The 288,358-nt window shown below is 39.3% G+C and overlaps 1 protein-coding gene across 1 annotated transcript; it reads left to right on the forward strand.

Annotated features, from left to right (window-relative positions):
- The first annotated feature begins 1,520 nt into the window (after positions 1 to 1,520).
- On the forward strand, positions 1,521 to 174,302 carry ST6GALNAC3 (ST6 N-acetylgalactosaminide alpha-2,6-sialyltransferase 3). Its single transcript, XM_083359921.1, has 5 exons — positions 1,521 to 1,740; positions 3,257 to 3,340; positions 39,656 to 40,065; positions 168,210 to 168,317; positions 173,183 to 174,302. The coding sequence occupies exons 1-5, from the start codon at positions 1,735 to 1,737 to the stop codon at positions 173,367 to 173,369; spliced, it is 795 nt and encodes a 264-aa protein (XP_083216047.1). The 5' UTR covers positions 1,521 to 1,734; the 3' UTR covers positions 173,370 to 174,302.
- The last annotated feature ends 114,056 nt before the right edge of the window (positions 174,303 to 288,358 follow it).

Here is a 288,358-nt window from a genome sequence, read left to right on the forward strand (position 1 = left end):
GTCATGTGGCTGGCATGACTAGACGCCAAAGGCGCACGGAACGCTGTTACCTTCCCACCATAGTGGTCCCTATTTTTCTACTTGCATTTTTACGTGCTTTCGAACTGCTAGGTTGGCAGAAGCTGGGACAAGTAACAGGTGCTCACTCTGTTATGTGGCACTCGGAATTCGACCCGCCAAATTGCCGACCTTCTGATCGACAAGCTCAGCGTCCTAACCCACTGAGCCACCACGTCCCTTGTATATATTATGTATGTATATATTACTATATATTATTTGTGCAAATTATTCAAATTGCTAATAAAGAATTTTGGGAGGCTGAGATGGCCATTTCGAACTCTTTATGTTCTCATCAGTCAGTCATACCCTTTATCTGAGATATTGTACTGAGATACTATATTGTATATATAGTATGTATATATTACGTATACCTAAATAAAAATTATTATAGTGTTAAGCTGAATCCTGGCAATAATAGTAATTATAACAATTATAGTATCAAGTAGTGACATCATATTTTGTAGTCTTATAGTATGGCTACAGTAACATAGAATTAAATACAAGTAATACAGGTTTTTTTATTCTCTAAGGAAAAAAATTGCACAAGGTGCTATGTATTCATTCCTATTGAATATTGAAGGTTTCGTCTTAATTACTAGAATTCTGATTTACAAATAGTGTTTTTAAGATTTGTCAGCAAAGTTGTTTTTTGTGTATTCTTAGAAATATGCAATATATACATCTGGAAACACACTTATTAGCTGAACATGCCCTACTTTGAAGAGTCTTTCATTGTAAAATGGAATACGTCAGGCTGATAAAGGTGACTTGATCAGTTATGCTATCTGTAATAATCAAGTAAGGCAGGCAGGAAAGTAAATAAAGCAATAACACTTGTTTTAGAATCTATGTTCAACAATACCATTTCTTGACTGACGATATTTATAAATAGTGATAAAAACGAGTGATATTCAGTATACAGGCAAAATTTCCCATCTTTTTAAAAAATGAATTTGCACCGTGTTAAAACATATATTTATTATTATTATTATATAAATATTTCCTTCTTGAAATATTTTGGCAGGATATCTTACCTAAAAGTAAAAATGCATAGGAACCTGGATGTTGTCTTTGTCTAGATCAGATAATCAGTCTACCTTTTTAAATTCTGTCTGTATTAACTAACTGTCTCTCTTCAGCATTTCAAACAGTAGTCTTTTCCCCTTACATAGAGAGATATTGGAGACCTAGAGTTTGTTTATTTATTAGGATTGTGTGCTGCCTATTTCATCTAGAACTGGGATGTGTGATCTTCTGCATAAGAATCTGAGTTATATCCCACTGTGACAATAAAGTATAAGAATTAATATAGCAGATAAATTAGCACAGGTACTGCTTTTTCCAGGATATCTTGAATATTTATAGAGACAAATCATTCTTTTAGTCTTATCCCAGCCTTATCTCTTTGCTTTTCCCATCTTACCTCAGCCCACTACAGAAAACTGAATTAATGCCCTTGGTTGAAGGAAAGCTTTATCTTTTTGCATGGTGCTTTGCCCTTGCTAAGAAAGTGACATTTTCATTTTGTCTTTTGCTTTTAGATTGGACAACGGTAGGGATTCTCTTAGGTCACAGGGCATCTTGTATAAAAGAAACACTTTTCAATAGTGCTGACGGTGTAGGAAAGCTTACTGAAGCAATTGAAGGCAGAACCGTTTTCACAAGAATCCATGTATGAAGGTCAGTTTTCACCTTGACTTCTCTGAAACAGGGAAGAGGAAAATGTATTCTCTTGCAGAACCAACTACCTGTGTGATATAAATACCAGAGGATAATCAATGGACTGTGTACAGAAAGACTTTCTTTTCTACATAATGCATAGCTTGATTCCGCTTAGCTCTGAAGTCTGCTCAAACCTGCACAATTCTGAGGGTATGCAAACTAAATAACATTGGGCTTGATCTGATTGCAAGTTAGCCCATTACAGTAGATATGACCATGGTGCAAAGTTAAATAGGGACACTCCAGTGAAGTTCCTTCTACACTTACTCTCTTTAATCTCTTCCTCTGCCCCTCTTTCACGCACGCATCAGCTGGAAAAAAAAAGAGGTTATACCTGATTAGAATGAGGTAGCAGTTTTGGCTGACCTCTCTCAAACAGTTCTTCCATATACAGTGCATTCCAATTTCTATGGCAGTGAGGATGCTTTAGTATGACAGTAGTAGCTATTTTAAAAGCTCTTAGGACCTAAGAAGCAGAGAACATGAGAACGACATTAAAAATGGAGTGAGACCTTGAGATAGGAGATTTTAGGACACGCATAAGGTTTCTTTCAGAAGTAGGAGATTAGGTGAGCCATCACAGAAGAATTATTAGATGGCTAGACAGGAGATTACCACCCTTGGTGTAATATTTCAAGAAAGTAACATAGCTCCACCTGTTCTTTAAGCTCTGTTTATGTTTAAGTAGCACTTCAAACCTGAAAACTGTTTCATTGTGGAGAAAAACCCTGCAAAGCACATATCAGCCACAGTTCTCACTTACCTGTAATGAAATACAGGTGTATGCAAAAGAAAACTTGTAAAATCCCTATCTGGGACTATCCACAAGAAAATTTGGATATTTTTTACCAATGGAAGTGCTTTTTACATATTCTTGCAGTCAGAAAAACATTCAGTGCCTTGCTGTCCAATTGCAAATGACCAAGGGAGCCACTGTTTTTAGAAATGCCCACATTTATTTTACAGTCTGCTTTGAAAAACATTCTTAGATTCTTCAGTGATGCTGATGCTAAGCAATCAGCAAAACTGAAATATTTTGCTCCCTCATTATAGAGTCATATTCCCTGCATTTTTGTTGTTACTTTTAAATGAGATAGTAGCATTACTGTAGTTAATTGCTTTAGACAGCAAATGGAAGAGCAGGCAGGGACTTTATTTATTTATCTATAGTGTCTAGTGGAATTTAATCAATAATAAATGATAACAATGATTAGTCCCCTGATGTCAAAATGAATTAATCTTAGTATTGGTAGAAGTGATTTAATTTTTCCAATTTATGTTTTAAGCTTTTTTGAAAAATATATTAAAAGCTTCTTCCAACATATGTAAGCTTTTTTCTAGTTTGTGAAGGGTTCTAAGTATAAGTGGACAATAAACCATTAAATATTAAATGTTTAAACTGATAGCTCTGCACTTCTTAAAATATTCATATATGCAAACATATGCAGAAACCCAATGATTCTCATTTTTGCAGTTCAAGAAAAAGAAATGTCATAACAGCTATGATTGCAGGTGGCTTTTTGGCTCATATGCTTGCTTATTTGAAGAACACAGTAAAGTAAGTACAGAGGAACTGCCTGCCAATCATAGTTGGTTTATATGCTAGTTTACCAAACAAGGAAGTTATAGTATGAACCGGGCTTATTGTATCATAGACCATTTGTCTATTTAGATCCTGAATTAATAAGTAATTTACTTCTTCCATTCCTAGTGGTTGATTACATTTATTCTATATTCTATTTTTTATTCTATTTATTAATTTTTTTCTATATAGACATACAATATATGTCTGTAGAAGTGTTTATAGTCAAGAAGAATTGTTTATTTTCACCCTTGAAATAGAAAAAGAGCTGCTATGTTATAATAGAGATAGAACAGAGTAAGTGAGGTTTAGTGACCAAATGCTAGATTTGTTGAATGTGACTGGAGAAAGAAAATAGGCAGATACTATATTACATATATTTCATTTACTATACTGCATTGACTTATTGAAACACTCCAATCGTTGATGCTTATACAGGTGGTCTTCATTTAACAACCACTTGTTCAGCTACTGTCCAAACTTGCAACAACTTTGTACAAGTGGTGCTCATAAACAGTCCTCAAAGTTCCAGATGTTGTAGCCCCCCCCCACATGGTAATTGCAGTGTCCCACAGTCATGTAATCACTGTTTGCAACCTTCTCTGTTGGCTTCCAAGAAGCAGGCAGTGGTGAAGGCAGCAAGAGGTTGCAAATCACAGCCATGTGGCATCCTCGTTTAACAACCTGTAATGATTCACTTAACAAGGGCAATGGGGAAGTGCTGGAATGGTTGTTGCTAAGCAACATGGCCATGTGATGTCACACTTTAAAACCGTGTCATTTAGCAATAGAAATTCTGGTTCAATTGTCATTGTTAACTAAAGACTACCTGTATTGTGTTACAACACAACAGTCTAATGTACTTTCAGGAATTGCACAGTAAATGCACGTGGTGGTAACATATGTGGACATCCATGGCATTTCCTAAAGAAATTTTAGAAAATAAGTACTAAATTCTAAAGAACTTTCTAAAATAAGTAATAAATGCAAGGATGGATTTCATATTACGGTTATGAATGGTTTGAAAGTAGATTCCTTAGAGGAGAGGCATGTTTGAAAGCCTGAAAAAAAACAAGAGGCTTATGTGAAGTCTAAAACACCTCTTTCAAATAATTTCTTATGGGTATATTGTCCTAGTGTATAGTCCCAACTGTTACTGTATCCCAGAATTCCCTTGTTATTTTATTTACTTGGTGCACTCAAACGTTTTAAAATACACTTTGTTTATATATGCAATAGTTTGATTTTGCATATCAAATATTAGCAGCCTAAAAACAAAGAATGTATGAAATGCAAATGTAATATTTGATCTACATTTTGTAGGTCAAGCAGCATAGTTACTCAATGATATTAAAAGATACAAAACAGCAGAGTTGTTCATTAACATACTGATATATTAGCTGTCAAATAACATTTCCTAATCAACAGATACCTATACTATGCATATTAATAAGCCTACACAATATTCACATAAGAGATTACCACTAACTAGTTATAATGAACAGGGTGACATACCATGTTGAAAAATGTTGAGCTGTGACCTTTATGACTCTATTTTTCATTAGCAATTAATAGCACTGGATCAATTTTTGCCAATGTTATTTTCACAGCACAAGTAAACCTATGAAAGAAAAGATTTATTAAATTGTAAAGCAAAGATCTTTCTGATCACAAGGCATGTGTTTTATGTTCAGGACAAAATATTTTGCTGAAGACTATCAAGCCAATCCTTTCAAGGGCAGAATAATTTTTACTTATGGAATTATGTGAATGAATACTCTATTAGCCTGAAGGGACCATTTGTTTATGAGAAAACTTGGCAACAGCGGGCAAGGCTGGGACCAAACATACATGGAACTGATGCTATTCTTCCTTTTTTTTGCCCATTATATTCCCCATTTTCTTTTTTCTCCCCTGCCTTATCCCATCCTCTGTCTCATCTACCATCCAGTATTAAGTCTATACAGCATATTTTTCAGGAAGCCTGCATTGGCACCACAGCAGCTCTTCCTTAAGTATTTTACTGGTAGCACTGACTACTTCTGGTAGAAAGCTCTACGGCTAATCACATAGAAATGTTTTTCTTCAGTACATGCAACTCATAACCCTTTGTGTTCTCACTGGGTCATTCTACATGCAGGTTTATCACTGTTGAGTACATCATCTAGGGATGGTATGAGATTTTGAGCACTGCCTCCCTTCAGATATATTGGTTTTCAGGGAAGAAGTTATGTAGAAAGAGGCACAACCTGAGAGAGGCAGCTGTTGCTGGCAGCCTCGCTGGCAGCTTTCATGACATGAAGAAGTGAGTAGGACAGGAACAGTTCTTGCCACAATTTTGAATTGCTATACAGTGGAGAAAAGAGAAATATAGGGAAGGGAATGAGTAATGGGACTACAGTTGTAACAGATGTTGATGATGCCTTCCTATTCTGTATACCTCCCTATTCTTTTTTATTGTTACATCCCTTATTCCACATGTCTTTTGTTGGCATTTAAGGGCACATCAGTAGAACCACTCAAATTGTGTTGCTTAGCCAAAAGTACCACTCAAATTCAGTTGTTCAAAAACAGAAAATATTTGGGATGGGCCGTTTGGATGCCTGGTGCTTATATGGGTAAAGGCACTTTGTTTGGGTTAATGTCTGAAAAGAAACTAACTTTTCTATTGATGTTATGATTGGTTCTGTTGAATTTAGCAAATTCCACCTAGGTCAACATGCCTTTTATTACAATAATTAGCAGGATTTTTCTTGTTTCTGCCAGTTGTCCTAGAAATACTGCTATCTACACATGGCTGGTAAACCATTGATAGGTTTATCTATTAATTATTATATATGGCAGGGGTCCCCAACCCCCAGTCCATGGACCGGTACTGGGCCACAGCATGCCAGCAACCAGTCTGCACAAATAAGCAAAGCCCCATCCATGGGATGCAGGCAAAACCACTCATTCTCTGGTCCGCCAAAAAACCTTTCTCCGTGGAAATGTTCCCTGGTGCCCTAAAGGTTGGGGACCTCTGATCTAGGGTACTTACGGTGCCGCCGGTAAAAGATTGCTGGCGGGTAACGCCCAGGGGGAGGGCCTTCTCAGTGGGTGCGCCTGCCCTCTGGAACCAGCTGCCCGTGGAGCTGAGGACTGGCCCCGACCTCTGTTCATTCCGCTGGGACCTGAAGATCTGGCTCTTCGAGCTCTCTGGCCCAGGCTGAGAATTTTAATTTTAATTTTAATTTTAATTGGGGTTTTTACTCTTTCAGGGACTGTTATAATCTTTTTAATTGTTTTTTAATTTTTGTATTTCTTGTTTTAATTCCCTGTAAACCGCCCTGAGTCCTTCGGGAAAGGGCGGTATACAAATCCAATTAAATAAATAAATAAATACCTTTTCTTCAACCTCTTTGTCCTTCCATAATTGAGGGAATGAGGATGTTGTTGAGGTCCAATGTAGTTGAAAGATATATATCGTTCAATGAATTTTAAAGACTTTCCCCAAAATACTATAAAATTAGTTCCTACAGTGATTCAATTAAGACACTAAATTTCTTCTAAAATTCCAAAAAACTTTTTTCCTAAAAGCTTTTTTTTATGAAAGAACAAAGCATGCTGATCATAGCCTATGTACACATTGTTTTTTGCATGTGACGATGTGAGACACATGGCCACTATTTTCTGCGTATTAAAACAGAAGTTGAGAGAGAACTTTTAAAAAGGTTTCTCATGTTTTATATTCTGTTTCTATTAGTTGTAGAGAGAACATCAGAGTGGGAGGATGAAGCCTTTTATTTTTAATGCAGAGTGAAATCTCTAAGCAGTTGTTGAAGTTTTTTTTAAAAAAAATCAAATAGAAATCACACAAGAAAATGACTACACTTTTCCTAAAGGGTTTCTGGCATTAGATAGTCAAGAACTGTGTATGAATGCATGTATGTTGTTGGATTACATAGACTTTTATACTGAACCAGGAAGGCTGTACTTTTTGAAAACAGATTTTTTTTAATCGTCATACTAGTAGTAATGCTATATGTACATGATACAGCCTTTTTATTTATTTCTCTTTTTGTTTATTTTTATTTTTTCAATTTGATTATGTTTATAAAACTTTCCCCTTCATGGATTACTGCCTTGTCGTGGCAAAGGGGCTTGCGTAATTCAATAAAGCTATGAGCTATGCCGTGCAGGGCCACCCAAGACGGACAGGTCATAGCAGACAGTTCTGACAAAACGTGATACACTGGAGAAGGAAATGGCAACCCACTCCAGTATCTTTGCCATGAAAACCCCATGGACAGTACCAAAAGGCAAAAAGATATGATGCTTGAAGATAAGCCCCTCAGTTCAGAAGGCGTCCAATATGTTACTGGAGAAGAGCAGAGGGCTAGTACTAGTAGCGCCAGAAATAATGAAGTGACTGGGGGCAAGAATCCCTCAGAAGAAATGGAGTAGCCTTCATAGTCAATAAAAAAGTTGGAAAAGCAATACTGGGATACAGTCCCCAAAATGACAGAATGATCTCAGTTCGAATCAAAGGCAAACCATTCAATATCACTGTAGTACAAGTCTATGCCCCAACCAGCAGTGCTGAAGAGGATGAAATTGACCAGTTCTAGGAAGCCCTACAGCACTTTATAGAACTAACACCAAAAAATGATGTCCTTGTCATCATGGGGGATTGGAATGCTAAAGTGGAAGCTAAAAGATAACTGGAATAACAGGCAGGTTTGGCCTTGGAGTACAAAATGAAGCAGGGCACAGGCTGATAGAATTTTGTCAAGAGAATATGATGGTCATAGCAAACACTCTTTTCCAACAACCCAAGAGACGGCTCTACACATGGACATCACCAGACGGTCAACACAGAAATAAGATTGACTATGTGCTCTGCAACCAAAGATGGAAAAGCTCTATACAGTCAGTAAAAACAAGACCAGGAGTGACTGTGGCTCAGACCATGAGCTTCTCGTTGCAAAATTTAGGCTTAAACTGAAGAAAGTAGGGAGAAGCACTAGGCCACTCAAGGTATGAACTAAATCATATCCCTGATGAATATACAGTAGAGGTGACAAATAGATTTAAGGAATTAGATCTGATAGACAGAGTGCCTGAAGAACTATGGACGGAGGTTTGCAACATTGTACAAGAGGTAGCAACTAAAACCATCCCAAAGAAAAAGAAATGCAAGAAAGCAAAATGGCTGTCTGAGGAAGCTTTGCAAATAGCTGAGGAAAGGAGGGAAGCGAAAGGCAAGGGAGAAAAAGAAAGATACACCCAATTGAATGCAGAATTCCAGAGAATTGCTAGAAGAGATAAGAATGCCTTCTTAAATGAACAGTGCAAAGAAATAGAAGAAAACAATAGAATAGGGAGGACCAGAGATCTCTTCAATAAAATTGGAGAGATGAGGGGAACGTTTCATGCAAAAATGGGCATGATAAAGGACCAAAATGGCAGGGACCTAACAGAGGCAGAAGAGATTAAGAAGAGGTGGCAAAATTACACAGAAGAACTATACAAGAACGAGCTTAACGTCCCTGATAACCACGATGAGGTGGTCACTGACCTTGAGCCAGACATCCTAGAATGTGAAGTGAAGTGGGCCTTAGGAAAGCTGAGCAAGAACAAAGCTAGTGGAGGTGACAGTATTCCAGCTGAGCTATTCAAAATCTTAAAAGATGATGCAGTAAAAGTGCTACACTCAATTTGCCAGCAAATTTGAAAAACTCAACAGTGGCCACAGGATTGGAAAAGATCAGTTTACATTCCAATTCCAAAGAAAGACAGTGCCAAAGAATGTTCAAACTATCGCACCATTGCACTCATTTCACATGCTAGTAAAGTTATGCTTAAAACCCTAAAAGCTAGACTCCAGCAGTATGTGGATCGAGAACTACCAGAAGTACAGGCAGGATTTCAAAGAGGCAGAGGAACTAGAGATCAAATTGCCAAAATAAGCTGGATCATGGAGAAAGCTAGGGAGTTCCAGAAAAACATCTACTTCTGCTTCATTTAATTTAATTTAATTTAATTTAATAATATTTGTATACCGCCCTTCTCCCTGAGGACTCAGGGCGGTTCACAGGGCAGAATAAAATACTAAATACAAACATTAAAAAAAAAGATTAAATGATTGCCCAAGTTAAAACAATTGGAATAAAATTCTAAAACACCAAGTTAAAATTAAGACACCAAAAATAAAAAACCCCACCAATCCCCATCAGGCTAGGCCGGCTTGAACAAACAGAAACGTCTTAAGATCGCGACGAAAGGAGCGAAGATCGGGCGCCATCCGGAGCTCTACCGGTAGCTGATTCCACAGCTCCGGGGCACCCACAGAGAAGGATCTCCCCCTGGGGGCCACCAATCGACATTCTCTGATCGGTGGCACCCTGAGGAGGCCCTCTCTGTGGGAACGCACAGGGCGCAGGGAGCTTGATGCCGGCAGCAGATGTTCCCTAAGGTACTCCGGCCCCATGCCATGGAGGGCTTTAAACACCGTTACCAGTACCTTGAATCTCACCCGGAAGACAACTGGCAACCAATGCAGCTCACGGAGCAGAGGTGTAACGTGGGAGTATCGGGAGACTCCCAACACAACTCTCGCGGCTGCATTCTGTACCAGTTGGAGCTTCCGGGTGGTCCTCAAGGGCAGCCCCATGTAGAGAGCGTTGCAGTAGTCCAGACGAGAGGACACGAGCGCATGAGTGACCGTGCACAAATCATCCCGGCTAAGATAGGGCCGCAACTGGCGCACCAGGCGAACCTGGGCGAAGGCCCCCCTAGTCACAGCTCCTATATGGTCTTCCAAGGTGAGCCGTGAATCTAGGAGGACTCCCAAGTTGCGAGCCCTATCTACGGGGGGTAATAGTTCACCCCCCATAGCCAGAGGTGGAATGTCCGAATAAACCCGGGATGAAGGTATGCAAAGCCACTCAGTCTTGTCGGGGTTGAGTTGAAGTCTGTTTCTCCCCATCCAGACCCGAACTGCCTCCAGGCAGCGGGACATCACGTTGAGGGCATCACTGGGGTGGTTTGGGGTCGAAAAGAAAAGTTGGGTATCATCAGCGTACTGATGATACCCAACTCCAAAGCCACGAATGATCTCACCCAGCGGTTTCATGTAGATGTTGAACAGGAGAGGCGAGAGGACCGACTCCTGAGGAACTCCACAAATGAGAGACCTCGCGGTCGACCTCTGCCCCCCTGCCAACACCGACTGCGAACGTCCCTGGAGATAGGAGGAGAACCACTGTAAGACTGTGCCTCCCACTCCCAATCCCCTGAGACGCCGCAGCAAGATACCATGGTCGATGGTATCGAAAGCCGCCGAGAGGTCTAATAGGACTAGAACAGAGGAATATCCCCTGTCCCGAGCCCTCCAGAGATCATTCACCAGCGCGACCAATGCCGTCTCCGTGCTGTGCCCGGGCCTGAAACCCGATTGGTACGGGTCCAGATAATCCGCTTCATCCAGGACCAGAGGGAGCTGATGCGCCACCACACTCTCAACAACCTTCGCAAGAAAGCGAAGGTTGGAGACAGGACGAAAGTTGTTCAATACAGCTGGGTCCAAGGCAGGCTTCTTGAGGAGAGGCCTCACCACCGCCTCTTTCAAGACGGCGGGGAAGCTACCCTCACTCAGAGAAGCCGATATAACTGCCTGGAACCAGCTGCGTGTCCTCTCCCGGGCTGCATAGACCAGCCAGGAAGGGCACGGGTCCAATAAACATGTGGTGGTGCTCAGCCTCCCCATGATCCTGTCCACTTCCTCCGGAGTCACAGAATCAAACTCCTCCCAGGTGATATCGACAAGACCGCCCGTGTCCTGATCATCAGACTCTGCCCAGTCAGAGTCCAGACCGGTCCGAATCCGAGCGATTTTGTCCGACAGATGTTGGTTAAACTCCTCGGCACGACCCTGCAAGGGATCCTCCCTCACCTCCTGATTTAGGAGGGAGCGAGTCACCCTAAACAGGGTGGCCGGGCGATTATCTGCGGACGCGATAAGGGTGGCAAAGTGGTTAGACCTCGCCTCCCTTATCGCAGCGAGATAAGACCTAATGTAGGCTCTTAGTCGCAATCGGTCGGCTTCGGATCGGCTGGACCTCCAACCGCTCTCTAGGCCCCGTCTCCAACGCTTCATCTCCCGGAGCTCCGCAGAGAACCATGGAGCTCGACGGGATCTGCACCGGGTCAGGGGCCGCAGGGGTACAACCCGGTCAAGAGCCTCAGTGGCCGTCCTTTCCCAGGCTTCCACTAAGGCATCTGCCGAGCTGTGAGCAAGGGAGGCAGGTGGGGACCCCAGCGCTGCCTGGAACCTCTGGGGATCCATCAAGCGTCTGGGGCGGTACCATTTAATGATCATTGACTATACTGTACTAAAACCTTTGATTGTGTGGATCACAACAAACTGTGGCAAGTTCTTAAAGAGATGGGAGTACCAGACCATCTTATTTGTCTCTTGAGAAACCTGTATGTGGGTCAAGAAGCAATAGTGAGAAATGGACACGGAACCACTGATTGGTTCAAAATTGAGAAAGGAGTCTGGCAAGGCTGTATACTGTCACCCTGCCTATTTGCAGAGCATATCATGAGAAAGGCAGAGCTAGAATCAAAAGTTGGAATTAAGATTGCCGGGAGAAATATCAACAACCTAAGATATGCAGATGATACCACTGTAATGGCAGAAAGTGAAGAGGAACTAAAGAGCCTCTTGTTGCGGGTGAAGAAGGACAGTGCAAAAGTTGACTTGAAACTTAACATTAAAAAAACCAAGATCATGGCATCTGGCCCTCTCAATTCCTGGCAAATAGATGGGGAAGAAATGGAGATAGTGACAGATTTTATTTTCCTGGGCTCCAAGGTCACCGCAGATGGGGACTGCAGCCAAGAAATTAAAAGACGCTTGCTTCTGGGGAGGAAAACCATGGCAAATCTAGACAGTACACTAAAAAGCAGAGACATCACCCTGCCAACAAAAGTGGGTATAGTCAAGGCTATGTTCTTCCCAGTTGCAATGTATGGCAGTGAAAGCTGGACCATAAAAAAGGCTGAGCGCCAAAGAATTGAGGCTTTTGAACTATGGTGCTGGAGAAGACTCCTGCAAGTCCCTTGGATTGCAAGGCGATCAAACCGGTCAGTCCTAGAGGAGATCAACCCTGACTGCTCTTTAGAAGGCCAGTGTCACGTCGTCCTCTGCCAGGAAACACAAGCACTCCAAAAGGAACGGGTGACCAGGTTTATTTCTTCCACAAATCAAACCGCGGTAAAGTCAGCGTTGAGGCACCTAGCCTCAATGCTCTTTTATCATGTTACCACACCCTAACCCCACCCCTTCAAAGCAAACCGGCATCCGCCCGCCTCCCCATAAACGCCCCACCCATCACCGTGCATAGCCACCACCCATCGTGTGCACTGCTGCAGCCCGTCAAGCCCCCTCCCAGGTAAGTTCTGTCCTTCCGCTCCCTCACGCGCCCCAGTCCGTGCTGGCGTTGTGGCTGTTAACTTTCCCCCGAGTCCATCCAAGCGCCCAGTGAGAGAGGGTGGCAAAACGGGCACAGCCACACACCCCTCTACAGTTCGTTGGGGCGAGTCCAACTGTCCGTTTGGTCCAATCCGTTTCTGCCCGGGCGCCATCCGCAGCTCAGAGTCCAGCTGCCGAAGAGTTAAAGAGTACTGGGCAGACGCCAGCGCTAGACCGGTGGGCGCCCGGCGCCGTCCCCGCTGACGAGGCGAGCGTGCGCCCGCCTGCCGTCTGGGAGCGGGCGCGCCGATCAGCTGACTGCCGGCCAGCTGCTCGGCAGGACTGCGGTGGCGTGCTCCGCGGATTCCGGGCGAAGCCACGCCCTCCAATTGAGCATCCGGGGGTCGGGGGAGGCGCTGTCCTGGAGCGGGCGCGCTGATCAGCTGGGCACCAGCCAGCTGCTCGGCGGGGCTGCGGCGGCGCGCTCCGCGAAGTCCCGGTGAAGCCACGCCCTCCAATCGAGCGTCCGGGGGTTGGGGGAGGCGCTGTCCGGGAGCGGGTGCGCCGATCAGCTGGGCACCAGCCAGCTGCTCAACGGGGCTGCAGCGGCGTGCTCCGCGAAGTCCTGGCGAAGCCACGCCCACCTTCCGAACGTCCGGGGCTCAAAGGAGGCGATGTCGAGGCCCGATCGGACGGCAGGCCGGCGGGGCTTGACAGTCAGATCCTGAAGCTAAAACTCAAATACTTTGGCCACCTAATGAGAAGGAAGGACTCACCTAGGTGGTAGCCAATTCATAGGAATAATTAGATTACTATTAAGCACGATAACTTTTTAATGAATTGATAAAGCAAAGAAGAAGGTCATTACCTTTGACTGATCAAATAGCTAAGAACAGCTACTGGATGCTTTGCTCTTTCTAAATGCACTATGAATTAGAATGAAAGCACATTGCTTGTTTTGGTCATTAGATAGCATTATCTCTGTGGAATGGCAATTCGTATCTCTTTGTGCTATGCATGGTTCTCACATACGGCATTTTAATAATCTTCATGCTGTGCTATGAATGTGTAAGTAGCCTGACAGTAGAAAAGCACCACAGGACTGTATTTTTTAAAGTTTATTTTCATTATTGTACTTCAGGAGGTGTGGTTAGAAAGAACAGGAAATAAAGGTAGCATTAGCAATTGGGGGAGTTAAATATTGAAGGTAAAGAATTTGTAACATTAAAGGGAGTGAAAAAACAGTTCTCATTCATTATGAAAAGGATATTTTCATCCAGGATTACTTTTCACAATCCTCTATAGTAACCTAAGATATAGTTGTACTTTGTGTGAATTATTCCTGCTCAGATGCAGAGGTTGAGTCAGTAACCTATATATTGTTATATTGCCTACTGTACCACCCATAGTTTCTGGAACTTGTTTTTGTTCAGTTGCTAAGTGATGTCCAATTCTTCACAACCCCACAGACCACAGCATAACAGGCCCTCCTGCCCTCCACTATCTCCTGGAGTTTGCCCAAATTCATGTTTGTTGCATTAATTGCACTAACCATCGCATCCTCTGCCATCCCTTCTCCTTTTGTCTTCTGTCTTTCCCAACATCAGAGTCTTTTCCAATGAGCCTGCTCTTCTCATTAGGTTTCCAAAGTACAGTATTTGCGCTTCATCTTTTAGCCTTTTAGTCCATGGGGTTTTCTTGGCAAGGGTACTAGAGTGGGTCGCCATTTCCTTCTCCTGTGGATCACGTTTTGTCACTCATACATCAATTATCAGGAGCTTTATTTTCCTTACTGATCAGGAAATTACAATCTTCTTTCTGTAAGAAAGGTTGCCAAGTTTCCAGCAATAGTTATGGCTGGCAGAAGCTGGTGAATATCTTTTTCTCATTATTAATTGTTTCAGTTTTGGGTTTTCTATTTCTGTATTTTAAATTGTGCACTTGTTTATTGGTCTGTGTGAACTACATATTTCTCTTCATTCCAGTGTTTGCTGATATGATAGATGGCTTTGAAGATGGACTTTGGTTTTCTAGTATAAACTGCTCACCTCCCATTTGATGCCCTCTAGATGTGTTGGATTATAATTGCTATCATGTTCCACCTGTGTATGATGAAAATTCTATGTCATATCTAGAAATCACTAAGTTGTGAATGATTAATAGAAACAGAGCTCTCCATTCTTTGACTATACAGCCTTGCTTGTGATCAAGAACACAAGACAGCAATCATTTGACCTTTTGTATTTATCTTCCCAAATTAATTTTATTGTCTCTGTAAATCACTGAGATTATGACAGCCAAGTATGAGATTTTATAATGGGAATTCATTTTGTAGGCTTGATTAGTATTATGATTATTGGTCGCGCAGTCAGTCAGATGTTCAGACTGGATTTGGCATTTATCCACCTATCAAGTTCTTCCAAGGACCTGGGTGTTTGATTATCGTAAAGGTATCCTCGCAAGAGCTAAACTGTTCCAAATAAAGCTGCCTTTTGCAATTGATTGATGATGATTTTGTCAATGCTGACGGTTTTTCAAGAGGTGCTCCAGATGTTTTGAGATTGCATCAACTATTGATGCAATCTATCTACTTATCACTATTGATGTTATATTTACTTTCTTTTCCCCACAGTCATTCTACTTCTATTTGCAGGTTTTTATATTTTGTGATTTTCCTCAGTTCTTTCTCTTCTGTTCTGCTGTCTCCAGATATTATAGTGTCCACTATTCAGTTTTTTTTCTCTTTCTTATTGACAATTGTTAACTCTTGAGTGTTAGGTGGCAGGTGTCTGTCTGTTTGCATTCTAAAGTCCCAGAGCACTTTAGCTTCTTCATTTTCTATTACTTTGTATATTTCATGGTCCTACCAGTTCTTGCTTGTTCAAGGCACCACTTACTATTGGTGTTATCTTTGCTTTATTTTGCCACAGTCATTCTACTTATAATTGTTAAACAACAATTAAGTGCACAATTCAAATACCCATCACACTGAGGTGTTAACCTCTTTTCCCAACAATCCGAACAAAAAACCCTGCAAATTTTTATCTTTGCACTGCATCAGATTATCCCAATTTAAGAATGATATTGTAACTATTACAGCATATTATTGCAGAAGAACTGATGACAATGGCATCAAGAGCAGCTTTCTTCCAGAGGCAAATTAACTGTTTTGGAGAAGTATGTTAGAATTGCAGTTTGTATGTAAGAATTAAATCCTTACATATCCATTGGGATCTTGGATTTGATTTAACATGCTGCAATTTAATAAGGAAATTGTTGTTGCCCTTAATACTAAACCATATCGTGTAGCTTATCCTTTAGCAATGTAGATCACACTATTTATATTTTAACATGATGAGATTGAGACTACCAGATCTGCACTAATACATACATACATACATAACCAAATAGTATATAATCGAACACTCAAATCAATTAAGAGACATATAATCCCATGCCTTAATAAAATAGCCAATGAACAATTCAGATAATCATTTTAAAGAATTATAAACAATTAAAACATTAAACTCTAACATTTACTGTTTTGCAGCACCCATCCAAACATTTGCAGCCCAGATCTGGTACTCTAGCTAGCCCAAAGAATCTTGACTGTCATTCACATAACTGCATTACCGTATGATTTTATATGGCATCTTTGCCCATTCAAAGAATGCAGCTGATAAATATGCAACCTTTAAATAAGGTTCTATTTAGGAGACTTATTTTAAGAAATAGTTAAATGACTAAATACTGAAGGAGGACATGTAATATTTCTCAAGGCAATCAGGTTTCAAATGGTACAAGGGGAAACACTTCATCCTCTTATAAAAAGTTCTCCAGAACTAGGGATTATCTTATTTTCTTTTCCAATTTTTTTTAGGTTCAGGAATGCATGTGGGAAAATGGCATTTAAGAACAGGATACGTGTGTGTGTGTGTGTGTGTGTGTGTGTGTGTGTGTGTATGTAGCTGGTCACTTTCTTGCACTTTTAACATATATACATATGAGTCATCCTTCCCTCAGATTTTGCCTTTTATCTATATGATTTATATGATTTGAATTCTATCTGCTACCATTTTCCCTAAATCCATTGCTTCTTGTCCTGTCTTCAGGTGCTTTGGTGACCCTCTCTTCTTTGTGGCAGTCCCTTAGATATTGGAACGCTGCTATCATGTCATCCCTAATCCTTTTCTTCACTAGATTAGACATCCCCAATACCGGCAACTGTTCTTTGTATGTTTTAGTCTCCAGTCCCCTTATCATGTTTGCGGTTCTCTGCACTCTTTCTTCAGTCTCAACATCTTTTTTATACTGTAGTGACTAAACTGGATGCAATATTCCAACTGTGATTTTGGTAATTCTTAAAATAATATAGTAAGAATTATAAGGTACTGCTTTGATTTCATAGAGATTTCATTCTCTGTGTGCCCCGTGCATAACCCAAAATAGAACAGTAAGGCTGTCCTTCAGGTAGTTCTTTCTGTTTAAATCTTACACTTATTTAATCCCTTATATATTGATGAATATAGATGAATGTAATGTTAATTTGTTTGCAAATGAGGAATAGTTATGATCCAAGCAACCTATTGCAGTCTTCACTATACGGTAGGAAACTTTGTCCAACATAACAAAATGAACGAATGAACCTTTATTGTCAAAGTACAACCATGTATACATTGAGATTGGCTGAGCCTCCCTTCGTGCCCCCACCCCCAACTCACAGTGACAACAAACCCTCCATCTTATTACACCATGTGAGCTAATTGCATAACACACCGGCCTCGTAAGTCAATCATACATAAAGTTTATAAGATTTATAAACCATTCAAGAGCCTAACAGCCCATGGATAAAAGCTGTTCTTCAGCCTGTTGGTACGGCTGGCTATATTCCTATATCTCTTACCCAATGGAAGGAGAGTAAAGAGATACCGACCAGGGTGTGAGTCGTCCCTGAGAATTTTCCTCACTCTTCCAAGGCAGCGAGCCCTGGCGATGTCATCCAGTGGTGTCAGGGGACAGCCCACAATGTCTTGTGCTGTACTCACCACCCTCTGTAATACTTTCCTATCCGCGGCTGTCAGACCAGCATACCAAACCACGATACAGTACGAGAGGACCCTCTCGGTAAAAGAGGGTCATTAGCCATTGTTCGATCCTGTTCTTCCGCAAGACCCTGAGGAAGTGGAGTCTCTGTTGGGCCTTTCTGAAAAACAAACATGTGTTTTCCTTCTATTACATCTATATCTTCACATATAATAAACAACATTATACATAGGTTTTTATTTTTGTAGGAGCCTTATCAAGAGACATCAGATGGTGTGGGTTTTATCCTTTGTTTCTTTTTAGACAGCAACAAAAGTAAGAGCAGCCTTAACTTAAAAAACAACAACAACAATAATGACAAACCAAAAATAGAATAAATTTCAAGGGCCAAACAGCTTGGGTTATGTATTTTCTTTGTAAGTGACCTCATAGAATCTGTTTGGCATTTTGCCTAACTTCAGGATTAAATGATTTTTGATTCATTATTTATAATAAATCTATAGTCACGGTTGTCGCCTTTTTTGCACATTTCCAGTTACTAAAAACATTGTGTGTAACCACAATCTTCCCATCCAAATGTAGAGGCCCAAACTGTATAGTTTGAATTAGTGATGATGTTCAAGCAGAGACAGTAAATAGACAAGCATGTTTACTTCCCTGGCTACCTTTTGTCCTAAATGACTTTGTACTTACTTTCAAGGTTTATGATAGGGCAAATTTTGAGACAGGCACTCTTCCCATGCCCAGGAGCTCAGCTTACCTGTGTCCTTTTCTCTGGAGAGGATGACTTACTTTCAAACAAAGCGTTCAATTGCAGTCATCCTTCCTATTAATCTTCCAATACTACTTAAAGGATCAAGTGGCATCAAAACACCTTCATAAAAATAGAGAATATACTGAATGCTACAAAGGCATGCCAATGTTTTTTAAATTTTTAAAAAGTAGTTTAAAAGAAAATCTCAGACTAGGCAAGGTTTCTATCAGGAAAGAAGAAGTGTATGGATATAATCTTGTTCACTGGCATTCCTTTGTCTATCTTTGATGTAAAGTTACTGAATGTGATTTTTATAAACAGTAGGAATGTAAGTTTTCAGCTTTTCCTCTCAATTTCTTTTACTTTAGTGTCAGGTATTTCCAAAGGCTAAATTTGAGAACAGAGAACTTGTTTCTTAATATGAAATTTGCTGTATAAGTTTTGTCAGCAAGGAAGAGAGGTTTTAAATAAATACTTGTGACTTAAGAAGAATGTTATTGTTTTAAATATGAACTACCTTAAATGACATAAATCAATATTTCAGTAAATAACTAAACTATGAGACAGTTCTGCAGTTACAGACAGTTTTGTAACTAGGGTGGCACAGTACAAGATAAGAATCATCCTTCCTGTCGAGTTATAATTTTCCAGAAGTAAAAAAAGAAGGGAATAGATGAAATTCAGCAATCAATTTTATACAGGAGGATAAAAAGAGACTTGGTACCACAGTAAAAAAAAAAAACCCACTGCAAATTCCTGGCTCTGCACATGTTTACTTATTTCTACAAAAGCAGAAAAATTCCTGAAGCAAATGGTTCTATGCCTCAGTTTCCTGGACTTGTCCTGCTTTTAGAAGATTTACAACATATAATCATGTTGGAGATGATGGAAGAAGTCCTCTTTAACTCTCTAAGGATCTCTCTCCCTCTTCTCCCTGCCTCTCCCTCGCCTTCTCTACCAAAGAGAAGGTTTAGGGCAGGGGTAGGCAACCTTAGCTCTTTTATGACTCGTGGACTTCAACTCCCAGAATTCCTGAGACAATTCAGGTAGTTCAAGTCCAGGAGTCATAAAAGAGCCAAGGTTGCCTACCCCTGATTTAGGGTAATCTGATTCTGATACAACTTATGGGATCTCACTCTCACTGATGGGAATTTAGACCGTCAGTCCAACTCTACAAACTGGAATGCAGGCTGTGTTCACAAGACACATTTAAAAATGTTTTCTACCTCAGAAGTCCCCAACCTTTTGGGCATCAGGGACCAGTTCCGTGGAGAGAGGTTTTTCCATGAACCAGAGGGTGCATGGTTTTGTGTGCTGCCTGTATCCCGCAGATGGGGCTTTGCTTGTTTGTGCAGACCGGTTGCTGGCATGCCAAGGCCCAGTACTGGTCCATGGACCAGGGATTGGAGATCCCTGCTCTACCTCACAGGATTGCTGTTTTGAGGATAAAATGAAGGGAGGCACCCATGTACTGTAAGCATTCTTGAGCTCCTGGTGGAAAGGCAAGATGCAACTCTAACAACTAAAATAAATAAATAAATAAAATAAGATAGCTTCTTCGGGGATCCGTCATTCTGTATTCATATTGTCTGCCTGTTAATACCTTCAAACCTAAGAGAGAAATGGATCAGTTTCTTGTTTGTTTTGTAGTAACAGTAAAGCTTTACAGATGGATATTATAAAACAGCTTCAGTCATCCACTCCAAGAATTAATCCTGCAGCTAAATCCTACAGCAGGTTGCTATGAGTTTTAAAATTTTCACAAGCATTGTGTAGTTCTACAAATAATCCCAGTTTGACTCTGAATAAAGTAGAAGAATATCTGGTAGGAGGGATGCATGCATTTAATACAGGGGTCTTCAAACTTGGCAAAATTAACTCTTGTGGACTGCAACTCCCAGAATTCCTTAGCCAGCCCTGGCTGGTTGAGGAATTCTGGGAGTTGAAGTCCACAATCTTAAAGTTGCCAAGTTTGAAGACCCCTGGCTTAATAGACAAAGTGGTTAGTCATTATAAATACAGGAACTTGGCATTTTATTTAGATTTGCTGCTGCTGCTTGTTCTTTTTTTGCAAATTTATTTTGCAATGATACTTATTGTTACTTTTGAAAATAATTTCATTTCAAAAAATTAGGTCATTGGGAGTTTGCCTGCAAATTAAAAATGATACATTGTTTGGCTTTCTAGTGATGACATATTGAATAAGAAATTATGGCTTCAATGAAGTTGAAATTAATTAGAAAGTTTGAACTTGCTTGCCCGAACTCCTCTGAGTGTATACAGGTAATCCTTGACTTACAACCATTCGTTTAGCGACTTCAAAGTTACAGTGGCACTTATGACCTTACAGGCCTGCCTGTATTTCCATTTTTTAAGATACAATGACTACCTGTGCAATTTAATTATGCAAGGATTTATTTCTTAATCTAATATTGCTCGCTCGGATCACAGATCACAAATAATTGCCAGAAATAGGTATTGGTATGGAGATATTGAAGTGATTTGTTTCCGCTGGGGGAAAAAAACTGTTCTCTAAATTGATGCCTTCCAAGTTGTTACTATTAAAGTATGATTCCCTCCAGGTATATTGGACTTCAGCTAAGGGATGGGAGAATGGAGTAGAAATCATGATCTGATGCCTGGAGGCTATCAGGGCCTGAATGAGGAGAAACATGTTCAGATTCAATCCAACTAAAAGCCAGTGGCCATTAATTCACAAGCTGACTGATTCAAGAATAATATTGACTTTGACAGGAGCATTTCCCCAGACCGAGTAGACTGTAACACAGGACCCTTCTGGTTTCATAGCTCCTGCTATGTAAGACAAGTAGATATTGTGACCAGGAAGAGTTTTGCACAACTCTGGCTTGTGCATGTGGTTCCAGCATTCTCTGGCATAGGATGGACTGAGAACAGTCATGAATGCCCTTGGTATCCCACCATTGGATTGCTGTTGTTCATTTTACATGGTGCTGCCCGTGAAGACCACTCTGAAGCTTTAGCTGCTTCAAAAAGCAATGGCCCATGTGCACACTAGGCTGCTTTGATCCTGCCATATTGTATTACTGCTGTGAAAACTGCACTGATTAGCAGTGTGTTTCTGAGTACAATTCAAGATACAGGTTGCTGCCTATAAAGCTTCATGTAGACTGAAGCTAGAATTTGCAAGAATTAACTTTCCCAGATAGATTCTACCTAAAAAAAATAAATCTGGGCAACTAAACAACACCCGCTAAAGGTTTCTTCCTATTATGAGTACAGTGCGAGGGGATATGACAGCAAGCGTTCTTTGTGTGTCACACCCCTGAAGCAAGGGCAGTTCCCACTCCCATGGTCTTCTAAAGAGTAGCATAAACAGCTTTTAAAAAAAGACTTTGCAAATTATTAACACCAGCACAGAAACAAGCCAATATGATTACCACCCAGCATGGCTAACTTGAAATTTGTAATCCAGGTCTTGCCTCACAAAAGCTAATGGATATAGTAGATAGTTTTTGTTATCAGTTATTCTGCTACCTGTGCCAATTTCCTGCAGGGATCATGGTGGTAGCATTTGCACTTATGTATTCCATTCTCCATATAAATGTTTGATAGATCTTAATATTCAAGATCTAATTAACCAATTTAATTTGGATTGGAGGCTTTCCTGCCCAGGTGTTTATTTAATGAGATGTTCGGAAATTACTTTTTTGCTGGCGCTATCCGCAAATGCTTAAATTATAATAATGCTTCTAAATCTCTTTGCCAAGTGCCAGTTATTTCATTGAGTAGGTATGTGTCGCAAACTGCCCACAGCTCTGGGTTTTACTTGATATGAATGGTGGACAGTCTCTTTGAAGAATGCTTTCCAGCATCGAAGCATTGTATGTATGTGATGGTATTCATACTGACTGTTTATTTATTTGTGGCATACTGACTGTCAGAATAGGGCCGGGAGGTCATTGCAACAAGGATGTATAGAACAGAATAACAGAGTTGGAAGGGACCTTGCAGGTCATCTAATCGAACACCCCACCCATGCAGGAGACTCTACACCATTTTTGACAGATGCCAATCCAGTCTCTTGAAAGCTTCCAGTGATGAAGCTCCCACAACTTCTGAAGGCAGTTTGTTCCATTAGATGATTGTTCTCACTGTCCGAAAATTTTTCCTTATTGCTTGTTCAGCTTCAATATGGCAACAGAGTCAATCCTATGTAGCACTCTCTAGAGCTCAACAGAAGTTGGTGTCAGTTTTGCATCTTAGTGGAGATACACTTAAGAAGCAAGATGCCACGTTTTTCTGAAGGGAACAACTTTCTGCGTGTGAGTATGAAGGGTGTGTTTGTAACACTGGGCTCAATCATTGAAATAGCTGGTTGTTTTGGTAGCCCAGAGAATAATAACATCTGAAAAGCATGAATGATGTGATAAATACTGGATCAAGGCTTCACCTTCATTTCGATGACAGCCTTTATTGTGAGCTATATATTTTGTTACACGTTTTGGCACTTCAGGAAATAAAAACATGCCTTTCCATCATGTGCATCTCCAACCTGTCCAGATGGCAGGCGCCACAGCTCACCCAGTACATTTAGTAAGTTACATTTCTTATCCTTTAATCATAAAAGAAGCTAAATGGCCACATACTTTTTGCACAAGCAAAGGTGCTCTTTTTTCTGTGCTGTGTTTGCTTCAGGCCATAACATATGGTTTATCCCATGAGGAAGACTGTCTCTTCTATTCAGTTTTATGTTATCTGAAGTTACTGCTTTTGATTCTCTTCAGAAGTCAAACAATTAGAATTTTACTTTATGAAGCACGAGAAGAGTACAGAGGGGAAAAAATAACTCCTTTCTTTTAATGGCCTAATTTTGCTCATGACATTCTTTGAAATGTTAAGACTGTGTAAGTGTATTAACTGAATGCATATAAAGAGGGAGAATCAAGTCTGCTCTCTGCTAAAACGTTAACTTCCAAAAGAACGTATTAACATGTAAACCATAAGAAACACACCCACATGAATCTACAGCTGTCCACTTTTTTCCCAAAATATACATATTTTATATCTGCTTCCTAACATATGGGTTTTTATAAGCAACTTTTTAAATATAAACTACTTTGAGGCAAATTTTTATTTTTTTAAAATGATTTAATGCATGTTTTGAATACATTTGGTATTCCCAGCTTTGTGTGAGACTGCAAAGCCAAACAATAGTTCAAGATAGATAGATTACATTTTGGATGATCTTGTTATTTTTAGGGGAAAATGTGTGATGGAATTGTTTTACATCCTCATGTAAAACAATTCTGGTAATATTTATTTTATTTTATTTTATTCCAACCATCCCAAATTTTTCTCTTTGCTTCAAGATCCTCATACAATTCTTCCCTTCCTGGTTCTATGTCATAATCCAACCTCATTCAACATTTCACCTTCCCATCCATTATTTTCTGCCAGTCCCAATCACTCTGTCTCAAGTTTTTCTTCTTCACAGTCACAAATCCTGGATTTCTTACTTGGTATCCCTCCCCCCCACCCCTCCGAGGCAAGCATAAGTATGAGAAACAATATACCGGTAGGTAGTCCTCAACTTACAATTACACTTGAGATCAGAACTTCTTTCACTAAGTGAAGTTGTTTTTAGGTGAGTTTTATGACCAATTTTGCTGCAGTCATTAAGCAAATCATCACATCATTGTTGTAAAGTGAATCACATAGTTGTTAAGCAAATCACCCATTGACTTTGTTTTTTCAGAAGCCAGCTGGGAAAGTTGTAAATGGTGATTACATAACCCCAGGATACTGCAATCGTCATAAATACATGCCAGTTGCTAAGTGCCTAAATTTTTATTATGTGGCTATAGGGACACTGTGTGAATTTAAGTGTGAGGACCAGTCATAAGTCGCTTTTTTCCAGCACCATTGTAAGTTTATTTTATTTATTTTTATTTTAATTCCATTTATATCCCGCCCTTCTCCGAAGACTCAGGGCGGCTTACAAGCTTAGCAGTAGCCTTCATTCTATGTATATGCCTGCTTATTAGGGCTTTCATACACCCCCCCAAGCGGCATTATTACAAAGTCAGCTTAATTGCCCCCAACAAGTTGAGGACTATCTGCATCCTGGACTAATAGAGGGTTTTGTCCAATCCAGAAATTTATTTTCTGCCTTATTGTCCCAAAGGTGCTTTTTCATGAGGCAACCGGGGGGGGGGGGGGGGAAGAAAAGAAAAGAAAATTCAGTTGCCTTGTGAAAAAACACCTTTGGGACAATCGTGACCAGGATGACTGAGAATCTCCAAAAACTTTGTGCCTTATTATTCATATCTCATAGTGTTACTAGTCCACATGATGTTGTTGACTCTAATCAGATAGGCATTCTATGTTCCAACTTCCCTTTAGGCTGTTACCTTTTTTTATATAAAATTCTATTCTCTTGGGAGAGAGATTTAATTTCAGTTGTATCAGTCAACACTGATATCTCCCTTTTAAACAGCAGTTACTAAGACATCAGCACCAATTAGCAGTGCAATCTTAGTTTCAAACTGGAGAGAGAGCAGTAGGTTGGACATCCCAAATGTTGACGTTGCTCTCGCTAGTTTGTACTGCATGAAATTCAAGTGGGAAATGCAAAAAAGGATTATAGTGATTGGGAAATTTAAATTTTTGATGTTTTCCTACATGTAAGAAGATCATATTTATTCTCTGTGTTGTTTATAACCATCTGTCTCTTGTTCCTTGAAGGCGAGAAGAATTCAGCCTAGCGTAGGGTTTTCATTGTGTAACATAGTGTCTAAGAAAGGTTTACATGGTGCATGTTGGAAACATATTGTGCTACCCTGTGAGATGCTAGAAGTGAGAAACTATTTTGGTCTCTCCTGTTGAGAATCATTCACAATTCAGCCCATGTACTAACATTATGTTCTTTCTCACCATGTACCCTTCAGCTGCAACTGACATTCTACCTCCTGGTGTTTTGTGCTGTTCATCAACATAACGTGCCTGGCACGGAAAGAAATCTTTCTCTCTGCCCGATTTCTCAAGCATATTAAAAGGTCTCACTAATAATCATATGGAAAACTGTAAGGCAATGTTCTTGTAATATGGCAATCTTCAAAGGCCCTCCACACTGAACTGCTAATAGTTCACTGGACCCAGCATGCAGCAGCTAAGAGGCACTAAGTATTTTAGAGCAATATTCTTGCAAGCAAATTAAAGAAAATGACTAAAAAAGCTGAAGGTCGAGAGGGAGATTGGATGATTTCTGTCCCATGTGGAAGGCTGATTATTTTTTTTGTGTTGCCCACTTAGTGCAATTTGGTGGAACGGCTTCTCGTTCAAATGCCATGTTATTGTTGGCTACAAGCAAACAGTTGTGCAATACTAATGAGGGGCAGGTGAACAGCATGGTGGTTTTTAAGACAAATGGCCTCTTGGCTTCGACAGGCAGCATTCATTTGGAATGGCTCCCAGTTCTTGAACTAATACTGTGCAGTATTATCCCAGTGTGCTCTCTTTCCCCTTCTCTGTACGTGTGTGTGTACTTTCCAAATGAATTGGAGAGTCTCTTTGCTGTTTTCCACTGTTTAGCCAAGGGCTCTAATGAAATGAGTAGCATTCTTTAAAGTGATTTTTCTAACAGTCAAGAAAGGAACAGATTGGCTCTCAATGGCATGCTCATCCTGACAGCTACAGAAGGAGAGTCTACAAAAATAAAATTCACTGTCCAAAGTGATGTTATATTGGTGCACCTTGGGAAGAAGTCACCCTTGGGTGTTGTCATGGTGTCATGGGATAGGGGCATGTAGGACTATCTAGATCAGGGGTCTTCAACCTTGACAACTTTAAGTCTTGTGGACTTTGCTGGCTGAGGAATTCTGGGAGTTGAAGTCCACAAGTCTTAAAGTTGCCAAGGTTGAGGACCCCTGATCTAGAGGATTGAAACAATGCAATTGTCATAGTGTTTCCTAATTTACTGAGGTAACGAAGATAGAAAAGTAAGGTAATTGAGATTTGTGGATTCATCTAGTATGACCAGCCTTCCATGATCTGTCTTAATTGCACACAAAACATCAAAAGTCCTAGTAGATATATCAATAAATGGATCCTTCCTCTGAACAAATGCGAATGTTGCAAAAACGGCAAACATTTATTTATTTATAAATACGACTTAATGGCTGTCCATATTATATATACAATAAACTGGGAGGTTCAGAAAAAATAAAATAAAAACATAGAAATACATAACAATCCCACCCAGTACAAAACAAACATCACTCTTCCCACCTTGGCACCCTGCCGTCTTCAGATCAACTCCACAATAAAATTGCTGGGATTGCAGCATATGGAGAAAGGAAGTTTTAACCTTTGTCCTTCCGTGGCCCAGATGAAAAGAATTCACCCCAAATTTCTGTTTGTATTGGGAGGAAATAAGAGCGGTGAATTTCCTCGTGGTGCAAATAGCTCCATAGAATTGATTTTTTTAAAATAGGATTGCAGAGTGTAAAAAAAAGGTTTAAATGTGTTTCCTGTATCTGCTGTGATCTTTATTTCTCTTCTGGGCAGCTATTTGCTGATTAACATTAAACACAAAGATATATATGATATAACATATTTAACTTAGCACTACAGGTAGTGCTCATCTTAGGACCACAACTGAGCCCAACATTTCTGTTGTTAAATGAGACATTCGTTAAGTGAGTTTTGCCCCGTTTCATGACCTTTCATGCCAGAGGTCTTAAGTGATTCATTGCAGTTTTTAAGTTAGTAACAAGGTTGTTAAGTGAACCTGGCTTCCCCATTGACTTTGCTTGTCAGAAGGTCACAAAAAGGAATCATATGAGCCTGGGACACTGCAACCGTCATAAATATGAGTCAGTTGCCGAGCATCTGAATTTTGACCACATCACCATGGAGATGCTTCAACAGCCGTGTGAAAAACAGTCATAAGTCACTTTTTCCAGTGCCGTTGTAACTTTGAACAGTCACTAAATAAAGTGTTGCAAGTCGAGGATTACCTGTATTCTGACCCATTTTATATGATCCACTGATGTGCTGTTAGAATAGAAAAAGAGAGCCAAGGAGTAATTTCAGTGGAATGCACATTTCCTGTGTGATGTTGTTTTAATTGGGAAAACGCATTTTCTTATTTTACATGAATGATTTGATTTGCTATTTTGAGTAGTCTTATTGACCAGATATCAACTGCACATTGTTTTATTGATACGCATCTTATTAGGAGTCTACGCTATTGCACTTTATAATAATTTGCTTTGTGACCACTGCCTTGCAAAAGACTATAATCCTGAACTTGTTTTGAAAACTAAAACCATGCGGATGGTTTTCTTATTTTTAAATAACTTCCAAATGAACATCAAATTTTATGAAGATGGGGATTCTTCCCACAGCATGAAGCCTGCTTGCTGTATGTTGAAAATGTATGTGAATCAGGGGATTAAAACTCTCATAAAAATAACCAGATTGAGCTTTTTGTGTATAAGTATATGTGTCGTGGTGCTTATACAATGGGATTTTTATATAGTGCTTCTGAGAGCTGCATTAAATTGGCCCATCTGGTTTTCTCCGCTGTAAAGGTTTAGCTGTAGAAAGCCATAATTTCTGGATCAAAGCAGCTTGGTTAATTATTCCTGAAACACATGAAAATTAATATACATATTTTGTTTCCTTAGAAAGCACAGGAAGACAATGAAAGTAATGTCAGCCACTTAATGACTCTTTTGTACCTTTCAGCCAAGACACCTCAAAAGAGCATCAAGAAAAATCAAGGCAAATGCTATTCCCAGCTGGTATCATTAAACATCTTGTATTCTCCAGAAAGAAAAAAACCTCTGTTGGTATTCTAGAAGGGGTGAAGAATCAATAGCACTAAAATAAAATATGTATCTCTAGAGCCTTGATACCTACTTTATTAGAATTCAGACAAATTGGCTAATTACAAGAGAAGCTCAACTTAGAGGACTCAATTAATATGTGGTATGACTTGTTAAAAGTTGCTTCTTCAAACAAAGGATTACTTCACTGTTTTTGAATTACAAATGAAAAGCACGCTCCATCAATAAGATAGTAGGTGAATTGATGAATTTTGGCTTTCCTGGGTATCCATTATAATTTCTTCATGAGATTACCGTATGTTTGTTATGCAGAACGAATTGTTGGAAGGAGAATCTGCTATCCAGGAACTTTGAGATCAAAATATTTTTTTTCCTGTAATATACTGGGAATCATGCTAAAAACAATTCTTTAGCCACAAGTGAAGTAAATACATAGTAACTATTAGGAAGGACCAGTTAGTTTGACCTTTTCCGGCTTGGTTCTATTCATTATTTAATGGGGATAACCTTTGTTTCTGAACTACTTCAGTGCAAATGCAAAGATTTAATCATTGGGACTGCTTAATAAGTGACCTTTTATTACATAACTATTTCTTTCCTACAGTAACCACATTGTTTTTGAGCCCTAATTCACCATTTAATTATGCTTTCTATTGACCAAAGGCTTTCTTGGAAAAAGGAAAGGTCAAATACTGCATTGTTCCTTGCTGATTAAAATACAGTCCTCTGCATTTGTCACAAGTTTGGTTTTATATGGGATAGGTTTCTTTGATATGTATACTATACTGAATTGATTAGATTTAAGGTATGCTAAGCTACGTAGTTCTGTAGGCAAATGCAGGTAATCCTTAAGTTACAACCACAACTGAGCTTGAAATTTCTGTTGCTAAGCAAGACAGTTGTTAAGTGAGTTTTTCCCCATTTCATGGCCCTTTTGGCTACAGTTGTTAAGTGAATCACTGCAGTCATTAAGTTAGTGAATTGGTTGTTAAGTGAATCTGGCTTTCCCATTGACTTTGCTTGTCAGAAGGTCACAAAAGGTGATCACATGATCCTGGGACACTGTAACCATCATAAATAGGAACCAGTTGTCAAATGTCCAAATTTTGATCATATGTCCATGGGGATGCTGTAACAGTCAGAAGTGTGAAAAATGATCATAAGTCGCTTGTTTTCAGTGCAACTTCAAATGGTCACTAAATGAATGATTGTAAGTCAAGGATTATCTGTAACGTGATTAGAAAGAAGACACTCCAAATCATTTTAAACAAGTGATAAATCTTGATCAGTCAGCATTTTCCCTGGAGAATTAGAAGAATATTTAGCTCTGACAAGCTTAGCTAATATGGTGGAAAAGAAGGAACAGCAAGTAACTTTGGCTTGAACAGAGGGCCATAAAGATGAGTGTCCTGATGAGAATCTGCATGTATTTCAGTCAGCTACCTAAGCTTGTTTCTTAAGAACAAATCAAGCAAACTAGTGCATAATGGCCTACCCTATGGGGACATTCACTGCAGTGATCTCAATACGCTGATCGTATTTTACACATGAATGAGATTCCATCCTGTGCTTTATGAGTTTTGCACAGGAAGAAAAACAATTGTTTACTCTTCTATGATGGAGATTGGCTTTTTTTCATTGGTCCAGGTAACACTTGGAAATAATTTTCTTGTTTCCCATTTTCTGTTAGAATTTGTGGAACAATTTGAAATAAACTGATTTGGAAAAATGATCAGTGATGCAATTAAAAGTACTATCTTAAGAACAATCTCAATACTACTTATTTATTTTTTTAAAAAAATGATCGTAATTATTCCATTTTGGGATAAGCAGTGTCACACACAGCACTGAAGGGAGTGAGAAGACAGTGTGCAACCTTTCCCCCTCAAGACAAGATAAAAAGAAAAGTAATATATGTAAATAAATCTAGTTTATACTGGCATATCTAAGAAAACTCCCAGAAAGTGGGGTGGGGATGGGCAGGGAGTATTTTAAACATGGCAATTGAAGAGCAAATGTATGTTTCAGTCTTATCTGGTAAAACCCAATAGCCCTTCAGTTAAGCAATCTACAAGTTCAAGCAGTTGAATTCACTGCTAAATTCTCTAGTAATGAATGCGCTAGGAAATTGGAATGTCGCTTATTTTAAAACTCTGAATCTTATCCAAACCATTCTATTAGCATTTGCAAATCTTAAAATTTCTCCATTCATTTTCCATAATTTACTAAACATTTTACTAGGAATGTAAATGTATTTACTTTATCTGCATAATCCGCATTATATCATTGTATGATCTGCAAATGTTCCAATGTTTTCCTGTCAAACACAACTATCTTGTTCTTTGATACATTATTTTTCAGATCTATATTGCCCATTGTGTAATGCATTCTCATTCTCTGCCAAGAACACAACATTGTTTTCACAGAAATGTAAATGCACATTCACATCTTCCCAGCCAACATGCCACCAGAAACATTTCTCATATATTTATCCATAGATCCATTACGTTTCCTTATTCTATTTCCTACTAACACTGAACGTCTATGGAAGCAAATTACGTCATATTTTAACAGTTGTCCAGTTATACCATCAATACCTGTCACTCTACCATATGCTCCCAGCATTTATTACTTCCTTTTCATCAGTGGTTTCCTGGACCTTAATATTTATTGCCTTCATTTCAGTTTCACTCATTGACATATTAATATCACTCCTGTACAAAGTCTAAAATACTCCTTCCAGCATTCTCTCTCTTCAGCTTCATTGCAAATCAATTCATCACTTTTATTTTTAAGTCCATTCACCATGCTGGAAGCATCTGGTTTAGCAATTTTTGCCCACCTCCAACAGAGGTTTTTTTTTATTTCCATGAAAATTGCTTGGTATTTTCTCTGCCTATTTTAATATTAGCCAATCACTGCTCTCTTTGGCTGCATTCTTTGCAACAATCTTTTTTTTCCTTATACAACCATGCAATCTCTGTTTCTCATCTGTTGTAGTGATTATTCTCTTATATGCAGTTTTCTTCATCTGTAGCTTCTTTCAAATTCCACCAATCATTCTTTTTCATATTTCTCACATATTTCTATAGTACTCTGATAGGAACAGAGATAGTGCTTTTTTGTAAAAGAAAAAGGTGCCGGAACTCACACATATCATACAACCTGCCTTGCCTACTCTACAAGGTTCCATCCAAAAAAGGTGCCGGAACTCCGTTCTGAGCGTTCTATGAGAAAAAAAGCCCTGGAGATATATAAATACAATTTCTTCTGTCCTAGGCATCTTGCATGTATTGTTTCATTACATCCATTTTCCATTCATGCAATTGGGTGATTAATGTTTTTCTACTACTTTTTCCTATACTATTTATATACATTTTTCCTGAAATCATCTCATTTTCACTCTCATTTCTTTTACTTCTTTCATTGTCTTTCAACTTTATTTTTTCCCAAAATTCCTTTTGGACGTTAAGAAACAATCTGAGCCACATTTAAAAATCTCTGATCATCTTATATCCTATATCTTTCATCCGTCGCCTCAAGTTTTAAATTTATATTTGTTTCATTACCATGAATATGTGCAATGAAACTTATGCTTAAATTGGAAAATATATTCCAGACAAGAATAAGCAAATCAACACTCTTATTCATTGTGATCTCTACAAATGATCCAATCTTTTTTTCCTGCCCTCTGGGGTCTCATGCCCAACCATTTATCCATATTGCCTAGCAAAATGTTTTCGCCTGAACTAGTTTCATTCAGAAAATTGTGGAATATTGGATCAAAACTCTAATCTGGTTCTTCCATTACCATAATTCACTGGAGCAAAACATGTGACTTTCTTCAGTTTATGGATTTATGCTTCCATACATATCTACAACAACCCATTTATACTTAAATACTAACCCTTGCACATAGTTTTACACTTTCACTCATCATTAAACCTATGCTTTCCCTATTTTACATCTACTCTCAGCTCCATTCCTCAAGGCTACTTTTATTCATATATCAATTATTACATCTTTCTACTTTCTCTAGTTTCACAGGTACACATTGTTATGTACTGATATTAACAGATAATGTGTTCGATTTAAATGTGTCTCCAACTGTTTTGGAAGGAAACTGAAGCTTATTATTATTATTATTTATTAAATTTATATGCCGCCCTTCTCCCTAAGGACTCAGGGCGGCTCACAGCAATAAAAAATTAAAAAACATAGAATACAAAGATTAAAAACGAATTAAACAATAGATAAAGAAATAAAGGACAATTTAAGCCGATAAAAACCAAATTTAAAAAACCATGATCAGTCCAGGCCCGCTTGTTGGAACAACCGTGTCTTCAGGTCGCGGCAGAAGGATCGAAGGTCAGGGGCCGTCCGCAGCTCCGGAGGCAGTTCATTCCAGAGGGTCAGCGCGCCCACAGAGAAGGCTCTCCCCCTGGGGGTCGCCAGCTGGCATTGCCTGGCCGACAGCACCCTGAGGAGGCCAACTCTGGGAGCAAACCGGGCGATGGGAGGTAATTACCAGCACCTTGAATCGCACCCGGAGGGCAACTGGAAGCCAATGCAGCTTGCGCAGGAGTGGTGTAACATGGGAGTATCAAGATACTCCCATAAGCACCTGCGTGGCCACATTTTGCACCAGTTGAAGCCTCTGGGTGCACTTCAAGGGCAGCCCCATGTAGAGAGCATTGCAGTAATCCAGGCGAGAAGTGACAAGGGCATGGATGACCATGCATAGGGCATCTTGGTCCAAAAAGGGGCACAACTGGTGCACCAGGCGAACCTGTGCAAAGGCCCTTCTGGTCACAGCAGTTAGATGATCCTCCAAATTAAGCCGTGAATCCAGGAGGACACCCAAGTTGCAAGCCCTTTCTGAGGAGGGCAATAGCTCCCCCCCATCAAAAGAGGTGGAACATGTTGGACAATATGAGATGCCGGTATCCACAGCCACTCGGCCTTGGAGGGGTTCAGCCTGAGCCTGTTCCTTCCCATCCAGACCCACACCACCTCCAGGCACCAGGACATCACGTCAAGGGCATCACTGGGTTGGGTTGGAGTGGAGATAAACAACTGGGTATCATCAGCATATTGGTGATACCTCACCCCAAAGCCACGGATGATCTCACCCAGCGGCTTCATATAGATGTTAAAAAGCTTGTATTTGAGCGGGAAACCAGCTTTCAGTTTGATTGTTCGCCGCCTAGTGGCGGCACATATAAATAGCTGTCAGTCCGTCTGTTCAGTTCAGTTCTGTTATTCTGCAAATAAATGTGTTGCATTAAATCAGTCTGGTTAATGTCTCCAAGAACCCACTACACAATACACAGCACATCTATTTTTCTTACATTCATTACATTTGTTAATTTATTATCTCTACCATTTATTCTTACATGACTCTAGGAAGTAGTCAAGGAAGATGGCCTTCACTAAGATATGCAGGAAGTGTTAACTAAGCAAGAAGGGCTGAAACATTAAATTTAGTAAATTGAGGTGACATTCAGTAGTGGCTCAGAGAGACTACTCCCATTTCACTGGGGTATTAGATGGAAGGGAGGAATAACATAATCAAATTTGTAGACCTATTGTAGTCAGTCTTAGTAATAGAGTTTTAGCTTTCATGTGGCTGATTCCCTGATCAGATCTTCTTAGTATTAGAGTACTAATTCCATATGCCACGTTGCCACCTTTAATGGACTGTGTGAATGACCTTGGGGAATGAAGGGAAAAGATGCTGCCTAGGAAACAATCAGACAAGAGCCCCCAGTGGCTTAATGGTCAGAGAAAAAAACTTAGGAAGCACCGACCCTAATGGGTCAAGCAGTTAAAAGTGGGTATGGTAGGTTTATACTTCCCGACTTGCAAGATTGTATTAAGATAGCCTTACAATAAAGCAGAATAAGTTCATTTAATGATGTTTTATAGGAGATCTGACATCCCTAGATGAGTCCATAGATTTCTGCTATCTATCCATTCTATGGTCAGTTAAAACTTTTGTGTAATAGTCTTTAGTAAGACAGACAGTAGGTTACCAGATTTAATAGCATTTCTGCCATATGCAGCATTGTAAAGAGAATTTTTGCATATTTTGGGCATCCATAATTGAAATTCAGTTACACTCCAAGCATGCTCACACTATTTGATGCAAGGAGGATCTATAATCTAAAGACTTGCAAAGAGTTTGCCTGCATCCCATGAACTTGTATTAACAAACACTGATACAAAGTGTGTATTAGCACTACATATATTAATATGCACTGAAGCTGCATACTAATGATATATATAAGGTCATTCACACAGTCCATTAAAGGTGGCAACGTGGCATATGGAATTAGTACTCTAATACTAAGAAGATCTGATCAGGGAATCAGCCACATGAAAGCTAAAACTCTATTACTAAGACTGACTACAATAGGTCTACAAATTTGATTATGTTATTCCTCCCTTCCATCTAATACCCCAGTGAAATGGGAGTAGTCTCTCTGAGCCACTACTGAATGTCACCTCAATTTACTAAATTTAATGTTTCAGCCCTTCTTGCTTAGTTAACACTTCCTGCATATCTTAGTGAAGGCCATCTTCCTTGACTACTTCCTAGAGTCATGTAAGAATAAATGGTAGAGATAATAAATTAACAAATGTAATGAATGTAAGAAAAATAGATGTGCTGTGTATTGTGTAGTGGGTTCTTGGAGACATTAACCAGACTGATTTAATGCAACACATTTATTTGCAGAATAACAGAACTGAACTGAACAGATGGACTGACAGCTATTTATATGTGCCGCCACTAGGCGGCGAACAATCAAACTGAAAGCTGGTTTCCCGCTCAAATACAAGCTTTTTAACATCTATATGAAGCCGCTGGGTGAGATCATCCGTGGCTTTGGGGTGAGGTATCACCAATATGCTGATGATACCCAGTTGTTTATCTCCACTCCAACCCAACCCAGCGATGCCCTTGACGTGATGTCCTGGTGCCTGGAGGCGGTGTGGGTCTGGATGGGAAGGATGGGAAGGAACAGGCTCAGGCTGAACCCCTCCAAGGCCGAGTGGCTGTGGATACCGGCATCTCATACCTGCTATGTATCTCTGGTATGGGTCAGTCAGGTTCGTGTGTGCGTTCTTCTGCTTGGGTGATGGCACTTTTGCTTGACTTGTTCTGTCTTCTGTGTGGGAGAGTTTTTGTTCTGGGTGTGGATGAGTCTTGCTGGGGCTGGTGGCATTTGGGGTTGTTTGTTGGTTTTTTAAATCCTTGTTTGCTGAAATTTGTTTCTCTATCAATGCTGGTTTCCAAATGGCATGTAGGCGGGAGGTGTCGTCTCGCTTGTTCATACTGTCTGGGTGTTTTTCTATTTCAATGGCTTCTCTGATTATTCTGCTATTGAGATGTTCTATTTTGGTGATTGTTTTTGTACCTTCAAAATTGATGTTGTGTCCCGTAGTGTTTATGTGTTGTACTAGTGAAGATGTGTGATCTTTCTTCTGTACTGAGTTCTTATGTTCTTCTACATGTACCTCTATTCTTCTGTTAGTCTGTCCGATGTATGTTGCTGGACAGGAGGCGCATGGGATTTGGTATATGCCCTGGTTTTCCAGTTCTATTTTGTCTTTGGGATTTCTCAGGATGGTTGATATCTTTCTGTCAGTGTTAAATGCGGTTTTGATGTTATGTTTGCGTAGTACTTTACTGATTTTGTCGGTTGTTCCTTTTATGTAGGGCAAGATGGCTCGTCCGTTGTTCTGTTCTTCTTCTTGGATGTTTTTCTGTTTCGGAGTCCCCTGCTGAATCATATTGGTGATTTTGTTTTTTTGGAACTTGTTTGCTGTCAATATGTCTGTCAGGGTGTGTAGTTCTGTTTGTATATGTGTTTCATCTGCAAGGCATCTGGTTCTTGTTATTAGTGTTTTGGCTACTGAATTTATTTGTGCTGGGTGATGATGTGATTGCGCATTGAGGTAACGGTTGGTGTGTGTTTTCTTTCGGTAGACTGTGTGTCCTAGGGTGCCGTTTTGTTTTTTGTATATAAGTACATCCAGGAAAGGTAACTGGTTGTTTGTTTCAATCTCCATGGTGAATTTTATTTTGGGATGTAGGCTGTTCAGGTGTGTTAGGAAGTTTTCTAGCTCCTTTCTTCCGTGGGGCCAGATCACGAAGGTGTCATCCACATATCTGAGCCACAATTTTGGTTTGTTTGTAGTCTTTTCCAGAGCGTTAGTTTCAAATTCTTCCATGAAAAGGTTGGCGATAACTGGTGATAGAGGGGATCCCATTGGTGCGCCTTCTATTTGTTTGTATCTCTGGCCTCTGTGTATGAAGTATGTGTTTGATAAGCAGTGTTCTGCTAGTTCTATAATATGGTTTGGTGGTTGGTATTTGCTTCTTATTGTTGATAGAGCTTCTTGGACTGGCACCTGGGTGAATAGTGATACCACATCGAAGCTGACTAGCAAGTCTTTTTGGTCTATCTGTAGATTTTTCACTAATTCTATAAAGTGGTATGAGTTTTGGACATATGAAGCTGCCATTTATATATATATATATATATATATATATATATATATATATATATATATATATATATATATATATATATATATATATATATATATATAGAGAGAGAGAGAGAGAGAGAGAGAGAGAGAGAGAGATAACACAGACCATAGAAGATTGATAGAATCTATCTTGATCATTTGAACTTTCAGTACTTCCCATTTCTTATCAAGGATATACATATTTGGTTCATTTGTGCCTCTAATAAATATTTTGTCAAAAATACATTAGAAAAAATGTGAATTAATATATATCATATTTTTAGTGTCAAAGCAGTATTGACTGCAGATAAATGAATGTATTTGCTCTTCTTTACAGTCCATTTTGGAATAGAAAAAGAGATTTTGAAACAAGCAATAATTATCTGACTGACTTAAAATCCCAGAGAATGCAATAAACATTTTAGGCAGTGTTCAGTGATGACATAAAAAGAGAGTGAAATTTTGCTGGTGGCATTTCCACCCTATTATTAAATAGCTATGTCAACAAATGAGTTTTATTTTATTTACACTCACTTTTATCTCCCTTCAACATTTTGAACTTATTTTATTTTCTTAACTGCCCTCTTTCAATTAGACGTATGTAGTGCAGAAAAGAAAAAGGATGATAGGTGCTCCGGAAGTTAAACCATATGAGGAATGGTTGTGGGAACTAGGTATGTCTAGTTAGTCTAACAAGGGATAAATGATATCAGTCTTCCAACATTTAAGTGGTTGCCAGAGAGAAGCAGTGGTTAACCTATTCTCCAAAGATTATTAAAGAGATCCAATCTAGAATTAAGGAGAAATTGCCTGGCAGTGAAAGCAATTAATTAATGGGATAGTTTGCCTCCAGAAGCTATGGGTGCTCCGACATTGGAGGTTTTCAAGAAGAGATTGGACAACCATTTGTCCAGAATGGTATAGGTTCTCCTGCTGTACTAGAAGACCTCCAAGGTCCCTTCCAACTCTGTTATTCTATGTTCTATACATTTATTTGAATACCATATGGAATAAGATTAGTTTTCTAATAATTGTATTATACCATATCTGGACTATTTCTTTTGAGAAAGCTTGCACAGGATTGAAGTAATGTGCAAATAATTGAGATTTGGATGGTTTAGGTTAAAAAATTATTTGATTGCCTCTGAATCAAATTTACTTTTTGGATAAAAATCATCAAATCACTTGTTTCCAAACTAAGCCAATGACTCTGCGGCTGGTTATCTATTGGCAGAAAGGTCCTTTTCTAAATTTAATTTGCTTTCCAAATCAGTTTGACTTCCTTAAATTATCTGATTCGGAAATCCAGTATAGTTCAGAAATTCCAGTTGAATCAGTGATCCAAATTGATCCAAAGTGAAATGACATTTGGATTGGTGATATATTGATGTGCACAGGCCACGTTGCTTATCGTCTCAGAATACCTTACTTATATGCATTGAACTTCCAACCTGCTGACCTTCGCTTTTCTCTTTTAAATGCACCACCAATATGCTTCAGAAAGAAGCAACAAAGATGATTGGGGGACTGGAGGCTAAAACATATAGGGAACGGTTGCTGGAATTGGGTATGTGTAGTTTAACGAAGAGAAGGGTGAGGGGTGACATGATAGCAGTGTTCCACTATCTCAGGGGCTGCCACAAAGAAGAGGGAGTCAAGCTATTCTCCAAAGCACCTGACGGCAGAACAAGAAGCAACAGATGGAAACTAGTCAAGGAGAGAAGCAACCTAGAACTAAGGAGAAACTTCCTGACAGTTAGAACAACTAACCAGTGGAACAACCTGCCTCCAGAAGCTGTGAATGCTCCAACACTGGAAGTTTTTAAGAAGAGACTAGACAGCCATTTGCCTGAAATGGTATAGGGTTTCCTGCCTGAGCAGGGGGTTGGACTAGGACTAGGTGATCTCCAAGGTCCCTTCCAACTACTACTATTACTACTAATTATTTATTATTATTATTATTATTATTATTATTATTATTATTATTATTATTATTATTATTAATAATAATAATAATAATAATAATAATAGAAAGCTTCTTTTATGCCCTGTCTTAATAGTTCCACAATTCTTTCTGTTGGCCTTTCCTTTTCATTTGCTCATCTCCTATAATTTTGCCTCTTTCATGTCACAATTTCTTTCATCAAAATTCCCTTCGGCAGACTTTTATCTCTAATATGCTGTTGTTGCTTCTTCCTGTTTTGCTCTTTCTAAATCTACTTTTGTGCACGCTGCAGTTTTCTTCAGCTATCCTTTTTGCATTACAAGCAGGGCTGCAATTAGACAAGTGAGCTGCTTACCTTAAGCAGCAGATTCTGACTGAGGATAAAAAGATGCTGAAAAAAAGAATTTTATGTCAGAGTTTACTTGGTACCCTCTAAATTAAACCCATTGCTGACTTTTGCATTATACTTATTCATAAGCTAAATAAGAGATTATATGTAAGCCCTTCTTCTAGAAAGTCGTGGGTATCTTGTAAAAAGTTTGGTCCCTGATACTCATTGATATAACTGTTGTTAGTGGTCAATAGAGATCTTTGGTGGGTACTTATTCATGCATATGATCCATATAACCTGATTCCAGATCTTTAGATCCCCCACTCCCCAATTGCTTCCAAGTCTCAGGCAAAATTGACTGACTATTTTTTCCCCTTCCTTTCTAAACAGCCTTTGCAGCTGGAGTGTGATCTCTGTGCCATTATTTCAAACTCAGGTCAGATGACAGAACAGAAAGTAGGATCTGAAATTGACCAGGCTTCCTGTATATGGAGAATGAATAATGCTCCCACCAAGGGCTATGAAGAAGATGTTGGGAAAAGGACAACAGTAAGAGTTGTCTCCCATACCAGCGTCCCTCTTTTGCTTAAGAATGCAGACTATTTTTTCAAGGAAACCAATAGTACAATTTATGTCATCTGGGGACCTTTCCGAAATATGAGAAAAGATGGAAGTGGCATTGTATATAATATGCTGAAGAAGACTGTGGACAGTTATCCTGGGGCCAAAATCTATGTGACCACTGAAAAACGCATGAGCTACTGTGATGAGATCTTTAAAAAGGAAACTGGGAAGGATCGGTAAGTCCTGCATTGCAGACCAAAATAATTATTTCACCAATTTAACAAGAAAGTACTGGGTTGTTGTTGTTTTTTTAAATCTGTACATGTCACCAATAAATCAATCTCTCAAATTAGTGTTTTAAAAAGATACACTTTTTTGGCTGGTGTTTTTGCACTTGACTAGAAAAAAGACTTATCCATTATCTTCTAATCGTCATTTTCTTTCTTTTTGGCTAAGATCCTCAAACATACATGTTTATGCAAAGGATTTTAATACTGTATGTTTACTTCACTCCATTTGTTTAAGGTGCCAATTTCCATGCTTTAAAATTTGTAGACAGGATAGCTTCATACTCAAGTGTTTAGGTTGGTACTATCAAATGATATACAGGTACTGTAGTTGGCCATATACAGAAAGAAACACAAGAAAAATACATTATTAGTGTACTGGTTGTTAGAGATTTTTATGAATTTTCAAGCCTTTGGGTGTTTTTATAAGCATGGGGTGATAATGTATCCCAAGGAAGATACTGTAGACTGTTCTTATGTTATATTGAGCTCCAGATGTTTGTATTAAAGCAGCCTTGTAAAATTTGAAGAGCAGAAAATAGATTGAACAATTAGTTGGGGCATTTAAGGAAGCACTGTTGTGGTCAGTTACAAAGAGAGAACAGAAAGTGCTTTATGACTTAGGCCAATATTGCGGAACAAACTATATAAGATTCAAAAATTGAAGTAATACAACCCACGTGTGATTTAAACAAAAAATAATGAAATTAAAATGGCTTAGGTAGAGATTGGGTTTTTTTTCTGGTCATGAAGAGAAAGGTGAGGGGGGGAAAAGGGATTTTGAAGCTTTTTCTACAACTTTTTGAATAAATGTTATATGTCTTTAGATGCTCCCAAAGGAGCTAAATTTGAAAGGACAATATGTGCTTAATAAAGCTTTTTTTGTAAAGTATCACTAGCTTACACAGCACTATACAGAGCGTAAAAGTTCGCTACACCCTAAGTTGATTGTGTGAAAGTTAATAGAGGGCAATAGCAGGAGAAGAGAAAGGAAATGTAGCTCAGGAAAGACAGGATTTTGAAATAGAACTGACAATAAATTCATACATTCATTGATTGAAAAAAATGTTAGGGTTTTTTTTACAGTATGGATTTGTATGTTGCATGAATGTTAAGGCAAGAAAAATGTTAAAATGTAGCCCTAATAAGCAAAAGGAGGGAGTTGTAATTGGTATTTTCTTATATCATAAACTCTAATCCAGTGTTTCTCAACCTGTGATCTGTGGACCCCGGGGGGGGGGCAATGTCATCATCAGGGGTCTACAAAGACTTGAAGAAATGTTATGATTTAAATTGTGAGTTTTGTAGTCCATGGCCATGGATGGAAGTCAACCTTGAGTCGGTGAGAATCGAACTATTGGCAGTCAACAGAATTAGCCTGCAATACTGCATTCCAACCACTGTGCCACCATTCCTCATTTCTATATAAAAGAGCTGGATATAACAATTTGCCAAAAATGCCTAGTGGAGTTTAGAGTAGAGTAGGACTCCAATGTATGAGTTTTAGATCAAAGTACAAGGCAGTCATGTTTTGTGGGCCATGTTGACTCTTCTGCCATGTTCCATATATTGCTGTTTCAGTCTTGGCCTCACAGAGACAGCAGAGTCAGACAGAAATTTATTCTGTTTGTGAGCCATTTGCTGAACTGCCAAATAGTAACCGAGCTCCGTGTGTGAAGAAAATGACCACACATGTCTTGCCAAACCATTAAACATTTGTTCACTCTTGATTTTTCTCCCTTAGTTCTTGTTTTGTTAGTAACGCCGGATATTTTTTGCTTTCTCAGATAAATAACTTTTCTTCCTTTAGGGTGGTATTAAACAATGCTCTGACTTTGCAGCAAAATTAGAAGGAAGCCAAATGCTGCTCATAGGACACACAAATGCACAGCTTGTGTTGGAAATGGAAATTTTGGGAGGCTTATTCTTAAAATATTAACTGTGGAGATGCTGTATATGGCTAATGTGTGACCACAGTCTAGCAAAGTAACAAAATTCTAGCTTGTTGAGCCATTATCAGATATTTGATGGTTCTGCAGAGTGATATGATCCTGCAAAATGAAATGCTTCTGTCATTACACTATCTATATTGTATGTTTCTCAGAGATAGTTAAGAGACATGTACTATAGTCACTTTTGTAATGTAAACTGTAACAAAATTAAGAATTTACTAATTATATTCATATATGCTTACAGAAAAGCCCAAACTAGCATTTTTAAGAATCCAATAATAAGAATTTTTTAGGATTGACGGCAAAATATCATCAAAGTTGTTACACTGCCACATACTTCTCACTACATTCTATGCCACTATGTATTTCTCTATTATTTTTCATTCATTGATGTTGAGATACGATAAATGGGAAGCCTAACAATAATTATTAATTTATTCAGATTATATTTTAACTGGTTGTTTTGGTGGGATAAGGTGATCTTTCAGCAATGGATCATAGTTTGGAAAGATTCCCTCCATGTATGCAACTCAAGATTATTTTCTCCATTGCTTCTCTCTCTCTCTCTCTCTCTCTCTCTCTCTCTCTCTCTCACACACACACACACACACACACACACAAAGATCCTTTACCATTAATTACCGTAACTCACCATGTTCCCAAATAGCTCTCATTTTTATCTTAACAAAGTAAAAAATAGATTTCATAAACAGGCTGCTAAAATTGTGATCGTCTCGTTTCCAGCTCAATATGAATGTGAAGGCAAGTTTGTTGTTTTTGGATACTTTTAATTAGTAAGGGTACTTTAAGTCACTGTATATTCTCCTTTCCTGAATTATTGTTGTGCATAAAAATATACTGTGGCAGGTAGACTTTCATACTAAAGTGTTTTTAGTTTGTACAGTCTTGAGGTGCTCAAAAGCTGACAGCTTCTTCCAGTATTTCGTTAGCGTTATTCAGGGCAGTATTAAATACACAGGTTGAGATGAAAGGACAATTTAAGCTATATGTGAAGGGATGCCAGCTACTAACAAAATGTGAAAAAAAGATTTTCCCCCTTTTTGGAGTGTTTACCTGAATTTTGATGTGCAGTTTTGTTTCCCTGATGTTTAAAAATGTAATAGAAATTCTTATAGCATCATTTAATTAGTAATAGCTAGGGGAAAAAATCTTTGTAGATTGCATTGAAAGAAAAAGAGTTCATTTCAGCCTAGTAAAATGCATGGAGAGAAACTCTAGAGAGCATTTAATTAGCTGGCACCAAAGTTGTTCCATCTTCAGGGATCTCTAAAATTAATGAAGGTTAGAACCAAAGAGATCAATGCACCACGTACTGTAGCCTTATCAGATAATAGTGTAGAAAGGGGGAGTGGTTTAAATGGAAGTTCAGCTTGCAACTATTTACAAACAAGCCATTTTCATAGAAATGATGCTAAAAATATCACTAAACAATGCCGCTATCAGTTAGCTTCACCACAGCCAACCTGAAATTCGTCTTGCTATAATTCTTTATCCTACACTTTACTGCTTGACTATATGGTCCCCCAAACAAATAGTGTATCATCTCATGCTTAACACCTTGACTAGCGGGTCTCTATTCTATTCAGCTATTTACACGTTACATATTACAAAATGTGATTTGTCACCTGATCTCAGATAGTATTCACACCAATAACTTGACACAACTTCCTAATTTCCCTTCCTAGTCTCTTGAGAGAAGGGTGGTATATAAATTAAATTAATAAATAAATAAATAAATAAATAATTTGATGCACTGTGGACGTGTTAACACTTCCAACCGTATGCTGTAATCTAGTTGCATATATGCTCTATAATCCAGGTTCTGAGTGCAGATCTCTGTATCACAGCAAATACATGTTGCTACATAGCCTTAGGAATAGTCCTTTCATCTGAAATTTGTAACATAACTTTGAAATGCAGGATTCTTGGAACACTTGAAACAGCTATTCTGAGCTTGGCCTATTCTGAACTCAGAAAATTTTGCATTACTCTGCTTTATTTTATTATTCTATTTTATGTTTTACTTTATTTTATATTTTAATTTATTATGCTTTTGAGTCAGCATTGACTCCTAAAGACTGCCTGGACAAGTCCTAAAAGTTTTCTTGGCAGGATTTCAGAAATAATTTGTCATTGCCTGCTTCCTAGGACTGAGAGAGACTGACTAACCCCAAATCAACCAATTGGCTTCATGCCTAAGGTGGGACTAGAACTGATAGTCTGTCGATTTCTAGATTTATGCTTTGACCAGTATTCTAAACTGGCTCTCAATAACTCTGTTAGTAACCTTTCTGTTACAAGTTGAAAATTATGTACAAATGATACCAGAATATTAATCTGGTGGAAGATCTTTCATATATATAATTCCAAGGTGGCTTATGATTGGTAGATATTTTATTAGTTGCTTTCATTAAAAAGCCAATCAGTGCTTCAGATGACTTTGGACTAATTGGTTTGATCCAGGCCTTACAGAATATATCCCAAAGATATAATCAAGTTCTTTAGTTTTTAACATGTTATTTTCTGTTTTTGGATCGAAATTTAAAATTTATTCATCCTAAAATGCTTTTTTAATGTGAATCTTTTATGTGAAATAGTTTAATCCCATTATCATAAATTCCAGTAGACCAGCTACTCTACCATTTCTGTCCTTTCCATTCATGAACCTCCATTTTAGGATAAGCTTCTGTTTTTCCAGGAGTAGGAATAATATTTCTTTTGACTAGATTCAGAATATTTCAAGAAGAAACACATTTGCAGGGAAATATTAGTATGCTAGTAACACATACTCTTTATTCTCTACCTTTGGAAATGAACTTATGGCTATGTTACCTAATTTGAATATTTAGTATTTTATTTAGCTCCTAAGGCAAAAAAAATGCTTGTGAGTTTTATAGGATAGTGTTCTTACTTGTATCCTTAGTAAATGTGCCGGATGGTGTGGCATATTTGGATTTGAAAATATGTTTTATCATGTGAGGTAAATAAATGGGTTTTGTGTTGTTGTTTGTGTGTGTGTGTGTGTGTGTGTGTGTGTTTGCTATTTATTGATTTCTACATTAAGTTCAAGGACCTGGTGTCATGAAACCTGGTTAGTTACTATATATTGGCTTAATGGGTTTACTGTTGCAACAATTCATATATGGCCATATGACTGAAACAATTCACTTGTGCTAAAAGAAAATAATTAAGCTTCCCCCTCCCCAGATCTTGAAACTCAAAGGAAGTTTCTCTGGAATAGCACATGATATGGTAAGAGACAACAGAGGAAAGTAAATTGAGAAAAAAAATAATTGTCATGTTCTGAAATTTGCAGAAAGTCAGATTGAGATCAAATAAATAGGGTTTTTTGCCTATTACTTTTTTTTGTCAATATTTATATTTTCATGTTTGAGGCACCCACCTTTTTTAATAGCACGGTGCCAATCAATCAGAAATATAAATTGAACATATTTTCCTCACAGGAAACAGCCAGTTTGGAAATGAAAATAGTCCTGTTGGAGCGTTTTAATCAGCATTTTATTTCTCCCATTCGCCAACCATATCTTACTTTATATTCTCTGATTGCTGTTCCCTGCAAGTATGTAGAGAAATGGTATGTAGAGAAATGTTTTCCCAAACTGGGGCCATATCATCTGGCCTATTACTAACTTAAGATAATTTATGAAAAAGGGTAAAATTCTCACTGATCACTGAGGAGCTTGCTATCTGTCTCCATTGAGAAAATTGTCCACTTATTTGTAATCTGTTTTCAGATTTTAAGTATGACTTAGCCAGTAACAGCAGAAGAATCTTTGATTAAATTCTCAAAAGCTTGTTGAAAGTCCAAGTATCTGAATTTACTTTTGCCAGAATCCAAGCTGATTTGTCTTAGCCAGGCTTATTTCTCTCTGCGCTTGGTGATATTCCTGTGACGTTGAGCTACAGTTTCTGGGATGTCCCCTGTGTCTATGTTAAAAAAACTAGTTTAATGTTGGCTATTTTCTGATCTTCTAGTATAACTGAGGGACAAGTTATATAATTTTATTAAGAGGTCAGCAATTTTGAGTTCTTAAGGAAATCTCAGACAGATGCCACCAGGACCAGTTCTTTGCTCCCGTGTGATCTTTCAAGTTCTTCTCTTACAACTTTAATTGACTTTAATTGTCCCAGTTGTCTCCTTGAGAAAATCAGTACAGGCTTAGGTATTTGTATTTTGTTTCCTGCAATAATTCAGTAATATAAAGAATTCACTCGATTTCTGCATCTCCTATTCCTCTTGAGCATTCCTTTCATACTTTTCCCCATTTAAAGGCCCAATGTTTTTCTTGCCAGTTTGAATAAATTTAAATTTTCTTAATGGTGGTTTGTTTGTTTCATCATTGCATTTTTTTATGTACTCATTTTTATTCTATCAATCATGTACATCAGATTGGATGCCAATAAAAGGAAAATTAAGGAGATTTAAACAGAGTATGAGAAATGTTTCTTAACCTGGATACATGAAGGCTAAGCTACTGTAATTTATTGATGCAGTCATCTGCAAGAATTGTGCATCTTCCTTCAAATAACATTCCCTTTATATACCACCATCCACGGAGAAAATTCACTTGCTGCTACAGCAATACCCAAACTTTGAATATGTAAGGAAATTAGAATGTTTCCGTGTTAATTTTTTTTTCTGGTAGAACATACCAGAAAGCAGACTCTTTGAGAATATTTTTCACAATAAACTGAACCATTAATGCTTCCTAGTTCTCTTTCTCTTATTTGTCAAAAATAAATATGCCTGTTGTTTTCTTCCAACAGTATTGGTGACTAATGTGGCAGGAAAGTACCATTATTGACATCAATGGTTTTTTACCTTCATCATGGTTTGGCTTTTTTTTCAAACGGCATACTATTTTTAATGATTATCACAATACTTTTTTTTTCTTTTATAAAAACACAAGGCTATCTACTTAATCTGCAGTGTCTCTGTTGTACTGCAGATAATGGCAATTTTGGGAAGCATTTGACAATAGTGCACATATTAAGAGGTAGTTTCTCTGCGGTCACAAATAAGGAAACTTAAACACTGTATTACAGAAAAAAACAAGCCCCCCCCAAAAAAAGTAGCTATGTAAGTTAACACAACAGTAACATACCTTGTTTAACCAAGAGAAAATTCACAGACTGTGAAGAACAGTGATTCAAATGAGTGAATTCTTATTGAAAGAACTTAAAGGCAGCCTTGAAATTATGTCCATTTCAAATGTTTATTTAACAGCAAATGTGAAACCAAGAAGAATATCTGCTAGTACTATAGAGATTCAACGTCATGCTTTTATCTTTTGTTCAATGCTGTGAATTTTTATATTTTGTTTGAATTTTATTTACATATGAGATAAATGCCACTGAAAACTACACCCAGGGATTTCATGTACCAAGAAATATTTTACATCAGAAAATGAAAAGCTTAGTGACACAAACATTGATGGCAAAGTATAAATGACTGAATAACTGTAAGGTTGTATTTTTTTGCAAAGGGTAAAGCACCTGAATAAGTCCACCGAAGTAACTCTTTGAAGATACTTTCCAGATTACATAATGCTGGTAGATCCAGATTTCACACTGAAATAAAGATAAAAGGCCTCTTTTCTGATTCAGATGATGGGAGCTGAGGAAAATCTTCATTAATTTTGTTATCACAACTAAGAGCTATGCAACTGCACGTTAAAATGGTCTTTCCAATTTTATGTACGTAGGATTCTATATGTTGCACAATCTTTTATAGGAATTCTGGGGTGTTATTTTAATGTAAAACCCAGAAATTATACTTGTAATTGCATTAGATTCAGCAGATGCCCCTGAACTGCTATATGATCTGGAATGATAAAAGATTGATGTGCTATTGAATCCTACAAGCCACAGGAGACTTAAAAATACTATATTATTGTAAAATTAAAGTTGGATGGACAATATTAGCTAAATTGTCCATCCAACTTTAATTTATATATTCCTATATAACCATATTCTGCACAGTTTCATGAAATACTTTATTAATAATGCTTATTTCTCTCAGTATTGCTGAAATCTAACCATACTACAAAATAAAATTATTAATGTTTTAGAAGAAAATACAGAACAACCTCTAATACCCCATAATTGATACAGATACAGGGGAAATTAGTAATGTTCTTCCTTCTAATTTTTAAAGAATTGTTCAGCTTAAACTTGGGATATAAAAACGAGTCTCTACAGATTTTACTTCACCAGTCATTGCCAACTGTAGGGGTGGTGGTGGTACTCATCTCCATTTCAAAGCCATTGAGCCATCACTGTCCAAATATATTTTTGCGTTCATATGATATGACAGAGCACTGTTACCTTCCCACCAAAGTGGTACCTATTTATCTAGTCTTATGTATTTATTTACTCCATCTATTTTTTTATTTGCATGTTTTCGAACTGCTAGGTTGGCAGAAGCTGGAGGAGGACGGGAACTCACCCCATCATGTAGCGCTCAGGTCTCGAATCTAGGCTACTGGCTTTCTGACTGAAAAGCCCAGAGTCTTAACCACTGAGCCACTGTCCCACCCTCTAAACTTGGGGAAACTATATTAAATCAAGCTCATATTCAAATGGAAGTTACTAGTCATATATCTGCCTAATTTAATTCTCCATTCTCCATTTTGCTCTCAAATAATATTTGCTGAGTTACACAACATGGCTTAGTTTGTGAATTCAGATCACTTTCTCTGACCAGTTTTATTGACACACACAACATGACCATAGTAATAATAACAAAGCATTAAGAATTTGGCCTGTGTGGGCAGGTAGATTATTAGAGGAGGCAGTAGAAATAATTGCTCACTAATGTGAAAAGTAAAAAAATATGTACTGTATTATATTGCTTATAATGTGAAATTAAAATAACAATTACTGTATATGATAATGAAAGTACACAATATGCTTAAGTTTATCTTTATATAAATTAGTAGCAAAAGAAGACTGCAAAGATTATGTCTAATTAAACTGAATACCATTATCACTGAAAGGTGAGTTTTAGCACAGCATTTGTAAGAAACATGGCTATCTACTGTTTAAAAATGTGACCATTTTATAATTCACCAGGTCTAATTCTTTTCTTCTAAATGAATTGGAAATGCATTCACTCGGGACACATCTGTTAAGTGGGCTTACAAGTATGTTGAGTGCATGGGAAAATGAAAAATAAGAAATTATGCTACTATGATTATTATATCCACAAAAATGAGAAATCTTCAGCTGATGTTGGCCTTCAACATTTCTTCACAAGAACCTATGATCATGATTATATGTGAAATCACAGCTGCCAGTTATTATTATGCTTCTGATTCTTGCTGTTAATGATTCTACTGCTAAGATCTGGTATGGATTGTAAATAGTTTTTCAAAGATCAGATGCTGCCAGGGAGACAACATTAATTAATAGAACATTCAAATATCTTCACCTCCTATCCCTCCAGCTTTTTTGTAGAAACACTTTTCAGTAATTGGATTTTTACAAGTTCAAATTTTGCTTCTGCTCTTCACTCCAGAATATTGTTGGGGTTCATCATGTCAAGGTAAAAATCACCTTTGTAGAGGGCGACGGACCGTGCTTCAGAGAATGCATGTTACACTTGCAGGAAGGCAAGAAAAACACGACGCATAATCTTACTAAATACCTTTTACTTACAAAAATATAAAAACTAAATATATATTATACAGAGCTAGCTAGCTTCATCCTAACGTAACAGACAGTAACAGCAAAGTGAAGAAAAACAATACAGATAATAACTCTGGGAACTTCTTCTAGACATGCGCACTAAACAGACTGAAACCATAACATAGCTAGTCATATGGGATTCACTATGGTTACCAGATAAGTTATCACAACAGGTGCAGAGAGCAGGGGAAATGTATAGTTAGAAATGAACTTTTCTGACGAACAAAAAAAACGTGCAGTGACATTCCCCTTCTTTCGTCAGCAAAGTGAAGACTCAAGTAAGGCACATCTTCTCACGCAGATACTCATGCTGGGCTGTAGGAAGTGGTTTGTTCAGCATGTCAGCAATTTGATCACGTGTAGGCACATACTGTAACGTCACAAAACCTTGTTTAACCAGTTGCCTTATATTTTGATATCGGATGTCAATGTGTCTGGACCTTGAACCTGTAAAACGTGTTTCAGAAATATAAACCACAGATTCATTATCCTCCATCACTGTGATCGGTCGAATCGGATGTGTCCAGATATCTGTGACTAAAGCATCAAACCAGGTTAAAGAATTGCATGCATCAGACACACAAGCATACTCAGCTTCTGTAGAGGAACAAGAAACAAAATTCTGTTTACGCACATGCCAGTAAACAGGACATCCATTTAAAAACATCATGTAACCTGATGTACTTTTCCGTGACTTCTTATCACTCGCCCAATCTGAATCTGCAAAACAACATAACTCTGCATAGTCAGTATGTGTGGGTTCCAACAACAACTTCATGTCTTTGGTGTGTTTTAGATACCTCAATAACTTTTTAACACATGTCCAATGAAACTGTTTTGCCTTGCCTACGTGTCGTGATAAAAGATTAACACTAAGTGCAATGTCGGGTCTAGTCCAACTACTAATATATAGAAGCGACCCAATGACTGAGCGATATAGTGTTTGATCTTCGAACTCAGGACTTGGTTCATGTGCCAAAATGTGAAAGTCAGTTTGCATGGGTATACTCACAGGCTTAGCGTCCTCCATGTTACAGTGATGTAACAGTTGTTCAATCTTCTCTCCTTGTGTAAGACTGAACCCCTTCTGAGTTTTGGCAATTTGAACACCTAAATAAGTGTTAATACACCCTAAAGACTTCAATGTGAAAAACTTTTGTAAAGCTTTAGCAAAAACCTCACTCATCTGCTTATTTGGACCAATATAAACAATATCATCGACATAAACAAGAATTATCTCATACCTATTACCGGATCTTTTGGTAAACACGCATTCATCTGTTTCGGACTTAATAAAGCCCATTGAATTTAGTTTCTCAGAAAGACATAAGTACCACATTAAACCAGACTGTTTCAGACCATAAAGACTTTTGTGTAGAAACCAGGTATCCCCTTCTTGCTGTCTGAAACCTGGAGGACCTTTGACGTAGATGTCTTCATCAAGATTAGCGTGAAGATAAGCCGTTTCAACATCGAACTGGAAAAACTTCCAGGCCAAGGATAGTTGCAGTGGCTAAAGCAATTTTCACACTTTCAGTCCGCACTGTGGGTGAGTATGTATTTGTATAGTCCTCAGGATAACGTTGAGCAAAACCCTGGGCTACGAGTCTGGCCTTGTACAACGACTCACCATTCGGCTTCTTTTTGATCCTGTAGACCCATCGAGTACCAATAACTTTCTTGTTTGCTGGAGGGCTCGCAGGCGTAAACACTTGGAGCTTTTTTAGACTGTCCATTTCAGCCTGCATTGCCTCAAACCATTTATCTTGTTCTGATTCAGGAAGATGTTTGATCTGTGTGAACTTCTCAGGTGGAAGTGTAACATTACAAATCAAAGGTACAGGTGTTTTTGTTACTTGCCACGAATACCGTTTTGGAGGGATTCCCTTTGTGGACCTCTTGGAACGTCTCGGGCCAACCGTCCATTCTTCTTCTGTGTCATCCTCGTCTTCATCGTCGCCAGCAGCAACATCAGCGGCTTGCGAAGACGGAACAGTAGGTTGAGAAGAACTCGTGGAAGGAACATTCTCCTGTGATTCTTGATCATCAGGTTGCGTGGCATCAGCAACATCATCTCTAGGAAAATAAACTCCAGGATCGTTAGAATGAATCCTGGACCAGTCCGCATCTTCCTCAAAAGTAGCAGATTGTGAAATCACAATAACATGATGAGAGTCAATGTATTTGCTCCATTTTGAATTATCATCAATGCCCATAAATCTCATCCTTTTTGCTGCAGGACCCCCTTTCTTTCTTTGGGCTAAAGGAATATTCACCATAGCATAGGAACCAAAAATATGGAGATGTGAGAGATCAGGCTTGTGTCCATACAACATGAAATAAGGGGTCTGATTTATCACACTACTCCAAGTACGGTTGACGATATGGTTAGCATATTTGATAGCTTCACCCCAGTATGGAAGACTGAGGTTAGCATCTTCAAGGAGGCAACGCATCATGGTTTGCAAAACCCCATTTCTGCGTTCTGCCACCCCATTTTCAGCTGGAGTATAAGGAGCAGATGTCTGATGTACTATCCCATTCTCACGCATCCAGTCCTGGAAACGCTGAGACATGAATTCAGCACCGCGATCACTCTGGATTCTGGCAATGTTGACCTCGAATTGGGTATAGACAAGACTAGCAAAGTCTTTAAAGATCTGAAAGGTCTCAGATTTTTCTTTCATAGGATATACATATCCATATCTAGAATAATTGTCAACGATTGTCAAGAAATATCTTTTACCACCAAGTGTTGGTGCAAAAGGACCAACTATGTCAGTGTGTACCAAATCAAAAATGCGTGTTGACAGGCGTGTAGCGCATTTTGGAATTGCTGCTGCCTTGGATTTGGCTTTCTTGCAGACAGCACAGTCCAAGAACACCTTACACCCCTTTAGATCCAAACCTCTTGCGAACTCTGGCATCTTCTTCAGAACACGGAAACTGGCATGACCCAATCTTCTGTGCCACTTATGGATACACCTGGAATGCAAAGGTTCACCTGTTAGTGAATTCTCAACTTTAGCATTTTTATTAGGAACCCCAGGCTTGCTGTGAGCAACCTGTGTCTTTTTTGTATTTTTATCATTATTAGGAACCTTTGGAGTAGCAACAGGATCTCTCTCTGGGACGTCTCTCTCTGGGCCTGTGCTCTTTAGAACGTGTATACTTGCCTGCTCTTGCTGCTTAGGCTTTGGTTTTAAGTAATAAACACCACCAATCAACATGGTTTCAGCAACAATATCTCCGTCTTTGACTATATAACTTGCTTTTTCAAGATGGTGGACCTGAAAATGAGAAAACCTAGACAAATGACTCTGACTAAGCAAATTACTACTGGCAGACGGAACATAGTAAACATTTGAAATGAGAGCACCGAGCTCTTCAATATAAACAGTTCCTTTTCCCATGACCTGAACAGGATGATTGGAAAAAGAGTAAAGTTCACGAAGTTCAGGTTCAGGCTCGTGCATCTCAGTGAAAAGCTCTTTTCTGTAGGTTACATGTAATGCTGCTCCACTGTCCAAAGTCCAAAGAAGTCGTCTGTCGTACTCTGGTTGAGGCTGTGGATCGTTGGTCACAACCAATGTGGCAAGTGGAGCTTGTGGATCACGCCTGGAACCACGACCACGACCTTGTCGTCCGCCTCTACCTCTGCCTCCTCTGGAATCTGTTCCTCTGGGCTGGTATGTGACGGGCGCTGGAACTCGTTGGGGACAATCCCGGGTGGCATGTCCCACACGATTGCAGATGTAGCATCTTGGCATCCTTGGAACGTAGGTCCTTCCACGGAAGGCACGCCTCGCTGAAGCTCTTGATGCAGGTGGTTCCCTTAAATGTGGCGCAGCTTGCATAACTGCCTCTTCTTCGGCTAGGATCCTGCATACATGATCCACTGTGCGTTGAGCAATAGGCACTTGATTAATCTTGGAAATAGCATCTTTCCACTCATGATTCAAAGAATTGATGATAATGCTGATCATTTGAAAATCATCAATAGGATAGCCTTTTTCACCCAGTTCTTTTCTAATACCTTTCATTTTAGTCAAATGTGCTCCAATATGTTCACCAGGTTTTAATCTGGAACCATGGAACTCAGACAAAAGCAAACATGTAGACTCAATTGATGTAGGCCGATAACATGCCTCTAACTGAGTCCAAATTTGTTGGGCAGTTGCATCTTGTGAAAACGTGAGCTGCAATTCAGTGTCCATTGACATCAATAATGTTGTGCATGCTCTATTATCCAAGTCCCATATGTCAGGAGTCCATGGCTGGGCAGGAGGATTAAACACCATCATGTGAGTACCTTCTCTGCGTAACAAAAGTCCAACCTCACTGACCCATGCCCTGTAATTCTGTCCTGACTTCTTTAATTTTGAGTCACCAGCCAGTGGTACAATGGAAGGTGTTTGATGAGGAAAATACAATTGAGGTACTGGCTGTGCAGGTTGTGCAATCCGACCATAACCTGCAGGGGGCACCAGTGGCGTCTGTGCCTGGACATGCGGCAGTTGCATTGAAGCTGCCGGTAGTCTTGGTGCTGGCTGTGACTGTCTTTGAGCTGCTATTCCACCCTGGCCAGCAGGAGGCGCTGGCGCTGGGACTGGTGCATTAGCATAATCTGCAGATGACACTGGCCTTCGCATATAAGAACCCGGTGGCAATTGCATGTGGGTTAAATATGGCTGTGCTCTGCCAGGTAGAGGGGCTTGCATAGAAGCAATATTAACAGGAGAAGCAATAGTAACAGGAATCCTAGCACCATCAGGGACTGGAGCCTCAGATAACGGCAGAAATCTTGTATCTCTGAGCAAAGACTCCTCCATAGACAATTGCGAGAGTGAGAGCTCCGATTCATGTCTTAATGCAGCTTCACCAGTAGATGGTGCTATAACATTTGCTTCAGGCATCACTGTGGCTCTGTATGTCCTTTGGGACAGCCCATAATCATGTGACATAGGAGCCTCCGGTTCCCATTCGTCTTGCATGACACTCAATGATGGGCGTGACTTTAGCTTTGGGGAAGAAGGAGGCAATATGGCTTCTCCTTGTGGGTGTGGCAATATGGCCGGTTCATGCTCATAATTCCTTTCATATTGCTGAACCATTGACACATATTTCTTTGCCTGCTGCAAATGCCTTTCAAAAACCCCAATTAGTTCACAGTAGCCTTGCATAGCCCTATCTCGCATAGTTTGCTTGGGGCTTGAAGGAGCAGAAGGAATTTTCTTCGGCTGGACTTTAAGTTTCACTCCAAGCCTTTGAAATTCATCTTGAGCCCCTGGAGTGTGAACATTTTCAAAAACAGCTGCCAGGGAGCTTGGAAAAGTAGAAAAAGGAGTGACTGACCTTGCATCGTGGACAGGAGCAGGCGCGTCTTCTCCAAGGCGTGTGGCCGAAGCTATCAGAGTTCTTAAGGTCGAAGGGAGCTGCCCCACAGAAAGACTCCTTTCCAGCCGTGGCTTCCTTCCTGACATGTTTCAGCAGTTAATCACCGCTGCCCCACAAGCACTAACTAACTGATAACAGCCGCAGAAACATGCTTCTCCAAAAACATAAATCAAACCATCCTCGATACCAAAATGTCAAGGTAAAAATCACCTTTGTAGAGGGCGACGGACCGTGCTTCAGAGAATGCATGTTACACTTGCAGGAAGGCAAGAAAAACACGACGCATAATCTTACTAAATACCTTTTACTTACAAAAATATAAAAACTAAATATATATTATACAGAGCTAGCTAGCTTCATCCTAACGTAACAGACAGTAACAGCAAAGTGAAGAAAAACAATACAGATAATAACTCTGGGAACTTCTTCTAGACATGCGCACTAAACAGACTGAAACCATAACATAGCTAGTCATATGGGATTCACTATGGTTACCAGATAAGTTATCACAACAGGTGCAGAGAGCAGGGGAAATGTATAGTTAGAAATGAACTTTTCTGACGAACAAAAAAAACGTGCAGTGACACATCATAACATGTAACATAATCCATACCTCCCTTTAACCTCTGCATGAAGCTTCTGGTTGAGATCATTTGCTACCCCGGGTTAAGGTATCATGTATATGCTGATGATGCTCAACTTTATATTTCCACCCCTGGTGATCTAAGTGATGCTATTGCTGCTTTCTTGCCATGCCTTACAGGGGCTGGATGGGAGGCAACGATGTTCAGCTGAACCTTGACAAGACCAAATAGGGGCCTGGAACTTCAAGATCCGGAACTTTAACAACTTTAGTTCTGGATGGGGTTGTACTACCCCAGATACAGCCGGTTTGCAACTTGGACTCACAAGAATAGGTGGCAGTTACGGCAAGGAGAGCCTTTGCACAACTTCTGTTGTGCACCAGTTGTGGTCTTTCCTGGATCGGGAATCCCTGCCTTCAGTCACTCAAGCCTTGATCATCTCATGTTTGGACTACTGCAATGTACTTTACATGGGCCTACCCTTGAAGAGCATTCAACTGGCGTAGAGTGTGGTAGTGCAGGCAGTTTCTGCGTGCAATTCAAGGTGTTTAATGTCCTGCATGGCATGGTTCCAAGTTGTTTGAGTAAGCATCTCACTCCAATGGGACTGGCCCAACCCATCTTCACTGGCAGAGAGGGCATGCTGCGGGGCCCCATCAGTTGGAATTTCTAATGGCGTGGTCCAAGAGAAGAGCCTTCTCTGCTGTGGCTTCCCCCTTTCTGACCTTCTGTAAGGGCCTGAAGACCAGGTTCAGCCAGGTGGCTTGTGACCCCAATGGAAAAGTATCATACTGGAGATGCTTGTTGAATTAAGAGAAAACCCCCCTCCTGCTCCTTCCCTCCCCATCTTTTATCTGTAACATTACTTTGGATTGTGAGCAGAGATGACAGCCGCTGTGAAGAATAAGAGGTCAGCGAGTAGAGTGGTCCTCTGAATGTTTCCCAAGGAGAGATTGGAAGATCACCCATGAGTGCTCTGACTGGAAGATCAGAAAACAGTGGCCTCCTATAGGTCTTGAGTTGGAGGAGCCAAGGGAGACTACATCTTTGTTCTCAGAAACAGCAGAGCCCTTCAGTCAGAACTGAAGAAGCTTCTTGGGTGAGAAGCGAAACAACTTCAAGAAAAAGAAAGTCCAGTTGCCTTTTGAAAAAGCTCCTTTGGGAACAGAGCCTTTCATAAGTACACTAACTCAGCCAGACACACCAACAGAACACAAACAGTTTAACCACCTTAAGGGTATTAGAGACCTTTAAAACGATGAGTTTAATTTTACAACTGGTGAGTTTTACCTTCCTCAAATTTAAGAAATTTTAAATAGAGAATTAAGAATTTTAAATAATATAAAATTGGGGAAAAAGCAAAAATAAAAGACTTAGTTTAAGAGTTTTAACTAGACTAAGAGACCACACAGTTTTGGAATATTGGTTATTTTTGCTGCCAACTTTGAAAATCAGGCATGTAATGTACTCATGAGAAACAACTGAAATGGAACGAAATCCATATTAGGAACTCAGTTTTGATGAAGGTTGTAAGATAGGACTAAAGGAAGATGAAGGTGAAACTAAAGGACCAGGAAGTAAAGAGTTAAAATGGGTAAGCAGGTTATAACTTTTCATTATCTTAAAGAGGTTTTTTTTAAATAAAATAAAATAAAACATGGAGTGAAATATTAATAACTAAGATGTCAGAATTAGGGATACAGATTTTAATGGATAAATTTTTGAAGATGATAAGAAAAACTTTTTTTAAACTTTTAAAAAGTTTTACCTCACACTGGCATAGTAGAGTTAAAAGACACAGAAGATAACAAAATTGAGATTACCAAAATGGGAGTACAAAAGACAAATCAAGAAAAATATCTGGACATACAAGAGCTGAGACAAGAAAATCTGAACGATGCCTCTTTAAGGGATTTACACATTAGGCTGGTGAAAGCTTTGAAGACTCCTTTTAAATGCCAAAGAGGGATAAAGATCAAATCTTGCATTGCTGGAGAAATGATTTAAAGGTCAAGATTGTGTGGAGCAAATAAAAAAGGGAATATAAAGTTGGACCATTTGACCAGGAATAAACAATTTGTTAGATATTTCTGGTAACTCCTAATGATTTTTTTGCTGAAGCAGGAAGGAAAAAATGATGATTTCTGGACTGCATATAGATAAAACTTTAGCCTACGTGGAGAAGAGTTTTCTTTATCTGCAATTTTAAAAGAGGATGAAAAATTAATATAATAACTAATGCTTGCTCTCATAAGGGTCGGGAGCACGTTTTTATTATCATCTTGCTTGCTTTTTTCTTTTCTACTTATTTCTTTTTTTCTTTTTTCTACATCTTCTGTGTATTCGGATTTCTCTTTTTCTTCTAGTTTAGTTTGTATCAGTTTTTACTATGTTACAAACATCAATAAAATTATTAATAAAAAAGGAGAGAAATAAAAATAGGACTCTAGAATTTCTCACACTTGATAGTCTGGAGGAATGAAGGTAGGAATGCAATTCCCAGCAGTGACAGCAACTATAGCCTAGTTGGAAGGTTATCAGCATGAGTATGATCAAAGTCCTGTGATATACCTTTCTTATGCCCAGTGGAATCACTTTCAAAATATAGAGAATAAATGGGAAAGCTGTGTGCTGTCTATTCTAATTTCAGATGCAGAGTGTCTAGAAGGCATGCATTCATTTTCATTCTTATATTACTGATTACTGCTTATATAGGTTTTATTTAATCGGTTGGGCAAAGCATGTTACATATACGAACAACTAGTAGACCAGGGGTGTCAAGCTCAATTTCATTGAGGGCCGCATCAGCATTGCGGTTGCCCTCAGGGGGCCGGGTGGGTATGGCCACAGTGGGTGTGGCCTACTGGGTGGGCGTGGCTAGAGTGTGTATGGCCTACTGGGTGGGAGTGGCTAGAGTGCGTATGGCCTACTGGGTGGGCGTGGCCAGCTCTACATCGTTCGCATCAAGGGTGCCTATGGGTGCCCGGGCAGGAGTGGGACAGATCTGAGGGTCTCTGGCAGAAGGAGGGTCTCTGGGCCAAGGCCAAGGCAGTGGGGGCCGTTCCCTCACTGTTTCCAGGATGGCTTCATGGGCCACATGAAACCACTTCGTGGGCCGGATCCGGGCCCCGGGCCTTGTGTTTGACATGTCTGTAGTAGACAGTACATATCAGAATCAATAACTGATTTTTAAATTAATCAGTTAATCAGGTATGTTCTCCGTAGCTGTCAGTTGACTTTTCTGATAATAGGGGGGGACAAATTTCCATGGAATGTTTATAATTGTCACACGCAATAGCTACTGACACTTTTAAAAAATTAAAACAACACAGGTAACTAGATTTGTGGCAATAGATATCATGCTGTTTTATTGATTGATTGATTGATTGATTGATTGATTTGTATCCCACCATTATTATTTTTACAAATAACTCAAGGGGGCGAACATATTCAACACATCCTCCTCCTATTTTCTCCACAACAACCCTGTAAAGTGGGTTGGCCAGAGAAAAAGTGATTGGGCCAAACTCACAGGGATGGCTTTCCTGGTTAAGGTGAGACTTGAATTCATAACCTCCCACTTTCTAGCCTGGTGCCTTAGCCACTAGACCAGACATGTCAAACTTGTGACGTCACGCAACGTATTGCCAGCAATGGGGTGGGCATGGCTTTCACATGACGCATCCGGCCCATGGGCCGGCAGTTTGACACCCTGCACCAGACCAAACTGGCTCTCTTGGTTTTAAAAGGGAATCAGTACTCACAGCTATTTTTTTAAAAACAACTAGAATAAAAATGTGCATATTTTTTTCTTTTAACAATCTATAGCAATGTATTCTTACTATCAACACTGACCTGTTGAGTTCAGGGGGACTTACTTCCAGAGATCATGCATATTAAAGCAGGATTAATTCAGGAATTTTAGCTGAACAAGCTAGAAGTATGGTAATACTAAGCCATATTGGTGAATTACAATAGTGTCTCAAACCGTAAGCAATCCATATACATTATGTATATTCATGAAAGCACCCCATGGTTCAGTCAAGGTTTGCTTACAGTTTGTTAACTATTGGTGGCTTTGCACAACACAACGTTATAAACCAGGATTTATTTATCATGGTGGAAGGATTGACAGAATGTGTCCTAAAACCAGCATACCTTACTTATTATAACTTTATTTGGTATAAACTGGATTAATGAAACAACAGGCATGAATCATCACATTGCATTATCCTTTTCTAGTGCTTTAGAGGTCGTACTGAAGATCATAAAAATCTAAGCATGTGTAATAAATTTTGCCTAAAACCAATGGAAAAAACTTTTAATTCATCCCTTATTGGATTTATTTAAAATGTTATATGTAGTTTGCCTTCTGCTTTTGCTCCATTATGGTATTTATTCAGAATATTATATATAGTTTGCCCAATGCCTTGTCTTTCTCTTTATCAGTGTTCAGTTTTGTGAACTAGTAAACTACATAGAGGAACTCAAAAAAGTCAAAATGGTGACTGCAAGGTAACCTCAACTCTTAATTTTAACATGTTGCATGATGCGTGTAAAAAGGGATTGGATTTTAATCCTACAATTGCAGTGGACATTTTAAAAAAGAAGATATGAGGGCTTTTAATTATTCAATTAAAAATTAAGATAGCTTAATTCTTTCCATTGTACCCTTGCCATACTGCTTCTCTGCTTTTAAAAACAATCTGAATTAAAATTTAAATAAAACCATGCTGCAGGTAAGTTATCTTGAAACCGTTTCCTTTTAAAATCATATTATTAAGAGTAACTACATCATTTTTTGGAAAGGCTTCCTTATAAAACTTTAAAACTTTAGTAACAGTCAATGGATAGTTTTAATTACACCTAAATTTAAATAGTATTATGGATCCAAATGAACTATTTTTCTTCCTCTGTGGGATAGATCACAGCTGCACTTACCCAGGTAAATGGTTGATTATGCAACCAGGAGCATTATCTGTATCTTTATCTGCATTAAATTGTAAAAAGAAAATGCATTTACTTTTTTTTAATCATAAAATCACTGGGCTGCATAAAGGATGCTGCATATTAAAGAGCCTTCCCTGCAGAGTGGAGGTTACTACTGTCTGCTTTGGCAGAGTTTACCATTTGTTGGAAAATAAAAGAGAGCCTAGCCAAGCTGGTTGTACAAGGATTTTCATCTCTGTTGGATTTTTCTCCAACATGGCTCTGTCCAGATGTCCCAAACCCCAACTCCTAGAAGCCCCAGCCAGCCAGGCGATTGTGCAAGTTTTAATCCTTATTTGGAGGGTGTCAGATTGGGAAATCTACATTAATGAAAACTGATTGACATATTTGGAAGGAGAGGCTCTGCAAAGGATTCCATTTCTCACACCACTATTTTATCTGAGCAAATTATCTCTAAAACGGTTTTATCCATATCTCTTAAATTATTTTCTCTTTAAACAAGATCCCTCAATTTTAAGAAACGACAGTTGAAAAAAGCTGGCAGGAATAGCCAATACTCCAGAAGATAGGCTTAAAATACAGGAGGATCTGGACAGACTCGAACGCTGGGCGCTATCTAACAAAATGAAATTCAATGGTGAAAAAAGTAAGGTTCTACATTTAGGCAGGAAAAATCAGATGCACAGGTATAGTATAGGTGGTACCTTGCTCAATAGTAGTAACTGTGAGAGGGATCTCGGAGTCCTAGTAGACAATCACTTCAATATGAGCCAGCAGTGTGCTGCAGCTGCCAAAAAAGCCAACACAGTGCTAGGCTGCATTAACAGAGGGATAGAATCAAGATCACGTGAAGTACTAATACCACTTTACAATGCTTTGGTAAGGCCACACCTGGAATACTGCATCCAGTTTTGGTCACCACGATGTAAAAAAGATGTTGAGACTCTAGAAAGGGTACAGAGAAGAGCAACAAAGATGATTGGGGGACTGGAGGCTAAAACATATAGGGAACGGTTGCTGGAATTGGGTATTGAGCCTTGGTGGAGCAGTGGGCTAATGCCTCCTTAAGTAACACCAGCTGCCTGCAATTAGTGCAGGTTCGCATCCCACCAGGCTCAAGGTTGACTCAGCCTTCCATCCTTCCGAGGTAGGTAAAATGAGGATCCAGATTGTTGAGGGCAATAAGCTGACTTTGTAATAATGCCGCTTGGGGTTTGTGTGAAAGCCCTAATAAGCAGGCATATACATAGAATGAAGGGTACTGCTAAGCTTGTAAGCCGCCCTGAGTCTTCGGAGAAGGGCGGGATATAAATGGAATTAAAATAAAAAATATGTGTAGTTTAACGAAGAGAAGGGTGAGGGGTGACATGATAGCAGTGTTCCAATATCTTAGGGGGTGCCACAAAGAAGAGGGAGTCAAGCTATTCTACAAAGCACCTGAAAGCAGGACAAGAAGCAATGGATGGAAACTAGTCAAGGAGAGAAGCAATCTAGAACTAAGGAGAAACTTCCTGACAGTTAGAACAATTAACCAGTGGAACAGCCTGCCTCCAGAGGTGGTGAATGCTCCAACACTGGAGGTTTTTAAGAAGAGACTGGACAGCCATTTGCCTGAAATGGTATAGGGTTTCCTCCCTGAGCAGGGGGTTGGACTAGATAACCTCCAAGGTCCCTTCCAACTTCTTCTTCTTCTTCTTCTTCTTCTTCTTCTTCTTCTTCTTCTTCTTCTTCTTCTTCTTCTTCTTATTATTATTATTATTATTATTATTATTATTATTATTATTATTATTATTATTAAAGATGTATGTTGAGATAATCACAAAGGTAAGGTAAACTATTCTCTGTTCCTATTAGTTCTCTGTCTTGCTTATCATCTGCAGAAGAATTATGAATACATATATCTGATGTTCGAATGTCCATGCGTGTGCGCAGATACTGTACTTCTTTTTCCCACTCCTCTGTTGAAGTACAGACAGTTTTGAGACAATTTCATTTTTGTTTTCCTTCCAGCTAGATAATTCTGATGCCTTATTGAATACTCATAGTGCTGTTGTTTCACACAAGATCAATTCTAAATTAAAGCTTTCTCATTCGCGGATGACAAAGTTTTCATGAAAATTATCCAATTGTTCTTCATCAAAAATTGATTTTGGATGCCCAGGTCTCAACTTTTGGCTGGAATGCTTTATTCAGCTAAGATACTATGTCAACCATTTCAGTTTGACCAAAATGACACATGGCTTATTTGAATCACTCCTAAATTATTGCAATATAATCAAGTTAGGGCTGCTTTTGAAGAATTCAGGACTATAATTAATCCAGAATGCAACATCCCATTATTAACAATGGCTATGTAGGAAGTTTATACATCCTTTGTTGAAGAGGCTGTAAGTATAATACGAAACTATAATGCTAACTATTAAACCCTGAATGATTTAAGAATAAGATGCCTGAAGGTTTTCTGAAACTTTTCAGTTGTTCTGTTTTTGAGTCCCAGCTACCATAGAGATTATATTTAAAAAAGTACTACATAACGTCCTTGATTTAAAAGTCCAATTGGGACCAGAATTTTGCTTGCTAAGCAAGGCAGTTGTTAAATAAATCGCACCAAAGTTTATGACTTTTTTTGCCATGCTTATTAAATGAGCATTAGAAAGGCTGAGCGCCAGAGAATTGAAGCTTTGAATTATGGTGCTGGAGAAGACTCCTGCAAGTCCCTTGAAGGCAATCAAACTGGTCAGTCCTAGAGGAGATCAACCGTGACTGCTCTTTAGAAGGCCAGATCCTGAAGTTGAAACTCAAATATTTTGGCAACCTAATGAGAAGAAAGGACTCACTGGAGAAGAGCCTAATGCTGGGAAAGATTGAGGGCAAGAGAAGAAAGGGACGACAGAGAATGAGGTGGCTGGATGGAGTCACTGAAGCAGTAGGCGTGAGCTTAAATGGACCCCAGAAGGTAGTAGAGGACAGGAAAGTCTGGAAGAACGTTGTCCATGGGGTTGCGATGGGTCGGATATGACTTCGCAACTGACAACAATTAAATGAGCAAGTAACTTTATAACTTTGCCATTGTAACTTTGAATGGTCACTGAATGAATGGTTGTAATTCGAGGATTTTTTTGTTCTTTCTTAAAATTTAGGATAATTTTTTAAGGAAGGCATTTAGCATGAAATTTTAAATTGCTTTTGCAGTCTGTTGCCTACTCTGCCGCGTGCACATCTTGATTTATTTTAAATTATTTTCCACCTCATAGGAAATAATTTTTAAAAAAATTATTTTTCTCCTAGGAAAAATAAAATTTAAAAATCTATACCTTAACTACTTAAAACAACCTTTCATTTTACAGACATGTTCTAAGCACACTAAGGAGCAGAAATATAAAGAGAAATGAAAAAGGAGTTTATATTTGGAGAGGAAAAGAAACAGAAACAGAAACATTTGTTGTAATATACCAATTATAGTAGTACAATAACAGAAGAGATACTGCCTAATTGCTGTGAGTCGTAGTTTAGCAATCTCTTGCTTAGTTTACTAGAACATGTCAATTAGAGGATAAACTAATTCTAAGCCAATTGGCAATATTAACTATTAATATACTTTAAAATATATGTGTAAGATATGCAAATAAAGTGCAGGTTTCAATTTTCACAACACAAAAGTATCTTAAATTTGTAACTCTAAATATACATAATCTGAAAAAAACAAACCCTCCAGACAATAAATATTATGAATTTCTTGGACTACTAGAAGAAAATAAGAGAAAGTTTGAAACGCATTTGGTGATCATTTTCATAATTAGCAAATAATATTTGGGGTTTGAATCATGACCTCACTTTTCTCCCCTTGCGATTCAGAGAGGCTCATCTAACTGCATTCTTGTAACGACAAAACATTTTTTTAAAAAAGATGTTTAACTACAACCATGAAATCACATGTATAATGTAATGCCTCTGTGCCTTAAATCCAGAAGGCAGTGAAGAGAACTAAGATGGTATAAAATAATTCATTTTGTTTAATGTAATAAGCATAACAATAGACAATGTGCGGACCATAAAATAGACAAAGTAATAGAAAATGTAGAAGCTAAAGTAAAGATAGTACCAATAGTAATAGGTGCCTTAGGGGCTATTCCAAAACATTTGGAGCACCATTTGAACACATCAGCATTGGCAAGATCTGTCTTCAGTCAGTTGCAAAAGACAGCTTTACTTGGAAGAGCTTAACATTCCGTGATGATACCTTTAGCACTATGAAACAAACCAGGTCCTTGTTAAGGATTTGCTAGGTGGATAAAAATGCCAAATCCAGATCGAACGTATGGCTGAAAAATTGGAGAATAGTTGAAGAAAAAAATTGAAAGATTATGGCTTAAGCCAGCAGTAGTGATCCCAGTGGTTATCAGAAATACCATCCCCCCCCCGAAAAAAAAAACCTTGGATGGCATTTAGAAAATACGTGCATTGACAAAATTTCCATTTGTCAAGTACAAAAGGCAACACCGCTTGAATCTGCACATATATACTATGTGGTATATTACACCAGCCTAGGTTCTTTGGAAGAACTAGATGTCTACAGCAGGCCAATGCTAACTAAAGGACTGGCAGCTGTGATTTCACATTGGTGTGCATACAATAATAATTAGCATGTAGGATAGTGCTTGTGTTTACTTTATAGACTAGGATATACTGTTTGTGATCAATTGTAAATGTCTTAATATAGAGTCTTTCCTGTTGAACCCCAAAGTTCCATTCTCACAATCAGAGGCCTCTGATAAGCCTACCCATAACGCATAGACCATTCTATGAAAATTTCCTTTCATTACACTTGATTCCTGGTGAGTATTATTGGCAGCAATATGGAAATGTTTTGCCAATGACTTTTCTAGGATTTTTTTTCTTTGAAATTTAGTCTTCAGCTCTGGGATTTTCAGGTGGACTCCCATCCAAGAATTTCACGAATGTGGTTGTAAAAGCAGTTTCTTTATGTGGTGTAAACCTCTAAGTGGGGCTTCAGAGTTGATATCTAGGTCATCTACATTTTGTGTAAAAGAAGGCAGAATGATATCATTTTTATCAGTTTACTTATTGAAGTTTCATTTCTATGTTCATACCCAAAAGATGTTCTCAGAGCCGCTTGCTGTGACCACTAATAAGATAGTCCCAGCCTCAGGCATCTCATCCTAAATTTGTCTCTCTTCTGGTTTTCTCTTTTGTGTCAGTAGAGCACCATGCCATAACACTGGTCTAGACATTAGATGGTCTCTGTGAAAATAGAGTGTTTCCAAGGCAACTATTCACACTTCCAGACTATGTTTAATGTACTGAATATGGAACGTGCTGCATGTGTGTTGTCTAGTCCAGATTCTGTTATAAAAAAAATAGTTGGGCTTTGTCTCCGGAGCAGCCTACAAAGTTCAAGGCCTGTCTGTTTAAGTGTTTTATTCATAATCCTCAGTGTCATATATTCAAAAGTAATTTTCAATTCAGAATGATGCAGTGGGGAGGAGGGAAAATGTGAGGACAGTTTTGTTATTAACATTGACATCCCATGCTTCCAGATGCAAATCTTTATCAGGAAGATGAATGGGACAGCCTATCTGCCTCTAACAGAGAAAGGAAGCTCTACTACGTAGCTAGCTTGACAAACTTTAGATTGACATATCACTGAGAAAGCTGCATTAATATCTAGAATGTAGCAGTATTAGATCTAAGGATTGACTCAAGGACCTAAAGATTTGTATACCTTGACCTCTGCAAAGATTTTCTAAAAAGCTATTACCTATAGGACTGAAGCTTTGTTATGTCAGTGTGGTTGCCGTTTCTGCAGCAAGTCAGGGACATCAAGGCAAAGGGAAATCAAGCTTCTATCTAAACATTAAAATGCTGTTATGGATCTTCAGTGCTTTCATCTTTCAAGTTCTCAGAAATAAGTAATAATTTATGGCTTACGCAGAAACAGTAACGTAATAACTAACCACAAGTTAAATCCCGTAACAATACTGTAATATATTTCTTACTGGTATGTCATTATAAAAACTTTTTCAACTGAAAGCTATCATCCATTTTTTTCCCCTACATAAGGAATTTATATAGACTAAACTATGATATCCCTTTATAGGGTGGATAAATCTTCAGTAGTGATGGATTAAATCCATCAGACAACTCAATCTGAATTTGAGCTAAATTCTTTTATGAAAAAGGGCTCCAAAGTGGAGCTACTGTTTTAGGATATTTTTTATGGATGTAGGTATTTTATAGTTCATTTCCCATTGGAAAGCATTACAATATTTCCTCAATATGTGCTCTGCAGACATTTCTCAATCCTATACATGGATAATTGAGAAATCCATTAATATGCAGGTATTCCATCAATTTATAAACTAAATAAATACAGGTAGTCCTGTATAGCTACGACTATTCAACCAATTGAGCTAACATTTTCATTGCTAAGCAAGTCAGTTGTTAAGTGAGGTTTTCCCGATTTTACAATCTTTTGCCACAGTTGTTAAGCAAATCACTTCAGTTACTAAGTGAATGCTTTGGTTGCTAAGCAAATCTGGATCTTCCCCCCCCCCCTTGAATTTGCTTGTTAAAAGCTGGCTGAGAAAGTTATAAATGGTGATCACATGACCCCCAGGAAAGTGCCACTATCACAAACACATGCCAGTTGCTAATGGCCCACATTTTGATCACATGACCATGTGGATGCGGCAACAGTCGTAGGTGTTTAAAAAATGGTCATGTCACTTTTTTCCCCAGTGTCATTGTAACTTCTAATGTTCACCAAACAAACTATTGCACCATCTGTAATTGAAAACCCATTTTGGAATCTGAAATTATATTTTGGATTGCAGTACTTAAATTTTATGGGAAAGAGATGTCTTTACGGTGTCAGATTTTAAGGGATCAAAAAGAAGCAATATCCAAAATATTCAGTCATTGATTTTTCACCAAACCTAGGAAATGTTGCTTTTTTCAGTTCAGCTAAACTCAAATTTGCTGTTAAAGTTTACACTTCAGAAAGCAATTCTGTCTATTACTGAAGGAGTATACTGTGCTACATACTGAGAAAAATAGTTGAGCTTTATTTATTTATTTATTTTCCTTTAAAACAGATCAGATACAAACTTGCCAGGCTTCCCTTTCACTTCTCTTAAATAGACATTTCTCCTCTGTATTCTTCCATAGCTCTCTGGTTCCATTTTGAAAACAGTGCCAAAGACAACGATAAATCGTGACATGGATTATTATTTTTTTGTATTCTATGGTGTCCTAGCAATAGGTTCTTTGATGTACCTATAGATGTACCTATAGAAATAAAACAACCTATTTTTGCCACAACTCAGTGGTGGAACATAGCGGAGGAACAAAATTCTACAGGGATGTTCTTTTATATCACCACATACCAGTATCTTCCATTTCTTTTCCTCTTTATATATTATCATCACAAAGGCCTAGACTTAATAGCTAGCAAATTAAAGCTTTGATTTTTTCCCCCTTTTTACTGCCAAACACATTTGCATTATTTCTCATTTCAACTATGATTATGATACCCCTGCCGATTCTGCTGTCAACCTTCTGAAAAAGTCTACACAAGAAGTCTGCACATTTTTAGTCATAAGTTTCCAAGTCTTCCATATGATTTGAAACTTTAATTTAGAACAATGTATTTAGATAATATTAAGACTTTTTCTCCAAAATGCATAGAAGGCAGGGATGGACCTGGCAAGAGTAAACTCATGCAAACCTTCAATAAAATAGGAGGTAAAAATAATAGGAACAAAACAAATTTCTCCAAATAGTTATTAAAATAATTACAAAGTACATCAAATTATCACTAGGTCGAAGACAATCATTTTAACTCAAAAGCCAAGCCAAAAAAATATGTTTGAATTAGCTTCCTAAGTTTTGATTAATACAGACTCCATGTTTGGCCTTTCTCCAGTATGAAATTATATTGATATTGGAAAAGAAGATTCATAGTGAAGAATACATTCCATACGTATTCCAATCCAGATAATTATATGTATAGTATATAAGAATTGCACCTGGATTAACCTGTAAGTATAGGTTTAATTCAGATGCAGTTCTTTACACGATTTACTTAGTTCTGTTCTACATTTCTGTAATATCCAATACTATAGGAAATAAAAAAATTGAAATAATCTAGCAAGCCATCAACTTTAATTACTCTTTCAGATGACATTCTTTACATATCTCTGTTGAAACACAGTCTAGATTGCTGTCCAAATATGTGAAGAGTAAGTAGGATCACATGACATAAGCACAAGCATATTAGGAATATAAATCTTTACACAATCCTACTTTCACATTTTAAATGCACTTGACTGTTTAAGGGAGAAGTATAAAAGGAAATACAGGCAACAGAAATTAAACCTGAATGTTGGCTATTATGGGAAAATGAACAAAGTTCACAGTTGTTCTTAATGGGCACATATACCCGACTGCTATAAACAATTTGTTTTAGGTTCTAAAGATGTAGATTATATGTGTGTATGTTTAAATATGTACATTTATTTGTGTGTGTATGCGTATATACATATAGATACGGGTAGTGGTGGGATTCAAATATATGAATAACCGGTTCTCTGTGTGGATGCCACAAGTCCATTCTTGGCCTGGGCAACAAAAAATTAGCTACCGATTCTGCCAAACTGGTGCGAACTGGCTGAATCCCACCACTGGAACAAAAAGCATTTCTGTGATTCATGAAAACATTCAGAAAATACAGGTAGTCCTTGACCTACAACCTACCACAATTGGGACCAGAATTCCAGTTGCTATGCTATGTGGTTAAGTGAGTGATCCAATTTTATGACCACGTTTTTACCAGTTATGACATTGAGTGAATCCTGCTTCCCCAATTCACTTTGTTTCAAAAGTTGGCAGGGAAGGTCATTAATTGTGATGACCTAATCACATGTTAGGGACGCAGTGGCGTCTAGTCATGCTGGCCACATGACCACGGAGACGTCCTCGAACAAGTGCTGGCTCTTCAGCTTTGAAACGGAGATGAGCACCGGCCCCTAGAGTTGGAATCGACTAGCATGCATGTGCGGGGAACCTTTACCTTTAATCACATGTTGCTCTCATTGATGTAAATGAGAGCCAGTTGCCAAGTGCCCAAATTGAGATCAAGTGATTGTAGGAGTGTTGTGACTATTGTGACTTTGAAAATAGGTCGTAAGTTATTTTTTTTCTAAGGCCATTGGAACTTTGAATCTACATTAAATGAACCGTCCTAAACTGAGGACTACCTATAATGACAAATATTTTAAATCCAAAGATGGTATAATGGTAAATGCTGGTGCAGCGTATTACGACAAGTCGTGAAAATGTAGTGAAAATGTAGCACAATATCCAAAGCCCGTATTATTGTCATAGGTTGGGCATCTTTGACACAGACTATTAGCATACAATGTATTAAAGCCATTGAGACCCAGAGCAATTTCTGTGGGATTGAAATTAAGTATAGTTTACTGGGCAACTTGGGCAATATATTTATCATTCCAAATATAAAGTATAGATACCTATGTAAACTTCTGCACACAAAAGGGGAGAAACTGTCAACAACAACAGAAACCATGCCAATAAAGTTAATCCAGTTTCACTGTGCAGATCCTCAGATAGTTATTACACCCAATTTTAAATATTACTTCATAAAGGTTGAGTGACAGTTACAGCAAAGCTTGCAAAACCAATACCTTCCAGATAATGTTAACTCAACATGAATAGCTAAAAAGGCTTCTACCTTATCACCGGCCTGCTTCTCACAGTGTTCAGCCATTTGCCTTTGGGAAATTCGTAAGTGGAAATTGAATATTATGCAAGAGTGGCAGATCTCATGAGACATGGTATTTCCAGTCATGCTGAGAACTGAGAGATTCCAGGCTAAGTTGGTTATTATGTTGTCAACCTCTCATTTTGGGTCTATGGCGTAAAGAAGGGCTGCACTTTTTTATTTCAGTTTAGTGTGCTAGTTGATTCCCACTCCGAGAAACACTCTGCACCTATAGATATGTAGGCAGAATATTGGGCCGTCTTTAAATGACAGTCATTACTCATTTTAAAGTGAAAATTATTGTTAAATTTTCTGTCTACATAACCACACTTTTATGCATGTAGGGCAGATTATCACCCCTTGTTGTGGAGAAACTATCCTATCCAATTTCTGCTGCTAAATGAAAAAAATTGTTAAGTGAGTTTTGCCCCATTTTACCACTTTTGTTAAGTGAACCACTACAGTTGTTAAGGTAGTAAAATGGTTGTTAAGTGAATCTGGCTTCTCCATTGGACTTTGCTTCTCAGAAGGTTGCAAATGTGATCACCTGATCCCAGAATACTGCAACCGTCATAAATATGAGTCAGTTGCTAACCGTCTGAACTTTGATCACGTAACCATGAAAATACTGCAATGGTTGTTAAGTGTGAAAAACACATGTTACTTTCTTCAGAGCCATTGTAACTTCAAATGGTCAATAAACAAACTGTTGTAAGTTGAGGACGACCTATTACTAATGTCACACTGGTTTTATTGGCAGAAGCAGCAAATTTTACTAACCAGAAACTTAATAAGCGACAGTATTAAACTTATGCAATCCTTTATTGCCCTTTTCTGAGAAAAAGTACTTTATCAAAATATCTCGGTCACGACGTCCTCGGCGATGAAACACGAGCACAGCGAAGGTACGGGTGACAAGGTTTATTTCTCCAACACAAGCAAACCGCGAAAAAGTCAGCGTTGACGGCATCCAGCCTCAACGCTCTTTTATCATGCAGTCACACCCGAACCCCACCCCTTCAAAGCAAAGGCAAGGGCAAAGGCAAAAGAGCAAGGGCAAGGGCAAAGGAGCAAGCAGACAGGAAGCGGGAACCATATGAGAACCCTAAGCCAGGGGATTGGGTATATCTCTCAACTAAGTACCTGCAGTTGCAGATACCAAGCAAAAAGTTGGGCCCCAAGTTCCTCGGCCCCTTCCAAGTGGTCCGAGTAATCAATCCCATGATGGTACAACTACGGTTGCCGAAATTCCTGGGGAAGGTCCACCCGGTCTTCCACAGCAGCCTGTTGAGACCCGCCCAAGGGCTGCCAGGGAAGGCGGGTGGAAACGCACCGGGCCCTGTCCACGGGGACCATTATGAAATACAAGCAGTCCTCGATTCACGGGTACGGAGGGGGCGGTTGCAGTACCTCATGTTATGGAAGGGATACCCACTGGCGGAGGCCTCTTGGGTGGGAAAAGGGGATGTCCAAGCAGCCTGCCTAATCAGGGCCTTTCATTGTAAACATCTGAACAAACCAGGGGGCGGCACCAGGGACTCGGTGGCCTGGGTCCGTGGACATCCATCTCGTTGTCCTTCCCTTGCAGGTGGGCCTGTGGTAGGGGGAGCCGACTGTCAAGCCCCACCGGCTTGCCAACCATCTGGGCGTTGCCGTCCTCGCTCTGGCTCCCGATGCGGTCTCCGCCGCTCCCCACGCCAGCACAGGGAAGTGTTTCTTCCCCCTGGCCGCCACCAGCCGCCGCTGGTACCCGCCGACCCACTGGGGCCGCAGCAGCTCACCACAGGTCAGCTGACACCTGCACGGGGACTCGACCACGCAGCGCCGGAGCGGCCAGCGTTGGGGCTGCCGGCCGCACCCACACCCATCTGACGGGAGCAGCGCCGATTCTCTGCTGAGCAGCTGATGAGCGCGCCCACGCCCAACTGACGGGAGCAGCACCGAGCCTCCACCGAGCAGCTGACGAGCGCACCCACGCCCAACTGGCGGGAGCGGTGCCAGGCGCCCGCCAACCAGCTAGCAGGCGCGCCTGCACGGGACGGATATCCGGTGCCCGGGCGGTCAAACCCAGAACTGCAGGCTGAGCCAGGGCGAGTGGAAAACGATAGAGAAGCAGCCGGAAGAACTGACCTGCCGCAGGCAGCCGCAGACTCGGTGGCCATGCCTGCGCTGCCTCTCTCTCCGGCCAGGCATTCAGGCGGACCAAGGGGGGGTACGCGGGTACAGTAACCAGACGGCCAGAGGGGCAGAAGGGGGAAGGATGGGACTTACCTAAAGGATGGCTCGGTGGGCCACGGCTACGCACGCGGTGGGTGGTGGGTGTGCAGGGTAATGGGTGGGATCTTTATGGAGAAGTGGGCGGATGCCGGTTTGCTTTGAAGGGGTGGGGTTCGGGTGTGACTGCATGATAAAAGAGTGTTGAGGCTGGATGCTGTCAATGCTGACTTTTTCGCGGTTTGCTTGTGTTGGAGAAATAAACCTTGTCACCCGTACCTTCGCTGTGCTTGTGTTTCATCGCGGAGGACGTCGTGACAGTAAGTCAGCATTAACCTGGTTTTCCTTCTGCTGTTACCTACACTTTGGGCATGGCAGAGGAACCACAGGGGCTTGACAATCTCCTTTCTGAGATGTTTCAGTCTCTTTCCCTTAAGTCCAAAGGACAAAGGCTTGGTCCCTTGGACTTTAGTTTGAGTTTGATTGTAAGCTGACCAAATCAATTTCAAGCATTGTTAAATTTCAGCTTCATAACTAATTAACAGCCACATTCTAATAGAGAAATGGAAAAGTGTTGTTTTGCTTTTTGTTCTGCTTTAGCTTGATATCATTTTAGTCTTTGGCTATAGTCCAAAGAAATTAAATTAAATTGTTTTTAGTTTAAATTGGAAATTAAATTAAAGAAATTAAGTGTAATTGTTTTTTAATTTAAGTAATACATAGCATCTGCTGCTGTGGCCAAGTATTTGGATTATTATAGCTTCACTTTTATCTTTTGTCAATGTGAATAGGATGCTTCTAGATTGAATGTTTATGTAGGAACAGGAAAAAAAGACTACAATTAAGCATTACTTTCATTGTTTTGAAGACCACCTGTCTTTCAGCAATTCTACTCCAGAAAGTGGCATCTCCAGAAATTGGTTTAATGCCTGCATTTATTTTAAGCAATTAATGTTTCTATACTTTTTATAACTTTATTTGAATAATATTGTGTGATCATCTCTTCCCAGACCACTATCTGAGGTTTGGAAGAGAAGGCAAGGAATTGATTTATTCAAGTAGTATAATTTGGGAACACTTAATACTTTAGTGCAGTGGTAGGCAACCTTGGCTCTTTTATGACTCATGGATTTCAACTCCCAGAATTCCTGAGCCAGCTGGCTCAGAAATTCTGGGAGTTGAAGTCCATGAGTCATAAAAGATCCAAGGTTGCCTACCCCTGCTTTAGTGGATTATATGTTTGAGTACTGAGTTTGCTTGTGTTGTCTTCTAAATATATTCAAAATTAACTGCACTTACAAAGAAGTTCTGGTTTTGATAACAAAAACTCAGTTTTAAGTATGTTAAGTATTTTTATGTTTTTATGTTAAGTATGTTTGATAACATACAGTTTTATAACACTAAGGATGAAATATGACCAGTATAATTGAATATATTGCTGTATCTAGGATCACATCTCAAAAAAGGCAAATAGCTGTGCTATGTAATCTTACTGTATTTTCCGGCGTATAAGACAACTGGGCGTATAAAACGACCCCCGACTTTTGAGAAGATTTTCAAGATTTTTCATCTTATACGCCAGAAAATACTTACATGCCAGTTGTCAAGTGTCCGACACAAGCCCGATTCAGCCCCATCTGATGCAGATGGTGCAAAGCCTCCCTTTTGAAGCCCAAAGGGGCTTTTCCTTCCACCCACCCTTTGGAATAAACGCAAGAGCTGCGTTCACACGACGTTCACTCTTCCAGGCCAGACTCTGCAAATGGCATGCCAGAAGCCGCAACCACCGCGGGAACTCTGAGTCCCCGCCTTTCGGCAGCCTGCACAGCTGAGCACAATCCGGCTTTGAGAGCACATTTGCAGACAGAGCAGCCACCGTGCCTGGAGCCAAGCCCCGCCCAGGAGGCGGTCGGCCAAGCGGGCCCGGAAAACACACTGGAGAGCCGGGCTTGGGGCGGCAATGCCGAGGCCGGCTGGTGAGGGCCGCTGTGTGGTCTGCGGGCGAGAGGGGTGCCAGGCCACCAAGTACCACTGTCCAGACTTCCAGGAGAGATAGCGGGTAGCAGGGCGCGCTCTGCTTATGCTCAGATGCCGCTTGGGTGAGGGGGAGGGGCTTCCTGCTGCTCCCGGGGTCTGGCGTTTGCAAGGGGGAGGGGAAGGGGCTTAGAGGCTCTTGGGGGTGGGAAGGGAGAGTCACGTTGGAGGGAGGACTGGACTAAGGAGGCTTGAAGTTGCTTTGCAAGAACGGGGGCGCTCGATTGATTTATGTACTATTTTCCAGCGTATGAGACGACTGGGCGTATAAGACGACCCCCCAACTTTTGAGAAGATTTTCATGGGTTAAAAAGTTGTCTTATACGCTGGAAAATACGGTATATATTTCTATAATCTTCATCTAAAAAACTCAAGCATATTCATTTTAGCATTTAATCATCCTGATGTAAGGTGGTAAGCCTAACTAATTATCTTGTTATCCATTAGAGCTTCTCAGTGATCTGGTTTCAAAATGGAAAAGATAATTGTGTGTGTATGTGTTTTATGTGTGGGTGTGTGATGCAATCATCCATCCATAATTCCTTAAAGGGCCTGTCTCTTTTCCTAGGAGTCCACATTTAAAGAAGCATTGATTGATAGGTGTAACATTCAGCCATGCCCTGAAATAAACATTTCCCTTTTAAATCTGGACCTCTGTACAACTCTTGCATTTAATACTACACAAATCTATCTAGGCCTAAATTCCATTGGTTTAATCATACCTGTTGGGAAATTGCCAGCTAGGCTGGAAGGGGGATGTCAAGCACGGGCTTAGTTTACAGTTCTTGCTCAGCTACAAAAGGCATAGGCTTGATCCATGAAGTCTTATCTGGTTGTTTCCAGAGGAAGGCAACCAGTCAGGGAATATTCTTATAACTTAGGTAGAGAACAATAAAGTTGCTTACTTTAGCTATTTACGAGTAGCTCTGGTTGCTTGGGCCTGACAAGTATTACTTCTAAGTTAACGTATGAACTATATCATATAGCTGGGATACTTTGTTGAGTCTCCTGGCTATCAAGTGACCAGTGTTAACACTTCTAAAAATAAAAAAAGAATGATAATTATAACCATATGGAAATATAGATGTCTTCCAATATTTGCCAGGTTGAGGTACAGTATTTCAATATATAAATCACAGGATGATGGATTACTAATACTAACATAGTATCTTGGCATTGGGTAGTGGCTTTTTTGCTATAAACTTTGGCCCCGTCCTCTCTGTATCATAGATGATGCCCCATATGTTTAAATTCTTATAAAATCAATGCCTTTGACTTTTCTCTAGATCAGGGGTCCTCAAACTCGGCTCTTTTATGACTCATGGACTTAAACTCCCAGAATTCTGGGAGTTGGAAGTCCATGAGTCATAAAAGGGCCAAGTTTGAAGACCCCTGCTCTAGATCGCTGTATGTCTCTTCTCACTCATAATAGCTTTAGCAATTGCCTGTTGTTCATAACTGAACCGATTATATACAGGAAACGTGTGGTAAATGTTATCACAAATATTATTGAAAGGATCCTGAATTGAGTAGTTTATGTGTGGTTGCTAGATCTTTTCATAATGTATCCGAAGTAGAATAATTTGACTTTTGACTATTTGTGCCTCATATGAGAACTCTGGCTTAAATGGAAAGTTTACCCACCTGAAATATCTTTTCCTTATAATGCAACTGAGACAAATTACTTGCTATACCAGCACTGTAATGGAATGGAATGGACATATGGCTGCCTTCAGGATATATCACTAATCACAGCATCATTGATATGAGGTCATTCATGACCTTCTACATAGTGCTGTCAATTTTCTATGCTGCCACAATGAAGTACAAGGAACTGTTATTTATAGTAACTTTTCCTCCGCCACCCAGTAGGGCTTTGTAATCAATATGTAAAGAATTACCAAAAAAAGCACACAAAAAAACCCACACATATATTTTACAACTGTACGTCTGAAAAATGAAGAGACTAACCGTACTGTCAGTCAGGTTTCCACTGATAAAATGTTACATTTAAAATTAAAATGAAGAAAATAATCCCAAAAGCAAAGCTGTAGGATAGGTGTTTACGCCACTCATTTGTATTGAAAGCTGAAGGGAGGTGGAAAGAATTGGGGCAGTTTGTTTTTCATTATAGCAAGTATTAACATTCAGGCAGCTGACTAAAATAGATTTGCATAAGGCTTGCTATTTTCATTTATTTGGAATTCTATCTTCTAGAGAAAAATCAGAATTTTGAGGTATATCTGGAAGTCATTTTAGGGAAAAGCAAGATTACAATAGTTACTGGTGATTTTGATTAGGTGGTATTCTTATGTATAGCTCATTTTGTATTATCTCCATTCTTTTCAAACAACAAACTGAATAACGCAAAAAATATTAAATGCAAGAACCTATATAAAGGCAACATTATAGCTGACATTTTTAACTGCCTATAAATAAAGATAACTAAAGCTTTATTCAGTACATTTATTTATTTTATTTATTTATTAATGGGATTTATATCCCGCCCTATCTCCCGAAGGACTCAGGGCGGCTAACAACAAAACATATAATAAGTACAGAAATTAAGATAAAAATAAAATTAAAATCATCTGTGCAATAAATTAAAATTAAAAATAAATTAAAAATTGTAAATATTATTATATGCAATATGATTGGCAATATCCATTGGCCACACTTCCTGGGGCATAAGTGGTCTGAAACTTCTAATCTCTGTCAGTTTGTGTACCCTTGAAATAATTGATTATGCCATCAGCTTTCTGAAATTAAAGGTCACATTTCCAAATGAATAAAAGTTATTCACCTATCAGATATAGAAGTAGTTATGCATGGTATACAAATATAATGCCCACAGATGGAGAAAATTACGAACAGCCAAATAAAAAGATAGATTTGTGTTGTCAGCAAGCTTAAATGGGTGAGAAGAACAGTGATTAGTAACTTTTTGCTATCTTTTTATTGAAGATTTTTGAGATTTGCATGGAAATTCTCATGCATTAAACTACAGGTAGTCCTTGTTTAATATTGATGGGCCTTTTATTCTTTCCTTTAAAATCTTTTTAACTCATTTGCTAAGCACATTTGATTTGTGCTTAGATTGTAAGCCACCCTGAGTCTTTGGAGAAGGGCGGGATATAAATGGGATTAAAATAAAATAAATAAATAAAATAATTTTTGCTGACTTCTTCCTGTGCTTTCAAGTTGTCAGAATCCTCCTCAGAGATGTTCATTATCTCCACTATCTACCCAACTTGGTTTCATCTATACATTTGTTGACATATTCTAATCTCTCCTAAATCATTTATAAACATTTTTTTTTCCAAATATTACCCTTTCATTTATGAAGTGAGAGGGACTGAAGTCAGAAGCACTGGCTTTTTCTGTCGTGACAGCTTTACTCTAGAATCTAGCCTGACCTTCTTCAGATGATTTTTCCCAAAAGTAGTGAAAATTATACTTCATAGGGAGTGACTGTGTGCTATTTCAAATATGAGATAAATATGATAAATTTATGATATGTTTGTATTTTGAATTTTGTTTCATATTTTTTAACTCTGGGTTTTAGCCACATTTTTATGTGGCCACAAAAAAGCCATGAGTCTTAAGAGATTTACTAGCATACAAATTTAATACATAAAAAACAGAAGCCCCAGTAATCTGGGGCTATTCACAAAGAGGCTGCTACTCTTTTAAAACCATTTCTAGAATTAATGTATGCCACTAGTAATTCTACTGGAACTTTTAAGTTAATGTAACTTATTTATTTAAAGCATTAACACAGCCACCCATCTTTTAACCAGCTCTGAGCAGCTCCCCAATCAAAGACCAAAAGGCACATACAATCACATTAAAACTATAAACCCAAATTGATTAAAATATTAAAAACAACTAAAAATTGAAAAACTGAAAGACAAAAAAAATCTTGCTGTGGAAGGAGAAACTGTCTAAAACTATCAAGGTCACCATTTTTTTTTCTCTTAAGTGGTCTGTCAACTGCCCATCACTGGACGTTTTTAAGAAGAGACTGGACAACCATTTTTCTGAAATGGCATAGGGCTTCCTGCCTGAGCAGGAGGTTGAATAGAAGACCTCCAAGGTCCCTTCCAACTCTGAAGTCCAGTCTAGTCTAGTCTAGTCTAGTCACTTCTAGGAAGGGTTAAAAAGAATGAAGTATAAAGGAACCTAGAGGAGGTAGATAGAAGAAGGGATTTCTTCTACATTTGGCAGGAGATGTTACTGGTAAAAGAAGCAACTTGACAAGACCCGAAGCAGAGGAAGCAATGGTTAGGTTCTATGGCTAGGGAGAAAATCCAGGAAGATGTCAAGAAGGTGGCAGAGCAAACTCCATGTGGATAACTGGTCAGAAGAGTAGGAAGAGGAGAAGCAAATAGCACCCCTAAGCTTGTAGAAAAGGTAGCACGGGAGAAGGAAACAACAGGTTGTACTATAAGCAACATTTTCACATTTTAAATGGTGTTAGATAAGTTCAGAGTAATAAGGTATTGGAATACATAATTATACTAAATCATAATATATAGTTTGGGATCATTTCCCTCAACAAAGAAATAAACCAGTGAAATGTTTTTGACTCATTTAATTGGATTGTCTTTATCTAGTTTTGGCCCTTGAAGAATAGATCATGTCTGAGATCAGTGATAGCGAACCTTTTAGAGACCTGCCTGTGGAGCCACCCACCGCCTCCACGGCCCACTGCAGATCACCCATGCGGCCCAGCAGCGCCATGGCAGCCACGCATCAACTGCGTGCGATGGGTACGAGGGCGAAGTCTTGTCCCCACTGCTCGGTTGCCATGTCCTTGGCTGTGCTGGTCCACACGGGCTGTGCTCGGGGGCGACTCTCCACCAGGAGGGGCTCCTGGTGAGGAGGGTCCACGGGGGAAGGTGGGTCTGGGGCAATGGCATGCGTGCCCACAGAGAGGGCTCTGAGTGCCGTTTCTGGCACCTGTGCCATAGGTTCACCACCACTGTTTTAGATCATATTTAGCAGAAATATTGAACATTCAGAGAGATTCACAAACCTTTAAACATCACAGTACTAGGTAGGTGAATAGATATACACATATCATTTTGTATAAACAGACAGCACTATCTACATTCATTTGCTGGGTATGTCTGTCTGGCTTATTTTCTATCCATCTCCAGCCTCTATTGATACTTCTTGCTAATACAGCTCCTTGGGGATAAGATCAGTATTCTAGCAAATATCCAGGTGTCATATTCAGTCTTCTTCTTTGTCTTAGATCACAGGTCGGCAACCCGCGGCTCCGTCTCCTGCGGCTCCCAGCCACCCGGTGCGCGTGCACCTCTTCGAACAGGCAGTGGTGCGTGCGCACCTCTCCAAATGGAGAGTGGCACCACCCGTTTGGAGAGGTGCGCACGCACCTCTCCGAATGGGCAGAGGTGCACGAGCACCTCCCCAAACCTTTCAAGAGGTGTGCGCGCACCTCCGCGTGAACGGGCAGCGGCGGCGCTCTTTGGGAAAGCTGCCGCGGCATGTTTGCAGGCTGCCAAAAGCGGCAGCTCTGCAAACGGGCCGCGGCAGCTTTCCCAACAAGCGGCGCCGCTGCCCATTCCGAGAGGTGCGTGCGCACCTCTCCGAACGAGTGGAGGTGCGTGCGCACCTCCCCAAACCTTTGGAGAGGTGCGCGCGCACCTCCGCGCGAACAGGCAGCAGTGCCGCTCTTTGGGAAAGCTGCCGTGGCACGTTTGCAGGCTGCCGAAGGTGGTAGCTCTGCAAACGGGCCATCGCCGTCGCGCAACTGGGAACCAGTTCCATCACACATTTTAAAAAATGGCAACTGCATGCGTCCGCGCATGCGCAACAAAAACCCATTTTGCGCATGTGCAAAACATTTTTTTTGTGCATGCGCGTACATGGATGCATGCACGAAGCTCCCACTTTTTTTTATGTGCGATGGAACCGGTTCCCAGTGGCTCTTTTCCTTTTTCAGGTTGCCGACCCCTGTCTTAGATAAATGAAAGAAAGCAGTTGGTTGAGGGACATCTTTGCACATAATAGCTTCTCACTGTGTCTATTAAAAGGCTGCAGTTCAGGAGATTCATCAGAGTAGTTCCATTTTACATCAAAAATATATTTTTGATTGAGGAAGACAGGAAGGAAACGGTTTCACTAGCGAATACGGCATCTCTCTCCCCCCCATTTCTCTCTGAAGCTTTTAATTAATGCATTAACTAGTATACTTTGCAATCAATTCCATGTGAGATTGATGCAGCCTCTATTAATGGCACCATTCACTCGAAGCATGTCAGAGGTCACAGGCTCTGTCTCTTTATGCCTGGGTTTCCATCAAGATCTTTCCTTAATGGTAAGAATGTTATCATTTCAATCAGGAAAGTGGTGCTGCGCAATATGTTTTATATCTTGCCTGCCCTAGTTAAAAGACAAATGCTTTCTATGATGTTTCCTAGGGCTTCTTCTTGTTGGTTCAATAAATGGCAAAGTAGCCCATTTTCAACTGCTTTCTGCTGCTGTAGTGCAAGAGGTATAATTAAGTTGTGTCCCAGTAGTGAAGGTTTCTAAATGATGATGAGCCAAAACTAATTGTATTGATTTGTTTATTACTGGCTTAGGAAGCTCATCAAACAAATGGACTGAAACTATTTCCATATTCTTATCTGTTTGCTAAATGAGAAACAAATAACACTTCCATATGTCTATTGCGTAGTGTCACTGCACTAATACTAATACTGATGAGAGACTCGGGCAAAAGAAGCAAGAAGAAGCTGCACACTGCATTGGTGAGATTTTGGAAAGCACAACGTTTTCAGCAGGCTGGAAAAGCCCAGATATCAAATACTGTAATTCTAAAAGCTGTGACATTCTAAACATTGCTTGGGTGTGTCGAACAAAGCCGGCTTGTGGAATGGCTGAGTGATAAATAAACAGTCCTGTTTTGATACCATTTGAAAGTAATTATGAGTGATTTTATTTTCCACAGTGAGGAGTAAATCTAGAGTCACCACAGTTATGAGAGATCCATAGATCAGGGTAACCACGATATCCAGTGAGAACAACCATATTCTAATTAATTCAACTATGCTCTTCCAAATGCTTTTGAAATTGATAGAGATGCCTTGAAGGTGTTGTGTGACTTTATCTGACCATTGCCAATGCACTTAAATGCTGCATAAGACTTTATTCCTCACATGCCAGAAACAACCTTAGGAGCATACCATGTACCTTGAATAATTTGCTTTGCAATAGGCTACCTGGGTTAATGGTGGGACTGTACATTTGGGGTTTAAGATTAGACGCAGTTGACATGTGAAGGTAGAAAAAAAATGGTTTTATCAACCGTAACATTTATCTGTGTGCCTTATGCTAGAGTGAAAATGTGCATTTATTTGCACCCACTCTTGCCCTTTCTTCAGGTATGTGCACTATCAGCCACATCCTATATCATGATAAATGGGATCAATATCATCACTATATTAATTCTTCACTACGATGTGAAGAAACAGAGCTCTGATGGCCTCATGCAGAGTTCTCTTAATGTCTAATGGAAATGTCAATAGCATTTTCAAACTGAAGGTTGCTTCTGAGGTCAACAATGGATCCTTTGTGCGCTGCTTTCGATCATTCCTGAGACACTGGTGACATTATTTCACAACTAATGAAGGATGGTGCTATGATTTACAGTAGTAGAATGGAAATGCTCTGTGCAGTAAAGTATTACATCCCATTTAAGAGGGCAGCAGATGGGATAAGCCACTATCTCAAAGCCATTTCATGATAATAAATAGTATCTATATAACAAGTAGATGCATTGTTCAAATGTTAATGAACTGGAGTTTCAAACATCCCTCAACACTGGTTTTCCTGAAGAAGGGCACAAGAGACTTGCAAATGAAGGACTACAGCTGGAGTGTCAAGAGACAACAGCTGGAGTGCCACAGATCCATCTTGGCTATATTCAAAGACATTATTTGTTTTACTTACTTACAACCGGCTTTTTTTCCAGCAGCTATAGATAGTTTATAGAGAAATTTCCCCTTTATTTTATCCCAACAATAGTAACCTGTGAGATAGCTTTGGCTGAGAGACTTCAAACTACTCAGTGACCTTTCCATGGCTAAGAATAGACTTGGAGTCTCCAGCAGTTTAACACCCCCTCCATTCTGGCAGAATACCACAATATAGGCAATAATCTAACTTAAAAATATATCCCAGTGATCTGGGACAGATCCCACTAAACTCAATGGATTCGATTGCCAATACTGAATGAGCCAAATGTTTTAGCTACCCCATAGTCTATACAGTTTGATTACCTTCTAAAATATATTGTTAACTTTCTCATGTTAATTGAGTTTAGCATTCTGCATCTACTATACACAATGTTTTGTTTTTGTTTTTGTTTTTTTGGCACCGTCAGCAAGTTTTGCTCCCAAGAGACTTCAATAAATCTGGAGGCTGAATTATTCTTGCATCTCTTGAGAAGTGAATCTTGCCAGTTTGGCAAAGCTTTGTTCCAGCTGCAACACTACTATTAACTTGCGAGACTGTGGAATAGTTAATAACATTCTAGACGTGGATCTAAAGATACAGAGAATTATATAGCACAGTTATTAATCTTTCACCCTTCCATTCAGCTTTAAAAGCCTTATAGTACGTGCAGAACAAACATGGTTAATGCAAAAGCTGCATTTTAGTGCACTGCAAAGTTCCAGGTGCCATTATTGGTCTGAGACAATGGAATGAAGAATAATCACTTTAACTTCTGAGAGAGTTGAATAAGTTTCCAAATGTATAGTTTTAAAAACTATTATTAAAAAATAGTAAAAAAAACAAACAAAATAACAACTAAACATTTTGGTAGCTTTACTGCATTGCAAGAACATCTATTGAGTTGTGCTATTTCTAGAACCAATTTCTTTGCCATCCTGAATCCCAAGGTCTTTTTACTGAAAATCAGGCCATAATTGAAGTGCTTTTGCTGGAAATGCTTTGGTTAGTCTTAATTTAGACACTTGGCTGGTACGTTTTTAACCCCAGTTTATACAATATCAGTTGGCATGGCTCTTTGACTCTCTTATATACAGTAAGAGTGAGAAAAAGAGGCAGAAATCACTGTTTTCCATAAACCACGTCATGTATTCCGGAGTATGGGGGGGGCCTTTGTGTACCTTCAGTTTGAAGCACAAACTGAAGACTACAGGAACCATCTTATGTTTGAGATTCAGACAACACAGACTCATCCCCAACAGCCTGCACCTGTCTTCAACAGTGAAGGGACACAGGGCAGAAAACATCCTGCAGCCAAGAAGGCTCCACACACATTTGCGCTACTCAGGTGACCCTGAGGACACACAGGTAAACCTCCAAATGGCCCCAACGACTCTCTAGAACAGGGGTGTCAAACCCACTGCATCATGTGATGTGTCATGATGTATCATGACTTTTGTCTCCTTGCTGGAGCTGGGGTGGGCACGACTTCCGTGTGACGCATCCAGCCTGCGGGCTGGCATTTTGACACCCCTGATCTAAAAGAATGCAAATGATCAGCTGTCTGCAAGCAGTGTAAATCCTTCCATTCCCCCACCATCTAGTCAGAGGTGAGGAAACTTCTTGGATGAGAAGCGAAACCTCTTCAAAAAAACCAAAAAAGTCCAGTTGCCTCCTGAAAAAAGCACCTTTGGGATCCTGGCCTAAAGGAAACTGTAATCACAGAATATTAATACAAAGCAGGATTTCAGGTCACTCAAGTATGTTTTACTTAGTATGTTCAGACAAAGGCAGACACAGCTCCCCTTATTATTCCTCTTATCAAAGTGAAATAGGAGATTATTAGAAGGTAGGCTGGTGCATACCCCAGAGCTTTGGACAAGGGAGGGCATACATTATTTTATATTTTATAGCTTAGCCAATATGTTTCATATCGAGCCATATACAAACATTCCAATTTATGTAGAACCAGGTAGAACCTCTTCAGAAGATTTAGTCCTTATTAGTCCATAAATGGAACCAGCAATTTTGTCTTTAAGCAAAGTGGTTGCTAAGAGATACCCAACTGAGCTCCTAATCTTATCTCAGCTTTGCTTTGCTTTACAGAACTGCAGATTGTAAATGTGAGAATTGGTCATAAAAGTTACCTTATCGTCATCATCATAACTTCAAACAGTCATTATAACAAGGACTACTCACGAGGACTTTCTGTGGACCTTCCCCCAATCTGATGTCTTATCAAATATTTTATAAATATAACTAAGAATTCCTAGTCCTCAGCCCATGAAGCAGTTGATAAATTGTTACTGGCCAAAATATTCTCTGTACTAGAAATGCAAATCATTTGGGAAAAGCATCTATGTGCTGTTGACCGATCATGTTTTCACTAAGAATTCCTGAAATTGATGCAAGTAACAGAACAAGAAATGAATGCATCACTCTCCAGAACCCTAATTGTTAATTATAACTTTGTAATTATTCTTTTTTATTAAGAGTTTTACAAAAAACAAAATTTTACAATATATCCCCGAATCCCTCCCACCCCAAACCCACCCACTTCCCCCCCCCCACTTCCCAGAGCTAAATACAGGACTATAGTTACAATAATCATATTCTAAATAAAAATTATGCATAATATACAATTAACCAAATTCATAACTCCCCTTTAACATAACTACAAACAAAGTACCAATAACAATATCCCACTAAAATCTACTCATAAGCTAAATGGAACTTTTTAGTCCCATATTTGTTCTGAATATAATTTATCCATCTCCTCCAAACTGAAATATATAATTTTGTAATTATTCTTCACATTTGTTGGAAGTAAACCCTAGGAATTCAGTAAGCCTTAATTTTGAGTATCCCTTCATAGGTTTCCATTCTTAATTTTTTTTATTATTCCTTTGCTCTTTTGAAATCTGTTTAATTGTCTTAGCTAGTGGGGGGGTTATTTTATATGTATGTATGTATATAAAATACATATACATCTCCATATACATATATGCGATACTTTGTTTGTTTGTTTGTTTGCCTCCAGAGAAAGTGGCAGGAGCAGTTTTCATTTCTCAAAAATAAAAATCCCTGTCTGAAGTGGACATTCGGGGTGGGGAGACAATACTGTAGCTGTTTCTGTCAATTTCCAGACCAATATTTTCAGTGCTACTACCACTTTGGGAAGAGTGGAGGGGAACATCCAGAAAACTTTAGATGTCTGTATTAGTTGTTGGAGGGTGATGTCAGTGCAACCCCAGACACTGTTCCTTTAGTATTTGACAGTATTTGTTGCCCGATATATCCAGAAAATTTTAGGTAATGAAATAATTACCTAAAATAATAAAATTTTGTGATGAAATAATGTCTGTAAAAATAACATGAGGAACATTGCAAATCCTCATTTAATTGAAAACAAAAATAAAAGACTTAATGAAAATTATTTCCATTTGGGTGGGATGATATATATATCTGCTAAAAGGCATTAATATCATTTGTAGTAGACCTTAGCTTTGCTGCTTGGACATGCCTTTATAGCCTTTTCTTTCCTTTCCAAAATCTCTTAGCTCTAGGATTAAAACAATTCTGCAGCCTTCAGGCCTCTCTGTATGGTTTATTTAACAATATTAACCCCCATTCTTTTTGGTGAACCTAAGATAACACAACTGTAGAGTTATACCAAGTCTTAGTGTCAGTTGCCTGGGAATAGTTGATAAATAGTTGCAGAGCAACAGGTCAATAACCAATTAAAGAGAACTATAGAAGAAAAGCTGCTGATCTAGAAAAGGAAGAAATTTATACTCATTAACTTACTTTTCGTAAAACCACAGAGACATGACCCCTCAAAAAAAAACCTAGGGGAAGAAAATCTTGATGTCTACATAAAGTGTAAATAGTCCTGGAGGAGCATGTTCTCGTTCAGTATAGAAAAGTCAGTAAAATAATTTTTTAGTATTAGAAATTGCCTAGCTTTATGCCAAATCCTTGGAAGGTCAATGGATCTGAAAATGAAAACATATGCAAATCGAATTGGAAATTCACCTGTTGTCTAGGATATGGGTGGGTAGACAAATAATACTTTTGTCTGAGAGCTGAAAAACTAACATTAATATAAAGTAGATTGATGCAATTGTGGACAGTGCCAGAAATTATTTCAGGACACATATTCTAATCATTCTCCAATGGACCTTGCACCTCTGGGAAAAGCACTGGAATGATGGATTGTAATCATTCTCACATTCCTTAAGACTTACAGGGAAAAGGAAAGTTACAAAGAAAATTTTCCAAGACTTCCGGTTTGCAGTGTGGCTGCCATGGCTGCTCGGAAGACGAGTCTCATCTTCCCCGTCCAGTTTTGCATCCCTGGGGGACCCTGAAATGGGTCGAAAGTTGCCTTGTAAAGGCGACCAGCAAGGAGGGGCCTTCTCTGGATCACGGGAGAGCAGCAACTCTTGCTTTAGAGCTGGCAGTTCCCTCCAAACCAGGAAAGAAAAGACCAAACAGAGATATGGTCCGTCACAAGGTTGCAGACAGCCGAAGTCACACCTACCATCTGGCAACTCTAAAGCAGTGTGGAAGAGACTGGGTGAGATCTACCTCTCTTACATCCTAATTACTTATTTACCTCCATAAGCTGCTAAAGTACTTTCCCCCCTGTGGTGAGGGAAGGGAGATTATAGCCCTCCCTCCAGAAACAGCGGCGTTATACTACCCAGGGGAGCTTAAAATGTTGAAAAAATACTGGTATCCTAATTGGAACTTTACTTCTTAAAATTGGTGCATTACAAGATTTGTAATTTTTTATTCTTTTTTTCTCGGATTTTTATTCTTTATTTTTACTGAAGATCTGGTGGGGTTTTTTTTCAAAATAGAAGGGAAAAAACCTGAAAAGATCAAAATAACTCTGGGATGACACCTGGTGGCTAAACTTGAGTTGTAACCTGTTATTGTCTAAGAGACACTTGTTGACAGCTTAAAAAATAGATAATAGATATAAGCAAGCTTGAAACACCAGCTGCAAGAAACTCAGTTCTGCTCTTCACTTAGTGGACTTTCTGACTGTAAGCTTTTAGTTTAATACACTATAATGGAAGAACAGGAATGGACTTTTTCTATAGAGTAAGAACAGGAACAAACTCTTTGTATGTTAAAATCAATTGTCCAAACTCTCCTTATAACTGGTGATGAAATAAGAAATGGCAGGAAGAAACAAGAAAGCAGCCTGGATATGCAAACTCAAAGTATGACTTCAACTAAAGAAACATCTATACAGAATTCTACAGAGAAAGTGAAACAACCAAATGTTATGACAGAAGATTCAACTGCTCAACAAATACAGATAATGGAAGATACAGAAAAGAAATTGATGATAGAGAAAAAGGAAAGGACTTTTCTTATAAACCAGAAGGAACCTGAAAATCCAAAAGAAAAGTAGATGAAAGAGATGATAAACACTTTGGGACAACCACATCAAGATGGAAAAACAAGGAGACCTGTTAGATAAGCTAGTCTTCTTTTAAAAATGATAATTGGATGATCTTTTCAACACCAAACAATAGCCACAACAACACAAGGAGATCTGTTTGATGATTTAAAAGCAAAGACACGAAAGATGATTTGGCAAAGAAAGAAAGCTAGAATAAGACTGAAAAGGACTGAGGTTTTGATTTATACATGAGATTTAAAATAGAATATACCCAAATAGATAAAACATGTATTCTGAATATCAGATATTGTAATGGCTTGAGATAAAGAAAATTTTGGTTACATGAATTCAAGATATTGTTATGAGTCGAGATAAAGGGAAATTTTGGTTAAGTAAAGCTTTGAAGTATAAACATTAATAATTAAATTTGTATATTGGTTTGTGGTATAAATGCTAATAGTGGATGGAAGCTAATAAGGAGAAAAGCAATCGAGAACCAGGGAAAAATTTCCTGAAAGTTAGAAAAAATTAATCAGTGGAATGACTTGCCTCCAGAAGTTGTGGATGATCCAACACTGAAAGAACAGATTGGACAACCATTTCTCTGAAATGGTCTAGGGTTTCTTGCCTGAGCAAGAGGTTGGACTAGAAGACCTCCAAGGTCTCTTCCAACTCTGTTATTCTGTTATGGAAAAAGGTGTTACACTGGATTTATAAATGATACCAGTTGATGTCTTAATAACTAAAATAGATGGACAAATAATAAAACAGAAAAGTGACTTGGACAACTTTCTTATCTTGAACTTACAAAAGAGGTGTGTTAGACTTATGAAGGACTCCCTGTCAGGTGTGAACAACCAGACCCACCCTTGTGGACTTCAAACAAGTTACTTTATTGTTCTATGGCCATTTCACAAGAATCTCCCCCAGACTAGTAGCTTTTGCTCAGGAAATACTAGATAAGTCTCAGAGGCATTCGGGGAGGTGGGATCAGACGTTGCCCTCTGGTGTTTACATAAGGATTCTAGACTAATTTGCGACTTGAGCTCTCCTTCCAACTTAGTCAGTTGCTCTCCAACAGTTACTGACAAAAGACAGAGAAAATGAAATGATATCAGCTTTTGGGAAACCATTTAATAGAAAAAATCCATATTTTAAAAGTAAAAAAGAAAAAATATAAAATATGCTTATTTGATCAAGATTAAAACATGTTTTTCTAGTTCCTCTTAATGGGTTTTCTCAGCTATAACTGAATAATGAAGCTTTAATAATTGATTATAGATAAAATATGGGAAGAATTTTTGTTCTATATTTAGAGTAATAAGTTATGTTGATAAAAGTATAGGAAAGGATTACAAAGTTGGTTTATTTGACTAAGATTAAAATGTTGTTTTGGGTATGTGTTGAATTTGAGGAGTTTCTGAGGGGAAACAGAACATGATAAAATATTAACGTGAGACACTATTTGAAGGGATTAGTATATTGTTTCTGGTAGTTCTTAAGCGACTTTTCTTGACTAGGTACAAGTAGCAAATTTTTAAAGATTGTTTAAGATATAATATGGGAAGAGGTATTTTTGTGTTATATTTTTAGAGAAAGTGGTAGATTAATGTATTAAATGTAAAAGAATATAAAACTGATTTATTTGTTAACTCTCAGATGATACATATATAGATGATAGATAGACAGGTAGATGATATATTGTTATTTCTGGTAACTCTTAAGGGGCTTTTGCAGATTAGGTCTGAATTAGAGACTTTATAATTTGTTTATAGATAAGAAATGAGATATGGGAAGAAGAGATCTTTTGTTGAAATGTCTATTTTTCTCAGCCTTTTTCTCTTTTTATGTATATTTTTGTAGTTTGTATTAGTTTTTATCTTTGTATTTTTAAATATTCATAGAAATTATTTTTAAAAAGAGATTCCCATAGTTGCCAGGTAAAAAATGAGCTATGTAAGTACTTTTCTGGTTCTAGTAACTCCAACATCTAAAGCTATTTTTTTAGGATGGCATAGAGGAAGAAACATAGAGGCTTAATAATTGTAACAAGAAGGAAATGCAACCATTATATATAGTACAGTATTCTTAAAGTGCTTAGAGCAGGCTTCCCAGTTTGAAACCCTCCAGATATTTTATAATTACAATAATCAGATGTCACAGTATGGTAGCTGTGGATTTTGGAAACAATACCTCCAAGATACCTAGAGAAAACAGATTGGGCATCTGTGCATGAGGTTGATGGATGATCTTAGGATGGATCAATAAAAAACATAACAAATATAGCAAAAAATTTTTTAAAAAGGTGGACATACTCTTCTCCTCCTCCTTAAATATCTCAATCATTTCCCCAAGTGGCATTCAAGAAAACATCAAGAAAAAAGAAGCATCAAGAAAAAAAAGCATCCCGTGGAAGAATCTGGTCTTTGTTCAAGTAAATGAGTTGTAAATGTTGCCAGTATGGAATAGTTTATATGCAGTAGCATCTTGCGGCAGCTTTGCTACCTTGTGATAAATGCAGCCTCAAGCAACAGTTTCCACTTGTGTGTATTTGCCTCTAACATGAGAAAGAAATCCAGGCAGACTTAGAATAGTGTTTATCAAAGAGAAACAGGTTTTAATTTGTAACTGCCACTCACAGTGTTCTGATTCCCCTTTATGACTTTCTTTAATAACAGAGACCAAAACACCCATCAATAAAAGGACACACTGCATTTATTTCACTACCAAAGTACTGCACTACTACAATAGCAAACCTAAAGAGGAATTGGGACAGAAGCCCCTTTTATGGATTTATGCAAATCAAAGTATATGTGTAAAGGTCAGAGACAGAGAAATTATGAAGATGGGACTACAGAGACAATGGTATTATGAAGAACACAGAGACTATGTTAGAACAGTGATCAGTATTTGCTGGGTAATTTCTAAGTGTTATGAAAGATGCAACCAACTGAAGGATCGGAAGAAAGAATATGTCTTCCGAGATAATAAACCAAGTCTTAGATAAATACTATTTGTTTGTTAGTCCTGCATTACTATATACCCACCCACCCCACAAAAAAGACAGCCTGGTACCCTTAAAACAGTTAAGGCAGCATAGCAGGTGAAAATTATTTACATTTTACAACCAGACATTTTCACAGACAAAACAATTGCTAAATGTACTGCAAAAAAATTACAACCCAAGAGACAGGTGACTCTTTAAATTCTTCATTAACTTGTACAAAGGAAAAGTATTTGTGGGAAAAGATATTCAAGAACGTGTAACAATTGCTGAACTTTCTGTTTTTAATGAGGATGATATACATGCTTTAAACAATGCTGGTTTAAATAATATTCCTCCTAGTGTTACTGCCACCAATATTGTGGCTAAGCACCATTAATTAGCTATTCAGCCAGTGAGATCTCTTTTTAGATAAACAGTTGACAAAATAAACAATAATTTTGACAAAAACAGATAAAATAGATGCATTTTGATTATTTATTAAATATTACAACAACCTACGGTATATAATATTGTAAGGCCCTCTAACTTTCAATGAAGTCCCTAAATGGCAAAGGATTCTAATAATTCTTAGGAACAAAAGAACTTGCTAATAAAAGAGATTGTGCATTTAACTATCAGCAAATTGCTTTATGCATAGCAACTAACAGTGCCAAGAGATGGTTCTCCAAAGAGTCTATTAAACTTTCCTGAAGCCAACCTCTTCATTGCCAGCTGCAAGCAGTTGATATTAATAGCACCACCTGGCTTGCCTAGCTGTAATGGAAGAAAAGAGGTTATATTGTCAGCTAACTGTTTAACTATTTTATCTATGTTGTTAAGGAGAACAACTTACTTTTTGGAATCTCTCCTATGTAGGTCTTTAGTAATTATAATGTGAAACCATTCTTGAATAGCAATAAGTATTTTCTCCCCACTCCGTATAAAGCATCTCACTGGGAAAGATGCCAATGCCGATGACCCACATCCATTGATAGATGCAAGTTCTGTATTCAGTCCATTTGAAGAAGAGTTGGTTGCTTAGTAGAGACAAATGTCAAAGTGCAAAAGATAGACCCATGGACAAGAGAGAAAATCCTAGATATCCAATGAAGGTGATTTGAGGGACACAAAAACTCTGGTGGCTTTTGCATTCCCTCAGTACAACTTTGATTTAAGGCGTCAGGAGTTTTTAAAGTCAAAGGCAGAAGAGGAAAGATTAATTCATACTTGATGTACCCCTGCACTATTTAAAAGAGAATTTAGAACTTTAAAACTGCCTTGGTGGAGCAGTGGGCTAATGCCTCCTTAAGTAACACCAGCTGCCTGCAATTAGTGCAGGTTCGCCTCCCACCAGGCTCAAGGTTGACTCAGCCTTCCATCCTTCCGAGGTAGGTAAAATGAGGACCCAGATTGTTGGGGGCAATAAGCTGACTTTGTAAAAATGCCGCTTGGGGTGTGTGTGAAAGCCCTAATAAGCAGGCATACACATAGAATGAAGGCTATTGCTAAGCACATTGATTTGTGCTTAGATTGTAAGCCGCCCTGAATCTTCGGAGAAGGGCGGGATATAAATGGGATTTAAAAAAAGGACAATGAGGATTCAAGGAGGCAACTTTGTTGATCTTAGTGAGAATTGCATGCAGGCAGATCTAAATTTGCTAATTTTACAAGACTTCTTGTAAAAGACTTCTTTGACCTCCCTTTCCACTTTAATAGCCAATCAATAATGTGAAAGCCACACTTCTAATCTAGACACAGCCAATAGGGGGAGGAAATATTAATGTTAGTTTATGTGATTTGTTTTTCTTCTGTTTTTATATATATATATATATATATATATATATATATATATATATATATGTGTGTAAATTACTAACAAAGAATTAAAGGGAAACTGAAATGCATTTCTGACTCATTAGTCGTCATCAGCCAGCCATACCCTTCTGAGATTCGAACCATGGGCTGATTGCATATGAGGCAGTGTTATTTGCCTCTAAGCCACAAGGTCTCTCTCGCTCTGTTAGCTTTTTTTTTTTTTCTGCAAGGGAAGATATGTTTCAAATGTTAACTCTTTAGATTACCTTGCTAGGCCCCAAACATGGGGCAAATCTTTATTTCCTGTTTTCAGCCTATCTTGAAGGCTATCGAACAGGCAGTAGTCACACCGGACAATTCCTATATTTGTGTAAATTACTAACAAAGAATTAAAGGGAAACTGAAATGCATTTCTGACTCATTAGTCGTCATCAGCCAGCCATACCCTTCTGAGATTCGAACCATGGGCTGATTGCATATGAGGCAGTGTTATTTGCCTCTAAGCCACAAGGTCTCTCTCGCTCTGTTAGCTTTTTTTTTTTTTTTCTGCAAGGGAAGATATGTTTCAAATGTTAACTCTTTAGATTACCTTGCTAGGCCCCAAACATGGGGCAAATCTTTATTTCCTGTTTTCAGCCTATCTTGAAGGCTATCGAACAGGCAGTAGTCACACCGGACAATTCCTATATTTGTGTAAATTACTAACAAAGAATTAAAGGGAAACTGAAATGCATTTCTGACTCATTAGTCGTCATCAGCCAGCCATACCCTTCTGAGATTCGAACCATGGGCTGATTGCATATGAGGCAGTGTTATTTGCCTCTAAGCCACAAGGTCTCTCTCGCTCTGTTAGCTTTTTTTTTTTTTTTCTGCAAGGGAAGATATGTTTCAAATGTTAACTCTTTAGATTACCTTGCTAGGCCCCAAACATGGGGCAAATCTTTATTTCCTGTTTTCAGCCTATCTTGAAGGCTATCGAACAGGCAGTAGTCACACCGGACAATTCCTATATTTGTGTAAATTACTAACAAAGAATTAAAGGGAAACTGAAATGCATTTCTGACTCATTAGTCGTCATCAGCCAGCCATACCCTTCTGAGATTCGAACCATGGGCTGATTGCATATGAGGCAGTGTTATTTGCCTCTAAGCCACAAGGTCTCTCTCGCTCTGTTAGCTTTTTTTTTTTTTTTTTTCTGCAAGGGAAGATATGTTTCAGATGTTAACTCTTTAGATTACCTTGCTAGGCCCCAAACATGGGGCAAATCTTTATTTCCTGTTTTCAGCCTATCTTGAAGGCTATCGAACAGGCAGTAGTCACACCGGACAATTCCTATATTTGTGTAAATTACTAACAAAGAATTAAAGGGAAACTGAAATGCATTTCTGACTCATTAGTCGTCATCAGCCAGCCATACCCTTCTGAGATTCGAACCATGGGCTGATTGCATATGAGGCAGTGTTATTTGCCTCTAAGCCACAAGGTCTCTCTCGCTCTGTTAGCTTTTTTTTTTTTCTGCAAGGGAAGATATGTTTCAAATGTTAACTCTTTAGATTACCTTGCTAGGCCCCAAACATGGGGCAAATCTTTATTTCCTGTTTTCAGCCTATCTTGAAGGCTATCGAACAGGCAGTAGTCACACCGGACAATTCCTATATTTGTGTAAATTACTAACAAAGAATTAAAGGGAAACTGAAATGCATTTCTGACTCATTAGTCGTCATCAGCCAGCCATACCCTTCTGAGATTCGAACCATGGGCTGATTGCATATGAGGCAGTGTTATTTGCCTCTAAGCCACAAGGTCTCTCTCGCTCTGTTAGCTTTTTTTTTTTTTTTTCTGCAAGGGAAGATATGTTTCAAATGTTAACTCTTTAGATTACCTTGCTAGGCCCCAAACATGGGGCAAATCTTTATTTCCTGTTTTCAGCCTATCTTGAAGGCTATCGAACAGGCAGTAGTCACACCGGACAATTCCTATATTTGTGTAAATTACTAACAAAGAATTAAAGGGAAACTGAAATGCATTTCTGACTCATTAGTCGTCATCAGCCAGCCATACCCTTCTGAGATTCGAACCATGGGCTGATTGCATATGAGGCAGTGTTATTTGCCTCTAAGCCACAAGGTCTCTCTCGCTCTGTTAGCTTTTTTTTTTTTTTTTTTTTTTCTGCAAGGGAAGATATGTTTCAAATGTTAACTCTTTAGATTACCTTGCTAGGCCCCAAACATGGGGCAAATCTTTATTTCCTGTTTTCAGCCTATCTTGAAGGCTATCGAACAGGCAGTAGTCACACCGGACAATTCCTATATTTGTGTAAATTACTAACAAAGAATTAAAGGGAAACTGAAATGCATTTCTGACTCATTAGTCGTCATCAGCCAGCCATACCCTTCTGAGATTCGAACCATGGGCTGATTGCATATGAGGCAGTGTTATTTGCCTCTAAGCCACAAGGTCTCTCTCGCTCTGTTAGCTTTTTTTTTTTTTTTTTTTTTCTGCAAGGGAAGATATGTTTCAAATGTTAACTCTTTAGATTACCTTGCTAGGCCCCAAACATGGGGCAAATCTTTATTTCCTGTTTTCAGCCTATCTTGAAGGCTATCGAACAGGCAGTAGTCACACCGGACAATTCCTATATTTGTGTAAATTACTAACAAAGAATTAAAGGGAAACTGAAATGCATTTCTGACTCATTAGTCGTCATCAGCCAGCCATACCCTTCTGAGATTCGAACCATGGGCTGATTGCATATGAGGCAGTGTTATTTGCCTCTAAGCCACAAGGTCTCTCTCGCTCTGTTAGCTTTTTTTTTTTTTTTTTCTGCAAGGGAAGATATGTTTCAAATGTTAACTCTTTAGATTACCTTGCTAGGCCCCAAACATGGGGCAAATCTTTATTTCCTGTTTTCAGCCTATCTTGAAGGCTATCGAACAGGCAGTAGTCACACCGGACAATTCCTATATTTGTGTAAATTACTAACAAAGAATTAAAGGGAAACTGAAATGCATTTCTGACTCATTAGTCGTCATCAGCCAGCCATACCCTTCTGAGATTCGAACCATGGGCTGATTGCATATGAGGCAGTGTTATTTGCCTCTAAGCCACAAGGTCTCTCTCGCTCTGTTAGCTTTTTTTTTTTTTTTTTTCTGCAAGGGAAGATATGTTTCAAATGTTAACTCTTTAGATTACCTTGCTAGGCCCCAAACATGGGGCAAATCTTTATTTCCTGTTTTCAGCCTATCTTGAAGGCTATCGAACAGGCAGTAGTCACACCGGACAATTCCTATATTTGTGTAAATTACTAACAAAGAATTAAAGGGAAACTGAAATGCATTTCTGACTCATTAGTCGTCATCAGCCAGCCATACCCTTCTGAGATTCGAAGATAGGCTGAAAACAGGAAATAAAGATTTGCCCCATGTTTGGGGCCTAGCAAGGTAATCTAAAGAGTTAACATTTGAAACATATCTTCCCTTGCAGAAAAAAAAAAAAAGCTAACAGAGCGAGAGAGACCTTGTGGCTTAGAGGCAAATAACACTGCCTCATATGCAATCAGCCCATGGTTCGAATCTCAGAAGGGTATGGCTGGCTGATGACGACTAATGAGTCAGAAATGCATTTCAGTTTCCCTTTAATTCTTTGTTAGTAATTTACACAAATATAGGAATTGTCCGGTGTGACTACTGCCTGTTCGATAGCCTTCAAGATAGGCTGAAAACAGGAAATAAAGATTTGCCCCATGTTTGGGGCCTAGCAAGGTAATCTAAAGAGTTAACATTTGAAACATATCTTCCCTTGCAGAAAAAAAAAAAAAAAAAAGCTAACAGAGCGAGAGAGACCTTGTGGCTTAGAGGCAAATAACACTGCCTCATATGCAATCAGCCCATGGTTCGAATCTCAGAAGGGTATGGCTGGCTGATGACGACTAATGAGTCAGAAATGCATTTCAGTTTCCCTTTAATTCTTTGTTAGTAATTTACACAAATATAGGAATTGTCCGGTGTGACTACTGCCTGTTCGATAGCCTTCAAGATAGGCTGAAAACAGGAAATAAAGATTTGCCCCATGTTTGGGGCCTAGCAAGGTAATCTAAAGAGTTAACATTTGAAACATATCTTCCCTTGCAGAAAAAAAAAAAAAGCTAACAGAGCGAGAGAGACCTTGTGGCTTAGAGGCAAATAACACTGCCTCATATGCAATCAGCCCATGGTTCGAATCTCAGAAGGGTATGGCTGGCTGATGACGACTAATGAGTCAGAAATGCATTTCAGTTTCCCTTTAATTCTTTGTTAGTAATTTACACAAATATAGGAATTGTCCGGTGTGACTACTGCCTGTTCGATAGCCTTCAAGATAGGCTGAAAACAGGAAATAAAGATTTGCCCCATGTTTGGGGCCTAGCAAGGTAATCTAAAGAGTTAACATTTGAAACATATCTTCCCTTGCAGAAAAAAAAAAAAAAGCTAACAGAGCGAGAGAGACCTTGTGGCTTAGAGGCAAATAACACTGCCTCATATGCAATCAGCCCATGGTTCGAATCTCAGAAGGGTATGGCTGGCTGATGACGACTAATGAGTCAGAAATGCATTTCAGTTTCCCTTTAATTCTTTGTTAGTAATTTACACAAATATAGGAATTGTCCGGTGTGACTACTGCCTGTTCGATAGCCTTCAAGATAGGCTGAAAACAGGAAATAAAGATTTGCCCCATGTTTGGGGCCTAGCAAGGTAATCTAAAGAGTTAACATTTGAAACATATCTTCCCTTGCAGAAAAAAAAAAAAAAAGCTAACAGAGCGAGAGAGACCTTGTGGCTTAGAGGCAAATAACACTGCCTCATATGCAATCAGCCCATGGTTCGAATCTCAGAAGGGTATGGCTGGCTGATGACGACTAATGAGTCAGAAATGCATTTCAGTTTCCCTTTAATTCTTTGTTAGTAATTTACACAAATATAGGAATTGTCCGGTGTGACTACTGCCTGTTCGATAGCCTTCAAGATAGGCTGAAAACAGGAAATAAAGATTTGCCCCATGTTTGGGGCCTAGCAAGGTAATCTAAAGAGTTAACATTTGAAACATATCTTCCCTTGCAGAAAAAAAAAAAAAAAAGCTAACAGAGCGAGAGAGACCTTGTGGCTTAGAGGCAAATAACACTGCCTCATATGCAATCAGCCCATGGTTCGAATCTCAGAAGGGTATGGCTGGCTGATGACGACTAATGAGTCAGAAATGCATTTCAGTTTCCCTTTAATTCTTTGTTAGTAATTTACACAAATATAGGAATTGTCCGGTGTGACTACTGCCTGTTCGATAGCCTTCAAGATAGGCTGAAAACAGGAAATAAAGATTTGCCCCATGTTTGGGGCCTAGCAAGGTAATCTAAAGAGTTAACATTTGAAACATATCTTCCCTTGCAGAAAAAAAAAAAAAAAAAGCTAACAGAGCGAGAGAGACCTTGTGGCTTAGAGGCAAATAACACTGCCTCATATGCAATCAGCCCATGGTTCGAATCTCAGAAGGGTATGGCTGGCTGATGACGACTAATGAGTCAGAAATGCATTTCAGTTTCCCTTTAATTCTTTGTTAGTAATTTACACAAATATAGGAATTGTCCGGTGTGACTACTGCCTGTTCGATAGCCTTCAAGATAGGCTGAAAACAGGAAATAAAGATTTGCCCCATGTTTGGGGCCTAGCAAGGTAATCTAAAGAGTTAACATTTGAAACATATCTTCCCTTGCAGAAAAAAAAAAAAAAAAAAAAAGCTAACAGAGCGAGAGAGACCTTGTGGCTTAGAGGCAAATAACACTGCCTCATATGCAATCAGCCCATGGTTCGAATCTCAGAAGGGTATGGCTGGCTGATGACGACTAATGAGTCAGAAATGCATTTCAGTTTCCCTTTAATTCTTTGTTAGTAATTTACACAAATATAGGAATTGTCCGGTGTGACTACTGCCTGTTCGATAGCCTTCAAGATAGGCTGAAAACAGGAAATAAAGATTTGCCCCATGTTTGGGGCCTAGCAAGGTAATCTAAAGAGTTAACATTTGAAACATATCTTCCCTTGCAGAAAAAAAAAAAAAAAAAAAAAGCTAACAGAGCGAGAGAGACCTTGTGGCTTAGAGGCAAATAACACTGCCTCATATGCAATCAGCCCATGGTTCGAATCTCAGAAGGGTATGGCTGGCTGATGACGACTAATGAGTCAGAAATGCATTTCAGTTTCCCTTTAATTCTTTGTTAGTAATTTACACAAATATAGGAATTGTCCGGTGTGACTACTGCCTGTTCGATAGCCTTCAAGATAGGCTGAAAACAGGAAATAAAGATTTGCCCCATGTTTGGGGCCTAGCAAGGTAATCTAAAGAGTTAACATTTGAAACATATCTTCCCTTGCAGAAAAAAAAAAAAAAAAAAGCTAACAGAGCGAGAGAGACCTTGTGGCTTAGAGGCAAATAACACTGCCTCATATGCAATCAGCCCATGGTTCGAATCTCAGAAGGGTATGGCTGGCTGATGACGACTAATGAGTCAGAAATGCATTTCAGTTTCCCTTTAATTCTTTGTTAGTAATTTACACAAATATAGGAATTGTCCGGTGTGACTACTGCCTGTTCGATAGCCTTCAAGATAGGCTGAAAACAGGAAATAAAGATTTGCCCCATGTTTGGGGCCTAGCAAGGTAATCTAAAGAGTTAACATTTGAAACATATCTTCCCTTGCAGAAAAAAAAAAAAAAAAAGCTAACAGAGCGAGAGAGACCTTGTGGCTTAGAGGCAAATAACACTGCCTCATATGCAATCAGCCCATGGTTCGAATCTCAGAAGGGTATGGCTGGCTGATGACGACTAATGAGTCAGAAATGCATTTCAGTTTCCCTTTAATTCTTTGTTAGTAATTTACACAAATATAGGAATTGTCCGGTGTGACTACTGCCTGTTCGATAGCCTTCAAGATAGGCTGAAAACAGGAAATAAAGATTTGCCCCATGTTTGGGGCCTAGCAAGGTAATCTAAAGAGTTAACATTTGAAACATATCTTCCCTTGCAGAAAAAAAAAAAAAAAAGCTAACAGAGCGAGAGAGACCTTGTGGCTTAGAGGCAAATAACACTGCCTCATATGCAATCAGCCCATGGTTCGAATCTCAGAAGGGTATGGCTGGCTGATGACGACTAATGAGTCAGAAATGCATTTCAGTTTCCCTTTAATTCTTTGTTAGTAATTTACACAAATATAGGAATTGTCCGGTGTGACTACTGCCTGTTCGATAGCCTTCAAGATAGGCTGAAAACAGGAAATAAAGATTTGCCCCATGTTTGGGGCCTAGCAAGGTAATCTAAAGAGTTAACATTTGAAACATATCTTCCCTTGCAGAAAAAAAAAAAAAAGCTAACAGAGCGAGAGAGACCTTGTGGCTTAGAGGCAAATAACACTGCCTCATATGCAATCAGCCCATGGTTCGAATCTCAGAAGGGTATGGCTGGCTGATGACGACTAATGAGTCAGAAATGCATTTCAGTTTCCCTTTAATTCTTTGTTAGTAATTTACACAAATATAGGAATTGTCCGGTGTGACTACTGCCTGTTCGATAGCCTTCAAGATAGGCTGAAAACAGGAAATAAAGATTTGCCCCATGTTTGGGGCCTAGCAAGGTAATCTAAAGAGTTAACATTTGAAACATATCTTCCCTTGCAGAAAAAAAAAAAAAAAAAAAGCTAACAGAGCGAGAGAGACCTTGTGGCTTAGAGGCAAATAACACTGCCTCATATGCAATCAGCCCATGGTTCGAATCTCAGAAGGGTATGGCTGGCTGATGACGACTAATGAGTCAGAAATGCATTTCAGTTTCCCTTTAATTCTTTGTTAGTAATTTACACAAATATAGGAATTGTCCGGTGTGACTACTGCCTGTTCGATAGCCTTCAAGATAGGCTGAAAACAGGAAATAAAGATTTGCCCCATGTTTGGGGCCTAGCAAGGTAATCTAAAGAGTTAACATTTGAAACATATCTTCCCTTGCAGAAAAAAAAAAAAAAAAAAAAGCTAACAGAGCGAGAGAGACCTTGTGGCTTAGAGGCAAATAACACTGCCTCATATGCAATCAGCCCATGGTTCGAATCTCAGAAGGGTATGGCTGGCTGATGACGACTAATGAGTCAGAAATGCATTTCAGTTTCCCTTTAATTCTTTGTTAGTAATTTACACAAATATAGGAATTGTCCGGTGTGACTACTGCCTGTTCGATAGCCTTCAAGATAGGCTGAAAACAGGAAATAAAGATTTGCCCCATGTTTGGGGCCTAGCAAGGTAATCTAAAGAGTTAACATTTGAAACATATCTTCCCTTGCAGAAAAAAAAAAAAAAAGCTAACAGAGCGAGGGAGACCTTGTGGCTTAGAGGCAAATAACACTGCCTCATATGCAATCAGCCCATGGTTCGAATCTCAGAAGGGTATGGCTGGCTGATGACGACTAATGAGTCAGAAATGCATTTCAGTTTCCCTTTAATTCTTTGTTAGTAATTTACACAAATATAGGAATTGTCCGGTGTGACTACTGCCTGTTCGATAGCCTTCAAGATAGGCTGAAAACAGGAAATAAAGATTTGCCCCATGTTTGGGGCCTAGCAAGGTAATCTAAAGAGTTAACATTTGAAACATATCTTCCCTTGCAGAAAAAAAAAAAAAAGCTAACAGAGCGAGAGAGACCTTGTGGCTTAGAGGCAAATAACACTGCCTCATATGCAATCAGCCCATGGTTCGAATCTCAGAAGGGTATGGCTGGCTGATGACGACTAATGAGTCAGAAATGCATTTCAGTTTCCCTTTAATTCTTTGTTAGTAATTTACACAAATATAGGAATTGTCCGGTGTGACTACTGCCTGTTCGATAGCCTTCAAGATAGGCTGAAAACAGGAAATAAAGATTTGCCCCATGTTTGGGGCCTAGCAAGGTAATCTAAAGAGTTAACATTTGAAACATATCTTCCCTTGCAGAAAAAAAAAAAAAGCTAACAGAGCGAGAGAGACCTTGTGGCTTAGAGGCAAATAACACTGCCTCATATGCAATCAGCCCATGGTTCGAATCTCAGAAGGGTATGGCTGGCTGATGACGACTAATGAGTCAGAAATGCATTTCAGTTTCCCTTTAATTCTTTGTTAGTAATTTACACAAATATAGGAATTGTCCGGTGTGACTACTGCCTGTTCGATAGCCTTCAAGATAGGCTGAAAACAGGAAATAAAGATTTGCCCCATGTTTGGGGCCTAGCAAGGTAATCTAAAGAGTTAACATTTGAAACATATCTTCCCTTGCAGAAAAAAAAAAAAAAAAGCTAACAGAGCGAGAGAGACCTTGTGGCTTAGAGGCAAATAACACTGCCTCATATGCAATCAGCCCATGGTTCGAATCTCAGAAGGGTATGGCTGGCTGATGACGACTAATGAGTCAGAAATGCATTTCAGTTTCCCTTTAATTCTTTGTTAGTAATTTACACAAATATAGGAATTGTCCGGTGTGACTACTGCCTGTTCGATAGCCTTCAAGATAGGCTGAAAACAGGAAATAAAGATTTGCCCCATGTTTGGGGCCTAGCAAGGTAATCTAAAGAGTTAACATTTGAAACATATCTTCCCTTGCAGAAAAAAAAAAAAAAAAAAAGCTAACAGAGCGAGAGAGACCTTGTGGCTTAGAGGCAAATAACACTGCCTCATATGCAATCAGCCCATGGTTCGAATCTCAGAAGGGTATGGCTGGCTGATGACGACTAATGAGTCAGAAATGCATTTCAGTTTCCCTTTAATTCTTTGTTAGTAATTTACACAAATATAGGAATTGTCCGGTGTGACTACTGCCTGTTCGATAGCCTTCAAGATAGGCTGAAAACAGGAAATAAAGATTTGCCCCATGTTTGGGGCCTAGCAAGGTAATCTAAAGAGTTAACATTTGAAACATATATATATATATATATATATATATTACCATAGAAGTGAATATTTGTAGCTCAGGGTTGAAGTGTGGGGTCCTGGGTGCTCTCTGAGCTTGTTTATTGTCTTGCTCTATTACCAAACTAGGTAACACCATCAGCCCACTAGTATGGTAATGAAACATACAATATGCAACGAAACAACTGAACTTGGAGAGCACCAAGTCGCCACAATTTTTAACACTGTGTATTGGTTCTGCTCCCCTAGCTTTCTTTCTTTCTTTCCAAATATCCCTTTTCCTTATTATTCAATTTCCTTTACTTTCTAATCATTTTTATGGCTGTTCTGGCATTTTATGGGGGCCCGGGAAACGTGACAAGGTGGATGGGGAAAGGTATCTGTTTAGCTTAGCTCAGGCCATTTTCTCCTTCAGTATCATGTGGCCTCCTTTACTTCCTTTCACACGGCTGCAAACTTTTCATACATTAAAACTAGTTATTGATGTCATGCTAATATCCTCTCTTTTGTTCTTTAGCTTACAGCAATTTCCAATGGAAATGATAAGAGCTTTACATTCCACCCATAAAGATCATTGGATGTAAGCAGAGAACCGATTTAGGAGATAATTGCATTTAAAGCCCATTGCTCTGCTACTCTTGTAATAACATTTCGGCCCCAGAGCTCTCATTTCAACATATATATTCTATGTGCTTCTATTATTTCCTTATAGCTAAGTAATATTATTGGGGGTGGGGCACAAAAAGAGGGTGAATTGATTCTATAGTATTTTTTTTAAAAAATAATTGGCTCCTTGAGAATGATTTATTTTGATTACAAAACTGGGCCACAGGCAGATGTCTATAAAAGGAAGGTTAAGACCTAATCCATTAAAAAAATTAATATGGAAATTCCTACAATTTCCTAACTGAAAGTTGCATGCATGTTTTTCAGTGGCTATATTAGTTTTTCTTTTCCTTTGGAAAGTAGTAATCTTAAAAGTTATTCAGGCAGAATTCTTCCACCTCCTGGCAGAGATCAGTGAGTGTCATCAAGTTGATAATCTCTGCAGAGAGAAGTGAACAAGCAGAGCCAAGAGAAGATACTTGTATTGTCAGCAAGACTAAGCACTTTCCCTTTTTTTTCCTCTGGCAAGAGAAGAAAAGAAGTCCATAAGGAAGAAAGCTGAAGAGGAAGGGAGCCTATGAAATCATTCAAATCCATCTCCAATCTAAATACACTCTGACAGGGAAAATCCCACTGAACCAAGAGCCAGCCATTCCTAACATTGACAGCTTGCATGCTTATATCCACGCATAGAATTTCAAATATTTGTAAGGAGAAAGGTTTCATTAATAAAGATCACAAATTCAGACTTCCCTATCATCTGGAATTTTGTGTTGTTGTTAGCTGCCAAGTCATGTCCGCCCCATCGCGACCCTATGGACAACGTTCCTCCAGGCCTTCCTATCCTCTACCATCTTCTGGAGTCCATTTAAACTCACGCCTACGGCTTCAGTGACTCCATCCAGCCACCTCATTCTCTGTCATCCCCTTCTTCTCTTGCCCTCAATCTTTCCCAGCATTAGGCTCTTCTCCAGTGAGTCCTTCCTTCTCATTAGGTGGCCAAAGTATTTGAGTTTTAGCTTCAGGATCTGGCCTTCTAAAGAGCAGTCAGGGTTGATCTCCTCTAGGACTGACCGGTTTGATCGCCTTGCAGTCCAAGGGATTCGCAGGAGTCTTCTCCAACATGTCTGGAATTTTAGCCATACTAATTTCCTGTTTTTGCATAAAAAAAGTTATAAACCTGTGGCTCCTTTTCCAGCAGACTTTGTAATATATGAGTGAAGCCCATATAAAGGTATGGGGTATAAGGGTAAGGGTATGTTTCTATTGATATCGTTTCTCCCTCATACATTTATCCACCATGCACAAGAGACTTTTAAATAAGATACATTTGAACCATTCATAAGAATAAATGTGTATTTATCCAATAGCAATAGCACTTAGACTTATATACCGCTCCACAGTGCTTTACAGCCCTTTCTAAGCAGTTTACGGAGTCGGCATGTTGCCCCCAACAATCTGACTCCTCATTTTACCAACCTGGGAAAAAATAGAAGGCTGTGTCAACCTTAAGCTGGTCAGAATCGAACTGCTTGCAGTCGGCAGAATTAGGCTGCAATACTGCATTCTAACCACTGTTCCACCACAGCTCAATGTACCACACAAGATATAGTTGAACCACTCATAAGAATAAAGGTGAAGGCAGTTGTATATTTTACCAATATACATATCTCAAACTGTTCACGTCTCCAAGATGTTGTAGAACCACAACTCAATTGATAAGTTCATATACTAAACACACAAATGCATTGGAAAGGCAACCCCAAGAACAATTTTCTTCAGCAGTACCATGAAGTTCAAAAAACAACTAGGAAACGCCGTAGTTTCTCTTTTGTCTGTTTCTTCATGTTGAATGCTTAATTCTCATTTATACTTAATTTTCTCAGTTAATAGCTCATCTCCTTATGCCAAAGCATTCAAATCTATTTCCTGCAATTTTCTTTAATCACTTTGTTTTTCCTTCACTATGCTATTTTGTTCTATTGAAGCTATGCTTGTTTTTTTTCTCTGTAGGCCTTTTTTAGCATTCATCTGAATGCATAAAGGATTCTAAGTGGTTGAAGTTATGCGGTCCCCACCTCCTACTAAATTATGCACTCAAGCTGGAACTTTTAAAAGGAAAGAAATTTGTGTTGTAAGCAAATGCAATTCTTTTCATTATCTAGTCCATAATATAACAGAGTCCCCAATTTTGGGGAAAGCTGTATGCACACTGAGGCAGAGGTAAATGTAGTTTCTTTTTTGAGCTCTTGTCTTCATCTTGCCAAAGAAAGAGGCAGTAAGAGCAGATGTTTTCTACCAAATGTGTAGCTCTCAAAATATGTTCAACTGACGTGTTTTGCTTTCCACGATCAAAAATTCATTTCTAGAAGTTAAAGTCTAATATCTTTGATTTCCATTTAGTCTTTTGTTTTCCAATAAGCTACATCAGTATCTGAATTATTTGAATATTGAAATGAATATACATGTAACACTTCGATGTGATCTTTTCGGTTTTTAGAACAGGTATCGACCTAGGTCCTGATAGAGAATTGGGGAAAATGGTGTTGGCCAGTACAGGTATTTCTCAACTTACGACCACAATTGAGCCCAACATTTGTGTTGCTAAGCGAAACATTTGTTAAGTGAGTTTTGACCTTTCATGCCAAAGTTGATAAGCAAATCATTGCAGTTGTTAAGTTAGTAATATAGTTGTTAAGTGAATCTGGTTTCCCCATTGACTTTGCTTGTCAGAAGGTCATAGAAGCTTGTCACATGATCCTGGGACATGGCAACTGTCATAAATATGAGTCAGTTGCCAAGCATCTGAATTTTGATCACGTGATCATAGGGATGCTGCAACGGTTGTTAAGTGTGAAAAACAGTCATAAGTTACTTTTTTCAGTGCCATTGTAACTTCAAACGAATGAACTGTTGTAAGTCGAGGACTACCTGTAGTAGGAGAAAAGTGTCCCAGCCTAGTGGGAAAGCGTATTTTTTTCCCTTGGAAAAAGTAAGATGACTAGACTTGGTTCTATCCAAGTAACTACACCTATTATGGAAAAGGCAACTACATCACTATTAGAATAAGGTCGGCGGTTTTTCTTTTGAAAATGTGGATCTAACTGGATCCCTGCTTTCCAGAATGACTTTGTGTGAGGTGTGCCATTTTGTAACATGTGAATCAAAATGCTACATGATACATGAATGTGAGCGTTATACCAGTAAGTGAAAACAAAGCTCGTATATATAGCCATTACATACAATTTTTTTCTACTGTCTCAGATCTTCCCCCCACCCAAAAAAATAGCCTGCCTTCTATATTAAAAAAATTCCCCACACACCTAAAAGATGACAGAAACATTATTTGTGTCACTTTCTGATATTCCTATTTTGAAGGAATACAGGTATAATTGTATTTGCATGAATGCTGTTACAATCTTCATAATGCTTGTGGTCTCAGATTATGCAAAGTTTGTACTCAAACAGAGGCTTTAACAGTACTCATACCAAAAATATCTCCCCAAACACACACTTCCTTTTAATGGGAGTAAATCAAAAGCAGAGGAACATTAGGCTAACCCTAACCCTTATGAAAGAGGGACGCGGTGGCTCAGTGGGTTAGGACGCTGAGCTTGTCGATCGGAAGGTCAGCAGTTTGGCGGGTCGAATCCCGAGTGCCGCGTAGCAGAGTGAGCGCCTGTTACTCGTCCCAGCTTCTGCCAACCTAGCAGTTCGAAAGCACGTAAAAATGCAAGTAGAAAAATAGGGACCACGACAGTGGGAAGGTAACAGCGTTCCGTGCGCCTTTGGCGTCTAGTCATGCCGGCCAGATGACCACGGAGACGTCCTCGGACAAGCGCTGGCTCTTCGGCTTTGAAACGGAGATGAGCACCGGCCCCTAGAGTCGGAAACGACTAGCACGCACGTGCGGGGGAACCTTTACCTTTACCTTAACCCTTATGAGAAGCGATAATCCATTTTTCCTCAATAACACTAACCCTTTAGGTTAGGCTGCGTTGAGAGAGGTTGGCCCAAAGTCATCCAGCAATTCCTCCATGCGTTTAAGGCTGTACCTGGGTTTCCTACATTCCTAATGTCAAATCTGAACCGTTACTCCACACTGATTCTTTATCGGATCCCTTTAGCAACAGGATGCAATCACTCACTCTTACTGTGTTCAAAAGAAAATTAGTCTGCCACCAGATGCAGTAGGGTAGGTGATGCAGAACACCCAATGGAATAAATTATTAATTTTAATTAATTAATTAAATTAGTTAAATCAGTTAATTAAAAGTTAATCTCACTTTTTCAGTTTGCTTGAACCATTCAAGAATATCAGTAAACATATTATGGACAGTGGTGGGGTTCAGCCAGTTTGCATCACTTCGGCAGAACCGGTAGCTAATTTTTTGTTGACCAGGCCCAGAATGGACTTCCGGAAGCAGCATCCATAACAAGAACCGGTTGTTTACATATTTGAATCCCACCACTGATTATGGGACAACGTTGGCAACATTGTATGCAAAACCACGTTCAGGACCAGTACAGAGAGTCAAGGCATTTGCCATGCCCTTCAGCAGCCTCTCTTTACCAAGAAAGTACAGAAACTCTTGCTGCTCTGTGGGACAACACTCCCTGTTTTGCTTTTAGAATATCTGAGAAATGATTTTCAAAAGCTGCAATGTATTCTAAATTCAAGCTTCATTGCCTTTCCTTAGACCAATTGCTGTTTAAATCTTTGCATGGCGGGAGGGTGCATTCATGATTTAGTGCACATACAGGCCAACACATATGAAGGGCCACAAAATAGCCCATATTTCCTTTCCAAAGAAATACCCTTGCTTTTCCCATATACAAATATCTAGCTTTAGAATACAGTATATAGAATTGTATTGTAATTGTATTTTGTATTGTTTCCTCAGTTGTTTACATGTCAACTTCCTGCTACAGCAACCCTTTCATGCAACCCTTTCAAACTTAAAGGGCCCCAGGAAAAAAATGTCTTGAGATTTCTTCCATCTGTAATTTTTTTAATATGATTTTATTTGGAGACAAGAATTAATAACTTTATTTAAATCTTTCTTTGCCTGCTTCTATTTTCTCTGCCTCTGTATTCTTCCCTCTGACCTTTGAATCTACAGATAGGGATCATGTTTTGTGTTTTTTTTTAAATGTACCTCTAATATATTTAGATGATTTTATAAATAAAAGTGGATAGTGATAACATATTTGAGTGTGTCCTATAAACTATATATTTCTCTTGAACTGAATAAATTTTATATACCTAACTTCAACTTGAATGCACATGGCACACAATACCATTCATTTCATAGCATAAATGAATGAAAGGCATAAACATTTTGAAACTAGGCTGATTGCTGCTTATTTTTGGAAAAAAAATATACTTACTGAATGTCTTCTGTTCTACTGTATCTGTATGCATTTGGGCTTTTGTGAAATACCTATCTGTATTCATACTGCAGGTATTTATTCATTCAGTATTTTGCTTTTCTGAGGTAGCACAGAGTAAATTTATAAGAATTCAGATAGAAGATACACAGGAGAATTGTTTTATTAAGGAATGGCAGGTGGTAAAATCTACTTCATTTCTTAAGATGAAAGAGAACAACAAGTGTCACAATAATAAGCAGAGGGCCGCAAACAATAATTTGCAAACAATAAAATATTTCTGCTTACTTTTTCTAGATTATAAATACCTATGTATAGTTGATTATATTTTTATATGTCTAAGAACAAAATACACAAGCTATTGCTCAAAGTACTATTTCCGCTATCTTCATGAGCAGAAGTTGTGTTTAAATTGGATTCTATTATTTTTAAATTTTCTTATTGAATCAAAAGCAGAGGGGAACTATATGAAAATTGTGAAGTCATCTCGATTTATATCTGCTGATTAATCTTGCGTTTTTCATTTGTACTTGCAGTATTTCCTAAAACCTTGATTTCCAGAAGGAACAATAAATTGTAGAAAGGCTTAATGGATGCTTGCTAGAACAACAGCAAATTATTCTTTCAAGAGAGTTATGGAAAACCTTGCATTTAAAAAAATGATTTTATGAAGCAACCAAGAGTTGGAATTGCTCAGTTTGAAAATGTTTGCTTCAGCGTATTGCTTTCAGATATAATTTTTTTTCCCTACCTAAACTTATCCCTCTGATTTCTGCTTGCCAAATCATTTTTCTGTTTGTTAATAAGAGAAAATAATGGATGCTTTGTCTTTGGTATGATGGCAAGGATATTCAGATAGAAAGGATAGAAATCACAATCTAATTGTATCACTAGCCTGAGCACATAACCCTATAATCTAGTTCATCAAAATCAGAATATTATTTACAGAATTTCCCTTAACTGCTAGGCAACTTGAGGAAGTAAGTACATGCTATTAAATATACAGAATGTCTGATAAATGTTTTATATTTATTTTCTTTTATATCTATATAATTTATAGCTCTGGAGATAATATAACTTGTGACAGTGATCTTTGCCATATAAGTAATTGTTTTCCTCCAATATAAAAAGTCAGTCATTAACATTATAGCTCATACAGAATTACTCCGTTAAGTCCCTTTAATTCAATGGATCTTGCTGTCAAGGTTCAGATAACTATTATAGATAGCCGTCTCAAGGAGAAAATTGTTGTCCTACATAGAAGTATGCTAGTCTTATGAAATGTTACGATGCTAAACTCTAAGCAATCTGCATAGAGAATAAAATGTATTGCACTTGCTTTAATGTGTGTTGCGCAAACAAAAGCAGTCATCTCTGACTTTTGTTTTACACTGTATTGCTTGTTTGTGTATTCAGCTGTTGGTTTCCTTTATTAGCTCAATCAGCATATATTACTAGCCTACATTTTTAATTCAACTGCTTTGGCGCTAATTAGGCTTTTCAAATGGATTTTTTTAAAAAGTTAAAGTAAGTTGACATTACAAAGCTGGATCTCAAAAAAAAACCCCATGCACAGAGTATGTAGGGAAATTCATTTTATCATATGGTGTTATTCACAGAGCTAAGCACTATTGAATTTAGTGGAATTTATTCCAAGGAAAGGAAAAAAGGTAATGTTTAGCAACAGGGATTAAGGAGGTTTTAACAGCTTGCTTGCACAAACTTATCTAGAGGTAATAGGTGCTTCTATGCTTATCTAGAAATAATAGGTGCATATGAGGTACTCAAATGCACAGATTCATTTTCAAATGCAGCAAAAGCAATTAAATATTCCTGAATTCACCCATTATTTATTAAGGTTTCATCCTTTTCCATAATAACTGTGCTGTATGTTCAGATAATATAAGGGGACTTAATTGTAAGACTGTTCTAAACCTGCCTGGAACAAATCACCCTTATATTGCGCTCCCGTTATTGATCTATATTAGTGAGAATTGAGGCACAACACTACATCTTCCTTAGGGCTGGGGGGAATCGGTAAGTTCAAGGGGGCAGTGGGAGATGGAAAGCAGTGAAGGGGGGGGCACATAGTGATTCAACAAATAGTAAAGTGCCCATGATACTGTCATCCATCGCTTGTAGTGATCTTAGCTGATTTTTCATTGTGTGTTCTTTTAGATAAAAAGTTCTTTTTATCTAAAAGAACACATTCTGAGCTCTTGATTCATTCAAATTAATAGGAAAAATGAAAGTGGAAGATGGAACATAGAAAGCAGAAGTGGAACATTCCCTCTTTTTTTTGTCTGGGTTACTTGATAGGCTGTTGAAAGGGTCTGTTGCTGAACTGAACTGCATGGTCCCAGATGTGAATACGGTCTTAGGCCATATCAGAATGGAGCTGGAAGGGACCTTGGAGGTCTTCTAGTCCAACCCCCTGCTCAAGCAGGAGGCCCTATGCCATTTCAGACAACTGATTGTCCAGTCTCTTCTTTAAAATCTCCAGTGATGAAAAATGGAAGAATTTAAAATTGTCTCTATTAGGAAGGATAGCTACAATTAAAATGAATATATTGCCTAAGATTCTATTTTTGTTTCAGACAATTCTGATAAAACTTGGGGGAATTTTTTTTAAGAGTTGAATTCTTTAGTTTTGAAGTTTGTATGGCAAGGAAAAAAAGGTAGAATAAAGAGGAAAACTTTGCAAGATATTAAAGAAAATGGAGGTTTTGGTTTACCTGAGTGGGCTTTGTATTATCAAGCATCCGTATTGACATGGGTGAAAGAATGGATAATGCTTAGGAATAAAAGGTTGTTATGCTTGGAGGGACATGACTTACAGTTGGGATGGCATGCGTTTTTGTGGTATGGGAAAAACAAAATTCATGGATATTTTCAAAACCATTGTATTAGAAATGCTTTGATAACAGTATGGCAGACATGTCAAACACAAGGCCCGGGGGCCAGATCCGGCCCGCGAAGTGGTTTCATGCAGCCTGCAAAGCCATCCTGGAAACAGTGAGGGAACGGCCTCCACTGCCTTGGCCCTGGCCCAGAGACCCTTCTCCTGCCAGAGACCCTCAGATCTGTCCCATTCCTGCCCAGGCCCCCATAGGCACCCTTGATGCAAACGATATAGAGCTGGCCATGCCCACCCAGTAGGCCATACACACTTTAGCTACACCCACCCAGTAGGCCATCCCCTCCCAGGCCACACCACCCGGCCCCCTGAGGGCAACCGCAACGCTGATGCGGCCCTCAATGAAATTGAGTTTGACACCCCTGCAGTATGGGAAAAAATTAAAATGAAAATATATGTAAAAATTCCAGGGTGGTTATCAACAATTGAAGCTTTTTCACATGCAAACTTGTTAGATTTTGAAAAAACTTGGATGTATAGAGACATTTTAAATATTGATGGGACATTAAAATCGAAACAACAACTAAAATCGCCAGTGATGAAACACCTACAATTTCTGAAGGCAAGCTGTTCCACTGGTTAATTGTCCTCACTATTAGGAAGCTTCTCCTTAGTTCCAGGTTGCTTCTCTCCTTGATTAGTTTCTATTTGTTGTTTCTTGTCCGGCCTACAGGTGCTTTGGTAAATAGGTTGATCCCCTCCTTTTTGTGGCAATCTCTCAAATACTAGAATGCAGCTATCAGGTTATTCCTAGTCCTTCTTTTCCCTAAACCAGCCAAACCCAATCCTGTAACCATTCTTCATATGTTTTAGTCTGCAGGCCTTTAATCATCTTAGTTGCTCTTCTTTGCACTTTTTCCAAAGTCTCAACATCTTTTTTGTAATATGGTGACCAAGACTGGATGCAGTATTACAGGTGTGGTCTTACTAAGACTTTATAAAGCGGTACTACTACTTCATGTGATTTTGATTCTATGTCTCTGTTTATACAACCAAGTATTAGCTTTTTTGGCACACTGCTGGCTCATATTTAAGTGATCGTCCACTAGGACTCCAAGTCCCTCTCACATTTTCTGCTTTTGAGCTGGATGTAGTACCATTAAGGATGACTTGTTGAGTATGGTTTGTCAGCCAGTTACAAATCCATATGGAGGTGATGCTATCTATCCCACATTTTTCTAGCTTACCAAAAAGTTGATTGTGGTCTACCTTGTCGAATGCCTTGCTGAAGTCTAAATACAATATGTTTGGAGCATTTCGCTGGTCTACTAATTTAGTTACTTTGTCAAAGAATGAAATAAAATTGGTTTGGCATGATCTGTTTTTAACAAACCCATGCTGGCTTTTAGTTATAACCTTATTCGTTTCTAGATGTTCGCAGATCTGTTTTTTTTTATTATCTTTTCCAGTACCTTCTGTTCTGTACACAACTGCACAGCCTCGTGATTGGCTAATCCAGCTGGCGGGAATTCCTGGGCACCGGGTTGGGTGCCTGAGGCAAGGCGGGAGATTCCAGTAGGGTGGTTGGCTAGTGTCCGGCGCTTGCCGGACATATAAGCAACACAGGGCCATGTGGGTTCAGTTTTACCACGTGCAGCTAGAATAAACAGTCCAAACCCTGAACCGTCTCTGTGTTATCTGTCGACCAACCGGACACAACAGTGGCGACGAAGGTGGGATCGTGGCAAAACAGCGGAGAAAAGGACGCGCAAGCAGGAAGGCGCGGAGTGGGAAATTCAAATAGCCATCAGCAGCACAAAGAGCCTTTAGCCCAGCGGCACAGAATCATGGACGGAAAGCAAGAATGGCTCAAGTCGGCTTGGTGAGAGAATTCGACCCCAGACACTCAGAGGACTGGGAGGAGTACGTCGGCCAAGTCGAGGGGTACATGTTAGTGAACGGCATAACCGAAGACCGGAAGAAGGCTGCCGCACTACTGACGATCAGCGGTACACCGGTTTACCGGGTCGCCGTTTGCTTGTGCCAGCCGGCCGCAGTTGCCAGTGTGTCATATGCCGAGCTGTTAGCGAAACTCAAAGAGCACTTCACCCCCAAACAATCGGAACTTTTCTGGAGAAGAATCTTCGAGAAAAGGAACCAGATGCCAGGGGAATCCATAACAGAATTTGTGGCCGCAGTGAGGGAAGCCGCACTCCATTGTAAATACGACAATCTGGAGGTACAAATTAGGGACAGAGTGGTCCTAGGGCTATGCGATGAACAATTGCAAAACAGAATCATCACAAAGCCCACGGGAAACTTACAAGAGGTTCTGGATGAACTACTCACTTACGAAGCCACGGGGCAACGCGATCCCCCCACAACAGCAATGGCGCAGCGGGAGCTATCAACCAGGAGTGCCTTGTGGACGGTGGGGTGGAGGACTACCCATGGGAGACGAACATCGATGAGATCACCTGGAGATTCGGAAAAATCCCGGCGGGGACAACCCGATTGGAAGGCACTGACCGTCCCAGGAGACCACCACCACCGCAACTGTGCAAATCACCAAGAGAGGCACCGAACAGACAAAGAGACCCCAAAGCCAAATGCGGAAGCTGTGGGGGAAACTATCCCTGTGCCAGCTGCAGGTTCCGGAACGCAAAATGCCAGAACTGCGGAAAAACCGGCCACATCCAAATAATCTGAAGAGGCAGACCGCATGAAAACCTCCACGATATTGACGCCTGGGCTGCAGGTAAGGTAACCCCCCACAAAAGTGGCAAAGAGAACCACAGGCCATAGGCACAGGGCCCTAGCCGGGAAGCGGGGGTGGTCATCAACCAGCTACTGAGCCCCAAACTAAAAATCGAGGTCAGGCTCCAGGGCATCCCCTGCAGAATGGAAGTAGATTCAGGGGCAGCAGTGTCCATCATATCAGGGGATACGCTGACACACATCGAAGCCAGAAGCGGGCGGCGAGTACCCATTAAACACACACAAATACAGTTAGCAGACTTCCAGAGGACACCCATCAAAGTGAAGGGAAAGGTCACCATCGACGTCTGTTTTAAGGGGTTTAAAGGGCCATTAGACCTCCTATTCACCGAGGGACAGAGAACCAGCTTAATCGGTCTCAACTGGTTTGGCCCGTTAGGCATATGGGTCAGGGGAATTAACACAATACAACAGCAAACCCTAAAATCCGTCTGCGACAGCTACACAGACGTCTTCAACGGGACATTGGGGAAGTACAGGGGGCCGCCCATTAACTTTAAACTAGATCCATCAGTAAACCCCATAAGGCTTAAGGCCAGGAGGGTTCCCTTTGCACTCAAACAAAAATTTGAGGTGGAGTTAGACAAGTTAGTAGGCCAAGGGAACCGGTAGAAGGGGGCACCTGGGAGACACCCATTGTCACCCCTCTTAAACCTAACGGGGACGTGAGAATATGTGCCGACTATAAAGCGACACTAAACCGAGCAATGAAACAGCATGCTTACCCAGTCCTGACAGTGAAGCAGGTCCTTGTGACGATCCAGAATGGCACCATCTTTGCTAAACTTGATTTGGCGCAGGCGTATTTGCAACTCACAGTTTCCTGGGAAGCCGCGGATGCACAAACTATAGTTGCCCACAAGGGGGCGTTCCGAGTTCACAGATTGCAATTTGCCATTGCAGCAGCCCCAGGCATTTTCCAAGAAGTGATGGAGAGGACCTTAAAAGGCATACCTGGGGTGTGCCCTTACTTTGATGATGTATTGATAGCAGGAAAAACTGAGGGAGTCCTGGCTGAGAGATTGAAAAGGGTACTGGGGAGATTTAAAGCTGCAGGGCTTAAATTAAAAAAGGAAAAATGCTCTATTGGGGTAACATCCACTGAATTTTTAGGATACAGGATTGATGTTCCAGGCATACATCCAACGGAGGAGAAAATAAAAGCAATCAAATCAGCCCCGGCACCCAAAAATAAGGCAGAGCTGCAAGCATTTTTAGGTCTCATAAACTTTTATCATACATTCCTACCACATAAAGTGGCCATAGCAGAACCACTACACAGGCTACTTGACAAGAAAACCACCTGGCAGTGGCAGGAACAACACAAAAGAAGTTTTCAAACACTGAAGGAGATACTTTCCAGTAGGTCCACAGTCACCCACTTCATCGAGGATGAGCCAATATACATGGCATGTGATGCATCACCATACGGGGTGGGGGCAGTGATCAGTCATATGGATAGTAAGGGGGAACAAAGGCCAATAGCATATTATTCCAGAACTCTGACCAAGGCAGAGCGGAATTATGCACAAATTGACAAAGCAGCATTAGCAATCGTGGCAGGTGTGAAGAAATTCCATGATTACCTTTACAGCAGGAACTTCACAATATTCACGGACCACAAACCACTCTTAGGTCTTTTCACAACCGACAAACAGACCCCCCCAGATAATGTCACCAAGGATGCTGAGATGGTCAATATTCCTATCAGCATATACATTTTCCATCAATTACAGACCTCTCAGCCAGGACCGGGGAAAGAAATGGGCCATGCAGATGCCTTAAGCAGGCTACCCCTACCTGACACAGACACAGACCCAGCACCAGTGGGACAAATCCTCACATTACAAGAACTCCCAGAATGCCCACTAACAGCCAAAGATATTGCCATTGTCACCAGCAAGGATCCAGTACTACTACTACTACTACTGCTACTACTACTACTACTACTACTACTACTACTACTACTAATAATAATAATAATAATAATAATAATAATAATAATAATAATAATAATAATAATTTTATTTGTATACCGCCCTTCTCCTGAAGGACTCAGGGCGGTGAACAGGGCAATAAATACCAATACAAGAATACAAAGATTAAGAAAAAATTAAACAAAGTGCCCAATACCTTAAAACAATAAGTTAAAACACATTAAAAACAGTAATAAAACCCAAAACCCATCAGGCCAGGCCGGCTTGTTCAAACAAGTAGGTCTTAAGATCCCGTCGGAAGGAGCGAAGGTCGGGCGCCGTCTGGAGCTCAACCGGTAAACGGTTCCACAAATCCGGTGCACCCACAGAGAAGGACCACCCCCTGGGGGCCGCCAGACAGCATTCTCTGACCGGTGGCACCCTGAGGAGGCCCTCTCTGTGGGAGCGCACAGGGCGGAGTGAAGTTGATACCGGCCGCAGGTACTCCAGACCCATGCCATGTAGGGCTTTAAAGGTCATTACCAGCACCTTGAATCTCACCCGGAAGACAACTGGAAGCCAATGCAGCTTACGGAGCAAAGGTGTAACTAAGCAGAGTAGCAGCATGGGTCCAAGGGGGGTAGCCAAGGGAAAGCCCAGATCCACAATTCCAGCCGTATTTCAGGAGAAGGGACGAAATGTCATCACACTTAGGGTGTTTACTATGGGGGAACAGGGTAATAGTGCCAGAGAAACTTAGAGACAAGGTCGTCTGCGAATTACACGAAGGGCACCTGGGTATCGTACGCATGAAAGCTCTGGCCAGGAGTCATCTGTGGTGGCCAGTGTTAGACAAGGCAATCGAGGAAAGGGTAGCAGGGTATCAATGCCAGAAGTCAAGGCCAGAACAAGCCCACACACCAGTACACAGGTGGGAGGCGACACACAACCCCTGGTCCCGAATACATATAGATTATGTGGGGCCTTTCCAGGGTCAGACATTCTTAATAGTAGTAGACGGCTATTCCTGGTGGTTAGAGGTAGTGCCTGTTAAGAGCATGATGTCAGCAAAGACAATACAGGTCCTGAGGGGACTCTTTGCCACTCGTGGGTTACCTGATGTAGTTGTATCTGACAATGGCCCTCAATTCACATCTACTGAATTTCAGGATTTCCTCAAGGCCAACTGGATTAGGCACGCAACATCGGCACCCTTCCACCCCTCCAGCAACGGATTGGTAGAAAGGAACGTGAGGACAACCAAAGACGCACTACGCAGGATTATTGTTGGGGACTGGCACCATAGACTGGCCCAGTTTTTGCTGGCACAACACACAACATCGTGCACAGCAGCGGGGAAAAGTCCAGCGGAAATGAGGTGAGACAAGCTGGGTCCGTTATTGTACATCATAGAGGGGGAAGGGGAATGCCAGGTCAGGAGACACATTGACCAACTCAGGAAAAGGGCCCCTGAGAACACCCCACAGGCACCCACAGAGACGCAGCCGTCGCAGAGCCACACACACTACGAACCACTCCCATATCCAATGACAACACTCCCACCTAACCCAACGGGCAGGGCCAGACCAACGGAGACTGGGCCACCAAGGTCCACTACAAGGGAGTCAGAGCCTACAGAGCCAGCCACAGAGACAGTGCCAAGGGATCTCACAGGAACATTGCAACCAGCGGGGTACCTGCAGAGGGGGGAATTGCCACAGCCCACAAGGCCAATCCAGGAGAGAGAGACTAGGCCGGACAGTCCACCAGGGAGATACCCTGTCAGAGAACATAGACCTCCGGCATATCTAAGGGACTATGTAAGGAAATAATCAAAGAGACTTCGGAGACCTGGGTATTAGGGGGTCCACAATTGGGGGGGAAGGGGTGTTCTGTACACAACTGCACAGCCTCGTGATTGGGTAATCCAGCCGGCGGGAATTCCTGGACACTGGGTTGGGTGCCTGAGGCAAGGCGGGAGATTCCAGTTGGGTGGTTGGCTAGCATCCGGTGCTTGCCGGACATATAATCAACACAGGGCCATGTGGATTCAGTTCTACCACGTGCAGCTAGAATAAACAGTCCAAACCCTGAATCGTCTCCGTGTTATCTGTCGACCAACCGGACACAACACCTTCCCAGGTATTGATGTTAGGCTGATTGGTCTGTAGTTTCCTGGGTCTGGTTTCTTTCTTCTTCTTTTTTTCCCCCTTTTTTGAAGATGGGAATCACATCAGCTCTTTTCCAATCCTCTGGTAGTTCCCCTGTGCTCCAGGATTTTTGAAAGATATGGTACAATGGTTCTGAGATAACATTTGCCAGCTCCTTCAGAACTCTTGGATGTAAACCATCAGGTCCCAGTGATTTATATTCATCTTGCAATTAACATTTCATAACATTTTGGAGTTAACCAAATACAATTTCTTTTCTCTGTACTCGTGTATTAAACCACCAGCTGAGGATAATGCCCCTGACAAAATCAATGCAGGAAGTTAATAAATATGTGGCTTTAAGGGGCTACAAGTCTTTTAATATATTCTAGATATTGCTGGATACATATTAAAGCTCTAAAAGTCTTGCCAATTGATTGAAAGCATGTTTATTCAGCCCAGTTGAACTCAGCTGGGATTTATTCCATGGACATATGTTTAAAACTATAATCTCCGTCTGTGTTCTTCCAGTGTTTTTTAAGGCAGTATTTGTTCTTAAATGTGTTTTCTTAATGATCTAGGAGAAAATGGGGAGATATATGTTTTAGCCCTTTCATTTAGATTAAGCTCCTCTCGTGTACGTCGGAGTTATGAATTACCGTAGAACAAGGAAAAAGGACCCTGCAGCCATGTAAATGTACATCTAAAATATCCTGTTGAAACTGGAATTGTTTCTTAGTACAATTGCAATAATTAAAGTCCTTGTGAGTTAGTGGAATTTTAAGCCAACTGGTTTGGATCTGAGTCAGCCTCATTTCCATACATGTCAATAACAAGTTAAGATACCACTTTCTTGGCTGCATCTCAGTTGTACTAAGCCAAGAATTCTGGAAACTGCAATCCCAATATATTTGGATGGAGCTACTGCCAGATGATTTGTCCTTTTGCAATGTAATACTGTACACTACAACATCTTCATTGTGGTGTTTGACCTGCACAAAATAAAAACATAGAATCTGTGAAGTGAACCACTGTACTGTACCAAAAAAAGCAATTTGTCTAAAACTGTAGGGACAATAACTTTAAAGTTAAAGAAACGAAGAGATAAAAGCTGCAAGTCTGCTGTAAAACCAAAACCAAAGATTTTGAGGTGATATTGTGCTGTCTCAAAAGCTAAAAAAGTAAGCAGTGAATAACTGGAATTTAGTCATAACAATATCACATCATACAGTAGCTCTATTATACCAGGGGATTTTGCCTGCTGCAGCACTGATGTTTACGATATTATATGTAATGAGGAATTTGGGGAATGGGCTAGAAATAATTCCATACCTTCCCTACTTTGTTTAGCATTCCGACAGCTGGACGTATCTGAGAGATAATATTCTGTATTGTAGATATTTTACATTACAGTGGACTAGAAACCCTGGTAAGAAAATCCTCACAATCTACTGACTGATCCAAGACTAGCCTTTAAGAGTTGCTGAATTGCTCAATGGTTGCAAAATACTGTTGAATTTTCTGAGATAAAAATCATGTCAATGTACAGAGAAACAAAAATAACCTGACTTTTTCGACTTCAACTTCTTCTAACCGTGGTGAGTGTGGCCAAAACTAAGAGATATGAGATGTAGTCTCTAAAACATCTGGAAACCCACAAGATAGCCTTCAATTCTCAGAACACCCAGTCAATGCCTATGCTGGCTAAATATTCTGGGAACTGAAATTCCCACACAGCTGGAGATAGTAAATTAGGAATTTTGTTAAATTGGGAATTAGTTTATTCTTTAGCCATGTAAAACTAAAGTAGACATGTGTCCTGTTGGGTAAACAGTCTTGAGGAAAAAGTGAATAAGAAGGGATAGGAAAAAAAATTCCTTGACTCTTTCTACGCTGCCTATATCCCCTAGATTTATTTGCTCCCAAATTGAATGATTATTTATACCGACAACCTACCATCTTTTCCTGAAATTTCTCTTTAGCTTTGAACAGGTTTTCTCCCCAAGGATCAGAGTAAGCTGTTATTCTTCAAAAGTACTTCAAGGGCTCTCCTACTTTTGAAAAAGCTGGTTATTCAGGAATCTGGCATCACAACAATTTTGACCAAATGTATATGTTACTATTTTAAGTGTAGTAGAAAAGTATGGGAGAACTAAGAATCTAGAGCAGGGGTGTCAAACTCAATTTCATTGAGGGCCACATCAGCATTGCGGTTGCCCTCAGGGGGCCGGGTGGGTGTGGCCAGGGTGGGCGTGGCCTATGGGGTGGGCGTGCCTAGAGTGCATATGGCCTAAGGGGTGGGCATGACCAGCTCTACCTCATTCGCATCAAGGGTGCCTATGGGGGCCTGGGCAGGAGTGGGACAGATCTGGGGGTCTCTGGCAGAAGGAGGGTCTCTGGGCCAGGGCCAAGGCAGTGGGGGCCGTTCCCTCACTGTTTCCAGGATGGCTTCGCGGGCCACATGAAACCACTTCGCGGGCCGGATCCGGCCCCCGGGCCTTGTGTTTGACATGTCTGATCTAGAGTATCAGCAGCAGATTAAAAATAAATAAAAATAGTACTCTATTAACAGACCTCTCCTCAGCTACAGGGAACTTTGGTGATCAGTTAAATACTAGTGTTTCTTCTTCACAGTACAGAAGAGCTGGAATCAATAATTTTGACATTTTGAATAATCCAGGATATGATACTACCCAATCCAACCAAATAACTTATATTGTTGACTAGCAACTGACATTGTCTTCTTTCTGAATTCCATTAAACCTTTTATCAAGTATTCCTGAATAATATAATATAGCATCCAGTTTGCATTTGGGTACAAAATAGGAATTAAATCGATTTCTTCTCCAGTTCAGCAATATTTTTTGTAGACCAGGTTTCTGTATTCTGTTCACAGAGACAGAAACAAACTGAACTTTGAAAAACATGCAGAATTAAACCAATAAGTGCATGTTCTTGTCTTTGTTTTTAAATATTTCTCTTGCTCTTTGTATACCAACAGGGATGTTCAATATAAATCTGGAATGTTAAGTCCTCAGGCTGTGGGTGGGAAGTCATAAATCATTTATAAATGTTAAACATAGCAAATCACAAACAAGATACTAAAAATAAAATAAAATAAGGACATAGGTCCATTATGGTCTTGAAGAGATCATCTGTACTTTGATTTTACCACATGACCTTTGTTATTGTGAGGACTTAGTTAATCAAATTTGAGATAACCATCTTAGTTGATCAGATTTGTATCTTTATGTGAGAAAAGTAATTTTTTCTCAGTTTAATGCAGGTTTAATAGGCTATATGGGTTTATAAAGTTGTCTTTAGTTGGATAGATGTAATTATCTCAGTTTAGAAGCACTCTTTCAAATAACTCAACAAAGAATTTAGCAGTGGATTGATCTGCTGTAGATATTTCTCAGGCAGAAGCAGGACAACATATTAATCTTTTTGATGAGTCATGATCTCCAATTTTAGTGTTGCTACTCAGATCCAATAAGAACAGCCTGTGTGTGCATGTGTAATTGGGTACAGATTTTTAAAGATAGTTTTAAATATAAGAAGAACAAATACAAGGCAAGCTTTAGAATGTTTTCCAAGTATAATATAATATTGGTTATGCTATAACTGTATTATTCTCTCTTTAAAAGACACAGATCAAATTTAAGCAAATTGTAACTTATAAACGTATGTGTCCCAGTACATTGATGATTGCTTAATATTGGGGAGAAGATGCAAGGTCAAAATCCAATGAAACCCTTTTTTGCGAGAAAAACTCTCAACTATATATCCAGAAAGAGTTCTCAGATACATGCGGTTACAACTGAATAGCAATAAATTGTTGAGAGTACTCTTATTCTTATCTCTGAGAGGAGAAATATTTTTCCCATAGGGCAATTAGTAAAGCTTTAGATTGTTTACATGCTACAGGAGAAACTACACTAAGAAAACAAAAAGACGAGAAGTCTACCACCATGAAAGAATTTTGTGCCTCATGAAACTTTGATCAAGATGATCAAGAGAGAGTTGCCATACTCCTGGATTTGTTAGAAGGAATTGACTGAAAGATACTTCCATACGTTTGTCCAACAACCCTTATGGTCACCACAGTGGCTTCCCAGACATATATAAGAGCCTTGGTGGAGCAGTGGGCTAATGCCTCCTTAAGTAACACCAGCTGCCTGCAATTAGTGCAGGTTCGCATCCCACCAGGCTCAAGGTTGACTCAGCCTTCCATCCTTCCGAGGTAGGTAAAATGAGGACCCAGATTGTTGGGGGCAATTAAGCTGACTTTGTAATAATGCCGATTGGGGGGGGGGTGAAAGCCCTAATAAACAGGCATATACATAGAATGAAGGCTACTGCTAAGCTTGTAAGCCGCCCTGAGTCTTCGGAGAAGGGCGGGATATAAATGGAATTTTTTTAAAAAAATGCTATAAAGCTAGACAGAAAATGCTGTAACCATTTAGATTCCAGTGCTGATTTCAAATATTTGGGATTGCGAATTTCACATTGACATTTCACAAACAACACCAAGTTTGGAAGCAAAAATATCTACTACTGAAAAGTCATACTTTTCAAAAACTTGTAGGTGTGCTTCTATTTCATCTGTCCCTCCACCCCATTCCCACTGAAAAATTGAGATTGTAGTCAGGAGAGGCAACAACAGAGCTAGAAGTCAGTAGCCTGATTTCAGTTCCAAGTATTTTTTTCACGTCAGAGGAATGCTGGCCGAGGATTTCAATCCTATCATCTACAATAGGGATCTAATGTACAGTAAGTAAATTCATTTCCTGAAAATAAGGGGGGTATTCATGGCCCTCATGTCCTTACCTCCTGAGAAGCTATGACTTTCTGGATTTCTTAGATAAGAGGTCCCCAATCCCTGGGATGCTGCCCATTCAGAACTGGGCCACAAAAGCAGTGGGCAAGCACGCACATGTGTGCAGTTCTACTTGTGCATACAGCAGGTGGGCACGCAAGTGTCATGGTTCCGATAGATGAAACCCATCAAAAGAACTTCAAGGAAAAATTCTTCCTTAAAGAACATTTATTCGGGAAACAAAGTATCGGCACTACACAGTTGAACCCCAAAACTAAATTCCCTTCTCCCGAATACAAAGTAACAAAGTACAATTTCACCCCCAATAAACTATCATAAAAGACATTCCCCAATTAGCTTCAAGCGCAGATTTTCTCCTCAGCTCCTCAGCCCACCAAACATTATCAGCTCGTCCTTGAGTTCCCACAGCAGCGTAATTATTATAGCTAGTTGAGCTTACATCCCAACCCCCCCCCCGCTGCACCTGATTTCTAAAAGTAAGAAAAAGCATGTTAAAGGAATAGAGAAAATGGCTGCATTTTCATCAGTTGTCAGAGCAGGAACATCCAATGTTAGCAGTGTTGACAGCAAGCATGCATGCACAGCTCCATTTGAATTAAAATACAAACCCTCTTTAAAACTTCTAGAAATCATTGGTTGCATAATTAAATATAGAAACTGACCTTTTCTTCTTTTTTGAAAACATACAATAGAAAAAGTAATCACTTTACGTAAAATCAGTGTCATCTGAATTAATGGTTTGGTTAAAAGCATTCATTTTAATAATGGACTATTTGTCAAGTGAATAGGGAGAAAAAAGATAAATATGTAGAAGGAAATCTTCTCCCACCCCTCCTTGAGATTGCATAGATAGCTTAATCAACCTTACTGAGATAGCAAAATTAAATCATCTTTGTGCTTACTTTAAAAAGAACAGGATGAAATGCAATGATTGAATGTGTCTCTTTTGGAGGCAGCTTCTTTCTTAATATGCTGATATGTTTGCAAAGATTAACCAGCGCTAATAGCTTTTAGTGAATATCTTAAGAATCTAGGCAGGGGTCCCCAATCCCTAGTCCATGGACCAGTACTGGGCCGTGGCATGCCAGCATCCGGTCCGCACAAACAAGCAAAGCCCCATCTGCGGGATGCAGGCAGCACACAAAACCACGCACCCTCCAGTCCACGGAAAAACCCTCTCTCCACGGAACCGGTCCCTGGTGCCCAAAAGGTTGGGGACCTCTGATCTAGAGTAATTCCTATGATTTTTTAATATTTTCTGATTATGAGCGCAAACTGTGTGGAATATTGTTATAGTTAATTGTAATGTCTTTTAAGGACACATGTCAAGAAAAAAAATATTCAGAGCCAGAGATCCATAGCTCCATCATCTATTCAAAGTATGTTACTATGTATGGTATATATAGTACTATAAACTTAACCTATTTGTCTCCATAATTCTGAGAGATGAAGGTAAGAAATATAAGAATTACATTTTTATCCTGCCAAAAATTATGGTTTATGGGTTTATAACTTATGTTTGCATAATAAACAACTGTATCATGGGCTGGAAATAAATAATCTAGTCATAGTTGCTATCATGTCGACAGTAGTTCTATCCCTTCAATCAAATCCTGAGGAAAGGAGGTTGAGCAAAGAATTTGGATTGTCCCATTCATTCAAAGTAAGGTTTGTGGTTAAGTGAAGATCTGAACTTCAAGTCTTCTTAATCATACAATCGTAACGTTAAGTTCACCAAATTTAAAAATGAAATTTATTAATAAAAATATTTTGTAGCTTTTGGGCTTTTCAGAGGTTGTTTCAAAAGAGATGGGTATATTAGAATTCTTTTGCTGATGATGTAAGAAATAAGAAGGCCCTGTAACTGGTATGATTTGGTTGTGTTCTGTTTGAGGTTTGTTTGGGTTTAAAATTACTAGGCAAGTTAATACAAGCTTGGAAATAAATAAAGTCAGACGTTTCAATATCTCTAAAACATAAAATCGCTATTTCATGAAGAGCTTTGGCTCTATACAACCTGAGGTATGGCAAAGAGAATGATTGTATGTCATTGGGGGCGAAAGTACTCTGATTTTAAGAAATAAATCCACAATATGAATTTGTTACCTATCTTTGAAAAGTATCTCTGTAAGCAAAAATGAGAAGATACAAAATGTTATATGGTCTAGAAATAATAATGGAGTCAAATGTATATTGTTAATAGTTATCATATGGATTTTTTCAGTTAACTCATTTTTTAATTTTGTGTCACAGTTTATTTTAATCTCTATAACAGACATGTCAAACACAAGGGCCGGGGGCCGGATCCGGCCCACGAAGTGGTTTTATGCGGCCTGCGAAGCCATCCTGGAAACAGTGAGGGAACGGCCCCCACTGCCTTGGCCCTGGCCCAGAGACCCTCCTTCCTCCAGAGACCCCCAGATCTGTCCCACTCCTGCCCAGGCCCCCATAGGCACCCTTGATGCCAACAATGTAGAGCTGGTCATGCCCATCCAGTAGGCCATATGCACTCTAGCCACACCCACCCAGTAGGCCACGCCCACCCCAGCCACACCCATCCGGCCCCCTAAGGGCAACCACAATGCTGATGCGGCCCTCAATGAAATTGAGTTTGACACCCCTGCTCTATAACATCTTTATCTTCTTTTTTATATCACTTGTAGACTCTTTTCTGTTTTACCTTATATATGTGTATACACACACACACACACACACACACACTAAAAGGTCATACTATCTGCCCATTTTACATTAGTGCCTTATCTATTATGGACCTTGATTTTCTTCAGATGTTAATGGCTGTGCCTTTCATTTAGAACGAAAAAAACAAATTAACAAAATTCCACTCAGAGCTTCTGTCTGACCCATGATTATTTGGCAGGGAAGGAGGGGTAGATATCAAAAACAGTCAAAATTGAAGCCCTGTTTTTTTTTTACACGTAACATGATACATTCAAAAGGATGCCATGATGCACCTAGTTATGGCTTCCATATTGAGGTTTTTGAGATACCTTCCCCCTGCCCCGTCTAAACCCTTCAGGGGACTGGCCTGCTTCAGTAGGAGACAAGATGTTTCCTTAAACTAACTGATATTTATTTGTTTGTATCCTGCCTTTATTATTTTTATAAATAACTCGAGGCAGCAAACATATCCAACAAACCTTCCTTTTCTTCCCCCCCTCCCCCACAATAACCCTGTGAGGGAGGGTTGGATTAAGAGAGGAGGATTGACCCAAGAACACCCATCTGGCTTTCATGCCTAAGGCAGGACTTTATAGCCTGGTGCCGTAACCACTAGACCAGTGACTCTCTTGAAATGAGGGCAACATGTAAGAGCTCTTGCTGTTGTTGGTTTTTGAGTTTAAATGAATCTCTAAAACAGCTTCTTTCCTGAAATGGATGAAAAACTCTTCAATTTCAAGGATGTAAAGAAACAGACACTTATTTGAACCAGCAGGGAGAAACAAGAGGTCTTTTTTTTCACCCTTACTTGTTTGTTATTTTGCTTCAAGTTTGTTTATTTTCAAGTTTATCTGCTTTTGATGTGCCACATTGGGTCTGCATCTGAAAAGCTAAATTTACATTGGGAAATCAAAAAGGGATGGGGGAGTAATCATTCTATTACTTTTAGAACTGATTAAGCCTACAAGTGAAATAATCAAATCACGGCAGGTCACTTGCCAGCTGAGAATTTGAGGCCTTTGGGTGCAATGTGACTTTGATAGATCACTTGTCTTCCTTAGTCTCTCAACATTAAAAAGAGGCTCTCATGCAAATCAAAATGACATGTTCCAAACAAAGTATGCTAATGCGTTTTCTTCTTTATCCAGTTGCTTTTCTTTTGCCAAATGCTGCTTTGTTAATGTCAGTTTTGACAAGCGCAACCTCTGAGAATGACTTTCTGAGACTGTAGACCTGATTGCTTTCAACTAAAAGCCAGTATCAGCTCTTTAGATGAGTCAAACTCTGTCATCCCTATATAAGAAAAGTGCTTATTAGCTTTGTCATTAAAGTCTTCCCCTCCTCTCCCTATTCCATATCTTTAGAGGCTGTAATCTAGTTTGCATTTAAAGCTGCAAATAACTGGACACTGCAAAGCTGTTGAGGTTATACGATAATGAGCTCTTTGGAAGAAGAGGGGTTATGTAGCCTGCCCTGAAAACAGACACAAATGAGCGTTTTCCTTTTAAAGGTTGCAATCTTAACAGCCAATGACTAAGATGCTGAAGCCTTATAGCTAAACCTGAAAGAGAGATCATAACCTAGTCTTGGAGCCTATGCTTGGAACATAAAATAGAAATGCTGGATGGCAGAATTATAACTTCACATAGGCCCCTTTCCAACCATTCTGTCACCCAGATTTAAAATATTGGGCTAACAACACAGATTATCAGAGCAGATTTAATATGGTTTATTGTCATGTGTCATAGATCTCTCTCTCTCCCCATTAATAGTTGACAGGTATCCACCTTATGTAACTTTGAAAAGGTTGCATACCAAGGGTAACTCCAAGTCTGTTTCTTGACTTGCAACACTATTAGGCTAGACTCAACTATACTGTTCTTACAAATTAGGGTTAACTTGATGATCAAGCACTGGTGCATTCTAAAAGTATTACTTCTGATGGCCCATTTCTATACTGTACTGTATGTTAGAAACACAGCAGATTCAGTCAAATCGTGGCACCATCAGACATCTTCAAGCTATATTGGTTGCATTGGTGTCAATGCAAGAGTCTGAAAGGTTGCCACATAAGCATCCTATATTAATATAAGGGAAAATAATAGTAGAAGTAGAAGTAGAAGTAGAAGTCAAATCAATGTGTTGATCAGTATATTTAAACTGATTAGTTTATTCTAATGGAGAAGACTGGGATTAACTTCTAAAGATTAAACTTCAAAGGATTGTAGAGAACTATAGCAGTCCTGAAGCCTTATCACTCAGTCTTCTATTGTTTTATTTATCAGTTTACTTTCCATTTTGGAGGGAAACTATAGAAAATTTTTATTTAAAAAAAGTGGTATAAGAAAGTGAAGAACTTCTCTCTTTGTCCTTATTGGACTTGTCTTTATAGATGAATCAACAAATGCATCTTTAATTTTGTGTTTTCAACTTCATGTATATTTGACTTGAGAGCCAGTTTGCTAGGTAGTTGATAAATTATACAAAGAATTAGAATAACACAAGCTTGTCATTTTCAGATAAATCAGAAATAAGCAATCTGTATTGCAGAATATCATCTCTCAGCATCCCTCATCCATGATCATGTTGCTTGGAACTGCCATTATAGAATTCTTTCTTAAACCCAAAAGACAACATGGATGAATATTTCAAGACTGGATTAATTTTGTACTTTGTAATTATAGCCCAAGCAATATTGGTATCTACATGAAATTTTGAGATAACTGCCCCAGTTAGCTATCTAATGTTCCGACTCACCATGGAATCTACAAGCCTGGGGTGGTTCAATCCAAATGTTTTGATTTAACTAGTTTGAATTTCTGACTTACTGACTTTTAAAGACTTGCATACACTGGACTTCATTTTTGTTTTAATGGCCCCTGACCAGTATTCAGCAATTATGTCAGAATATTTATATTCAGCAATTATCATAGCATCAAACATTTCCTTTTTCCACCCTAAAACTACGAAGCAGTTGTCATGGTTCCGACAGATGAAACTCTTCAAAGAACTTTGAGGTATTGTTTACCTTAAAGTATCTTTATTCGAGTAGCATAGCATCGGCACTAACATAATTGAAGCCAAAAATTGAGTTCCTCTCCCCTGAGCACATAGTATCAAAGCACAATTTCCTCCCCCAATTAACAGTGATAAATCATATTCCCCAATTAGTTTGAAATGCGGGCTTCCCCTCCAGCTCTCCAGTCCACCAGTTCTTTATCATCTCTTATTTCAATAACCTTGGTTCTCACACTAGATTCAGTATCGTTATGTCTAGCTAAACTCTCATGCACATTCCTCCCCCCAGCATCATATAACTCTAGCTCTAAAAGCAAAAGCAAAAGAAGAAAAAGGTTGCATCTCCATCTGTTGTCAATGCAAAAACATCCGATGTCACCAGTGTTGACAGCAGTATTTCTTAATTGCTTGGTACCTGAGGCCTTTCTTCTTAGTTAGCTTTATTTTATGAAATCAAAAATCAACATTAAGTAGATTGTAGAGAAATTGTTGTTCAGAATATGCATGTATCCTGTTGCCAGAAACCACATGGGGAAGCTATGGGACACTGAAGTGATTTTCAATCTCTCTTTCATAAATAGAGTCCAAATCAAATCTGGATCCATAAAAGTCATTTTAGCTTGAGAGGGATGATATTATCTGGTTCAGCTTGTTACTCCAGATAGGAACCTCAAGCTTTGCTTTATCCTAAGATAATAAAGGAGGTTGGCATACAATTTAGGAATCATTGCTGGAAAGTGTTATTTTTGTCTTTTCTGATATTGCTTGTAATACATTCAGATCAAAACAGTATTATCAGTTTTAAGTTTAAATGAAACTGTGTACAAAAGTGATCTTCTGTCCTTAGAAAAATGAACTACTTGGAGTTAATACAGATTTGTTCAAAGTGAGTAGTGAATCTTTCAGACAGTTAATTCAAGCAGAATTGAAATAGAATCTACCTAGATCATCAACTAAGGGTTAAACCTTCCTGACTTGAATATCTCTGTAATTCTTGGAAATAACAATTGGATAAGCTAAAGGAGAACAATATCTGACTTTCATTTTTTTTAAAAAAATGGTAAAAGAATTGGAAAGGTACAATTTACTTTTAAATCTGTAATTTTAAGTTCATTTCAGTAGATTAACCTTATGTTTCATTACTTTATTAAATTATTAACTAATTTAATATGTTGAATGTATTTAAAGACCAATGCATATGATTTAAAACTAAAATAGACCAATCAACTATTTTTAGCAGCATATCTTAGGTTGTTTGTAGAATGACAACAAATGCTGTAAACAATGTTGTATGTCCTCAAGGAACAACAATTAAAAGTATGCAAATCTTATTCTAATTGATTTAGTGAAGAATGAAAAATCAATAGCCTTAACATGCAATCTTTCTATTTTTAAATTACAGGTTTTTATACATTTTTCCCCCCAGTAGAATTAATTATTAGTCCACGATAGGTTTATCTCCTCTTGGTTATCAGATATCTGCAGGATTTGATGAAGTGGGAAATTTCACATAACTACAAAAAGTAAGGACAATCACTTAAATATGAGCCAGCAGTGTGCTGCAGCTGCCAAAAAAGCCAACACAGTGCTAGGCTGCATTAACAGAGGAATAGAATCAAAATCACGTGAAGTACTAATACCACTTTACAATGCCTTGGTAAGGCCACACCTGGAATATTGCATCCAGTTTTGGTCACCACGATGTAAAAAAGATGTCGAGACTCTAGAAAGAGTACAGAGAAGAGCAACAAAGATGATTGGGGGACTGGAGGCTAAAACATACAGGGAACGGTTACTGGAATTGGGTATGTGTAGTTTAATGAAGAGAAGGGTGAGGGGTGACATGATAGCAGTGTTCCAATATCTCAGGGGCTGCCACAAAGAAGAGGGAGCCAAGCTATTCTCCAAAGCACCTGAAAGCAGGACAAGAAGCAATGGATGGAAACTAGTCAAGGAGAGAAGCAACCTAGAACTAAGGAGAAACTTCCTGACAGAACAACTAACCAGTGGAACAACCTGCCTCCAGAAGTGGTGAATGCTCCAACACTGGAAGTTTTTAAGAAGAGACTGGACAGCCATTTGTCTGAAATGGTATAGGGTTTCCTGCCTTAGCAGGGGGTTGGACTAGATGACCTCCAAGGTCCCTTCCAACTACTTATTATTATTATTACAGCCAACTACTCTAAGCTATAACACATTTAGACCTATCACGCTACCTTTTTCTGGGCTAGTTGTGCTTAACTCAGTGCTGTCAGTTTTGACTGATGTTCTTCTTTAGCAGTTTTTTCTCCCACCTGCAGCATTCAATATTGAATCAGAGATCTTATCCATACAAACCAATGACTTTGCTAGCAAGCAAGCATCAAGGGCTGTCCTCTGTTAGGCAGAGTGAGATAGTAATCTGAGGTAGCAAATGCCGAAAGGCAATAAGTTGATGGGAAAAAGAGCTAAATGATTTTGGTTTTACTAAGCTAGTCAGCAGGGGAGATTGTTATCCCTTCCCCAATGCTAAAGGAAGACTTTTGATTTTTGCACATAAAAGGTTGAATTTTGGGCTGAGAGGGAGTGACTGACCCAAAGAAACCCAGCTGGTTTTCATGGTAAGGTGGGATTAGAACTCAGTTTTCAGTTTCCCAGCTCTCCTTTGCTGCCCTTGCTATATCGCCTTGCTCCCTCTCAACCCCATCCACAGAAAGGTAGATGCTTCTCAAATTAAAAATATCTGTTTGCCCCACCAATTAAAATGTATTTTCACATAGAGAAATATGCTGTTGGAATTTATTTGTAAATGTTGGGGAAAGAAACAGAAGGACGCACAATTTCTATTGAGACATACTATGGTTCCCCTTCTGCTATCATGGTTTTTCAGAATATCTTATTCCATAGCATTAAGGCAAGCGAAAAGAAAGAGTTCTGTTGTCATTTTGCTTCGCAACTGACATTATTTTCTCCTAGTAGAGTCATATTTATGGCTCTATCATTCAGTTCTCCCCAGTTCTTTCAGATACTGGACCAGTTTCTAATTAGATCTTTTCTAAGTCCTGTAATCAAAAAGTGGCTTCTATTTCAATTTTCCATTTGGTGTCTTCTGCAGCAAACCTAACAGTTAATGTGACTATACATTTTAGCAACAGTAAACCCAGAGAAAAATGACTTTAAAAATTTCTCATCTTGCTTATTTGGTCACATACCACATATTGCTACAACAGTTCTTCCCTTTCAGCATAAGCACGGGAAATTATTTCAGCTAGCTTTATTTTTGGAGTATTACTGGAAGATAAAACTAGTAGAAATCAGGAGTCAGTACTGCACTGTAATCTTTCAAGCATGCATTTTGCAAAATGCGAGGGGGAAAAGTCTGTATTAAAATGGCAAGCATGAAGTACAGCTCAAAAGAAAAATTGATTTCATGCCTGTTGTACTTGACAAGTTATTTTAGAATGGAATATATGGACTGTCACTAAATGGTGTAAACTATTCTTTGTTGGCTACAGATAAACAGATCTCAGAAAATACTTTTTTTTTCCTGGGTGGATCTAGCAGAATATTGAATCTAATCATTTTTAATTTTTTATTTGCCAAGGAACTTTTGCTTAATGCTTGCAAAACCGTGTTTTGCTTTACCTTACTGGGAAAAGCCCAGGACAATGAAATATGGTTCATGTGGAAAAGTGTGGTATTTCTAAGAGCTAGATAGGGTGGAGCTTTGGATCTGGGCCTTCCTTTAGTAACCCTAAAAGACCCTCAAAGGAGAACTAATATACCATCCTGATGTTAAGCACAGAAAATCAGGAGTCCAGTTGGTTCAGATTGATATATAGGTTTATTGTATGCTAAAGATTCTCTACAAGAATCTGAACTACGAATGGTGAAGGCAAATTGGTGGTAGATAAGAGCCAATGGAATTCAAGGTGGGCTGGACTTACATTTCTTCTGGGCGCGAAGGAATTCGAGACAGATGATGCATTTGACCCCTCTGTTAGGTTCAGCCTGATCATCTCCTACATAGTAAGTAGCTATCATTTTACCCATGCCACTACACATGTAACTTTGTAAACACAGAACAAATGCCCACAGGCATATGGAGTCAAATCTATGGACTGAAGGCAAGGGGCTTGAAACTGATTTACCTTTTTTTAAAATACTTTTCTTTTTACCATTTAAACGTTGCCTAAAAGTGAAAATGGATGGGGGGGACTCTCAGTTACTACTTGGTGATTTGTTAAAAGTATGGGACTGGATAAAAAAAAATGGCTTTTACCCAACTGAAAAGGAAAACACAATAACATTATCAGCTGATAAGTTAGGTTGATAGTGAGGAACTCAAGTTATTTACAGGCCCAAATACCACCCTAGAAAGGAAGGTACAGAAAAAGCTAGGGAAGCGCCAGTTTTATCTGTTCCTACCTGCTGTTTATTTTTGTCTAAAGGTCTCCTGGTCATGTCAAGATAATTTTTCATCCATTTAAAATCAGATTAGTGGAGCAGGAAAGTCAAGACCCTCTCCCCTCATCCCAACCCTTGACTTAATAGAAATACCAGTTTACAGTTGAAAGCATGCATTTCCTGAATACAAATCTACCAGCCCTTCCTGATATTAAATACATGCAAATCTCACAAGGAGCTGTCATAATATAGCACCACTAAACAACCTGCCTGTTTTTCCTTGCCCTATGAACTTAACAACTCAATGACTCCCAACTGACTCCTCCCACCAACAAGAGCAGTTAAACCCACCAGAAAGCTTCCTAATTGCCTTCTTTAATGTTATCTATGATCCCTGGTGTGTTGCTTTCTTAAATAAGTCAAATTCATAAACTGCATTTATTACCAACTTACATCTCTGGCTTGTTAGGAAAGGACCTAGTCATGGGTCACAAACTTGGTTTTCTAGTTCACTTGACTGTCATCAGCATAAGAATCCAACAACAGTGAGGATTGTTATATTTGCTATTATTTGCAAATTAATCTCACTTTATCATACTGGAGAGAAAATCTTGTTCAGTATAACTAAAATTCATTGTATATACTCCTGTGTTCTCAGGTTTACTATGATCATTCATTGTTCCTTTTTAAACAGCAAGAACAACAGTAATCAAACGCATCTTGGAGACAGTAATTTATCCAAGTACCACTTTTTTAAAGTTAGACTTATGGAAGAATAGAAGACATTTCTTTCATAGATTATTTGCAGAAAGATTTAAGAATAAAGTTTCAACACATTTAAGAGTAAAGATCCTGAAGAACCTCTGTCTGAAACCCAAGTAATGGGATTGTGATTAAATTAACTTGCAGGTATTCTGACAATAAATCGTTCCTCTTCAACAGCACTAGAAATAGAAGCATTTGGTCACTACTCTTTTGAAGGAATTTCATATATGATGGATAGCACTGGGAAAAAAAATTACAGATAATTCATACCATATTGGCTAAAATTAAAACATGAATATTTTATAGATATGATTATAGAATGAAAAATACCACATGGTGCTCAGACATTACCACGTACTAAAAATAAAAGAGAAAGGGTTGCTAGAATTGATCTTGAACTTCTGACAGACAACAGTATAGAGCTGGTTTTCCATTCTTATCTTCTAGAATGTTCTTGACCTCCTAGTCTAGCCAACAGCACTGAAATTCCCAGATGGTCTCCCATCCAGGAATAACAACTGCATTGTTTTGTCCTTGAACTATATACAGTACATAGCAGGCTGAAAGAAAAAAAGAAAAGGGATTAAGTATACTTTTTTGTCAAATGTGAATCCTGACAAGAAATAGTAAGAGTGAATACAAGTGATATACGTGATTCATTTGACATTAATTTCAATTAATAGTTTCAAGTTATAGATTAAATTTTCTCACTCGGAAAATGCAAGTAGGGCAGAAGCATCAACTGATGCAGAATGCAACAGTGGGAGCCATTATGTTTGTTTCTAGAAAAACAGATGTTACACCTCTTCTCCGCTAACTGCATCGGTTACTAGTCTGTTTGTGGATCTAGTTCAAGGTGCTGATTTTGAACTTTAATGCCCTGCTTGACCTTTAATGCCCAAGACTCGAGGATTCTAGGGGGCGGGTGAAATATTGGGATGGCTCCACTGTTTTTAATATCTGCTCTTTGCCCAATATTCTATTTTTTTCTTTGCTTTTTTATAATTGTAGAGATTTTAATACTAATCTATTATTGTATTGTAAATATTCATTTTTTTTAGTTTTTTTCCATTTTCTCTTCTTTGTTATAATTCCCTCTGCAGAGTGACTCTCAGGTCAGATGGTCAGAGCTTGGCATACAAGTATGATTATGCCTGGCATAAGGCAACAAGATGAGCTGAAGAAAATGCTTTTAAAAATAAAAGCCTGGCTTCATACAGGGCTGTGAAGCCATCATATTGGTTTGTATTCATCATAATTGGCATTAAGCAGGTAAATCTCTTTGAAAAAGACTTGGAAGTAAAATGACCCTCTATTCATTGACTCACAACATATACATCTCCAGCACTGTGACCCACATTTTGAGAAATGTAACCTTAGATTCCAAAATGAAGAAAATATACCATCCCTTATTTTAAAAAATACAAATATTAGTGTCATTTTTCTATGAGTAGCAGCTGTATCAAATTATTTCCATACAGGAGCATTTAGAAAAGTTTACAATCTATGTAGTTTTTCAAGGATAGCACAGTGGAACTTTCACTCACTTTGTCCCGAAACAGGATAAGTCTAAATCAGTTGTTTAAATCCTACCTGTGGTGGAATGAAAAGAAAATTATTGTGTGCTGTACCTATACATGGACATCTACTGGCAAAGAGTAATAATGTGTGAGCAACATGAAATCACATCAGAACCACATTGATTGAACATACTTGCATGCTATGTTGGGACACAGATAGAAAAGAACACACTTTATATGTGTCAGTATTTCTTCATCATCATTGATATCTATGAATATATCTATGAATACCTGTAGAGAGCTTTCCACTTCCCCCATAAACTGTTCACCTAAATCAAAAATAATGCAGAGTGACAACAGAGCCACTCAGAGTGATAGCAGACCTTTCCAATCTCTTCTCGTCCATGAGACCTATACTATGCCTAATTCAATTTTACACGCATACATGAAAATATTTACTTTAAACATATATTTTTAAAATGTTGGTAGCTCGATGATGATGATGATGATGATGATGATGATATTGGAAAGGGACCTTGTTCATCTAGTCCCACCTCCTGCTCAGTCAGGAAACCTTATACCATTTCAGACAAATGCCTATCTAGTCTCTTCTTAAAAACGTCCAGTGTTGGAGCATTCAACACTTCTGGAGGCAGGCTGTTCCACTGATTAATTGTTCTAACTATCAGGAAATTTCTCCTTAGGTTGCTTCTCTCTTTGGTTAGTTTCCATCCATTGCTTTTTGTCTTGCCTTCAGGCGCTTTGGAAAATAGCTTGACTCCCTCTTCTTTGTGCTCACCCCTGAGCTATTGGAACACTGCTATCATGTCACCCCTCGTCCTTCTCTTCATTAAACTAGACATACCCAATTCCAGCAACTGTTCCTTATATGTTTTAGCCTCCAATCCCCTAATCATCTCTTCTCTGTACTCTTTGTAGTGTCTCAACATCTTTTTTACATCGTGGTGACCAAAACTGGATACAGTATTCCAAGTGTGGCCTTACCAAGGCATTGTAAATTGGTATCAACACTTTTTGTGATCTTGATTCTAACCCTCTGTTAATGCAGCCTAGCTATTGCTAAGCACATTGGTTTGTGCTTAAATTGTAAGCCGCCCTGAGTCTTCGGAGAAGGGCGGGATATAAATGGGATTAAATAAATAAAAATTATGTTGGCTTTTTTGGCAGCTGCAGCACACTGCTTTCTCATATTTAAGTTATTGTCCACTAGGACACCGAGCTCCCTCTCACAGTTATTGCTACTGAGTTATATACTATACCTGTGCATTTGGTTTTTCTTGCCTAAATGTAGAACCTTACTTTTTTCACCATTGAATTTCATTTTGTTAGATGGCGCCCAGAGTTCCAGTCTGCCAATATCCTTCTGTATCTTAAACCTGTCTTCTGGACTGTTGGCTATTTCTGTTAGCTTGGTGTTTTCTGCAAATTTGATGAGTTCCCCATCTATCCCCTCATCCAAATCATTGATGAGGATGTTGAAAAGCACTGGGCCCAGAAGAGAGCACTGGGGCACTCCACTCCACTACGCAGTTCCCTCCATGTAGATGCAGTTCCATTGAGGACCAAATGCTGAGTACGTGACCCTCAGTGTGCATTATTTTGCCTCAGCAATGTTTGTTCTGAGTATACATTTTGATGTTCAAAAGAATTTGAGGGAACCTTAGTGTTTGATATCCTTTGATATGAAAAGACTGTAAGAAAATGATTCTTTTTATCTACAAATTGGTGCTAGCTTTCCAAAATCCAGTTTGTTTATTTTCTTTACAGAAACCATATTTCAAAGCCTATCTATCCTGCAATGTCATATACTTTCAGACACTTATGTGAACTTATACAGTGTTCTGCCATCAATGCAGGAGATAGACGTAACAGTAGAAAAATGTGCATGGATCATTCATCAGTTCATAAGTGGATCTGGTCTAGTAATGTAGATAAGTACCATATAGAAAAACTCTAGCAAACATTTACACCAATAAAAAAAATTATATTGGATTATTAATCATGGTACATCTTACTGAAATAATTGAAAACATACCTGTAAATACAAGTTTGCTTTTTTCTTTAAATTCATATAGACTTTAGTTTTGTACACTTGCATTCTGTGAATGTTAAAACTCAATTGGAGTTCCTCTGCACTTCTCCTTCTACAAGTTTTCGCTCCCCTACCTCCCCTTGATAGTAATTGTCATGGTTTTAATTTTTTCCCCTCCAAATGGACTCTTTTATGTGTTCTATTTGCTGTCTCTGGCAGAATAATTGAGCATAGGAATTACACTTCCTTCAAAGTTCCAAAAGGCTTTCTTTTTAGTACTTAGGTAATAGATAATCAGATGGCTCAGGAAAAGATGCATGTTTCATGTTTTACCTATTTATATGTAAGGTTTGGGTTTTATTTGAAATGAAAGGCATAAACTCTGGATCTAAAAACTGATAGAATTCAGGCACTTACTTGCTATCCATAGCCTTTAGGTTAGGTTGTGTGTCAGCCAGCAGTAGAACAAAGAACATTTTTGCACAAAAATGGAAAAAAGTTTTCTGGTAAATGCAGCCAACCAGAAAATTCAGAGAATGTTTCTTGTGGATTATTATTAGAAATATTTTCTACTCTCCCTGACTGCTGTAAAGTCCTTGGGAAAGAAACCTACTCAAATAACGTTGGCTTGTGAACCGTACAGAAAAATTGTTATCCTATATATTTCACCATAATGTAATGTTGTATCTTGCAAAATCTATCACTAGTAAGGCTGCACAATATATAGAAACCTATTTCCTCTAGCTGACACTTATTATTTTATAAAATTTAAACATCTGTACACCATTCCACATCAAATCAGATCCCAGGTGGGTGTAATAAGATTTTTTTAAAAAAAAAAACACCTACGCAGTTTATCAAATATCCATGATTTTAAAAAGATACAAATTATATGAAGTGGGAAATATTAAGAGCTGTGGGGATTAGATTAAAGTGAGTAAAACTGTATCCTAGAATATTATATACTAAACATGGTTTTTAAAAGAGGGCTATCATTATAATGGTCCTATGATTTTGGTTTTGTAAAATACCCTATGTTAAGAAACCATTTGAAGTCAATCACAGAAGATCTTAAGACTTGGTCAATATGTGTATTTGTATAATGAGCTGTTTGCCTCAATACTCAGCAATGGAAGCAGGTCTACTATTAGAGTTTTGGTAGCTGACTCAAGCAAAAACAAGATTCCCACAGATACTTTTTAAACAAGATTTATTGAATAGGTAAGGGGTAAGCTTTCTGACATTTCAACCCTGGACTGCTTTCAGTATACGTTAGAACCAATTCATTTTTTGGTTCAATAGGGCAGAGGCGTTTTCAATACTTTCACCACATGGCTGCTCTTTTCCTAGATTATTGAGGGATATGTAGGTGGAGATTTTCTTACTTTCTTTTTTATAACATTATTGGTTTTCAAAAAAAAAGATATAAAGTTAGTTAGAAGATAAACAGAAATTGAAAAGTAGGAAAAGAAAAGGCTTAGAAAAAAAAATTAAAAAGTGCAGAAAAGAAAAAAAGTAAGAGAAATAAAGAATGACTTCCAACTTTTTTGGGGTATAAAAATAAATATAAGAATACATCAAACTTATTTCAATAGTCCCATATAACACTAAGCATCAAATTCCAGAATCAGCTTTTCATTTCTTTCAGTTTCTTGAAAAATGTCCAGTAAGAGAACAGAAAAAAAGTTTACCCAAGTCTTTTCTTAGATCAAGGCTGTCAATTTCGCTGTCTCCACCAATTCCTCCAAATATTTTACCCATATTATCATACAATTTTTAACGTTTTCCTTTGTTTCCATTTTCAGTAAATTTTTATATATTATATCAATAGTACAATCATCATTTGTACAGAGCTTTAAATCAAATTCAGTTTTATCCCTTTCACATTCATAATTCTTCTTAACCAGCTTAAATCTTTCCATTAACTGAGTGTAGGGAAGCCAATGTCATATAAAAACCTCTAACTCCAAGTTTTTACTTGTTTTAAGTTAAATTTTCCTTGAGAACAATTCCACAAATTGGCATAGGTTAACTGTTTTTGTTTAACTATCATTTGCCTTCTAAAAAGGCTTCTTGAGGTAACAACTATAAAAGGATTTTAGGAGACAATTTTGCCTTATACCTATTCAGAATTCTCAATGTGACTCAGGATTTCTGAAAACTTTTAATAATTCAGGTACCCAATTATTCTGCAATTGCTTTTTTAAAATAGATAATTTTCTAGTCCTCATTACCTGCAAAAATACAGAAGGAATTAAAATCTTTACAATCATTACAGTGCATCATGACTACTCTGAAGGAATTTAACTGTGCAGATAATCCAAGTCACTGCATTTAGTTCTTGGAGAGAAATTGTATCAGCTAAAAACCTATTAGAATAAAAAATAAAATTATTTATGGCCAAAAAAAATCTGCATTTGTTTCTGTCCACCTTCTATTTTTTCCAAATTGAGAAGAACTTATTTTCTGAACCAATCCTAGAGCTCTTCTCATCACCAATTTATCATATCTTGCCTGCAAGCTGATATTAGGATATTAGATGATAATTTTTCTCCCTGACTTTTCATGCTTTTATTTTGATTTATGCTCAGTAGTTTAAAATTGGTTGTTTTAATTGTTGCTGTGTTGGTATGCTATCCAGAATCAGGTTATGTGCAATGAGCAGTCATATACTGAAAATACACCAAATAGATAAATAAATGTTTTTGACTCTTCAAAGTACTCTTTCCATAAAATTTCCTCCTTTGGGACAACAGTAACATATCATACCAGTATATACTAGAAAGAAAGCATTTTCTCTCCTCCTTCCCCTCACTTTCTCTAGCCCTGATAGCTGACTCTTGGGATTTTTTTAAAAAAATGGTGGTCCCATAGAGGAAGGTTTTTCAAACTTTTTCAGAACCTATTAGAACCTTTTTGTAGAACCTTAGTTAAAAATAACTAAATAAAAATCCCCCAACCAGAAGCGATGCTCTAGTGCATGAGTGTCAAAGTCACCACATCACATGACGTGTCGTGACATATCGTGACTTTTTTTGCATTGCCAGCAATAGGATGGGTACGGCTTCAGTATGATGAAACCGGCCAGCGGGGCCAACAGTTTGATACCCCTGCTCTAGCGCAATGTTCTTCAACCTTGGCTATTTTAAGATGTGTGGACTTCAACTCCCAGAATTCCTGTCAGTATGCTGTAGAGTGCATTTGAGAAAACTATTTTATTTTTTCCTAAAATCCTATCAACATATTAAGGTACTGTAGGGAGTTTGAGAAATTTTGGCATACAGCAGTGCATGGAGGTGACGAAAAAAAAAAGAAAGGAAGGAAATATTCTTCTATTTAATTTATTGTCTCCATTATCAACACTTGCCCAACTTAACAATTTATAAAGAAATGCACAGACTGAACAGTGAGATGGGCCGGAAGTAGGATTTAGAAGGTGATATTTTTTAAAACTCACATTTGGATTTAAGGTTGAAAAAAATGAGGAACTTGAAAATTTTCTACTCTTCCAGGGTAGATTTTTAGAAACTCTGAAACACTTTGTATAACCAAGATGAGAAGAATGTCACCCACGGAACTATTAATTTTCAATTTACTTTTTTGGGTAGGTAAGTATTTGATGGGTTACTCATCTAAATAGAAATATTATCCACATAGCAACTTTCAATTTGTATCTGATCAAACACCAGGAAAATGTTCTTGCCCAAGGCATAACACCAATTTGCCTTGTGGGGGAATAAAAAAAGAAACTTAAGAAAAGTAGCAAGGCCACAAAATATTTTATTTGTCCATCCTATGAGGAGGAAAAATGTATAGCTTTTCTATCTGTGCACCTCCCTGTATTCATACCAAGTTCAAACTTTAGAGCCAGCATCTTTGGCATATTTATGTTGCATTTGCATATCAAAATATAGTACCCTTGTCATTTTATTTTGTGACATGCTTTGTCATTATTTTAAACTAATATTTATTTACCCAATTATGGCTTACTTTTAGTATACCAAATAATTCAATATGGTTTCAGCTTAGAATTATATATCTAATATAATAATATAATCTAATTAATCAATATCTTTAAGATAATTTATATGGCACCCATCTCATTATCAAGTGACACTTGTGAACTCATAACGTGATAAAACAACAAATAATATATATAAATATATATTTATATTTATAATGCATTATAAATGTCATAATACGAGACTTCCAGTTTGTATCATGGTGCTGCAGCCGAAGGAAAGCGGGGCTCTGCTTTCCACGGCTGATTTCACCCTTCCAGGGGGCCCTAAATGGGCCTAAAGTTGCCTCGGAGAGGAGATGAAGAAGGAGGGGACCCTCATAGATCACAGAAAGATGGCAGTCAATCCATTTGATCCAAGGAAAGCCCTCCAAACTGGCAGGGGAAAGGCTAGTTGCATTTTTGTGGCTAGCCCAACCCACCGACAACCGAACAAAGAAGGCTCCAGCATTACCAGCATTCTAAGCCATATGCATGGAACTGGGTGAGAATATTAATCCTTTCTCTACTATTTTGATACCTGACTCCCTGGATAAGACAAACTCCCATAAAGCAAGAAATCCCCAAGCGCGAGAAGGAAGGCGACTTTTGCCCCACCCTTCCAGAGAAACAAAAGTGGCAGATCAACCTTTTGGGACAACAAAAACAAAGAAGCATATAATACTAAAGTGTAAGTACTATAAAGACAAAGCGTTGACAAACTGCAGAATTGAGAAAACTGTTTTCTCTTTGGAAAGAATATTGGGGTAAAATTTAAGAAACTTTAGAGTGAAAAATAATGTTTTGCTTTAAGTGTTGGGAAATGGACATCTGAGGACATCTAGTGGTGGCATAGAGGTACAGCACTAAGCTTGTTGTGGCTAGAGTGGACTTGGGACAATGCCCAGACACAGATAAAGACCTAGCTTCTTTGATCCTCAGTCAAGCTTTTAGTTCAACAGAGAACAGCTGGCAATGGAGAAAAATATTTTGGGCTACTCTCTGCTTGGTGAAAGTTATAACTGTTTTGAAATTTACTGACTACCTTGGATTACAAACATCAACTGAACTTTAACGTTTGACTTTCTGCCTCTTGGTTATTTGTTACCTGGGGGAGACCAAGGGATTGACTGTAAGGTGGTTGGACATTGTGGATTACAATCATTGGTTGACTGATAATTTTTGGATTCCTGGACAGAGGAGTTGGTGATGGACCTATATTTGGAATTTATTGGATTATAAAGGCTACACACAAAGACTATAAGAATTATATGAGATGATTTTAAACCTAAATTTAAATTTAAGTTGTATATTATTTTATTGATTATAAGATTGGTTGTGTTGAAATAAGACTAGCACTTGGGAAATACAAATAGAGGGAGGGAACAAAAATGAATGCTCTACACTTAGCTAAAAGTGGTAAAAAAACTACCTCAAGTATCTGCCTCTGAAGCCCCCAATATGCTACACCAGAGACAAAGAACTAGTAACTTCCAGAAGGAAATGCAATTTATATTGCAACCAATTCAAGAAGCAATTGAGTCACATAAAGAAGACTCAAGACTACAGAGAACCTGAACTAGATAAATGAACAAGTTTATAACTTAAAATCAAAACTAAGTAATACCCAGAAAATGACTATAAAGAACGAACAAGGAAATCAGAAAATAGAAGACAGATTAGAACAGGGATGTCAAACTGCCAGCCCACGGGCCGAATGCATCATGCCAAAACCGTACCCACCCCATTGCCATCAATGGTAAAAAAAAAGTCACGATACGTCACAACACGTCATGTGACGTTGCGAGTTTGACACCCCTCGACTAGAAGAAACCGATCCAAAGACAGAGGATATAAAGGAAGGAAACCACAGACTGGCACAGACAAAGAAAAACATTGAAGACTTAAGATAATACTGGAAATGGAAAAGGCACACCATCCCTCAAGATTTCAGAATATATTTGAAGATAAGGAAGAAGACTGTATAGAACAGATTACAGAGCATTCAGGAGAAGCATTAGAAACTGGGAAACAAGAAAAGAGAAGAGAAGCTAAAGGAGGAGGAAAGTTGGAGCTTTTCAATAAATATGAATGGGTTGAACCCCCCTACAGAAATATCCTACTTAAATGGCTTTCCCCACTACAGAGTACCCATAAAAACAGGGGGGGGGGGAAATTGACGATTTAAATACACGGATTTGGAAACCTATCTGGCAAAGGAAGAAAGCTAGAGTTAGACTAAAGAAAATAGAGAACTTGATTTATTGAATGGGACCCTGTATTATCAAACGGGTGTTTGAATATGGCTAGAAACAGATAACCTTTAGTTATTCAAAGATCATTATATTCAGAAAGATATGATTTATATTTAGGAGAGTGTACTTTTCTATGAGATGGGAAACATGAAAATAACAGGATGGATCTCAATAAAGGAAGCTCTTACTCACCTTAATGTAATCACTGTTGAGAAAATTGTAATTTTTAAAGATATTTTGAATACTGAAGGGAAAATTGAAATAAGAGATTGGAAAACGGTATTGGCTTAATAAGGTTACTTTAACTGCAAATAAAATTGAGATATGAGCTGGATAGAAAAGATGTTATAATCTAGAACAGGGGTATCAAAGTCAATTTCACTGAGAGCCACATCAGCATTGTGGTGGCCTCAGAGGGGCCGGGTGGGCGTGGCCCACTGGGTGGCTGTGGCTGTGATGTCTTAGCTGACTGGGTGGGCACAGCCAGGGGGATGTGACCACTTCCACATTGCTTGTGGGGGTGAGAGGGTTGGGGGAGATCCAGGGGGTCTCTGGCGGGTAGGGTGGTGAGCAGGAAGCTCATCTTGTGGTCTGAGGTGAGGCAGGGGGCAGAATGGGGGTGCCATTGCCGTGGGGCAAGGCGAGTCAGGGGCTGGAGCAGCTGCTGCCTGACACCATCAGTCCCTGCATACAGAGGCCAGCAAGTGCATGGGGGCCAACAGTGTCCATCAGCAGCCACATTCTGCTGGCCCCTTGACCAGCACACTCTGGGGCTCCCCAGCCTGCTGAGAATACTTCTCTAGCAGAAGGTGGAGTAGGGAAGGGGGGAGGTGCATGATGCAGACCATCGGACGCACCTATTCCATCCCATCTGTTTTTACTTGCAGTTGGAGAGCTGGTCGCTGTTGGTCATCTCCTTGGCCCCTTCACAGATCTTGCCTTTGGCCCACGTGTGGAGCCTGTTCCCCTTGCGCACCCGGCAAACCTTGGCCCTGCCTTGGGCAACCACTGCCAGCAGCTTACACAGGTCTATTAGGCTGCTGCTGCTGCCCAGAGCACCTGGCCCACCCAGCACAAAGGAGGTGAAATGGCCTGCTAGGAAGCTCGAATAGAGGTGGCAGAGCATGCCCAGGCCCAGCAGGTAAAAGGCCACCCCGAGCGGGGAAAGCTGGATCCCCATCAGCACCATGGCCCCCCAGTCCCAGCTAGAATTGCATGCTTCCTCCCCATCTCTGGGTGGCCATGATGCTGATGGGGATCCAGGTTTTCCTGCTCGGGGTGGCCTTTTGCATGCTGGCCCTGGGCGTGCTCTACCACCTGTACTCGAGCTTGCTAGCCAACTGCTTCACCTCCTTCATGCTGGGTAGGCCTGCAGCTCTCAGCGGTGGCCTAATGGACCTGCGTGAGTGGCTGGCGGCCACGGCTGCATCAGTACCAAGGTGCATGAGGGGAATGCACTCCACCTGCAGGCAAAGGGCAAGACCCATGTGGAGGCTGAGGAGATGATCAGTAGCGACCTGCTCTCCAAAAAGAGATGGGACGGAGTAGACATGTCCGGTGGTCTGAATCACGTGTCCCTCCAATTCTGCATGCTGCCATTACCGCTGCAGCACTGCTGCTGGAAGGCCAGCCGGTATTCACAGCAGGCTATGGAGACCCTGCTGCCAGATTTTGTCAGCCCCATGTACTCACCGTCTCCTGTGCATCTGCCTTGGGGGCCACCAGGCTGGATGGAGTGGGGGCCAGTCCCTCACCATCTCTGGGGCATCCCCGGGGGCCAAATATCGGCCAGTAGCCTTGTGTTTGACATGTCTGATCTAGAACTACTGTTAGTAGATATAATATTAGAAAAATATGATGTTGTATGTACGTTGCATGTATTAATAGTGGCAAGAATTGCATTTGTTTAGTGTTTGAAAAGTGAAGAAACATTACTCGAAGAAGAGGGGATTAAGAAAATACCAGAATGTGTACCAGACAACACTTTGTTTACTAAGCACTTATGATTTGTAAAAACAGAAAATCAATAAAATTTCATTTAAAAAACCAACAACATAATGCATCATTCTGCACATCATTCGTAGGAAGTTCAGAAATAGCTGCGCAGTGATCTGGATCTTTCATTTACTTTTGTTTTTATGACTGCTAAAGACCACAAATGGCAGGATTATTTTTGCAAGGTGAAATCAATAAATCTGTTGTCAGTTCCCCCAGATTATGTAATAAATTGTAATTTTCACAGTCCCTTTGTTGCCAAAAGCTTATCAGGCAAACAGGATTTGGAAGCAGGAAAAAGGTTCCTAAAGAAGCATAATATGGTTAATACTATCAGTTCTGAGTCTTTCGCTGGTACCCTGTGTGACTGAGTTGTTAATATTTAATCTGGTGTCTCCATTAGCACTTACTTTTGCTTCCTAGCAACACATTTGTATAATAAATTACTGGGGCAATGTTATCTGTTTTGAATTAAAAATACTTGCCTGTAGCTGAAAAGTCATTTAAAGATATTTCACATTTTCCTTTACTTCAAACAATATTTGTACCTTACACAATCACCAGTCGTATATTTGATTGTTTAAAATTATTGGAACTAGCTTGCGTTTTTGTCAGCATAGTTCACTAATCACTTTCAAAAGCAGTCTGTCTGTAACATTCACTAAAAGATTTAGAAATATTGTGGTTCTGTGTTTAAATAAATTATGGGCAGAGTCTCTGTGGTGGCATTGCTGCAGGCCTCACCCACTGAGAGAGCCCTACTCAAAATATGGCTCATTATCTCAGATGGTTGGATGAACTGATACTTTTCATTTAAGACAGTAGTTAAAATATGATCCCAAGGGTTACTTCTATATTACTTTCCTGCACAGTTCTGTTGTTGGGCCATTGATTCTATCTTAGCATTCAAGGAATCAGTAAAACTGATTAGAACAGGATCACGTCTGTGAAGACCCAGCCAAAGGGATACTAAAAATATGTATTGCATCACAAATCTGTGCATTGTTTTATTCATTTTTTCAGGCTTTCTGGATATTTCTATTGTGTTTGTGAGATTGAATATACAGGGGGGGAAAAGGATTTTTTTCAGATTCATTCGTTCATTCATTCGAGCCCCCATCTCATAACAGCGATATATTATTCTAATGCCCACCTTCAAAAATCTAATTTGCTTCCAGTAAGGTAATTCAGCAATTGAATGAGAGATTTAGAAACATAATTTTCTATACGAGGGAAAGGGCCAAAAAGATAAACAAAAGCATTGTGAAAATTTAGGACTGCAAATGATTTATAGGGTTATATTCTGTTCTCTCGTTCTAGAGAGACTTGTAGTTGTCTTATGGGGGAGAAAAATACTGTAGTATGTTCCAGAGGCCTAGAAGAATAGAACATTTCCACCTTATGCTGCAAAAGATGGAATATATATTCTATAAACTTAAATAGCAGCTGCCTCTTTTATAATAATCAGTAAAGAGATCTAGAAGTTTGTATAGTCTCTGCTTGTACTGATGACCTTCTTTCCCTGATTTGGGACCACAGGCTGACACTGAATCACAACAGTTTCTGAGATATTCTTAATGTATGACAGTGTGATTCTTTTTAGGGCTTGTGTTGGCTTTGCTGTATTGGGTTGAGTGGTCAGGGACTTTTTGATAAAGTTGTGTGGATATCTATTTTGTTGGAATATGTTGTATAGATGCTCTGTTTCCTTTTTCTGCTGTTCTGGGTTGCTGCAGTGTGTTTAGGCTTGTCTAAATAAAGTCCTTACACAACTTCTCTTGGGAGAGGCTGGGTTTTTGCTTTGGTAGTGGAACACCTGGTCAGCATGGATTAACTCCAAGGTTAACATCAGATTAGCAATCAAGTAAACAATACCCCAGTCAAGAAACTGCCAAAGAAGCCAACAGCAAACAGCCCAACCAAAGAATGTCTAACTCCATCCCCACCAACACTGACAGGCAAGCCACTAGAATATGTCAGTGATGAGATCATATAGGAGCCGTGACCAGGGGAGCTTTTGCCCAGATTCCCCTAGTGCGCCAGTTGCGGCCCTATCTGGACCGAGATGCCCTACGTACAGTCACTCATGCGTAGTGACCTCCCGGTTAGACTACTGCAATGCCCTCTACATGGGGCTGCCCCTGAGGACCGCTCGAAGGCTTCAACTGGTGCAGAATTCAGCCGCGCGAGTTGTGATGGGAGCTTCCCGATACTCCCATGTAACACCTCTTCTCCACGAGCTACATTGGCTTCCGGTTGCCCTCCGGGTGAGATTCAAGGTGCTGGTAATGACCTATAAAGCCCTAAATGGCTTGGGTCCGGACTATCTAAGGGAACACCTGCTGCCGGCATCATCTTCCCATCGTCCTGTGCGCCCCCACAGGGAGGGCCTTCTCAGGGTACCGCCGGTTAATGAATGCCGGCGGGTTATTCCCAGGGGGAGGGCGTTCTCTGTGGGTGCGCCTGCCCTAAGGAACCAACTACCTATGGAACTTAGGACTGCCCCCGACCTTCGCTCATTTCGTCGGGACCTGAAAACTTGGCTCTTTGAGCTGTTTGGCCGAGACTGTGGGGTTGTTAATTTAATTGGGTTTTAGATTTACTTTTGGGGCTTGAATTTTATTTGATTGTTTTAATTGATTTTAATTTTGTATTTCATGGTTTTAACTGTCCTGTAAACCGCCCTGTGTCCTACGAGAATAGGACGGTATATAAATTCAACAAATAAATAAATAAATGAGGAAGAGGAACTGTCTTCTGGACCTGATCCAACAACACATAGGATAGAGAAAAGGCAGAAGCAGAGAAGGTCAGCCAGATTACTAGCGAGGAGAAAGCCTCGTCCTTCTTGATGGGCTGCACCAGAAGCTGGCTATTTAGCACAGCAGACAGATGGAAGCGATGCTGGAAACAATGTATTCATTTCCTAGCTTTGTATTTTCTGGTTGTTGTGATTCTTGCCTTGTTTTAGATTGACACCATTCCTTGACTTGGATCGTGCCTTGTGAACTCTGGACTATTCTTGCCTTATGAAGCCTCTTGTATTGTGGATTTAATTTTGCCTAGTGGGTTTATTTTGACTGAGAAACTTTCAAGTGCCTTGTGGACTCATTGGCCATTTCTCTGTGGACTAGCATTGGTCTGCTTGGGACTGGACTTAATTGGGACACTTCTGGGGTTTTGGTGAAGAGAGTTGCAGGGGAATATTAATAAACCCAGTAAACCACAGTTTTGTTTGTGTGTGTGAGTGCAGGACAGCACACGATGATATATGCTTTCATTATATTTATATTTCTATATATTCTTGGATGCAAGAAACCCACAAAAATCTTTGCTCCATGATCTAGTACTTAGATATGGCAGCAGAATCAGCCAAAAAAGCATGCCTGTGCTGTTGAAATCAGTAGCTTGCTAGTCAAAAAGAAGTGACATGCGGTATTATTTGCATTACAGTTCTCTGGCTTGAACCATTCAAGTCCAATTTTTATATATACATCAGAGTTTTCAATTTCAATTATCCTCCTGTTTTTTAAAAAATGTACTGGTACTTCAGTTTTTTAAAAAAAAATTCTTCAAGATTGTAGAGATAAAGAACACATAGCAGTAACAAGTATTTTCTGAACCGGATTGAAAGATGCTTGTGTTTGCAGACTTGTTACCCAGCAGTGGTGCAGAGCTACCTGTAGGAAGAAGTTGTTTTGCAGACTTGTGATACTCAGCCATCCCTCTGGCTAAGCAATTCACAATGTCACAGTGTTGATCGCTGCCCTTTTCTGCTATTTACATTCTTATTCTTGTTTTCACTCATCCAGCTATCTCTGGGTTTTTTTAATTGTCCACACAAATGAAATTGTATCTCAGATAGATGTCCTACTAATCAATAGAAATTTACCCCCTTTCTTTTCTTTGTTCATTTATTTAATTAAAGTACGTTGGTGGCAGTGGGGGGGACCTGATTAATACAATTACAAGGTTTCACCTATGAGAATACAAAATAATTCAATAGCTGTGCTTGACATGGTTACCAGCTAACTAGGCTATTACTTCTGTATTCATCTATTGTAAATTTCACTGAAATCTGCTATAGCACTATGAACTTCATAATGTTAAAGAGAAAAAAATAGACTGGAAAAAATTGCTGCCTAATTAATTTTGTCGTAAGGTCCTGGATTAACCTGAATTTTGTTTATCTTACTATCTCAACAATGCACAAAAATACCAACTTTGATTAGAATATACATTTAGGGTAATTTTCATTTAGTATAATTTTGAGCTCTGACTCTTATATGTTGATTTTAAAATGCATGCCATTTTTCTTTTTTTCTTTTTTGAAAATTTTATTAAATATACATTTAAAAACAAAAATGCATATGATTCAACTTCCCTAGCTACAACACTACTATTAGTATTATCTTATGTTACAGAAAGAAATAACAAAAACCTAAAATACAATCTAGAACAGGACAGATTATAAAAAACTGTACATATAAGATCTGTCGGTTTTTTTAGTAAACTGTCATTCAGTCCTCAGCGTTAGATTTACGTATCTTTCAGTTATGTCCATTATACAGATGTTAATAAAAAATCCTTACATTATCAACCAATCAAACAATGTTCATCTCAGCGATCCTCCTTAACTCTAACCAATTGTACAAATTTTGCCAAATTTCATAATACTCCTTTTCGTTCTTATTTTTGATCTCTACAGTTAACCTGTCCATTTCAGCGCAGGATAAAATTTTATCTATTATTTCTTCTTCAGTGGGTGTTTACCTTTCTTTTCCATTTTTGGGCATATGCCAGTCTTGCTGCGGTTAAGATATGTACTAATAAGTAGAGAGATGCTTTACTGAGATTATCGTTAATAATCCCTAATAAAAAGATTTCTGGTTTTAAATCCATTTTTTGTCGTAATATTTCTTCCAACCAATTGTTAATCCACTGCCAAAAACTTTTCGCTTCTGAACATTCCCACCACATATGATAAGTCGTCCCTGGAAGCCTTCTGCATTTCCAGCATATTGGTGAGATTTTTTTATCTATTTTTGCTAACCTTGTAGGGGGAAGATGCCATCTATAAAACATCTTGTACAAATTCTCTTTATAGGAGGTAGCTAGCATTAACCTCCTATTTCTATCCCATAGTAGTTGCCAATTATCTAAGTCAATATTATAACCAAAATTTTTACTCCAGGTTAACATTGTTTCTTTTACCTCTTCTTCTAATAAATCCTGTTCTAATAAATATTGGTATATCTTTTTTATCAATCGATCTTCTGTTCCTAGAAGAATTTTATCTAATTGTGTATGCTCTAATTTTATCCCTGGTTCTTTTTTATCTTTTCTGTATCGTGACTGTATTTGTAAGTATGCCCACCATTCCAACTCTACACCATCTTCTGATAATCTTTTTCTTGTTTTCAGGTCTCCATTTTCATCTAAGAGATCTTTTTATGTAATTACACTTCCTAGATTTATAAATTTGGGGTGAATAAAAATCTCTAATATAGATAGCCAATTGGGAATTTCTATATAGTTAAATTTTTTAATTTTTATCCACACATCTAAATAGTGCCATGCAAATGATCCAACTTATTTCTTAAATTTCCTTTCTCTTTAATTTCCACTTATATGCCCATGAGGTGATTACTTAGGATTTGACCTTCTCTCATTCATAAAGCTTGAACTTGTACAATTGAAAAGATACAGTAGTTTTAGATGCTGAGGATGGTGTTAGCTCTAAAATGGCATGAGCTGCAAAGAATTATCTAAACTTACAATCCTATAAGATAATATAGTATTAACCTTATTTGCTGTTTATTTAAGTCTGTTTGAGGCTAGAAAATGGTAAAATCATTCCAACTCCAACCTGACTGATTTTAAGGAGGTGGAGGTGGAGAGGCGGAGGAGAAGAAGAAGAAAAAGAAAAAGAAGAAGAAGAAGAAGAAGAAGAAGAAGAAGAGGAAGAGGAAGAAGAAGAAGAAGAAGAAGAAGAAGAAGAAGAAGAAGAAGAAGAAGAAGAAGAAGAAGAAGAAGAAGAAGACTGATTCTTATACCTATTACTTTGTTACATGTAACAGATAAAATAGAAGTAAATGCTCAAAAAACAAGTTTGATTCATTTCAACAAAGATATGTCAATTTAAACATATGAGTCCTGGGTGGTGAGTTTGTCCCAGAATGTATTTAGGGAAGATTGTATGAAATTACATAAATATTTTGCCTAATAGAAGTAACAAACACATGCTTTGTAAGCTAAATCCTGAAATTCCATTGCTCTTAGAGTGGTTTGGTATTTGGTATTTACCTGTGAAAATGTCAAAAGAATGATAGATGTTCTTGAGCACTAGTAATCTTGAGACAAATAGAAAATCTCTATGGCAGCCCTCTTGTTTCCCCCTTTTCTGTCTATGAGTCAAAAAAAATGAATTTTCTATTCAGAATTTCCACATAATGGTATAGTTGTGCAGTAACGTTATGAAACAGTACCGTTCTAAAATGTATTGAAGTCTTCCTTCCTAAAAGTTATATTTCAAAAGCCAAGCATTTGCAACTGTTCTTGGTAAAACAATATTGTTTTCCTCTTTCTCATCTCAGTGCAGTCTTTGACTGGATAAATTAACTGTATTCTGTTGTCACTTGGTTCCATCAGGGAATAGGAGCATACCAAACTCCATGTCAGATAATCAGAAACGGAGACACTTTACAACGCAAGTCAGCCTGGATTATGTGGCTTGCTTATTTGTTCACCTTTATTGTCTTGTATGTCGTGGTGGCAGAAATTAGCATGAGGTTCAGCACAAAGTAGCGTGAAGTAAAATAGCTGAGGGAATGCCAATTGCAAAACTTAACGTACAGTTTATAAATCTGAAATAGAATATTAATGTACTTCAATGGATCCTGGAATGTCTGTTTAGCTCAGGGGTCATCAAACTTGGCCCTTTTATGATTTGTGGACTTCAACTTCCAGAATTCCTCAGCCAGGCACACTGGCTGAGGAATTCTGGGAGTTGAAGTCCACAAGTCATAAAAGGGTCAAGTTTGAAGACCCCTGATTTAGCCGCTATAGACCTCAGGTTCTTTTTTAAACCTTCAAGGAAATCATGCAGTTTCTTCAAGACATTGATGTATTACCAGAATTTTTGTTATATTCCGTTATTCTCTTTAGCTCTTGGACAGTCAGAGAGGAACACATTATATCAATCATAAAGAGTTACATTCACTTCTAATCTCAACGTAAGTTGCTGATACTTACGTTTATAACATGTGAGTTTCAACTGAGTAATGTTGTTCAGTTAACATTTGCCCATTCCTTTTTGAGTGTATATTGGTGGCTCGCTTAACAGCCACAATGCCTTTTGACCATAATTCTGGGATCAATTACAGTCATAAGTCAAGGACTACTTGTATCTTAAATTAAAAGTATTTTTGATTAAAGTCCAAAATAAAGTCCTTATGTTAAAATTATAACCATTAGAGTCACATGACAAAAAAATCCCATTAAAGTCAATCATCTCAAGATTATTTGTTTGATTAATTAGGTTTGCTTAATAAATTTATAAAGCTACCCAACATATAATTTATTACCCTAGGTGGTATATATTAGTTAAAAAAATTCAAACAAAACAAAAATAATATAAACTACAAATGAACACAGCATAACTAAAGCTGGGAATAGCAAACATTCCCCCAACAGGATGGGCTCAATTACCATCCTGGTCAATGCATGTGAAAAAAGCCAGGTCTTCATACCCCCATTAAAGGCTAATAGTATATGGAAATGACCTTGAAGGAAATATTCAAGGGCCAAAAGGGGGTAAAACATTTTTTTTAATTCCTGATGAACAAGATATTATATGGAAGCAGATGAGGCAGAAATACTACACAATCAGATTTGCACATTTTTGGTATTCTAACCTTCCTCTGGTTCGAATAGATTTGCTGGTCTGGTCTACCTAGTGAGGCTAACATATGGGTCAGAACTGTGCAAACATTAGGTAGTAGTTTGTTCTAAAGGGTTTTATTAGATGATACAGCCCCACAGAGGTCACCTTGAACACATTTGCTTATTGGGAAAGGCAAAAATAACCAGAGCTAGGCAGTCCCACAAAAAACCTTCCCTTTGCTACTTAGGACTTTATAGGGGATAACCATCTTCTTGAACAGAACTTGGAAGCCTGCAAGAGTAGTGGTGATATACAGACGTATTGAGACATGCCCATTATTACCTATGCTGCTTGCTTTCTGAATCAGTTGGTTTCAGGATGGTCTTCAAGACAGTAGTGGGATTCAAATACCTGAACAACCAGTTCTCTTATTAGATGCAGGCCTGGGCCTCCAAGGCCTAGAACAGACTTCCGGAAATGGCATCCATGCACTTCCAGCAGGCCGTTCTAGGCCTGGGAAGCCTCCTCCCGGCCTCCAAGACCTAGAACAGACTTCCGGAAGTGGCATTCATGCTGTTCTAGGCATTCAGCCGGTTCTCCGAACTCAGCAAAATTTAGTTACCGGTTCTACCGAACCGGTGTGAACCAGCTGAATCCCACCACTGCTTCAAGGGCAATAATCTCTTGTAGATTACGTTGTAGAAGTCTAGCCAATTTAGTGATGTCAATGGTGATGAAGGCATGAATGATTGTGAAAACACTTCCTGATCCAGACACAGATATGATTGGCAAACTAGATAGAAGTATTTAAAGGTCCTCCTGGCTGCGATTGCTACCAGCTCTTCAAGCTAGATCAAATGAATGCAATTATTTATAAACACCCACTTTCCTTAACATATAAGAAATGGACAATAGCCTGGTTCAGAATGGGACTATAGATGGGAAAATTAATTCATGTGTTCAAATCACGCATAAATATCCTCCCTATGATATTGGTGGTGATAGACACACAGAATTACTTAACAAATAAACTTTGTAAAATAACCTGATTGGTGGAAAAAAATGAATTCTCCATTCCAAAACTTGATCCAAGTCAATCCATCTCATTCTGGTTGCTTATTGTGCAGATAGACCGGCATTCTAAAACAAACCAGGCTATTCCGAGTTATAAATCTTTTGCTACAAACAGGCCATTTACCATGGCTTACTGCATGGAAGTAAGCCCCATGAATATAGCCATAAATGTTTGTCTAGGTTGCTCTCAAGATCTGCATCCATAAAGCAGATTGTTTGCTTTTGAGGAAGTGCTTTTGCATTTTGCAAGAAGAAAAATTTAGTCTATTGGATTTGGTCATTCATTTCTTTTGTGGAGTTTAAAATCTGAAGAAAATAACACCCAGTCATTTTAAAGTATGGTTTTCCATTTTCTTTGTGGTGTTGAGATAGTTTCTTCAATAAATATAGAATCTCATTTATTTCAGAAAACAATTTCTCTACTCATGAATCTTGAATTATTGGTACAAGCTTTGCCTGTAGATTTTTTTGAGCAACTTAATCTTGACACATCTTAATTTCTCTATCAGTGAAGTTTCTATTCTTCCTTTAATGGTTTTCAATTTCACCTGTATTTTACTCTACTGCTACTGTGATTACACAAAAAAAATTAAAAAATGATCAAGCCGTTCATTTCACTAGCAACATTTATTTTTCCATGATCATTATAGACTTTAATTATATCAGAGAAATGTGTTAGTGTAGATGCAGATTTAAAAAACTGATATGATACTTGATTAAAATTCTGGTAGTACTCTATATAAAATGTAAACACAACATAATTTTAGATAAAATCTATTTGCTAACATTTTTCTTCAAAACAGAAATAGAAAAAAGAAAGGTAGTTAGACATTATGAATATCTGTGCTGCCTAGCTGAAACACACAGAACTCAGAAACATTCACGTTCCATTTTAGAGTCAAAACAACACAGGATAGTTAGGTTATCATGGACTTACAAAAGATTGTTCTGTATTGACAACACTTAAAGTCCAACGGAAAGACTCATCTCACCTCTGTATAAATCTGCATTATGGCAACCAGTCAGATTTCCAGGTCATCTAGATAATTTATGACACTTTCCATATAACAAACCATCTTCTCACAGTATTTTAAGTTTTAGATCACGTCTTAAGATGGCCTGTTCAAGGGGAAAAAAGCATGAAGGGAGGGCAACATAGAAGTATAGCAAAACCTCAATTTAACGGCCCATTTGGCAGGAAGGGGCGTTCATTAAATCTCAATTTATGTCACTAATGTAATTTACATCTTTTGCTAAATTACATAATTGACATTTTTATATCATTCATATCCATTTATGTCAATTATATAATAATGCAAATTATACAGAAATGACATGTGTAGACTTTGTCCTTTGTTTTGGGGTGAATTCTATTTGTCTATTGCATGCAGTAGTAAATGGCTGGACAAAGGTCATGACAGACTAGGATACTTTAAAACAATCAACTTTTACTTTCTCTTGGAGAGGAGGAATTCTCCCCAGATTGATTCTCCATTAAATTATATTTCTTACAGATTTCAACCTTCAGTCCAAATTTTAGACACATTTCCTCTCAGTTCCTGTTTATTCTCTAGGGCAGGGCTTTTCAACCAGTGGTACGGGTACCACCTGTGGTACATTAGCACCTAGCAGGTGGTATGCAACCATCCTAGAAAAGTGGTAGCGGGGGAGGGGAATGAGCTGAACCGGTGGCAGCACCGCACAAGCCTGAGCAAGAGATGGCTGGAGCTGCAGTGCTGTCAGGACTCAGCGGAAGCACCAGGATCAGCGCCAGGCTCCAGCTGGAGCTCGGCACTGATCCTGGTGCTTCTGCTGAGCCCAGAAGAAGCATCGATCAGCTGGAATGTTGCAGCATCTCCAGGGTCTTGTGATTTACGTTCAGATGCTTGGCAACTGATTCATATTTGTGATGGTCACAGTGTCCCAGGGTCATGTGAACTGACCAAAACCTGCTGCAACCACCCAGCGGGGGAAAATTAAAAACCAAACACCCACCCCCGCTGCCAATCCTCAATAGAAATGCTCACAACAATGAAAACCTCAGACAGGAGGAAGAGTGCTGCCGAACGGTCAGGCAGGTGTCTTGCTCGGCTGTGGCTTGGGGGGGCACTTTTTTCAATGCCACTGTAACTTCAAACAGTCACTAAGCGAACTGTTGTAAGTCGAGGACTACCTGTACTTCATCACTTTTTTCCTTTTTTTTTTTTTTTTGGTCATCAAGTTTTTGACACCTTGCTAGGTGACTAGTGGTACTCGGATGTTGCCATATCCTAAAAGTGGTACAATGGGTGAAAAGGTTGAAAAGCCCAGCTCTAGGGCCCTTATCTCTTTCCTTACCCTGTGTTTCAAACTGTCTTGTCTCTACCCTGTTTAAGCAGGGCTTATTGGTCTTCCTGAAGATTTTCTTGGCAACAATTCAGCCTCTTTTCTCACTTCCAACCCTTCTCTTGAAAATTATTTACCAGTACCATGTGACTTTTCCAGTCTCTATGTTTTTTTATGTTGGATGTTCTTCATCCCTGATGAAAGAGCTAGCTGTGCCTTGCCTTAGTGAATAGGAAGTCTTGAATTGATCCCTGAGAATTAAGGTTTTGTTATACAGTATATCAATGGAAGTAGATAGGATCCTTAATACTAGCTCTTCTGAGCTTGGTTGTTTCTTTACCACACTAGTTAACATCATCAGCGCTGAAAGGGGAGCGGGTATGGACAATGTTACCTAGTGTGGCAATGAAATGTCTGCAAGAAGACAGCCCAGCTCAGAAGTGTCAGGGAAATAAATCAATACTTCCCTATCAGAGGGCGATGAACCATGGTTCATTTGATGCATGGTAAACATCAGGTAAAAATAAAGAAACCCAATGCATATTCTACTGTATATAAAACTTTAATTGGAAAACAAAGAAAGAACTTAACTGACTACATCCTCTCATCAGACAGAATCAAAGAGGAGAAAAAAAAGGTAAAGTAAGAAAACTTTTGTAGACATGTGCACTTAATAGCACAAAACAGATTGAAACCATAACATGGCTGGACATGTGACAATCACCTTGGTTACATTGATAAGATTACTATGCAGCTGGCAGAAAAACAGAGTGAGACGTGCTGAGCTGACAAAACAGAAAAAACCCAGTGACAAGAAGGCACCAAGGACCTCACAGTTGAACCCTGAGCTATAAATATTCTCTTCCATTGATATAAAAGAAGTAGGATTCTGTCTTCCAGACATCTCAAAATGGGATACTGTAGTGAAGTTTGCTAGTTGTTTATATACAGTAGTTTGTCCTTTGTTCCTGGTTGGGGTACAGTCTTTTGCTTCATGAAAAAAAACCACCTACATATCATTTAAAGGATATAAACAAAGGCTGAAAAAGAAAACCAACAGCCCAGAGCATATCATTATTAGCATCTAACATTCAGATAAGCAGAAAAGAGCAGATAAACTATCAGGGAAGAAACAATACCACACCTCAACCATAACTGGCAGGACAAATAATTATATATAAACAGGGCCATATAAATAACCAGCAAACTTCATTCCCCTGGAAACTGATAATGTTACCTAGCATGGTAATTGAACATCTGAAGGAAACAACCAAGCTCAGAGAATACCAAGAGCCCTACGGTTCATGCCTGAGGTACATAGATTCTCTATTACTGGTTTCTGTTCAAGGATAGTTATTGGCCCGTATGGCATAGGTGGAAAGACCTAGTGATAAGATTTTCTCCCTTTAGAATTGTTAGTCATAATATTCATATAATTTGGATGCCATTGTTTACTTTTTCCACATTTTTCCCCTCAAGCTTTTTCTTTAAGTTGGAAAGGATTACAGCTCCCCAAGTTGCCATATTTAGAAAACAAAAATACACTGTAAGAAGGAAATGCTTATGTTAAAAACAACAACAAAGCCTGGATTTATTTATTTACATATTTTCATGCTCCTCTACTACAGTGAAATTTGAGTGGCTCATTAAATCAGGTATGGTTCCCACCAGAGCTAACTGGGCCTGAAGCAGTATTTCAAAGTCAAAGTACCTGTCATTTAAAGCAATGTTTGTGGTGTGAAATTACACCTCTCTGCCACTTAAATCACTGTTTCCTATCTGAAGTCAAAAGTCACTGACATTTAAACCTGGCTTAGCAAAATTCTGTCTCAAGCAAAAGCAAACAAGGAACAAAAAACTAACCAAAGAAGCAAAGCCAAACAGTGTATCTTGCCTTTTAGCATCTAAGGGACAGTGCTGATATGTTTCTAGCCACCCTCTTTCATCTACCAACCAGAAAATTGATTATTTGTTTGTTTCCCCTCTTTATTTTTATAAATAGCTCAATGTGACAAATATATCTAATATTCCTTCCTCCTACAATTTTTCTACAACAGCTATCCTCTGAGTTGGGTTGGGCTGAGAGAAATTCACCCAGTTGGCTTTCATGACTAGACCTCATTGTCTCCTGGTTTCTACCTGCTGCCTTAATCACTAGACCAAACTAGAAGGTTGGTCATATTCCCTCCTTAATGTTGAATATTGCTTTCTCCCACTCCATCTTGAAATGTCCAGGATTGGAACCTTTATGCTATGATACAATGGGATAATTTTTATTCCTAGCTAGGGAGAACACATAACTGTAGGAGAAGAGAAGGCTGGAAGGTGGAGTTAAATGTGTCATCAGCTTGGAGTCATTGTGTTGCCACAAGAGACCCAAGCCCAGCCACCCAGTGAATTCTGTTGACCCTTATCTAACATCCACTTAGCTTTGTCCATTAATTGACTAAATTCTTTTTTTTATTGAGTTTATTGTTTAAAAACATTGGACACAGTACCAGCAGGCTGACAAGCCTTCTTGTCTACAATGTTCAAATATATATATATACATGTATATATGTACATCAAAAATACACTTAAATACACTTAAATTACAAATCGGTGAAATAACACAATATTTAAAACAGTGAGCTAGTCTGTAAAACCTAATAGAGACCTTTCTTTTTATCCATCCAAAGATACAATTTGTTCCAAATTCTATAGTAATCTGATTGATCTTTATTCTTTAGTTCCAAAGTTAGTTTGTCCATTTCTGCGCAATCCCAAATTTTCCTAATAACCTCATTTTCTCCTGGGATCTCATTCTTTTTCCATTTTTGCGCAAATGACATTCTAGCTGCTGTGATAATATGGATCATCAAATATAGCACATCTTTAGGATATTTCTCTTTCGTAATTCCCAATAAGAAAAATTCTGGACTAAACTCAATATCTTGTTTTAGAATTTCTTTCAGCCAAATCCAAATCATTTTCCAAAATTTTTGTGTTTTACTGCAAGACCACCACGTATGGAAATATGTGCCTATCTCTTCAGAGCACTTCCAACATTTGGGAGATGCTGTTGTATACATTTTTGCTAAACGGGCTGGGGGAAGATGCCATCGATAAAACATTTTAAATAAATTTTCTTTATAAGATGAGGCCAGTGTTATTCTTTTATTTCTGTCCCAGAGTGTTTGCCAAGTACCTAAATCAATGTTATGTCCTAGATTGTTAGCCCAAATCAACATGGGATCCTTCACTTGCTCTTCAAACAACTTGTATCCCAAAAGCAATTTGTATAATTTCTTTATCTGTTTGGTGTCTGGGCCCAATAATATTTTATCCAATGCTGTTTCAGAGGTATATATCCCCCATTCTTTTTTATCCTTCCTAAATCTTGATTGGATTTGTAAGTAGGCCCACCAATCGAGTTTTATACCTTGTGATTCTAGTTCATTTCTAAGTTTCAATTCCCCCTCCTCATTCATAATATCCTTATACGAAATTATGTTACCCACATCAAATAGATTTGGGTAAACAATCGCTTCAAGGGAATTGACTAAATTCTTATGTATACGTAGCAATAATAAACAAATCTGTTCTAAAAATGAACCACATAGACCAAGAAACGCAAGAAGACATCAGACAAAGAATCATCCCCAACAGACCCAACAAAACACTCAGCCAAAAGGAGAAGTAAGCACGAAAGACACTGAAACAAGATGAAAGCATTGTCATCCTATTGGCAGACAAAGGCAGACTGATGGTAGTAATGGACAAAACTGACTACATCAGCAAAGCCGAAAACCATCTAAATTACATCAACACCTACCAATAATCCACAATGATCTGGCAAAACAGCTAGACAACAAAATAAAAGACACCATTAGGAAAATGAAAAAAGAAACCAGCTAACACCACTAGAGAAGAATCACATGCACCCATAAGACTTCTCCACACCCATGTTCTACAGACTCCCCCAAATACACAAGAATGAGATCCCATTATGCCCAATTGTATCTTAACCCAGAATAGCAATGTACAAATTAGCAAAAACTCTGCAGAGAAAACTCAGATACCTGGTCAGTGATTCAATCCACTCAATAAACTCCACAGAACAATTTCTCCAATGCAACAAGCACACCGAGATCAACAAGGAAGAAGTCATGGTCTCTTTCGATGTCACCACACTCTTCACCTCGATTGACGTTGACCTGACTAAACAAACCATATACCACCTACTCACTAAACACCATACCCACAGAGATGACGCCACCATATAACACTCCATGTCCACAGAAACTATCATGAAACTTCTGGATCTATGCCTCAACACATACTTCAAGTTCAACGGGAAAATCTATAAGCAAGCACAAGCTACCCCAAAGGAATCGCCCATATTAGGCCTAATAGCAGAAACAGTCATGCAACGACTCAAATCCATAGTTCTACCCACTATCCAACCAAAATTCTGGACACGCTATGTCGATGGCCCACCTTTGTCATCAACAAACACTCCCAAATTGAAGAAACACACCACCATCTAATTCATACACAAAGAGGAAACAGACAAAAGACTCCCATTCCTCAACATTGACATAAGGAGACTAGCCAATGGAGAACTGGAAATCCGCCTCTACCGCAACCCACTCACATGGACCAGATCCTTAGATTTGCAAGCAACCACCCCACCACAAACAAAAGAAGAAGCTGTATCCAGACCCTCTTCAGAAGGGCCAGAACACACTGCAGCAGCACAGCACTAAGAAAAGCAGAAGAGAACCGGCTGCTTGACATCTTTCTCTGCCATGGCTATTCGGAAAACTTTGTATTCTGACATTTAGCACCCAAACCACGATGTACCACCCAGCCAACCACCATGCAAATCTAAACCTACCATACACAAAAGGGGTGTCAGAAATAACAGCCAGAATTCTCCAAACTCTAGGAATAGCAATAGCCCACAGAAACATTCCGCCAGGAATTATCCAGAACCAAAGACAAGTTACAGAAGGATGAAAGAAACAATTGCAGCCAATTCTACCTGGGACAAACATCATGTCAGTTAAAAACTAGGATCCATGAACACTGCCTGGCAGTCAAACTCCACAACCCCAAATCCCTAATCTCTACCCATACTGACACCAAACAGGACCCGTTTGATTGGAACAATACAAGAATAAACAACCATGCTACCACCCGCCATGTTCATGAGTTCATCAAAGCCTGGCACTCCACAAGCAATTCCATCAACAGACACATTGACCTAGAACCAGCTTACAAGCCCCTCAGAACTCAAATCAACTGCACAGCCAACCAAAGACAGCACCAACCCTCAACCAACCCATCCAAGCCCCCCACTACCAGCACTTCACCTCCCAATGATTCTCACCTGATAAAACTTCTCCATCATAAAACCCATCACAAGATTCTAACTGGTGTCCCACCCCTGACCCTCACTTGACAGACCCATACCTGACCTACAGTATCATAAGACCCATCACAAGACCCTGACCTGATATGTCCCTCACCTAATGTGACCTCACCATCAGAAGACCTACTGACTACACAAAGCCCTTATAAACAGAAGAACACTAACTATGACATCCCCTAAATTCAACTGAAGATGTTACCTAGCCTGGTAACAAAATGGAAACAAACCTACAAGCTTGGAGAATGAACCTCCACCTTCAGCAATAATAAACTCTTCTGTCCTTTGAACACAACAAATGCTGTTGGTTATTTGCACCTGACAACAACAATTAGGTGAAAACACAGATGTATCTGGGAAGAATCTGAATATGTAGTGACTCTACCCAAAAACAATGCTTTCAGGCCCATTATAGGTACATGATCAAATTTCCAGGGAAGCAGTTGCATGATGTTTGCATGTACTGTGAACACAAATTCAGCATGCAGTTTTTCATGCCAACATGTAAGAAACATTTAAGAAATTGTCTCACATTGATGGCTGGGTGGAGTCACTGAAGCAGTAGGTGTGAGTTTAAATGGACTCCAGAAGATGGTAGAGGACAGGAAGGCCTGGAGGAATGTTGTCCATGGGGTCATGGTGGGTTGGAGATGACTTTGCAACTAACAACAACAACAACAACAAAAGTAATTTTAGAGTGGAGGTTCCTTATTACAAACCATGAAAACGAAAGTGTAGAATATTCTGTTTATATTATTGTTATAGCTTTGGACAGGAGGTGTAACTTTATTTGCAATATGTTTTGGGAGAGATTGACAATAGAACCTAGGAACTTATGACCTTTATGGAAAATTTTAAATTGTTTTTCACACTTCCAATGCCAACTTCTTCATTTGGTGGAAATATGTTTAGAGAATTCAGATTGAAATGTAAGGTGTTACAAACCATCTGTTTTCATTTCATTATATTCCTTTCTTCAGAACGGAAACAGATGAAATTGGGCGTTTGCTTTAAACTATGGAATTTGTATTTTGTCATGTTTCCATTTCTTAGGGAAAGTATCAGAGAATTTGCTATTTTTACTTGAATCGTGTCAGAAGGGTGTATTGATGAGAAGACAAAGGTCCAGTAGTGTTAAAATAAGACATGACATATTGATTAATTCATTTTTATTCAAAATAAAACACAAAAAGCTTTTGTTTTGCTCCTGTTTATAGGAGAAAATTAGTGGCTACTGGCAAAATTGCATTTCCCAATAAACATTCATTATCAGAAGCATTCTCTTTTTTCATAATCCTCTGATAGAAGAATCCTCTAAAATCCTAAGGTTGGTGCTTCCATTGCACAGACAAGACACTCGTTAAAACAGCTAAGACAGCTAAATGCAAAGCATCAGACTTGATAGCTGTTCTCTGGTCTTTTGCCAGGCTTTATATTAGAGCTTTGAATGTATTTAACAGTAAGTCCAAGTGGCTAGAGCAGGGGTAGGCAACCTTGACTCTTTTATGACTCGTGGACTTCAGCTGTGCTGGCTCAGGAATTCTGGGAGTTGAAGTCCATGAGTCATAAAAGAGCCAAGGTTCCCTACCCCTGAGCTACAGGGAACACTTTTGTGAGTGGTTGGAGACACACCAGGGATAAATAAAGACAAGGATAAAGAGAATGGTAGAAAGCTGGCAGTTGTGAGCATTAAAAAAAATAGCTTGGCTTCAGTATGGCTTTATTGGTATTTTTCAAAACTGAATGAGTTGTATTTATGGCCAATTTCCTGCTGGTTTTCTTTCTTCAAAGTAAGTCTCTTTGAGTTCAATGAGACATACTTCTTAGTAGGTTTTTTTGTTTTTTTAAGACTCCAGAGCAGAGGTGTCCAACCTTGACAACTTTAAGACTTGCACACTTTAACTCCCAGAATTCCCCAGCCAGCCAATTCTGGGAGTTAAAGTCCACAAATTTTAAATTTGCCAAAGCTGGATACCCCTGCTCTAGATTGTGAAGACACTTCCCACCAAATACAGTAGTGCAGTAGTAATTGTTTCAGAGAAGGAATCATTGCAGACATCAATATGCGCAATTTTATTAAAGGAAATATCAACATTTCAGGAATATTTATAGAAATGTAACATCACCCACACAGACCATCAAGATCAGAGTGGAGAAGGATTCACTTGTAGTATTCTATTGAAATAGCATGTTGTCAGCTTAAATTTTTATGTATAAATGCCTTGGATAGACGACAGGTGTCCTAAATGTGTTCAAGAAATTACTATTATTATTATTTTGTCAATAAAAGCAATGTAAGGGTTTTTCTTCATAAATTCCTACAACATAAATGACAACATCCATTTTTTTAATAGATGGTTACCGTAATTATATAGGTAACTGATCTATTGTCAGCTTGTATGATTAATTTCTTTGTTTTAGCAAAAGCAGAATTAATTCCTTCTAAAATAAGAATGGATATTTGTGGTGATTTGGTAATGAGGAAACACCTTTACTGACGACAGATTTAATAAAATCCTCATCATGTCATTGGAAATGAAATTGAACAAAAAAAATGATGTATTTCTTGGTAACGTGTAAATGCTTTGGGTAGGGTTTTCTGTAATGAGAAACTTGCTGATACGTGGGCTTGTCTAGCTCTGTTAATGCTGTGCACAAACAGCACAGCATTTCCTTTCTCGATCATCCATTTTTTCCCCTTCTCTAGGAAATGCTTAATGAGTTTTCTCTACTTTTATTTGAAGTCTAACCTGCTACTGAGAATGTGGTGCACTGGATTTTAAATAATAATCTGTGTTTATTGGTGACAGTTACAGTGTATTATCCTATATTTACATGAATTATTTGACAATGTGTCAGTGAGTCAATGAAAGCTTCTTGCTCCAGGTGATGGAAATGCATGTTCTTCTTTTAAACATTTAAACAAGTGAGATGTAGTGATTAAGGTGCTAGATCAGGGGTCTTGGCCTGGCTGAGGAATTCTGGGAGTTGAAGTCCACATGTCATGAAAGGGCCAAGTTTGAAGACCTGTGCACTAGATCAAGAGTGGGAAACCTGAGTTCTTGTCATGACCTAGGCACAGAATCAAGCTGGGTAACCTTTGGCCAGTCACTCTCCCTCAGCCCTAGAAAAAAAACAAGGACACACCATTTCCAATCATGTTGCCTAGTACTCTAGAAAGAGTACAGAGAAGAGCAACAAAGATGATTAGGGGATTGGAGGCAAAAACATATAGGGAACGGTTGCTGGAATTGGGTATGTGTAGTCTAATGAAGAGAAGGATGAGAGGTAACTTGATAGCAGTGTTCCAATATCTCAGGGGTTGCCACAAAGAAGAGGGAGTCAAGCTATTCTCCAAAGCACCTGAAGGCAATTCAAGAAGCAACGGATGGAAACTAACTAAAGAGAGAAACAACCTTAGAACTAAAGAGAAATTTCCTGACAGTTAAAACAATCAGTGGAACAACCTGCCTCCAGAAGATGTAAATGCTCCAACACTGGAAGTTTTTAAGAAGAGACTGGTATAATGGCATAGGGTTTCCTGCCTGAGCAGGGGGTTGGACTAGATGACCTCCAAGGTACCTTCCAACTTTATTATTATTATTATAGATAGATTTGTTTAGGTAAGAGTCAGGTCTGATTTGAAGGAGGAAGAAAGAAAAACAAGAGTTCACCTACATCAGTGGGTTTTTTTTTATTTCAAGCAAGATACGTAAAATACATTTAAATCCAATTGAGGTTAAAGATTTTTATAGAAGGATATCTTCCATATTACAGGAAGCAAACATTCTATTACATTGTGTACTGCATCGTTCACCTATAGAATATACATGATAATAGTCTAGATATGAATATAAAAAGAATAAAAGATTGCCTTAAAAACAGGCAGTATTTCTTAATACAGTAATTAGGGCATCAATCATGAATAGAATTAGCAATTAGGATTCTCTGAGATCTGGGCAAAAATCAATTTCAGGCATTCCATATGTGTAACTGTGTTTAGAACAACCATAGAATAATTGGGGGGGAAATCTATTAACAAGGCTACTAGTTCTCATGGAGAAAATCTATTTGCATGGGAGGTCTTCTCCAAATTTATGTTAATAGCATAGTTGGCAATAGTAAGGGAGCATGCGTAGCCTTTATGTTTTTGCTGGCTTCATCACACCCCCTGTACATATAACTACAAAATCAACTAGAATAAAATTGGATTTACTGTAGCTAGCTAGAATTAATTTATACTGGCTTGTATTATTACACTGCTTTCTATTTATTTCAGAATTTAAATGCAAAGGAGTCAGGAGGTTCAGTTAACCAAGTCTTGAAGCCAACATTCTGATTCTAAACATTTATCCTCAGTTTGTATACCACTATCATTCTACAAGGGATGTGGTGGCTCAGTGGGTTAGGACGCTGAACTTGTCGATCAGAAGGTCGGCAGTTTGGCGGGTCGAATCCCGAGTGCCGCGTAACAGAGTGAGCGCCTGTTACTCGTCCCAGCTTCTGCCAACCTAGCAGTTCGAAAGCACGTAAAAATACAAGTAGAAAAATAGGGACCACTACGGTGGGAAGGTAACAGCGTTCCGTGCGCCTTTGGCGTCTAGTCATGCCAGCCACATGACCACAGAGACGTCCTCGGACAAGCACTGACTCTTCAGCTTTGAAACGGAGATGAGCACCGGCCCCTAGAGCTGAAAACGACTAGCACGCATGTGCGGGGGAACCTTTACCTTTACCTCAGTAAAGGTAAAGGTTCCCCTGCACATGCGTGCTAGTCGTTTCCAACTCTAGGGGCCGGTGCTCATATCCGTTTCAAAGCTGAAGAGCCAGAGCTTGTCCGAGGATGTCTCTGTGGTCATGTGGCTGGCATGACTAGATGCTAAAGGCGCACGGAACGCTGTTACCTTCCCACCGTAGTGGTCCCTATTTTTCTACTTGCATTTTTACGTGCTTTCGAACTGCTAGGTTAGCAGAAGCTGGGGTGAGTAACAGGCGCTCACTCTGTTACGTGGCACTTAGGATTCGACCCGCCAAACTGCTGACCTTCTGATCGACAAGCTCAGCGTCCTAACCCACTCAGCCACCACGTCCCTCTATAGCAGTAGTAGCCCCCAAATTCCAGAAATAAAAAATAGACTTATGCTTGCTTAAAAAAACAGCTTTTGCTGCCAGATCTTATTTCTACAGTTTATGAAGCTTTTATTTTTCATGCTGACCCTTGCAGGTCAAATGCACTAGAATCAAAGTCAAAATTGTTAGACATTTTTGTCAGTTTATCAATGTCTTTGTTCCTGTAACAAATAATAATGTTTTTAAGGAAGTAGAAGCAATTTCTCAGTGAAGTATTCTTCGTATTGTTTCTTCTACAGAATCCAGTCAGGCTCCTATCTCAGCACTGGTTGGTTCACCTTAATTCTAGCGATGGATGCCTGCTACAGAATACAAATCTACGGAATGATAAATGACACGTACTGCAAGTAAGATCACAGCACATTATTTTGATCCGCCCACAGATCTAATGCCCTGTCAAAGTTTCATGATTCATTTTAATATCATAAACCCAACAAATGCATTAGGCAGCTGCCGCCTAGCAAAACTATATTGACATGGCATTTTATTGACAGTATATTCAGTCCCTGTATGATATGCAGTATTGATTAAATAAAAGTATTTATAAAAATGTAATGACCAATGTTACAAAGGCTTTTTAACATCAAAGAACTTTCTACCAAGTTGGACTGAACTAGGGAAATAGGAAAGTATAATTGTGTTCCACAGTTTTTGTGCAGTTAAGAATGTTCAGGTTAGGAAGCACAAATTTGTTCTTGAGCAGATTTTGAGCAAACTTTGCAAATTCCCCATCTTCCACGGTGCCATCACTTGAATAAAGAGGCTGGTGCACACTTATTTCCTACCAGATTAGAAACCTATGATGCAAACCATGTAGACATTAGGAAGTTCTGTTATAGCAGTAAAGAGCTCAAGTTCAGAGTTGGCTACAAAAATCGGTGCTTTGTGGAGATAAAGTGAGATCCAATTTAAGGAAAGTCCAAAAGAGAAAAATATTGTGCATGCTGTTTATCCTTCTCTGCAAAGTCTCCTTATGTTCCAGGAATTAGGAACTTAATTTGGCCCCTACTCTCCCTTTCCTGCCAATTACAAGCCTCAAAAAAGAGCAACCCAGTTTCCTGTCATTTTGAAGAATGAAGCTTATAAAAGCGGTTTTGTGATCTCCCCAAAGGCTGAACATTTTTAAAATAATAAATACACACACATAGACACACAAACACCCCTTCCTAATATGCAGGAACAAAAACTATAAACTCACTTATAAGCCTGTTGTAGCCTATGAACAAGATGTTATATATTGTTTTCATAATTCCTGATTGAAGCCAACATTGCTTTCCTTTACTAATTACTTTTTGAGCCTAAAAGTATTATGATCATTGGCTTAGTTATATGTATTTTTGAGACTATATTCCAGGGGTGTCAAACTCACAACGTCACGTGACGTGACGTGACATATCACAACTTTTTTTTCCAAATGGGGTGGGCGTGGTTTTGGCATGTTGCATCCGACCTGCAGGCCAGCAGTTTGACACCCCTGCTATATTCTATTACATTTAGATTTTATCTATAAACATAAAATTTAAATGTAATAGATTTACAGGTAGTCCTCGACATACAACAGTTCATTTAGTGACTGTTCAAAGTTACAACAGCACTGAAAAAAGTGACTTATGACCATTTTTCACACTTATGACCATTGCAGGTTCCCCACAATCACGTGATCATATTTGGATGCTTGGCAACTGATTCATACTTATGACGATTGCAGTGCCTGGGGTCATGTGATCACCTTTTGTGACCTTCTGAAAAGCAAAGTTGATGAGGAAGCCAGATTTACTTAACAACCGGGTTACTAATGTAATACCTGCAGTGTTTCAATTAATGACTGTGGCAAGAAAGGTTGTAAAATGGAGCAAAATTCATTTAACAAATGTCTCACTTAGCAACAGAAATTTTGGGCTCCATTGTGGTCATAAGTTGAGGACTACCTATATATACACAGAGAGAGAGAGAAGAGAGAGAGAGAGACCGGAATATTCCAAATATATTAAAACATCTGTTTATTGCCACGTTTCATAGACAGACAGACAGACTAATATAGATATAGATATAAAATCATTTTGTGGAAGCTGCTTTTAGAAGCCATATTTCAAGTATTTGTAAGGAGCATATTCATTTCTTTTAATGGATACATTTTGTTTCTAGTTTACCTGTATGTCCCAAATATATAAAAACTCTTTATCTGTTATGGCCTTGTTTCAGAAAGGTATACTGCATCATCACATCAGGTATTAGAGGGAATAATTAAATTTGCTGAGCTTGATCAAATTAAGATGTTGTGGATATATATATATTTTTCTATAAATCTAGTGCTGACACTTCATCCACTGTTCCAATGTTATAAGTAGTCATTGACCTATGACCCGCCTTGGAAAGGGTGCTTTTATGGCCCATAAAGCACTTCCAGCTGCTCTGAAACGTCATACTGCCCCTTCCTTTGTGGACACAAAAACACATTTCAGTTGCTTGGCAATCTGTTAGCATTTACTACTGGCTGCCAAGTATCCCACGGTCGTCTGATTGCCATTCACAATCTTCTCTGCTGACTTCCCCAGAAAGATCAACAGGGAAGCTGGGATAGTCGGTCATAAGCAGATAGGACAGAAGGGAACTGCCCACCCAGCCCTTGACTTTCTCCAAGGGATACCAGGACAAATGAAGCTGCTGTGCCCTGCACTGCTTCAGCCTGCTGCCCGCCCAGCCATACACAAGAGCCCTCAGCCAATTCCAGGGCCCAACAGCACACCATGTACCTTTCCATTCATCTGCAACTTTTGACAGATGCACTGAGCCCATGTCAGACACAACCCTGCTACAGGGGCCATCTTGTGCATTCTGCCAATGGGCACTATTCTCACAATTCTTTAGGCTCCGTTTTAAGGAGGCTTTAAGGATCATGGTAATAGCATCCATTTGCAGAATAGTGCAAGAGGTGGGGAGCAGGCCAACAGTGTGGGTGAGCCAGGATTGCAGTCATTGAGCAAAACAGTCACATGACATCTTGCTTAATGACTGCTTCACTTAACAACCAAGATTACAGGCCTAATTGTGGCCATAAGTCAAGGACTGCCCTATAATAATTGTAGAATATTATAACTGTGGTATAATATTTGAAAAGGATTAAGGTTAATACTGTTCTCAAGTACAGAAACAAAATGTAGTTATTTCCCACAAAGATTTTCTGGATCTTCTACCATCTTTGATAGCATTTGTGTGTGTGTGTGCAAATATGTTAATCAGCACATTTTTAGCTTCTGTCCCAAAGGTGCTTTTTCACGACTTTCACAACTGGACTTTCTTTTTTCTCTATGAAGATGTTTCGCTTCCCATCCAAGAAACTTCTTCAGCTCTGACTGGATGGTGGGGAATAGAAGGACTTATATTCCTTGCAGACAGATGGTCTTTTAGAGAGTCGTTGATGCCACCTGGAGGCATCAGGGTCATCTGAGTGGGGAAAATGGGTGTGGAGCCTTCTAGGAACTGTTGAAAGACCTGTATTGTAAACTGGAGAAAGATGATTTTGTATCCCTCCCCCTCTGTTGCAAGAGGGCTGTTCAATTTTGACATAGATGGCCTCTTTGACCCCTCTAAAAGAATGCAAATGACCACCTGTCTGCGAGGAGTATAAATCCTTCCATTCCCCACCATCTAGCCAGAACTGGAGAAGCTTCTTGGATGAAAAGCGAAACATCTTCAAAGAGAAAAAAGAAAGTCCAGTTGCCTCGTGAAAAAGCACATTGGAACAACCATGACCTGGATGACTGAGAATCTCCATAGACATTTCTAGCTTCTGATTTAGGCACTTCTACACTGTCACTGCTTCTATCCTCCAGTCCCATGAAAGCAGTTTGAAGATAATAGATGATAGCCTTCTCTACTGCCAACTTCTCAATGCTGAGGGGGGGGAGGGCCATCAGTTCTTCAGTTGTTGGAGGTCTCAAAGAACCAAGCCTTCCCTCCCTTCTACTCCTTACAAAAAGAGCTGGGAAGTTCATTGGGGCAGAGTTGGTAAAAGTGTCGAAACCGACCACCCATAATGGCTCATAGCCCTTCAAAGAAAAGACTAACTTTATTGTGGTTTCAAATAGACCGCAGCTGAGTCAGAATATATATCAATTGGACTCGTGTTTTTTTTTGTAAAGCATAGCCTTCATGCTAATACCAAAAAGACCCAAAGCTGCTTTCACACTGGCCTTGAGTCAGTCTGTAAGAAAAGTATTGCTGGCATTGGCTTTTTCTGTAGTGCAGTTGCAGAGTCAGAATCTTGTCTCTTCGCTTTGTCACACTACAAGGTGTAATTCAGCTAGAATCTGTGCATTAGCAGCCATACTGCATGATAAAATACAGTAGAAACCACCATAACTCACCACCATCCTTACCATAGGCCATAGAACTTTACCTGTTACAGTCGCAAGTGTGAAAAACAATCGTACGTTATTGTTTTTTCAGTGCCAATGTTGCTTCAAGCAGTCACTAAATAAATGCTTGTAAATCAAGGTCTACCTATGTGTCTTTTTTAATAGATAAAGCAGCCTTACCAAACCTGGGGCTTCCAATTTGTTGTGACCTGTTATTTCCAGAATTTTAAGTCACCCTGGCCATTCTTTTCTGGACTTTTGAAGGTGGTTATCCCAAATATCTGGGTGTTACAGGCAAGAAAAAGCTGTTTGTATACTTATAGTTCAGGGCTCTTCAAACTTGGCCTTTTTATGACTTGTGGCCTTCAACTCCCAGAATTCCTCAGCCTGCGTGCCTGGCTGAGGAATTCTGGGAGTTGAAGTCCACAAGTCATAAAAGGGCCAAGTTTGAAGAGCCCTGTTATATATAGATGTGTGCATATAGCATATTTATTGATCAAATGCGTGTCCAAGTGACTGGGCGGTTTACAAAAACAAACCACAAAGCCTTATAAAAGAGACATAATTAGAGTGAAGAACAGAATAAAATTAGAGTTTAAAAAGAGAGTTATAAGGCAGAGCGAACACCCTCACGTTACCAACCACCACCACCCTAGGTTGGGTGCCATTCTTGAATTTCCAAGCCAATTGACAGAAGCAATGCCAGAAGGCCAAAAGACGATGGATCAATCTCACCTCTGAGGACAAAATATTCGATAGGATGGGGGCAGCAGCAGAGAAGGGTCTCTCCATTGTTATGGCATGGGGGGGGGAAAATGTATTTCATGGATTTCTGTGTTTTGGCTTTGTTCTAGGTCAGAAGGCTTTAGGAAAGTCCCGTATCACTACTATGAACCTGGGAGGAGTGAATGCGATGAGTACTTCCTTCATGAAAATGCACCCTATGGAGGCCACAGGTTCATCACAGAAAAGAAAGTATTTGCTGAATGGGCTAAGAAACATACAATAACATTTACACACCCTAATTGGACTTTGTCTTGATGCTGGTTGTCACAGACTTCCACAACATAGGACCTGGATTTAAATGACAATCCTCTTTAGGTAATAGTGCAGAAAGTGATGGTTCTGCTGTGTGCTGTCTGTGTGTGCTCAGCTGTGGAAGATTCTTACTCGGTCTCATTTTAACTGGATTTTGTTTTTAGAAGTTCGACATGGCAACAGCTTATTTGCTAGAGCAGGGGTCTTCAAACTTGGCCCTTTTATGACTTGTGGACTTCAACTCCCAGAATTCTGGGAGTTGAAGACCACAAGTCATAAAAGGGCTGAGTTTGAAGACCCCTGTGCTAGAAGATGAAGTTCTGCTAGGAGGGGAAAACACTGCTCTGGGTGTTGTGGATAATGTCTCTAGTACTTGAATTTAAATGATAAATGTTACCATTAAAGCAACCCACCGTTTGGGGCAGTAACAGCCAGACAAATCAGTCTTGTAACTATACAGTTTGCATGGCTGAAGATTTATTGCAAATGAGCCACTTAGAGATGTGCTAAGAAGATCCTGATTGCTCTTGATTTCTAGAAGTGGACTGACTAAGTCTGAAGCTCAGAGACAATCCGTATGGCAGAATGCCTCCATCACCTCCAGGTGTTCTGACATGGTCTCAATTTTCTCAGCATCTATTTATTTAAGTTATATCGCCTTTTTGGAGCACAACTAAGAGTGGTGTCTAAGTCCAGGTAATATAGTTTTGGGCAATGACATTTCTTGTGATCTTGAGCGGTTCTCAGTTCTCAAACACCTACCTCACAAGGGTATTGTGAAGAGAAATCAATGCAACTACAGTGATTTTTTTAATCAGTCAATATGCTTATTTATATTTTTATATAAGTTCATGGATTCTTGACACACATTCCTCCTTATCTCCTGTTTAAGAATACTAAACCCATGTGTATGAAATGATATCTTTGAAACTCTAGAGCGACATTCCAACTCCAACAGCTCAGTTTGGATTAATTTCTTCAAAAGATTCTTTTTCGCATTTTTCCCCCCTTTGATGGTAAGAGAGCCTGGAATGCTTAATAGCTGCCCATGTGTAATTGAAGTGCTGCACATCTTGTTTTATCCATGCCATAGAGACCATGCAAAGCATTCGATCATTTAAATTCCATTTTACTTAGAAAGATTTATTACAGAGATATGAGATTTAAAAAGAAGGAAAGAAAGAAGTGACAGACGTTGTACCAAAATTTTACTCTATTTTTAAGTTGAGGAACTATTTCAATTTATATCAGAAGTGTGTGTGTGTGTGTGTGTGTAAAACTGTCTAAATAACTTCAAGTTCTATATCATTTCAAAAAGTTCCTTAAAAATCTGAAAAATAGTTGGATATCCCTCCTCCAATACTGTAATCATACTGCTAAAACTTGAAAAAAAGGTTTATTGATCATTTTTTTGTATAAAATGCTCAAAGAGGCTAAGTATTGAATTTATCCCACATTTTGTATTGCTTTACTGAATCATGAAAAGACAGTAGCAAAGTCATATTTTTTTACATATTAAAATGTTTGTATAAGGACTGATTTTTGTATTGTATATTTGTATATGAAGGTCTATAAGTCCTATATAGTCCCATTGCCACTGTTACAAAGTGCCATGCTGCTACATATTATGTGGTTGTGTATTTTGACCCAAGGATAGCTATCTTCTGCTTCGGTATCCAAAGGTAAATTGTTCATTCTCATCCTGGGAAATTTTGGTAACATCTAATAAGTTACCACAAATCTCTGTTTTATTTAGAAACTTGTCACTACCTCAAGGAAAACACAAAGTTGTGTCAGATGGTTCAGCAGTCGAGGTTATAACAGAATGTGTGTATGGAAAATATCATTTACCATCAGTATATTCCAGGGCTCTGCATTTTTACTATTCTTCTGTTGATTCCAGTTTTTTCCCCGTGACTATTATTACTTCTGGTTTGTTTGAATTGTCTTCATATGCTACTGTACGTATCTTTTTGAAAGCCTAATATTTCTTTTCTTTATAGAACTTCATATGCATTATACTTGGTAGGAATAGCATGATATGAATGCTACTGAGTTATTAAAGTGGGATTTAGGAATTTATGACTACATGTACAATACCCACATATATCCATCTTATACTAACTCTATAATACAGTTTCCTTCCAGAAAATCCTCCTAGATACAACAGTGTCAAGAACACTTGATTCCTAGAGATCCTTGGTATTTCTTGGAATTACATGATCAAATTAAATCATTGAGGAGTCTGTAGGGCAGGGGTCCCCAATCTGTGGGCTGCGGCCCACTACCGGGCCATGGCCTGCTGGCCACTGGGCCATGAGTGGCTGGCCAGTGCACTCGCATGTGTGCATGCACTACCCCCCACTCGTGTGAGTGTTGCCCTGAGCTTCATGCGGGCACTAGAGGCCCTGTTTGTATCATGTGGGCACTAGTGTCATCCCGAGCATCACGTGGACACTAACATCTTGTTTGTGGTGTACGGTTGCTCGCAGCCCTGTTTGCGGTGCTCGTATACTCACGGTCCCATTTTTAAATCCATGCATAAATGTGCCTGCCCCTCCCTTTCCCTCAGAAAGGTTGGGGAGTTCTGCTGTAGGGTATATATGCACAGAGAAGAACTGACCAAAGTGGGAGCTGAAAGTTTTAGTACTAAATCAATAGTATGGCCATTGACATATCTAAAAGAATGAAAGAGAGAAGAAACTTGGTTGTCATTTAACTGTTCCCTTGATTGTGTTGTACAGATTTCTTTGATTTTAATAGTTTCCGGGTTTGCCATTTGGGATAAATCAGAAGTTGGCGATTTGAATTTGCTGGCCTTGAGCTAATTCCAAACTTTTCTCTGAGCAATCAATTCTTTGGCTTTGTAAAAAGAATAGTTTGTCATCCCTTAGAGGCAAAGAGAAGAAAAAACAGGAGAAGGTAAGAACAACAAAAGCAAAGAAAAGGAAAGTAGCATCCATACCATATTTGGCCCTGGTTCCATAATCCATCATCCTTCGTTTTTACCATTGCTAGCTCACATTATCTATGATGGAATAAGACTTTCAATAGAAATGTACCCACAACATATGAATTGATTTTCCACATAAACACTACACTAAGGATTGAGTGATGTGCCCTGCAGTGTTTTGGATTCAATTAGAGCTAGTCCTCAATTTATAACCATTTGTTTAGTGACCATTTGGAGTTACAACAGCACTGAAGAAAGTGACGTAGGACTGGTTTTCAGCTTACAATCATTGAAGCATTCTCACGATCACATGATCAAAATTTGGACGCTTGGCAACTGGCATGTATTTATGACAGTTGCACTGTCCTGGGGTCATGTGATCACTGTTGGTTACTTTCCCAGCTGGCTTCTGACAAGCAAAGTCAATGGGAGAAGCCAGAGTCACTTAACGACCATATGATTCTCTTAGCAGGCTAAAATGTTGTAAAATGGGGCTCACTAAACAACTGTCTTGCTTAGCAATAAAAACTTTGGTCTCCATTGTGGTTGTAAGTCAAGGGCTACCTGTATACAGTATTTGAGTAATATTTGTATTAATAGCCACATACCATTCAATTCACCTTTTGTCTTAGCACCCTATGTACTATGGTACAATCATTTTATTGGATAAAATATTTTTTTCTTTATCATGATCTTAAGCATCTTAAACAATTATATGCCAGCATAAATGAAGGACCCATTAATGAGAACATTTTCTTAGGTTGCTTTTCTACATTTTCACATCTTATGCGTTTCAAAATTGCCACTCAAGTGTGGATTTAAGGATGGGCCTAGAAATTATTATATTCCTAGCATAATTTAACTAATTATATGTGGCATTTATACTCACATATTTTAAGAGTGAACTTGTTCCTCCAAAGTATCCAGTTTATTGAAGACTATAATATCTGTCATAAAAGCTGCCAAAAATATTGATTTAGTAACTGGTAGTAATGATTAAGAATCCAGTTTAATTCCAACTGAGTATAGGAATTGATTTCCAAGTAACTACATTGGAATCAAAAGCTAGCTTATGGAACTGTAAGCTTTCCTGACTGAAAGTAGGTTTCAGTGAAACAATAGTTAAATAGTACAGAAGTTATATTTAAGTTGCACTTACTTCACTGAATTTAATCTGATTCCACACACAAAAACAGATTCTAAAAACCCATGCCAACTATCACCAATTATCATAGAATGACCTAAGAAAATAACTTAGATACCAAGTTATTTGGTATTAGCTACTTCACAATCCAGAGCAGCACGTTACATAAATATGGTATATGTTGCATTGAAAGAGAGATTTCAACCGTACTGTGCAAGTTCTTTTCTTCAGTTGTAATAAATTGATTAAGAAAGCTTTAATAGTCCACTTATTATGCTCTCTTTTTGGAATGGAGATGAAGAATATGTTTAGGAAGTTAAAAAGGTAAAAATAATTTAGCCAAATAAGAAACCCAAACTAATTGAAAAAAACGCGAGGAAATGCCTCTTCTTCATTCCTGAGATGTCTGAAAATGATTTGGTGAATAGCTTGAGATGCTTGAAAGAGCAATTTAGCCGTGCGAGTGCAAGTTCGGATTTTAAAAATGCCATTGGGAGAAATTGAAAATTGAAATATAGAAACAAGAAAATCATAGGAGAAAGATAGTATCTTGACTGAGTTCAGTTCCTGGATAGCTTACATCAGGGGTGTCAAACTCAATTTCATTGAAGGCCACATCAGCACTGCAGTTGCCCTTGGGGGGCCGGGTGGGTGTGGCCAGGGTGGGCACGGCCTACTGGGTGGGCGTGGCTGGAGTGGGTGTGGCCTACTGGGTGGGCATGGCCAGGTCTACATCGTTCATGTCAAGGGTGCCTGTGGGGGCCTGGGCAGGAGTGGGACAGATCTGAGGGTCTCTGGAAGAAGGAGATAGGACCAGGGCAAGTTCCAAGGCATGGTCCACTGGAGGAGCCTCACTGTTCCTCTCAGGCCAGGGCGGTGGTGGTAGGGGCTGGATGGTGGCACGGAGGTCAAATGCCCAGCCCAGCCCTCAAGCACCCACGGCACTAAGCCCAGCCCCACTTTCCCAAGGGGGGTGCCCAGCTGCACTTACCTCCTCTTCAAGGCTGCTGCTGCTGTGCTTGCTCTCCTTAGCTAGGTTGCTCATGATGGGTACGAGGGCAAAGTCAAGAGGGAAGCCCACTCCCTCTCCATGTGAGGAGACCTGGCTTTGTATCCAAAGCTTCCTTAGCAATAGGATGGGAGACCCCCCAAGATAGGCCAGGAGGAGGGGGCAAGGGGATGGTGAAAGGGCAGCAGGGAAGGTCTAAGGTAGGACTTCCCTCAGACCTTTTTTAAAAAAAATCCCATTTATATCCCGCCCTTCTCTGAAGACTCAGGGCAGCTTACAATTTAAAGCACAAATCAATGTGCTTAGCAATAGCCTTCATTCTATGTATATGCCTGCTTATTAGGGCTTTCATTTCACCTTCCCTCTCCTTCCTTCCTTCCTTCCTTCCTTCCTTCCTTCCTTCCTTCCTTCCTTTTCCTTCCTTCCGAGTGGTGGGAAAATATTTGAGATGAGGGAGGGAGAAAAACAGGCAAGAAACGCAGCTGGGGAAGTGTCGTCCTTCGTGAGGAATGAAGAAATGCACCATCGCCTGGAAGTGGCCAGCATATGGCCCTCGCCTACTTCACATATCTGGCTTGGTGGGCTCTTGGGGAGGGGATGCCATGAACAGCATGAGAGTCGATGTTACCTGCGCAATGCTGCCCAGCTCCCAGCCTGCCCGATTTTGGCAGGCAGCGGGGCGCTCTCCACACAGTGCCGAGAGGCTGAGCTGGGTGGCATGAATCTGAAGAGAAGCACAACGCTGCCCAGGCCCTAGCCTGCCCGAAGTAGGCAGGGCCATGTGCTGGCCACTCCCAGGTGATGGTGCATTTCTTCATTCCTCACAAAGGGTGATACCTCCCCAGCATGCGCCCAGGGGGCAGTGCTGATGCGGCAGGGGCCGGTCCCTTGCTGTTTCCAGACGGCCTTGTGGAGCTAAGACTGAATGTATTTCAGCATAGATGGCCACCACGAAATTGTACATTGGTCCCCAGCCAGCCGGGGCCAAGGCAGCAGGGGCCATTCCCTCACTGTTTCCAGGATGGGTTCGCGGGCCACATGAAACCACTTTGTGGGCCGGATCCGGCCCCCGGGCCTTGTGTTTGACATGTCTGGCTTACATGAACACATGCATACAGTTTTGGAGGGATGATATTGAAGTACCGGTAATTTGCCAACGTCATCTTCTGTGATTTTTTTAAAAAAAACATAACTACTAGGATTTTAATATGGAAATACAGTGGGAAATTTCTTAGCTCAACCTAAGACCTATCAAAGTAATTGATAAATTTGTGGCAAGCTAATATACAAATACTTGTATATTAATTGTTTTTTTATCTATATGTGCCATTACTTCAGGAGGCCACTGAGCTTGCAATTAAGAGAAATAATAAAATTATAGACAAACTAAAACAAACGAAAGAAATTAGAATGGTTATTCAAAAGACAGCGAGATGGATAGCGTATAAATTTAATAAATAAGTAAATTACGGTAAGTAAATTAACAAAACATTGAATGCATATTGTAATTGGTTCACTAGTTATGTGCCATCAAGGAGATGTTGATTCCTAGCAAATAGAGTCAGTTTAGAGGTGTTGTCTCTAAGCTGACTCTTAGAGACAGATTTTCTCCATGATGGTCCGTCCCCAACTTCAAGTCTTCAAGACTTCATTCAAGTCTTCCAACACTGCACCCTTTGTTGAGGTTACTGAGTCTACCCACCTGCTATCGATTTATTTCCCTCCACCTTTCCTAGTATTAGAGTCTTCTCCAGAGAGCTAGTGCTTTGATAATTTGAGTAATCATTTGTGTCTCAAGTAAAAACTCTGGATTGATTTGTTCGATAATCCATTTGTTTTCTTAGTTGGCCAGTACCTTAGTTGGTATTCTCAGGAGTCTTCTCCAGCACCATACTGTAGCTCAGAAGCGTCAATACTCTTTCTATCTTGCTTTCTCAAACTCCAAGATTTGTCATTCCATTCCACTTATTCATATATCAATCCACAAATATTGTATAAAAAGGAACAAGCTAAAATTCCTTGCACAAATAGAACAAATAGAGAATTCAAACAAATACAATCAATAGATTAATTTATTGTTAACTATTACTTATTTTGGGAACATTGGAATGAGTATAAATATTGGGTTATTCTTTTAAAAAATACTTAATTTTAAGGTTAAACTTTCATACACTGATTAACTTGCCTGCCATCAGCAAAAACTGATTAATTAGAGTTGCAAGTTATCTATTTACTAATTTTTGGCACAAGCTAGAAACAAGTAAATAGGCACTGTTTTTTAAATAATTCCCTCAGCTTGCCTCTATAAACTCTGTTAAATAATTCAAATTTCAAAAGAGGTAAGAAAAATGGAGGTGATAGGAATACAGCTGTCATTGAAAATGTAGACGTTATAGGTGGAATGGAATTTGTATTCAGTTACCTAGAACTGTGAAGAAATGGGCTGAATTAATATGTAACAATGTGAATCCTTTATAAAAACATAGCACCTTTTTCTGAAGGAAAATTTCCTGAAGGTATCACCAACATGCTTTTTAGATTTTGCAAGCTCAAGAGATGCTGAGAGTATCTAGCAATGTCCCACGGAGAGACAACAGTTCCAGATATTATAAATTATCAAGCAATTGTCATAAATAGAACTCCAGGAAGGTTTCCTAAACCATTTTGCAGCTATACCCTTGGCCCAGAATATTAGTCCATATATTCATTCCAACTCATCCTAAATCTATACATTGAATAACAAAAAAAAAGATCTAGCATGCAAGATAAACAGTTTGGAATAACAAAGGAAAATGTTTGGGAAGCACTGCCCTGAGGAATTGAAGATGAGGAAAAGTAAAAGAAAATACAATTTTTAAGCCAGCTGCATATCTAGAACAGCAACAAAACATCTTCAGTGGGTGAGATATTAAAAAAAATTGTGAGTTAAATAAATGGTCAAAGTAAGGATTCTCTCTAAAGAATCTCCTTGTGTCTACTCAAGACATTGATAACTGATTATCATCTGATTACATGGTGATTCTTTTCAGAGGGGAAAGCACTCAGTCCTTGAAGTTATACTCTCTTGTCGTTTCCCTACAAAGAAAGAATGGTCTTCTTTCTAAAAACAAGTTCCAAAGGGCTTTGAATCAGACTCCTGAACTAAATGATGAAGGCAGAGTACAAGATTTTAAATTGGAACAAGTCAAATTAGAGCTGTCTATTTTACCTTCAATACTTTACTTCAATACGCTACTTTAAAAATGAATCTTAATCCACTTTAGTTTGGAATTTATGCTGATCTGAAACATAGTTCTAATAAAAAGATACGTCCCAAATTATATTCCACCATGTAATTATTTATCTTGGAAAATTACCAATATATACCAGTACGTACTAATTTATACAATAGCACATTCTTTAGCTTTGTGTGATTGAAAAAGCAGGTTATTACATTAAAATAATCAGAGTAATACGGGCAATTTGAAGAGAATATTACTTAAAAATCAAGTACCATTTTTCTTTTCCTCCTCATAGATCCTGATTTATTGAAAGCAATACAAATTTTAGATTTAGTGGCTTATTTTACTTAAAATATTGGGAAAACATACTATCAAATATTAAGTAGCCTTATATACATACATACATACATACATACATACATACATACGTACGTACGTACGTACGTGTGTGTGTGTGTGTGTCTGTGTCTGTGTCTGTGTCTGTGTCTGTGTCTCTGTGTGTGTGTGTCTGTGCCTGTGTCTGTGTGTCTGTGTCTGTGTGTGTGTGTGTGTCTGTGTGTGTGTGTCTGTGTGTCTGTGTGTGTGTGTCTGTGTCTGTGTGTACATACACACACACACACACACACACACATATATGTATGAAGGATTTAAAGAATATATATGTGTCTGTGTCTGTGTCTGTGTCTGTGCCTGTGTCTGTGTGTGTCTGTGTGTCTGTGTGTGTGTGTGTGTGTGTGTGTGTCTGTGTGTGTGTGTGTGTGTCTGTGTCTGTGTGTCTGTGTCTGTGTGTATACACACACACACACATATATATATATGAAGGATTTAAAGAATAAATGGATTATGTACATAATGATTTGTATCATTTGCAGCTTTATTTTTTGAGTATAGTCTTTATTAAGAATTTTAATTACAATGCTAAACTTGTAAAAAGATAAGAGAATAAAAAAGAAAAAAAGAGAACACAAAGAAAGGCTATAATGAAAACAAATATATAAACAAGTTACCTAATCTTCATCACAATAAATATAAACAAATTTAAAAATTATTCACACCTTAAAGTTAAACAGAGATTTTTTCAACCCATATCCTATCCTTTATCTGCAGTATTAGCAAATCCATAAAACATGAACTGTTCAATCCTGGTACCAGCAAAATCCATAAAGAATTGCCAGAACATTGCAAAACAAAATCTCATTTTAAGCTTGATCAAATAAACCCAACTTTATACTCCTTCCTTTTACATTTAACATTCTTAATTTTTAATTCAATCAAATATTTTCATAGGATTTGATTTTTCTTTAATTCTTTTTTATTTCCATTACATAGATTTTCAAGGCTTTTCCAAGCCTCTTTTGTAGATCCATTACGAAAGCATTTTCCAGGTTTATAATTTTATTAGATCGAAGTCTTATTTAGCTTTCTGCTGTTTATTTCAAATTCTTTAAATTCTTAAACTTATAATTATTATTATTTTTTAGTTCAGAGTTTGTTCAGAGCTTATCTTCAGCTCATCCAATAATAAATTTTCAAAATTCTCTTTTCAGAGGTCTCTCATTGCTTTAATATGGTTAATAGGCCATTTCTGAAAGTGATTGGACAGTGAGATTTGTGAACTTCGTGTTCTTTAAAAGGGTCTGCTATTGTTGTGAGCAACATGGTTGATTCTATCATTTCCTGGTGCTCAAACCTGCAAAGATATGCTCTCCTGTTGTATCCTAGTAAGAAGTGGCCATCTGGAGCACATGTGGGTAATTTCCCATCCTCTGCTTAAGTGGAGAGTTTCCAAGGAACCAGTTTATCTTGGTCTTTGCCATGGTTGTCAGCTTCACTTTTGCAGAGCCTCTTGATATCTCCCCTGGAAATCCACAGCTTTCTCAAAACACTTGTCTAAAAGTGGAAAACACTTTTATATCTTATTTAAAGATGTTGAAAGCGTTTTTGTTATTTTTTACTGATTGCATAGAAAAGGGGAAAGTTGCAATTAAATTATGAACATAGGCAGCTTGGCCTCCCAGCTGAAGGAAAAATCACATGGCTGTTTGCTTTTCCAGAAGAAAACAAATGAAACTCAGAGCTATTATTTAAATTAGCTAATCTTTAGCATGAAGCTGACATAGATTTGCATAATCCGGGCTACTTGAACAAGGAATAGTATTTGCATGCACTACATGATTTATTAATCAGTGCTGGTGCAGTACATGCAAAACACTGAGCAATACACTCAGACTGATCTGCAGGCCATCTTGACCTTGGCCCTGGTTGCTTGCTGCTTACCTCCCTGAGTTAGATTTTCAATCAGTTTTTGGTCCTTCTTTCTCGCTCCCTTTCCCCCCCGCAGCGCTTTTCTATGAGCTTAAACTTTCAGTTTTTCGTAATCTTCTCCTGGGCTGAAACTTCCAGCTCTTTATACTGCTTGGAATATCAAGCATTGCTCATGAGTTCTCTCCTTCATCTCTTGCTCACAAGTAGTCTTCCCCTTTCCTTTCCTTTCCTTTCCTTATCATTTGCTATCTATCATTCCTTGAGTTGGATTTATTAAGTTTCTTAAATAGCTTCCTAGCTCCCCTCATTTTCTTTCCTTCATTCTATCCTCTCTTCCATTGTTTTAGGGCTGGTATTAGCTGACCTGTGAGACATCAGTATACCTCTTAGGAAAATTTTCTGTCTCTTCCTAAGATCTGTACCTCTGTTTACCTAATTACCTATTTTAAAATGTTATATTTTCACTGTTCTTCAATCTAGCTATTTCTTTGACAATTTTAACTTTTCTTGTCTTCCAACCAGCTTCCTTACAAACATTGGCTTGCATAATATTTTTTAAATAAAAAGGTATTTATCCAGACCTCTATAGAAATCAGCCTTGTATTGATTTTTTAAAATGGGGATATCCCCATGTTCATATCCCCAAGAAGATAAATATCAAATAATGTTATCAAAATAGTCCTGATTTAAAATGGACATAACATAATGGAAGGCCATTAAGACTGGAAATGTTCTGGTTATTTTATTGCTCTCAGGTTTCTACATTTCGATAAAATACCAGGCAAAGCTAATATACCTTTTCAATGCTTCAACTATGAGTTGACGAATAAATATTAGACTTATGACTTTCTGCTCCATTTTTGTTTCTTTTCATCTTTACCTTATTGTCAGTTCTGCCTCAACTTGAACCTTTAAGCAAGAATGGTCCTTGGCTCCATTTGTTGAGAAAGGTATAGTTTACTAAAGGTCAAGTGAAATACAGTAAAGCAAAGCCAAAACTGAAATTGGCGCACCAAATCCCCAAGTAAAATTTTTCCCTGCTTAGGCATTTCTCCTTCCCCATCATCCCATTAATCTCCAAGAAGATGTTTTTGAAACCTGTCACTCTGATGGTAGGTTGGCTTGCAGCTGCATTCTTCTCATAGAGGAGCAACCTTGAAACACCGTCTCAGAGGGGCACTTTCACTTCCTTAACTTTCACTTTCCCCCCAAGCACTCCTCCTCACTCTCACCTCCCCTCCCCAAGGGTTCATGGCAGACTGGCACTGATCACTGAGTGCATGTGTGAGGTGGCAGTTCTGACACTCATGATACAATGATGGTTCAACACTTTTGTTTATTAGATATGTTTTTCCAACATTGTTCTAAATATATCTAAAATGATAGGTTAGTGATGAATAATCTGTTGCATTTAAAATGCCTTGTGATTTGCTGGCTCCATCTCATATTATCTATATAGCCATTCCCTGAAAATATGTCTCATATATTTTCAAGCGGCTCTATGTTAGTATGAAAATATGCTCTGGAGAACATTGGGAATTGTCTCCCACCTGATCTCCTTTAGTATTTCTTGTCCCAAAGGTAAGTGTTGAGTCTGGTGTAATAGAAAAGGAAGATGGAGAAGGAGGTAGCTGATAGGATTGAGCAAACATCCATACCTGCTCAAATGCTCATAAAGCTTGTAGTACAAACTGCTTAGTGCTTATTGTAAATTAATGGTGGACCTTCCAGCACAAACAAGGTTGTTTTGAATAGCAGGAAGAGGATGTGTAGGAGACAAGCTAAATTGAGTTCAAAAATATTCAGGATAATCAAGCAAATAAGAGGGATTCTATTGATTTATGTCTGTAGCTATCTCATATGCCTTCACATGGGTTATGTTCCATGAAAATCAGAAGCTTTCATTTTTCTGTTTCCAAAGCTATGTAAGAGGTAAAATTAGTTTCTAGAATTATATTTTATTTATTTTAATTTCTTTCTCTACAGTTTATATATGCAATCTGTTTTTTTAATTACTAATAACCAGAAAAACTATTTACACATTTTAGTTATGTTTCTACATTACTTCGAAGTTTGGTGAGTACTGACAGATGTGCGCATAATATATTTCCCTCTAGAATCTGAAGTCACTTTTTACTGTAGGCATTTTAAAATACACTTTTGACATTGCCATTTGTCTGTTTTCTAACTGTAAATTATTTTGCCTTTCATTCTCCATTTCAATATTTTTATGCTTTGGAAAGGATTTTTTTTGTATTTGAAAAATATATTTCCTGGAATATTTTAAACTTAATAAACGTATACACTTTTTCTCCCAGATTTTCTCTTTTCTTTAAACAAGATGACATAAAATCTACCAATTGTATTTTATTGATCATTCATTAAGGTCAAGGGTTTATGGTGATTTGCAAAACAGTAGTCTTACTGTACTCAAATTAACCTGAGTTGGTTTCATTGCATGAACAAAAGCTGGAAAAGCTTGTGTCTCACAACTTGCTTCAGAGGTTGAGAAAGAGTTGTTGTTTTGTTACTACATTTACTATACTGCCAGGACCACCATGCTCACACTTTATACAACGTCTGGACAGTAACAAAGTGAATTAAAACTGCTACCATCTTATGCCAGTTCAATACAATTTTGTTAGGCTTTCTGCAAAGCCACACTCAGATCTACTATCTTCAGAATTCTTGGAAGATTACGTTGTTTTTAGGTTTTATCTGGGAGGCGGGGAACCTTTTGAAGTCAGAAAGCTGTTCGGTACTTCTGATTATTCGGTTATTGGCTTTCTCGTGCACTTCTACAGCCTTGGACAACTTGTGTTTGTGTCCTTGACAAAAGAATAGCATCCATCAAGAACAACATGATAGATACGGTTCAGCTCAAATAAATACCTGGCTATTAGCCCCAGCTCTCAGAAAGAACACATAACATGCAGGTTTTAGGGAACCCAGCTTTCTAAGTGAGTATCTTTTCTTCTTAGGTTTTTACTGCACCTTCAGAAATCCCAGACAAATACAACCTAACAGTATATGCAATTTTCTCTGTATCAGGACAAACTAGTCCCCGGGCACTCTTATATATTGCTATGGCTGAAAGGATCTTTCAAAATATATTTTATAAAGTACAGAATGTATTAATTGTGGCTCTCACTTTTTTTCAGAATTTTCTTTTTAAGTTTTATTCAGGGTCATTAGTGTATTATCAGAAAGGAATACTATGGTAATAGCAACCTTTTGGATAAATTACATCTTCTCCTTTGCATGCTTATCCATACATCTGGTATATTTGTCTTCATCTGCACACATCCATTTCAGCAGCAGAATAAACACAGATACATCTCACTTTGTGTGCACAATTACAACTCATTATAGCATCCATTCTTTTAGGTTGGTTTGGAACATGTTCTTGCTATTTCAGGATCCAACCACAATTTCAGCTTTTCATTCCAAAGTCACTTAAATATACAAACCTCCAGATAGCATTGCCCTAAATCTGTCTTATTCAAGGAGAGTCCCTGGATCATAACTGAATGCTTAGTTCCTCAGATGTAGCACAAAGAAACAAGACTGGACTTACTTTCTTCCCTTGAAATGCCTGAAGTTGGGGTGGGGGGAGGCTTTGAAATTAGAATATAAACTTTACAGCTATATTCTTGGGCCTCACATTTATTTGTCAAATGTATATGGCCTCTCATTTCACACAAAGTGGCTCTGGGTAGCATACAATAAAAACCAGCAATTAAAACATTCTACAAAGCCAGTTAAAGCAATAAAGATAGATAAAACAAGATCACAGGAGGGAAGATATTACATATGCAGTAATTCAGCCAGCATGTGTGCTTCCTATTACCAGGAGATCCCCCCCAGGATAATGAAACATGTTTTGAAGGCTTTCTGTAGGGCCACAAGGCTTGGGGTGAACTTCACCTTGGGAGGGATGATGTTCCAGAGACCTGGAGCTATGGCAGAAAAAAAAATCATCTCCTGAGTCCCATCAAATGGAACTTCTTTGCAGATGGAACCTGCAGCATGTCTCTCCTGCCAGACCTGATGGGACCAGTAGCCCTTGCCTCATAGGGCTTTAAAGGTCAAAATTATGACCCTTGATCAGACTGGAAAGCAAACTGTAGCTCATGGAATAGCGGTCTAGCATGTGGAGATATTGGAGCACACATAACTGACTATGCCACCCTATTTTGCACTGGATGAAGCTTCTGGATGCTGTTTAAGGGCAGCTACATGCAGATTTTTTTGCAGTAGTCCATTTGGGAAGTGACCCTCACAAACAGGGACTGGTGCAACTGATGAACAATACAAACTTGTACAAACGTTCTTTGTGATAGAAAAATCACTTCTTGAGAATAATTACTGTCTTTCATATCTAAGTGGAGATTGGAAATCAGATTTACCTTATTCAAAAATCAGAATTATTTTATTGAAGTAGGGGCCTTTTTAAAATCCAGTGATCACATTTCAAGAGCAGGTTACAGATGCTCTACAAAGTGGCTGATATGGTCATTCAAAAAAAATAATCCATTAGCTAGAACAGTGATGGCAAACCTTTTAGAGATCGAGTGCCCAAACTGCAACCCAAAACCCACTTATGTATCATCCGGAGCTGGATGGGTGTGGCCCATTGGGTGGGTGTGCCCAGGGTGGTAACGGCAGACTGGGTGGGACTAAAAACTTCAATCAATCAATTCCAACTTTGCAAGATCTTTTGTTTCCTGCGAGAAGTTGAAATTGATTGATTGATTGATTGAACCTTTTTTTTGCATACAGCATAGGCCTAAATCGAAAAGCTGAAGGCCTAGTACTGGGGCGACGGCGCATGTGCCCACAGAGAGGGCTCTGGGTGCCACCTGTGGCACACGTGCCATAGGTTCACCACCACAGAGCTAGAAAGTAGAAATACGTTGCATTTCAGATCAGAAGCCAAAGAGGTTTTCCAGTGGGCTGTACAACTCTTCTCTGAAGATGCTACAACTTTCTCTGGGCTTCCTTACTTTGAAAAACAAGATTGTGGGGTTGAGAAAATAACTGCAGTTTGACAAAGTGCAGCCTAGCAGTTGCATAACATCTTAACTCAAATGTGCATTTTCCTGGAATCATGTAGTTTCTGAACAACCCGACAAAATTTAAGTATCCACCAACATGGGCAATTGGTTATCTTCTCTGCTCCAAAACAGTTTGTTGGCTTTGGATCCAAATCAGAATGCATTTCCCACTAGAAAGCAAACAGGTAAGGTCATTTCCCACTAACTTCTTTTTCTTCCCAGGATGTTCTGCCACCTCAAGTGAAGAATTTATTGGTGCGCTGGTACCTATGGTGCTAGCTTCATAACTCTGAGTTAATGTAATAGTTGGCTTAAGGACTAAAACAAGTAACATTCTGCTATAATTTTAGTTCTTGAAGAAAAATGGTTCTGGGCACATTAGGAGAATTGGGTTGTCACCTTATGCAGCTTTTTAAAAAGTAAATCTCATTGACCACCGCTATGAGATTTATGTCCGAATCATTCTGCTGTGTTGGCTGCAAGCTTAGATGAAAGAACACTTTATTTCGGAGTAGACATATAAGACTGACTGAGCAAAAATTTCAGCTGTTAAAATCAGTAAGAATTGCAATCTCATATATGGTTTTTTCCCCCATAAATCCCCTGTTTGATGTAATAGTATGTGAAAAAGACTTTGGGAGATGGGGGCAGGGGGGAACTGATGTTGCCTAGGGAATGATCAATAAGAATATATAACTTGGATCTGCCTAATAGGTGGAGAAAGAGATTCAGAATGGACCCTCCCCAACTTCTCAGGCTGCAAAAGAGATGGCAGGATATATGTATTTTCAGACTTGCAAGATACTATTAATGTAAACTTATAATAAAGTAGTATTAGCTCATCTGATTGTGTTTGTTGTCTGCTCTACCTGGCGAGGCTGACACCAATCTTGCTAGTCTGGAAATACAAATCAGCCACTCTCATTTACAGTCTGAGAAATTGGAGGGGGGGTCCCTTCTGATCTTCTTTCTCCACCCATTATGAAATTGTGAGCTATGTCCTCTCTTATCTGACAGTTCCCTAAGCAGCATCTCTTTGCCCTGTCTCCCAAGGTCATTCCTACATATCATTCCATTTGGTAATAAGCATAATATTTTAACAGTAGAAAAATTGTAGCTATTAAGATTTTTTTTCTCCCCTTGAAAGAAATACAGAGTGAAGGTTGTGCATGTATATTGGCATATCCTTTAGGTACTGGGGTGGGGGTGGGAGAAATAGAAGCCATTGCAAATGTTTAAGATCTAAATTGTTTCTTTCCTTTGATTTCAAAAGCATCTTTTTAAATATGATCATTCTGCCACAGCATTTTCTCAACTCTTCATATTCTAAATGCTTTTAGACACACAGACCATGGGATTAATTATATAACGTGAGCAACAATTCATGAATATTTAACACTCTCATTTATTCTTAATGAAGAATTATACATTTTGACAGTGGTATTTAATGTGCTTTAAGGAAATAGTTCTCATTAATCCCCCCCTGCTCCCCGCATGTCTGTCTGTCTGTCTGTCTGTCTGTCTGTCTGTCTGTCTGTCTGTCTGTCTGTCTCTCTCTCTCTCTCTCTCTCTCTCTCTGTGTGTGTGTGTGTGTGTGTGTGTGTGTAGAGACTTGTGAGATGGAATCAGAATATTAAGGTGGATTGAGGGAACGGTATTTAGGATGTCATTGTTCCTAGGCTGTGTTTTAGTACAGTTTTATTTGAGTTTCTTGTCACTGTGGAAATGATGTTTCTTTATATGATATACCACAGTCATCACATTAAGGCTGCAATCCTACATAACAGTTACCTAAAGCTACAATATTTATGACTAGACTTGTATAGAATTGTACTAGATCTTAAAGACAGATTTATAATTCATTTCAACTCAACTGTTTAAAATTACAGGGGTAAAATATTACAAATATTACTTGACCTTCTTGTCATTTTGTTCCTTGCCATAACCTGATGCCAAATATTGGTGTGGCACCAGGTAGAGTTATTCCTTGATTTATTATCCCAACTGAGCTCAACATTTCCATTGCTAAGCATGGCAGCTGCTGCATGAGTTTTGCTTCATTTTACAACCTTTCTTGCCATAGTTGTTAAGTGAATCACTGCATGTTTTAAGATGGGAACATGGTTGTTAAGTGAATCCGGCTTCCCCACCAACTTTGCTCTGAACTCAAAACTACACTTTGAGCTTGCAAAAACCTCTGAAAGTGTTAGCCGACATGATCCGGGGATGCCGCAACCATCATAAACACCTGCCAGTTGCCAAGCGTCCAACTTTTTATCAGGTGACCACAGGGATGCTGCAACAGTTGTAAGTATGAAAAATAGTCATAAGTCACTTTTTTTCAGTGCTGTTGTAACTTTGAATGGCCCTTATCGAATGTTGTAAGTCTAAGGTCTATCTGTTTTGAACAGATGAGAAGAGAGATTTAATGAAGGCGTTTTATCACATGTATTCTTTATTCTAGTTGAGTGCCATGTATGTATTTTATGTATGTAGTTGCTTGATTTGACTGCCCTGATTGTTGCCAAGGAAGATTGCATTGGAACTATTTCCTCTGTTGAGGGAATTTGAGCTGGATAGAACAATCTAATGCCGAGCACTATCAAATCCAATAAATATGCTATCAAAGAACTTTTGTTTGTTTTTTGTTTTTTTATATACAAGTTTTATTGATTTTTTGATATTTACATATACATGTATTTGTGAATCAATACGGTGGTTGGGTAGTCAAAGTAACAAATAACCAGTTGTTTGTAAATAGTTCAGGTTGCATCAACGAGGATTCCCTCTCTGATTCCCTTAGTTATCACATAGTCAAAATAATCAAATTAATACATTTCTAGTTGTGACCTAGTCCATTAACAAAATTTTCAATATATTTTCACTAATACATATCAATATCCTGTTTTTAAGTTTTACTTAATTGCAATAAAATACTCTAGAGTAGCCTATAATATAAAAAAGAAAGCTTAATTTTTGGGTAACCCACAATTCCCTATTTCAATAAAAAATAATTCTCTTGTCTACAAAACTTACATTGTTCATTACAAAACATTCTTATGTTTTATCAGTACAGTCTAATTTTCATCTTAACAAATCACCAATTATTAGAAAAACATTTTTTGTCTTAACTGTTCAACAATTATTAAAATACTATCTTTTGTTATAAGATTCTAGATTCTATAGTATAGTTCAAAATTATCTTCTAAAAGCTTAATTCTGTTTTCCTTTAAAGATCTAATATATCGATTCTAATAACCAACTTTACTTTAAGAGTTAAATACAAGATGAGTTTCTGTCTATATCATTACAACTAATATATTCTGTATGTCATCTTAACCATTCATCAATTGTTAAAATACTATCTTTCATTATATCATTCCAAGTTCTATAATATAGTTCAGCATTGTATTCTAGAAGCTTGATTTTGTTTTCCCTTACAGATCTAAAACCTAGATTTAAAATCAGTTATATATTTTAGAGATTCCCCTTAATCCATTAAGAGATATTTTTCAACTCTGTCCTTAGTAATCCCAAAGAAGAAACAAGTTCAGTTTTTTAAATCTACAGTAACTCGTGCCTTCCTTTTGTGCCAATCAGGCTTCCCTTTTGGCATCTTTAAATTCTCAAGTATATCTCCCTTTCTTCCTATACCCCTTATTTGAATCCAGGGAGAGCATCCAAATGTCAGTTTTGCAAAGAAAATGCCCCTTTGTAACCATTGAAGTTTTGCTTTAAGGGTTCAGTTTTTGATGGTTGATGTAATATAGTTGTCATTAGATCAGTCAGGTCTTTTTCTTCTTCCAATTCCATCTGGGTTAGGTAGAAAGTAGTAGATGATGTTGTGGTTGTCATTTGATTAGCTGAATTCTCCATATAGTGGATTTGAAGGCCTTTAATGTCTTCACTCTTAATGTTGCTTTCTTCGGGTGCTATTGCTTTTTGAATTGTAAGTTTTGTAGTTAACACTGAAATTTGGACTTTAGAGTTCTCTGTAGGATGCATTTGTTGTTCTCGCTATCAAAGAACTTTTGAAAGTGTTAGTCCATATTATCCCCCCAGTTTTGACTCTTACCATATAAAATATAATTTTAAAGCAAAAAACCCAAAACCAAAGCGCCAAAATTAGGAAGGAAATGAGAAAGAAAGAAGGGAGGAAGGAAGTAAATAAATCTACAAAGCCCTATCAAGTGTTTTATAAACTTGCAATAAGAATTGAATTTGCTTATGAAGAATATGTCTTCTGTAGTTAAATATCTTTGCAACTAATAAAGTGATCACAGCACTAATGTTCTGGAAATTCCTGAATACTCTGAAATGCAGGAATAAGGCCACTAAGATGCCCCCGTGGAAAGGAACATGTAACTTCGGAGATGCTATGATCCAGGTTGATGACCAACCAGGAAAGACAATTGCAGTTTCATTGGGAATGCAGAGAAATGAATGTACCTGAGCCCCACACTCTTCAAGCATCATCGGAGGCCCTTCTGATCCAAATTACAAAGCTGCCTCTATCAACATAAAAACTTTCCATCCAACCCCTACTCTGAACTTTTCTGCTATCCTTGGATGCAGAATTACTCACCAGGTAGTCAAATCTGCTGCCAATTTCTTAGGGTAAACTATTTTCTACCTACAGCTGTACAATTTCAGCAGAAGCATGCTCAGATCTCCGTTATGTTTCCCAGGCTATTTGTTGCTCTCTCTGCTTCCATTTTGATAAGCAACAGAAGCAATTAAAAAAAATCCAGTCTTTAACACTTTTAGCCATGGGGGAAATTTTAAATTTCTGGAAGGGGTTGACTGATTGTATGCCTCACGAAACAAAATGCATAATTAAGCTGCCGTGCTCTCTCAACATAATCTACTCTTCTGAGCAGCTGAAAAGCCCCTGTGTTCCTCCACCACTAAGTATTAAAAAACCCCTTCTTGCAATCAGCCTGAAGCTTACCAGATAAAAGACATTTTCTGAACAGACATAACAGAAACAGTTTAAATCTCCCTAGCGCCACACCTCTGTGTGAGTCTGGAATAATGTCTCACAAAAGCTTTACCTGCATATGTACACAGAGAACTGACAATGGTCATATAGAGGAGAAATATGCCATATATCCCATCTGTGGGGGTATCTTCTCTGCAAGAAAAACATCAAAGCAAGATTAAACTTGTCTTTCCTCCACACTCCTTTGATGGTTTAAAATGTGCACCTTTTTTGCATCTCTTAAATGAGAAAGACAAGAGAAAGAACTTTCAAGGCCAAACTAAAAATGCTTTACCTCAAATCCCTGAAAGATAGCAATAGCAACGTATACACAGTGCTTTACAGCCCTCTCTAAGCGGTTTACAGCATCAGCCTATGGCCCCCAACAATTTGGGTCCTCATTTTACTGATTTTGGAAGGATGGAAGGCTAAGTCAACACTTAGCAGGTGAAAATTGAACTGCCAAACTGCTGGCAGTCGGCAGTCAGTAGAATTAGCCCACAATACTGCAGTCAAACCACTTGCACCACCATGGCTCAAGATACAGTCTTAACCAGAGTCAGCAGGTGAATATCAATCTCACTGCATGCGCTTAAGTGTCTGAGAGATGAAAGGTAGATTTGCTTTTCAGGGGAGCTACTATAGTCATTGTACCTCTTGCTTAAAAGGAGAAACAGGCAGCTCCTCAAGATTAAAGTTAATGGTGCAGATTCCAGGCATCAATTTAAAAACAGTTTCTTAGAAGAAGAAAAACTTCCTGTAAGCTAGTAACACAGTGCAATAGCCATGCCAGTAGAAAGGACATTATATGGATATATACAGTAATGAATGTTAAACCATTTACAGCTGGAAATAAAACAGCTGGGTTATTACAATAACTCTGGATCCTAAAAGAACAATTTTAAAAGGTAGAGTCTAGCTCCAACCCGCAACAACAGAGCAGCCTGCAACAGATTATAATAACTCTTCTTGTTGTGTTGATTTTGTTTTCAGAAGGAAAAGAGCCTGAGGCTCTAGCTACATATTATCACCAGCACTGTTAAAGCTCAATTTCCAGAGATCTATGGCTCTGCCCCCCCCTCCTCTAGACATAAAAACAACAGCAGGAGCCCTTTAAAATTAATTTCCGTCATAAGAGGCATTCTGCTCACCAAAGCACACACACTGCTATCCTCATTTCTCAGATTAGCTAAGAGCCCCCAAATAACAAGCATGTTGCTGCTGTGGTTGTTTGTGGCTGTGGGCAGCCTACAATTTTTAAAGAAGAAAAAGCTTGTAAGCACAGCTCAGCTTGTAAACACAGCTCAGGGGTGGAGTAAGGGAGGAGCAGAGAGCAAGGTTATCTCTGGAATTTGCTCTCCTGCGCCAATCCTACCATCTCACGGAATATTAGGCAATGTCAGAAAGGGATCCCTTAAACAATAAAGTTGTAGGGTAGCTGAACAGGTTGCCACTGCACAAAGGTGTGGCCAGGTTGCGTGAAATATTTCCCTGCGTAGGTTGGCAAATCATGCCTATTCCAGTAGCTGCCTTACAGCTGGCCTATCTCCAATTAATCCTACAATATGTTTAACCCGGAGAAGAGAAAACCAGAGGTTCATTTTCTCATTAGGATTTCCAATTTTATTATTTTATTTCCAACTCATCCCCCTCCATCCCCAACAACAACAACACAATATTCTCTGGATCTTATTACTTATGCTAAGAAGGGCAAACTCTTGAATTCTGTTGTCTCAGAGACAGGCCTAAACAGAATGTGCCTGACTGATAGGTATGGCATTTGCAAGATAGCAAGGAGACATTGGGTAGTGCAATCAATAGCCTGAAGGAGTGTTGGACCGGCCATTACTGAGTGCCTTCAGACTAAGTATGGAACTGTTCCCAGATGTTGGCTGGATTTTTTTTATGTGGAGCAAGAAGTTGAGCTAAATGTCTGATAGGTTCCTTCAAACTTTCTAGCCTTTCTCATTACAGTGAAAAATTAATTTACATAAAGATGAAAAAAATGGACTAATGAGATCTGGATTTTGATCATCCAGCTTTTTGTGGCTCACAACTGGTAACTCTAAAACAGAAAAAGCTGTAAAAGCTGGAGTACAGCCATCAATAGACACATAGAAATAAAGCTTATTTACACACCAATCAAAAGACGCAATAAAAAAGCTAAGAAAGAACAATCAACACCCTGATAAGCAGATATTAACAGCAGGCAAACAGTCAAGCAGAAGACAATACCTTAATCTAGAAACCACAGGCCACCAATATTGGAAAGTCAAACTACTGTATATAAACAGGAAGCAAACCCTAACTCACATTGTTGATATTACCTAGTTAGGTAAAGAATTATCTGCAAGCAAACAACCAAGCACAGAGAACAACAAGGACTCCTTATATCAGGGGTCTTCAAACGTGGCCCTTTTATGACTTGTGGACTTCAACACCCAGAATTCCTCAGCCAGCCACTTCTGGGAGTTGAAGTCCACAAGTCATAAAAGGACCAGGTTTGAAGACCCCTGTCTTATATACACATTATGTCTGACTGCTTAGCAATGTTGGCTGGAGTTACCAGAAGTTGTAGCTGAAAGTCATTTGGAAGATCATATGCTCCTCATTCCTACAATAAGTGGCAATTACAAATGAATTTGAATAGTGCAATGAAAGTACTAACTAAATCAGACAGTTCTCAGATTGAAAGCACTCAAGATTCTTTCCATAATTAAAGCTCATAAATATTTCTGAGCATATAATTGATTAAATTAGTGGTCTTCTTTCAGTTGGTGGACTGTCTATGTTTGCACTCATGGTTTGAGGCTTTGCTAGATTTGATTTTATATAAATCTATTCAAGGACAAAGTCTTTTTTAGTGGTAACCTCCATAAAATCCACTCAAGGGCAGATTCAACAGGTGTTTTTGAAGTAGTATCAACACCAATAAATGCCAAACTACAAATAAATACCAAACTAAGATAAGATGAAGCATGCACTTCTGGGCAGAGCAAGATTCTTAAGTTTAAAGGGGAAGAAGTTAACCCTTGAGCCTCTTTTGCAGTCAAAATTACATTCCTATATCTCTGCTTTGCCTCCAGAAGGTCACAGGTGATTTAATGAGACTCATTGTGTAGGTGTGGTATGATTAATCCAGTTTGGTTCCTCAGTGGAGATTCAAGACTTTTGTCAACCAACCTTTCACACTAGGATCCCAGTCCTTCAGGTAAGCAGTTAAAATTCCACTAAAATAAAATAAACAACTTTCACCCAAGCTTTATTTAACTAATGCCAGAGTTTGAGTATTGCCTGAAAATATTAGAAGGACAGTAAGTTAAGAAAGGTGGAACGAAACACAGAATATTTTGTGTTTCAGGTTTCCCTTTGTGTGTTTGTTATAGATGATGGTGATGGTGGTACAAGTTTGTGCACATACAAATGCTTGTGTGTTTTTTTTCCATACAAATTGAAAGTTGTATGAGAGAGAAAAGTTTGAAATCCCAGAAGTAAAAGTTATCTAAACAGGAAGATAGGGATGGATGTTGTGGAATGACAAAAAATGAAAAGGTGGGATCTATTTGGGAATACTGCTTATTGCATAGCCTGAGATGCACTCACTGAAATCCACATGAAATGTAGCCTTAAAACCTTTCCAATCAAGTACTGAATATTACCAGATTGGCAGAAATATCCAGCTGACAAAGCATTTATTCTGCCAGTTAAATATTCGATTCTTGAAGAAAAGAGTTGCAAGATGAGATTTTGGCTGTTAGCAATACCTCAAGGGAAATCATTGATGTTATTAAATAGGAAATTGGCCCTTTGCACTCTGAAATTTTAGTATGGATATTTGTATTACAATCTTAGACTAGAATAATTTTTATTGGGCAAATCCAGAGAAGGCTGCATAGGAGAAGACATACTGAATTCAATGCAAGGCTGAAGGCATTCAACTATGCACATGCCGTTGGTCCATGGGGACTGAGACAAATTTTAGAGACTGACAGGAAGTACATTTCACTTGAATTCTTGTCTCCTAGATGCCCACATTTTTTTCAGACTGGATGTTACCAAACTATAACAGGCTTTTAAATCTTTTTTTAAACATCAATATAGTTCTACTGATGAATAAAAAATAATTGATCAACTCATATAAACTAGCAAGGCTCCAGCAAGGTGGAATCCTTTAGCCAAACACCTAGAAAGATAGATACAATTGCAGGAGAATTGGAGGAGAATCAAGATGAAGATCTATGAGGGACAAGGGCGGTTAAGAAGTTTGATCTATAAATAAAAATAAATAAAATAATATGTCAAGAGTGACTGTACAAATTGAAGCCTCCCCCCCTCCCCCGTTTTTATGTGATGTAGTGCATGCTAAAAAGGATGAGTTTTCAATCACACTGTAGTTAGTACATATTAGGTTACTTTTTTTTTATTGAAAAGTTTTAACATACAATTTATCTTTAACAATCCCCCCTCCCCCTCCCTTCTCCCTCCCCCCTACCTCTCCCCCCTCCCCCCTCCCCCCCGACTTCCCAGAGCTAAATACAAGGTATATATTAAAAAAAACAATCATAAACAACCATATACTAACAACCATAAACTCTAGAATCCATCACTCTCTAGCTTATATAGGATAAGACAAACCTTAGTAATATTAAATATATATAGAAAAACTAAAATAGAAAAAGAAAAAAAGAAAGAAGACTTATTCAAATGCTACATGAAACTTCTTAACCCTATACTTGTTCTGGATAAACTCAATCCATTTTCTCCATTCCATAATATAACGTTCTTGCGAGTGATCTTTCAAATAAGCCGAAATCTTCGCCATCTCTGCCAGGTCGGAGACCTTTAAAGTCCACTCTTCTATGGTCGGCAGTTCCTCTTTCTTCCAATACTGACCTATCAAAAGTCTTGCTGCCGTAATTAAATTTAACATCAACTTAGTGTCCACAACCGTAGCATCCGTAATTATTCCCAACAAGAAGAGTTGCGGACAAAACTTTATCCTTTGCTTAAAAATCTTCTGCATATTCCACCAAATTTTTATCCAAAAAACCTTGATCTTTTTACAAGTCCACCATGCATGAAAATATGTTGCATCTTCATCTCCACATCTCCAGCATTTTGGCTGATAATTCGGATACATACTTGCAAGCTTTTTAGGATCTAAATGCCATCTATAAAACATTTTATAAAAGTTCTCTCTTAAGTTTTGAGCTTGTGTAAATTTTACGTTCCTCACCCAAATCTTTTCCCACGTGTCCATTGTGATAACTTCCTGGATGTTTTGGGCCCATTTTATCATACAATCCTTAACAAGTTCTGTTTCTGAATCAATCTCTATCAACGCAAGATATATCCGTTTAATATGTGCTGGTCCCTGATTTCTAATTTGCTTTATCAGATTTTCATCAGTCATTGTAAAACCATTTTTCTGGTCTTCTTTCCACCTGGCCCGTAACTGAGTATATTGAAACCAATTTTGAACAATCTTCTCGTCTCGCAAGAGACTATATGACTTCAGACACCACTCATTTCTTTCCAAGCTTAGGATCTCCTTGTACGTAGTCACATCATGTTTGAAACCAGCATGTATATTTTCTATTGCGTGTTTTGGAATTGCCCACAATGGTATCTTACAATCTAACTTATGTCTGTACTTCTTCCAAACTCTCAGCAATGCCTGTCTTAAAATATGCACTCTAAAGACATTATCTACCTTCTTATCATACAACAAATATGCATGCCAGCCAAACAGCAAGTCGTGGCCCTCAAGATTTAATAATCTCTCTTGTGTCAAATTAATCCAATCACTTATACCTGCTAACGCAGCAGCTTCATAATATAATTTAAGATTAGGCATTTTAAGACCACCTCTTTCACGAGTATCCTGCATAATCTTAAGTTTAACTCGTGGCCTTTTCCCTGCCCAAACAAATTTATTGATACCTCTCTGCCATTCCTCCAAATTAGAATCTTTCTTAAGAACCGGTATCATTTGAAATAAAAATAAAAATTTAGGCAGGACATTCATTTTTACTGCTGCAATTCGCCCCAACAAAGACAATTGCAGTTTTTCCCAACTCTCCATTTCTTTTTGGATTTTTCCCCATAATTTTTCATAGTTATTTTTATATAATTTTGTATTAGAGGGCGACAAAAACACCCCCAAATATTTAACCCTTTTAACAATCTCAAATCCAGTTAACCCTTCTAAAAGGGCCTTTTGCGATGCTGTCATGTTTTTAGCCAAAATTTTAGTTTTCTGTACATTAACTTTAAATCCAGAAACCTTCCCATATTGCATTATTATCTCCATCAGGTCCCCAACAGAGCTCTCCGGCTGGGTCACTGTAACAACCAGATCATCTGCGAACGCTCTCAATCTATAATCCTGATCTCTGATCTGTATACCCTTAATTCTTTCCGAATTTCGTATTTTTACCAATAATATCTCCAATGTTAACACAAATAACAAGGGCGATAACGGACACCCTTGCCTTGTGCCCTTCTCAATGTTACATACTTCTGTCAGACTATTGTTAACTATTATTCGGGCTGTTTGTTTTTGATATAATGCCCTGATTGGTTGCAGAAATTTATCCCCAAAATTCATTTTGTCTAAGACTTTCATCAAAAATTGCCAATTCAATTGATCAAAAGCTTTTTCAGCGTCTAAAAAAATTAGCGCCGCAGAGATCTGGTTGTTCCTTTCCAAAAATTCCAACACATCTACTATATGCCTCACGTTATTTTTCATTTGCCTACCACTAATAAACCCAGTTTGATCCCCATGAATCACCCGTTGCAGAACCCTCATCAATCTATTAGCCAGCACCTTAGCAAATATCTTATAGTCTGTATTTAATAGTGATATCGGTCTATAGTTTTTTACTTGAGTAGCATCTTGGTCTTCCTTCGGAATCAAAGAGATAAAGGCAGTTCTCCAAGATGGAGGCACCTTTCCCCCTCGCTGGATTGTCTGGAACAGTTCCTTTAACGGTTTAACCATCTCTAATTGTAAATTTTTGTAGTAGGCCGCCGTCAAACCATCTGTACCTGGCGCTTTGTCTACCTTCAATTCCTTAATTACTGTAAGTATTTCTTCTTCTGTAATCAATTGATTAATCTCCTCTTTTTGTACTTGTGTAAGCACCGGGATGCTAGCATTCTCCAAATATTCATCAATGTCTTTTTCATTAATCTTCTCCTTAGCATATAATTTAGAATAAAAATCCACAAAGGCTTTCTTAATAAAATCCTGTTGAAACACCATTTTTCCCTTATGTTCAATTTTGTCTATGTTAGAAGCCCTCTGCTTTTTCCTTAGTCTATAAGCTAGCCATCTACCTGGCTTATTAGCATTGCAAAAAGTATTATGCCTGGCAAACCTCAAATTGGTTGCCACTTGATCAGCCATTAATTTATCAAATTGTCCTCTCAATAGCTTAATAGCCTCCTTAGTCTTCGCATCCAATGGATTCAAAATCAAAGCATTCTCTTTTTCCTTAATTTCATTCTCCAATTCTTTCCTTCTAGCTTCCAAAGTACGTCTATATTTATTGTTCATATATATCAACACTCCTCTCATATAGGCCTTGCTAGCATCCCAGACCATATCCATAGAAGTATCCTTATTCATATTAATTTCAAAAAAATCCTTCATTCGCTGTTTACACTCTTCCACATTTTCCTTGTTTCTAAACAAATTCTCATTTACGCGCCACGAGCGCCTATCTCTGTTATCCTTATTAATCTCTAACCATACTGGGCTATGGTCAGAAATAGCTCTTGCACAAATCTTTACCTTCTTAGTCCTAGAAAAAAAGTCATTAGTCAGCAAAATAAAGTCAATCCTAGAAAAAGATTGATGTCTATCAGAAAAAAAGGTGTAATCCTTTTCATGCGGGTGTATGTCACGCCAAATATCTCGCAATTCCAAATCATCCTTCATTTCAAAAAAAGACTTAGGCAATCTGGCATGACATGGAATACGCTTAAAAAAACCAGCCTTATCCATCTGTACGTCCAATACGCCATTCCAATCCCCCATAAAAATAAACGATTTGTAATCCAACTGAGTAAGCTTTGTGTGAAGTAAGCTAAAAAAGTCAGCCTGTTGTTCTTGTTGATTAGGAGCATACAGTCCAACTAAAAGCGTTTTTTTGCCTTCTAGCAACAAGTCTATCATTACGTATCTTCCAAGCTTGTCTGCTTCAATTAAGTCCGCTGTTATAGCACTTTTAATATAAACAACCACTCCATTTTTCTTATTCATTGCAGAGGCAACAAATTGCGTACCCAGTCTTGAGTTCAGTAAAAACTTTTGGTCCATAGCCCTAATATGCGTTTCTTGCAAGCATATAACATCAGTCTTAAATTGTTTTAAATATAAAAAAACTTTCTTTCTCTTCTGAGGCGAATTTAATCCATTAACATTCCAAGTCAAAAATTTAGTCGCCATTCTTATCTCCCCGAAGCTTTTGGAGCACCTCATCAATAGCCCTGCCTCCTTTGGGCCGCGCTCCTCCCACTGCCTCGCTGTAAGTGCGCTTTGAAAGTTCCATAAACCTCTGCTGGTCTTGTTCTTTTATTTGTTTTGCTCTTTTTAAAGCAGCACGCGTCACCCTCTGCTCTCCAGCATCAGCCAACGAAGTTATAGTTTGATCCCCTCCTGCACCATTCTCCTCTGTCTGTCCATCTTCAGCCTCTTGAGGTTTTCCTTCTCCAGATCCTTTTGCAGCTTCCAGAAGTGATAGTGGGGTTGCTTTTAAAACATTATTGTAGAATTCACGCGCCTGTACCACAGTAACCAGACGGTATCTTTTACCTTCATGCATTACCACCAGCCCTACTGGAATCTCCCATCTGAACCTTATGTCACGTTGTTTAAGTTCCTGCACCAGAAATGCAAAATCCTTTCTTCTCCTTAAAATCTTTGGAGGAATTTCCTTTAAAACCAAAACTTCTTGGTCAGCAACCACTACTTTAGTATCATAGGCAGCTTGAATAACATCATCTCTAATTTCTCTCTTTGTAAAGTAAACCACCACATCTCTAGGTAGCTTCCTCTGTCTGGCAATCCAAGAATTTACACAAAAAACTTTGTCCATACATCCCTTTATTTCAGATGCTGGCTGACCCAATACTGCTTCCAGGGCTTCAGAAATCAGCTGCTTTAAATCTTCTTTAACATTTTCTTTTAAGCCCCTAATTCTGATAGCATACTGCATCTGGTGAAACTGAACAAGGTTTAACTCTCTGTCCGCTTTGTCTTCATTCTCCAATACCTTAACTTCTAGTACAGCATTTTTTTGAGTCAAATCTTCCACTTTTTCTTCCAAACCTTGTACACATTCAGCCACACTTTCCACTGTAGACAAAATGTCTACCCTCATCGCACTAAATTTCTCTTCCATCCTCTCTTCTATTCTCTCCTCCATTTTTGCCAGTTTATCACTCAATGTTACTAAAATTACCTGGGCATGCTTTTCAAGGGCATCTTCTAAATCCTTCGATGTCAATGCAGCAGGAGGAAGCAAAGCTTGCAATGATGTCTGTTGCACCGGAGAAGTTCCAGCACTCCGAAGAGTTTTTGAAGGAGGTTTAGCCGCCATCTTTTACTTTCACTTGTGACGCACTTTCACTTTAAGTTTAAAAAGTCCATTAAGCTCAAGAGTAAAATATAATAATCCTCTTCACCTTTTCCTCTTGTACCGCTCTGCCTGCTCCTTTTATTCCATAGTCTTTCCTTCAGGCAGGGGTGGTCGCAAACGCCTGGCTCTGCTCCAAGAAATCCGGAGCAGAGACGCTGACCAGCTGGGAGCGACCCAGGCTACGGGGGAGTTCGATCCTTCAGCCGCCCAAGCTTTAAGCTCAGGCGGCCCCGGAGAACTCGACCCCTACCTGGGGCCTCACCCCCTCCTCTTCTCCCGAGGAGGGGGCTTCAAATTCACCCGAACAGCTGATCGGCGCTGTTTCGGGTGAAAATTACTCAGCTGAGCCGCGGGCAGCCCGAAAAGGCTGTCTCCGGCGCCGCACCGCCACCGGAAGCCGTCCATATTAGGTTACTTGTTAAAAACTCCCCTGTGGATACCTGAACTGGTCTGCAGGAATGATCTTGGGAGACAGGAGGAAGAACTGCAGCCTTGACAACAAAAAAAGATATGTCAGCCCACAGAAGGAAAAGGTTGAGAAGGGACCCCTCCGGACTTTTAAAGCAAATAATTCTGTAATGGTATGTGGAAATGCAGGAGAATTACAGACTGGACAATTCGTGTGCACCAATTTCTGGACAACCTCGATGGGGCTGACAATACCCTTGTATAGTTGGAAATAAGCCCCACTGAATTCAGTGAGACTTGATACCAAGGAGACCTCAGTATGTTTTGAAAATGATTCTAAAGAAATGCTTGGTAGCACACGTGAATGCACAAAAAGCACGCTTTAAAGCCACCCTGAAAAAGGGGTAGTGCCCCATTGAATTTGCTCCATGAAGCAGATATGACTCTTCAAGCCACAGCCCTCTTTTATTCTGCATTTGCATGGTAGCCTAAATAAAGCTGTGCTATAGCAGTAACAACCTCTGACTATATTAATATGCTGTTAATAAGTATTACAGTGTTTTTTCAAACTTGGCAGGTTTCAGTAATGAAGTAATGTGTTTATTCATCTAATAGATTTGTATACTGCTTATTAACTAAAATTCTGAAAATGCCTTAAATATTTTTTAAAAAAAATAAATTAATGAGAACATGTACAGTACTTGAAGAAATGCAAACAGTGTCACCAGAATCTGACTTGATACATACATCCAACACCAGTAGAATTGTTACTGAGTAAATACAACATTTGTATTGTATGAAAACATATTTGTTCTTTGTATTTTACATTAGGGGCTAATTGAATTTTATTTACTGAAGAAGGAGCTTCACAAAATGGTCCCTTTCCTACATTTTGCTTTGCATTAGTTATATCTCTATCAGGGTGCTTCATCTGCCAGTAATGTGTTCCTTGTTTCTTTGTGTGTGTGTGTGTGTGTGTAGATTTCATTGTGATTATGTTCTTTTAAGCGTAAATGGACAATAGCTCCAGTATCATATTCAGGGAACGTCTGGGTTGGGAAGAACAATGTTGATTCAGTTTTCTATGCAACAAATTTACATTTATGTAAATTGCTTTTCAGGTTAAATATTGCAAAATATTGCAAAATAAAAAAGGAAAAATGAATAGGCTTTTCCTCCTGGGGTAGAATTTTAGAGAAATTTTATACACATATATACATACATGTATATACCATCCTATAAATTTAGGGAATTCTCAGTACCTTCTTCTTGTCATGATATTATTTCATTTATTCAATATGTCTAGAAACTGTCCCAGTTTTCCTTACAACAGTAGTTCTACTGTTTTTTGAGTTTAGAGGACACCATTATCATTACACTGAATTTGTTTAGCGATGTGTTTGTGTTATCTGTACAAGCCAAGATTTCCATTTTAGTTACATGAGAAGTGAAAAGTAGAAAATTATATACACGTTAGCAAAAATGTCACAACAGAATCTGTCATGAAAATTAACAGTAGTTAATTTATGGAAAATGCCTTTAACAACTCAGATTTATTTCTTTGTGCAAGCTATCAGTGATACATCAAGCAACCTGCCATCAAAGCTTGAATCCTGACCCCCATCTTGTTTCAATAAATGTTTCAGCTCGATCCTAATACTGCTCTAAAAGTGGGTGTGACAGCTCCAATTTATCTCTAGCTGTGCAAAGTATTATTCTAAAATATTCAGAAGTAAGGAAGTAGGGCAGATAAGAAGAATGCTGATAGATGGAAACGTGCCATATGTGAATTTTTATTTCCTCTTGATTGTGAAGGCTAATATGGGGTGTCGAAGTATGCACGAGGTATCATTGCTGGCAACTGCCATTCATATTCATTGACATTCTATCAGTGAGCCGTTCGATTGTCATCCTTAGAGAATTTAACTACCGCATCTTGTTTTATCCTAGAAATGCTCAGAACAGTTGCTTTAACACTCATTGTTGACAAGAAAAATGCCATATGGATTCATGGTGCTAATTAGTTTTCACTTTTGAGGCTAAAGTCTTCCTTGGTAGGAAGGTTTTGCCAAGATTTTATAATTATCTCTTAAACTATCCATGCAGTCAGCCACCAGTATTTATTGACTATGTTTCACATCTCCAGAGCATCAGCATGTATCAAGACTCACTGATGTAAAAGAAGTGAGCTCCAGTAAGGGAAATGACTGTAGATATTTACTTATACTTCTGGTTTTCCATTATCATTCTTCCATAGATGACTATTTGAAAAAATGTTGTCTCTCTTATAGTTGATTTATAGCTCACATAACATTAATCGGTAAATCTATTTATTCTATAAAATGTGCTGAACTTTAAGAAATTAGAGAAAGACATGAATGTAATTGTTGTACGTGTCAGAACTCTTGTCTACTTTTGATTGCCAGCAATAGTTTGATGCATAAAGAGAATATGAACATATCAATTCTCTGGTAAAATAAAAATATTATCTAGTAATTCAACTACTAGGAACGTTCCTCAATAAATCAATTTATCATTGATTTCTCAGTGAAAAGTGGGATAGAGGTTTTACAAATGGATGCAACTTTTAAAAATACTTTAATTCAAATAAATTGGAACTGTGTTAATTGAAAAAATCAATTCTGTGCAAGTCAATCAATATATATCACAGGAGACTGAAAAATATTTCTTGATGAGTAATGTAACATATTATTGACAGAGATAAATTAACTAAGACAGTGGCACTTATAAGAGCATTTGCAGATGAGCTAATAAAAGTCCTAATAAATATTTGGACTAGCTTTCTTTGTGAATCACACAAACAAGCATTGCATTATAAAGTATCTTGGGATCTGTCAGATTAATTTAACAATAGCCCAAAGTGGAATTTAAAAGCCATATTGTCTGATTAGAATAACATAGATAAGATAAAATAATAATGAATAGTCAGACAATCAGGTAATTAATAGTAAGTGAGATCTAGACATATATAGCTGATGATAGATGTGTACTGGGACAATGTATAGAATGAATAATTTAGAACACTGATTTTCTAATTCTCAGGAATTTTAGAGGAGTTTTAAGATTAATTGATTTAAATTTATTTGATATTCATCTCCAGTGGACTCTGGGTGGCATACAAAACAAAACAAAACCCCATAAAAACTGCTAAAAATGTAAAATCAGATAGCCTACAGTAATATAATCAATAACAAAACAAAACAAGCATATATTTAAAGATTCAGGAAAAGCCATCTTAACTGCTAGGTTACTATCATATTGTGATAGTATTAGGTAGTTATCAGACTAAATAAAATAGTAGGATAACTCATTTACACAGTTCCTTGGCTCCTAATTTTTCCATATGTTCTGTGTCAATGCCCACTCTTGTTTCCCCAATATCAACTAATGAAAAAATTTGAATCTCCACCCTCTTTCTCCCATTGCTAGAATTCTACAACAATCAAATAAATGCTGCTTCAGAGGAAATAATAGGAAATCTGAGATGTGTCTTAAAATATATTTCCCTCCAAATACTACAAATGATTTATTCAAGGAATGAGTTTAGCTAATGTTCATGTTCATGATGATGGAGAAATCATAAAATCTGGAAGCCACTTTGACCTGTTAATTTTGTTTGAGCAACTTCTATTTCCAATCTGAATGCTTATTTACTATTTGGAACACAAGTCTATTCCTAGATTAGGATAGGACAGTCCCAATATCCTGCTTTAATGGATATTTTCTTAACGTATTTTATTTTCACTTAATCTTACTAATTTCACCTCTGGATTTTCTGATTTTGTTTCTAAGATCTGCCTGCTAAATGCATTCAGGGTTGTGCCTTTAAACGAACGCTGTTGAGCTGAATATGTAAAAGGGAGAAAAAAATTCTAGAAAGAAAGTTGCTTGATTCACTTTGGCAGCTTAAGTCTCACCTCTGTGTTATACACTTAAGTATTCTGAGCACACCACGTGGGTATTAACTATCTATCTGTAATAGTCACACTTCACTATTTTTTCACTGTGTGCTTGGCAAATGTTTATGTATCTAGCCTGCCACTGTATCTAGCCTGCCACTGGGACTTGCCAGCATGTCATCTCCAGCAGCGATGATGGAGTATGTGCTCACAGTTCAGCATGACAGTTATTTGAACAATGCTGGTGTCAGATAGAGTCTGCTGGGAACGTGAGGCTGTCGATGGAGTGTAAGGTAGCCCATGAAAAAAAGCCAAGGGAAGGGCATGAAGAGAGAAAAACACACACATTGTATTGTCACTGTGGAAGATCAGCAAGGAGTGTGGTGCTCCAGTTTTGTTTTATTTTTTCCCCATTGTGGAAAACAATTCATATAAGGAACACACCGAGGAGAAATTGTCAGCTCTTGAATTCAGTGACTAGTGGCCTGTCTGCTTTGTAAGAAAAAAGGGATTGCAAACAATACAGTAGAAAAGCAAAGAGTTTTACAGAAGTCGAGAGCTACAAGGAGAAAGCCAAAGAATACCAAAATGAAGTCAGTGTGTACTTCATCAATTATTACAACAGCAACAAACCTTTGACATGTCAATCACATCAAGCTATGGAAAGTGCTCAGAAACATAAGAATTCTAGAACATTTTATTGTCCCTGTGAGAAACTTATATACAGATCAGGAAGCCACAGTAGGGGTAGAATATGGGGAAAGCTTCTCGTTGGCATACAAGTACGACAAGGCTACACATTTTCCCGTTTTTATTCAACCCATATGCCAGATATATACTGTAACTAGGGAAGGTACATTGGAAGAAGATGACCATGGTTTTAATACTGAAGTTAGACATATCAATAACCTGCACCATGCTGATGATATGACCCTGATAGCTGAAAATAGAAAGAATCTGCAAGCCCTAGTACTAAAAATCAAAGAGCAGCGGGAAAGAATGAGCCAAAAATTAAATCTAAAGAAGACCAAACAAAGAACAACAGGTAGAATCATTGGCCTTAAATTGACAATGAAAATATCAAAGTGATGGTTAATACTGCCCTTTAAGATCAACTGTTATCAGCAAAGGAACAAGCAGTCAAGAAATATCCTGCCGAATAGCACTTGGTGGTGCAGCCATGAAAGCTTTGGAAGGGTAGTTCAAATGCTGTGATACATCTACAGCTACAAAGATCATAATCATGCAAGTCATGTGACATGCTATGGAAGTCAAAGTTGGCTTTGAAAGACGCAAGAAAGAAAGAGTATTGATGACTTTGAACTTTGGTGTTGGAGAAGACTCCTGAGAATATCATAGCCCAGCCAAGAAAACAAACTAACCAAACATTGAACGGTTCTTATTCAAGGGACAAATGACCACTCTCAAATTATCCAGAATAGAATAGAACAGAACAGAACAGAACAGAATAGAATAGCTCTATTGTCACTTTAAATGTACTCTAATCAGCATACATTAAAATAAAATTTCATTGCATTCAGCACTCAAAGTGTAACCACCTCCAATATACACTACATAAACATGTCAAAAAATTATGCATATACTCACATACACATACATATATGACACAGAGAAACAATACACTCTAATTTGGTGAGAAAAAAGAATCATATGAATTTACAACACAGAGCTGTTACAAAATCTAGTAGTCCTGCTAGAAATACCTTGAAACCTCCTCCCAGAGGGGAGCAACAGAAACAGACCATAAAGTGGGTGTATGGGGTCTCTAACAATGCTTCGAGCTCTAAGCACGTAGCGCTTGTCAGCAGTATCCTGAATAACGGGAAGCAAGTTTACTATAATCTTCTCAGCTGTCCTTACCACTCTCTGTATAGACCTTCTATCTGAGGCACTGCTACTACCAAGCCAACAGTGATGTAGTTTGTTAAAAAAGGCTCTTAAACATGCCTGTATAAAAAGTGGCCAGGACAGAAGGAGAAAGATATGCTCTCCTCATCCGACGCAGGAAATGCAGACACTGGGTTGCATACTTCACTAAAGATGACGTATAAAGAAACCAAGTCAGATTTTAGTTATAGCTGCACCCTCAGGTACTTAATACTATAGACCACCTCCACAGCTGCAGCCTTGATATTTATTTATTTATTTATTTATTTATTTATTTATTTATTTATTTATTTATTTATTTATTTATTTATTTAATTTGTATACCGCCCTTCTCCCGAAGGACTCAGGGCGGTGAACAGGGCAATACATAATAAAAAACAGGATACAAAAATTAAAAAGTAATTAAACAGCAATGCCCGTAAATAAATTAATACACATTAAAAGTTAAGACCGATTTATAAAACCCAACCCCATCCCATCAGGCCAGGCCGGCTTGTTCAAAAAGGAAGGTTTTGAGATCGCGCCGGAAGGAGCGAAGGTCGGGGGCCGTCCGGAGCTCAACCGGCAAGCAGTTCCATAGGTCTGGCGCGCCCACAGAGAACGCTCTCCCCCTGGGGGCCACCAATCGACATTCTTCGATCGGAGGCACCCTGAGGAGGCCCTCTCTGTGGGAGCGCACTGGACGGAGGGAAGTTGACGCCGGCCGCAGGTGTTGCCGTAGGTAATCCAGACCCATGCCATGTAGGGCTTTGTAAGTCATCACTAATACCTTGAACCTCACCCGGAGGGCAACCGGCAGCTAATGCAGCTCGCGGAGCAAAGGTGTAACATGGGAGTATCAGGAAACCCCCAGCACAACTCGCGTGGCTGCATTCTGCACCAGTTGGAGTCTCCGAGTGGACTTCAAGGGCAGCCCCATGTAGAGAGCATTACAGTTGTCTAGACGAGAAGTCACGAGCGCATGAGTGACTGTACACAAGGCATCCCGGTCTAGATAGGGACGCAACTGGCGCACCAGGCGAACCTGGGCAAAGGCCCCCCTAGTCACAGCTCCAATATGCTAAAGAGCTGTGAATCTAGAAGAACCCCCAAGTTGCGCGTCCTATCTACGGGGGGGTAATAGCTCACCCCCCATGGCCAGAGATGGGATAATCGGAATTTCCCGGGATGCCGGCATGAACAGCCACTCAGTCTTGTCAGGGTTGAGTCGAAGCCTGTTACTCCCCATCCAGATCCGGACCACCTCCAGGCAGCGGGACATCACGTCGAGGGCATCACTGGGGTGGTTTGGGGTCGAAATAAAAAGCTGGGTATCATCAGCATATTGATGATACCCAACTCCAAAACCATGAATGATCTCACCCAGCGGCTTCATGTAGATGTTGAACAGGAGAGGTGAGAGAACCGATCCCTGAGGAACTCCACAAATGAGAGGTCTCAAGGTCGATCTCTGCCCCCCTGCCAACACCGACTGCGAGCGTCCCAGAAGGTAGGAGGAGAACCACTGGAGAACTGTGCCTCCCACTCCTAACCCCGGAGACGTCTCAGCAGGATACCATGGTCAATGGTATCAAAAGCTGCTGAGAGGTCTAAAAGGACTAGGACAGAGGAGCAGCCCCTGTCCCGAGCCCGCCAGAGATCATTCACCAGCATGACCAATGCTGTCTCCGTGCTGTACCCGGGCCTAAAACCCGATTGGTACGGGTCTAGATAATCAGCTTCATCCAAGAACAAAGGGAGCTGTTGCGCCACCACGCTCTCAACAACCTTCGCCAGAAAGCGAAGGTTGGAGACCGGACGAAAGTTGTTTAATATTGCTGGGTCCAAGGCAGGCTTCTTGAGGAGGGGTCTACTCTCCTCAAAGAGGCAGTAATCACTGCCTGGAGCCAGCCTCGTGTCCCATCCCGGGCCGCATAAGTCAGCCAGGAGGGACACAGGTCCAACAAACATGTGGTGGAGCTCAGCTTCCCCATGATCTTGTCCACTTCTTCAGGAGTCACAGGGTCGAACTCTTCCCAGATTAAATCAACAAGGTTGCCTGTATCCTCATCGTCTGACTCTGCCCAGTCAGAGTCCAGACCGGTCCGGATCCGAGTGATTTTGTCCGACAGAAATCGACTAAACTCCTCGGCTCGACCCTGCAAGGGGTCCTCCCTCACCTCCCGATTAAGGAGAGAGCGAGTTACTCTAAACAGGGCAGCTGGGCGATTATCTGCGGACGCGATGAGGGTGGTGAAGTGGTTAGACCTTGCCACCCTCATCGCCACAAGATAAGTTCTCGTAAATGACCTTAGTCGTAACCGGTCGGATTCGGATCGGCTGGATCTCCAACAGCTCTCTAGGCCCCGTCTCCGACGCTTCATCTCCCGGAGCTCCATGGAGAACCATGGAGCCCATTGGGATCTGCGCCGGGTCAAGGGCCGCATGGGTACAACTTGGTCGAGTGCCTCTGTGGCTGCCCTTTCCCAGGCTTCCACTAGGGCATCGACCGAGCTGTGAGCAAAGGAGGCAGGTGGGGGCCCAAGCGCTGTCTGGAACCGCTCAGGGTCCATCAGGCGCCTAGGACAGAACCATCTTATTGGCTCAGCAACCCCACGACAGGAGTGGCAAAATGGAAGACCAACTGCAGGAGATGATGATCGGTCCATGACAGGGGTGTAATAGTTGGGGAACCCCCCCCCCCGAGATCATCTAACCACCGTCCGGTTAGAAAAACCAGATCGAGCGTGTGACACCCCCCCATGAGTTGGGCCCTGAATAACATGCATCAGGTCCATGGCCGTCATGGAAGCCATGAACTCCCGAGCTAACTCAGATGATCCCCCCATGAAGTGGAGTATGACTATGATGTCTCTTTCTAAAATCAGCAATGATTTCCTTTGTTTTATTTACATTCAGAACCAGGTTATTTTTATTGCACCAGTCCACCAAAGCCTTCACTTCCTCCCTATAAGCATCTTTATTGTCATCCCAGATAAGATCCACCACTGCCGTATCATCCGTGCACTTCACAATATGATTCATAGCAGACTTGGCACAGAAGTCATGAGTCAACAAGGTGAACAATAATGGACTTAAGACACAGCCCTGTGTGGAACACGTACTCAAGGAGATGGAATTGGGAACTTTTCTTCCAACTTGCACAAACTGGGACCTATCAATAAGGAAATCTAGTATCTAGTTACATAAAGGACTATTAAAACCTAACAGGCCCAGTTTGTTCATCAATGCTGAGGAATGATTGTGTTGAATTCTGAACTAAAATCAACAAACAGCATTCACACATGAGTATTCTTCTTCTCCAGGTGTGCCAAGCTAAGTTGAACCACACAAGAAAGTACATCAGTTATAGAGCAATTCTTCCGATAGGCAAACTGTAATGAGTCAAAAGATTATGCAAAGACCCAACTCTCTGAAAAACTCTCTAATTCTGGGACAGATGGAAAGAAAGAGAAGAAGAGAATGACCTGAAGAGAAGTGAATGAACTCATTACACTGGCAATGAGTTGAAAGACATGGAAGAACCGATTAGAATAGATCATTATGGAGAAAATCTATCATGCAGTTGCTAGGAATCAAAAATGACTTAAATATGTCTTGTCAGCTGCGTTAGTTCTGTATTAACTTGCCTTTCAGTCTCTTTCTCTTTCTCTGTCTCTGTCTCTCTCTGTGTTTCTCTCTTTGCGTCTTTGTTTCCGTCTCTCTTTCTCTCTGTATGTCTGTATGTATAGCTTAAAGCATTAAAGCATCTCTTTAGCAAGTTAATCCTGAAGAAAAAACTATTTTGTGCAGTGATTAAGGCACCAGGTTAGAAACCAGAAGATAATGAGATCTGTCTTAGATACAAAGCCAATTGGATGGCCTTGGGCAAGTCACTTTTTCTCAACCCTAGGAGGGAGGCAATAGCAAATCACTTCTGGAAAACTTTGACAAGAAATTGCAGGGAATAATCCAGGTACTTTCCAGGAGTCAAAAGGAAGGAAGGGAGGGAGGGAGGGAGGGAGGGAGGGAGGGAGGGAGGGAGGGAAGGAAGGAAGGAAGGAAGGAAGGAAGGAAGGAAGGAAGGAAGGAAGGAAGGAAGGAAGGAACTATGGTCTAACTCAGGGGTAGGCAACCTTGGCTCTTTTATGACTCATGGACTTCAGCTCCCAGAATTCCTGATCCAGGCTGGATCAGGAATTCTGGGAGTTGAAGTCCACGAGTCATAAAAGAGCCAAGGTTGCCTACCCCTGGTCTAACCGCATAAGAATTCCTGATGAGGATAATGATTTTCAAAAGACTATTCTTTCTGAAATGCATGATTACAGTATGCCTCAAAATAATAGTGCACCCCCATGAGATAATTGGGTTGTTGATAGTAAAATTTAACATATTTTAAAAATAAATACAATAAGTACATTTCACCAGCTACCTATTTGAACCATTCTCCTTTCCAATCCAATGCACGTGAGGTTTAAAGTATTTTTCCCACAGGAATTAGTTGACCATGTATCACTAAAATATGAAAATTGTAGAATTGAAAGCTGATAATTATTTTTAGTGATTTTAATTGCAATTTGTTATATAGAAATCAGCAAGTGACATTCCTCAAATCATAAAGATTAGCATCTCTGGCGAGTATCCTCGGTTAAGCTTCTATAAAAATAGAAAATATTAAAAAGTGCAGTGAGATCTGCTTTCCATTTTAAATAAGAATGTGATTTAAAGAGAATATTTGTAGCTCAGGGTTGAACTGTGGGACCTTGGTGTTCTCTGAGCTTGGTGGTTTTCTTGCAGACATTTCATTACCAAAATAGATGACATCATCAGTGGACTGCAAGCACTAGCTAAACATAGTCCCTATGTGAGGGAAATGGTTGGTTCTTAAATATGATGAATAAATAAATAAACAGGGCAGTCACATGATTTTTTGCTTAAATACTGCTTTGTTTAGTGATGGAATTGCCAGTCCCAATTAGTGCAGTTAAGTGAAAAATTACCTGTAAGAATATTGGTGCAGATCAAGATCATAACAGACTTAAACCAAGACTAAATAGGTTAACATTCCTACTAATGAATATACTAATTTACAGCAGAATCCACTGTGTTGCTTATACTAATACCTCAACATAAAGTCCTCTTGTCCCATTCACTGCAACATTGAGTTCGCAATAATTCATCCCTAACACCCTTCTTTAATAATTGAAGAAGCTGGTGAACAGATACCGTATTTTCCGGCGTATAAGACGACTTTTTAACCCATGAAAATCTTCTCAAAAGTTGGGGGTCATCTTATACTCCGGGTCGTCTTATATGCCGGAAAATACTATTCACCTCTCTGATCTGCAGTCCCCAGCAATGTGCTCCGAAGCCGCCTCCCAGCCAGCATGTCGCCGCCAAACTTCCCAGCCCACACCGTGTCTAGGCACGTTGCAGCCCGGATGGGTCTGGTCCCGGTCAAGGACGCCGCAGAGCCCACTGGCACCGGGTGAGACCCGGCAGAGTTGTCCTGCACGTGCGTGCGCTGGCCAGCTGCCGGGAGATTTCCATGGAGGCGTCGGACGGTCGGAGGAAGCAGCCGATGCGTGGAAGGCAGGCTCACAACGAGTCGAGGTGGGCCTGCGTCTGTGGCGTGCAGGGATGGCGGGGGTGGCTCCCGTAGCGAGGGAGGCATGTCCATGGGGAGACGGGTGAGGCCCATGCGGTGTGCTGCGAAGAGGGGCCCCGCTGAATGTAGGCCGCGACAGACAGTAGGAAGGGAGCACCTTTGCTCCTACCGAGGCACCGCCTGACCCGCGCCGACCAGAAGAATCGCTTGCCTGGTCACGGAGTGCGGAACAAGCGGTACATGGCGCCCCTCTTGCCCACAGACCATGCAGGGGCCCTCACCAGCCGGCCTCAGCATGGCCGCCCCAAGCCCAGCTCTCTAGCGCATCTTCCGGGCCCGCCTGGCCAACTGTCTCCTGGGCGGGGCTTGGCTCCAGACGCGGCAGCTGCTCCATCTGCAAATGCTATCTCAAAGCTGAATTGCGCTTGGCTGTGCAGGCTGCCAAAAGGCAGGGACTCAGAGTTCCCGCAGTGGTTGCGGCTTCTGGCATGCTGTTTGCAGAGTCTGGCCTGAAAGAGCGCGTGGCTTTGCACCATTTGCATCAGACGGGGCTGAATCTGAATCGGGCTTGTGTCGGACACTTGGCAACTGGCATGTAAGTATTTTCTGGCGTATAAGACGAAAAATCTTGAAAATCTTCTCAAAAGTCAGGGGTCGTCTTATACGCCGGGTCGTCTTATACGCCGGAAAATACGGTATTATCAAAACTTTAGCAATTCAACACCATGTTCTGACCCAATCCATCCTCCCTCAATTCAGTGCTGCCTCTTCCTGATCATTAGGTGGGACATGTAGCTTTGGAAAGATTGTGAGATGGAAAAGATGTAACGTCTTCCCAGATAATGGAGACAAATGGATAGAGGATTGCCTTTGGACCCTGCTGGTAGCTTCCAAAGATATCTTCTTAGTCACTATTAAAGGCTAAATGTTTGATTGGTTGGGCCTGAACTTAAATCCTCAAGATAACGTATATATTTTTGTGTTTTTTGCTGTCACTGCAAGTCTAAAGTGCACAAAGGATAATCCATTCTGATGTCTAGTAGGCTAAATAAGAATTTATTTTGATAACTAATTGGTAATCTTCATCCGGCTTCCCATTTATCATTCTTTGAGACAGAAAGCTTAAGATGTGTAATAGTTTTGTTAATGAATTACACCATTTGTTTGGTTTGAAAAATTCCCTGAATTTCTGTCATCTGCTTGGTGATTTAACATCCCTCTTTACATCTTGGCTGCTTCTGTTTGCTGTAAATCCTTTTTTTTTTCTTTCATAGGGAAGGAAATTCTAGATGTCAAAATACATGACTTTGAAGCAGCAAGGATTGATAACTGTTTCTGCATCTTGACCATCAAAAGCCCCCTTTCATTTTTGCAAAGAAAAGTGACAGAGAAATCCCTTCTGTTGAAGGGTAAACATCATGCATTGTCCCTTTTTAATAACCATTTTTATGCATGATTCTATATTACTTTTTCTGCAGCTGTATTGCAATAAGCCTTAGAGTAATTGCCGGTTCCTTCTCTAATAGGTTCATTATTCTTTCACCATAATTGCAGCCATTAAATGGCCAATTGTTAAATTTTCACTCCTACCTAGCATTATATTTTATAACAGGGTATATCATTATGGTACCCTAGTAGCTACTGCTATTGTTCAAAGTGTTTCTAAAAAGTCAATGAGATCCATTTGAAATACGTTGGGATTTTTGATTTCCAAATAGTTTCTTTTCTCCCTCTCTTCCTTTCCCTTTATTCTGTATCTTTGTCTTTTTTTAGCTATTCCTAAGATAGTAACTGCATCATGCAGCTTTCATTGAAAGCAGAAGAAACCGGTGTATAGGGGAAAACAAAATGCTATCAGCTGAGATACATTGTGGAATGGAGAAGATGGATTGAATATATTCAGAATAAATATGGGACTAAAAAGTTTCATTTAGCATTTGAATAAGTAGTGGATTTTTATGACGTATAACTAGTTAGTAGTTATTTTATTAATATTTTGACTATGGAGAGTTAAAGTGCGATAGAATTTAATGTTTTATTTTTGTTAGCATATTTTAGATTATGTTTGTTTGTATTATTATACCCTGTATTCAGCTCTGGGAAGTCGGGGAGGGGGGAGGGGAGGGGGAGTTGGGGAGAGGGGAGGGGGAGGAGGGGGGGTTGTATTCAAAATGTATTGTAAAACTTTTCAATAAAAAAATGCTATCAGCTGAGTATTTATAAAACACAGCTTTTTAAGCTTACAGTATGTAATTATTCACTTGTGAACATTTAGCCACAAAAGTTTGCATTTCTGCCCTTATGAATTTTGAAAGCCCCGATTGATTTATTTTTTTCCTGAAGGTTTTTTTTACCTGCATTGTAAAAGTGATCTTGCTGTTGTTTGGCATTTAAGGCAACTTAAATCTTGAACCTATCCAAAAGGAACGCCACCATGAATTTAAGATTACAATTTCCAAAAGGGAGACTCCCTAAAGTCAGACTGAAAAAGGGGCCATAAAACTCAGACAAAATCCAATGTAGGCTCAGCTTTGCGTGAAACCAAATTGCGAACTCTAGTTGAATTAATTCCTTGAAGTCCCCTTCCACCATGAACCTGCATGTATGGGTCACACTTTTGTGCTTTACTGAGTACAAGGTGAAACATAACATTTTTGTGGAAATTTGATTATGTCACTTTTTAGGTGCAGATGTTCATGAATCCAAATAAGACTGAATATAGTAGGTGAAGAAGTTTGGACAACTTTTCTGTCTATCCTTTGTAACATTTCCTTTGTCAGTAAAAAAGATATAGTTTTAAAAATGTTTCCTTCCTCACTTTTCTTTGACAAACTCTTTGGTCTTCTTGCTTGTACCGCATGTTTGAAATCTTTCTACAGGTTTTCATTAATAGTCTGTACTGTAGACTGTTCAAAAGCTTTTATCTTTCTTTTCAGTAAGCGCTTAATGGATGATTTGAAGGTAGGCTTCAGAAAACTGTCTTGCTAAAATATCCATCTCATTTCGAACCTATAATATTTCTGAGCTAGAAGTGTTAGAGGTGGTGAGAGTTTCTGTTCACCTAGTCCATTATGGATTTTTTGAAACATATTATTAAACTAGGAGTACGTAAACTTTTTCTTGCAACTTGTTAAGGTGTGTGTGTGTGTATACACACATACATGCACACATGCACATGCGTGTACATGTGTGTATACACATGTACACACACATATATATATGTGTATATATATCTATATCTATCTATCTATCTATCTATCTATCATCTCTCTCTCTCTCATATATATATATATATATATATATATATATATATATATATATATATATATATATATATATATATATATATATATATATACCGTATATACTTGAGTATAAGCCGACTCGAGTATAAGCCGAGACCCCCAATTTCACCCCCAAAAACTGGAAAAAGTTATTGACTCGAGTATAAGCCGATCCGCCGTTCTGCAAGCCTCTGCCGCCAGCAGAGGCTCGATCCGCCATTTTGCAAGCCTGAATACACAGGAATACCCTGTGTAGCCGCGGCTCGTCGGCAGGTCTCCGTTCCTCCTGCCGACCTTTGGGGAGGTTTGGGCGCCTCCCCAAACCTCCCCAAACCTCGGCAGGTCTCCGTTCCTCCTGCCGACCTTTGGGGAGGTTTGGGCGCCTCCCCAAAACTCCCCAAACCTCGGCAGGTCTCCGTTCCTCCGCGCAGACCTGCCGACCTTTGGGGAGGTTTGGGCGCCTCCCCAAACGTCCCCAAACCTCGGCAGGTCTCCGTTCCTGTTTGGGGAGGTTTGGGCGCCTCCCCAAACGTCCCCAAACCTCGGCAGGTCTCCGTTCCTGTTTGGGGAGGTTTGGGCGCCTCCCCAAACCTCCCCAAGCCTCAGCAGGTCTCCGTTCCTCCGCGCAGACCTGCCGACCTTTGGGGAGGTTTGGGCGCCTCCCCAAACGTCCCCAAACCTCGGCAGGTCTCCGTTCCTGTTTGGGGAGGTTTGGGCGCCTCCCCAAACGTCCCCAAACCTCGGCAGGTCTCCGTTCCTCCGCGCAGACCTGCCGACCTTTGGGGAGGTTTGGGCGCCTCCCCAAACGTCCCCAAACCTCGGCAGGTCTCCGTTCTTGTTTGGGGAGGTTTGGGCGCCTCCCCAAACGTCCCCAAACCTCGGCAGGTCTCCGTTCCTGTTTGGGGAGGTTTGGGCGCCTCCCCAAACCTCCCCAAGCCTCGGCAGGTCTCCGTTCCTCCGCGCAGACCTGCCGACCTTTGGGGAGGTTTGGGCGCCTCCCCAAACGTCCCCAAACCTCGGCAGGTCTCCGTTCCTGTTTGGGGAGGTTTGGGCGCCTCCCCAAACGTCCCCAAACCTCGGCAGGTCTCCGTTCCTCCGCGCAGACCTGCCGACCTTTGGGGAGGTTTGGGCGCCTCCCCAAACGTCCCCAAACCTCGGCAGGTCTCCGTTCCTGTTTGGGGAGGTTTGGGCGCCTCCCCAAACCTCGGCAGGTCTCCGTTCCTGTTTGGGGAGGTTTGGGCGCCTCCCCAAACCTCGGCAGGTCTCCGTTCCTCCGCGCAGACCTGCCGACCTTTGGGGAGGTTTGGGCGCCTCCCCAAACGTCCCCAAACCTCGGCAGGTCTCCGTTCCTGTTTGGGGAGGTTTGGGCGCCTCCCCAAACCTCGGCAGGTCTCCGTTCCTCCGCGCAGACCTGCCGACCTTTGGGGAGGTTTGGGCGCCTCCCCAAACGTCCCCAAACCTCGGCAGGTCTCCGTTCCTGTTTGGGGAGGTTTGGGCGCCTCCCCAAACCTCCCCAAGCCTCAGCAGGTCTCCGTTCCTCCGCGCAGACCTGCCGACCTTTGGGGAGGTTTGGGCGCCTCCCCAAACGTCCCCAAACCTCGGCAGGTCTCCGTTCCTGTTTGGGGAGGTTTGGGCGCCTCCCCAAACGTCCCCAAACCTCGGCAGGTCTCCGTTCCTCCGCGCAGACCTGCCGACCTTTGGGGAGGTTTGGGCGCCTCCCCAAACGTCCCCAAACCTCGGCAGGTCTCCGTTCTTGTTTGGGGAGGTTTGGGCGCCTCCCCAAACGTCCCCAAACCTCGGCAGGTCTCCGTTCCTGTTTGGGGAGGTTTGGGCGCCTCCCCAAACCTCCCCAAGCCTCGGCAGGTCTCCGTTCCTCCGCGCAGACCTGCCGACCTTTGGGGAGGTTTGGGCGCCTCCCCAAACGTCCCCAAACCTCGGCAGGTCTCCGTTCCTGTTTGGGGAGGTTTGGGCGCCTCCCCAAACGTCCCCAAACCTCGGCAGGTCTCCGTTCCTCCGCGCAGACCTGCCGACCTTTGGGGAGGTTTGGGCGCCTCCCCAAACGTCCCCAAACCTCGGCAGGTCTCCGTTCCTGTTTGGGGAGGTTTGGGCGCCTCCCCAAACCTCCCCAAACCTCGGCAGGTCTCCGTTCCTCCGTGCAGACCTGCCGACCTTTGGGGAGGTTTGGGCGCCTCCCCAAACGTCCCCAAACCTCGGCAGGTCTCCGTTCCTGTTTGGGGAGGTTTGGGCGCCTCCCCAAACCTCCCCAAACCTCGGCAGGTCTCCGTTCCTGTTTGGGGAGGTTTGGGCGCCTCCCCAAACCTCCCCAAACCTCGGCAGGTCTCCGTTCCTCCGCGCAGACCTGCCGACCTTTGGGGAGGTTTGGGCGCCTCCCCAAACGTCCCCAAACCTCGGCAGGTCTCCGTTCCTGTTTGGGGAGGTTTGGGCGCCTCCCCAAACGTCCCCAAACCTCGGCAGGTCTCCGTTCCTCCGCGCAGACCTGCCGACCTTTGGGGAGGTTTGGGCGCCTCCCCAAACGTCCCCAAACCTCGGCAGGTCTCCGTTCCTGTTTGGGGAGGTTTGGGCGCCTCCCCAAACGTCCCCAAACCTCGGCAGGTCTCCGTTCCTCCGCGCAGACCTGCCGACCTTTGGGGAGGTTTGGGCGCCTCCCCAAACGTCCCCAAACCTCGGCAGGTCTCCGTTCCTGTTTGGGGAGGTTTGGGCGCCTCCCCAAACCTCCCCAAACCTCCCCAAACCTCGGCAGGTCTCCGTTCCTCCGCGCAGACCTGCCGAGGTTTGGGGAGGTTTGGGGAGGTGCCCAAACCTCCCCAAAGGTCGGCAGGAAGAACGGAGACCTGCCGAGGTTTGGGGAGGTTTGGGGAGGCGCCCAAACCTCCCCAAAGGTCGGCAGGTCTGCGCGGAGGAACGGAGACCTGCCGAGGTTTGGGGAGGTTTGGGGAGGCGCCCAAACCTCCCCAAACAGGAACGGAGACCTGCCGAGGTTTGGGGAGGCGCCCAAACCTCCCCAAACGTCGGCAGGTCTGCGCGGAGGAACGGAGACCTGCCGAGGTTTGGGGAGGTTTGGGGAGGCGCCCAAACCTCCCCAAACAGGAACGGAGACCTGCCGAGGTTTGGGGACGTTTGGGGAGGCGCCCAAACCTCCCCAAAGGTCGGCAGGTCTGCACGGAGGAACGGAGACCTGCCGAGGTTTGGGGACGTTTAGGGAGGCGCCCAAACCTCCCCAAACAGGAACGGAGACCTGCCGAGGTTTGGGGAGGCGCCCAAACCTCCCCAAACGTCGGCAGGTCTGCACGGAGGAACGGAGACCTGCCGAGGTTTGGGGACGTTTGGGGAGGCGCCCAAACCTCCCCAAACAGGAACGGAGACCTGCCGAGGTTTGGGGACGTTTGGGGAGGCGCCCAAACCTCCCCAAAGGTCGGCAGGTCTGCACGGAGGAACGGAGACCTGCCGAGGTTTGGGGACGTTTGGGGAGGCGCCCAAACCTCCCCAAACAGGAACGGAGACCTGCCGAGGTTTGGGGACGTTTGGGGAGGCGCCCAAACCTCCCCAAAGGTCGGCAGGTCTGCGCGGAGGAACGGAGACCTGCCGAGGTTTGGGGACGTTTGGGGAGGCGCCCAAACCTCCCCAAACAGGAACGGAGACCTGCCGAGGTTTGGGGACGTTTGGGGAGGCGCCCAAACCTCCCCAAAGGTCGGCAGGTCTGCGCGGAGGAACGGAGACCTGCCGAGGTATGGGGACGTTTGGGGAGGCGCCCAAACCTCCCCAAACAGGAACGGAGACCTGCCGAGGTTTGGGGACGTTTGGGGAGGCGCCCAAACCTCCCCAAAGGTCGGCAGGTCTGCGCGGAGGAACGGAGACCTGCCGAGGTTTGGGGAGGCGCCCAAACCTCCCCAAACAGGAACGGAGACCTGCCGAGGTTTGGGGACGTTTGGGGAGGCGCCCAAACCTCCCCAAAGGTCGGCAGGTCTGCGCGGAGGAACGGAGACCTGCCGAGGTTTGGGGAGGCGCCCAAACCTCCCCAAACAGGAACGGAGACCTGCCGAGGTTTGGGGAGGCGCCCAAACCTCCCCAAACAGGAACGGAGACCTGCCGAGGTTTGGGGACGTTTGGGGAGGCGCCCAAACCTCCCCAAAGGTCGGCAGGTCTGCGCGGAGGAACGGAGACCTGCCGAGGTTTGGGGACGTTTGGGGAGGCGCCCAAACCTCCCCAAACAGGAACGGAGACCTGCCGAGGTTTGGGGACGTTTGGGGAGGCGCCCAAACCTCCCCAAAGGTCGGCAGGTCTGCGCGGAGGAACGGAGACCTGCCGAGGTTTGGGGACGTTTGGGGAGGCGCCCAAACCTCCCCAAACAGGAACGGAGACCTGCCGAGGTTTGGGGACGTTTGGGGAGGCGCCCAAACCTCCCCAAAGGTCGGCAGGTCTGCGCGGAGGAACGGAGACCTGCCGAGGTTTGGGGAGGCGCCCAAACCTCCCCAAACAGGAACGGAGACCTGCCGAGGTTTGGGGAGGTTTGGGGAGGCGCCCAAACCTCCCCAAACAGGAACGGAGACCTGCCGAGGTTTGGGGACGTTTGGGGAGGCGCCCAAACCTCCCCAAAGGTCGGCAGGTCTGCGCGGAGGAACGGAGACCTGCCGAGGTTTGGGGAGGTTTGGGGAGGCGCCCAAACCTCCCCAAACAGGAACGGAGACCTGCCGAGGTTTGGGGAGGTTTGGGGAGGCGCCCAAACCTCCCCAAACGTCGGCAGGTCTGTGCGGAGGAACGGAGACCTGCCGAGGTTTGGGGAGACGCCCAAACCTCCCCAAACGTCGGCAAGTCTCCGTTCCTCCGCGCCCTGCCTGCCTGCTTCTTTCCGCTGCGGAAAGAAGCAGGCAGGCAAGGCGCGGAGTTTGGGGAGGTGCGCGCGCACCTCCCCAAACCTCCCCAAACTTCGGCAGGTCTCGGACGGCGGTGGCTTGGGAGAGGTGCGGGCGATCCCGGAAGCACCAAAGCCTCGGCCGCGCACAAGTCCTCGGTAAGTTTTTTTTGTTGACTGGAGTATAAGCCGAAGTGGAATTTTTCAGCCCAAAAAGTGGGCTGAAAAATTCGGCTTATACTCAAGTATATACGGTATATATATATATTTTCGTAGATTCTCGCGGGTGTCTGTATGTGTAGATCTAGAGTCTCGGGTTTCTTCCCGCGTTCCTTTCATCTTCAGAAAGTTGTGGCGACGTTTCGACGAAATCCCATCCGTCATCATCAGGCCGGAGTGTTCCTCCTGCTGCTTCCAGGAGCAATGCGTGGTCTGGCTGTTCCTTTCCTTCCAACTGCCGGTGGGGCTGTGTTCTGACTGGGTGGAGGCGTGGCTGCTTTCTGATTGGGTGGGGGTGTCCTCCGACTGGGTGGAGGCTTGGTTGTCTTCTGATTGAGTGGAGGCGTGGCTGTCTTCTGATTGGGTGGATGCGTGGTTGTCTTCTGATTGGTTGGAGGCGTGGCTGTCTTCTGATTGGGTGGGGTGTGTTCTGAATGGGTGGGGTTTTTTGTTGTGTTGTAATATCCTGAGTGCCTTGCCTTCCAGCTAATATAAGAGAGAAAGAACCTGTGGCTCAGGAGGTTAAAACACTGCCTGATATATAATCAGCCCGGGTTCGAATCTCAGATAAAGGGTATGACTAACTGATGAGAACATAAAAGAGTTCGAAATGATCATCTTAGCCTCCCAAATTCTTTATTAGCAATTTGAATAATTTGCACAAATAATGAGCTGTCATAAGTTGACTAGTTCCTGTGGATAAGCCCTGAGCCGGGCCAAAACAGGAATGAAAGAGTTAATTAGCAAGGTCCATTCAAAAAGCCTTGACAAATACTTAAACATACATTTGCCTTGCCTTCCAGCTAATATAAGAGAGAAAGAACCTGTGGCTCAGGAGGTTAAAACACTGCCTGATATATAATCAGCCCGGGTTCGAATCTCAGATAAAGGGTATGACTAACTGATGAGAACATAAAAGAGTTCGAAATGATCATCTTAGCCTCCCAAATTCTTTATTAGCAATTTGAATAATTTGCATATATATATATATATATATATATATATATATATATATATATATATATATATATATATATATATATATATATATATATATATATGGACAACGTTCCTCCAGGCCTTCCTGTCCTCTACCATCTTCTGGAGTCCATTTAAGCTCACGCCTACTGCTTCAGTGACTCCATCCAGCCACCACATTCTTTGTCGTCCCCTCCTTCTCTTGCCCTCAATCTTTCCCAGTATTAGACTCTTCTCCAGTGAGTCCTTCCTTCTCATTAGGTGGCCAAAGTATTTGAGTTTCAGCTTCAGGATCTGGCCTTCTAAAGAGCAGTCAGGGTTGATCTCCTCTAGGACTGACCGGTTTGATCGCCTTGCAGTCCAAGGGACTCGCAGGAGTCTTCTCCAGCACCATAGTTCAAAGGCCTCGATTCTTTGGTGCTCAGCCTTTTTTATGGTCCAACTTTCACTGCCATACATTGCAACTGGGAAGCAAGTGTGTGTGTGTGTGTGTGTGTGTGTGCCACACACGCACACACCCACACTTATAAAGTATAATCCAGGGCCCTCTTGGCATTTTTGGGTGTGAGAGCTGGATTTAGGACATTTTAAATGCCTCTTCAGCCACTGTCCTTGAAGGAGATGGTAGCATGTCCTGCTTGAAGAGATTGATCTCACTGTGTTTTGCCCTCTCTCCAATCTTGTTGTTTTGGGAAAGGTTGTTAAGAAGCCTGTAAGAATTTAACTCAGATAATCTTTCAAGAAAGCAGATTAGCTATATACCTACTGGTCAGGCTAATATGCCAGCAGTGAACCTATATGGAGCAAGATACTATGGTATTAGTACTGTAACTCACAATCTGATTACTTTGTGGTCGAACTAGTGCCTCATGCTTTAGGTGAGGCTGCCTGTGAAGTGATTTGGAAAGTACTAGTTAGGGAAACCCATCTTTGCATAGTAATGTTCATTTTGAGGTCTCTGCGTTCCTACCCATAGGCACTCAGGACCAAATCAAAGCTTAAAGCCAACGGGGAAGTCAGAATATGCGCAGATTATAAATGCACAATTAACCGGGCCCTTAAACATCACGCATACCTAGTTCCAGCGGTGAGCCACATCCTGGCATCTTTGCAGGGTGGCACCACTTTTGCAAAATTAGATTTGGCGCAGGCCTATCAGCAACTATCTGTTGATGAGGCCACGGCCAGAGCACAGACAATTGTGACCCACAAGGGGGCTTTCAGAGTAAAGCGCTTGCAATTTGGAGTCAGTGTAGCCCTGGGCATTTTTCAGGGAATCATGGAACGCACATTCAAAGGCATTCCAGGGGTTTGCCCCTATTTTGACGACATACTTATTGCCAGGGAATCCACAGATGTGCTAGCAAGGAGGCTCAGAGCCATCCTGCAGAGGCTGCGTGAAGCAGGCCTCAAACTAAAAAAGAGCAAATGTAGTATTGGGTTTCCCTCAACTGAATTTTTGGGGTTTCGCATTGATGCTAATGGCATCCCCCCAGCTGAGTCCAAAGTGAAGGCCATTCAGATGGCACCTAGCCCTAAAACGAAAGGAGAGCTGCAAGCATTCTTGGGCCTCCTCAACTTCTACCACACATTCCTTCCTAACAAGGCCACAGTGGCAGAGCCGCTTCACAGGCTCTTAGATAAAAAAGCTTCTTGGAAGTGGACCAGCATTCACAAAAATGTTTTCAGGACCTGAAGGCACTTCTGTCGGTCAGTTCCACTATCACTCATTTCAGGGAGTCTAAACCAGTCTGCTTACCATGTGACACATCCCCGTATGGGGTGGGTGCAGTCTTGAGTCACTTAGAGAAAGATGGAACCCAAGTTCCCATTGCATTTTATTTGAGGACACTGTCCTCTGCTGAGCGTAACTATGCTTAAATTGACAAAGAGGCATTGGCCATGGTAGCTGGAGTTAAAAAAATTCCATGACTACTTAATATGGCAGAGAATTCACGGTCTTTACAGACCACAAACCTCTACTGGGGTTATTCACCACAGACAAACAGACACCCCACATATTATCCCCTAGAATGCTGAGATGGTCTATTTTTTTTTTATCAGCGTACACGTTTAAGCTGATTCACAAACCCGGCAAAGAAATGGGCCATGCAGATGGCCTGAGTAGGCTTCCACTGCCACAAATCAAACCAGATCCGGCCCCAGCAGCCCACATATTGTCCATTCAGGACTTGCCAGAGTTTCCCCTCCACGCTGGGGACATAGCTGCAGAAACAGCAGCTGATAAGACACTAAGTATAGTGCTTTCTTGGGTGCACACAGGGTGGCTGGATAAAAGCCCAGGCCCTGAATTTCAGAGTTATTTTACTAGAAGACACGAGCTATCAGCTCACAAGGGTTGCATCCTATGGGGGAACAGGGTCATAGTCCCCACCTCACTAAGAGACAGGGTCTTACAATCACTGCATGAAGGTTATCCGGGTATTGTCCGTATGAAAGCTTTAGCTAGAAGCTACTTATGGTGGCCAGGTTTAGACAAGGCCATTGAAGCCCAGGTGCATGGATGTTACACATGCCAACAATCAAGACCTGAAATGCCGCACGCTCCAGTTCACAGGTGGGAGGAGACTCACACTCTCTGGTCTAGAATTCACATAGACTTTGCTGTGCCCTTTCAGGGACAGCTCTTCCTTATAGTGGTTGACAGCCACTCTAAATGGCTTGAAGTAATTCCAGTTGCTAACATTACTACTGCTAGGACCATCCAGGTGCTTAGGAAAAGTCTTTGCCACACATGGGCTGCCAGACGTCATAGCATCCGACAATGGAGCCCAATGTATAGCGGCAAAATTTCAGGCATTCCTGAGAGCAAACCTCATCAGGCACACATCATCAGCCCCATTTCACCCTTTTTCTAATGGTCAAGCCAAACGCATGGTCCAGACCACAAAAGAGTCACTGAAGCGTATAGTGACTGGGAACTGGCATCACAGATTGGCAGATTTTTTACTTTGCCAGCATTCCACGCCCTGCATGGCTACAGGGAAAAGCCCAGCTGAGCTTCGCTGGGGGAGGTGACTGATCACAAAACTGGACAGGTAGCATCCAGATAGGGGGCAGCAGAAGCTTCGCTCCCAAAACCCCTGAGGGGGCTGCAAGTGGGTGATGGGGTGTGGGCCAGGAACTATGGGCATGGGAATTTGTGGGTGCCTGGAAAAATTACTAAAACATCAGGCCCCCTCTCTTACGAAATGGGGCTGGAGGGCAGGTGAGTTGTCCGGCACCACATCGATCAGCTTAGGAAGTGTTTCCCAGAATAGCCACAAAGCGAGGACTTCGTCACCAAGGTCCACAAACTGGCAGCCAAGCCAGCCCATGCATAGACTCTGAAGGCTCACACAGCCCAAGCAACGAGGACTTGGCCGTAGAGGAGGGAAGCCCGGATGTGCAACTTGGGTCCCCTGATGGAGAAAGCCAACCTGATGGCTACAGCTGCTGTGCTATCTCTGCTGAACAAACTGACTCTGGGGTGGGCCAACCTGAAAAGGCCAGCCAGAGAGCACCAAGCCACTCTGAATCATTTGACCTAAGAGACACTGGTCTACCCAGCCCGGCGGGCAAGCTGGTAGGCCAGGATGTGCCTGGGTCCCCCAGGTGTTCCACAAGGCCACGCAAACCTCCTGCTTATCTGCAAGACTTTGTTCTGAAATAATAAAGCTATAATGTTGTATATACCTTTGTATTTAATGCTAACCTACAAGATTGTAATGGACAATGGAGCTATAATGTTGTAAGTACTTTATTGTGCTGCTAAGAAGAAACTATTCACACCTGTGTTAAGTCTTTGTAAAGTGTATTGCTGTAATTACTTTCTATTGTTGCTATAATGTTGTTCGTTCTAAGAGGGGAGGGTGTAATGTATTGGGCTTGCTTGTTAACACCACGTGGTAACAGCTGGTAGGCTGCTGGAGCAGGGAGCTAGCTAACAGCTCCCAGCATCTCAGACAACCTGTCTCCAGCGCTGCCATTGGTAGCCCCTAGGCGGCAATAGGTTGTTTCAAACCTATTGGCCACCGCCTAGGGGCCAGGGTATAAATTGCTGCATCTGCAGCCCTGTTCGTTAGTTCAGATCCTGCAAGCAATAAACCATGATCTTTGCTGAACTCACTCGCCTCATCTTCATTCCTGCTCAACGAACCCAGTACACAACAGTAAGGGTGCCACTTTTTCCTTGGTATTCCTTGATTAAGGAATTGTTTACTGCTTGCTTGTTTGTCTAGTGTTAATGCCTGCTTATAGGATAAGATAATATAATCTTTACTGTCATTTTTTACTGTGGGCACAAAGGGCACAATAACATTTGGGTGCTGGTTGCTGGAGAAGATATCTTCTGCTCTTTTTGTTTTCTTATTTTTATTGTCTCTTTTGAATGATGTATAAAGCTTTATATTGATGGCTAATGGAATATATCCTGGACTACCTTGTCCAGTATTATACCATCAGTATGATCCAAGCATCATGGGAAAGTCTACCAAAGATTCTGCCCTTTGTAAAGCTAAGGGAACTTGGTATAGGAAGCAGACTTTCTGGCTAATAGCACCCAGAGGGACAGATATGCTCTTCTCTCATTCGGTAAAAAAAAATCCATTTTTTAAAAAATGAGTATTCAAGACGCAGAATGTTGGGAGTCATCTATAATTATTTTGTTATGCTTGCTGGATTCATTTTTTGCCTTGCTTTTGTATTTCTGAGTAAATTCTTGAATGCTTGTGAGAATGCATAGATAGAGGTAACATCTCAATTAAATTCAAGTTGTAATAGCTACATGTATATGCTATTTTCTTTGCGAAAATATGGGATTTATTTCTGCCTCCTTCTGAGGTGTGTCTTGTGAACAGCTCTGAATTTTGTGGTGATTTCTCCTCTAAGTCCTAACAGCTATGATTCACTTTTGTTTCATACAGGAAAGTTCAGAGGTTAGAAAACCAATTTCCATGGAAGCTGCAACAAGTTAGATCTGTTTTATAACTACTTGCATTCATTAAGCGTAGTGGCCATTTTTTTTCTTAATAGAAAACTAATATTTTCACTGTGGGCTATAACTCCTGATTGCTCAGTCTGGAAAGTCACAAAAGAAACAGATACCTCTAATTGGGTTAAAACGTCTGATTCTCAATATATTTCTAAAGTGCTAGATAAAGTATGAAAAAAGGGTTTTTACACATCATCACACACAAACACAGATGCATGCACACATTTCTTTGCAGCACCCCAGGGACAAATGAATAGATTCTGTTTTTCATCAGAATGCCAAGGTGTTCAATTCTATTTTCAAACTATTTCTCAACCTAAAGGAAAGAGTTGACAAGGTACGTAATGGAATTACACATTTAGGCAGTTTTAATTTAGATAACTTCCATCATTTTCCTGCATTTTTTATACACAAAGAAAACCCTTTTCATGTAAAAAAAAATGTCAAATGAATAAAAACAAACTTCAGAAGGAATTAAAAAGCACCTTAAACATCCAGGACTGAAGTGAAACCTTTGCAGAGAGCAGATTTGAATGTAACAAAAGAAACGAAGTGAACAATATTCATGGGGATTTCTATTGTTATACTGTATATTAATTTTGTTCACTTGTCCCATGTCATCAAGTTATCTTGAATACATTTCCTTGTTTTCCTTTGCTAAGTCTTATTCTTCATACCTGCATTTCATTTTTTTAAGTCATGCATTGTCTCAAGATTTCATGAATTGTCTCAAGATTTCATTCTAAAAAAGATAACTGACAATTTTGATTTGTGCTCCTTCCTTTCACTTGACCTTAGTCCCGCAACCCTCACCTATGCTTACGTAAAAGGAAGCTTTGTGTAAGTGATATAGATAAGTCCTGCAGACAATGTCCACATTTACCTCCTACTTGAACTTCTTTCTGTTTTTCCTCCCTTCTCAGTTTAGAAGTTTGCACAGACCTAAAGAAAATTCTCAGGCAGGCCCCTTGAACATACAAATGCAACAGTGTGCAGTTTTCTAAATCCACAAAAGAACTATCATAAATGTCCATGGAACATTAGTTGAAGAGAAATTTTTAATTTTTTTAAAAGAGAACCAGATGTGCAAATATAGCAAAACAATTGGTAGAAACCTTGTTTCACTTTTTTTTAATGGAGCCCTACATCAGGAAGAAAACTAGGAAGAAACAGAAGACATTGTAGTAACCTTAGGTATTTAACTTGTTTCTTCTTGCTTTGAACAGGCTATAATTAAGAGGACTAGGGAAGCTGACAAATTGGGCACGGAGTTAAAAGGTCACCCAGAAGGCAAAAAGTCCTTCATCTACAATCTACATTGAGGATTTTAGCATCCTGGAGTCTTTCCAGAAAACCAAAGATTTGTCTCTCAAGATTTTTCTGATTTGAAACACAGTGCAATGGAACAGAAAGACTCCCTAAGCGAACACCGTGTGGGAAGTTAATATAAACTCTTTCTGCTATCACTTTTGTTGATGTGCTGCAAATGTTGAAAAAAAGTGATTGAGTTTTTTTACAATATAGCTTTTGACACTTATGCATGGCAACAACTCCAAATCTTAAGTACATTTTTTTCATTTCCTTAATTAATCATTTATTACTTAATAATTTAATCTATGAATTATTATTATTATTATTATTATTATTATTATTATTATTATTGTTGTTGTTGTTGTTGTTGTTGTTGTTGTTATTAAATTATTACGACATTTCATCATCTGTAATAAAGTTTTTACAGATGTGGAAATTCAACATCAAGGAACATTGGCTAAAAAGAAAACAACAAGCAATGATGATGAACAGGCTGAAGAAATTGTTCCAATACCTGAACAAACTGACCAACAAATTGACCAACCAGCGAAAGAAGCCACCACACAGGATGCAACAACTCGAAAGTGTAGAGCTAAGTAATCTAGCGAAAATGCTGAAAGAAAAGATTGAAAACCACATCAAAGAAAACACAGAAAGAAAAAGACTGCCTGCCATCTGTGAAGTGCATAGCAAACGAGTGAAAGATCTACTAAATGCTGGCCCCATTATTATTTAATTTATACATCAATGACTTGCTGGCTTAATGAAGGATCCCATGGTACACATGCCGATGATCCTAAATACTTACTGTAACAACTTGCTTTATGCTGATGACATGATTTTATTATCATACTCACAAGTAGGATTACGTAGGCTATTAAGAAGATACAGCTCTTATTGCCAGGATAACTCCCTAATCATTAGCAAATCTAAATCAAAAATAATGGTGTTTGGAAGAAACCATCAGAGACATAAGTGGCAATTAGATGGTGAACCAATTGAACAGGTTAACACCTTTGTATATTTGGGTGTAACTTTTTCCAAGACTGGATCTTGGGCCTGCCATCATCAACGGAGTACATTTAGAGCAAAAGCCCGTTTGAATTTACTGCTCAAACTAAAGAACCATAGTTACCCAGGGTCCCTAGCCCCATTAATCAAGGTTTATAAGGCTAAGGTTACCACAATGCTCTTGTATGGAACAGAAATTTGGGGTCTTTACTCAACCACAGTCCTAGAATAAACACAGTCCCAGCATTTGAGATGTATTTTGGGTGTAGATCCAAGAACATCTGCTGCAGCAGTTAGAGCTGAATTGGGAATTCATACAATTCAGGCATTACCGTATGTAAAATTAGAGCTTATAACTACTGGTGCAAAGTTAATGAAATGGAGACTGATAGACTCCCCAAATTATGCCTACTAGAGCAAATAAAACTACAATCACAAATCTCCTGGGTCACCAAACTAACAAATTTTGTAAGAAGCTGTGGCCTTCCTGTCTCTTGCGTAACAGGAGAACAATCCAAAAAAAGAGTTGCCCAAAGAATTAAGGATATAGAAGCACAAACTGATATAGCTATCCTTAGTAAGGTGGGTAACTTGAAATGGCTAAGTAAATACAATCTTACTTTTCAAGTAGACAGTTATTTGAAGTTACAACTCCCAAAACATCTTAGGGAGATATTTACGAGAGCGAGATTTGAACAGCTTGACATAACGGTCAGATATGGGAGATTTCATGCTATACCCTACAATGAGCGTCTCTGCATTTGTGGATCGGCAGAGGTAGAGGACCTGGCTCACATCCTATTTGACTGTTGCCTGTATAAGAGGGTGAGAGACAGGTATCTTGGTCTATATACCAAACGAATGACCCATTGGGATCCACATATCAAAATAACTTACCTTATGTCCGGCCAGAACTTGAAAGTAACATTTAACGTAGCACAGTACTTAAACAAAATGGTCCAGTTGAGATCTGCATATGTGGGATTGATTGGGGTAGATTGCAAGGGCGACTCCGAAATATAATGTTATCATATTTTATCTATATCTTAAATTATTGTGCATTATTACAATTTCATTTTAGATTGTATTTTATTACTATTTCATTTTAAATCATATTTTATTCTAATTCCATTTTAAATTGTATTTTATCAAATTCCATTTTAAATTGCCTTTATCAAATTTTAGTAACAATTTGTTGCTGGAACTTTGCACTCTGATATGGCCCAAGGGCTAATCAATAAAGACTTTATTACTAAATGCTGTGAACAACATTTTAACTTCCATCTCATCCAGCACACTGTATGAAACAAACCAACTAATGTACAGTACAGCCACTGTTATAACTGCAGAATTGGGTTATAAAATGCCAAAAAAGAAACCCACTGGAACACCAAAGTGGAAAATTCGACTTGAAAATAAAACAAAAAAACTATAAGGAGATGTCAGCAAATTGAAATACCTGAAAGAAGGAAAACTAAAGAATGAAAAACTGAAAAATAGTTTATACAAAAAATATAACCTGGAGGAAAAAACAATAACAGAAATCATGGAAAACCTAAAACAGCATGTAATAGCAACAGCAAAGAAAATTGAAAGATATGAAGGACGAATAAAACAATATCGTGAAAATGTCCAGTTCAGAAGAAACCAGCACCTCTTCTATTGATGAAAATAAATTAAAGTCCAAACTACTGTTCTACCATGTAAAGAAAAAACCTTAAACTTTTGGAAAGAACTGTGGGAAAACCCAGTGGAACATAATAAAACTGCCTCCTGGATCAAAGATATCCAAAAACAAGCAACACAAAACAAAATGGAGAATATTATAATAACCACCGATATGGTTGCAAAACAAGTAAAGAAGGTCAAGAACTGGAATGCACCTGGCCTGGATGAGCTGCATAGATACTGGTTGAAACACTTCACTAGCCTCCATCACCGCATGGCCACTCAGTTTGATGAAATGCTTCAAAATGCCACAAGTGAAGAATGGTCAACAGCTGGTCGAACATACTTGATAATGAAAGACCCTGAAAAGAGCACAGAACCAAGCAACTACCGCCCAATTATTTGTCTGCCAACAACATTCAAACTTTTTACAAGAACACTGGCAAATTCAGTATTCAATCATCTGATGGAAAACAATTTGTATCTGGCAGAACAAAAAGGAAATTTTAAAAAATCAAGAGGAACAAAAGATCAGCTGCTCATTGACAAAATGGTACTTAAAAATGCAAAACGACAAAAAACAAATTTAAATATGGTTTGGATTGATTACAAGAAAGCATTTGATTCATTACCCCACAGTTGGATTAATGCGTGTTTGGAAAACTTTGGAATCAGCAAAAACATCTGTACATTTTTGAAAGCAAATATGCAAAAATGGAAAATAGTTCTATCAGCAAATGGGGAGAACATTGGTGAAATCAACATCAGACAAGGAATCTTCCAAGAGGACTCACTTTCACCACTACTGTTCAACATCGCATTAATTCCATTGACAATAATATTACAAAACACAAAACTGGGATACCACATCTCAAGATAAACCATTTACTATACATGGATGACTTAAAACTTTATGCGAAAAGCGACACTGAACTTGAATCAATACTCAACACAGTTCAACTGTTTAGCAGCAACATCAGAATGGACTTTGGACTTGGAAAATGTGCTATATTATCTATGCAACAAGGAAAAATGGGAAAAATAGGAGGAATAGAACTGGGAAATGGAACTATTATGAAAGCATTAGCAAAGGATGACGGTTACAAATACCTAGGCATATTGGAAGCAGATAACATCTTGAATGGAAAAGTCAAAGAGTCAACACAAAAGGAATACATCAGAAGAGTCCGCAAAATACTAAAATCAAAGCTGAATGCTGGAAATATAATTAAAGCCATTAATTCATGGGCAGTTCCAGTGATACGCTACCCAGCTGGAATTATCAACTGGACATTGGCTGAATTGGAACACCTAGACCGGAAAACGCGTAAACTTTTGAACATGCACCACGGTCTACATCCATGAAGTGACATCAATGGTTGTACCTGCCAAGAAGAATAGGCGGCAGAGGGCTACTGCAAATCCACCAAACTGTAGAAGAAGAAAAATGAAGTTTGAATGACTATGTGAATCAAAGTACAGAAAAATTGCTGCAGGCTGTGAAAACAGAGTGCATTATAAAAATAACAGAAGCAAAGGCAGAATATAAGGAAAAACGGCTGGATGACAGATTAAATAGATGGAAAACCAAAGCTTTGCATGGACAACATTTGAAAAACATTGAAGGAAAATGTGATAACAACTTGACAGGGGCATGGCTTAAGATGAGAACCATCAAGAAAGAAACGGAAGGCTTAATACTGGCTGCTCAATAACAAGCACTACAAACTAATGCCATGAAAGTGAAGATACAAAAATCTACTGACAATCCAAATTGCCAACTTTGCAATGACAAAGTTGAAACTTTTTCACATTTAATATGTGAGTGCAGCAAAATTGCGCAAACTGCGCTACTCGGAACATCTTACATTTTAAGGAGATACCTGGTTGATACCTAGGATGCTGGGAGCAACCCATGTCAACCATTAGTGCCAGTCAATTTGAGTGTTCAGTTGACTGAGTTTCATGTTTAATGGATAAAAGTTATATAATAATAATCCAGAGTAAAGACTCTCTCCAATCAAGTTCAATTCTTACTTGTAGGTTTTTTGGCAACAATAGAGAAGTGGTTTGTTATGAGCGTTGTTGTTTTTTTGATCACACCTGGCACCCAACTATTTTGACAACCTGCTGTAGCTTGTTGTGGGAAACTCCCCACGGGACAACTCACTGTGGGACAAGAATTACACTAATATCAAATGTCAAGGGAAACTAAAGAGATATTTGATGGTGTAACCTGAGATACTCACTAATGATTGTATTACTGACCTATTGTTTAACCCAATTACCACATTGCTTCTAAAATGTTATTTTTAACCCTATAAAATCTAATAAAATCTTTTTAAAAAAAAAGAATTACACTAATATCAAAGAAATGATAGAATCATTAAAGAAAGGATGGAAAAGGAGGAACAGAATAAAATGTGAATGACAACAATTAAAATACCTTTTTATTTATTTTAAATAGTTAAATTGAATTGTTAAATTGTCCCCTGGCGAGTTGTCCCAGGGTGACTTAGCTATGGTGAATTGGTCACAGTGAGTTATTCCATTCTGCCCGGAAAGTCTTAATAACTGGCTCTGTTCCCAGGCCTGGGGTTAGTGTGTTTGTGGAGCACCTAACATGTTTTTTATTGTTATGGTTGTTTTTTAGTCTAGGGTGTCACATTTTGTTGTCATGTTTTTAACTGTTATAAAGATAGCTCTCAACCTACGCCTGTAATTGAGCCTACAATTTCAGTTGTTAGTCATGGTGGTTGCAAAGCGGGTCACCATGTGACTATGCTCAATTTTACTAGATAATTTTTGCAGCAGTAAGCAAACAACATGGTCATTAAGTGAATGCCAGCATCATAAAATGATAAAATGAATCAATTATTCACTATGGGACAGTTTTTGTCGGAAACTATAAGTAAGTGCCAGTTTCTGGAAAAAAATGTTGTAAATTGTGACTACATAACTGTGGAGTACTGCAAACGGCTGTATTTTCAGTCAGGTGGCTAAGCAACCAAAATTGAGTCACATGACCACAGGGGAGCAGATGTCAGAACTTCAAATCTGGGTCAATCTCTTTTCAGGGTTCATCATAACTTCGAAAGGTCACTAAGGGCCTGGTAATTAATTGAGGACTACCTGTATATTTAGATTTTGTAAACCTTCCAGATTCCTTTGAGGTGGATAACAATAAATAGTAATAATAAAAATTCTGGCTCCATGATCTATGCACATATATTTTGTTTTAGAGTGTTTTTCCACCACTAAGTCAGTATTTCATTGCAGAATCTTTTTATGAATGTCATATTGGCTATTGTTCTGGCATCTTCATAACTTCACCTTAACTTGAAGAACTTGTTCTAAAAAGGATCCCACTTTCTAAAATGATTCTGTTAATCTTTAAAGCATTGGTAAATGTTTGTGTATAATGTCAACCGTTTACAGGAATAATCCTGACAGCTGGTGAAGAAATAAGTACTTATAAGAGCTGAGATTCAACTCATATAATTTCTGGAATATTACCATCACTTTTTTCATTACTTAGATAATGAAACTTTTGCATGATTCAGTTTTAGAGCTGTATGGAACATCTTTCAGAATTTCACATTTACAACATTTCTAACCTGCTTTTTATGATAAAATAATTCCAAAGCAAAGATGCAGCAAATTAAACGCAGCAATTTTTAAAACTGTAAAACTGTTTAAAACCCTATTACACGGTGTGGAACATCAATAACAAAAAATGGTGAAATGCACCAGCGCAATTTTCATCAAAGTTTGAGTAAACAGAGAGTTCTTCATTTGTTATTGAAAATTTATACAATTAAGCTAATTGTAAATGAGCTTGAAGTGTATTGCACAAGTAGGCTTTTACTGAAAACAGTCTACAGTATTTGGATACATATTTTTGAAAGCCCTAGGCTCTACTCAACATACTTAAATATTACATCCGTGCTTTGAAACTCCCTAATCCCCTTTGCCATCCTTCTTGCTCCACATACTGAATAACTAAAAGTTGTCTAAGGTTTATGCCAGATGAAAGGGCGTTGTGACTTACTGCGATTTTGAAAAGGATGTTTATGATAGAATGTGGTATTTTAAGTGCAGCATTTTCTCTGTACTTGAATTCTGTATACAGATATCTGAATTCATTCAAGCATGAAGCTGATTCTCTGTCGTTTTCTCACAGATGTAGAAGCCTTAACTAGGCCAAGGTCAACTTGTCAGCCAGTCAGCCAAGTAGAGATAACTAATAACTGTTTGATATGAAATTCCAGTAACCCCTTCCAATTCCTTTCAGAATAGCAATAGCACTTAGACTTATAAGTGGTTTACAGAGTCAGCATATTGCCCTCAACATTCTGGGCCCTCATTTTACCGACCTTGGAAAGATGGAAGGCTGAGTCAACCTTTAGCCGATCAGGATTGAACTCCAGGCAGTGAGCCTTGAGTTAGCCTACAGTACTGTATTCTAACCACTGTGCCACCACGGCTCTTCCAGAATGTTAAATAAAAGTAAAAAGTTAGAGATAGAGATAAATGGATACTCTAAAGCAGGGGTGTCAAACTGCTGGCCCGCGGGTCGGAGGCGTCATCAGGAAACTGCACCTACCCCATTGCTAGCAATGGAGAAAAAGCTCCGATACATCACGTGTCACATGACATCGTGAGTGTGATATGTCTGCTCTAAAGTATGATGAAATTATTTGTCTACACCTTCTCTATTCTAAAAATAAATAGCTAGAGACATAGCAAATACATTTTCAGATTTGTGGTGTTTTATGATTCTCACAAAGAAATCCATATTCCTTGGCAGCGAAATTCATAGTGCAATTCTGAAAGTAATAATATTATACAGTACCTGAAGTCTGAGTAGTATTTGGACCATCAGTACAAAGCATGTCTATGCTAAAACTGTGGCTGTCTGCACTACAAGAATGGCAAAAAGGCATGATTTTTAGGCAGCCTTTATACATTTTTATAAGCTCTGAGACAGTCAAGTGAAAACAAAGACTAAATATGCATGTGAAGTTTTTGATGGATGAGGCAAGAAGGCTGGAAGGCAGGCAAGGAGGGAGGGAGGGAGGAAAGAATTCCAGGTCCTTGGCTTCTATCGTGCTGCCACTGGATCACTATCACATCTGTATATCCTATGAGCCATAAGAATTTTTTTTAAAAAATGCTTCCAACTCTAGTCCAATTAATTTCAATTTTTTTATTCAGTTTTGTGTAAGAATCTCAGTATGAGAAAGCAATTAAACTATAGTACTGGGACGCGGTGGCTCAGTGGGTTAGGACGCTGAGCTTGTCGATCAGAAGGTCGGCAGTTTGGCGGGTCGAATCCCGAGTGCCGCGTAACAGAGTGAGCGCCTGTTACTCGTCCCAGCTTCTGCCCACCTAGCAGTTCGAAAGCACGTAAAAAGGCAAGTAGAAAAATAGGGACCACTACAGTGGGAAGGTAACAGCGTTCCGTGCGCCTTTGGCGTCTAGTCATGCCGGCCACATGACCACGGAGACGTCCTCGGACAAGCGCTGGCTCTTCGGCTATGAAACGGAGATGAGCACCGGCCCCTAGAGTCGGAAACGACTAGCACGCATGTGCGGGGGAACCTTTACCTTTACCTTTACCTTACTGGTTTTCTACAAGATGGGAGATCAGCAATCATCTGTTTCTTCTCCCCAGCAAATTTCCCAACACTCCTTAGGGTATCAGGTTTATAGCTGATAGACAAATTCCAGGTTGACAATTGATCCATTTAAGTCTGGCACACATAAGCCTTCAATCTCATTGTTTTTTCCTTGTGTTTTTCTGTGGATTCATTCCATCTCCTTTTCTAACCTTGACAAGGATTGTAAAAATGCAAAAAAGTAAAAAAAAAACACCCTCTGGATATCGTTTCATGGAACTTTGTCTGATCTACGGGTAATTCAACTGCCAACTTTTGAAAGAAAGAAAAAAAATTCCCCCCCCAGGCTATGAGATTCTATTCTGATCTATTTTCTAAGAACCAATTCTGATTGATAATTACAGTCTTCTGAAGTTTTCTTAGAGGACACTCGTTTCATGCTGAGCCAATTAGTGATATTTAGCTCAGTTTTAAAAAAAACATAGTTATTAAATTAGTATTCAATGTATCTCTCAGACAACTCTTTCTCAAAATAAATATTACAACATGATGAGATCTACGGTTTGCTTCATAATTAGTCTTGCCGTTTGCGAATTAGCTTGAAAGTTGTATACCATCATTTGTCCTGGGGGCCAAAATCATGCTGTTTCCCTAGCTGACTTTCCGACCTTTACTTTCTTTCAGTGGTGAAAAACTGAAAACTGGGAAATGAAGCAAACAAACATTTTGTAAAAGCTTCAACAGATGCATATGGTATGACACAAACTAAAATATAAGTAGGAACATGGTACTCCTCAATATATGAACACTAGAATTTCTGTTCCCAAGCTAGGTGGTTGTTAAATGAGTCACATCTTATTTTATGACCTTTTTTGGGCCATGGCTGTTAAGCGAATCACTGCAGTTGTTAAGTTAACCATGCAGTCATTAAATGAATTCAGCTCTCCCCATTTACTTTGCTTGTCAGAAAATGGCTGGGAATGTTGCAAATAGCAACCACATGATCCTGGGATGTGGCAATCCCCATAAATGCCTGGTGGTTGCCAGGTGCCTGAATTTTGATCATGAGGGAATGCTGCAATGATTGTAAAAGTGCAATGACTGTTCGTAAGTCTTTTGTTTTCAATGCCATTTTAATTTTGGCCAATCGCTATATGAATGGTTGTAAGCAGTGGTGGGATTCAAATATGTGAACAACCGGTTCTCTGTGTGTATGCCGCTTCCGGAAGTCCATTCTGGGCCTGGGCAACAAAAACTTAGCTACCGGTTCTGCCGAAGTGGTGCAAAATGGCTGAATCCCACCACTGGTTGTAAGTCAAGGATTACCTATATACCAAATGAGATTCTTTGATTCCATTACAGCCCGGCAAGCTTTATATCCAAGTAAGGAGGAATGTGGCGTAAAATGAGGACAGAGCAAAAAAAACAAACCTGTTTATATTATTCTTTAAGAAAAGGCACACTACTGTGTCATTAATTTGTTTTTTTTTCCTCCTTGAAAATGATTACAGAAGTACTTTATTTGATTGCTCACTGTCTAGTTGGGAAAAAGATTCCTTTATTAGATTTTTTTTGAATTTTTTTTTTCAGATTTATCAGTAATATCATTTCACGGTGCAGGGTTAGTTGAAGTTGCTGCTGGCTTTCTACTGTAATAGGAAAATTAAGGTACAGTTGAGCTATAGGGAGATATTGACACTTCTTTTCCCATTTCTACCTTATTTAAAACCAAACTAAGCGTGACATTTATCATTTGTTTCATAATTTGGCACTCTATATTTCAGTTTTACAACATGATTAGCCAATGTAGACTGGCATAAGACAGTAACATTATAGGCATAAAACTTTTATATTTTTCTCTCTCCCACAGTCCCAGCTAGTGTCTTATTCAACGTAAGTAAGCCCTTTGGAAACCAGTAGATCAATCTCTAGGGCAGCATTTCTCAATTCTGGCAACTTTAAAATGTGTGGACTTCAACTCTCTTCTTCTGAGTGTAATCTAATATACTTTAAAACCCTACATGGCACAGGACCTGGTTGTTTGTAGGACCATGCCTTCCCTAGACTTTCCCACCAGATCAAACAGTCCATTTCTGTTCCTTGCCTCTTAATAGGATCTTGATAGCACATGTTTTCTATGGCTGTTCCTACCCTATGCTTTCCCAACACCTGGTGATTTGGCAGGCCCTCCATCCTTTTAGCTTTTTGGAAGGCCATCAAGACTTGAGTTTTTGTCCATTGTGCTGTCTAATCAGTGGTGGGATTCAAATACCTGAACAACCAGTTCTCTTATTGGATGCAGGCCTGGGCCTCCAAGGCCTAGAATGGACTTCTGGAAGTGGCATTCACACACTTCTGGTGGGCCGTTCTACACCTGGGAGGCCTCCTCCAGGCCTCCGAGGCCTAGACTGCACTTCCAGAAGCAGTGTGCATTCAGCCGGTTCTCCAAACTCAGCAAAATTTAGCTACCGAACCAGTGTGAACCGGCTGAATCCCAGAACTATGTCTAATGGTGTGTGAGAATGACCTTAGAAGACCAAAATGCTGGCTAGGGAAAAATCAAATAAGAGAGAGCATAGTCCACAACTACATAATGCATAAACAAGAGACTTTTCCCTAAGTTTGCTTGTTTGTTTAATTAATTGATTAAATTTGTGAACTGCCCATCTCATCACAAGGCAGCAACAAGTTATTTGGCTGTAAAGGTGATGATGGGAGAATTGTAAACATCTGTAATTTACAGACTTGTAAGATATTGTTAATGTAACTTTACAATAAAGTAGAATTAGCTTATCTGACTATGTTTTCTCTCTGATCTACCTGGTAAGGCTGACATTAATTTTGTAAATCTCCTTTCCTACCGTTAAAGACAAGCCTCTGTAAACACTTTCGGACGAACTTGCATATAGGACTATGATACATTTGGTTTTTTAAAAATGCAGCATTTTACATTGATTGTAAAATGAAATGCATTATATTTAAAAGCATTACTAGCACTATTTTACTAATGCAAATGCATTCTTTATATGCTAGGATTAGCAGTGCAATACCCTCCAAGGAAAGAAATCATGTCATAAAATTTTTGTAGTAAATGAATCCTTGGGAATGTATTTTTAATGGTCCCATTTCTCCAGTATCAGAATCTTTTTCATATGAGGGTTGATAGGCTATGTTATTAAAAATTGTCTCTTAATTTATCAGGCTAATAAGTTGACACTTCAGAGACTTCTAACTACTTAAGTGATTTATATTGCTTTTATAAAATAATTTGCATTTTTCACAGCTGCCATACTTTTTCTCCTAAAGTCCTTCCACATGGGCACAGTTCTGAGTGCAAATATGAAACCATGCACAAAGCTACATTGGTCTTAATGCCTGCTTTTAGACTCTGTGGGAGAGTTACAGAAAAGCCAGAACAAATGCAAACTTTTGTTTATTCCGTTCTATAAAGAAGAAATGAGGTTTCATTGAAATATATACTTCTAAAGACCTTCTCATAGAAAATTATTGTGGGCTGATGCTGTGTGAAAGTGCAAAGAGGCCTTATAGCTGAGAAAACTGGCTGGAAAGCAAATTTTAAAAAACTTTAGGGCATTAGCAGTTTTCAAGATCAACAAACGGAAGACAAAGATATTAACAAAAACTATGAAAATACAAGATCAAAGAATTGATGGGTTTTTCTGTTGAGAAGAAGGTAAAATACTCAAGCATTATTACCACATATATGAATTGTATGTTATTTCAAAGTAACTATGTTAAGACATGGAATGAAATTGAAAAACATGTCAAGATGGTATAAGTACAGTTGTCACTGTTGGATAGAATTTCTGTTATTAAGATGCCTGTTTTACCTAAAATTTTATTTTTGTTTCACGTAATACTGTACCTGTTTTTGATAACTGATGTACCATTTAAACAATGGCTAAAGAATATACTGAATATAAATTTGAATGGCATTGGGAAAAGCCCAAGTTAAATATAAGGTACTACAAGAAAAGGAGTACCTTTTCTACAAAGAAAAGGAGAATTGGGTTCTCAATTTGGAATTATATTTTGATGCCTCCTGTTTAGCTTGGATGAAAGAGTAGATGTTGTTAAGAAATAGAAGCATAATGGTGTTAAAAGGGCCTAACTTGAGATCTATATTATGATAATGCTAATGTTAATAAAGATTCCAAAACCATTAAGTAATCAAGTAGGCAGTTCTTAGAATGTGGAATAAATATAAAATCCAATTGTGCCCCAAAATACCTTTGTGGCTTTCAGTGGAAGAAGCATTTTATAGATGGTTCTATGTCATTTTTCAAGTAAAGATAAATGGTTAATTTATGTACTATGTTTAAGGTTTTTAAGATTGTAAAATAAAATCAAGAGAAGATTAGATAACAGATTACAGAAGGAAATACATGGTTGAAAGGATTGAAGTTAACATTACAGTACATTAAGGTCTTAAAGAGAACTCGTGATATTTGTCACTGGAAAAATTGTCTAGAATATAAAAGCACCGTACTTCAAATTTTTGATGGAAATATAAACAACTTAAAGGAACATTTTATCAGGTATGGTGGACGTGTAAAAAATCCAGAACATTTTGGATACAAATAAATACACTAATTCAGAAGATTTTAAAGACAAATGTACAATTGAGACCAGACCAGATACTTTTATTTTGAGATTAATAGATAGACTGATTGTTTGTTTTTTACGATAATTGCAGCAAGATCACTATATGATCAAAAGTGGAAAGGTTCTACATTAGCCACTATAAAGGAATGGTTGGTGAAGATGATGGAACTTGGAGAGATGGTTGAATTAACTTCTTTGATTAGAGAAAAGATAATATCTATACTTATGGCTGAGTGGAAACCCCTTGTGCACTTTTTGCATAAAAATTGCACTTCTGGCTTTGATGATTAGAAAAAGAAATGGATAATAGAAAAAGTGAGGGGTTTTTTTAATCAGAGAGGAAGAGGTAATTTTCTAATCATACTTAAATTTGCTGCAATGAATATCACACTTCTTTCTATTTCTTTTTCTCCCCCTGCACTTTTGTCAACTTTTCTTTCCCTTTCTTTTCTCTACTCTGTATTACTGTGTTAATGTTTATGATCCCTTTTAAACTTGAAATAAAGTTTATATAGAAAAAGATACACATGAGTACACATATTCCATGGTTTAATTATTAAATTGATAATATATATGAAGGATACATATATAATATCCTCTGTTTGCAAATCACCATTTGACAAATGGTAATAGAACTATAATAAATATTTAAATGCAAACACAATTGCCACTGTGTTGTCATCCATATATACATTTAAAATTGATACATAGATGGTTCTCTTTCCTGCTCCCAATGCATTGTCCCACATATACCACAGACATATCAATACACATAAACACAGACCTGTACAATGGTAACTGAATGACTACAATGCTCTTTGTGTGGAGTTGATTCTGAAAAGAACTTTAGAAACTTCAGGTGATCAGAAATTCATTAGCTATATTAATTCAATATTGTTCAGTCTCTGGATTACCATTTTTCCCCCTGACCACTATGGATTGAATATTTAAATCCCTCATTAATGTGGGACAATAATATCTATCTGAACTTGCTAGAAAAGTCATCCCTCTTGCCTTCTGGATTAACGCTTCTTGCCAAGCCACCTGGCCCCAGCCTTATTGTCCTTTAAATAATTGGGCTAAGGCGATTGCAATCCCATCTGAATAGTTGTTGGAATTTTGTTTTATTTATTTTTTCTGTATATTTCTCCAATATAGGTGGCCTTGCTTAACAATCACTCATTCCGAGACCATTCTGATGTATCATGGTGCTGAACAAGTGGTAGTTACAACCAGTTTTCATACTTATGTCAATTGCAGGGTGTTTGCAGTCAAGGGGTCATGATCTGGGCACCTGGTGGCTGGCTCAAGATCACAGCCTATGATCCCGTAGTCACCAGATTGCCAGGTGCTACTTTCTTTGTTAGTCTCCTACAAGCAAAGTCAATAGGGAAGCTAGCAAAGAAGGTTGAAAATGGTGACCACATGACATCCTCACTTAATAATCTGCAGTGATTTGCTTAATGACAACAACTGGAAGTGTCAGAATTTCTGACTCTAAGGAGCATGGTAACGTACTGTTGCAGTTTACAACAGTTACAGCCCTTAAGTGAGGACTACTTGTACATTAGTATTCTTGCGGTTGGTCCTTTGCTTTTTATGATGTTGTGAATCCACTGTGGACTGCTGTGAGTAATTTTTGATTAAGTGGCTTGATAACAATACAAGCAGTCCTCGACTTACAGCCATAGCTGAGCCCAAAATTTATTAATAATACTGTAGTTATTGGTACTAGGATGCTTAGTACAGTAAAAAGAAATTTGTTTGAGTTAAGCAGTTTACAGATGTTTGATAAAGCTTTGAGACTTTAAGAGGATGTATTTGAAGCAGCACAGAAAGATTTTTTTTAAATAGTTTGATTAGTTGGCCTGATAAAGGAGTGAAATATTGCATTTTGTGGACAGAAAAATATTGCGAAAAATCAATTCTAAAACTTAGAACGATGTGTGGGAAGAAAATGGATTGGTTTACACACTTCAAATATTGATCTGTTTTAGTTGTAATGTAAATCTTACATGCATTTGGATGAGTTTGGAAAAACATTTGCTGGTTAAATAAAAAAAACCACCAAGATTATCTTCTTTACTCTTCAACTATAAAACCAAAAAATAAATGCTAGCCCCTGCCACAAAATAAAATACGCCATCCCCACTTGGATCAGTTTTAATTAATATAAATTACATTGTGTAAACAGAGAACTTGGGGGTGGTAGACAGTCATAAGAATTTTTCTGTTATACATCCATTTCTATTTCTTTGATAAAATTATACAAGAAGGTAGCAGGCAACTATCACTTCCCTAAATCTTTTCACCTTTTAGCTTGCAAAAATCAAGGTTTTTTTCAAAATCCTGTTGTACTAATAGCAAGACATGATCTTGGATATACAGTGTTTCAGATTTTAACAGTGAGCATAGAGTGCTTCATTTAGCATAACTAATAAAATTACTTGTTAAACTGGGTGCCTTAATAAACATTAAAGAAAGTATCATAGTAGTCATACACATAGGAAACAGGTAATGTTCTTCCTCTCCCATGCTTTCAATAGCTTGTTTCTTCAACAATTAATATGACTTTGTTAGAGGTCTGCAGAATAATCATGATTTCAGTGCAGTTCTGTATTACAGTCCAAATCACAAGATGTTGACATTTTGTCAGGGCCCACTTCAAAACCTCATCCTAAGAAAGCAGAAGTCATGGAAGCAGTTTCTTTCAAAAGGAACTTTTATTAGGAGAAGCTGATAGCAGGCATAATAGACAGGATCTGAGGATTTTCCGCTCAGATCAATAGGTTAAAAGAGTCCCAAGCAAACCCCACTCCAATAGTTCATCTGGTTAATTCAAATGGGCCAATCCCCAGGCATTAAGTCCGTTGTGGGAAAGAGCTGATAATGCCTTGTAGCAATGTTTGTTGGATCTTCGCACCTTCCCTTCTGAAACAGGAAATAAGCCAGATGGCTGGAGGTGCATTGCTTTCTCTCCCCCCCCTTCAAGCTGACATCAAGGGAGGACAGTTCAAAGAGCAAGTATTCAGAGACAGCAAAAGTTACACTGTAGCGATAGAGAGAAACAAAGAGGCAGCCCACAGCATCTTCCCCCCTCCCCTCCAGGACTATGGCAGAACCCAGAATAATAGAAGAAATAAAATTAGAAAAAGCCCCTTAACCACTATGGATTCTGACATATGTTATATACCATGAAATGTTGACATTTCTCCTATGGAATCTCACTCAATTCAAGATTCCCATCCATTTCAATAATTGATGCTGAAATTGTGGGGAGGCTAGAAAAGCTGTGTGCAACGTGGTTGCCAAACAGTAATCTTGTCTAAAAATGAGGCTGGAAACTTCCTCAAACTAGATGTTTTACTGAAATCCAGATTATCTTTGCTTTTTTCCCCATCTTCCTAGAAACAGAAAGTTTGACAAATTGGGAGGGCAGCAAATCTTTGGAGAGTTCAGTAATTTTTTTATGGCCCCTGCAATCTTTATTCCAACTATGAATTTAATTTCCAATGATGTAATTCTTGATTCTAAGATACCTGCAAAAGGAATGACAGGGATGTTCTTCTACCTGATAGGCTATATCCGACAAAATGCAGCCACGTTCAAGTCACATTCTGTCATGTTTTTCAATGAGGAGAAGATCCAGGAAAACACAGATGATGATGGAAGGAATGATGAAAAATACTTTTAATTTTAAAAAAGCCAATTATGACTTCATAAAAATCTTCAAATTGATAAGCAAACTAACACTTACTGTGTGTATGTATATATGTATGTGTATATGTATATGAATGTATGTATATGTGGGCCTTAGAAAAGCTGAGCAACAACAAAGCTAGTGGAGATGACAGTATTCCAGCGGAGCTATTCAAAATCTTAAAAGACGATGCAGTAAAAGTGCTACACTCAATTTGCCAGCAAATTTGGAAAACTCAACAGTGGCCACAGGATTGGAAAAGATCAGTTTACATTCCAATTCCAAAGAAAGGCAGTGCCAAAGAATGTTCAAACTATCGCACCATTGCACTCATTTCTCATGCCAGTAAAGTTATGCTTAAAATCCTACAAGCTAGACTTCAGCAGTATGTGGATCGAGAACTACCAGAAGTACAGGCAGGATTTCGAAGAGGCAGAGGAACTAGAGATCAAATTGCCAACATACGCTGGATCATGGAGAAAGCTAGAGAGTTCCAGAAAAACATCTACTTCTGCTTCATTGACTATGCTAAAGCCTTTGATTGTGTGGATCATAACAAACTGTGGCAAGTCCTTAAAGAAATGGGTGTACCAGACCATCTTATTTGTCTCTTGAGAAACCTATATGCGGGCCAAGAAGCAACAGTGAGAACTGGACACAGAACCACTGATTGGTTCAAAATTGGGAAAGGAGTCCGGCAAGGCTGTATACTGTCACCTTGCCTATTTAACTTATATGCAGAGCACATCATGAGAAAGGCAGGGCTAGATGAATCAAAAGTTGGAATAAAGATTGCTGGAAGAAATATCAACAACCTAAGATATGCAGATGATACCACTCTAATGGCAGAAAGTGAAGAGGAACTGAAGAGTCTCTTCTTGCGAGTGAAGAAGGAGAGTGCAAAAGTTGGGTTGAAACTTAACATTAAGAAAACCAAGATCATGGCATCCGGCCCTCTCAATTCCTGGCAAATAGATGGGGAAGAAATGGAGGTAGTGACAGATTTTATTTACCTGGGCTCCAAGATCACTGCAGATGGGGACTGTAGCCAAGAAATTAAAAGACGCTTGCTCCTGGGGAGGAAAGCCATGGCAAATCTAGACAACACACTAAAAAGCAGAGACATCACCCTGTCAACAAAAGTGCGTATAGTCAAGGCTATGGTCTTCCCAGTTGCAATGTATGGCAGTGAAAGTTGGACCATAAAAAAGGCTGAGCACCAAAGAATTGAGGCCTTTGAACTACGGTGCTGGAGAAGACTCCTACGAGTCCCTGGGACTGCAAGGCGATCAAACTGGTCAGTCCTAGAGGAGATCAACCCTGACTGCTCTTTAGAAGGCCAGATCCTGAAGCTAAAACTCAAATACTTTGGCCACCTAATGAGAAGGAAGGACTCACTGGAGAAGAGCCTAATGCTGGGAAAGATTGAGGGCAAGAGAAGAATGGGACGACAGAGAATGAGGTGGCTGGATGGAGTCACTGAAGCAGTAGGCGTGAGCTTAAATGGACTCCAGAAGATAGTAGAGGACAGGAAGGCCTGGAGGAACATTGTCCATAGGGTCGCGATGGGTCGGACACGCCTTCGCAACTAACAACAACATGTGTGTGTGTGTGTGTGTGTGTGTGTAATTATATGTATATATACTTCAGTTTACTAGTTTGACCTTGGAATAATTCTCCATTGAAATTCCTTTCTATATGTATGGGCACTCTAAAGCCATTAAGAAAATGTCCTTAAATAGTTAAATGTTCTCCTTCTCCTTTCTGAATCTGTCTTTAAATTATCACAATTTTAGTGATAAGGTTACTAAAGTAATTCTCTAGTAATTCATTACCTAGTAAACGTGTTAATATTTTTTTAAAGGAAGTTACAAGATTTCGCTGTGATCCCTGCAGTATAAAATTAATTGTGCCCATTTGCTGGATGCAACTCAATATATAAAATTGATCCTCTCTGTATTTATTATTTAAGAATTTTAAATCAGTGTTTAACCATTGTTATAAAATATTATTTCAAACTATTCCGAAAACAAAATATTGGAGATATATATACTGCATCAATATTGTGCTAGAAGGGGTGTAATACCTGGAAAATTATCACTTCAAAAAGTTCAAGGGCATTACTGGAAAGTCTTTTTCTTTCCTTCCTTTCATTGTCAAACAAAGCAAAAATTATTCAAACGTTGACTGATAATACACATCAACAAACCTCATTCCTATTAAAATTATTGTTGAGGCCCAGTACCATTAATTCTGATTATACAGTAACCAATTTCTTGATCAGATACTAATATCATGTATCTCAGGATCTCCTTATATTAAAAAAAAGATAGTAAAATAATAGAAACAAATGCACTCTCTTTATTAATCAATATGTTCTGTTTCGTAGAAAACGGAAAGCACATAACAGTTGTCCCAAAGGTGCTTTTTCCAAAGGGCAACCGGACTTTGTTTTTCCTTGAAAACATTTCACTTCTCATCCAAAAAGCTTCTTTCGTTCTGACTTCAGTGAGAAGCAAACTGTCTTCAAGGAAAAAGTCCACTTGCCTTTTGGAAAAAGCACCTTTGGGACAGTCATGACCCAGATAACTGAGAATTTCTGTAGATGTATAACAGTTAATTATTGGAGCAATTAGACTACTTAATTTCTTAGATTCACATTCACTTCTGATGAAAAGTGTTGTTGAAACGTGTCAATACTATCCCTTAACATATGATATTTCTTTTTTTGCCAGTCCTCTCATCTTCTTAAAGGTAAAGGTAAAGGTTTCCCCCGCACATGCGTGCTAGTCGTTTCCAACTCTAGGGGCCGGTGCTCATCTCCGTTTCAAAGCCGAAGAGCCAGCGCTTGTCCGAGGACGTCTCCGTGGTCATGTGGCCGGCATGACTAGACGCCAAAGGCGCACGGAACACTGTTACCTTCCCACCGTAGTGGTCCCTACGTTTTTCAGCTGGGGTAGACAACTTCCTGGAAATCAGAATAAGCAGGCTTTTTTTTGCATCATTTCTTTTGTTATTGGATCATTATTTTAATGATATTTATGACCTCCACTTCTTTCTTAACAACCCACACGTCTTAGGGCAGGGGTAGGCAACCTTGGCTTTTTTAATGATTTGTGGACTTCAACTCTCAGAATTACTGAGCCAGCTATGCTGGCTCAGGAATTCTGGGAGTTGAATTCTATAAGTCATAAAAGAGCCCTGTTAGGGTTATGACAAGAATCTCTAATGCTGAGATGGCCGCTAAGCAAAGCAGTTATTCATGCTTTCGCTTAGCAGCAGCAATCCCAGTGCCAATTACTGTCATGACATTGAAAATATCTGTAGTAGAAATCACTTTGTTTGAATTCTGACAAGTATTTTAAAGGAGGAATGAAATGAAACTTCTAAAAGTTAAACATAGAAAGGGCTTAGATTCATGGATTTATTTCCATTTATTTCCATTGGTTTTGAAAGACAGACTTGATTTTTTAGCTCTGATGAATAACTTGTTTTTACATTCTGTTATAATTTACCTTGAAATAAAAGTATAAAACCATAGAATATGATTTAAACTATGGGCAAAGCGCCTTTTGATAATCCTTTAAATAAAAATGAGCAGTGTTCTTAATAAGAGATCTATTCCTTATTCTTTTCTCAAAGTTCTCCAAACAGTTTTAAACCCCATGATAGCACAATTATGTGAGCTACTTTTAAATACATTCGTACGTAATATAATGCACTTATAAAAAGTGGTTTGCTAAAAGCCATCCTGTTTAGTTATTGTATTGCAGATCTGTTTTTCAACTAAACAGAATATGTGTACAGTTTCTTAACAGAGAATTAAAACATTTCTTTCAAATATAGTTCATCTTAAGCTTTTGGGGACAGTATAATTTTAGAGCACTTAAACCAACCATCTGCTTAGTCTATTGAAAAACATGTATTTCTGTTTCCGTGCCATCCATTAAAAATATTGAGTTCATTTCAACTTTAAGTTACCTCTTTGTACATTATAGGACTGCTCAGCTATTAAAATATTACTTTCCTTTACTGCCATATGTTTAGTTTTCAAATGGCTATGTGGCAATTTTCATTCTGTTTGGCAATTTTCATTCTCAAAACTTTTTTATACTTTTAAATTAGCATGATATTTAGACAAGCAGCTGGTCTGGTCTATTTCTTTTCATTTCAAGCAATGAGAGGAGAAAATAAGGAAATAAGGGAGGTACGCTACAGGAAGGAAGGAAGGAAGGAAGGAAGGAAGGAAGGAAGGAAGGAAGGAAGGAAGGAAGGGAGAATAACACCAGAGAATACCTTTTTTGCATGGTTCACTATGGTACATAGCTTAAGACTATTGTAATGTTAACCAGGAAAACTCATGGAGAAAAGGAAATAAAATAAAATGAATAAATAAAAAATATTTTGCACTCAAAAAATATTGTTCCAGAGCTATTTTTCAGGAGGAGTGAAAGGGGAAATCCTACCTTACTTCTGGCAGTTTCTTATGAAGTGATGCTATGTGGCATTTTTAAAAATTTCTATGGAGGGTTTCATATGTGCATTGCATTTTAACATTTGGCATACAAGTTCAGGCCAATCATAAAAAAAGAGCTTCAATTTTTTTCCCCCACCAGAAGTTGTTTTTGTCATGGCTACGCCTAGTTTTTCATCCTGACCCTTTCTGCTTTTTAGAATGGAATCCTTAGTAGGTCATTCAAAGATCAAGTATGGCTCTCATTTAAATGTTGCAAACCACTGATCCAGAATGACTAACAAATAAGGTTCTAAATTGAGGCTATGACTTTCAATGAATTTAACTACTACAGTAGAAGATCAGGCTTAGCTTATGCTCTTGTGATTCAGAACATTCCTGTCCTTTTTGCTCTCTCGCTCAAAAAAAGTGAGAATGTTGTTGCAGTGTTGTTGCAAATAAGAATAGCAAACCAATAGTGTTCAATGTTACGGTTCTGAAAGGGTGGACAATGTATCTTTCTAGGTAAAGGTAAAGGTAAAGGTTCCCCCGCACATGCATGCTAGTCGTTTCCAACTCTAGGGGCCGATGCTCATCTCCGTTTCAAAGCCGAAGAGCCAGTGCTTGTCTGAGGATGTCTCCGTGGTCATGTGGCCGGCATGACTAGACGCCAAAGGCACATGGAATGCTGTTACCTTCCCACCGTAGTGGTCCCTATTTTTCTACTTGCATTTTTATGTGCTTTCGAACTGCTAGGTTGGCAGAAGCTGGGACGAGTAACAGGCGCTCACTCTGTTACACGGCACTCGGGATTCGACCCGCCAAACTGCCGATCTTCTGATCGACAAGCTCAGCATCCTAACACACTGAGCCACCGTGTCCCCTTTCTAGTCTTTCTAGACTCCTTCAAATATGCCATAATGGTTGGTATTCTTAAATGTCCAATTGCCTGAAATGTTACAAAAATCCAGTGCTTTGTATTGAAGCTGGCTTCCTTTGAAGGATGGGCATGGTTTTGTAAAGTTCAGATAGTGGACACATAATATAGAATATAAATGGAAGTACAGGTGGTTCTCGACTTACAACCATAATGAAGCCCAAAAATTATGTTGCTAAGTGAGACATTTGTTAAGTGCGTTTTGACCCATTTTATGAGCTTTCTTTCCACAGTTGTTAAGTGAATCACTGCAGTTGATAAGTTAGTAACCTGGCTGTTAAGTGAGTCTGGTTTCCCCATTAACTTTGCTTGTTAGACAGTCATAAAAGGTGATCACTCAACTTTGGGACACAGCAAAGATCGTAAATATGAACCAACTGCCAAGCATCTGAATTTTGATCACATGATTATTGGGATGCTGCAATGGTCGCAACTGTGAAAAATGGTCACTTTTTTCAGTGCCGTTGTAACTTTGAACGGTCACTAAATGAACTGTTGTAAGTCAAGGATACCATTCCACCAGTTAGTCCACTATTTGACATTGGGTCCCCAAGGAGAAGGTACTTTCTGTCTTCCCTTTTGCTTCTCTAAGACAAGCTTGCTACAAGTCAAGAGAGCTTCTCAAATCTCTAATGGCTTACATTTAAAAAATCTATAGAAGTCTCCTAACCATTAGTAACCATTGAGAAAATATTCACCACTTACATTGGTCCATTTACATGCTATCTTGTGGGCCATTAAAAAGCTAGCAGCCCTAACAGTGTTTTGCTAGTTTATATTGAATATTACTATAGTTTCTTGCTTAATTCTTAAATTAAGTGGGGCAGTTACAATGAACAGACTTGGTCTTTGGAAAACAAAATGCCATGGTGTTATTTCTCTCTGTACTATAAAAACATACTGCTAGCATCTGCTTATTATTTTGCCAGCCTGCTGAACTGACACTTTATCCATCACATTAGCAAGATTATAATGATCACAATGTGCAGTCATGACATTAAAAGGAGGCTTTTGCGTCCCCAAACAGGAGTTTTTCCATCCATGAGTGAGAAAAAAATGGTGTCACAGTATCGTTAAATCACATTTGTATCTTGCTGATGATCCATTATAACTCATAATTACTGGAAAATAAAAGGTTATGTATGTTTATAACTATACATTATTCTAAGTTAATGAACACTTTAATAGTAGGAAAATATAAATTAATGGAACTGAAAACCTGTTTTGCCAGGTTTTCTTATTTCAGTGTCTCGTTTGGCACAATCAGGAGGGAAAAAATGTTTTGAAACTCGGACTTAGAAAGGAAATGGCATCTTTTGACAGAATCCAAAGCATAATGCGGATTTAGCAAAGGAGATTAAAAAATGTTCTGCATTGGCAGACCACTACTACAATATGTATATTAAAAGAATGCTCATAGGTTCCTAGTGGAGAAAAATCTTCTTTCAGCATGTGGAGGGTTGTCATATAACACAACATAAGCATAGAAAGGAAGGTCACAAAAATACAAAGGAGCAGAAAAACCAGATATGTCTGATGACCCTGGAAAGAAAAGAGAAAGTAATATAAACCAGACAGTTGTGTAATGAAGCTGTTAGCTTGTCTAGACAGACCAGACAAGAAATCAAAGGCATGTAGACTAAATTTACTATTATTATAAAGCTACTGTTACATACCCTTGTTAGTCTGCAACTTTGTGTTTCTCTTCACACTCTTTTTATCTTAGTTAAGTACTAGGAAGGGTTTTGTCTGAGAAATTTATCTGGCTACACTTCTGGCCCAGACTTAGAATTCTTTTATCTGACTGTTGCTGTGGTAGTAGCTGTTCCTCCTGTTCCTCAAGTCATTCCTTCTGCCAATTACATTGGCAATATATGAGTATAATAAATAGCTTGTTTTGTGCACAATGTTAGTGTCTGTCCTTAGGGCATGTTAAAAGGTAAAGGTAAAGGTTCCCCCGCACATGCGTGCTAGTCATTTCCAACTCTAGGGGCCGGTGCTCATCTCCGTTTCATAGCCAAAGAGCCAGCACTTGTCCGAGGACGTCTTCGTGGTCATGTGGCCAGCATGAGTAGATGCCAAAGGCGCATGGAGCGCTGTTACCTTCCCACCGTAGTGGTCCCTATTTTTCTACTTGCATTTTTATGTGCTTTCGAACTGCTAGGTTGGCAGAAGCTAGGACGAGTAACAGGCGCTCACTCTGTTACGCGGCACTCAGGATTTGATCCGCCAAACTGCCGACCTTCTGATCGACATGCTCAGCATCCTAACCAACTCAGCCACTGCGTCCCTTTAGGGCATGTTAGAGTCCTATAAAAAAGTAGAGGTACTGGAATAATCATAGTAATGTCACTCCATAGTATTATAGCAATAGTACTTAGACTTGTATATTGTTTCACAGTGCTTTACAGCCTTCTCTAAGTGGTTTACAGAGTCAGCATATTGCCCCCTAAAATCTGGGACCTCATTTTACCAACTATGGAAGCATGGAAGGCTAAGTTAACCTTGAGCCAATCAGGATCAAGCTGCTGGAGTGAGCAGTGAGTTAGCCTGCAATACTGCATTTTAACCACTGTACCACCACAGCTCTAATGATCAACAATTACATGTTGGAAAGGTCACAGTTTGATTTACAGTGCCTTCTTTATCATTCTAGTCCACGGATATCAAACCCAATCGCATCACGTGACATATTATGACGTATTGTAACATTTTTTGCCTTTGCGGAGCCGGGATGGGACCCATCCGGCCCGCAGGCAGCCAATTTGACACCCCTGTTCTAGTGTAACATGTCTTGATGTATGTAACCCTTGCCTAAATTAGGCCTGTTTTGCATTCCTTTGACCACAGGGAACCCTGTGGTCACTGTAGCTAAACATGCCAATAAAAGATACTTGCATGTATCTCCAAGTGCTTTGGTTCCTTATTTAAGTAGGCATTTCCCAAACAAGAATCAAGCATAGTCAGCAGGATTGAAAGGTCAATAGCTGGACCAGTCTGCTGCATTCAGAGCATCCTTGCACTTTCTTGGATTTGTTCCCTAACCTTCTTCCTTTCTGATCCAGGACCCATTTAGAGATAACATGGTTGGGGTGACGGATGTGGGGAAGTGATTAGACTTAGAGAGTCTGCATGTGTGAGTCTGGGTGTATTACAACTCTGAAAGATGTGCCATCAGTTACTGTTATCTGACTCTGCAAGAGCAAGTAAACAGCATTGGATTCAACTTGGATCATCTGAAGTTCAAACCTTCAAAAATATGTTAATCACTTCATTAAATGGGAGTCACTCTGTTACTCAGGCATTTTTCAGCAGTCAATATATTGACCTAGCCACATCACTATGGATTTCAAGTCCTGTATAATGTCCTATAGGATAGGATAAACCCATACTGGTTCCCAATTAATTTATTTCCATAATGACATGTATTTATTAAAATATATGTATGCTATGAAATTGTTCTCTTATAGTTTTATTCTAAGTCAAAAGTTGATCTTAACATGTTAAATAAACTACCCCATAATAAATAGGGCACATCCACCCATCACTTTGATTTATGTTAAATTTGGCTGAAGAAAAATAGTAAACAATTTTTATTTTCCTATTCACTTGAAGGCTTTTTTTTAAAAAAAACTTTTTTAGAGTTTTCTACCAACATTTGAAAGCCAGGAAAATATGTGTTAAAACTATAGCTTCTATAGTGAATAGAATAGAATAGAATAGAATAGAATAGAATAGAATAGAATAGAATAGAATAGAATAGAATAGAATAGAATAGAATAGAATAGAATAGAATAGACAGAGTTGGAAGGGACCTTTGAGGTCATCTAGTCCAGCCCCCTTCTCAGGCAGGAAACTCTATACCACTTCAGACAAATGGTTGTCCAATCTCCTCTTAAAAACTTCCAGTTGGAGCATTCACAACCTCTGGTGGCAAGTTGTTCCACTGGTTAATTGTTCTATCTGTTGGGAAATTTCTCCTGAGTTCCAGATTGCTTCTCTCCTTGATTAGTTTCCTTCCATTGCTTCTTGTCTTGACTTCAGGTGCTTTGGAGAATAGCTTGACTCCCTCTTCTTTGTGGCAACCTCTGAGATATTGGAACATGCTATCATGTCACCCCTCGTCCTTCTCTTCATTAAACTAGACATACCCAATTCCAGCAACTGTTCTTTATATGTTTTAACCTCCACTCCCCTAATTCTAATTCCCCTATTCTAAACTATATAAACTTCTTGTCTTTTATATGCATTTAAATATTCTAAAATTTTTAATCCTAATTATAATTGTTTGCAAGCTTATTAGGAAGAAGGGCATACTGAGTGAAGTGTAAACTTTTTTTTCAAATAAAACTTGCATAGAGTTTATTCTATACGTTGCTCAGTTTTCATGACTTAACTGCAGAGCTTACCATTCCTATAATACCACCTAGACAGGTAATGGCACATAAGTATCTTATTTTGAGGATTTGCTGAAGCATGCTATTATCTATAGCTATGGCACAAAGATGGAGACCTAATTTTAAAAAGTTGATATTAGACACTTGGACAAGTTTTGAAAGACTTCTTGGTGAAATTTGATAATCTTTTTCTACCTGAAAAAAATGCTTTGCTTGTTTGTAGATTCACTAATACAGTAATTCAACCATGTCCTGGTATAGACACAGCTTCAAGCAAAGCAACATTTATTTCTTCTTCTTTTGCTTAGGATTTCAACCATTTTTCAATCGTGAACTTTTCATGGATTCTTAAAAGCACATATTTATGAACATTGAATTTAACAACTGTTATTTTAGTTTGGATTTTGAACTCCATTCAGATTGAATGCTTGCACACAGATCCATATATAGCATCTATGCTGAAGCTTTATTGTGCAAACAGAAAACAATAGCATTTGATGAGGGGCATCAAACAGTTAGGTTTTTAAAGCAATTCACCCTGTACCTAGTTTGAAATTGTCAGCAGTTTGCATTTATTAGTTTTTAATTGCCTTGAGAAGCTGATCTGCCTTGAAGCAGCAGGAACAATTAACTTCCAGCATATGCTAATATCATGACTCTTTAGAAAAAGGCTGCAGGAAAACTTTAAAAACTTTCCAAATAATCTTACAAAACAGACTAAAAAAACTGCATCAACATGAAAGACAGCCATCATCTCTAATGTCATTTCATTTCATTGCTATCTTCCCTATAAATCCTTAGTAAGGACTCATATAACAATTACTGATGCTTCCACAAACTAGATCTCCAAATGCAGACCAACTGGGTGAGAATTCTGGAATCCCCATTTTCCTAAAATCTTTCCACAGCTTGACAAGTTTGAACTATAGTCACTGAAGCACATGTTGGCTTTCTAGGAGTATTCTTGGCCTTTTGTCAGGCACAAGCAATCTGAATCACTTGTGAATTGTCTCAAGCAAACGTTTTACTGTTAGCTACCATAATGTTACAATATTTTTTCCAGACTGACTGCATTTCCTTGGGAATAGTCAGATAAGGCTTCAGGGATTCTATGGGAGGTTAGATCTGTGCTACTTGTTACAGTGCAAGGACTCTTAAAATTGGCCTCCCTCAAGCCTAGATGGAGATTCCCCCACTGCCTTCTCAATAATCCAGTATTGCATTAGCAATACTTTCTCTTGTTCTTCAGCTTTATGAACATTTGGCATCTACTTTCAATGTAGCATCTTAATCTGCATTGGATGCTCCTCAGCATTACTGTGGAAGATTGTGAAATTAGAGAAACTGGATGCACTCATTCTTAAACCTTTGTTCAGTACTGGTATGTAAATTGACGTCTTCCAATCTGTTGGCCGTTGTGTCATTTTCCAGATTTCAGATCAAATCAAATACTGCTAAGCTTGTAAGACGCCCTGAGTCTTCGGAGAAGGGCGGGATATAAATGGAATTAAAATAAATAAATAAATAAATAAATTAAGCCATAAGGACAGAAAACAGTGACATAAAAGCTATATTAAACCCCATGTGTGTGTGTATGTATGTATATATTGTACCTGTAAGATATATAACAAGGAATAAAAATGAAGTACAGAACATAAAAGTCCAGGGATAAAAGTACAATAACAATGAAATAAAATAACATAAATAAAATTTTCAACTACAAGTAAGATAAATAGCACATATAGACAAAAAGTGGGCAACCTGGGAGATACTTTGGGTTACTATCAGATAAGAAGAGCAACAAATATATCTCTGCCAGTAAATGTCTTCAAAATGGGGTAGATAAGAGTTATCCTAATTCCAACACTGAAATTGGTACTGCTGCCTGGAATATTCTTATAGCATCCAAAGGGCCATATTTTCCTAGGCCAAATAAAATTTTTAATATTTCTCAGGATGGGAGGATTAGAACATTTTTCAGACAGACGATGAAGGACCAGGAAATGGTGCAATATGATCATTCTCCTCTGAATCAGCTGCTCTTCTGTAATAGCATCTCTTTGGATTCAATCCAGTAATTTTGCATATAAAGATCTGGCTTGTAGCTTACTTATTTACTGAATAAACTAATAGGCTGATAGTTTCTAGGGTCCATTCTATTTCCATTATTTGCTTGCATAGTTTCATTACAAACTTTATGTTTCATCTGTCACTTGCCATGTTTCTCCATAAGTTTTATTATTACCTATAGCTTTTTGATTTTATAGTGACTGTTCTAACTTCATTTTCTAGTGCTCAAGGGTTTTGTAATTAGGGGATATCTTCTAACGTATTGGATGTTGACATTTCAGTCATATAGAAATTCTGTGTACTCCTTTCATTCTTATCCTATCTCCTTTTAATCAGATACAATCTGTGTATTGGCATCCTTTAGCAAATCAGTTTGATGTTGGAAACTCCTGAGTCCGGAGATTTTTTTGGAAGATTTGCCTTAATTTTTCACATCCATTTCCATCTCCAGTGTTTTTACAGATGTCATTATAATACTACTTATTGTGCCCTCTACCATATCTTTGAAATTCTTTAATTTCTTCCTAAGCACTTTTTCCTTGGTTTTGTCTTTCCTTCTCATGATTCACTTTGGTTTCTTCCATTTATTAGTTTTTGGCAATCTCTTTTACATACATGTCTTTGCTGTCATCCAAGAGTTCCTCTGGATCCCTATAAATGAGATTCTGGACTTCAAATCAATTCCCTATGTTCTGCTTGATAATGGTGGGTATATGTGCAAGACCATATTGTGAAAACTGGCTGGCTTTCTTCTTCCAATTCAGTTTGATTTGGAACTTGGACCTAAGCAGTTCTTGATCTGTTCCACAGTCAGCCCCTAATCACATCTTTGCCATATAATTGAGTTCTTCAACCTAGTTGTACTAATAATACAGTCAATTTGATTTCTATCTGCACTGTCTGGTGATGTTCGTGTATATAGGGGTCATTTTGGTTGTTTGGTGTAATGGGGAAAAAATCTATGTAGTTGCTAAGAGCTTAATGTCACATAACCAATTAATCAATTTGTTGCTTGAGGAATGACAATGATCAGTTTCTAGACTGGCAGAAATTGATTAATTGTCCTCTTACCTCTTTTGTTTCTTAGGCCGTGCAATCCAACTACATTTTCCCCCTTACTCTTTCCCACTTTGGCATTCCAGTCCCAAACCACAAGCAGCATCTCTTGCTTGCACTTGACTATAAATCCAATCAACTCTCTGTTCTGAATCAATGGTTGGAGCATAAATTTGAATAATCCATTACATTAAGGGCTGTCCGCAAAGTCTACCTGATATTTGGTCTTTCACTAGTTTGCAATACATCCAATACATTTGCTATAGCTTTTCTGATTATGAAATCAATTATCTTCTCGTCTTCTCTTTCTCCTTCTCTTCCTCTTTTACTGCTTCGGGTGTTGAGGGAGATACAAAGTTCTGGTTCTTGCTCGTCTGGTGGCCTCAACCATTGTTTTTTGCTCAAGCATATTGAGTGCCATCTTTCACCATGGCCAAGGTCAGTAACAGGGATTGCTTGGGAGGGATATATATTTTAAGTAGTATGTTATTTTTTTATGCTTCTTCACTCTTGCTTTTCTTTCTTTTTTTCTACCGTTTTATCTATTTTTAAAGAAATGTAAAAGTGTGAGATGGCTTCTTAAATGTAAGTAATTTTTGAGAAAATCTTAACCAGTAAGAATATCTAGAATTTGGTGGGAGAAACGAATTAAAATAAGGACTGTAACAGAATCTATGATAAGGCAACCGAAATGATTGGATGGAAAAGAACTATTATATTGATGTGATTATTATTTTTAGGACTATTGGTATATATATATATATATATATATATTTAATTGTTATCTATCAAAACAATAAGAATTGTATTAACTCAATGTTTGCAAAAGAGGATATTTTGGGAAAAGAGGAAATCAACTAAAGCTATATGTGGATTATGGATTATAGAAATCAATTGTTAGTAATTGTTTTACAAATGTAACCCAGACAACACAGTGTTCACCAATTATTAAGTGATTTATGTTTTTTTAAAAAAATCAATAAAATATATTACAAACAAAAACAGGAATTGCTAGGAGTTTTAGAAAATACTTTAATACAGTTAAAGCATTATAACAGAATCTTGAAAAACTACCAAAGCCTCTCACTGTTCAATGTATATCTAATCTACTGAAGGCAGGGTTATTCTGAGTTTCTTTCTCAGGTTTTCTATTTTTCCAAGACGTAGATATCTTTTTTTAATGGCTCCACATTCTCCCAACACACCTTCACATCATTCAAACTGAGGAGCCTGTCATCCAGCTCTACATTGTCAATCATTCTATCATGCCTGTTCAATTGTTTTTCTTGTAAAATGCCATTCCCTTCTTGTGCACCTTGCCATTGTCACTAGATTCATAATCTGCCTTCAGCATTTTCATAGATTGCTATTGCCTGGTATACTGGTGCCTGATAGCTTTAGCTAGATCACACCATGGGGGACCTTTTAGGAGTGTACACTCTTGGGATACATTCTTGGCATTCTTTAGTCAAACCTCTCAGGAACACACCTGAAGTCAGAACAAGAAACAATGGGTTGAAATTAATCAAGGAGAGAATGAAGAAGGAATTTCCTGATAGTTAAAACAATTAATCAGAAGTTGTGGGTGCTCCAACACCGGAGGTTTTTAGGAAGAGATTGAACAACCATTTGTCTGAAATGGTATAGAGTTTCCTGCCTGAGCAAGGGATTGAACTGGAAGACCTCCAAGGTCCCTTCCAATTCTGTTATTCTGTTATACTCCCTTGTCCCTGTTCCAATAAGGGAATATAGATTGCAGAGGGCCATAATATAAGGGCGTCAATAATACTTTTCCAATGAGAGAAACCCTCACGTTAAGTTTTGTTCAAAAATGTTTGCTAGAATAGTCATCTCAAAAAGAACATTTAAGAAGCAATAGAATGAAGCATTCACCCAACCTGCCAGAAAATGTTGCATTTTCAGAGGCAACTTGCATCTGAACAAAACTTTCCCAGGTCAGAGCTAGGAGCCCATCAGAAGGACTGAATGGAAGAGGCAAATTCGAAAGGAATTGGAGTGACAAAGGCTGGTGAATTAGAGACATCAATCAAGACAAATTTCTTTAAAGATAAATAAGCAAGCCTCTGCAATTCAATAGCTGATAAAGGGCAGAATTGGTAGCTCTGGTACATATCAGCAGTCACTAGGGCAGACTTTTCATCAGCCATAGAAATATTTGCCAAAAGGTGAACACATCAAGGAAAGGCTGCATTGCTGTCACATGAGTAGGAAGCTTAAGCATCTAAAGGCAACTGCAGAACTAATGTCAATATTACATGCAAAAGTAATCTAAGGCTAGATGCAAACTGTGATGAAAACTCAAAAGGACAGAGAAGTAATCAATGGAAACTTATTCCTCTATGGGAAAATGGTTAATTGGGCTAACAAAAAACAGCAAATAATTGCACTCTCATCTTTAAAATAGAATACATACAACACAAACTTCTTAAGCTCTAACCATCTATATATTGAGTGTATATTGGACTTTGCCATAGGTAATTTAAAGGGACGCGGTGGCTCAGTGGGTTAGGACGCTGAGCTTGTCGATCAGAAGGTCGGCAGTCTGGCGGGTCAAATCCCGAGTGCCGCGTAACAGAGTGAGCGCCTGTTACTCGTCCCAGCTTCTGCCAACCTAGCAGTTCGAAAGCACGTAAAAATGCAAGTAGAAAAATAGGGACCACTACGGTGGGAAGGTAACAGCGTTCCGTGCGCCTTTGGCGTCTAGTCATGCCGGCCACATGACCACGGAGACGTCCTCGGACAAGCGCTGGCTCTTCGGCTTTGAAACGGAGATGAGCACCGGCCCCTAGAGTTGGAAACGACTAGCACACATGTGCGGGGGAACCTTTACCTTTACCTTTTTAGCACCATGGTATTTCCTAAATAAAGCTTATCTTTAATTTTGTTTCACACAACTATGAGAAGAATACTTTTAAAAATAAAAATTACACACTTAATTCAGCACTTCTTGCTTCCCGCAGTCTTTCTATTGTGCAAAACTATCTATTATGCAATAATCTGACCTTTTATACTCACTCATTAATATTTAAATAAAGAAAAAGGAAACCTGTCAGATTTTAAATTTTGTGTATAGAGCTTACTTAAAGAATATCAAGGATATAACTTAAATGTTTATGGTTTGGCCATTCCAGATAGAACGCAATGTGTGAATTAGTAAAAAAATAGTCTGCAGATACTTGAGGCCAAAACTGGTAGAGATATTTTTATGATACAATGGAATCAGATTTGGTTGATATATTCTTAGTATACTGAAATTCATGTAAACGTGCGGGTAAAGTAGTATATGGGTTAGCAACTTGCTGAGGCTATCAGCAAGGTTTGTAAAGTCATCCAAAGGCAGATCTATAAAGTATAAAATTTGAAGGTTTTGCTGTTGATATTGCCCAAACTGTTGAGGTAGTAAAGCATGCTTCTTCTGATCACCAAATTACATTCTATAATGCTAGCCCACCTCCAAGAAGATAATATGCAATTAAGAAGCTGCAGAGTGTAGAGAGCCATGGAAATAGCTTTCAGGGAATTGTCTATGGAGATTCTCCATCATCCATGCCATGGTTGACCCAAAGGTGCTTTTCAAAAGACAATTAGACTTTAGTTTTTCCTTGAAAATGTTTTGCTTCTCACCCAAGAAGCTTCTTCAGTTCTTTGAGGGAATTATCTATATTTCCATAAAGTACTGTTCTATTCTTCCTGTGGAATCAATTTTCTGATGTGGCCTACCTCATAAGGCTGACACAGAGAGCAAAGACATTTTGTTTAGCTCAGGGGTGTCAAACTGCCAGCCCATGGGCCAGATGCATCATCTGGAAGCCGCACCCACCCCATTTCTGGCAATGGCAAAACCGTCCCGATACATTTTGACATGTCTGGTTTAGCTCATCATGAGAATTATTTTGACTATCCTGTTGGGACTCATTTATAGAACCAATGTGTGACTCCTTTGGCTTTTTAACAAGTCCTAGGGTCAACTTATAGTAAACATGAGCTTTCTTTCCCAGCATTTAAAGGTGTGAGACATATGTGGACTACTAGGCAAGCAGTGAAGTTTTCACCTAGAATGTCATAAGAAATTCCCCACCCACCTGCCTTTTATTTCCACATTGCTATATCATTTTTTATTGTTTATTCTGTTGTTCCATTACTTTATTACTATTATGTTTACACTTCTTTTCACTTTTCCATTTTTATTGTTAAAAGCCACCTAGAGTACTGTATTTTCCGGCGTATAAGATGACTGGGCATATAAGACGACCCCCAACTTTTGAGATGATTTTCATGGGTTAAAGTCTTATACGCCGGAAAATACGGGTAAGTAGGAAGTCAGGGCTGCTTCTCAATTAGGTGAAGGTTTATCAAGAGCTTTTGGCCTCGAGATCAGCTTTACTCTGCCTCGCCTAAACCTCATCTCCTCTCGCGTTGGCGCCCCTTCTACTTCAGCCACACGCGCTGGCTGTTTCGGCCAGGAGCGATGAGCATTGTGGCCCAACACTTCGGGGAGGCACCAGGTCTGAAAGAAGGCAGTTCTTTCCATAGGTTAGTTAATGAACAGGGCGGCGGAGGAGTGGGGGGGGAAAGAAACGGGCTCAGCCCTGCGCCGCAAGTTTAAGATTCACACACACACCCTCCCCAAGGCCGCCTTCTACTTCAGGGCAGAGGGGCGACCCCAAGCTGCTGAAGCCCCAGCGCCAGCTTTCCGCTGCGGTCTGCCTGTCGCAATTCCCGAGCTGTGCCTTCCCGGGCGAGTGTTGCTGTAGGTTTGCCGCGGCACCACACCCTGAAGTCAAACTCCCAGGGTCAGGTGAAGCTTAGCTCTGCACGAACATGTCAGGTCAGCATCCGCCTGGCTTCCCGCACTCCCTTGAGCTCTCGTGCTCGTGGAGCGCCAGCGGCTCGGCACATGCTTAACTCCCGGTCCCTTCCAAAAAAAAAGGGCTGCTGCCGTAGGACGCCGGTAAGCTGGAGCCTCAGCCTTGGTTGGGCTGGTCAGTTTATTTATGAGGAGGTCGTCTTTCGCCATTCTTGAGCACTAGATTTGTCCGTTTCCACTAACGTCTCTGCTCCCGAGGATTTACTATTTTCCGGCGTATAAGGCGACTGGGCATATAAGACGACCTCCAACTTTTGAGAAGATTTTCATGCGTTAAGAAGTCATCTTATATGCCGGAAAATACGGTAGTGTAACCCCCAAACAACTAGAGCACCATTTGACAAATTCACCATCAGTCAATTGCAAAAGGCAGCTTTACTTGGAACAGCTTACATTCTGTGATGATACTGTGGAAAGAAAATTCTTCAGGGTCCAGTCCAAGCCATGAATAAGAAAATGGAGATTGCTTTAGGAAAGAAGGTTCTGTTTATTGATTTGCCAGAAACTTCAGTGACACAGCATGTCTTTCTGGGGTGGCTGACAAAATGGACCTGGGAGTGGTGGGTTTTTATACCTTCTTGGACTTTTGTCTTTGGAGTTGTTCCTGTTCCTGTGCAATGAACTTTGACCTGAGCTTCTGGTATTCTAATGGTGGTGGGTTAATCCTATTATGTACTAATGGTCATGTTCTGTCCTTGGGAGTCTTTGTTTTTCTAATTCCATCAGCTCAAACCTTTCTGGCCCAGTCTTTCTGAATAGGATGATCAAATCTGCATTTCTACAGAGCTGGTTTCTGCTTGGGACAGGGAGAGGGCTTTGGTTTCTGGGGGCTGGTTTCTATCTAAGATTTTCTATTATTTCTTTGGGAAAATATAATATTCTGCCTTTTTTAACATCCCCCCCAAATATTTCCTTCTCTGGGAGAGGGGTGTTGACTTCCTACAATATCTCTAATACCATCAAACATAAACATTTGCCTATCCTAGGTCCTTTGGAATAACTTGATAGGGGGATAAAAATGCCAAATTCAATCTGAACATCTGGCTAATTGTGCAACGAACCATAATAAATTGATCCAGTTTTATTGGAAATCTGTAATGATATGTGGGAATGAACTTGGAAGACAGGGGGAGATCTGGAGCCAAGGCAACAATGGGATAAGAGGCAGCTTAGCCTCAGAATATGGGTGTAGCAAACATCTCAGTAGGGACCCTCCCTATTTTGGGGTTGTAAATATGATAGGGGAGAAATGAATCTTCAGAGTTGCAAGATTCTGCTAACGTAATGTTATTATAAGGTAGAGTTAGTACTTCTTGTGCTTCCTTGTCTGTTTCTTTGACTACCTCACAACATAATCAACATCCTTGCCATGCATTGAATCTATTGGTTGTAACAACTATTATAAGGATTCTGAAATATTATTTGTCTGAATAATTTTGTTTTGTAGTAATTGTAATTAAAATATGTACTGATAAAATATGGCCCAGATGCCTTAGCAACTTTGGATGTACCTGAAATATATGGAAATTTAAGAAATGCTGTATTTGAAAGAAAAGAAATCTAATTCTACATGAAACTTAGAAATGGTATGAAAATTAATATTGGTAATATATCAGGTGCACTAAAAGTCAGGTCCCATAGGTCACAATCACAATATGTTTTATTAATTTTTTTAGAGAAAATGTTACCATACTTAGGGATATTCAAAGGTCATGTGTCAGGTGAGTAAGGGGTTAGAAGAAAATAGCAACCAATTCAGACCTTTAAAGTAATTTATATAATAGATTGTCTGTGGGACCAGACTTTGTTCATGGGATCTGACATATCAATATGGCATATCAAATGAGAAACTAGAATAGCCAATTGAGAACCACATTTTCAGCAACATAAAATATTTTCATATCATCTAGACATGAAGCAAATTCATCACAAAAACTTGTTCCATGTTTATTGAACTTCCCAAGGAACCTTTGAAAAGGGTTGGATATTGATTTCTTGTATCATCATTGCAACAAATTTGAAAGCTCTTTAATTGTTCTGATTTGGTTATATCCATGGTAATTTTATAGCTTCAAGTTATTACATATGTCAATATAAATCTACAGGGAAACAGCAATAAAAAACTTAAATGTAATGTTAGATAATACAATATTTCAGAAATATGGCCTAAGTGGGGCTCTGTGCAGTGAAAACAGGGTGTTGTGTGGCCTAAACGGGGGGAGGGGATGTCGTGAAATTGGAATAGGGCTAGCGAATGTCACGTGGGCAGTAGCGCCGCCCCATTTGCATCAGACATGCATGTAAAAAGCTTCCCCTTTCCTTTCCCTCTGGTCTGCCAACTGAAAAAGACTGGGTACCTCTCCTCCAAAGAACTTGTGGTTCTAAAGAAAATTCAAAGAAACGTAAATCTCAACACAAAGGCACAAAGTACCTCTTTATCTCCTACTCTAAAATGAAAGCGTCCAATTGAATGGTCAAAAAACTCACTATGGTCATACTGGATCAAAACAGTTTCCGCACCAAATCTGTAATATAACAGAAGTTCCTTTCTTCCAGTTCCATCCAAGTATAAAGACACCAAGCAATCAAAAAATCAGCAGTTTATAGTTCAAAACATGAAACACCACCTGAGGCTGACAAAAGACATTTGATACCTCTGTATAAGTCACACACACTGCCTTGGTGGAGCAGTGGGCTAATGCCTCCTTAAGTAACACCAGCTGCCTGCAATTAGTGCAGGTTCGCATCCCACCAGGCTCAAGGTTGACTCAGCCTTCTATCCTTCCGAGGTAGGTAAAATGAGGACCCAGATTGTTGGGGGCAATTAAGCTGACTTTGTAATAATGCCGCTTGGGGGTGTGTGTGAAAGCTCTAATAAGCAGGCATATACATAGAATGAAGGCTACTGCTAAGCTTGTAAGCCGCCATGAGTCTTCGGAGAAGGGTGGGATATAAATGGAATTAAAATAAAAAAAATAAAAAAAAATAAATGTGTAATCCAGACATCAAACTACTTGCACTCTGTCGAATTCCGTGTAATTAGAGTTCTAAATGTCAAAAGTGGAATTGAAAAAAAATATTCATAAATTGTCACAAATTGTGTCTGTTTACAACTTGGCCTCCACGTACCTTATAATTTTCCTTGCTCTTAGGTGGGAGTGTGTCTCCGTGAGAGGGGTGTGGATGTATAGACATACACATACACAAGCACACAGTCTCAAAACATTTCAGTACATTCGCAATAACATGCTCAGAACACAGAAGAGACTGTAAACAGCACAAACTTTATGTTAAATAGTTGGTGTTTGTTTAGCAATGCCTGGGGAAGAGGACACTGATAAACACATCTATCTGAAACTTTACTTGATTTCTATAAAACTAGACTTCTGCTTTAATCAGCGGTGGTGAACCGTTGGGAGGAAGAACGCTGTGGAATTAGTCTTAGTTTTAAACTCTCGTCTCCTGTGTTCAGATTTGTGGCAAGATATTAGTCCTTTTTTATCACCAGCTTTCTCTATCTGTAAAATGTGTGTTCTGTAAATGCCCCATCTCATTCTTGCAACCTTTTGTGAATGGGCAGTTTCTCCCATGGTAGCCATTGTCTGATGATACACATTATATTATCTCAAAGGCTGGAGACCTCTGGTCTATTCTCTAGTGTCCACAAATGCAATAAAAAAAGCTTGTACACTACAAACCACAGAAAATTTCCAGGAAAAAAAAAGTACAGGAATTGGCAGTTACGTGCAGCACGTGGCGTTACGAGAAAATGACATTTATCCGGCACATATTATTTCTTTGAGAAATATAATACACCTACCTTTCTTTGAAAAAGGAAATGTGTACAAAATGTGCAACTTAATACTTTAGCTATGTGCAGAATGTGTTTTTCCATTGGATCATATTCAAATGGGAATCCATGTATGTGGGAATCTAAATAGTATAAATTACTGATCTAAACTTGATGAGCAAGAATATGTGTAAATAGTATAAATTACTGATCTAAACTTGATGAGCAAGAATATGTGTTCTCTTGAGGCAGTAGTAAAAAAGAAAATCACGTATTTTTAAGCAGCTTTGCATCTTGCTCTTTGATATAAACTCACACTGTTCATAATTCTGCAGCAGATTTCTCACCCCAAAGGTCAATGTATAAATAATAACAGCATATTTTCAGTGCTTGTTTTGAAAGTACCTTTTATGAAATGAGTGTAATAGTGCTACTGTAACAAAATATTGCCATTTTTCCCATTGCCTGAGTATTAGTTGAACAAATGTGGACCTGCTTTAAAAGATGGGAGTTAGCTAATCCAAGTTTGCATGCTTTCGGATATTGTAAAAGTGATTTTGCTACCTTGTGGTAGTGAGATGATAGCACTTAAGATGTTGATTAAAGTTTAGCCTTATGTTCTAATCCTGCTTGACACCTACAGTAATTATAAGCTATCACAGAAATTAAAAACTTGGTTTATTTGCCCAGATTTAGCTTAATAAATGCCATTTTTATAAAATTGGTTTTCAATCATGCAGCACCGTTGTAGGTGTATCTAGTCACTCTAATAACCCAGCTGTGAACTTCCCAAATCCTTCATTCGTGATTCAGTAGCATCTTTAATGGAGCAGTTTAAATAATGCAAAAGAAGGAAAGCACAGAACAGGGAAAAACAAGTTCCCTTCTAGCACACCTGCTGGCATGTTAATACAACAACAAATTCTTCATTAGAGTTGAAATCCAAATTCAGATTACTCAGGAGGACATCTCTGATCTTGACATCTTTTCCTTGGAGGATACGGAAAAGCAAAGTTTGTCCACTCCTCCCTCCTCCTCCCTCCCACACAGTTGATTTGAAGCTAACAGGAACAGAAGAGAAGTGGTATGAAGAGCCAAACAATCTGCAAGGTTATTTACAAGTAATCTTTGACACAACCACACTTGGGACCAGTGTTGCTAAGCAAGGTGCTTGTTAAGTGAGCCGTGCCTGATTTTGCAACCTTTTTACCATGGTTGTTAAGTGAATCGCATGGTTCTTAAGTAAATCTGGCTTCCCCTGTTGATTTTGCTGGCTGGGAAAATTGCAAATGGCGACTCTGGGACTCTGCAACCCTCATAAATGCATGCCACTTGCCAAGCAGCTGAATTTTTATCACATGACTGTGGGGATGCTGCAAAGGTCGTTAAGTGTGAGGATTGATCATAAATAATTTTTTCAGTCCCATTGTAACTTTGAAAGGTCACTAAATGAATGGTTGTTAGTCAGGGACCACTGTATTTCTATACCCTAACAGACTGAGTCCCTTCATCTAAAAGATAAAACCATTCTGCTTGTGATGGCTAAGTTAAAATTTAACCTAATGGTGTTTTATGAATATTATATGTAAAAAATGAACCAAAATGTGAGCCAAAAACAATACCACATAGTTTTGAGATATGAAGACAGACATACGTTTTTGTTCTTATTTGACAGCAGAATGGATGTAGGCATTACTTTCTTCATGACAGGAAATAATATATACTGTTGTTCATGTTTTTGTACAGTTTAAAGCCAGCAGATAAGCTTAGATAGCTTTATTAGTTTGATTTATGGTGTATTAAATTAAATATTTGTATGTTGTATACTGAATTATGACAATTTACTCAATGGAAAGACAAATAAAAATGCATTTTCAGATTAACTACATTTTCATGAGTAATATATACATCTATTTTAAAAGAAGCAAAATACTAACAACCATAATTCAGCTTTCTAAAAACCGATTTCATGCAGCATTTCCCTTTCTTCTTACAATGAAATAACGCGCGGTGCAAAAGCTCAACCATGGTAAGCTTGAAAAATAGAAGAAACTTGGATTCTTTATACGGTCTTTCTATGTGTTTATGTGAAACAGGTAAATACCCAGCTGTAAAAAGTTCAGGTTTTACAACTGTGATAGTTTATCCTTGTCATAAATCAAATTGATTGTTCAAATAAGGAGATAGTTATCCAGAAGGGTTAGATCTAAGACTTACAGCAGATAGCAAGCCATAAATTACTGGCTTATCTCAAGTTGCCACAGCCAACACACTTTGCTGCCAAGGATCAACCAAAAAGGAAAAAGTGGAAATATTTTCTAAAACGATGGAAGATTCCTGGTTTCCTAGCTACAATATATGCAACTAATCCTAGGAAAACCAAATAGAAGGGTTTCAGATCCAATACGTTCTCATTTTATTGTTAAGTAAATAATGCACACGGAGAAAAAAGCAACAAATTTAAAATCAGGTATTTCCCAAGGAATTAGCGTTGACTACTGGGCTCCAGTCAATTCAGTCTGATTTGACTGGTATGTATATATATTCATTAATTGTAACTAAATCACTGAAACGAATTAGATGCATAAGAAAATAGCAAAACAAAAGGCTCTGGGGCCTCCCACTGCCTACAGCAATTTGGATAGATACACGATTCCTCGTCTCATTCTCATTCAAAGCCACTTCTTGCTCTCCAATGCCATCAATATCATTGGTGTGGTTATTGCAGATACTGACTGAAGACGATGCAGTAACTATTAATTAGATCACAATGTCCTTTTACAGAAGTAGAAGACAACTGGCACTTTTTGGTTTATTTTATTTGTGCCAGAACCGTACTTCTCCTGTAATAGGTAGTCCTCAACTTACAACCATTTATGTAGTGACCACTTGAAGTTACAACGGCACTGAGAAAACTGACTTATATGACTATTCTTCACACAGCCATTGTAGCCTCTCCATGGTCACATAATAGAAATTCAGATGCTTGGCAACTGGCGTGTACTTATGATGGTTAAAGTGCCCCAGGGTGGTGGGATCATATGTTGTGACCTTCTGCCAAGCAAAATCAAAGGGGAAGCCAGATTTACTTAGCAATTGTGTTACCAACTTAACAACTGCAGGCATTCACTTAACAAAGTGGCAAGAACGGTGGCAAAAATGGGGTAAACCTCACTTAACAACGGTCTTGCTTAGCAATGGAAATTTTGAGTTCAACTGTCATCATAAAATTGAGGGCTACCTGTACTATAAAGTATTTCATCAGTATAATTTATGACCCTGTATGCATGGACATGAGAGTAAGGGGTTCCAAAGAGACATGCTATAACTTAGGGAGGATACTTGGAATTGGGGGGGGGGAGCAGGCATTGAGCTCAAAAACATTTTCTTGATGAGGAGCTATTCCTCCTAATCTGGCATAAATTCTTCATGTAGATTATTGAATGATTTACTTTCCAACCACCAAGCAGCCAGGGTAGAATCTCTTAAGAATATAAATGTGTTTGAAGTTAACTGATGCACAATTTATCTTCTGTTCATTTCCCAAATTGAGATATCTTTCTATGCTGAATTGACTGAGCCTTGACTGGAAGTAAAATGTGATCTTTCTGTCTTGAGGAAAACGGCTGACTGTAGTTTAAGCAATGAGAGACACGCTTTAATTTGTATATGGGATCTGGAACTGTTATAATTCAAAATTGCACTAGGTTCTATGCTTACGATAGAAAATAAAATATATCTCTCCCTTGATACTTAATATCTTCCAAAGACATCTAATAATAAATATTAAAAATTTGCAGTGACATGAATGACTACATTTTTATAATGATAAAAAATAGACACACTAGCTTACTGTTCAAAATTAATTATTGTAGGAAATAAGCATTTCATAAGGGGGATTGCATTTACACATCAGAGTGAGTTCATCTTGTATCTTTAGTTTGCTCTTGTTTAAGTTTATTTAGTCATTTTTATTTTGTATTGAACTTATAATCACTTAATGGAAACATTTTCCTCCAATGAAGGTTTTTGTCTTGATAGATAGATAGATAGATAGATAGATAGATAGATAGATAGATAGATAGTCCTTGACTTACAATTCATTTTGGGACCAAAGTTACAACAGCACTGAAAAAGTGAGTTATGACCAGTTTCCACACTTATGACCATTGCAGCATCCCATGATCACATGATCAAAATGACAGTTGTATGTCATTTTGCACGACATTGCATGTTATGTGATTACCATTTGTAACTTTCCCACCTGGCTTCCAACAAGCAAAGCCAATGGAGAAAGCCAGATTCCCTTAATGACTATATGATTCATTTAACAACTAGTGATAAGTTTAACAATACTAAAAAAGGGTCATAAAATGGGGTGCAACTCACTTAACAACTGTTTTGCTTAGCAATGAAAATTTTGTGTTAGTATTTGATGTCTCTTGTCTTGTAAAATGAAGAATGCTAATAATTAGAAAATGATAACAATTATTAATTTATGGGTGAATGCTATATGTAGTCCCAGAGTTATGATGGCGATTGGGATTGGGTTACCATTGCTAAAAAATTCATTATAAAGCATGGCATGACAGCATTGCTTAGCAACAACAATCCCAGCATTGCCCATGGCCCATTGTAACCACAGGGCTGAGGTGGTTTAAGTGAGGGCCCCATGTGACCATAACACGGGAAAAGGAAGGAGTCCCAGACAAGAAACCAGTGTATGTGTGTGTGCTAGGAAGAATAGGCAAGTACCACTGATGGTGTGGGTTGGCCTAGGGCAGGGGTGTCAAACTGCTGGCCCACGGGCTGGATGCGTCATGGCCTAACCGCACCCACCCCATTGCTGGCAATGGAAAAAAAGGTGTGATGCGTCGCGACACGTCACATGATGTTGCAAGTTTGACACCCCTGGCCTGGGGAGTCCAAATGGGAGGTGGGTGCCACAGATGGGTGTTAGGGAGTGCAGTTGAGTGCCATAGTTGGACATTAAGGAATGTGTGTGGGTAGGCAGGTGATGCTGCCCCACTAGGAGTAGGGGGAGCCAGAGCCAGGAGTTGTCTGTACCATGCACTACTACCAACTGGAGCAATGCAGGGATATTTCTAGGATGCCTTCCTCATGTGTAGCTGGGATGCGCGGCTGTGATTCCTGGCAGTTAGTCAACCAAGCACTTCTCACGTGAGTCATAAAATGGGGCAAGATTCACTCCAGCTGTCTTGCCTAGCAAATGGAAATGTTGGCCTTTATTGTGGTTATAAATTTACAGTAAGGCCTTCCTGGTTCTAACCTCTTCTGCTCTTATCCCTAGAAGAGGGGGTGGGAACCTTGGCTTTTTTATGACTTGTCTGGCTCAGGAAATCTGGGAGTTGAAGTCCACAAGTCATAAAAGAGCCAAGGTTCCCCACCCCTGCCCTAGACAGTTGCCTTAAATTGACATTGTCATCTGAATATGACACTACATGTCCTGGTGAAAGAAATACTCTTAACAATAAGTCTTTATCTTTAATGAGGGGACTGTGGCAGCTCCACATACTTTCACTGAGATGTTTTATTTGCACTAGTTGTTGTGTCTGTAGATAGTTGCAAACATGTAAATAGCAGGTTGCAAAAGAAGGTTCTTGAAGCGGGAGATTCTGGTGCAACTATTGGTTAAAGTTGCAAAGAAGCGGGAAAATAGCGATTGATGATTGGTTACAGTTTAAACAGTTCTAGTATAAAAGCTTGAAACATTTGACAGTTGTCAGTTGACTTATGTGTATTGAATAAACTCTTTCATTGTGAACCACTCTGAGTCATTGTCTACCTGAACCAAACAACTGGCGACGAAGGTGGGATAGACGGCAGACCAGAGTAGGTTCGGCGGAACAGCTGCGCATAGGCGGCAAATTTGAAAAGAAGTCACAGTCAACCACAAGCGGCCGCGGCGGAATCAACAATCCTCCGAATGGCGCAAATCGGGTCCTTGAAAGAATTCGACCCAAGCTTCCCAGAGGACTGGGAAGAATATGTGGGACAGGTCGAAGGGTTCCTGCTTGTTAACGGGATAACGGACGACCGGAAAAAGGCGGCAGCTTTACTGACCATATGCGGCACACCAGTATATCGGATCGCTGTAGGACTTTGTCAACCACAGCCGGTCTCAAGTGTTCCGTATGCCGATCTGTTAGCTAAACTAAAAGTACATTTCACGCCAAGGAGATCCGAACTCTTTTGGCGTCGTATTTTCGAAAAAAGAAATCAGAGGCCGGGCGAATCGATTCAAAAATTCGTTGCTGCAGTCAGAGAAGCCGCAGTATGATGCAAGTATGACAACTTGGAAATCAGAATCCGGGACCGAGTGGTACTTGGCTTGCGAGACGAGCATCTACAAAATAGAATAATCACCAAGCCCACCGGTGATTTGCAAGAAGTACTGGACGAACTATTAACTTATTAATCCACCGGGTATCGCGACCCCCCCCCGCAGTAGCATGGCTGCATCTGCCGAAATTAATCAAGAAGGCCTTGTGGACTGCGGGGAGGTGGACCAGCAATGGGAAGATGACATCGCCGAAGTCACCAGACGGTTTGGCTAAATGGCGGCAAAACCATCCCGAAGCGACGGGCCTGAACCGAACCGCCGATTCCAAACCGCAACACCACAACGACAAGCAACGGCGACCCAACGACAATGGAGAGACACTGCAACGAGGCCGCGCGACAACGACAACCGATGTGGCAGCTGTGGGGGCAATCATCCCCATGCATCTTGCAGATTTCGTACCGCCAGATGCAGATTGTGCGGGAAGACCGGCCACATTCAAGCCATTTGCAGGGGCCGTGCACGCGACAATCGCCTACATGAAGTCGACGTTTGGCCCGAAGGTAAGGTAACCCCTTACTACAGTGGCAAAGAGACCCCTAGACCGAGGGCTAAATTTCCGAACCGTGGGGAGGTGGCGCGAGTCAATCATAGTAGAAAAGGAAAAATTAATAATTTTCCGGAAGGAAAATTAAAAATTATAGTCCAATTGCAAGGGGTTCCTTGCAAAATGGAAATAGATTCTGGGGCCTCAGTGTCCATAATATCTAGTGAAACTTTAAAAAAGATTGAACAAATAAGTGGCAGAAAAATTCCACTTAGTTCAACCAAAATACAATTGACCGACTTCCAAAAAACCCCAATAAAAATTAAAGGGAAAATTACCCTTAGTGTTAAATATAAGGGGTTTAAGGGAGCTTTAGATTTAATAGTTACTGAAGGCCATAGGACCAGTTTGATAGGCCTTAACTGGTTTCCTGCCCTGGGCATTTGGATAGGGGGAATAAACACAGTTATTAAAAATAAGACCCTCGAATCAGTCTGCGATGAATTCGCAGACGTATTCGATGGGTCTTTAGGTAAATATAAAGGGCCCCCAATTAATTTTAATTTGGATCCGTTGGTTAAACCCATCCGGCTTAAGGCCCGAAGGGTGCCTTTCGCCTTTAAGCAAAAAATCGAGGCCGAGCTCGATAAGCTTGTAGGCCAAGGCGTCCTAGAACCAGTCGAGGGTGGCTTGTGGGAAACGCCGATCGTCACACCCCTTAAACCTAACGGGGATGTGAGGATCTGTGCTGACTACAAAGCCACCCTGAACCTGGGAATGAAAAAACACGCTTACCCGGTCCCGACGGTGAAGCAGGTCCTCGCCACGATACAGGACGGCGCCATATTTGCCAAGTTAGACTTGGCGCAGGCGTACTTGCAATTAACTGTTTCTGAAGAGGCTGCTGAAGCTCAAACTATAGTTACCCACAAGGGGGCGTTCCGAGTCCACAGACTGCAATTTGGTATTGCAGCAGCTCCAGGCATCTTCCAAGAGGTGATGGAGAGGACCTTAAAGGGCATACCTGGTGTATGACCTTATTTTGATGATGTTCTGATAGCTGGAAGAAATGAAGAAATATTAGCAAAGCGTCTGGAACAGGTATTGGAAAGGTTTAGGAGGGCTGGACTCAAATTAAAAAAGGAAAAATGTTGTATTGGGGTTAAATCCACTGAATTTCTAGGATTTAGGATAGACAAAAATGGAATTCATCCTACCCCTGATAAAATCAAGGCAATTAAATTGGCACCAGAACCAAAAAACAAGGCTGAATTACAAGCCTTCCTTGGGTTAGTTAATTTTTACCACACATTCGTGCCACACAAAGCTGCCATAGCAGAACCTCTTCATAGACTTTTAGATAAAAAAACCCCGTGGCAGTGGCTTGACAAACATAGAGTTAGCTTCCAAACATTAAAAAATATACTTTCTAGCCAATCAACAGTAACCCATTTTATTGAGAATAAACCAATTTATTTAGCTTGCGATGCTTCACCTTATGGTGTGGGGGCTGTTATCAGCCACTTGGACAGTCATGGTGTTCAAAAGCCAATCGCATATTATTCCAGGACGCTTACTAAAGCAGAGCGGAATTATGCACAGATTGATAGGGAAGCATTAGCAATCGTGGCAGGAGTAAAAAAGTTCCATGATTACCTTTATGGTAGGAACTTTACCATACTCACTGACCATAAACCATTACTGGGACTGTTTACCACTGATAAACAGACACCCCAAATAATGTCGCCCAGAATGCTGAGGTGGTCAATTTTCCTCTCAGCATATTCATTTTCCCTTCTACACAGACCAGGCAAGGAAATGGGACATGCAGACGCCCTTAGCAGACTGCCATTAAACAATACTGAGGAAGACCCTGCTCCTGTGGGACAAATAATGTCTTTACAGGACATTCCTGAATGCCCCTTAACTGCTAAAGATATAGCTGAGGCAACCAATAAAGACCATATCCTAAAAAGAATTATGGCTTGGGTCCTTAGTGGGTGGCCAAGTACTAACCCGGATGCCAAGTACATTCCATATTTTAGAAGAAAGGATGAATTATCATCCCATTTGGGATGTGTTCTGTGGGGAAACCGGGTTGTCATTCCTGAAATCCACAGATCTACAATTTTATTAGAACTACATGAGGGTCACCCTGGAATAGTACGTATGAAGGCATTGGCTAGAAGTCACTTATGGTGGCCTGGACTTGACAAGGACATTGAAGAATGTGTTTCTAATTGTTATTTGTGTCAGCGTTCTAGACCTGAACTGCAACACACACGTACTCATAAGTGGGAGTTGGCCAGGAATCCTTGGTCTAGGATTCATATTGATTTTGCTGGACCTTTCCAAGGGTTAACCTTTCTAGTAGTAGTGGACAGTTTCTCTAGATGGCTGGAGGTAGTACCCGTCAGTTCAATGACTTCAGGTAAAACAATACAAGTCTTAAGGGACCTCTTTGCCACTCATGGGTTACCTGATGTAATTGTGTCAGATAATGGGCCCCAATTCACCTCTGTTGAATTCCAGGATTTCCTCAGGGCCAACTTGATTAAACACACGACATCAGCACCCTTCCACCCGTCCACCAACGGCTTGGCTGAACGCAACGTGAGAACCACCAAGGACGCATTAAAGAGAATCATCCGTGGCGATTGGCACCAAAGACTGGCAGAATTCTTGCTGACCCAACATACGACCCCTTGCACGGCTACCGGAAAAAGCCCAGCAGAAATGAGGTGGGGAAAAAGATTAACCACCAAACTGGACAGGTTACATCCTGACAGACTACCATCAAGTGCGGAACCGGACATTCCAAACAGATCATTCAAAATTGGGGACCTAGTCTGGGCCAGGAATTATACACAAGGGGACAAATGGGTCCCAGGGGTGGTCACTGAGATAATGGGACCTTTGTCTTACACTATTGAGGGGGAAGGGAATAGGGTTAGCAAAAGACATATAGATCAGCTAAGGAAGAGAACTATTGGTTGCATGCCAGTTGATGGGGATCAAAGTATACACGGGGGGAACAGTGCATCACGGCTTATTGATAACAACCTGCCAGTTAGTGGGGAAGCAGAAATTCAAACCAGTCCGTCCACAGCTAACCAACAACAACACAGTCAAATTGACTGGGAGCTGCCCCCTTTGAGCAGGCCAGCATTAGCTGAACATCAACATCAAACACAACAACAACCACAACTTGTTAGCAGAGAAGCATCTGAGCCAATTAGTCAAGAGTCCAGATCCACCAGTGTAAGCCAGCCAAGCAGACAATCTGATAGAGATGACTTAGGTATCCAAAGCAATAGATATCCATCAAGGGTCCATAGGCCACCCAAATACTTAAGAGACTGTGTCAATAAATAACAACAACTGGGGGGTAAGGGGTGTTGTGTCTGTAGATAGTTGCAAACATGTAAATAGCAGGTTGCAAAAGAAGGTTCTTGAAGCGGGAGATTCTGGTGCAACTATTGGTTAAAGTTGCAAAGAAGCGGGAAAATAGCGATTGATGATTGGTTACAGTTTAAACAGTTCTAGTATAAAAGCTTGAAACATTTGACAGTTGTCAGTTGACTTATGTGTATTGAATAAACTCTTTCATTGTGAACCACTCTGAGTCATTGTCTACCTGAACCAAACACTAGTTATGAGATTTTTGTATCTGGACATTTTTGGCCCACTCCTTCTGCAAATAAACAGGAGAGGGGGGAAAAACAGGCCTAGACTGTCAGCATGCATCTTTACTCAGAGAACTATCCCTGGTGCAGTATGTTGACTGCAAATTTTAAAATTTTCATTGTAGCAAAATGAGTGACTGCCCTTCAGTTTGGAGAAATGCTTTCTCAGCGTCAAAAGATGCCATTAACACAGGGCTGGCATCATTTTTCATCTTAAAGAAGACATTAAATAAGCACAGCAAATTCATACAGGCGAACCTTCTGCACTAAACATGAAATAAAAGCTCAAGTTGTTCAGGATGAATTATTTTAATACTTGCGCTTTGGCTCAATTGGCCAGTAACATTTCCAATTTATTAAAACCTACATTTTGAAGCAAAATAGGTGTGCATGACCCACATTCTTATATACTTTCAATATTGCTACAATAAATGCACAATGCATCTTGGGCATCATCTCTAGGTCAAGAAATAATCTGCAGATTCCAGGCCTACATAGACATGATCCAGCATATCCTAGCTTTTAAGAGAAAAATTCTTTTTGGAAAGTTAATGCACCGTTTAGTGTTAAGCAACAGACTTATGAATTGTGTGATGTTATTAGAGTGGAAGAGAGATGGCAATTTATTCACAGATTTCTGATACTATCACAACATATTATTATTATTACTGCTACTATGATATGAATAAAATTAGGAGTATGAGAAAACTGTGTGCCACGGTGTGATACAGTGCCACATTTTATAAAAATGTATTTCAAGTTGCAAAGCTTTATACATCTCACTTCTGCATAGTATATTATCCAAATTACTCTCCTTGAATTGTTTTATATATCCCCATCATAATAATACCCTCTTACCACAAACTGGCTAATCAATCTTTCAAGCTACAATTCCTTCTAATCTCTGACAAGCTGGGTGTGTAATACATTTCTTTTGTGCAACTTTTTAAAACTATTATATGCGTGCATCATGAGATGAATGTACCCGAAAGGATGTAATATAAAAAATATATAGATTTTTTTTTCTGAATTTGCAATGAAGACAAAGTGATTACATGTTAATGCAAACAAAACTACAATAAGCAACACTGGAGCAGGGGTCCCGAGGAATCCTAGGAGTTGAAGTCCACAAGTCATAAAAGGGCCAAGTTTGAAGACCCCTGCACTACTTGTCAGTCTATCTAGCCTTTGTGGTCGTCCTGACTCCAGTGGCTCAAAGATTTCTTAGAGAAAAATATAACTTATAATTTTTCCTTGAAATGTTGGGCATTTGTGCATATAAACTATCCGGATCTATTAATCTTTCATTAAGCTCATATTTAATCCTCTTAACACTCATCAGCATGTCCAAATAATGTAGCTGCAAATGATTTCATAATTAGGTTTTTAGAGTGTTTGGTAGGTTGATACGACACTCATAATCTGCTCTGGATACTAGAGATTATATTTCGAAATCCATCAACTTTATCAGATCCTGAAAGTGTTCGTTCTGATGTGCAAATATTACAGGATTCACATATTTTCAGACCAATTTGCTTTTGCTTTTCCCCCCTCTTGCAAGCTTAAAGTCACTGTCCTGATTAACTGTGACACTCTTTTTAACAAGAATATTTTTTTTCTGTTTTGAAAATGAGAAGCCAATCTGTTCAATTCCAAAACTGAAATCGCACTGTGTTATGGTATAGCAAAAGCAGACAACTACTGGGCTTCATTCTGTAGAAATTTGTGTGTTCCTTGGACACACAGCATGCTTGTGAAAGTAATTATAGAATTAGTACCCACTTAATGATTTTCTTGAGAGCTCATATGTGAAAAAAAGCCTTAACTTTATAATATTATGAAAATGAATCTCCCAGATACTGCCTTCTGATCCAAGAGGTGGAAAGGCATTTTTCCAAGGCAGATTAGATAAAGCCAGAACTGGCAAAGATTAATCAAAAGTTGTAACATTATGGTGTATTCCATTATTGCAGACTTTTTTCATTTTTTCTGGCAGTTATTTAGAAATTGGATTATCTTTATCTTGCTCAAAGAATTCCAAAAGATTATTGTAGTTGTGAATAATTGCTTGAAGGGAAACATGTCTAGACAGTCAGTCCACTTTACCAAAAGATCTGAAAGTTAGTAATCCACATTCAGAAACATTCCTTAATTATTGACATTTGCCTTTTTGTTCTTTTGTTTTTCCGGAAGACCTCAAGAACTATTACATAAGTTTTATTAAAGCTCCAGTATCTCTGATCAGCAGCCTCTTTTTATTCATCAGAAATTCTCAAATCTTCACAATGTACAATGCAATGATGCTGCACTCCGTACAGAATATCACATTTCAGCTGTGTTTTCACAACACTGTGTTTTCCTAGTATCACATGATCATCACTTTTTTCTTTAGGTTAAACCCATTTTTTTAAAAATAAAATTCTTTGTTGCAATAAAATCACATGCTTACAATTGTAATATTCCATCAAATTTAATTTAATTTAATTTAATTTATTATTTCTATACCGCCCTTCTCCCGAAGGACTCAGGGCGGTGAACAGGGCAAGAATAAAAAACACAGAATTACAAAAGTTAAAAAATGATTAAATACATGCCCACTAAAAAAACAATTAATACATAATAAAACCCCAATAAAATACAGTAAAAACCCCACCAATCCCCCATCAGGCCTGGCCGGCTTGTTCGAACAAGTATGTTTTTAGATCGCGGCGAAAGGAGCGAAGATCGGGCGCCGTCCGGAGCTCAATGAAGTTTTATTATCTGTAGAATGCATGCATCTAATTTACCAGGTATTTGTTGATGGGTATGTCTGTGCTTTCATCAACAGCTGTTGATGCTGTTTCATGCATGCTATCATTCCGTATAATGTTGCTGATAATTTTGAAAAAATTCAAAAGCATAATTTTAATTCTCCAGCTTTCTTGTACATGCACAAACTTTTCCATATGTTCATTAATATCCTGAATGGAAAGCGTCAAGCTGTTTCATTTTAATAGCCAACAAAACTTTTGTCACTGAAAATCATTATTTCTTCTGAGTTTGAATGCTTGCGTTTAAGATTAATTTTGTCTTTTTTCTCCTTTTTGGATAGTCTTCCAAGTGACATGCCATGTAATCCTTCTCATAAATATGTTTTTTATTGCTAAGACTTTATATATGTTGTATATATGAGATTTTCTTGACATTTTAAGAAATTCAGAACCACGCATTGTTACACATTTTTCCCACGTGATATTGTCCAGAAATTCTGTCATCTTGAAATACATAGTTCCCAGGTCAGCACTATATGGAAATGTTGAATTAAACTCAACATGCATCATGTTGTAGACTTTTGGTGTAGTCATTTATATTTATTTAAATAAGGTCACTATTTGGTTGTTCTTCAAAAGATGGCTTTACTATATTTCTTGCTTTTAAATACTCCTGTACTGTGATAATATAGTTTGTTCTCAATGCAAGTTAATTCTCCAGTTTCCAGAACTTGACGAGTGAGTTCCTTGCCTTGTCATACTAGAAATACCCCTAGTTGATCAGCTTCTTAATAATGTTCTCAATTCCACCAAATAATCTTGTTCAGGGAAGGTACTGGAATCAGCAAGATGCTTGATAGGCAGGATCCAACCATTGGGAAGGCAGATCCTCAGGTAGGAATAGTAGATGCAGTTCTAGCCAAGGAGACATTCCCATGCTGTGCAAGTAGGGCTTTTGCCTGTTAGACTGTGAATGATGTGGACTTCTCCATTTCGAGGGTGTTCCTGTACACAAATTAGAGCAGGAACACAAATTAGAAGACACATTGCTCTCCAGAATTAAAGGGCAAGCAGAGCTCCAGGCCAACAAAATCCCAGATTCAGATTCTCATTGCTTTTTGTTTGCGCTTTTTTGTAGTTGTTTATAAGAGATCTACTTCGAGATACCACCTGGCACACTACATGTAAATTCACAACTGATAAGTGTACTTGAAAGCAGTTCACTACTGTAAGATTTCAAATGTAAGTTTCTAACATTTTAACCCTACTATATAGAGAGAATGTATTTAAATAAAGATAGTTCTCAACTTATGAGCAGTCATTTTATGACTGTTCAAGTTAAAATGGCCCTGGATAAATGCTTTATAGGCTGCACTCCAGCTGTAAAATGTTGTGCACTTCTCTTCTGCAGTCAACTGATGATAAGGTGATGATACACAACATTTTTTGCCAGTGTCTGTCTAAAAATACTTATTCAGAAATGTGTCTACTTATTACCATCATGAAAAGTGTCAAAAAATATATGTATCCAGGTTTGGTCATATTGGTTCCTCAACTTATGACCATAATGATTTACAGTTGAATATCTAGACTCAATTGAACTCATAAGCTGAGCAGTGCCTACAATGTGGAAAACATTATGGAACTCTTTCTTAAAAACTATAATTTACCTTGATGACACATACCCCACTGTTTGTACCTGAAATATACAGTGAAACCCTGTTTTAACAACAAACTAGGTAGAAGAAGTCCTATTTTAAATCAGGAAGCCCATCTTTGTGGTGATTTACATTATTTGCATAATTGCATCATTATTTACATCATTATGCAAAATCACTCTGAGTGCCAATTCTGTGGCATTGATAGTCCACTACACTGAACTTCCTCTGCAGAGGATTTTATCTCTTACAGTAGCTAATGGAAGGTCTTGCAAAAGGTGAATGGGTTCAAGCCCATATGACCTCTTTGCAGTTCCACACTGTGCTGAAACACGTAGCAGCTACTTTGAGGAAGAAACTTATGAATTGGCACTTTGGAAGGAACTGTATCAACATGCTAAGGATTTCCATTTAAGCAGAAAATGTAACGTTAACCTGATTTAAATTTTTGCTAATAGTTTTGGTGGCAGTGTTTTTTTTTCTTCTTCTTGATTTTGCAATGCTATCTGTTGATATGTTTTGATTAAAATTAGGAGCAATCTGGGAAGCTAACTTTAGATGCAGGTATGAATTTCTTAAGGTCAAAAGAAACTGCAGTTCTCAAGTAAATGATTCCCATACATGGGATTAACATTTTCGTGTAGGGATGTAAGCTGTGGTGGCGCGGTGGCACAGTGGTTAGAATGCAGTACTGCAGGTTACTTCTGCTAAGTGCTGGCTGCCAGCAGTTTGGCAATTTGAGTCTCACTGCTCAAGGTTGACTCAGCCTTCCATCCTTCTGAGGTCGGTAAAATGAGGACCCAGATTGTTGGGGGCCATATGCTGACTCTGTAAACCCCTTAGAGAGGGCTGTCAACTACTGTGAAGCAGTATATACTGTAAGTCTGTATATACTGTAAGCAGTGAGCTAATGCCTCCTTAAGTAACACCAGCTGCCTGCAATTAGTGCAGGTTCGAGTCCCACCAGGCTCAAGGTTGACTCAGCCTTCCATCCTTCCGAGGTAGGTAAAATGAGGACCCAGATTGTTGGGGGCCATATGCTGACTCTGTAAACCCCTTAGAGAGGGCTGTCAACTACTGTGAAGCAGTATATACTGTAAGTCTGTATATACTGTAAGCAGTGAGCTAATGCCTCCTTAAGTAACACCAGCTGCCTGCAATTAGTGCAGGTTCGAGTCCCACCAGGCTCAAGGTTGACTCAGCCTTCCATCCTTCCGAGGTAGGTAAAATGAGGACCCAGATTGTTGGGGGCCATATGCTGACTCTGTAAACCCCTTAGAGAGGGCTGTCAACTACTGTGAAGCAGTATATACTGTAAGTCTGTATATACTGTAAGCAGTGAGCTAATGCCTCCTTAAGTAACACCAGCTGCCTGCAATTAGTGCAGGTTCGCATCCCACCAGGCTCAAGGTTGACTCAGCCTTCCATCCTTCCGAGATAGGTAAAATGAGGACCCAGATTGTTGGGGGCAATAAGCTGACTTTGTAATAATGCCGCTTGGGGTGTGTGTGAAAGCCCTAACAAGCAGGCATATACATAGAATGAAGGCTACTGCTAAGCTTGTAAGCCGCCCTGAGTCTTCGGAGAAGGGCGGGATATAAATGGAATTAAAATAAAATAAAAATAAAAAAATATTGCAATTGCTAAGCAAAGGGTAGGAACAAAAGGATGGGCAAGGGAAGCAGGAGCAGACTTGGCCAGGTAAGGCAAAAGGGAGGAAATCAAGTCCTTTCCTGGGAAGTTCTCTATGTGCAGAACATCAAAAAGGTGCAGGAGTAAATACTGAAAAAAGGGGGCTTTTCCATCTTCCCTGAGCCTCAAAAAGTAGATAGCGAATGGATTTTTTTTAAAAAAAAATATACCTTTGCCAATTAGGCTTTGAAGCCTTTGAAAAGAATGTATCTCTTGTCACCAGACATTGACAGTAGAGGCCAATACTATTCTTAACAAGATCCAAGCGAAAGTTTCTAGTCTGCAGGATCAATCACAAGCCCATGAAATGATGGTGCTCACTAGTCACAGTGCCCTGAATAATTGCATTAGCTTTCTCAAATCTCAACGATGTGGGAAGAATCTGTGTACAATCGGCGCTGAAGATACTGCTATTCAAGCTCTTTGGGCAAGGTTTATGGAGACGTTTTTACATGTCTACTTACACTGCATGCTGACTTTTTAATTGAAACTGGGCGTGTTAATAAAATACCTGTACTGAAAAGATCAGAGGTTGGGACTAATTTAATTATAGTTTGGTTTCTGCATCTATTACACAAAGACAAGGCTTTGCACAGACTTAGACCAGAATCAGTGAGATCACAGTGAGAATGGAGTCCTAAAAAGAACAACTAGTTCCACTTCCCTAATTTTGCAAAATAAGTCCTTCCAAACTGGAAATATTTGAATAAAATATAGGCTTTAGCTAAACCTTGTAACTGCAATACTTCAGGTCTTCCTGCTCCAAATCACATCACTTTCCAGGAGGAAAATTAAAAATATTCAGATCCTGTCCTTGGCTGAAACATCCTTAATGGAACTTCAAATCAATGCTTCTCTTATTTCAGCTGCTTAATATTCCAGCAACCAAGTAACATTATCATCATAATTTATTTCGAAGATTGAAACTTCAGTTGGTTACTCTAAAGTTTTTCACTTTTAAAGTTTTGGTTACACATTTCATCTTTGGTCTGGACAAGTAGGTGCTTTGTCTCCTTTTCTTCTCCCTTTTTCAGTTCTCTTAAGCTGGTTTAATTTGGTTATGTTTAAAGTGCATGGCAGAAAGTGAAGAGGAACTAAAGAGCCTCTTGTTGCGAGTGAAGAAGGAGAGTGCAAAACTTGGGTTGAAACCCAACATTAAGAAAACCAAGATCATGGCATCTGGCCCTCTCAATTCCTGGCAAATAGATGGGGAAGAAATGGAGGTAGTGACAGATTTTATTTTCCTGGGCTCCAAGATCACTGCAGATCGGGACTGCAGCCAAGAAATTAAAAGACGCTTGCTCCTGGGGAGGAAAGCCATGGCAAATCTAGACAGCACACTAAAAAGCAGAGACATCACCCTGCCAACAAAAGTGCGTATAGTGAAGGCTATGGTCTTCCCAGTTGCAATGTATGGCAGTGAAAGCTGGACCATAAGAAAGGCTGAGCGCCAAAGAATTGAAGCCTTTGAACTCTGGTGCTGGAGAAGACTCCTGCGAGTCCCTTGGACTGCAAGGCGATCAAACCGGTCAGTCCTAGAGGAGATCAACCCTGACTGCTCTTTAGAAGGCCAGATCCTGAAGCTAAAACTCAAATACTTTGGCCACCTAATGAGAAGGAAGGACTCACTGGAGAAGAGCCTAATGCTGGGAAAGATTGAGGGCAATAGAAGAAGGGGACGACAGAGAATGAGGTGGCTGGATGGAGTCACTGAAGCGGTAGGCGTGAGCTTAAATGGACTCCAGAAGATGGTAGAGGACAGGAAGGCCTGGAGAAACGTTGTCCATAGGGTCGCGATGGGTCGGACACGACTTCGCAACTAACAACAACAACAAAGTGGTTCTGTATTAATACAATGGAAGGTATCACAAGATTATGTCAATTGAAAGAGGTATATTTTTTCTTTTTGCTTTACTGTGTACTGTATTTTTATTCTTTTTTAAAAATAGTACAGGCATGCAGACTTTATAAGGTTATTATGAAATACTAGTGCGCCGTGTTGGAAATATTACATTTTTTATTCCAAGAGCAGAATATGTAATTTTAACCCATCTTTAATTGTTAAAAGCCGATGTTTTGCTTAGCTTTTCCAGGAGGCTCATTTAATAAATTTATTTTGGTTAAAGACTAGATTGGACAGGTTTATTGATAAATGCTTTGAGCAGACACAAAGGATCTTTATTCATAAACATCTTTTTTTTGTTTAACAGGTTATTTTGCTATGATTAATGTTTATGGACCTAATTTGGATTCCTCTGCTATATTTCATGAGCGCTTTCATTATTTATATGATATATTTTATTATCTCATCGTGGTGGTGGGGAGAAATTTCCATGAAATTTTAGATCCTGAATCAGACAGGACATCTACTCATAAAATA

Source organism: Vipera ursinii, assembly GCF_947247035.1.
Source record: "Vipera ursinii genome assembly, chromosome: 3".
Classification (NCBI taxonomy): Eukaryota; Metazoa; Chordata; class Lepidosauria; order Squamata; family Viperidae; genus Vipera; species Vipera ursinii.

Excerpts from the sequence above, each read along its gene's own strand:
- ST6GALNAC3 (XM_083359921.1), top strand. Across the intron at positions 3,341-39,655 it reads TATTTGAAGAACACAGTAAA|CCTTTGCAGCTGGAGTGTGA; the intron begins GTAAGTACAGAG and ends CTTTCTAAACAG. Across the intron at positions 168,318-173,182 it reads ATAAATGACACGTACTGCAA|GTCAGAAGGCTTTAGGAAAG; the intron begins GTAAGATCACAG and ends GCTTTGTTCTAG.